The 286,485-nt window shown below is 46.6% G+C and overlaps 4 protein-coding genes across 4 annotated transcripts; 3 read left to right on the forward strand and 1 right to left on the reverse strand.

Moving 5' to 3' along the window:
- The first annotated feature begins 6,674 nt into the window (after positions 1-6,674).
- ACCSL (1-aminocyclopropane-1-carboxylate synthase homolog (inactive) like) lies at positions 6,675-16,243 on the forward strand. The gene is made up of 14 exons (XM_069469857.1): positions 6,675-7,184; positions 8,355-8,414; positions 8,845-8,915; positions 9,315-9,384; positions 9,621-9,687; positions 10,685-10,782; positions 11,017-11,094; positions 11,443-11,543; positions 12,495-12,584; positions 13,325-13,370; positions 13,469-13,610; positions 14,966-15,108; positions 15,195-15,348; positions 16,161-16,243. The coding sequence occupies exons 1-14, from the start codon at positions 6,675-6,677 to the stop codon at positions 16,241-16,243; spliced, it is 1,713 nt and encodes a 570-aa protein (XP_069325958.1).
- Positions 16,244-23,350: 7,107 nt separating this feature from the next.
- Positions 23,351-41,014, forward strand: ACCS (1-aminocyclopropane-1-carboxylate synthase homolog (inactive)). Its single transcript, XM_069471267.1, has 15 exons — positions 23,351-23,619; positions 25,252-25,536; positions 29,060-29,119; positions 30,936-31,006; positions 32,156-32,225; positions 32,702-32,768; positions 33,987-34,084; positions 34,586-34,663; positions 35,404-35,504; positions 36,116-36,205; positions 37,531-37,576; positions 37,687-37,828; positions 39,483-39,625; positions 39,735-39,888; positions 40,027-41,014. Exons 2-15 carry the CDS (start codon positions 25,252-25,254, stop codon positions 40,122-40,124), a joined length of 1,503 nt encoding a protein of 500 aa, XP_069327368.1. The 5' UTR covers positions 23,351-23,619; the 3' UTR covers positions 40,125-41,014.
- Positions 41,015-47,232: 6,218 nt separating this feature from the next.
- On the forward strand, positions 47,233-171,375 carry EXT2 (exostosin glycosyltransferase 2). The gene is made up of 14 exons (XM_069471268.1): positions 47,233-47,343; positions 53,901-54,466; positions 55,408-55,497; positions 60,852-60,968; positions 69,951-70,146; positions 71,992-72,131; positions 74,700-74,793; positions 105,309-105,440; positions 128,657-128,846; positions 137,810-137,976; positions 159,577-159,720; positions 161,316-161,444; positions 163,127-163,209; positions 171,199-171,375. Exons 2-14 carry the CDS (start codon positions 53,931-53,933, stop codon positions 171,335-171,337), a joined length of 2,157 nt encoding a protein of 718 aa, XP_069327369.1. The 5' UTR covers positions 47,233-47,343; positions 53,901-53,930; the 3' UTR covers positions 171,338-171,375.
- A 15,270-nt stretch (positions 171,376-186,645) lies between these two features.
- ALX4 (ALX homeobox 4) lies at positions 186,646-228,961 on the reverse strand. Its single transcript, XM_069469858.1, has 4 exons — positions 228,511-228,961; positions 199,290-199,600; positions 193,140-193,268; positions 186,646-190,915 (listed from the first exon to the last, which is right to left on the reverse strand). The coding sequence occupies exons 1-4, from the start codon at positions 228,959-228,961 to the stop codon at positions 190,592-190,594; spliced, it is 1,215 nt and encodes a 404-aa protein (XP_069325959.1). The 3' UTR covers positions 186,646-190,591.
- Between the last annotated feature and the right edge of the window lie 57,524 nt (positions 228,962-286,485).

A 286,485-nucleotide genomic window follows, 5' to 3' on the forward strand; every position in this document is an offset into this window, starting at 1 on the left:
GTTGGTAAGTATTAGAATCACCTGGCGACCCTGATAAAGCACACAGGCCCAGGCCCTTGTTAGCACCTTATTAGTGCTCCAGGTGATGCCAATACACTCCAAAGTTGGAGAACCATGGCTCCAATGCGTGGTTCTCCCTGGGTGGGCATTGCTAAGTCTTCTCTCCTTCATGGTGCAGAGGAAGGCCATTTTAGGTAACAAGGAGCTCCTGGGGAAGAACCCACTGGAAGGGCAAAGGCGGGTCCTATTATTACCTTGCACCTAAAAGCAGAGTGCACAGGCCAAAGCAGTAAGCACACTCAGCGAGGAGGGCTGTGGAGCAGGTTGCTGAGCCCCGACAGTCAAGGGCGGTTTCCTGGGGCATACCGTTTTAGGCTGGAGAAGAGATGAGTGACGACAAAGACAAGGGTAAGTACGAGGTGGCCGGACAGGGCGAGCTGTGGGATATGGATTGAGAGGCGCCTTGGATGGAGCATTGCTTGGGGCTCCTGGGCCCCCTGTGTGGTGGGATCCTCATGCACCCAGGAGGCTTGCAGATCCCCAAAAGTGAATGCCAAGCTTTGAGGGTATGTGCACCTTTACAGGAAGAGGTCTTGATGAAGGATGGTTAAAAGGGCGGTGGGGCCTGGGGCTAGCCAACCTGGGTCTAAAGCTCCCCTTTCCACATCCTACTTCCTCCATCTTGTGCGATTCATTTTGTTCCTCTGAGCCTGTTTTCTCATCCGTGAAGGGAGGCTAGTGGTGGTACCTTCCTAATAGAACAGTTTTGAGGATTAAGTCAGGTGATACGTACAAAGAACTTAGACCAGAGACTGACTCACCGCGGTGTCAACCAATGCTAGCTGTCCTTGATGGTATTGTGATTCAGCAGGGTCTGTGTCCCCCACTAAAGTTTACGCTGTCATGCCCATTCAGCATATATACAGGGACCTTGTTAAAGTCAATGGACTGTAATGAATTATGTCTTTAATTGCCTCATCGGAATGTTGGGGATAATTCTTACCTCCCAGCAGTTGTTAGGATTAAATGGAAATGAAGCTTTGTTTGGATGGAACTACTGGGCAGTCACTAGGCTGGCTCATTAGCTAAGTGACCCAGGTTGAAAATGCTGGTCTAGTGTCTACTACCAAAGTCTGGCTGCATCTATGTGCAACAGTTTAAATAGCACTGGAATAATGTACTCATTTAAATATATGGTAGGATCTCCCCATGAGACCATCTGGGCCAGGTACTTGTTTACGGAGTTAGCTCTTTGACAATGTCTATGGGAACTCATCTGTTTAGATTTTATTTCTCATCTGGAATTAGGAAAAATTAAGTTTTTTTTATACTAAATTGTTCATTTCATCCAGACTTAAGTGTATCCATAGAATAGTCCAAAATAGTCTTTATTTCATCTTATATCTCTCTGTATACTTTCTCCTGTTTTTTCTTTGTTACATTAGCTTGTGGTCATATTTTTTTTTTTAGAACTGGATCTTCATTTTTTTTTTCTTACTGTAAAATAATTAAGCAAATATCCTTGTCTAAACCTGGGGCCTGCCCCCATCCTGGTCTTGCCACTTGAAGGGCTAGCATTGAAAACAAACTTTATTTAGTTATGTATATCCTAACAGAGCCTTCATTTAGCTATAGCTGTATTTTCAAAAACCTATTTAAGGCCAGGCCTGGTGGCTCATGCCTGTAATCCTAGCACTTTGGGAGGCCGAGGCAGGAGGATCACTTGAGCTCAGGAGCTCAAGACCAGCCTAAGTGAGAGTGATACCCCATCTCTACTAAAAATAGAAAACTTAGCTGAGCGTTGAGGCACGTGCCTGTAGTTACAGCTACTCGAGAGGCAGAGGCAGAAGAATCACATGACCCCAGGAGTTTGAGGTTGCTGTGAGCTAAGGCTGACACCATGGCACTCTGGCCCAGGCAACGGAGCAAAAATAAGAAATGAAAAAATAAAACCAAACCCTATTTAAGTCTAATAAATTCATAAATGTACAGTTGGAGCTTTGACAAATAGCTATAGCCATGTAACCCACTACCCCATCGAAATACAGATCACACCCATCTCCCTGGAAAGTTCCTTGGGCCCTACTGCAGTCAGTTTCCCGCCCCCTTCCCCAGGCAACGACTCTTCTCATTTTTATGACTGCCAATTTCTTCTGCTCATTACATAAGCAGAGCTGTACAGTATGTGCTATGTCCAGTTTCCTTCACTCCGTTTGCCTTTGCTTTTAAAAGCAAATCTACTTGCTCCAGTTAGTAGAGTATTTGCAGTAAATCTAGCTTGCTTGCAGGAATTGGTACTGCCTATTGAAATATTGATCCTGCGATGGGCACAGGATTCTAGATTGAAGTTATCTTCTTTCAGTACATTGGAAATGACGTTTTGCTGTCTCCAGGTTTCCACTTTTATTGCTAAAGTCAGCTTCTGTCTATTATTCCTTTCGAGGTAACTTTTTCCCTGGACTGCTTTGAGGTATTATTTTTGTCTTTTTAATAGCTTCACTGTAAGTGTAGATTTCTTTGTCTTAGTTTGTCTTTGAGCTTTTTGAATCCATGCTGTGGTTTTTGATTATCTATCTGTCTTATTCAAATTGTTTCTGCCCCATTTTTCTCTGTTGGGACTCCAAATGAGAGAGTGTGTGTGTATTTTAGATCTTCTCATATTGCCTTTTACTTTCTCTTCATGCCTCATTCCAGAAAGTTTCTTCAGTTTCTATCAGGTTACTTTCTCTTTAGCTGTATCTGATCTCCTGCTAAACTCTTCCTTTGGAGTTTTTCATTTTTGGTCATTGTATGTTAACCTCTAGAATCTCTTGTTTTCTTTCAAATCTGTCATTTTAATATCTTCTAATTTTCTGTCAATTTTCAAACTTGGGTTTTTATCTCCTTCGACAGAGAAGCAATTATTTTACAATCTACTTCTAGTAGCTGGAGTACAGTTGGTCTTTCTCTTGTCTGTGGTTTAGCTCATACAGTTTACTCACGTGCCCGGATTTTCTGTGTGTTGGACACAATATTTGAAAAGTGATTCTTTAAGAAACTCAAAGTCTCCAGTAACAGCTTCCAGAGTATCTGCTTGCTTCTACCAGGGACTTTGAGTAACCAACAGTACAGGATGATTTTTAATTTGCTTTCAGAAATTGAGATTTTCTGGGCATTATGTGACATGAAGCCAGACTGCAGTCCGTGCAAAGACTTGCTTTCTGCTAGTTCACTCTTCTTCCCAGAGCTAAAATGGGAGGTCTTGGGTTCAAATCCTGACTCTACCATGGGACCCTAGGAGCTACTTATCTTCATTGGTCTTTAGTTTTATCACATCTACTTGACATAAGTATCTTCTCATCTTACACATGGAGAAATTGATGCCCAGAGAGGGTTGCAATTCTTCCAACATCCTACAATTAATGAGTAGCAACTGTAGAACAGAACCCAGGCCTCTCCAGGGTACTTCTATTTGAGCTTTCAGTTCTGCTCCTTATATTTAGGTATCTATATCCCCAAATACCTGGCTTTCCCCCACATGCACATAAATATTCTATAATCCCTACCATGTTTGCCATATTAAGAAGGAAGAATCTGAACTTGGTTAGAGGGCTGTATCACCGGAGGAAGCTGCTGTATGGCAAGAGGAAGGAAGGCTGAAGGGCAGAGTAGAGCTATAAGGGGCTTGCAGGGCACCAGAAAAAGTGACATTAAAAGTATCTTGGTATAAATGGTGCACCCGTGTGCTGGCATCACAAGTGAATAGGAAACCAGCTGATTCCTGCTTCCCTTCCATTTTCACTTCCTCTTTCCCAGCTTCTACTGCTCAAGGTCTGTCTTTCAGATCTTGTTAGAAGGCTGCTGGCACGAGCGGGGCTGATCCCGAGGCACTGTTTCTAGCTGCTATAGGAAGCACCTGAGTGTGGATTGAAAGGTAAATGGTGGGCGGCTGAGGAATATTAACACCCAGAGCATAGCCAGGAAGACTTGGGTAGGGTTGGTATACCTTGAGACCAGGCAGCTAAGGGCTGAGGCTCAGAGGCATCGTTGCCTTTGCGGAACAGTGTCATTTACAGTAGACTTTTCCTATAGAAAAGGCAAATCTTAGAAGTTGTCCAGCTTCTAGGGTTCCTCCTGGCCTTGCCATGTATTCACTTCCTTATCAGAAAATACCTTTCTTCCAGTTACCTGCCTTGGCCCCCATTTTCTGCTCCATAAACCTCCCTAGAGAGGTTCGCATTTTAACTGCTTTAAACAACTTTCCTCCTCCATGGCCTATTGGGCCACGATGCCCTCTAGCTTCTCTGCCCCATCCTGATCCCTGTTTCCTGAGTACCTGGAGTCCCTTCCTGAGGGCTGGGTAGATGGGACAGACTAGTGGGACCTTGTTAACAGCAAGAGCTTGGAGGGGGTAAGAAGTCCCACAGAGCCCCCAATCCAGCTGAAATGGGATAATCCAGCATAAGTAGAATAACTGCTTAAATTCTGGGCCCATGGGCTGGTCTCTGATGCTACAGAGCCACCAAAAGAGCTGTCACATCTTTGATTTTGTTATTAAGGTGACACAGGTCAAAGACACTCAATATGTGAGCCCAGTCCTAGGAGAAGGCAGAAGCCTCCAGTGATGATAGTTTCTTGCCCATGGAAGGGAGGTGACCACCACCATCTTGGCCTTTCCCACCAGCAATCCTCATGACCAACAGGGATGATGGGTACCACCTTTTGGTAGGCAAAACCAAAGGATTGTCACCTGGCCCTTGAACTACTTCTCTCTAATATCCAAGTATTTGGAAGGACAGTGTGACCTACCTACCTCCAGAGTTGATAGCCCCATTGAAATGAACCCCTTCTAGGGGAGGGAATTTGGGTCAGAGCAAAGCTTTTGCTAGTGGAACAGGGGATTGGTCCAGGCATAAACACTCATATTTGTTCAATTTGTTTCTTAATAGTATATTCCTAACACTGGTGAATAAAATTCTTTGCATCACCGATAGGTTGGCATCCTAAGTTAGGACTTGGTACAGCTTTGCCCTGTGGCTTCATCTGGCCATTGCTCCATCTTCCATGGGCAAAGTCCCCATTCCTGGCTCATATCTTCACTGACTTGGCAACATCCTTGTGGTCGTCCCTGTCCTTTTCACTAACTGGTAGTAGCCTGTGTGCCAGGCATTGTATTAAGGATGTAGTGAAGGCTGACCTGGGCAGATATCGAATAAGTAATGATATGAAACGTCAAGAAGGAGAAGTGTAGGTTGCTATGGGAACATCACAAGCAGACTGAAAAGAATTTGGAGAGGTTAGGTGATAGTGTGTGATACTCTGAAGTGCTGGTAAACCTGTAAAAGAAGCAACCAGATTTGGTATATGTAGGAGGATGTTACTTAGTGGAAAAAGAACCTGGAATTGTAGCATTTGATGGAAGGGGTATAAGTCTAGATTTTTAGAAAAAGGGATCTTGGTGTCTGGGGATATGAGGATTATCTTCAAGAAGTAGAGGCAGCTGCTGACCTTAAGTTTTCTTATTCTTGGTGTCTTGTTGTATTGATTCTTTGAGGCTTTAAGAAGGTATTTCCTGGTATTATCCAGTATTTTGGCTGGTTCTCATAAGAAAGGTTGATCTGAAAAGTCAAAAGCTTGCCTGCTCTGGATTAGGCTTTGGCTAAAAATACAAAAACAAAGTATAATAAATTTTAAAAAAGCTTGCCAAGTACAGTCCCAGGAGCTTGCTGAAAATGAAGATTCTCAGGTCTCATCCCAGACATACTAGATCAAAGTCCAACAATGAGGTCTTGCCCTCTATGTCCTGTTGAGCCCTCAAGATGACGCTATGGACTTAAGGTTTGAGAACCATGTACCTGCCCCACCATGGGTATTAGTGAGAAGCCTAAAGCAGTGTCGCAGCGAGTAGGTTGAAGGCATTTATAGGAAGCCGTGCAATGTAAGATGATGGAGGAACTGAGGGATCTGAGTATCTGGTACAGCCAACCTGGGGAAGAATAGGCAAAAAGAAGGGCTGATGTTCTAGAACAGAGGTTGGCAAACCTTACCTGTAAAGGGCTACACAGTAAATAGGCTTTGTGGGCCATATGGTCTCTGTCACACGGTGCCTGTCACGACTACTCGACAGGCTGTTATAGTACAAAAGCAGCCACAATCAATACATAAATGAATGAACATGGCTGTGTTCCAATATGGTTTTATCCTCAAACAGGTGGCAGGCCAGATCTGGCCACTGGACAGTAGCTGACTGACCCCTATTGTAGCAGAATGACTTACTCGGTGGGTTGTTGTGTCAGCAGCAGACGCCACTTTTTCTTATTTAGAACCTGATGTGGCAGGAACTGCTCTGAGGAAGCACAGGGTAGAAAACCAGAGCCTACCTGCAGTTCCACCTTTTCTCAAAGTGGGCCGTAAGGCTCTTCCTCCAAATACATTCTAATGCCGTTTAAGTAGAACGCTCTAATGTCTGGGCTTGGGGCCACTTAGACTTTGCTCTTGAATGAGTAGGTAACTCTTCCTGAACCAATCTGGGTCTATGACTGAGGCATGGAAGTGGGGGGAGCCAGCCTGAGATCAGGCCTGTCCCCAGCCATGCTGGACCTGAGGGCAAGGGAGAGTATCCTTTGCTCCAGGGCATGGTCTCTTTCTCTCTAGGTTCCAGCCAGCCTACCAAGGCCGGTATAAATACCTGGAGTATGAGTCTCCGGTCAGATGCCTTTCCTGTGCCCTGTGGCCAGAAGCCAGGCCAGGTCCTCAAAGACCAGAGCTTCCGCACCCAGGTACTGGAGATGGTGCTGCACTTGCAAAAGCGCATAGATGAGCACTTCCTCCTACTGACAACAACCAGGCAGAGCCTACAACTGGAAGAACAGAAGCACGCTCAGTCTATCCGTGTGCAGGAAGTTCTCCTGGACCACTTAATACACCAGATGGTCAGCTTCCTCGAGTCTGGGGCCACGGGTGGCCTGGAGCACCAAGTTCCTCTCCTTTCCCTGGAGTCTAGCAGTGATGTCAGAAGTGCACAGAGGGCCCAGTCATCCAGACATCCTCACCAGCTAATTCCCAAGTGGACTGACTTTGAACCTGCCTTTGTCAGCCGCGACCTGTCCAACCGTGGGTCTGATATCTCTGTCTTATACCACTCAAGCTTCCAGGACTACAATGCCTACCAAGGAGACAAGTACCATGAGGACAAGAACACCTTGGTGAGAATAAGGGGGACATCCTCAAAGGCCACAGTCACTTCAATTTACTCAGTCCTGTGCCAAGTACTATGTTCTTTACAGCCCCATGAAATGGCCACTGCTGTCGTCTTATGGATAAGGGTATAGTCATGGGAAAAGGTAGCATGCCCCAGAAAGTTGAAGAACTCCTCCACCCTCAAGCTCTCCTAAACCTAAGCTCTTAACCACTAGGAGTCAGTCACTGTTGGTCACAGTGCTGAGCCTGCCTCGGTGGAATTCAGTGTAGCCAGGAGTGTGGTCAGCCATTGGAACAGTCTTTCCAAGAGCATGAAAGGGGTGCCCACTGCAGGTGGTCTGGGAAGGTGCTTAAGTGTTGAATCAGCCAGGCATGTGGTGGTCCCCCAGGAAGGTGGGAAGGGCTTGGAGTGACTGGAGAAGGAGGTCCATGTGGCAAGAGATATAGACAGAGGTGGATGAGAGGTGTTAGGATGTTACCCTAAGGGTGATAGGGAATTGACAAAAGGCTTCTAGCAAAGGGGATTCATAGCCACTCTCCAGCCACAGAACAATGGACAACATTGGCTTTACCTTTCCCTTGTGCTCCCATCCAAAACCTGTGTGGTCAATGGCCGTCAACTTTTCTGGGGGCTGAGTCGGGCATCTCCGTAGGCCTCTAAGGGACTGCATCTCTTCCAGTAACTTGGAAGGACTTATGTACAAGGGGAAGTAGCAGAGATGGGTACGAGGTGGGGCCTGTGGTGACTAAGTGTCCAGGCTCTGGGGTGAAGTAGGTAGAGTTCTGCGCATCACCCAAGGTCACATGCCTAGCAGATCATTTGACTTTTTAAAACTTCACTCCTTAAGTCAGGGATCATATGGGACCTTTTGCCAGGAGTTAAAGCAACTCACAAAACACTTAGGCTAGTGTCTGGCACATAATAACTCAATGACTGGTAGATTGAACATAATGTAACTATTACATATCTATGTGGCTCTAAAGGGGTGAATTTGTAAGCTTTTATGGAAAGTTCCCTAACACATTTTTAAAGGTGTCAAATGTGGATCGAATCACCTTATGGGGCAGTGAGATCTCCATTTGCATTAATCCAAGATGAGTACTTATTGGCATGTTTAAAGGGGTCCGTGCAGGGTGGGGTAAGAGGACTGATCTCAGATTCTTTCCATCTCCAGGGCTTCATTAACCTTGGGACCAGTGAGAATAAGCTTTGCATTGATCTGATCATTGAAAGGGTAAGCCATGTTCTGGGCTGTGTTGGGACCTACCCCATCCAGGCCTAGTCCCCCTAGAATGTTCCTCAGCATGTGGTAGATACAGGAGTGAGGTATAGGAGTTTGGGAAAGGGACTAGAAAGATAGCTTCTAGAATAGCATGTCTAACCTCTCAGCTTTGCTGACCGTGTCCAGAGGTGTTCTCTGGTTGGGTATATGGTAGGTAGGCTGCCAAGGGAGCCTCCAGGTTGGGGAGATTGTTTAACATTTCCTTATGCAGTCTGTGACAAGAAGGTGGCCTCCATTCGTTAAAAAGCATGCAGTATGTTTACCCATTTCCCTTCTGGAAGGCCACATATATGGAGGGCAAGACTCATGCACAGAATAGGAGTAGGATGAGGCCTCTTGGTCTTCCCTGGTCTGCCTGCCTTCACATTCTGTCTGTCAACAGTTGTGTCGGAATGACATGAACCACATTGACGAAGTCCTGCTGCAGTACCCTGATTGGAGAGGGCAGCCATTGTAAGTGACCCTCCAGATCTAGGGTCTCCTGGTCCATAGGCATCTGCCCACATCCAGGGGGAGGACCAAAGGGGACCAGATTGTTGGTTTGCTATCTCTCTATTTCTTGGGATAATAACTTCTAGAAAATTCCTCCAGCAAAAGCTCAGGAGGCAGCCTGGTATAGTAGAAGTTGCACTGTCCTATAATTCAAAGGCCTGAGTCCTTGTCCCAACTCTCACTTGTTGTCTGCGTGACCTAGGGAGTTATAGCCTTAGTCAATAGCTCTATAAAATGAAGTTGGACTGGGTAGCAAAAACCCCTTGTAGTTTGGACAACTCTGCCCTTTGAAAAAGACTTAAGTCTAGACCATGAATAGAGGAGGTCTGGGAACCACAAGGTCTCTGGGTCTGTTCACAGCCTGCGGGAAGAAGTGGCCCGGTTCCTGACCTACTACTGCAAGGCACCTGCCCGACTTGATCCAGAAAATGTGAGTCAGTTCCCCAGCCTTGCTGCCACTCTGGAGGACTGTAGTCCCTAAAAACCTGTCTAGGGAGAACAGGGAGAACCATTGGAGACCCTCAGGGCTAGGACAGAGCACAGACCAATGGGTCCCAGCTGGGTAGGCTCCAGGTGCCTGTTCCTCCCAGGGGAAGGGAGACAGAGAGGCTACACCTTCTTATGTGGGTGTTGGTTTGAACTCTGCCTCTTGCTTGTTGTCTTTAGGTGGTGGTTCTAAATGGCTGCTGCTCTGTCTTCTCTGCACTGGCCATGGTTCTGTGTGATCCTGGTGGTAAGTCAAGGGGACTCTGCTTTCCCTTTCAGTGAAATATTGGCACATGGGCAGCAGCACACAGGCACGGGGCTTTGAGGAAGAAGAATATCCTGACTCAAGGCCTTTTCCCCAAGGTGCTGGGACTTCTCCTACACTGACTTCTCCCTCTACCTTACTGGCATCTGCCCCTCCACCCTCCTCTTTCTCCTCCTACACTCACTGGCTCCTTCCCCTACACCTTCCTGTGACAGCAAGGGATTTGGACTCCCCGTTTAATATGGAAGAGAAACATGGGATGGTCCTCAAGGAGTTAAGCCCCAGGAGCGATGACCTTGGGAGCCAATCTATCACATTAATAGCTGGGCTTTGGGGCTCAACTATAACATAGAGTCCTGGCAACTAGCATAGACGACCTCCTAAAAAAAGACTAAAAGGTTATCAAAAAGGCTAACTAGTTCTGGACCAAACCAGGCTGAAGAGACTGTCCTCAATCTCCCTCTTAACAGTGCCCAAGCAAGAGGCTTAGATCTTAAAGACCTCTGGTTGCATGGCCAAGATTGGCCCCTTTTACTCAAAGAAGTGGTTCTTTGATTAGCTCTTGGATGAGGCCCAATGGATGGGCAGACAAGAACATATGAGATCACCAGGTCCATGTACCTGGTGCTCTACTGTGCATGGACCCTGACCTCTCTCATATTTGACCTGGAGCAGATGAGACTTTCCTAATGACCAGTGCTCCATCTGCCAGTGAGCCTAGCTTGATTTGTGTCCTGGATTTTGAGCAATATTCCTTCTTCTTTAGCATACCCCCAAAGAAACTAAAGTTTTGTTCTGCAAATAATGTCTATAAGAATAGACAACTTTTATAGAGCCTGAGCCCAAGAACGTTAATTTCTAGGTAGCCGGGATTGCCAAAACTGACCTTCTCTGTGGGTAGCTTTGCTGCAAATCTAGTGGGCCTGGCAGGTTCTGTTGGAGACCCCGGACTGACAACGTTGTCTCCCTGTCCTTCCAGAGGCCTTTCTGGTCCCTACTCCCTTCTATGGTGGCTTTGCCTTTACCTCCCGCCTGTATGCGAAAGTCGAGCTGGTTCCCGTTTATCTGGAGAGTGAGGTGAGAAGGGGGCCCTGTCCCTGCTCAGTTCACCTAGGTGATGGAATGTTCTAGGAGCCTTGCTTTCTACCCATATAAGGGATGGTGGAATAAAGGTAAAAATCAGGGTTAGAAGGCATATGGGACTGGTACCCTGGTGTGAAGGCAAAGAATTGCCTGGGGTTCAAGGGAATAAGAAATCAAGGCTTAAAAGTTTTCCAGACAGGCAGTTCTCAGATATCGTTTCTCTTACAGATCACTGGGACAAACACCCGTCCTTTCCAGCTCACTGTGGACAAACTGGAGGATGCCCTACTTCAAGCCAGACTTATGGTAAGGAGGGAACCCTATTTTCAGGGTAACCATTCCTGGCCCAAAAAGGGGTTGCGTATTGAGATTCCAGTGCAACTGCTCACCAAGGCCTGGTGGTCTCTCTTTAGCCAGAAGAGAGAGTGATCCAGGGGTACATCTTTCCAGGAGTTCTAGGCCCTATGGGGACACCATGACAGGCCTAGACTCTCTTCCTGCTCCCGCTTTCCCATGGGCAGTATGGTACTTGCTGCTTCAAGATCCTATCTAGCCCTTATTAGGTGCCAAATATTGGGTGTCCTGACTTATAAAGTATCCTTGGATGAATTTGAGGTGGATGTGTTCGCTCAGTTACATTTGGGTTCTTCTTAGGAGAAAAAGGTCAGAGGCCTTGTGCTGACCAACCCTCAGAATCCTCTGGGTGATGTCTACTCCCGAGACTCACTGAAGGAATACCTGGAATTTGCCAAGAGGTATGCGTTCCACCCCTTGAGGCTAGATGATGTTTTAAAAAAGGATTCCCATCACTTATAGTCAAGAAGTCAGAACTAGAAGTAATTTACCCTAAATATTCTTAGAGTTATATACAACTAACTGAAATTGAAAGAAAATGAATCCATTCTAGCCTTTGCTCATAAACAGACATTTATATAAGTCAAAATATAGTTTTGTTGCTTTTCTACTTAAGACATAAGCACTTTCTCCCAGTATCCATTTTCCAAACTACTTGGGCTGAAGATACTCTGACTCCATGGGATAAAGATGTGTTCCTGTAGAACTTTCTTGTCCCATTCCTAAGAATGTTAATATCAGTTACCTCTGGCATCCTGAAATGGCCTATTACTTAAGGCAGATAAACTTCCATTTTCCAGAAGAAACAGACTTATTCAAATTTCGTGACTAATTGATGGCAGAGCACGGGGATGGGAGGAAGCATACTGGAGGTTGTGGGCTACAATTGGTTAGAACTAGGTTTGGACCCCAGCTCTAGCACCTGCTAACTGGGGGAATTGAGTTCTCATCTCAGAGCCTTAGTTTCTTCATCTGTGAAATGGAGGTGACTGTACTGTCTCAGAGGGTTGTTGGGAAAAATGAGATGATGCATGTAAGCACTTGGCCCACTTGGTGGCTTGGTTCAGACCCTGGGTGGGAGCTTCTGATTGTACCAGACAAGCCCTCTGGGACACCAGCCTCTTCCCATTGCTTTCTGCTGGATAGTTGAAAAGTTAGATATATGCTCATTTGTGTCTCTTGGGTGCTATTCCTTTTCAATCCAGGTCTAGATGTACTGGTGTACTACCTCCTACCTCACTGTGCCCCTTAGACAGTAGGAGTATCTGATCTGTGTCTATATCAGACCATAAAAGAGTGAGTTAAAATTAGAGATGTGAGATGATGATTTCCTTCTTTCACCCAACCTACAGGAATGACCTACATGTGATCATAGATGAGGTTTACATGCTGTCTGTGTTTGATGAATCTATCACATTCCACAGTGTTCTGAGCATGGAAAGGTGAGTTGGTCTTAGCTGGAGTAGGGAATGAGAACCACGAGCTTCTTGCTTTGCACCGTGAGTTCATGTGACATAAATATAACTGACTAGGTGCTAGGAACTGAGTTCAGTGCCAACAGGGGTTATGAATATGAGCGAAGCATCATCTTTCCTCCCAAGTGTCTCCTAGTCTAAATGCCATTCTATATACAAGATAACATGAGGGCAAGGTAGAAAGCATATTGTCAAAGGTCAAGATAAAGCCCCACAGAAGGTCAGGGTGGGAACTTCCATGATGAATAGAGCACAGGGAAAGAATAGAAACAAGGAAGCACTTTCCTAAGGGGCATAGTATTTGGCCATGGAGGTAGGATTCCAGCACTCAGAGCCAGGGAAAGAACAGCTTCACCAAAGGTGGGACAGTAAGAAATAGGCAAGCATGTTCTAGAAATGGTGGGTAGCCCATACCTAAAGAGCCAACTGCCAAGAAGGTAGCTTTGGGCCAGCTGTAGGAGAGCCACAAGTCAGGCTGAAGTTTCCAGACTTCAGTGGGCATTGGGAACTGTTCCATCTAGCTCTTCGGGGACACCTCATGTTGACTTCCTGGCTTAACTAGGATAACTTTCTTGACCATTGGGCTCTGTAGGCCCTGCTGTCTAGGAAGAAACTCAAGTCTACCTTTCCCTCATAGGCCCCAAGTCTTCATCCTTCATATATTACTCCATAACCTTGGGTCTCCCCCTCCCCTATTTCTTCTCCAGTCTGCCTGATCCCAACAGGACCCATGTGATCTGGGGTACCAGTAAGGTGAGCCCCAACTTCCTGTCCTTGGGTGGAAAGGAAGGGGAGCCAACAATAAAAGGAAGACCAATCAGATGTTCCCTAACCTACTTCTCTTCTTGTAGGATTTTGGCATCTCTGGCTTCCGCTTTGGTGCTCTCTACACCCACAATACGGAGGTGGCCTCTGCTGTGGGCTCCTTTGGCTACCTCCATGGTATCTCTGGCATCACCCAGCACAAATTATGTCAACTGCTCCAGGACAGAGGTACCGAGCTCCATCCCAGGCTAGCATTTTGACCAGACCTCATGACCATAGGGAACTTCTGGATTTGCTGAGGCCTCTGGAATATCCTCAATACGCTGAGACCCTATTCACTGTCTCAGGTTTAACCATGGCAGGATGTGAAATTTGAAGGTGGGCAGGATATGACTCAAATAGTACAGCAGGGTGTAGATGGAAGGTGGAGGTGCTATTTGAAAACACAAAATGGGCTTTAATTTCTGGATGTTGGATAGCTTATGCCCTGCCTGGAAAGGGGATAGTCAATCTTACTGCAAGACCTGGAGGTAAGAACCTCAGAAATCAGTCTTTATGTGAATGTGTATTTTCCCTCCTCAATGCCTCATTGCTTCAGGCAAAGGTTACAAAGAAACACCCTGAGTATTCTAATATACCTTAACATCATCCTCCAAGGTGTCCAAAGGAGAGCTGCCATATTGGTGAGTTGGTATGGCTGGACCTGTGGCACCTCGGTTCATCTTCCCCCTTGGATCAAGTGAATGCTGGCCTCAGGGGACTTCCCCCTTTAATGTCTTGGCCTATGCTTAGAAGAGGCCCCCTTTCTTTAACTTCCTGTAATAGAACAGATACCAGGCTGGAGGGTTTAGATTAATAACTAGGATATAGCAAAACCAACTGTCATTAGATTAACTGGCTTAGAAAACAATTTGTGTTTAGCTCTGAGTAGGAAAGGAGGTTAAATAGGAGAAATCCAACAGAATGCTTCCCTACATGGTGCCAGGCCCTTTGATATTGGGAAGAAACCAGATTTCAGCCCCATCAGCACTGGTTCTCAACCTTGGTTGCACACAAGTGTTCCCCGGGGAGCTTAAATACTGATTCGTGAGTTCCATAACCAAAGATTCTGGTTTAGGTAATCTAGGGGTTATCAGGGCTTTCAGAAGCTCCCCAAGTAGCTCTAAATTGTGCTGCCAATGCTGAGAACAATTGGGCTAAGTGCATCACCACTGGATATATCTAGATTCCTGCAAGTCCACTGTGTGAGACTCAAAGGCCAGAAGTAAGAGGAGCTGTGAGTATCTGCTACTTGCCTAGTTGAGAACAGCAGCATCAACCCTCTTTGGGGTATATCCTGACTTCCTGCCTCAGTTTTAATATATGAACTCAAAGGAAGTGTTCTTACTGGACTGTTCAAAAAACCCTATGTCTCCACCAGAGACTTGGATAAGAGGGTATGTTGGATGTGGATGCCATCAGTTCAAATATAATACAGCGTTAGACTTAGATAGAAATAGCTTACATGAAGCCCAGATGGGGAACATTGGGGAAGGAACCCTCTGGCAGGTCTCTGTGACAGCTCTCTTCCTCTACCCATGCAGAATGGATTGACACAGTATACCTGCCCACATACCACTTCCGGCTCCGGAAGGCTCACGTGTACATCACTAACAAGCTGCAGAGCTTAGAGATCCCCTTTCTCTGTCGTGGATCTGGCCTCTATGTCTGGATCAACTTGAAAAAGGTGTGCTCTGGGAAGAAGGAGAGGTATTCTTGGGCAGACCTGCCAAATGGGTCTTGGACTCAGCTCTGTTTCTTTGGCCTCTTTAGTACCTGGAGCCATGTACGTTTGAGGAAGAATGGCTCCTCCATCGCCGCTTCCTGGACAACAAGCTGATGCTGTCCTGTGGCAAAAACTACATGTGTAAGGAGCCTGGCTGGTTCCGCCTCATCTTTGCAGAGAGGCCCTTCCGGCTAAAATTAGGTGAGTGGGGCTGACCTCCCAATCCTGGCATCCTTTCAAAACACCCAGTCATCTCGTCTATAACTCAATACCAGAATCTTTGTTTGCCTTTAGCAGTGCCAGACCTTCTATACTATCTGTTTCCATTTTCATCTTTAAGCTCCTTTGTATACTGACATGTATCTCAAGCACCCACCCCTTCACTGAACCTTCTGAGTATCTGTTCTGTGACTGCCATTGAGTGAGGCATTCGGACCATGAACTAATAAGAAGTGGTACTCTGTCCTTGTGGAGCTGGCAGTCTGGCAGGTGAGATGGATGGGTAGGTGACCATGGAAGTCCCTGTATGTCATGCTATAGAGTTTAGATTCTCCTCCTGAAGGTTACGGAAAACACAACATTCATTTTAACAACTATCTATCCATCCCACTACATGCCAGACACTGTTCTATCTGCTGGGAATATAGCAGTGAATCATTTCTCATGAAGGTTTGTGTTGCAGAAATATCTTTTGGGCTAGTGCGAAGAATAGACTGAGTGAAGAAGACACTAGAGGCAAATAGAAATCTTAGAGGCCAAGGCCATAAGCCAGGGTACAGGATTTGACATGAGACATTGAGGTATCTGGCAAGCTGATGACATGGCAATGAAATTCAAAAAAGAACCATCAGGGATGTAACAGACTTGGAAATCCATCCCAAAGATGGAAGGCTGAAGTTAAGGATCCCTGAACGAGAGGCTCTGGTGGTCGACCATACTCCTGAGTATGTCTGGTGCCTACCTGCAAACCCACTAAGTCTCTATTTCTCTCTGTCCCTATCTGGTCCCTGTAGCCATGCTTCGTTTCTGTCGGGTGCTAGAGGAGCAGAAGCAGGATTGGATAGAGAAGCAACTGGCAGATGCAATGAAGGAGTAGGCCATCTGCCATCCCAACCAGCGGCTCCAGCCTGTCACTTGCTCAGGAAGCCACTGATGTCTGGGTCTCTGGTCCAGAGGCTGGGTGTTGAACTGGTGCTGCAACTGAGCAAATGGTGGGCTCCTTCAGGAACGGTCTCATCTCATCTGGTCATCAACCTCCTTCAGCTGAGCATCTGCTATCTTTGCAAGCTTTGTACTTTTTTAGTCTTTGCTAGTCATTGTGTATGCAAAATGTTTTTATTGGGGTGGGAAGGCGGGCACCTGGAGGGATACAGGAAGCTTGCAGGCCCATATTTAAATGGGTTTATTTTATATTCAATATCTAATAAATTCTATATTCTCTTAAATTCCAGGTCTGTTTTATTTCTTCAGATTCTTCGTAATCACTTTTGGAAGCAATGATTTTCTGTCCTTACTTTTAAATTCCAAGGCAGGTTATATGTGAAAAATAGTCTAGGGTAGGCCAGGAAAGGGAAGAAGTGACTCCCTAACTGATGAAGCACTCACTTTCCAGGCATTGGATGCAGTGTTCCATAGCGTCCTTATGAAGTCACAGCCACCTTCATGGTCAGCTAAGTAGCATGTAATTGTGGGTATTCCTGCTTCCAAATACCAGAGTTCTTCCCACTTTTGCCTTTCCAAAAGGCATTGAAACTGAATCTGACAAGCTTTGGTATCTTAGTCTGGTCAAGCTGCTACTATAAAATCCCATGGACAGGGTGGCCTATAAACAACAAAATTATTTCTCACAGTTCTGGAGGCTGGAAAGTCCACGATCAAGGCCTTGGCAGATTTGGTGTCTGAGGGCTTATTGCCTTACTATAACCTCACATGGTAAAAGGCGTGAGAGGTCTTCCTGTCTTCATGACCTAATCACCTCCCAAAGGCCCCACCTCCTACTACCGTCACCTTGGGGGTTAGAATTTCAACATTTGGTGGCACAAACATTCAGTTCATAGCATCTGGAGTATTCCATTTCCACCTCTAGTGTCTTCAGCCATTCAGATCACACCCACCGGCAAGTTTCTCTACAAGGCCCTTGCGTATCTGAGCACTGCTGCTATGACGTGGGCAGAGCAGGGACTACCACCGTTTTATAGATGATGAAAGAGCTTTGGGTACCAACTGACTAGTCACTTTGGCTAGTTACTTCCCCTCTGGGACTGGGTTTGGTTCTTATTCTCCAATGACAATTCTTTTTTTTTAAATTAACAAATTCTGATTCAAGGTGGTGCTTTTTTTTTCCCCCCACCAAAATTCTTTAGGACCAGAAGAGAAGGTGAAGAAGGGAACCAGAGATGCTCTTGGGATCTCTGTAATGGGAGCTAACACACAGTCTCGTTGGCATTGTTCCCAGGATGGAAGGAATCCTGCCTTCTGCAGAAGGGACAGGCTATTTCCATTTTCTTCTCCACTCAGGATTTGGAAGGTAGAATGTCAAGCCTAGTGCAGGCCACAGACTGAGTAAACAAACCTGAAACATATGACCCCAGAGGGGAAGGAGGAGTTCACCTAAGAATTCAATGTTTGTATTGTATATGTGAGTTGTTTTTTTTTTTTTTTTTTTTTCATGAGAAAATAACAAATGTATGCATCTCAGGCTTATGGGTGGTACCTTGGGATTTATTTACGAGGGTGAGATAATCCTGAAGTACTCTAATGTTAGGGGTATTCGTGCAAGCTTTGTAAGCTGGAGAAAGTATCAGAAGATCTGATATACATGTAGATGTTTAGCAGGGTCAAAAGCTTTGAGACACATTTTCAGATAGTGTGTCAGACATTCTGGCTCTGACTCAGACTGGCCAAGTTGGTATGATCCAAATGGTGGCAAAGCATCCTTGAAGGTGGCTATATGTGTGCGTGATACCAGCTCTTTTAAAAGGAAAAATCGAGGTATAATTTATACGTAATAAAATACACAGACCTTAAGTGTACCATTTGAGTTTTAAATTTATATTTTAGTAACCCACACCATAATAAAGGTATACAGCATTTCCATCACTCCAGAAAATTCTTTCTTGCCCATTCCTGGCCGATCTCTGCCCTATGCTCCCCCATGGATTAGTTTGCCAGTTTTAGAACTCCATGTAAATGGAATCGTACAGAAAAGTCTTCTGCGCCCAGCTTCTTTCATTTAGCATAAACATTCATCATGTTGTCATATGTATTATTTAGCCTCTTTATTGCTGAGGAGTATTCCATTGCATGAATATGTCACAACTTGTCTATCCACTTACCTGTTGGGATATTTGTGTTTCCAGTTTTTGGCCATTAGGAATAAAAGTTATAAACATTTGCACACAAGTATTTTTTGGTCACATATTTCCATTTCCTTCAGGTATATATCTAGGAGTAGATTTTTTGGATCACAGGTAGATATGTACTTAATTTCCAAATAGTTTTCTAAAGTGGTTATATCATTTCACTTTCCCACCAGCAATGTATGAAAGTTCAGGACACCTCATATTCTTGTCAACATGCGGCGATGTCAATCTCTTTTAAATTTAAGACCTTCTGGTAAGTGTATAGATTTCATTCTACTTTTAATTTACAAATTAAGCCATATCTGATGACTCATGATAGACATCCTTTCATGTGTTTATTGGGCATTCATATCTTGTGTGTGTGTGATGTGTCTGATACTTTTTGCCCATTTAAAAAATTGAGTGGTTTTTTTTTTGCCTTATAAGTTTTTTTATGTTCTTGATACAAGCCTTTTGTTAGATGTATTACAGATATTTTCTCCCAATCCATGACTTATTTCATTTTCTTAATAGCGGGAATTCTGGTTTGAGGAAAAGGAAAGAAAAGTTTATTCATTTGCTGGCAACTGAGGAGGGCAGTGGACTAGGATCTCAAAGACTGCCACCCTGGCTTTAAGCAGAGATACAGAGCTTTTTAAAAGGGGGGTTTTCGGCAGTTGGGCTCAGGTCTGTGTGACCACTGTCAATGTCCTGGCTTCGGGCTATTGTTGTTTAACTATAATTGATGCTTTCGGTTGACCTTATCTCCAGTGATAGCAGTTTTGTCACCCTTGTCCAGGCAATTCTGTTGAGCCATCTCCTGTGGTTTAAGATGCTAGAAAATAAACAGCAAAGAACATTTCCTGCCCCTTTGGGGGCAAGAAATGCAGGTTTTAATTCCCCAAAAGGGTGGGGGTTTTAGAGAGACAACTTGTAAAACATTTCCTTGCCCTTTTTCCCCACCTTTAACTCTGTTACACAATGGCTGGTTATATATATATTGAATATTTCCCCTACCACAGTTCCCACCTTGTGGCTCTTTATTAATATTATTAATTTCAATAGCAGTAATCAGAGTATCAGCTTTTACACCAGTTCCCCAAGCTCTGTCCTAAAGAGCAAAGTGGAGAGGACCAAGTGATGCCTGCACCTGCAGTGGAGGTGCAGAAGAGGAAACCCGAGCCTAAGGAACCTGATTCTTTATGATGAGCAGCAAGCCTGCCTGAGCTTCAGCCCTGGGGGAGACATTATCTTTATGCCAAACAAACTTACCATTTGCTCTGAAGGGAGACACCATTGCTATCATCCAAGGCTGTTTACTCTATATATTAATATATATCCTTGGAAAGATAGCCTAGAACAAAGGCAGTCAATGCCTCTGCCTGCAGGACAGGCAGAAGTGTGAAAGACTATAAAGAATCATCTCCCAACAATATCCAATCTCCCTACTAAATTCACTTTTTAACTCTAGTATTAATAGTTTTGGGGGGAATTTCTTTGAATTGTCAACATACACAGTCACATTGTGAATAAAGACTATTTTCCTTCTTTTCAATATCTTTGTCTTTTCTAATTGCATTGTCCAGAACCTCTAGTATAATATTGAATAAAAGTGATGGGAGAGGACATTCTTGCCTTGCTACCAATCTTAACAGGATTGGGTTCAGTCTTTCAGTCTTAAGTATAACATTACTGTTATTTTTATACTACCCTTAGTCTGACAGAAGAGTTTCCTTCTATAACTAGTTTGGTGGGAGTTTTACTACGAACGGGGGTTGAATTTTGTCAGATGCTTTTATCTGCATCTATAGAGATGATGCAGTTTTTAAATTATCCATATGGTAAATTACTTTGATTTTTATCAAAATGATTAAACCAACTTCACATTCCTGCAGTAACCCCCCTTTGGTCATGATGTATCCTCATTTAATTTGGTTTGATATTTTAACAATTTTGTATTCATGAGAGACATTGTTGTGTAATTTTCTTTTTTTGGAATGGATTGTTGGTTGTGGTATCATGGTTAATATTGGCTTCGTAAATGTTTGGGGAAGTGTTCCTTTCTCAATTTTCTGGAAGTTTGTGTCAAAACTATTTTTTTTTAATCTTTAAATATTTGGTAGAATTCTGCCATAAAGCCATCTGGGCCTGGATGGTTTTTTTGTGGAAAGGTTTTTACTTATAAATTCAATTTCCAAAACAGATATAGAGCTATTCAAGTTTTCTATTTCTTGTGTCAGTTTTGGTAATTTGTGACTTTCAATAAAATTTGTATATTTCATCTAAGTTTAATTACTGACATAAATTTTTTTATTCTCTTATGCTTTTAATATCATTTTTCTTCTATAATAGTGAAATGAGGTTTTTGTGACCAATCTAAATGTTTATCAATTATACTGACCTTTTCAAAGAATCAACTTTTGGTTTCCTATATTTTCTCTACTGTTTCTCTCTTCTCTATTTCCACTATTACCTTTATTTCCTTCTATTTACTTTGAGTTTAATTTGTTCTTTTTTCTAGATTCTTATTATAGAAGCTTAAATCATTCATTTTAAGCTGTTCTTTTCAAATATAAGCATTTAAAGCTATTCATTTCTCTCTGAGCATCCCTTTAGCTATTAATACATCCCATAAATTTTGATGCTGGTTTTTTATAATCATTCAATTCAGAATACTTTCTGATTTTCCTTGTAAGTTCTTTTTAAAAATATCTATGGTTTATTTAGCATTTGTTACTTAGTTTATAAAAATCTGGGGATTGTTCAACTTTTTTTGTTAATGTTTTCTATTTTCATTTCTTTGTGATTGGAGAACATACTCTGTAATTTCAATCCTTTGAAATTTATTGAGACTTGTTTATGGCCAGATTTGTTTACAGCCTATGGTGTATCTTAGTCAATGTTTCATGTGCACTTGACAAAAAGCGTATTCTGCAGTATTGGGTATGGTGTTCTATAAACATCAATTATGTTAAATTGTTTTATAATGTTCAAATCTTCTGATCCTTAGCATCTTTTTTTTTGATCCCGAGTATCTTTTGATCCATTTATTTTTATCTACCACTGAGAGAGGGGTGTTAAATTTTCCAACTGTAATTGTGGATTTGTCTATTTCTCTTTGTAGTTCTTCCAGTTTCTGCCTAATGTGTTTTGAAGCCTTGCTATCACCGGCATAAACTATTAAGATTGTCATCTTAATAATCCTTTTATCATTATAAAGGCCTGTTTTTATTTTTGGTAATTCTTTTTATCTTGAAGCCTATTATGTCAGATATTAACATGAATACTTCAGCTTATGATTATTTACATGGTATATTTTTTCCATTTTTTACTTTTATAATAACCATTTGTCTTTATGTTAATATTTAAAGTGGGTATCTTATAAACACCATATACTTGATTCTTGCTGTTTTATCCAGTCTAGTGATCTTTTAATTGATCTTTAGTCAATTCACATTTAATGAAATTATTAATACAGTTGGCTTTATATCAATGCTCTTATTATTTGTTTTCTATTTCTGCCATATGCTTTGTTCATTTTTTCCTTCTTTCAGATTCATCAAGTATTATCTAGTACTTCATATTATTGCCTTTTTGGGGTTTAGTTATACCTTTTGATTTTTGTAAAAAAAATTGTTTTCCCTCAGGATTATAATATATATTCCAAAGGGCTGGGCCAAGCTGACCTGTCCACACCAAGTCCAACCCAGCTGAGGGGCCCTGAGTGTGTGTGGACATGCCAGTTTTGTGTTAAATAAAAAAAAGAAAGAGGTTAAAAATTTTTTTTTATATTATTGTTTACTCTTCTGTGATAAAAAGTGGTTCAGTCCTCAAAATAAATATCTGTCTATCTCCTATTGTCCTCAGTGAGAAGTCTACAGTCATGGTTTATTTTCAATGATTTATGACCTGGCTCCTGCTCCCATTGCCCCAGGAGCCCATTGCCAGAATATAGAGGGGCCCTGGCAGAGGTCAACGAATGTCGTGTAGAACATGTGGGAGACCAGACTACGCCTCCCCCAAATATGAAGGATTGTTGAGTTGAAGACAATTAAGAAGCAGCAGATTCAGGAAAACTCTCTGCCCTGGCCCTATTTGCCTAAAAGTAGGACATAGATCTCCAAACACAAAGGTATCCTGCCCCCTCTCTACCAGGGAGAACAAAAGTTAACCACTGAAGGCAAGTTTAGACCCTCATGGCCTGGAGATGGATGGTACCAGAGGAAGGGACATGAATAAGCTTTACTAACTGGCCTTTGTCTCCCATTTATCTGCCTTCCCACAAGTTGCCACCTGTAGAGAATCAAAGTCCCATTCTTTTGTCTTGTCATTTTAAAAATTTACTGTTCTTTGTTGAAGATGCTGTATAAGCTGGAATTCAAAGTCAACTCTTTGAGAACGACTCAATCCCTCACATCCCACGGTGTCTCCCATGTATATGTGAAATATACATGACAGTAAATTTGTTTTTTTCTCTCGTTAATTTGTCATTTGTAATAGGAATCCCTTCCAACAAAGAACCTATGAGGGTCGAAGAAAATCCCCTACAAATCACAAGCTCTGGTGAAAGACCTATGGATGCTCTCACCCTAATTTGGAAAGTCTTTTCCGTAAACCGCAGCCAAGCACCATCTGCCAAGAAATGTCTGTGGCTCCAATCGCCTCTGAAAATCCGGGGCACTAAGGCCGGGAGGCGCAGGGAGGCGCCCCACGTGCCAGCTGGGGTTGACCCGCCCCGAGGCGGCCCCGCACTCTCAGGCCACCGAGAGCCGAGGCCAGAGCGGGCGCTCCGCCCCCGCCTCCCGCGGGTCTCCGCCCCTCGGCCCCTTCCCCTTCTCCGGTTACCCTTCCCTGTCCCGCGGTGCAGCCACGTGTGCGCCCCGGCAGGCGCAGGCCCCATCTAGGCGTTCTCCGGCTTGGGTGGCGAGGGGGCGAGCTGCGCCCCGAACAGTCCCAGAAACCCGGCCCGGACGCGGACGGCCCTCGGTTCCCGAGCCCGGGCGCGCTGGGCCGCGGGGCCACGGCTGTCCTCACCGCGCGTAAAGCGCCGGAGGGCGTTTCCGGGCGCAGGAAACGGACACTTAACGCGCGTCTGCCGAGTGCCAGCGCCTGCCTCCCCCAGCTCTGCCAAGTAGGTGTGATCCCCCACTTTGCAGAGAGGGAAGCCCTCCCGGCCTCCCTCTGTGCACTCTGCAAAAGCCCCTGCACTTCCGTGTCGAGGCCCTTGGCACTGGTCACGCCTCCTCCGCCTGGAACCCCGCCCGGAGCGGTCTCTCGAAAGGCGTCCTGCGCACCGCAGAGGGCCCTTTCGGTTTATAACGCGCGACAGCCGCCTGGCTTGCGGGACTCCGAGGCCTGGTCAGGGCACGGGTGTCCGGCTATAGACTTGCCACCGCCCCGCTGGACACCTGGAGCCTGGAACCCTACCGTCCCCGGGTCCCAGGCTGTGTGGCCCATCCCGGCCTCCCGTCTACGGGACCTGGGATGTTGGGAGAGCCCAGCCAATTGGGAGAGGACCCCTGAGAAGACTTCAGGGAACAAAATTTAACCGCGCCCCTTTTTCTGGGCCACCCACTGATCACCACCCGTCATTTGGTGTGTTAGAGCTTGTGCATTGGGATTGGGAAAATTGGTGAGGAGTTATGACATGATGACTCATATTTTATTGAACGTTGGCCATGAACCAGGATTTGTTCTAAGTACCTTGTTTTCATTATCTGCTATGTTTACATCCTCGCTGCTACCCCGTGAGGTGGTTACAGTTATACCCACTGTACAGATGAGGGTATACACGGCTTAGAGAGGTGAAGGAGCTCACATTGGCAGGTTGAGACCGCTCTCTCCTGGCGCCCACACCTCCCTCCATCCAGAGTGAAGACGGCCCCGCCCCGGGTAACCTGCACTTGTGGAAACCCTCACTCCTCCCTCCGCCCAGTTCTCACCCACCATCCGTTCCAGACCGCTAAACAATCTCATCCTACTCTCTATGCCACAAGACTCCCAGGACTCCTTGGCAATGATCTGCTTTGACTGTCAACATTTTAACTTGGCTTTTTGTAATTGAGGTCAGCAAGGGTGGAAAAAAGAATGTTGGTGACCTCTTAGGCTGCAGAATGAAAAACTTCTGCAGAAGTGTAACAAGCTAAAGCAGCAATACGAAAGTCAAATCAATGTAGCAAGTCCAGCCCCTGGCACGTACGAGGTCCTCATCGGATTTTACTGATTGAAGTGATGGCACACATGGTTACAACTAGGAAGGGACACAGGAAGTGATGGTTGCATGAACTTAAAGGAAGGAGCAGATAAGAGAAAGGAGACCCACGTGACTCCAACTGATTTTTTTTTTTTTTTTTTTTTTTTTTTTTTTGAGACAGAGTCTCACTCTGTTGCCCAGGCTAGAGTGAGTGCCGTGGCATCAGCCTAGCTCACAGCAACCTCAAACTCCTGAGCTCAAGCGATCCTCCTGTCTCAGCCTCCCGAGTAGCTGGGACTACAGGCATGTGCCACCATGCCCGGCTAATTTTTTCTATATATATTTTTTAGCTGTCCATATAATTTCTTTCTATTTTTAGTAGAGATGGGGTCTCGCTCTTGCTCAGGCTGGTCTTGAACTCCTGAGCTCAAACGATCCGCCCACCTCGGCCTCCCAGAGTGCTAGGATTACAGGCGTGAGCCACCGCGCCCGGCCTCCAACTGATTTTTGATGCTTGGTGCTAGGGAGAGCCTTGAGGCCTGTGCACTGAGTGCTTCTGTCTTTTTGTAGATGTTCACACTTCCTGGGAAAGAATCTGGGACACCTACCACCTGTGCGGGCCCAGCCTCCACACGGGACCTGGGCAGTAGCGATGGGGATTGTCTGGAAGGAGAATGCTCCAGAAAACCAGGCCAGAAGCTGCCGGAACTCCACGGAGTGGGTGATGCCGTCATGTTCTCTGACAGCTCCTATCTGTCCTCTAGAGGAAGAATGATTAAATGGTTCTGGGACTCAGCTGAGGAGGGCTACAGGACCTACCACATGGATGAGTATGATGAGGACAAGAACCCCACTGTGAGTGAGGCTCTCCTCCCACTGGGACCCAAGAGGGGGTTGCAGGGTGGGGTACCCTACCTTCCCCAGTAGGACAGCACTCAGCAATCCCAGCTTGCTCTTGCCAGGTTGGAGTTATGGCCCTCTGACCTCCAAGAGGGCTTCTGATGTAGCTCAGAGAGTCCCCCATTTATTGCCTGGATCAGAAAATGGCCCATTATAATAAAGGGGACCCCGATTTGTGAGGGAGGAATTCAAGCACCACAGAATGCTTTTTTTTTTTTTTTTTGTCTGAGACAGGGTCTCACTCTGTTGCCCGGGCTGGAGTATAGTGGTGTCATCATAGCTCACCGCAAACTCAGACTCCTGGGCTTGAGCGATCCTCCTGCCTCAGCCTCCTGAGTAGCTGGGACACAGCTATGCGCCACCACACCTGGCTAATTTTTAAAAGTTTTTGTAGAGATGGGGTCTTGTGTTGCTCAGGCTGGTCTTAAACTCCTGGGCTCCTACAGTCCTCCATCTTTGGCCTCCTAAAGTGCTAGGATTACAGGTGTAAGCCACCTCATCCGGCCCATAGAATGCTATTCTATGGATTCTGACCCACAACCTGTCAACTCTCCAACTTTGGAGCTGGGGCAGAACTAGGGTTCCGGTCACAACTTTTTCACGTATAGGTTTTGTATTGTTGAGCTAGTTACTTGGCCTCTTTGAATCTCGTTCGTCTCTAAAATGGGATGATACTACCTGCCCTGTAGAAAAGTAAAGATTAAACAGGAGCAGGTGTATGAAGTTATTAGCATAATGCTTGCCACCTAGTACACTCAATAAATGGTACCTGCTATTATTATTAATATAATATGTCCCAATTATTAAAAGTTATTTCTGGTAATACCTTCAGAAGTCAGAGAGCTGTCACAAATAACCCTTTAATAATCTTTATTTGATGAGTGTCTACCAGGTGCCAGGCACTGTTTTAGGTGCTAGAGTTACAGCAGTGAACAAAAACAAATTTCCTGTCCTCACAGAGTTTATATTCTAGATGAGGAGACAGAGAGTGAACAGAGAATAAAATAGATAGTATATGGTGATGCAGAGAAAAATAAATCAGGGTAAAGAGGACAGTGAATTATGGGTGGGGTATTGCTATTTAATAGGAGGTCACGGAAGGGTACTTTAATAGGGTGACATTTGAGCAGAGACTTGGGAAACATGAGGGATTATATTAGTTTTCTATTACTGTGAGATAAATTACCTCCAATCTCTGCTGCTTAAAACAGCAAACATTTCACAATTTCTGGGGCTCGGAAATCCTGGCGGGTGCTTCAGGCCCAAGATCTTCTATGAAGTTGCCGTGAAGCTGGGGCTGCGGTCTCATCCGAAAGCTTGACTTTTCTATTTCCAAACTCACTCACGTGGTGATTGGCAGGCCTCGGTCTCTTCCCACCGTGGGGTTCTCCACATGACAGCCTCATGCCATGGCAGCTGGCTTCCTCAGGGCAAGCGATCCAAGGGAGAATGAGAGATCATGATGGAAGCCACAGACTCTTTATAACCTCCCCTCGGAAGGGACATCATCACCTCTGCATGTTCTGTTCATTAGCAGCGGGTCACTCAGTCCAGCCGACATTCAAGCGATTTGGCTTTCAGGAGGTGGGGATCTTAGAGGCTGCCCGCCCCAGGAAGCAAGCCATGCAGATATCTGGGGGAAGAGCATTCCAGGTAGAGGGAATAGGCAGTGCAAAGGCCCTGGGGTGGACCTGTGCTTGGTGAGTTCAAGGGACAGCTAAGGGGCCACTGGGGCTGGAGTAAAGCTAGGTGGGCAGGCAGTGAGATCAGAAAGGTAATGAGAAGGCCCTCACTATTTGCCAGTACCTTGATCTTGGATTTCTAGCCTCCAGAACCATGAGAAACAAATTTCTATCATTTATCAATTACTCGGTCTGTGGTATTCTGTTATAGCAGCACAAAACGGACTAAGACAGTGGGGAATAGAGTACATGGGAAAGTATGTGGGGGGCAAAGGGTATACGGGAACTCTGTCCTTTCTACTCAATTTTGCTGTGAACCTAAAGCTTCTCTGAGAAATAAATTCTATTAAAAAATAAAGCAAATATGGGGTTTTTAAAATGATAATGGGTGGCAGTGGTAATAGGTCCTGTAGGATGCCACAAGACATGGCGAGCCGTCTGATTTCACACAAAGTGGGATAGTAGACAGTCAAAGGAGGGGGAATTTGATCTGAGTTCAGTTTTTAAAAGATGCCTTGGACTGCTGTGTAGAGATAGGGGAGTATGCAAGAGAGGAAGTAGGGAGGCTATGGCGATGACATGGATAAGAAATTATGGTGGCCGGTACTGGGCTCAGGAACGGAGGGTGAAAGCGGTTGGACCGTGCATGGGTTTTGAAGGGAGAACTGCTAGGATATGCGGATGGATTGGCTGTGGGTGGAGGAGCCTCCCAGCTAGCTTCCTAGAGGAGGAAGCAGCACTGCCTTTTATCTTGTCATAATCTCATTCAAATTCTACTTTTGCATCTTCCCTCCTTGCTTCACTTCCCTACATTAGCTCGGGGGTCAGGAGTTAGCGGGGGGGGGGGGGGGGGGGGGGTCTGCACCAGCCTCTCTGGGGTCTCTGTGAGGGAGAACGTGGTGCCTGCTTTCCAGCCTCCCTCTCCTGCTGGCCAAGGATCTAGGTGTTGTGTGATGTTGCAGGGATCTCCTGGGGAGTGTTTACACCGACACAGAGGTCTTCTTTATCTACTCCCACCCTGTTCCTGTTCCTGCCAGGGTGCCAATTTACTGCGAACCTTCTTTCATCCTGCAAACACGTACTGAGTTCTGCTAAGCCCCTTGAGAGATACAGCGGTGTCTTTGGCATGCCTCTGGCCTCCAGGGAGCTTACCCTCATAGGGAGATACAGCATATACGTCAGTTCCCCTGACCTGGGGCAGAATCTGACCCATGCTCTAAAGAGGACAGATCAAGACCTGTAGGATCCAGAAGCAGAAAAGATCCTTCCAGGTGGGATTATGGGGTGGCTCCCTGGAGGAGATGGCATTTGGACAGAGCTTTAGAAATGGGAGCTGAGTGGAGGGCACAGCTTGGGCAGAGGCAAGGACAGGGTTGGAAGGGCAGGATTGCAGGGAGCTCCCACGTTGCTTTGAAGACTCTGTGGGCTCCTTGGGCCTTTTTTTTTTTTTTTTTTTTGAGACTCATTCTGCTGCTGGAGCTAGAATGCATAGGCGGCGTCATAGCTCACTGCAACCTCCAATTCCTGGGCTCAAGTGATCCTTCTGCCTCAGCCTCCCAAGTAGCTGAGAGTATAGGTAGGCACCATCACACCTGGCTAAATTTTTCTGTTTTTAGTAGAGATGGGATCTCGCTGTTGCTCAGGTTGGTCTCGAACTCCTGACCTCAAGCGATCCTCCCACCTTGGCGTCCCAGAGTGCTAGGATTCCAGGTGTGAGCCACTCTTCCCAGGCCCCTTGGACCTTTCATTGGCACTCTCCTGCCTGCTCACCCTGCCTCTGTACATCTCTTCTCCAGGGCATCGTTAACTTGGGCACCAGTGAGAATAAACTCTGTTTTGATCTGCTGTCCAGGAGGGTAAGTCCTGGGGTACTCTGGGTGGCATCATCAGCTTTGAGGGGCTGTCTCCCCTGGAATGCTTCCCCCACAAGAGCTTGCTGCTTGCCTTAGTAGCCCTGGCTTGGGAGTCAGGAGACCCCGCTTCCAGGCCTGCCTCAGGGACAACTTTCTGTGTGATCTTGAGTGAGTCACTTGCCCACTGTGATCCTCTTCAGACTCTTTCCCTTACTCGGTGCCTCCTGCCGTGTTGGGTCCCTGATCTGGGGTGGGGGGCAGGGAGGGGATCAGGGGCGGAACAGTGCTATGTGGCCAGTATTTAGCAACTGGCTCTTCTGGGGAAAACAACAACAACAAAAGCCCTAATTTGTATCTTTGCCAATTTCCGTGGTGTCAGTTGGCACCATGGCCGATTTCAAGCTACTGATGTGACATCACTGCATGCAGAGTTGGAAGAAAGACGCACTGGTGCACTTTATGTCATTTTCCACCGTACGGACGCATCGAAATGATTGCAAGAGCATAGACAGCGATATGTAGTAACAAATCAGGAAGCGATGATGTTAAGAATGCTTATTTCCTTTGTTTTTAAGATAATTTACTTAATTTTAAGTTTATATTAATTTAATTTTTAAAAATGGCTGTTTTTAACATAGCTTGCAAAATTCCTGAAAACTTCACAATCAGATTTCTTGAACTGGTGTGAACCATCTCTAGCAAACCACTGGAAATACCTAATAAATATGTCTCCCAAGGCTGCAGTGGCAGAGTTCGGGTTTGTAGAGACAGCAAGGCTTAATCCAAAGGAATATATTTCCAAAGGTGAAAAATCCAAGCCCCAAGGGGCAGGGGCTGCAGGGAATAGGTTTGAAAGACCTGTGTAACCTAAAGCCCACTCCTCCTCCTCTGGCAGCTCAGTGCCAAAAATAAATAAAAAGTGAGCCACAGATATAATTATAAATATTCTGTTAAAAAGGTTAAAAAAACCTGGTAAAATTAATCTTAATAATGTATTTTATTTAGCCTAATATATTCAAAATATGACCATCTCAACATGTAATCAATAAAAAATTATTAATGGTATATTTTACGTACTTTTTTATACCAAGTCTTCAAAAGCTAGTGTTTCTCAATTCAGACTAGCCATGTTTCCATGTGCTCAAGAGCCACACGGGGTCAGTGGCTGCCATATTGGACAGTGCTCTGCGGGAGGGAGAGAGAGAGGAAGGCTGGACCCAGTTACACAGAAGTGGCTGATTCCTTTTCTTGCTTCCGGTCCCACTGCCAAGTCCACTGCACTGGCTCTTTTTTGACACTGTTCCTGTGATGCCCAAGGAGTTACTAACCCAGCACCTGGTCACAGAGTGGGTGGTCTAGAAACTGCCACATTTTCCAAAGTGTGAGGTTGAGCTCAGCCTGCAGGAAGACAGTGGCCTGAGTCCCTCCAGAAGTTGGGGACTGAGGTGACAGGCCCCACTGCTGGGGCCTCTTCCGTCACCCCATGGAGACGCTGAGCAGCGTGGTCTCCCACTGCTGCCTCTGCAGAGCCACCTCTCCAGTTTTTCAGGTGCCAGCGCTATATAAAACACCGGACTAGAAGTCAGAAATCCTGGCTGTTTGTCCTCAGCTCTGTCACTTTCTAGCTCGGTGACTTTGGCTGAGTGACCTCACTTTTTTGAAACCTTGTTTTCCTCATCTGCCAAAATGGGCCTGAAAAAGCTGTCCCTGCGCTGTGTCTCTGGTGAGCAGAACAAGCACTTGGCTTTACAGGCCTCGGTGCTGTGGATGCAGGTGGCAGTGCCGGCTGTCAGCCCCGCTCTTCCCTCTCTGTCCCCAGCTGACTCAGCCCGACATGCAGTGGGTGGAGCCGTCCCTGCTGCAGTACCCTGACTGGAGGGGACACCTGTTGTAAGTAGTAGCCATAGGCCAGTGGGTCTCAACACTGGGCGAGTTTGCCCCCGGGAATGTGTGGCAACATCTGGAGACATTTTTGGTCGTCCTAACTGGAATGAGGTGTATTGGCATTTGGTGGGTAGAGGCCAGGATGCTGCAGCTCGTATGGTGCACAGTGTAGCCCCCACAACAAAGAATTATCTGGCTGCAAATGTCGATAGTGCAAGTTGAGCAAGCCTGCCATGGGCCGAGGGTCTAGTCCTGAAGACCTGGCAATTGCGGGGTCTTCTAGAGCATCTGCCAGGAACTGGTGCCTCCGGCTGGTCCCACCCCGGCTCAGGAACTCCCCAGCTTGGTTTCTGCGACCCTGGGTGTTAGGTGTGGGGAGGGCTGTCAGGTGCGGCGTCTTCGTTCTTGCTGTCTCAGTAGCTCAGAGGAGCCAGCACTGGTGTCGGGGGAGCTTGCTGGGGCCTTTTTCTAATGGCGAGAGGGCAGGTGGTAAATAGTACTATGAATGGTTTGTACTCATTGAGCGCTTACTAGGGGACACTGTTTTCAGAGCTTGGTGGCCAAATAGGACTTGATCCCAAGACTGATTGCAAAGTACTACGTTCTTTTAGCGTAGTAATTAGGAGGGTAGGCCCTGGCGTCAGACCACTGGGCTTCAGTGTGGACTCTGCCTCTTGCCAGCAGGTGACTTCCTTCCTTTAGTCCTCAGTTTCTTTGTCTATACAATAGGAATAATAATGATAATAATAGTAGTAGTCTCATCATAGGATTATTATGAAGAGTAAATGAGTAAAATTTTCTAAATAACATTTGTATAAGGTAAATGCTCAAAAAATATTAGCACTAATAGCTATGATAATAATAATATTTATTATGATGATTAGTTAGATCTACATGTAGAGTGTTACTTTTGGTATCCCTGAGGTCTCCTGACCAGGTGGGGTGTGGTGTCCTGGAACTACTGCAATGCATGTGGTGGGGGGGGTGGTGGCGGGGAGGTGGGTGCCAAGGAGTGGACAGGTGTGACGACCACACCTCCCAGTGGGAAACTGGGGAGAGTAGTGGCAGCTGCCTACAGAGTTGCCAGAGGAGCTCTGGGCTGCATCGTGGGTTGAGGGCCCTCTGGCAAGCACTGCCCACCTGTCTTATCTCCAGCCTGCGAGAGGAAGTGGCCAAGTTCCTGTCTTTCTACTGCAAGAGCCCGGCACCCCTCAAACCAGAGAATGTGAGTAGCCCCCTCCTCTGCTTCCTCCTGCTCTTCCGCCTCCCCTCCCAACTTTTGGCTGGTCAGGGGCAAGGTGGGATTGGGATCTGCCTTACACTTGGTTTTGATTTGTTTCAAGGTAGAATTAGGAACACCTCCTCCCTTCCTGCCCCCAATCCTGGACGTTTAGAGTTTTGGGTATAATTTCTGAGCCACTTTGTTCTATGGCCCCTCTGCCGCCACGCCTCCAGGCAAGACCCTCTGGGTGACCAGCCCCCTCTACCTTGCTCAGATGATCTGGAGCAGGGTCCACATGGAACAGCGTGGCCGTTGGCAGGGAGGGGCCTTTGGGGACCTCTGGGCTTTGTTGTGACAGAGCCCTGGAGGGCATGGGGAGGGCCCTGGCTTGCCCTCTGTGCTGTCCTGGGACAGAGGCTGTGGGTCCTGGCTCCCTCATGGAATGATTCATCTCTGTCTCGTGGATGTGTCACCCGCAGGTGGTGGTTCTGAACGGCTGTGCCTCCCTCTTCTCTGCTCTGGCCACCGTGCTGTGTGAGGTGGGGGGTAAGTGAGCTCTGGGGCCCGCTTTGCACTGGGAGCAGTGTGTGCCCATGGCATCCCCGGGTGCTGGCCTCAAGGGCCGCAGCAGTATGCTTTGGGCCATGATGGAATATACTAGACTGCAGGTGGAACAAGACACCCAGGGGCTGGCAGTTCCGGGGCAGGTGAGTGTGATGTCAGGGTCCTGGGCTTTCTCTTTGTCTTTGCTTCATGGTTGCAAGGTGTTTGTTGCATCCTCGTGTGACAGTGTGTCTTAGCGCAGGAAGAAAAGGACGAAATTGTGCCTATCTCTTGTTTATCAGGAGAGGGGCTGGGGATGCTCTTCCCAGAGGAGTCCCAGCAGAGGCCCCTGGTATATTACCGACCAGAACCGACCTGTAAACCCATTCCCAAAGTGATCCCTGGGGGAGGGAACCAGGGTTGCCTTAAACCAGATGTGGCTCATCCTCTCAGGCTGCCAGTCATGTTGCAGGTCATAGCTGGAAAAACTGGCTCTCTCTCAGCAAGGAAGGAAATCAGAATGTCTGTTGAGCAGGCGGCCAGCAGCACCGGTACAAGAGCCATTGTTGCATTAAGAACTGGTCGCGGCCAGGAACAGAGGCTCATGATGATGGCTTAACTAATAGTGATAATATTAGTAACATTTATTGGCCAGGTACTGGCTTGAGGCTTTACACACGTGTACCATTTAGTTCTCGCAACACCCTACAAAGTAGGTTCTAGGGTCATCCCCATTTTACAGATAAGGAGACTAAGGCACAGGAGGTTAAACAACTTGTCAAAGTGACACAAAGAGGTGGTAACCAGGACTGGAACCACAAAAGGAAGATTCATTGTAAGGACATAATAGGCAATTTCTTTCCCATTCTAGAACAATCAAGAACAGCGACCCTCTAAGCTTCAGTTTCCTGTCTATAAAGTTAGGATGACAATAGTACCTACTTGGGAGAGTGATTGTGAGGAGCAAATGAGATAAAATGCAAATAAATGTTCAGCACAGTTCCCAGCACATAGTAAGTGCTCAGTAAATGGTGGCTGTTAATTATTAGAAAAGGAACTGATCTCAGTGGATCATGGCTTGAAAAAGAATTTTGGGAGTTGAGAGTGCAAGCATGCCCCAAATAGTCCCTAAGGACTTGGAGAGGCAGTGGGGCCAATGGACAGGGGGTGTGGTGTGTTCCAGCCAGAGGGTGACAGGCCCTGGTCCCCTGTGGCCCCCAGAAGCTTTCCTGATCCCTACCCCATACTACGGAGCCATCACACAGCACGTCTATCTCTATGGCAACGTCCGGCTGGCCTATGTCTACCTGGACAGTGAGGTAAGAGCTCCTGGCAACCCAGGTGGGACCTGGGCCTGCCTGTAGGCCAAGAGTTTCCTGAGTCTGAATTTGAGGGTGGACATTGCAGGAAGTCCGTGGTGGGGGCTCTGGGGTTGTGGGGAACGGGGAATAGAGCCTTCTGTTGCCACATGGCTGTCGTGCTTGGCAGAGGCTCTGAGATCCTAAGGTCGCTGTAGAAGCCAAGAGCCAGCTCCAGAAGCAGTGGGTGGGGAAAGGGCAGAGAAGCCCTCAACGTGGAAGTCCCTGGACCTCAATCAACGGGCCCCTGGGGCCTCTGCCGGAAACCTAAGAATGATGAGGGTGTCCCTGATGTGAGGGGGTGGGGTGGATGGCAGTAAGAGGGACTGACACCCACCCCTTGTTTTTCTAGTGGCTGTTCCAAGGAGGCTGGAAATTACAGGGGAGGAGAGGCCTGAGAGTTCAGGTTTGGGGGAGGGTGTCACTGAATTTGGTTGGTGGCTTTGGTGGGTCTTTTTCCAGGTCACTGGGACAGACACACGCCCCTTCCAGCTCACAGTGGAGAAGCTGGAGATGGCCCTGCAAGAAGCTAATTCTAAGGTGTGGGGATCAAATCCAACCCAAGGTTGGGAGTGGGTGGGTCCAAGCAGGGCATGGACCCCTCTTCCTGTGGCTGATCTCCACGTGGGAGTAGGGTTGGCATGGAACAGGCGGGGAGGGTGGTGGCACCGAACCTGTCTGGGAGTCAGGCACGACTTTCCCTTTGGAAAAAGATTCTCAAACCCCAGTGAACAGACCTTCACCAAAAGTACCCCCTGTCCCCACCCCATCTGATTCCAATTCAGCAGGTCAAGTGTGGAGTGCAGGAGTCTACGGTTTAACAAGTCTCTCAGAGATTTGAGGGGTGGCCCTGCCCACTCTGAGGGTATCGGAGGCCTCCTGAAGAGAGGCAGAGACCAGGACTCCAGTGGTTCCTTCCAGTCCACCCTTTAAAAATCTGTCTACTTCGTGTTCTTTACCTTGGTTGTTAAAGCTGTCCATGCCCACTGTAGGAATTTTGAAAGTGGGCAAAGGGCCCACCCATAATTCCACCAACAAAGGTGACCTCCTGGCATTTGGACACATTTCCCTCTGGGCCATGTTCTCTGCGTTCGTTTTCTTTTCATCCTTGGCACAATGCCGTAGGTGGAATTCTGTGTCCTACTTACTTGCTTCCAGTTGGGGCATGGATGTGTTCCCCTCGCATTCCCCTGTGAGCCGCACAGTGATTAGCCCCTTTGATGGTGCAGCTCTGGCCTTGGGGAAGAGCTGAGGGTCTCTTGCCCCGTGGATGGTTTCAGAGTGTAAAGGTCAAAGGCCTCATCCTGATCAACCCCCAGAACCCTCTGGGTGACGTCTACTCCCCAGGAGAGCTGCAGGAGTACCTGGTATTTGCCAAGAGGTGAGGTACCCCGCACTCCCCCTCTCAGGGTGTCTGGACAGGCCCTTGTACCCTCTTCACCCCACTGCGGGCTTCTTTGCCCCCTTCCTGCAGTGGGGTGGGGAAGCAGGGATTTGTGGGATGCCATCTCTCTCTCTTTCTCTCTCTCTGACAACAGCTGTCGTTTATTGCACGCTCCAGGGGCCAGGCACCAAGCTAAGCACTTCATGTATCTCATACAGTCCTCACAGCCACCCTGCCAAGTACTGACACTGTTATTCTGCCCAGTTCCCCGGGCCTCAGAGTAATCACATGGGGTGTGGAGCCACACTCGACTCCGGGTCTTTTTCATTTGAGCCCTCACACTTAAGTGTGCCCCTCCATGGGGGTACCTGGGGGGTCCCCCTCTCCCCTACAGCACTTTGGAAGCTCCATGGTCATCTTCTTTGTATGTGTGGCTTCCTGATTGTTTGAAAAAATAGACAAAAGAAGAGTGTTCCTGGAGAAAACAATTTGGGTGGCCCTGGGCTAGACCTAGGTCCCTCTGGGTTTCTGGGGCACTGTCACCCCACTGGGGAACACATTTGTCCTGCACACCAAGCTGTCTTCTCCCACCACCTGCCTCACTGCAGGCACAAGCTGCACGTGGTTGTGGACGAGGTCTACATGCTGTCCGTGTTTGAGGAGTCAGTTGGGTACCGCAGCGTCCTGAGCCTGGAAAGGTGAGGCTCCCCCGACACGGCTAACTCCTCCAGCCCCCCATTCTCCCGCGGTGCTCTGGCCTCTTTCCGGCGCATTCTGCAGGGCAGGGCTTGCCCAGGGCAAGGCCTCTTGCATCCAGCTTATCCCACTGATCCTCAGATCCCCTAATGAGACAGTGGAAGGGTTGGCCTAGATCAGTGGTTTTCAAGTTACTCTGTGGTTTCTGAGAGCTCCGAGGAGAGGCCTTAAGATTCCTTGAGGGAGGCCCGCGTGGGTGAGAAACTGGCTGCTTTTGCTGATTCCTTCGTCCCCAGAGTAACTAGTTTTATTCATTCATTCACTCACTCACTCATTCTTTCAGCAAATACTTCTGGAGCCATTTGCATGTGCCAAACACTTCTGGATATTTAAATATGGGGCTTTTAAAAAATTAGATTTGGTGCAAGGAAGAATTTGTGGCCAAAACACCTCTGGAAACACTTGGACCAGATCATCTGTCAGGTCTGACCTTCAGGAACTCAAACAGTTCCTGCTGCTTGTTCAGAACCTTCAGCCCCGCAAGGGCCTTGCCATTGGTCCTCTCGTCCTAGTCCTCACAAAGCTCTGCGGAGTAGACAGAGCATGGATCGTTACTCCCATTCGTTTTATGGACTAGGAAAGTGGGACACAGAGAAAGCAGTGACTTGTCCATGACCCTTGGTTAGTCATGGAAACAGCGTGTATTGAGTATCTCTCCCGTGCCAGGAACTGTGCTTCGTGCTGGGGTTACGACACTGAACAAGGAAGACGTAGGCCCTTCCCATGTGGAACTGTAATTTGTAGCCAGAAAAACATTTTAGCTGCTAAATACACAGCTAGCTGTTGGATTATGGCCGTGATCAATGCTAAAATGGAGAAGTCCGGGGAGCTGTGAGAGGATTTGCTTGGGGTACCCAATTGGCCTGGTCCCTGGGGGCGGTCAGGGAAGGTCCCTTTGAGGAATTGATCAGGGGTTGGCAAAATCTTCCTGTAAAAGGCCAGGTGGTAAATATTTTAAGTTTCACAGGCCATGTGGTCTCTCACTCCACCCTGCTGTAGAAACTATGTCAATGAGTGAGGGTAGCTGTGTCCCAATAAAACTTTATTTACAAAAATAGGCAGCAGGCTGGGTTTGCCCTGGGGACTGTTATTTGCTGAGTCCTGCTCTAGAGGATGAATGAGAATTGGTGGTTCAAAGAGGTGAAACCAGGGCTTTACCCAGAACCAGAACCTGATTCATCCGTCCATCTCCTCACTTGTTCAACCAAACGTGGGTGAGCCCCTGTGCGTCTGCACTGCCCCTGTTCCCACGCTGTGTCCTCTGCAGGCTGCCTGACCCCCAGAGGACCCATGTGATGTGGGCGACCAGCAAGGTGAGCTCCCGGCTGGCCTCGGGGCCAGGGAGGTGGGAGGGCAGGGAGGTGGATGGAACCAGCTTCCTCCAGGGAAGGCTGGCCACTGCCTAGGGTGCTTCTTTCTGCAGGACTTTGGGATGTCTGGGCTCCGTTTTGGCACGCTGTACACAGAAAACCAGGATGTGGCCACTGCTGTGGCTTCCCTCTGCCGCTATCATGGCCTCAGTGGCTTGGTCCAGTATCAGATGGCACAGCTGCTCCGGGACCGTGGTGACTATCTGGGCCTGGTGACCTGAAAGTGGGGGGAGGTTTGGAGTCAGCCTGGGACTGGCCAGGGATCATGGATGCATCTACCATGAGAAGAATTTAGGGTGGCATTTTGGAGGGCCAGCTCTGGGCTCAGACCGGGTTCATACGCTGCTTGGTCACTTTCTGGCTGTGTGGCACATTAGTTCACTTCCCTGAGCCTCAGTTTCCTCCTCTGTAAAACAGGATCATGATGGTTCCTGTCTTGTAAGGTTAGTGTGATTTGTAATTCAATTAGAATAGTGCCTGGCATATGATAGGCACTTGATCAATGTGAACTCATTATTATTAGCTGTGAGCACTTAAAAAATAGAACAGAAGCGACTAAGATACGGTTGTTATAACAGAAGTGTCTCTCTCTCCATGTGAGAATCTGGTCTGTTGCTAGGTTCAGACAGTAGGTTCAGACAGCGTGTGTAGATAGCAAAGGTTGCCTGTAGTTGCCACTGTGTACTGAGCCCTTCAACTGCTTTTGCTGTAGCATCTCATTTGTGCCTGTTCAGAATCCTAGGAGCAAGAATTCTTGTATTTTCCACATTATTTTACAGTTGAGGAAAACGAAGACCAGATACTACACACCCACTATAATAGCTAAAAGTTTTAAAAAATAGTGACAACATCAGGTGTTGACAAAGATGGGGAGCAGCTGGAACTCTCATCCAGTGTTGGTGGGAATGGAAGATTTTTCAGCCACTTTGGAAAATAATTCTGCAGTTTCTCATAAAATTAAACACACACTTACTGAATGACCCAGCAATTCCACTCCTAGATATTGACCTTGCTGGTCACACAAAAACCTCTAAATGAATGTTTATAGCTGCTTTATTGATAATCACCCATAACTGGAAACAACTCCAATATCCTTCCGCGGATGAGTGGGTACACAAACTGCGGCCCGTCCACATGATGGAGTGCCACTCACGGTAAAGTCCGTGACAGCCTGGATTAATCTCAGAGGCGTTCTGCTGCGTGGAAGAAGCTAGTCTCAAAAGATCACATACTGTTTAATTCCACTTCTGTGACATTCTGGAACAGGCAAAACTGTAGCGATGGGTAACAGATCAGTGGTTGCCAGGAAGGGGCCGACATGCCTGTAAACAGCATGAGGGGGTCCTTTGGGGTGATGGAACTGTTCAGAATCCTGGCTAGGGCGGTGGTGACACAAATCTGTACATGTGTTAAAACTCATAGAGCTGTACAGCAACAACCAAAAAGCATCAAAGAGGTGAAGTTGCCCGAGGCTCCACCCCTGGTCAGTGGCCTCGCTGGAATCTGAGCCTGAATCCGTGTGACTCTAAGCATCACTTTAGAACTGGATAAACCTTTGGTTCAATTCTGTAACCAAAGGGACTTTGTACTCTGGGCTCCCGAACGGGGTGTGGGATCTGGAGCAGTCAGGGCCGCGTATCTGGATTTAGGTGCTTTACACCAACGTGGAATTCCCACCCCCTTCCTACCTCCTCTGTAACCCTCCCCTCCCCGCCCATCAAGCAGCTGGAGGAGGGACTCACACAGTCCTGGCAGCTTGTGGCCTTTTTCTTTTCAGCATTGAGACTAGCGGGTCCGAGTAGCGGGCTGATGGGAGATTTATCTTTTGGCTTCCCTTTCGCCCAAACAGACTGGATCAACCAGGTGTACCTGCCGGAAAACCATGCCCGGCTCAAGGCTGCGCACGCCTATGTCTCCGAAGAGCTCAGGGCCCTGGGGATCCCCTTCCTGAGTGGTGGGGCCGGCTTCTTCATCTGGGTTGACTTGAGAAAGGTAATGCAGGTGGAGGGGAGGGTTGGGAGAGAGCCTCAGCCTCCCCCCAGCATGGGAGGAGCGGGGGGGGGGGTCTCATCTATATCCCAGATCCCTTCCACCCTCCCAGTACCTGCCCGAGGCCACCTTTGAGGAGGAAATGCTGCTCTGGCGTCGCTTTTTAGACAAGAAGGTGCTGCTGTCCTTTGGCAAGGCCTTCGAGTGTAAGGAGCCCGGCTGGTTCCGCTTCGTCTTCTCAGACAAGGCCCACCGGCTTCGCCTGGGTGAGCAGCCTCCTTTCGGCCCAGGCCCCACCTGCGTCCTTCACTCTGCCCTCACTCCTTTGGCCCCAGCAGCCTCAGCTGGTTCGTCCCCACCCATCAGCCATCAGTGCTGACTGGCCCCTCACTGCCCCTTCCCAGGGATGCAGAGGGTCCGGCAGGTGCTCGAGGGCGAAGCCCAGGTGGCAGAAGACCCCGCTCCCTGTAAGACCCAGGAGCCGAGTGCCCAACGCAGGTGAGCTGGCCGTTGCCTCGCGGACACAGGGCCTGGCAGCCACTGCCCACCTGGGGCGTTCCGGCGCTGCGGAAGACCATGGATGCGCCATTTGCCAGGAAGATACCCAACGTGGCTTTGCCCCCGAACAAGAACTGCTTCTTGCCTTTCTCTGTGGCAGCCGGAGACTCCTTAAGCTGTGGTTCAACTTGGGCCATCCCTGTCCCCTATTAAACAAAACTGGGAGAAGCCAGATGCCTCTGTTGTGAGTGATTTACAGAATGGAGGAGTCGTGACTGCTCCTAGCCGCCGCCCTCCACCCCGCTGAGCACACCAAGAGAAAACAAACAACCTGTACCTTCTTTCTGATGGCGCCTTCATACTTCTCTGTTGCCGGGGAAACAAGTCAAGGGAACAGTACAAATAAGAGAGTTTGCGGAAAACATTTTTTTAAAAAAATTAATAACTTCCAAACTACAAGGAGAATGGTACTGATTCTCTTTGTTCCTCTTGTTCTCCCCACACTTAGGACAGGTGGGCTCACAGCACACCAGGAACCTGGGACAGGACTCTGCTCGGGACCAGGTGAACAGGATTCCATGGTGGAGCCAGGAGCGGCTTCTCTGTGGGAATTGAAGTGGCCTCTCAATTTCCAGTGAGCTCCTCCTTCTGCCTGGGAAGGAGCCACCTTCACTGATGTCTCCAAAGCCGAGTGACCTAGCCATAGTCGTGGGGGAAAGATTTGGGGCTGGCACCTTGAACCGAGGCTGCTGTGGGCCAGAGCTGACCTAGGCTGGCTTTTCCACCCTAAGCGTACAGACGAGGGGCCGCCTACCCCATCTCCAGGGTGCTTTGGTTCACAGCCTAAATGAGCTTTCTGATCTGACCGTAAACTGTGTGCCGAGGACTCTACCAGGTGCTGACTCTCCTGCTTAGAAAAGCTGATTCTTCCTTTTCTCCTCTTTTAAGAGAATGTCAGTAAAATCAGCGTTTCCATTCTCCAAACCATGTCATTTAATTTACAATTTTTTTCTCTTTCTGTCTGCCTTTCATTCATTCCTCCTGCCTGTCTTTTACTGAGTACCTTCTATGTGCCAGACACTGTGGGTCATTTACACACATTATTTCTGACTCAAACATCCTGGCCAGCTGAGTCTGAAATGAGGAAACGGAGCCTGACGAAGATTGAAAGATGTTCCTATTATCACGTAGCTAAAAAGTCTCAGAGCCAGGATTCAGTCAGGTTAGTTTGGTTGTTGTCATCGTACTCATTTTTAATTATTTTTTAATCCCATTGGCTATGTACCACTCCTTTCTACTCCCACTTCCAAGAAACACTGGTTGTCTGGATTTATTTTACTAGGATGATTTCAGCTTTTACAGAGGGTCAGAATAAGAAATGGCCACATTTGAGAGCCTCGTGCATCCTCTCCAGAAACCTCCATTGTCACTCTGCTACTGTTGTTCAGGGTCCCCCATGTGACAAATCCCTTTAGATTTTTCAGAAGAATGACTCCTGGTTCTTCTTTAGAGGGAATCCAAGTAGGTTCCCCAGCACAGGCTGATTATACCAAGAATCTGGGTGGGAATTGAGCTCATCTCTGAGTGGACAGAAGGGAGGCCTGCAACCGCAGCTGACTTGTGCTCTGCTGAGTGGGTGAACACCTTGCGTATCTTTCTGTGGCGTGTGGGTTGGACATATTTTGCATTAGTCTTAAGTCCTCTCCACTTGCCCTTTTGCTTTGCCTGTTACCGCAGCCAGGCAGCTGTGTGTGCTTGTATCCTGACAGTATCTCAGCTACACCCTAGAGCTTTTACTTTCTGTCCTGGGCTTCTCTTGCACAACCCCATCGGACCCCTGGGGCACATGCAAACCAGAAACAAGAAGGAAGTCAACATGTCTGGGCCAGTCCTGGAGCAGTGGGGGCCAGGGGCCAGTGGATAAGTGTTTCTTTCCTCCACACAGATGGACAATTCTGCAATACATGAGTCCTCAAACAGTCTCTAATGGGATTGAGGTCCAGGTGCCCATAGCAGTAGCCGGCTCTAGAGCGCACTCTTGGACTGGCTTTCTCTTTTCTCTTGGTGAACTTGTTCTAGTCTTCTCATTCCTTTCCCTAAGATTGCTTCCCAGAATAACAGCCTGCACTTAAGCCTCTCTCTAGGGGAACCTAAGTGAGGCAGAGTATATGCTAGGTGAACAACAAAGTAGCTTGAGTTACCTTCCCCGATAGCCTTGAGATGCAGGTTTGGCTTTGTACCATTCTTGCTGGTCTCCTAGGTTTGTGCGCCAATGTGTCAATTCTATGCACTTACCTAGTGGTTTCTGTGAATCCTTGCAAGAATCCTCTCATTGTTGACAAAAAAAAAAGCCTAGGGAAATAGTATATTTCTGTTTTCAATCAATGAGAATTTTTAAAGCCATTGTTTTACTTAAGACTCTTTTGTTTACAAAGGATCCCAAATGGTCAAATTTAAAAAGGAGAGGGGGATTTTATTGGATTAACGCAACTGGAAGAGGAAGGACAGACAGATGCTTCAGGCATGGCTCTAGCCAGGAATTCAAATGATGTCATCAGGTTTTGTGCTTTTTCTTATCTCCCCTGCATGACTTCATTTTCAGCCATGCTCTATTGAGGTGGTGGCAAGGCTTCTCCAAGCTACACAGTCCATTTAGTAGACACCTATAGAGTACTAAAAGGATAGCTGCCCCTTCTTCCTCAGAACCCATTTGTCCCTCTCACAGGAGGCCTATCAGCATTACTTCAATCATCTGTCCATCCAGGGGAATGTGGTGCTTGGAATCCAGGTTCTGTTCATCTGTCCACTTTGCCATCCCTAGTGTGTTGGTTTTTCCCCTTCTGTCTGATTTCCTCATGGTCTCTAAATGGCTGCAGAATCTCCAGGCATCACCTCACCAACCACTTCTAGAGCCAGAAAAGAGAATATGGTTTTTTGATGCTTCCTTTTTGTTTTATTTCGTTCACTTATGCACTTACTCATTCAACAAATACTTAAGTCCCTACTTTGTGTCAGGGACTATTCTAGGTGCTGGGACTGTAGCAATGGGCAAAATAAACAAAAACCCTGCCCTCACAGGGTATTCTGTGGAAGAGTCACATATAGCACTCAAATGCAGAGACTCTGAGAGTCAAAGGGATCCTGTCACCAACTTTGACTCTGTATCTTAGTCCCTTTGGGCTGCTATAACAAAATATAGATCATTAAATATGAAATGTTTGATTTCAAATTAAAAGTGTAGTTTATTGTATCTCAAACAAGAAGCAGTACAAGTAATCAAAGTATGCACCCAAACTATCAACACAGTTTTGCCATCTTAACAGTAGCTTGTTTACACCAGCGGCGTAGAAGCCTGCAGAGCAAGTGGCAATGAAATCGGGAAAGGCGTTTTCCACAGCTTGTTGAGAATTGAATATTTTTCCTCGAAAGAAGTGGTCTAAAGTGTAGAAGTGGTAGTCAGTTGGTGCAAGATCTGGTGAATATGGTGGATGACAGAGAGTTTCCAAGTCCAGCCTCTGTAGTTTGAGCAGCAGTGTTTGTGCGACATGTGGTCAGGTGTCATCTTGCAAGAGGATTGGCCTGTATCTATGGACCAATCTTGGCTGCTTAATCCACGCATCCTCATCATCTTGTCCGACTGGTTGCAGTAGACATCCACTGTAATGGATTGACCAGGTTTCATGAAGCTGTAGTGGATAATACCAGTGCTGGACCACCAAACAGACACCATTAGTATTTTAAAATGAATATTCAGTTTTGGACTGTATTTTGACACTTTGCCTTTAGCCAACTATTATGCCAAATGCTTGCGATTGTCAAAAAGAATCCACTTTTCATCACACATAACAATACGGTGTAGAAATGGATCGCCTTTATGTCATAGCAGCAAAGAAAGGCAAGCTTTGAGATGATTTCTCTTCTGACACTCGCAGATGGGCAGAACCATCTATCGAGCTTCTTTACCTTGCCGATTTGTTTCAAATGGCCCAATATTGTTGGAATAGTAACATCAAACCTTGCTGCTAATTCACGCATAAGTAGACATGGATTCGCTTCCACTACAGCTTTCAGCTCTTCATTATCCTCCTTGGTCTCGGGTCTCCCATGTGGCTCATTTCAAGATTAACATCACTAGGATGGAATTTCTCAAACCATCGACATACTGTGCGTTCATTACCCACATCCTTCCCAAACACTTTGTTGATAGTTTGAGCTCTCCACGCTGCATTGGTTCCACAATGGAACTCGTATTTGAAAATAACATGAATTTTTGACTTATCCTTATGTATCCATTCTTCTGTTGATAGGCCTTTACTTTCAATTTTTTTAAATGATTGTCATATTTTTAAATATACCACCTTAGGCCAATATGGGCATTTCTCAAAGATGTACATTTAGGACTGGTCACACTGGCTTATAGGGTATGTGCATCCTCATTGTCTTTGCTTTGGGTAGGCTGAGGAGGAAGAAGAGGAGGGGTTGGTCTTGCTGTCTCAGGGGTGGCAAAGGTAGAAGAGGTAGAGGAGGTGGAAAGGGAGGTGGGAGAGGCAGGCCACTCGGTGTAACTTTTATTGAAAAAAAAAAAAAATTCCTGTATAAGTAGACCCACGTATTCAAACCTGCGTTGTTCAAGGGTGAACTGTATTTAGAGTTGTAAACTTACTTTCCCCCGAGGAGGCCACTCTCCTTGAAACCATTCCCTTTCTAACTCCAACTTTCACATTTCCTGACTCACTGGGTATGGAGGTATCTGTGCCACCTTTGCTCCATAGCTTCAAAGTGAGTAGTGTAACCTCTTTCTACAGCCTCTTCTCTTTAAACCACCAACTATTAAGACACTTTTCTACCTTCTCAGAAACATCAGGTCCTTGATCCTAATTACTTCTTTCCTACTCCTTTCTGAAATCATTCTTGGCTACTTTAGCATCATGTATCTTCCAATATCACAGCTTCTAATTCCAATTACTCGTTTGGTTTCTACTCCTAGAAATGTAGCCACACCATTTTAACCACATTGGATTGAAAAATGCTTGCTACTTGCTTTTTTTTTTTTCTTTTAGATATATGGTCTCACTCTTTTGCTTGGGCTGGAGTGCAGTGGCCCTATCATAGTTCACTGTAACCTCGAACTCCTGGGCTCAAGTTATCCTCCCTGAGTGGCTGGGACTATAGGCAGGCACCACCATGCCCTACTATTTTTTTTTTTTTTTTTAGTAGGGACATGTCTATGTTGTCCAGGCTGGTCTTGAATGCTTGGCCTCAGGCAATCCTCCCTCCTCTGCCTCTCACGGTGCTGGGATTCTAAGCATGAGCCACCATGCCTGGCTGCTTTTCCTTCTTTAACACATGCTTTGCTCATGATTTTTTTTCTTTGCCTGGAATGCCCTTTTCACCTCCCTATTTGCCCAAATCCTAAATGCCCTCCAGGACAAACAGAGACATCAACTCTTCATTGAAATCTTCCAAGATCTTCCCAACTGGATGTGACTTCTTCCTTTTTTGAACTCTATAGCATTTTGTTTATATTCTCCTTTGCCACATTTCACCTTCTGCTTTGAGTAATCTTACTTATGTATTTGTCTTATTTCTAGTTAGCTCCTCCCAGTGTCCGGGCACCCTTTATTCACTTAACAGTAGTAACTGAGCACTTGCTATGTGCCAGGCATTGTGCAAGTTTAAGGTTATAAAAGGTGGCCCTGTTCTCCACCCATCCAGTTGTCAAATGGAGCATATATGCTCTAAATTTTCTATCATTTTGCATGGGATTGGGATTTGGAGAGCACAACAGTGCTCTCTTGGATATGGGAAAGTAAAATTTGGGTTTCCCAGACTCAGTGCTCTCATCCTAATCTCCTGAGATCTGTGACAAGCAAGCATTAACTCAAAAATATTCCTGGAGTCGCAGTTGCTGCTCGAAGTCTCAGTAAGTCCCTGGTCTCAGTGGTCTCGGGGACTTACTACATGAATATCATCTCCATGAATATTTAAGCTGTACCTGACAACTTCCACCAGATGGCGATAAAGTATATCTGGGACCAGAAAGGATTTGGATCCTGCAGCCAGACCAGAACTCTACCAGCCACAGCATAGGACAGGTGGGGCCGTTTCATTAACCTGTCAATAACGTCAGTCTGTTATTTTTATTTTTTATTTTATTTTATTTTGTACTTTTTGGTGCCGTAACTCGGATACTAATCGAGGTTGCTGTGGGCACTCTGCGTTTTAATTTAATTTTCTAGATTCCAACTTACTGCCTTATGACAGGGGTTTTACTGTGCACGTATAAGGCTGAATCATGTTAATAACACAGAAAGAAACAAACGAAAATGCCTCCATTTCTGCCTCCGCATCTACACCACCCAAAACTGTTAATTGCTTCTTGCATTCTTGCCAGGAAGAATATATCTGCCTGAATATAACCATCTACTTATATTTTTTCTCTCTCCTGTTTTTGCATATACTCATTTTACCTAAGAATGATCATGCACGCCTGCCCACTGTTTTGGACTATGATTTCCTATTTACGTGTCTTTGAGATATTCCTTCACCTACATATATTGCATTCTCACATTATTCCCTTCTAATCATGTTCCATAATTAATAATTAATTTTGGTTGTTTGCAGCGTTTTTCTATTATTAGAAACAATGCTGTCGTAAATATTTTTGAAAAACGTTGTTGAAAATACCCACAGGGTAAAACTCCATAGAGGGATTGTTGGAACGAAGGGTATGGGCATTTTACATTTGATGAATAGTACCCAATTGCCCTCCTGGAATGTTGCACGCTCGCCAGCACTGATTATAATAAAGCGTTTACATTTTTGTCCGTTTTATAAGTGAAGCGTGGTGCGTCGTTTGGGTTTGCATCCTCTTTATGAACTAGGCTGACACTTCGAGCGTTTCTCAGCAGAGCCGGAGCTTCGCGCACCTGCCAGGGAGAAACCCTACAGCGGTGCCCTGACTCCTCCTGTCCAGCAGGGGGCGTAGGCCGGCCACTGACGCATGCGCAGTGTACTCCGTGTCAGACGGCCCGGAGCCCAGGAGCCGTGGATCCTCGGAGCTCTGTCGCCCGCGCCGCGCTCGCCGCTCACTCGCGCAGACCTGGCCCTGACGGTGGCGGCCGCCGACTCGGCGCTATCCGACCCGGGCGGCCGTGGCCGACTCCCCGCGGCATGAGCCGGTGATCGAGCGCGGGGCCGAGCAGGAGGCAGCCGTGGCCGAGGTAAGCGCGGCGCGGAAGGGCAGCGGCGCCGCGGGGAGGGTTCTGGCCTCTCCGGGCCGCGGCGGGGTCGGGCCCGGCCGCCGGGGAAGTGCGGGCCGCGCGAGGTCGCCGTGGAGGCCCGTGGGCTGCGAGAGGCCACCCCAACCCCGCCCGGGGCCGCTTCCAGTGATTTCCTGCTTTCGGAGCGCTTTGATTTCCGCACCCCCTTCTTCACCTGGCCCGTGCCCACCCCTGCAGCACTCCGGTTCCCACCTGTCTCTCTCGCCACTCCTGTCCCCACTCCGCTCCTTTCTTTTCTCCCGGACCCAGCAGCTGCCTTTTCCTGCAGGACCCACCCTCCGCCGCGACCTCTCCCTTCCTGCTGCCACCTTCCCGAGAGCTACCGGGATCCGTTTCCTCCACAGGGATGTCCTGCGCCTCTGGGCTCTGCAGTGGCCTGTGGCATCGCATGCCGCGGGCAGGACTCGGCACTAGGTAGGGAAAGTGGCCAAGGGCATGTTGGCTTAGGACATGGACGTGAAGCTCAGAGGCTTTTGGAGCTTTGTTACTGGCCATGGGAACCAGATCTAGGTATATTGTTTTGAGAGTCAAAGAATTGCCTGGTGTAACTTATTGGGAAGTGCTAATCTAGAAGGGCCTATGACTTATTTGTCTGAAGATGTTGTTTTGAAATAGAAATATGTCCATTTTAATTCTTATTGTAAGTCAGTTAAGTGCTCTCAGTACTTGGACTGGACTTGGTTTGTAAAGTTCAGAGCTCAAAGATTATTCATGATACTAAAGTGTATGATCCCTTTTCCATCATTCCTCACTTTCCCTGACCTAAGCCTCCAGGTTGCATGTGAAGGTATGAATGGATAGTGAACTCCGGAGCCATTCTGCCACGCTCCGAATCCTAGCTTTGACATTCTCCAGTTGTGTAATACTGGGCCAGGTACTTACTTTCTGCTGTATTTTCCCCATCTGTAAAATGAGGGTAGTAATAGCTTGTCACATAGCACTGTTATGAGGATTAAATAAGATAACACTTGAAACAGACCCTGGCATGTAGTAAGTGCTCAGTGAAGTTTAGTTAGTTATTTAATGAGATTCATTGCATTAATTATAGTATAACTCCCATAATTAAAAAGGCACAGTTTTTTTTTTTATTTAAAACCATTTTTAGGGGTGTTTAGCCATAGTGTAACTTTAATTATAAAGAATCCTATCAAGTAAGGCAATGAATTGTGGATTTTCCTGCTTTTGCTAATATTTAGTTCCTTTGTTTTCAGGAACAGTTAAGATCCAGTGTAGCAGTGGCCCCGGGAGTTCAGTTGTGGGGCTCCTCTAAAAAGGTTAAGAAGACAAGAAATTGTGACTTGAAACATTGGACTAAGTGGATCTGATATAACCTGAAGCACCAAGGAAAGGTTATTCAGGCAAATTTTAAGGAATAAATAATTCCAGGAACAGAAAATGCATCTCATCCTCATAATAGATTGGGGTTAAAAGATTTTTCCAGTGACTCAGTGCTTGACAGCTAGCCAGATGATTCCAGTGTTTTGCTGGGACAGGTTTGATGTGTTTCAAGAGGATAAAGCTGAAATTCTTGTTTTGATCCAGGTTATGGTGTTATATGAAATAAACATTTATTAGTGGAAGATTCAGTTTGGCCTCTTGTGGGATTTTTAACTTCTTACTGGCAGGGAGTGTCCTCTTTGGATGGAAAGATTATTACTTGTTTCCTTGGATGATGGAGTTGGGAGGTATCCATCTTTCTGTGCTTCACTGTGCGAAACTGTTCTGGGAGGATTGGTTCCGTGTGGTACCGAGGTGAGGTCACAGTGTCCAGAGTCAGGAGCACTGTCAGTTCAGCCCAGGCTGGAATTTTTACAGTAGGGGTACAGTTTTGTGTAAAGGCAAGGGTGGGTAGAATAAAGGCACTCTTTGGATGTGTCATGTGTGAGAGGCGGTAGGAAAGGAGGGTGTTCAGGGATGGGTACAGAAAATTCAGAGTCTAAGGAAGTGGCTAGCCACTTTTCCCTCTTTGGAAACTCCTTCCAGTTCAGGAAAAACAATCAGATGTCATCACCATATAATAATAATTCAAAACTTGGAGGCTGAAAAATGTGTGTACTGATGTAACTGGGAAGGATGGTGATATTCATTTATTCAGTAAACATTTATGTTTATATTAAGTGTGTTCTAGACTTGGTATTAGATGCTGGGAATCCTGAGCAAAGATGAAAAACTTGGATTACAAGAAAATCACAACCAGCTGAAGAGACAGACTTGCAAATATTAAATTAGTTAATGTAACGTGGCAAGGGCTGCAATGAAGTGAATAAAAGGTGATGTGTATGTTCACAGAGAAGATTCCGTATTTCTGAAACACTGCTTAGTAAGGAGCTTTTTCCTTTTCATTTCTCTTCCTTTTCTTTGCCCCCCATTTCTTATATTAAGAGTGTTTATTCTACTCCAAGTGCTTGCCATGTTTCTTAGCTTTTATTTCTCAGAGTTTGATATAGATTCACGGGAGCTTGCTTAGCCTGTGTAGGCATACCTCAGAAATGTGGAGGAGTTTACGTGTCTGGGGGTGTCCCTCAACCGGCAGGGGATGAGCATTGGTAGATGAATGCCATGGCTTCCTATCCTTCAAAGGGACAGTTTTGAGGTGTGTTCTACGTGGTTCATAAGAGGGATCCTAGCAGGACTGAACCCTGCTTGCCCAGTTCAGTCTGATAACCAGCTCAGTTATGCACCCTGGTGGCTTTCCATTCTTCCCTGACTCTTCTCCGTACTCCCTCTGGTTTTCTGGATTCACCTTCTGCAAACTACCTTATCCCAAACTGTTTTTTCTTATTTGGCAGAGCACAGACTAAGACAGCTGGTGCTAGAAGTGGCTCTGGAACAGGCCCCGAGAATGATATTGTGAAACTGACATCACTCACTGTCAGTTGGCAATAAGGACCCCTTTGCTAGTGTTAAGTGAGGTGTTGATACCTCCTGGTACTTTCTAGCATCACAGTTGGTAGGTTGGGATGAGAGTCAGGTAGAAGGAAAAGCACTGGTTAGTATAGAAGCTCTAGCGCTTGAGCAGTGTATGGATGATGGTGATGATAAAGACAATGGAGTTGGCTGGCTCTTGTTATCGCCCATAGAAGCCTTTAGGCAAGAGAATGCCAGGCTCAGAGCAGGCAGCCCATCAATTCAGGGCACACTGTGAAAGACCGAATGCTTCATGGGAGCATCTCTGGCAGCTGAGGGCAGATTGTGTTGAAGCTCAGGCCCAGAATTTAATCATAATTGTGGCAGAACTGCAAAGGAAGCTAAATGCATAGCCTTGACAGGTTGCCTAAAGTCAGGGCAATGATGGGAAGAAGTGAGACCCTGAGGCCTGGGGTGAAGATATTTGGATGGAGGCACTGAGAACTTTGAGCTCTCAGGTTTCTTTAGATCCTCTGGGCTGCAGAGGTATCCACTTGTCTGTTGTAGAGGAGAGCAGCCTCTCTTTGCAGGACACTATGCAAAGCCCTCAGTTGAGGCAGTACCTTGCAAGATGATGCTTGTCCTCCTCAAGGTCTGCCTCCACCTCGCCTTAGGTCTCAGCATTGCCTGAGAGGGGAAGCGCAGTCCCTGGAAGGGTTAGTTGTAGGACCTGGCTGACGTGGACCAGCAGGGACGGGAGCAACTCGTGAGGGAGTGAATCTTGAGGGTGTTAGACCCAACGTGGGGGGAGTGGTGGAATATACAGGTGAATAGGAGAGAATCTATTGCCACAGGAGCATTCTCATGGTTCAGGATTTAATGACCTGGCGAGGACAACTGGACCTGGTCCTGATATGCTGCAGAGCAGGCTCCTGAAGCTTGGATGTGACAATGGTCGATACCAGTGGTTTTCAGCCAGGGGTGGGGAGGGGTGATGCTGCCTCCTCATGGGATATTTGGCAATGTCTAGATTTGCTTTTGTTTGTTACAACTGGGGGTTGCTTTTGGCTTCTACTGAGTAGAGGCCAGGGATGCTACTCAACTGCTTACGTTGTACTCAATAGCTTCCCACAAAAAGAATTATCTGGCCCTAAATATCAATGGTGCTGAGGTCAGGAAACCCTGGCCTGCAATAAATGAGGTGGAGGTATCAGAGCTCTTTTGGCAGAGTACTGAGGAAGGAATCAAAAGATTCAGGGAGGTGGAGATTTTAAATAGATTTATTAGGGAGTTAGAGATTTTAAATAGCTTTATTACTAAAGCCAGAGATGCACCACTTGCCTGTGTTCCTGGGAGGGGCCATTCCCTTCACTCTGGGAACACGGAATGCCCAGTGAGGGGACCAGTATCTTTGAGAAGCTCAGTGTTAGCTGTCCTTTGTAGGCCAAGGTTGACTTTAGGAGATGTTACCATGGAACTGGGTTCCCATGTATCATTGAGGATGACAAGAGTCTACACTACCAGAGGACAGGTGGTGGCAATTAATTATCAGAGACACGGTAGACATAGTACCCATAATGGGCAGCAGGGCCGGGCTCACAACCAGGAAATCGTGACCCACCATAGGGTGGGCCTGGAGGTGTTAGGGGGTGGGAGCAGGAGGGAGCATTCTGCTGGCTGTTGGAATACAGACAGGGTAAAGTAACTTGCATGCCCACATTTCTGTCATAGATCAGTTAGCATATATTGAGTGGCTGATGTGTGTACCCCAAAAGTGATAATCTTTAAGGTAAAAATGTATGAACTTTCATATGTGAGTCAGTGACAAGCAAATTCCTTGAGATGTTCCTGTTCATGGTCTCAGAGAGATACAACTTGAAATTATTGATGGCTGTTCAGCACATTTTACCCAAAAAGCTGACCATGATAGCAACATCCAAGGCTTGGTGGTACTTAGCTAGCTGGACAAGAAGCAGTTGTACCTGGTGGGGAGTGACGGGGAGAGCTCCATTTATCTGCAGTGAAGATAGTTGATAAACTGTACGATGGTCTATGAGCTTTTCAGTTGTTTCCCTTTATATTAATAGCTTTCCTGAAAGATCAGTGAGTAGAATGTGAGCATTTTGTAGATTGGGACTTTGACATGTGGAATGCCAGAGTAACTGGTTGCAGTGACTTGCTAAGTCTGTGACAGATGAGAGCCTTGAGCAACCACACTCAAGGCTCTGCCCTCCCCACACAGTATCTAGGCATCAGATGGGGGAGGTTTGTTTGAAAAGGACCTTAAATTGTGGTCTACAGGGGAACTCTACATTTTCAGAGGAGGATTAAAAATTTTTTTAAATTTCTCAGTTAGTGATGCTTATTGGCCTTTTCATTTATCTGTTGCTGTGTAACAAACCACCCCAAAACACAGTGGCTTAAAAAGTCGACAACGTATCATTTATTTGCTCATGGTAATGCAATCTATGTGGAGCTTCTTGGGGATGGCTCATCTCTGCACCAGTGGTTTGGGCTGGAGTCTCCCTGAGGTTCCCTTCCACTGGGAGCACCGCGAGCGTCCTTACAGCATTGCAGCTGGGATCCAAGAGGACCAAGGCAGAAGCTATAGGGTCTCTCAAGACCTGGGCTCAAAAGTCCCAGAATGTCACTTCAACCACATTTTCCTGGTCAGAGCAAATCACAAAGCTAGGCCAGGTTCAGAGGGAAGAGATGTATATTCTTTTAATTGGAAAAGTATTATGCACATTCATGGATGGGGAGAATTGTTGCTGTTCATCTTTGGAAATGGATCTACCACCTTGGCCTTTTCCTCCTTCCCACCTTCCCTCTTCCTCTTCTCTCTTCCCTCTCTTTCCCTTCCTACCTCCCTTTGTCTCTCCTGCCCCATTCCTTTCTTCCTTCCATCTCAATTTGCCAACTATCACCTTCATTATAAAACATCAATATATATTTTAAGATTAAAGATATATCTTTTCTTATTGATACCTATTTGCACTTTATTATACTTTCCTAGTGCTGTTCTTTACATTCTGCATTTTGGTATGGTTTTGTCTGTCTTCTCGCCCTCATTAGAATGTAGTAAGTTCCTCTGAGTAGGGTCTTTGCTTTCGTCTTTGTTTCCTTCACAGTGCATGGTAGGTGCTCCGTAATGGTTTGAATGAATAAATGAATGAAAACAGATTTTAGAATAACCAAGCATCAGTTTGTCCAGATGAATCATCATTCTATGTTAGGCAAATGTTTCAAAATAAAAACAAAATAACTCTCTTTAGCTTTTCCACTCTGATTTTTCTTCCTTGGTTGGTGCCCCTCTTCCTAGACCCCCACATTTGCCAGCTTATGATTTAAGCAAATATATATTTATAGGGTACAGTTATATTTTATGTAATATATCAATATTTACATTAATTATTTATACTTGGTATTAAATATTAAATTATATCATATACCATATATATTCATGTGTACAAATACATTATTAATATATATTTGTATATATTTATAAGAAATGTCAAAAATCCTCCTTTGTTATTCCATCCAACCACTCAGGGGAAAGAAGTAGGTAGGTTAAAAGTCGAACAGGCCTCTCACGTGTCATTTGCCACCCTAGATACTTGATTTTTCTTGTTTCTCTCCCTCATGACCAGGAGTGTGAGGAAGAGGCTGTCTGTGTCATTATGTGTGCGTCGGTCAAGTATAATATCCGGGGTCCTGCCCTCATCCCAAGAATGAAGACCAAGCACCGAATCTACTACATCACCCTCTTTTCCATTGTCCTCCTGGGCCTCATCGCCACTGGCATGTTTCAGTTCTGGCCCCATTCCATCGAGTCCTCGAGTGACTGGAATGCAGAGAAGCGCAGTGTTCGCGATGTGCCCGTGGTCAGGCTGCCGGCTGATAGTCCCATCCCAGAGCGGGGGGATCTCAGTTGCAGAATGCACACGTGTTTTGATGTCTACCGGTGTGGCTTCAACCCAAAGAACAAAATAAAGGTCTATATCTATTCTCTGAAAAAGTATGTGGATGACTTTGGTGTCCCAGTCAGCAACACCATCTCCCGGGAGTATAATGAACTGCTCACGGCCATCTCAGACAGTGACTACTATACTGATGACATCAGCCGGGCCTGCCTGTTTGTTCCCTCCATCGATGTGCTTAACCAGAACGCACTGCGCATCAAGGAGACAGCGCAAGCATTGGCCCAGCTCTCTAGGTAACTCACGCTTATACAGAGCCCCAGAGGTATTTGAATGGCCCTTCAGGGAACTAAAGGGAAGGAGAAAGATAGGAATGTTTCCGCTCTTGAGTTGGCTTCCCGATAGGAGGGGGTATGTATGAGCGACTGACTTGTAGCACGAGGCCTGTGTGTGAGCATCCGGCCTCTGTACCCCTGAAATCCGCTGTCTCTGGTGCTGCTGCTCTGGCTTCCCGACTTCGTAGAGTTTACAAAATAAGGGTGGCCCCTCTTCCATACTTCTCCTTTTAAATCTGAATACACTCCCCCTCATCTTATTACTTACGTAATACATGTTCACTATAAAATACAGGTAGGCAAAAAGAAGAATGTAAGATTTATTCTGAAATCCTGCCTATGAGAGATAAACGTTATTGATATTTTATGTTGGTTTTCAGTCATTTTTGTATAAGAAAATATAGATATACTTGCATGTATATGAACTTTTTTGGCAAGAACAGGATCACATGGTACATGCTCTGGCTGCCTTTTTCCCTTAACATAGCATGAATATATTTCTGAATAATTTCATGTTCTTTTACTATATAATTTTAAGGATTGTATAGTATTCCATTTTGTGGATGTTTCATAATATATTTAGCCAGCCTTTTATATTTTATTTATTTTTTTGTTTCTTTAACCAAATGGTGAACATTTAGGTAGTTTTCAGTTTGTTATTATTAGGAACAGTTCTATAGTGGACAAGCTTGAAGTATATATTCATTCACTTTTTTCTTTCAAGGAGCCAGACTGATATTTAGTATCTGATGTACTGTTGGGATTTCCAGGAATTTACTTTGCGTACCTAAGAAGTGGCCCTATTTGGGGTTAGGGATACTTGCTACTTGTTGTCCAGTAACTGACTCTTGTTTTTTCTTAGCTGACACATGAATTCTCCTACATGTTTAATTTCTTGATAGGTGGGATCGAGGTACAAATCACCTGCTGTTCAACATGCTGCCTGGAGGTCCCCCAGATTATAACACGGCCCTGGATGTCCCCAGAGACAGGTAGGCATATTTGGGGCTGTCCCTGAGGGTTAAGTAAATGCAAGATCCTTTCGTTCATGTGAAATTATATTCTTAAGCCTACTGGGACACACTTTGTGATAGGAATTGCTTATTAAACTAGAAAATTGTCCTAGGTGTTTCCCTCCTTAAGACATAGAATTGTTCAGATCTGCTTAAATCTGTTTTGGAAAACCAGTTAAAAAGCTTATGTCCTAGCATAGCCTCTAAAAAACTGTTTTCTTAGTCTGGGCTTTTGAGGGTAACATTCCCAGTCCCCAAGGACTGGTTCATGACTGGCTTGTGTCAGCTCTGTCTGAATTTAGGAGTGTTTGCTGAAAGTAGACCCACAGCTTACTGAGCGAAGAGGGAATGGATGTGTTAAAATGATACCTAAAGCCTATAATGTAGGGGGAAATGAGGGCACTCTGATGATCATTTCCTCTCTGTTGTTTCGGCCAGTAGGGTGCTTCCCTCCTGTCCCCCCTCCCTCTCTCCTTCCCTCCCTCCCTGCCTTCCTTCATAACCTTCCCCCCAGGCCCCCGCCAACCCCCCTCCTGCTGCCTTCTCTCCTTTAAGTAAAACCTACCAAATAGGCAGATGTGGTATGGGATGGCCATGATTGATGATTGTGACTTTGAGTTCACTTACTATATTTATCTGCCCTTCCATACACTGACTGAACCACTTTGGCCAGAGGCTTCTTGGAAAGCTCTGGAATGAGGTACTATTTAAGGGACCTTGGTTCAAGGCATTGAGGAAACCAGAAAGTGTGGGCTCTAGATAAGGGTCCTGGGCAATACTCAACGTATAGAAGTGTTAAAAGAGTATGAACTCATTTATCACTAGTCTTATTACAGCTGATGTTAAACTGACATCATTGTCACTGAAAAAGGTAACAGCCTAAGGTATCAGCCTGAGAACAGCTGTGTTCTCAACTAGTTAGAGGCTAACATTGCCATTTATGAAAATCTACACTTAGTAGTTTTCCCCACAGAATATTAAACCTAAACCCTCCTTGCTTTAAGTGATTATCTAGAGTCAGTTTTGAGTTTCTGTCTGGAAATACAATTATCACTAGAAGAGACAACCGCCCCAGGACCACCTCTCAGTGTTGGTGTAGAAACCATTGTGGACAATAGAGGGCAGTCTAGCTGCACAAATGCTATAGGATAAACGCAGGGTGATCCTGGATTTGATGGCTCTCAGGCCCAGCGAAGCTGTGTTTGTTTCTGAGTAGGCTACTTTTTATGGATTTGGTTGTTCTGGGGAAGTTAAATACTTCAGAGAACAGAGAAGGGAAGGAAAAGAGCTGTTAGGAATGCAATGTCTTCACCTCCTGTTCTGGGTTTCTTTTCAGAAGGGCTTCTTTCTGATTGGAGCATTTTTTTGTTGACATTTTGGCATATGTATTTGCATGGGAGATGGATTTCATTTTTATCGAGTGCACATGTTAAATGGGGTTTCATTTCTCTGTAGGAAGGTGTCAAGTAGACAGGAGAAGGTTTGATTCTTGCTAGTGTTTAGGTGTTAAGGATCAGGAAGGTTAAATTGTTTTTCCTATTCACGTATTTTTGGAAGTGATTATAGGCGATCCGATAGCAAGTAATGAATCACCATATAGTCCTCCTTTATCTTTGCTTGTAGGAAATTTCATTTTGAAACCTAGGTGGCCTTCTGGTTGGGGTAAGGAATAGTAGGTTTGTTTGTTAATTTTTCTTATCCTTTGTCCTTGCTCCTGGGTTCAGGAGGCAAGAACTATGAATGTAGAATGATTTTAGCAGAAACTGCAAGTGAGATTGTTTAGAAATCAGGAAACAGGTGGGCTAGATTAGACTGCTTTAAGATCTCCTAAGTCTAAAGTCATAGGTGTGATTACTTAAAAATTATTTTACTCAAAGAAATGCAAGGACCCAGACTAAAGGGAAATGTCTGCTCAGTGAATCTGTTTTTCATGCTGCTTAAATCTGTTTTTATTTCTCTTTTAATGTTTAAAAATCATATATGTGATATGCATATCTATTCTTTGTACAAGAGTTGAATAGTAGGCAAGTGTATAAAGAGTAAAATGTAACAATACTGTATATTTTTCTGGTCTTTTTTCTGTGGAGTTAGACACAAACACACACATACACATACACATCTTAATTTTAACTTAAGTGGGAGCATGTTATACCTCTTTAATGCCTTACTTAACTGATGTCATTTTCCTCAGATATGTTCTGTGATATTGTCACTACCTTGAATTTTTATCCTTTCTTTGCACGTATCTCTCACAAATTTCTACTTTTGTGGGTACAATGAACACTGTCCTGGTGGTGGACACACTGAAAGCCCCGACTTCAGCATTATAGAGCGTATCCATGTAACTAAAACTTTTGTACCCCGTTAATATTTTGAAATAAAAAAAAATTCTACCTTTGTGTAGGTGTATATTTATTTATTTAAACTTGCTACAGAAAATTTCAAACCTGTACAAAGAAGGGAGACTAAACCCTGTGTACCCACGGTCCAGCTTCAGTAATCATCACTTGAAGCCAGTCTTGTTTCATCTGTACCATGATCGGCTCCCCACCCCAACTAAATTATCTAAAAACAAATCACAGACGTTATATCATTACATCTGTAAATATTGCCCTGTGACTCTCTGCATGATACGGTTTTTTAAAAAACATAACTAACTACAATACTATTATCATACCCAAGAAAATTAATAGCAGTTCTTTAATGTCACCAAGTATTCACCAGATATCTAGCCATTGCTCAAATTCACCTGTCTCATAAATATCGTTTTGCAGTTTGCCTCAGTGAACAAATGAGGGTGGCCAATAGAATTGGCCAGGTCTTTTTTAGTTTTGTTTTTTGCAAAAGCTGAAGCTTTATATTTGAGGAATTTGCAGGCCTGATAACATGCATGGTAAAGGAAAGCAAAGGACAAACTTGCAGCATGACCGAGTTTAGGCTCTGTGAATGCTCAGATAGCAGAAGGGGGAGAACTGTGAGAAAATATGAGAAGAATGGAGTAGGACGGTGGAGAGGCCACGGGGAGGAAGCTGAGTGACCGAGGTGTCCTGGAGTCAGGGAGCCCTGCAAAGTGCTAAAAATGCTGGCGACCGCTTCTAGTTTTGTCATACTTGGCCTGGCGTGATCTGATCATCATATTAATACTTTTTTAGCTGCAAGTTTTCTATTCAGTCGCTTGCAACTTTGGAACTGATCTCTGATTTTGGGATACATAATGGGAAAACAGAATGTGCTGCTCAGAAATTCACTTTTCAGTCAATGCAAAACACGTGTTCTGTAAAGCAAGGGATGCTTACAATATTTTCTCCTTTATAATGTAATGGAAACCTGAGCGGAAGAAGATGCAGTAACTTAAAGTTGAAGTCTTGTCAGTAGCAGGGCGGGTGTGAGGCCAGTTTGCAGTTCGCCTAATTGCAGTCATGGTTCTTTCTGAGATCGCCAATGGGGATCGCACGTGTATGATTTTCTGCACGCTTCAGATTGCCGCTTTCCTGCTGCCACTGCAGAACAGCCACCTTACACCCCACCCCCCTCCAGAACAGGATAACAAGCTTGGGGCCCCAGGGACAGAATAACAGTAAAAGCTGGTGTGATATACACCTGCTTCCTTTCTCTTTGCATACGCACACGCTTGTCCTCTGGGGCTGTGGGTGTAATAGCCTAATCACCCGCGGCCCTGGCTTACCTGGCCTGCCTGGTGCCTGTATATGGGATCCGTGGCTGCCGCTCTGCACATAGGCCGTGGGGCCCGTACAGAGTCTGCTTGCCATCATGGTCATGGAACCCACCCAAATTCACGTTGGATGGATGCCGTGCTGCATGCTAATCAGGAAAAATAAGACCGTATGGTGGTGCTAAGGATAATCATTACATTTTACAGAGTACACTGGCAGCTGGAGAGGTTTTTAGCCTGCACATTACCTCACTCACCAGTTCTTGGTTTCATAAAGCTTAAACAAACAGAGTGGGATTTCCAGGGGTGGTTTGAAAATCTTTGAACTTAAACTGGTCATGTTAGAAGGGAATGTCGGTTGTCATCAGGGCAGGGAGGGGATTGGTAGCAATCAATACTGCAAAAATGTGGTTTCTCAGTTGAGACATTTTGGATCAGACTTTACAGTGCGTGCAACTGGCAAAACTCTGCCCCAGAAAGTGATTTCGATGGGTTTGGGGCCCCAGGGACAGAATAACAGTAAAAGTCAGTATGATATACACCTGCTTCTTTTCTCGGATGAAGTGTTGTTGTACTACTTGCTGGATCCAATTAAACCAGTGTGGTCACTGTTTTCTAATTAAGGAGAATAAAATCTAGCACAAACAAACTGCAAGGAAGCACAAAGCGTCCAATTCTGGATTCTGCTGCCTGTATAGGGAATTAGGTTAATAAGACTGTGTAGCTGGATTGGACAGTGAGAGCTGGTAGGGGCTGTGATTGACGTTTAGCTCTGGAACGAGAGTGGAAAGAACTGCTTGGGGCAAGGATTGGAGAGAGGCTGTGGTATGAGATGTGAGATGTGATACTTCCCAGCCCATTGTCTCCTGGGATTTCAGTCACTGGGTTGCTAAATGACTGCCCCAGGCTAGTCTTCCTATGCAAACCTATTATTATTCCTGTTACTGTAAATGTGCTTAAGGTTGAGGTATGACTGGGGAGAGGTGAATGGGATCTGAATGAGGTAGCAGAGGGGCTGTCTATAGGGTGTCTTCTGGGCTATGATGTGTTTTAACAAATGGGAAGTAAGGAAAGACTGTTTAGGACCTGGGGAAGGGTGGTAATTCAGGAATAGAATGCAGCTGGGGCCGGGCGCGGTGGCTCACGCCTGTAATCCTAGCACTCTGGGAGGCCAAGGTGGGCGGATCGTTTGAGCTCAGGAGTTGAGACCAGCCTGAGCAAGAGCGAGACCCCCATCTCTACTAAAAATAGAAAGAAATTATATAGACAGCTAAAAATATATATGGAAAAAAGTAGCCGAGCATGGTGGCACATGCCTGTAGTCCCAGCTACTTGGGAGGCTGAGACAGGAGGATCCCTTGAGCTCAGGAGTTTGAGGTTGCTGTGAGCTAGGCTGACGCCACGGCACTCACTCTAGCCTGGGCAACAGAGTGAGACTCTGTCTCAAAAAAAAGAAAAAAAAAAAAAAAAGAATGCAGCTGGGATGTCTGGGAGATGTGAATGTAAAACATTTAGCACCGTGTCTTTATAGGAAAGTGACTCAGTAACATTAGCTGTTGTTGATATTATGATTAAGATTCAATAATTCACTTTACACAGAACCTATCAGAATGAGGACCTTGTTTCTTTCTCATTGTTTGACAAAATCCTTTGCTTCCAGGGCCCTGTTGGCTGGTGGCGGCTTTTCTACGTGGACTTACCGGCAAGGCTACGATGTCAGCATTCCTGTCTATAGTCCACTGTCAGCTGAGGTGGATCTTCCAGAGAAGGGACCAGGGTAAGGTGCATTCAGGACAGCCAGCTGTGCCTTTACAGAATCTGTTAGGTGCTGTGAGGTTTAGTGTGGTGGGTATCGCAGTAATTGAAGCTTCAGTTATAGGCCAGGGTGCTTGAGGCTCCCGTCTTTCCGACCCCCAATCCAGTCCTGTTTATCCTACAGCGTTCTTTGTCTCAGTAAGTTCACAGTGCTATCTGCCAAGTTTTCCAAACCAGAAATCTATGTGGCGTGCTTAACTCCTTCCTCTTCTTTACTTCCTATATCAAAATTATAAGTCCTATTGATTCTATATTCTAAATATTTCTTACATCTGTCTGCTGTCTCCTCTACCTCTGCCCTAGACCAGGTGACTGCCATCCCTCCGTTGGATTGTAGAAATGGCGTACTATTTGGTTCTCTGCCTCTAGCTTTGCTACTCTTTGGTCTGCTCCTTGGTTTCACATTGCCCTTAGGATAAAGCCCAAACTCCCTAAAATGTCTTTTTTTTGTTTGTTTGTTTTTCTGAGACAGAGTCTCACTCTGTTGCCCAGCCTAGAGCAACGGAGTGGCCTGGAACCAAATTCTGAAACTTAGATTAGCCATTTGTTAGCAAATTCTGTTATTTAGACAATGTATAAAATCCAGGTGAATTTGAGACATTTTTTTCTCTATCCTTAGGCAAGTGCAAAGAAAAACTGAATGGTTCATGAACTTGTTACTTAGATCATCTTCTTGGATTTTTCTCATTTAGTAGACTCCCAGAGTTGACTTAATTTATTTTATTTTTTAATTGACATTAATTTATATACCATAAAATTCACTCTTGTAGTATGTACAATTTAGTGGTTTTTTAGTATATTCACAAAGTTGTGGGGCTATCATCAGCACTACTGCCTAATTCCAGAACATTGCATTGGTCCACAAATAAACCTCGTACCCATTAGCAGTCACTCTTTATCTCTGCCCCTGGCAACAATTATTAATCCACTTTCTTTCTGCACAGATTTGCCTATTCTGGACATTACCCATAAATATAATCATACAATAAATGGCCTTTTATATCTGTCTTCTTTAACTTAACATAACGTTTTCAAGGTTTATCCTTGTTGTAGCTTGGAATCAGTCCTTCAGTTCTTTCTTGGCTGAATAATATGTCATCATATGGATGTACCACATTGTGTTCATGTATTCGTTAGTTGATGGAAATTTGGGTTATTTCCACTTTTTAGCTATTATGAATAATGCTGCTATGAACATTCTTATACGAGTTTTTGTATAAACCTGTGTTTTCAGTTCTCCTAGTATATACCTAGGAGTAGAATTGCTGGGTCATATGGTAATTCTATGTTTAACATTTTGAAGAACTGCCAGACTTTTCCAAAGTGGCAGCACCATTCCCACCAGCAATGTATGAGGGATCGAATTTCTCTACTTCCTCGCCAACACTTGTTATTGTCTATGTCTTTGATTCTAGCCGTCCTAGTAGATGTGAAGTATTAATAGTATCTCATTTACCTAATGACTAATGTTGAGTATCTTTTTATGTGCTTATTGGCCATTTGTACAACTTCTTTGGAGAAATGTCTATTCAGATCATTTGACTATTTTTAAACTGGGTTATCTTTTTATTGTAGAGCTATAAAAATTCTCTATATATCCCAGATGTTAGACCTTCATCAGATATATGACTTGCAAATACTTTTTTCCTAGTCTATGAATTGCTTTTCATTTTCTTGATAGTGTCCTCTGGTGCACAAAAGTTCCCCAATTTTGATGAAGTCAAATTTATCTATTTTTTCTTTGGTTGCTTGCACTTTTGGTGTCATGTTTAAGAAACCATTTCCTAATCCAAGGACATGAAGATTTATACTTATGTTTTCTTCTAAGAGTTTTATAGCTTTAGCTCTTACATTTAGATTTATGGTTTATTTTGAGTTAATTTCTGTATGCAGTATAAAGTAGGATCCAAGTTCACTCTTTTGCTTGTGACTGTCCAGTTGTCTCAGCACCACTTATTGAAAAGACTATTCTTCTTCCATTGTGTTGGCACCCTAGTTGAAAATCAACTGACCATAAATAAATGGGTTTACTTTTGGATTCTCAATTATAATTTATTGGTCTATATATCCATTCTGTGCCAGTACCACACTGCCTTGATTACTGCAGCTTTGTGTTAAGTTTTGAAGTATGTAAGTGTGAGTCCTCCAACTTTATTCTTCTTTTTCAAGGTTTTTCTGACTATTCAAGGCCCCTTGCAGTTTAATTATTTTTGTTACAATGTAACTTCAGTAGGTATAAATAAAAAAAAACTCAACTCCTTGTGCTTATACAACTACAAAACTGAAACAAATTTACAAATTAAATACAAACATCTACAAAGCTAATAACATTCAGATTAGCATAATTAAATTTGATAGCTGAGGCTGTTTCTTTGAAATGGAATTGTATCTTTAAGGTGAATATGGAGTTAATTACAGATTCATTAGGATTGGTGTGCTTATATTGTTGCATGCTGGGTGATAAGTACTTTTCCTTACCACGTTTTCAACTTGAACCACTAGGAAGCTTCCCTTTATATAGCATTTGTGACATCATTTATCTTTATATGGTACTGATGCATCATTTATATTTTTTCCAACATTTTATTATGAAAATTTCTAAGCAGACAGCAAAGTTTAAAAAATTTTATAGTGAACATTATCTATACCCACCACCTAGATTCTATTTGCATTTTATTACACTTGCTTTATATGATTTACATTTTGTCTTCCTTTCATCTCTTTAGCCCACTAAATGCAAACTTGGACACTGAATTTTTTTTAGCAGTATTCATCATTAAATGCGAGCAAAAATATGCATATACTAATTTTTTTGATTACCATCAAATGAAAATGTAAAAGTAATTCTTACGGAGAAACCATAGACTAGAGAAACTGATATAGTTCAGTGCCCTGTTTTGAAGTTAGATTTTTATAATTGAGAAGGGGTAATCTATGTGGGCCCAGCTGGTATCTTTTGGGGCAGTACAAGTTTCTGTCATGTGCATAGGATCTTAATTTGGCATATTTACGTATCATGAGATGTAAATAACTGTAGTACGTGAGGAAAGAATTACTTCTCTGCTTGCTGCTTCTGTATTTACTTAGATTTAACACATTGACTGCCATACTAGAAAAAAAAATTTTTCCTTGGGGCCATGGTGTTTTATTACGAAAATAGAATAAAAACTTCGAGAACAAAATAATCCTTTCTAATTTAATGAAAAATTTGTTATTTTTTATTGTTTTCTGTGCATGGGTTATATGCAACTTGAAAAATAGTTCTCACAGCTCTCAAGGCAAAGAGACGTGAGTTACATATGCTTCACGAGGCCCCAGGCTTAAAACTAGCGTGAGTTAAATACAACTCACATGGCAGTTAATGTGTTAAGTCAGTTGTGTGATTAAAATTTTTCTTTACTCTTTCCTTTTTTTTCCTGAAGTTGTTCTGGAAGTTACTTAGTTCAGTTCACTTCAAGTTGAGCCTTTATTGAAGGCCTATTTGGACCAGGTATTGGGCTAGGTTGGTGATTCTCAATGGGAGAATGATTTTGTCCTCTAGGGGACATTTGGCAATATATAGACATTTTTGACTGTCATGATTGTAGGGGTGTGTGTCAGAGTCTCCCCAAGATTACCTCCAGTATTATGGTTTGCCAGGAGGACCCACAGGACTCAGCATATAATTGTACTCATGGCTCTGATTTATTACAGAGGAAGGATGCAAAACACAGTCAGGAGAGGTCAAAGGTGCTTGGGAGAAAGTCCAGGGAAACCAGGGACAAGCTTCCAAGTGCCCTCTTCCAGTGGAGTCACACAGGACCTGCTTAATTCCCCCAGCAGCACTTGTGAGATGTTGTCAACCAGGGAAGCTTGTCAGAGACTCAGTGCCCAGGACTTTTCTTGGGAGCTGATTGTATAGGCTGTCTTTGCCTGGCACATGCCAAACTTCCATACTCCCAGAAGGAAAGCACGTGTTCAGCATAAACCACATTGTGCGAACAGTTTGGGCACAGTGAGCTACTCTTACCAGTTCTGGGGATGATGGAAGCCCTCCCCAAATCCAGGTTTCCAGATGCCAGCCAAGGGCCAAACTTACAAGCAAGCCTTTCAAAGAACAGCAGTCAGGCCTGCTATGTTAACTGCTTTCTGCACGGTGCAGTCCCCCGCAACCGCGAATTCCTGGGTCCAAATGTCAGAGAAACCCGGGGTAAGGCAGAGAGTGAGCATGTGAGGAGCAGTCAGTCTGTGGGGACAGCTCACTGCCTCTGGGCCTCTGTCTTTCTCAACGCATCTTTGTTGAGACCATTAGACTAAACTCTCTCTTTATTATCTATTCTCGCTAATATAATCTGGCTCCCTTATGTTGGTTTATGAGTCTTACTTCCCTTCAGATTTAATCCAGGGAAGAAAACACTGAAAAGAACAGATTTAGTGAGAGTGAAACACAGGAGAACAAACCACTCCGAACAGTGAAAATCATTTTCAAGTAATTTAGTTTCAGATGTTTAGATGTTTAGTTTCAGATTGGTGGTATTTTCTTGGCAATTTAATCTTTGCTATTTTTATATATAATTTGAAATTAAGATCTTTAACTAGATCCTTTAAGGTTTCTGTTAGTTTATGAAGTTCTGTGATTCAATAACCCCATAAATAGCCAGTTTATCTTCCGGGTAGCGCGGAAAGGTAAAGGCTGCATTGGGCGTGATCCTACCTCTGCTGGCCAGTGGATGCATCGCTGCAACTTGGCTTGGGCCCACACCCTCCATTTCCCTGCCAGCTTGCAGGCTTGTGTTACTTTTAGAGAGAATCCCCAACCCCACGCCTCCCCCCCAAAACAAAAAAAAAGGTAAAGACACGTTTCAGACTCGTTACCCTTCCAGGAGCTTGGGAGAAGGCAGGGTGGGCCACCTCATGGCAGCATTTTGGGTTTGTTGCTCTTTGTGAGAGTTGCTGTTTAAGGGAATTCCCACATCTCTTGAGGGCTACACAGAATAGCGAGAGCTTTGTTTTTGTTTTTATTTTAAATCTCTCTGAGTATTTTTTCAATGGGAAGCTGAGGATTGTTGCTATTGATAGCTTCTTCTCACAGCTGTGTTGGCCTCAGCTGGAATTCTTGTCATTTTCCTTCTAAAAGGAACTAAATTGGGAGTTTACAACTGTTACTATTGAGGGAGGCTTCAAGTTCTCAGCGTGGTTTTGCTTAAACTTAGATGTCAGCGCTGCTGGGAGGAAACATGAAAGTCAGAGCTAGTAATTTTAGTCTTTAAAAGAAAAACAAATCGACCTTAAAATTTTGTTTGCTTAAAACTAAAATGGCCATGCTCCATCACCCGTGTGTCAGGTCAGGGAGAGCCAGCGTGCAGCAGGGGGAACAGTTTTAGACTCATTTACATCTGCACACTTACGATGAAATGGAGCAGCTGAAGCGTGGGGATCCAGTGATCCTGGTAACTCAATGTCTGAAACAGAACTTCATTTCTTAACAGTGAAATCTAACCCAGAGTCTTTCTTTACTCAAGAGTTTCTTTGAGCACCATACATTAACATCTGTATTTATTTCTACATCTATAAGATAGATATCTATCTATTTATGTATATTGAAAACCATGCCTTCATATCCGTATCTCTAATTCCATCCAACACTGCAGGGGCATCCTGGTTTTCTCTCTTTCCATATTTGTACCTGCCTTCTCTGACCGTGAGAAATCTGGCTCCCGTTATCCTCAGTATCTTATTTGATCAACCCTCTTCTTATAGGTAATCAAATATCTATTGCCGCCACTGCCCCCCACACTGCACAGATGCCCTCCTTATCCCCATTCAGACTCTGACCCCCACACTGTGCTGCTGTCTCACCCCACCCCCAGCACAGATGCCCTCCTCACACTTCTTGGGTTCCAACACTGGGGTGATGCTGTCATTGCCGTCATCTTCCCCACAACTTGAGCACCCTTCTCAGCCTGCCCAGGCTCTAACCCTCTGTTCTGGGCTGCCCAGATGCCCTCCTAACCTCACCTGATCTCCAGCATCCCATGCTGGGTTGCCACAGCTACCCCATACACTTGCCCCCGGTGCAGAAGCCTTCTCCCTTGTAGGGCTCTGAAACCATGTACGAGTCCACCTCCTTGCTCTTCCCCCAAGCAGAAGCTCCCACCCCACCAGGGCTTTGACATTCATGTGTTCCATCTTCTCCCCCATCCCACCATGCAGAAATGCCCTCTTCCGTCTGGGGCTCCAACACTCAACGCCCTCCTGCACGGACACCCTTTTCACCCTTCTTGGAGTCTCATGTGCCTATTATTCTGGACAATGGAGAGCTCTAGCTTTGTGCTATCAGCTCTACTTAAATATTCACAGAAAGGCTCCAGAAACATTCATGGGCTCCATCATACAGCCAGGGTCTTATGAATCGGAAAGACCTTTTGAGACCATTTATCTCTAACTTAATGTATGACCTTTCACTGTAACTTTTTAATGACGTTTTCTGATGTATGTTAAAACTCACCACCTCACAAGACAGTCCATTTCATTTTCAAATAGTCTTAATTGTTAAGGTGGTTTCCCTGCTTGTACTGTGGGTTTGACTATAAATCTTCCTCTTGTTTAAACAGACAAGTTTGATTCACAAATAATTTTAATGGTGATAGTGTTTACGTTGAGGTGAACTGAGAGTGCTCTCTGTATGATCTGATGATCTTGCTATCACTAAGTCATAACTTCCGAAAATTAATACTTTTACAAAAGAAAAATTATTGAGGCCCAGGGCTGAGAATAGAATCTAAAAGTCTGTTTCAACGTCTACAAGGAGTACTTTTGGCTGTAAATACTCAACATATTGTGTAATAGATTGTAATTTAGGAGGAAATTGACCAGGAAGGAGAAACCAGTCTGCACGGCTGATCCAAACTGTTTCCCTGATGGACTGGGGTTGCTGTTCCGTATCTTTCTTATCTTCTCTTAACCTTACCCTGGCTCTGGATCTCAGCCACCTCCTGGGGCAGCTCCATCAAATAGAACTTTCTGGTGAGGACATGGGCTCCATTTGTGCTGTCTGGTAGCCACTAGCACATGTGGCTATTGAGCGTTGGAAACGGGGCTAGAGTGATGGAGGAACTGAACTTTTAATTTTATTTCATATTTAGTTTAAATCCATATGGCCACATGTGGCTAATTGCTATTGGACAGTGAAGTTCTAGGGAATCTGCTGGTCCCTTTTATTCTGAACTGTGATGCAGCAAATACTCTTTTGCCCTTAGTTCAGTTGAATAAAGAAATCTCCAGAAGAAATGGTCCTGAGGGTTTCAAAGCAATCTGGCAGTGGTACCTGTTGCTCTGTTCTCTGGAGTTTATTTTCGTATCTGGCTGGCTAGGTGGGTGTTCACCTTCTCACTCATTGCTTTATGTGTTTTAGACCTGAAGCTTAATGCTCTGGAGGTGACCTTCTCAGTTAGGGAATAATTATTCTTTGGCCACAGGTATATGGCTGTCAAATGGCAAGATCACATAAGGTGCTCCCCAGCTAGAACCTCCAGACAAGTCTAAGTAACTAAGGAAAAATAACACTTACCCTTCTTTTCTCTTCAAAGCCAAGAAAGAGAGAGAGAGAGAGAGAGAGAGAGATGGGTTCACAAACTCTAGGTTTTTAGTCCATTCTTATGCACAGCCTGATACTGGCTTGCCTGGGGGCATTGCCTGTGAGATACATCACCAGTGTTTTCCTTGACCTGCACCAGTTTGAGCTGGATTTAAGTGACTACAGCTTCTGGGTCTGATGAGCATTTCATTTCTTCATGGAACCTGCTTTGTATGATTCTTCTGTTTGCCAGTGATTTCTAGTGGTCTCTTATCCTGTACAGGTTGGGTATCCCTTATCCAAAATGCTTGGGTCTAGAAATGTTTCGGATTTTGGATTTTTTTGGATTTTGGAGTATTTGCATTATACTTTTGGTTGGGCATCCCAAATCCGGGAATCAGAAATCTGAAATGCTCCAATGAGCATTTCTTTTGAGCATAAGTTGGTGCTCAAAAGTTTTGGATTTTGGAGCTTTTTGGATTTTAAGTTTTTGGATTTGGGATGCTCAACCTGTGTAGCCTTTATGCTCTGTACCCTCTCTGCTTGTGGGAGCCTTGCCTTCAAGGAGGGACTTAGTTACCGTCTGGTCTCCCCGAAATTTTCTCCTTGACTTCAGGCTTACTAACTGTGTTGCTCATATTTGTCTCCTGTGGAGATCCACATGGCACTAGACCCTTGGAAATCCTTTCTTCCTTCCACTTTCCTTTACACATCCTTACTGTCCAGATGTTAAGATGTTTCATGCTTTGGTGAAGACAGTTTTTTCTCCTTCTTGGTTTCAACTACCAATTCGGTCTTCCTCCTGTTGATGTGGGTTCGATGATGGGGACTCTTTCCCTGGAGCCTCTCCCTAGCACAGGGATGCCATTTGACAGCCAGAAGCAGACTTGCACAAAACTCTTTGGATTGGACAGCCAGTGCTTCCTGTCAAACTTCCTTCTCTCCCTATTTGAGGAATGCAGCCAGCTCTCAGCTCCTTTTCAGATCAGAGACTGAGATATAACTAAAGATAACATTTTGATGGTCTTTGCAAATTACCAGTCAACTCATCAGTTTCTCTCTTTCTCTATACACACACGTATTTATAGCATACTTTTAAGCTTGGCATATTGTGAGCATTTCCTCACAATATTAGGAACTCTTCCTAAAGACAATTTTTTTATGATTGCATAATATTTCAACACGAGTGAATCATACCTTACTCTCTTATAGTATATAATATGTTAAATATTTACTAGTGCTACAGAGTATAATTTCAAAAAAATAATCAGTGGATGTCAAGACTGGTAAGGAAACACTTACCTGCCCTAAGTTCAATATCAAACTTTGTCTTACCTTGACTAACATACCAGCTGCAAATTTCCAGTCACCTGTTTCTTTCCCTTGTAGTCCTCGGCGACACTTCCTCCTGTCATCTCAGATGGGTCTCCATCCTGAGTACAGAGAGGACCTGGAAGCCCTCCAGGCCAAACACGGAGAGTCGGTATTGGTGCTTGATAAGTGCACCAACCTCTCAGAGGGCGTCCTTTCTGTGCGTAAGCGCTGCCACAAGCACCAGGTCTTCGATTACCCCCAGGTGCTGCAGGTAAGTGTCATTCATTGTGTCTCTCAAGGCTCAGTAGAGGTCGTTTCTACAGGGTAAAATTGACCCCAACACACTGGAGTTGTTTTCTACATGCAACTAGAATTACCAAAGGGGGAAGGAAATGTAGTACTGCTCTTTGCTGGATATATAGACCTTCAGGGGCTTGCATATGTGGTGTATTGTGTTTTGCAAAGCTGCTTGGTCTATGAGAGTTCATACTCCTTTGAAATATTCATTATACTTCAAAAACGCAAATCGGGTAGATTTACAAAGAAGCCACATAGACAAACCTGGCACATGTATTAATATCTTGCTTTTACCCCTGTATTCATAAGCTATTCCAGAGAAATTCCCTTCTTTTAGGTGACAACTTGCATCTCCTGGCCAGGCTGGCCCACAAGGCCACAGTCAGCTTTCCTTGGCAGTAGAGGGCTGTTTTGGTCGTTTATATCATTTTGATTTTGGGTGTTCTTTACTACCGTTAGTGTGTCCTGCCAGTCCTTCACTTCCATCTTGGGAATGGCTGTGCTTCCATAACTATGGGCAAAGCAGTCCCTTTGGGGCTATTTTATAAGCAGGATATTTGACATTTCAAGGGTATGGGGGCTAGGAAAGGAGAGATTGAGCTTTGTTCATTAAAATACACAGGTTAGTTCAAGGAGAAATATCAAGGAGCTGGTGTGATTTTTCTTTTTTTTTTTGGATCTCCAGAGAGCTAGCCCATACTGAGATTGTTAAAATACTTTCTCTCAAAAAGTTCTGCATCTCTTGTGGAATGTCTGACTGATAACAGCGGTGATGTGAGCAGGAGTATTTATAGTAACCTTTGTCTAGACAGGAAAAGTGGATATCAGAACGTGCGTCCACATCTGGATGCCAACTCTTGAGGCCGGGCGGAGCTTTGCACCTGCGCCTCCCGGCGCCGTGGCGGACCCTCTTCTCCCACCCGTGCTGCTTTTCTCCCTTATCCCCAGAGGAGTTTGGAAAATTGAGTTTCTTTATAGTTATTTCTGAACTTTCCTTTTCTCTAGCTTTACAGATTAGATAGTGTTTTTTTTAAAAAACCTTTTTAAAAATTCTTCTGAAGAGGCAAAAACTGGGAGAACCCAAGTGCTAGAGAATTAGAGTCTCTCTTCATTTTGGTTTACCTATTGCAACAATTTTGTCCTGGACACCTCTCCTTGTCCCAAGTATTCCCCACATTGAGGGGTTTGAGGGAGTGAACAAAGAAGAAATTTTTTGAGATTTTGCTTTTGTTAGATTTGTTTCCAAATAGAACATTTCTGTCTTAATATCTTTTCAAATGCATTGCATTCATGAAATGAATATATTCTCTATACGAAGCACACCGCAAGCTGCTATGGGGAGTAGAAAGATGAAAAGAGATTTGATACCTTCCCTTTAGGGGGTCCCCTAGAGAGCCCGAAATTCCCAGACAAAATCATTCCATTCCAAGGTAGGCTGAGGTGAGAACTGTAAGTGATGTTCAGACACTGTGCCATGGTGTGTTTACATCGCACACTAGGGCTAAAAGAAACCCATCTTCAGGACGTCACATTGCTGAATGTCCAGGGGAGACTTTGACGTTGGTATTGAACATTTTCAGAATGCCAATAGCGGTGGCATTGATGTAACACTGAAGAGTGGAAATACAAAACATTGCAACCAGTTAAGCTTTTCAGATTTTACAGGTGTGAGGTGTTGTTATCTTTGGCATTTTTGTGTCAAGATGCCCCAGTATTGCTTGGCTTCAACCCTTGAGGGAAGTTGAAGGTCTGCCAGATCAAAGCAAGTGGATCAATAAAACTGTTTGGTAATCCCCTCCCTCTCTTCATATTCCTGCAGGAGGCTACTTTCTGTGTGGTCCTTCGTGGAGCTCGGCTGGGCCAGGCGGTACTGAGTGATGTGTTACAGGCTGGCTGTGTCCCAGTTGTCATTGCAGACTCCTATGTTTTGCCTTTCTCTGAAGTTCTTGACTGGAAGAGGTGGGTATTACCTTCTAGTAAACTCTAGACTAGTGGTTCTATGTGTATTAGAAATAAAAAGCCCCTTAGGTAATTGGAATGTATACCAAGGTTTGAGAGCTACTACAAAGCCTAAAGTAACACTGTCTGCCCCTTAACAGAAAATGATTATACCCCGAGCCTAGAACAGTGGTTTCCAACTATGACTGCAGAGTAGATGCACCTGGTGAGCTTTTAATAAACAAACAAACAAAAAAAGCCTGGCCTTATCCCTGGGGATTCTGAATGTGAAAGCTCCCAGGTAATTCTGATCTTTAGCCACAGTTGAGAACCACTGTTCTAGAATCTCTGTCAAGTTTGCATAATATACTAGCCAGAAGTGGAGAGCCTCTTTGTGGATGAAAGCTTAGAAACATTCCCAGTGTACAGGTGGACCAAAATAGATATTCCTTGGTGTTGCCTATATTAACACCGTAATTAATGGGATAGCACTCGATTCTCGTGTTTCATTTTTCCAAGACTTTGAAGGTTGAAGATTACTGAAAATTAATTCCATTTGTATATCTCTCAGTCTTGTCCTCGCCTCAAATGCTTAATTGCTTTCTCCTCTCCCAACTTTTTTGATATTTTAAGTCCAATCACATTTGTACAATTTAAATATCACTAATTAATTCATTCGTCTCACGTTGATTGGAAAGCCTGTTGTGAATAACATAGATTCTGTTTCTGAGGAGGCTAGAATGTACTGAGGGAAGACAGACCGAGGATTCTAATGTCTTTGGTAAATGCCATAGTAGATGCATGCAGGGGGCCCTGGCCGCCCAGAAGAGAAGAGGGAGCCAAACTCCGCTTGAAAGAGGAGAGTATGTGGTGCTTCTTTATACCGTAGAGGAGTGATGAGCCACTTCCAGCATTAATCTACTTATGACAGCATTTATTGAGTACCTTTTATTTGCTAGGCACCGTGTCAGGTATAGGGAGACAAAGATGATCGAGGCCAAACCGTTCTTCTAGAAGGCTCATGGTTTAGTGGTGGAAGATAGACAAGTAAACCAGCATTTGGCAAATCCTGTGATGAGATGCAGCCATGACTGGCTGGGATGGTAGGAGGAGAGGGAGAGGGAGACACATGCCGTTGTTGGCAGTGGGATTGGTGAGGGCTTCTCAGAGGCAGTGACTCCCAGCTGAGTCTGAAAGGACATTTCTATGAGAATCTAGATCTGCTTGATTAGTGGTAGTTATGGATGAGTGGTGGAAGGGCTTTGGATTTGAAGTCAGAAGGCCTAGGTTTAGATAACCAGCTCTGTAACTGGCCAGCTTTGTGTTCTTGGCTCATTATTTAACCTTATTTTGGGCCTCAGCCTTCTCATCTATCTAGCAGAAATCATTTACTTATGTAACAAATGTTTGTCAAGTGCTAACAGTGTGCTAGACAGTAATATACCAGGTGCCGAGGAATCACTAGTAGTAGAGCCAGGCAGGCTTTCTGTCCTAATGGATTAGCCCAGTTGGCAGACATGGGGTTTAGATTTTAATAAGTTAATTTATACAAATGTAATTACAAATTCTCCTAAACGTGATGAGGGAAAAGTGATTGCTGAGTACTCTCTTTCTCTTGCCCACCGTACCTCATCTGTTAAAATCCCGTGGGCTCTGCCCTCTCATCCCTTTCATCGGTTCCTCTCTCATCAGCGTCTCTGGCCTGCATTGCGGTGGTCTCCAGCTGTTCTCCCTGCTCCTGTTCTTGCTTTCTTGTAATTTGTTCTAACACTTCGGACAGAATGATCCTGTTGGACATAATCAGATCATAGCATGCCTTTGGTCAAAACTTTCTAATGGGTTTCCATCTCCGAGTACAGGCACATGTCCTTGTGCGGCCTACAAGGTGACCCTCGTAGGGCTCTGTGACCCTGCCCTGTTTCTCCTTACCTCTTGTTAATTTACTCTGTTCCAGCCACAGTAGCCTCCTTGCTGTTCCTGGAACGTGCCTGCCATGCTCCTTCTTCAGGGCTGTTCACTTGTTAATCCTTCTGCCCGGAATGCTCTTTCCTCAGGCATTCTCGTGGCCGGCTCACTCCCTCACCTTCCTTGTCTGATGTGTTCACTGGTGTGTTACCAGGGCCTAGCACATGTTTTAATAGGGCTTCCATAAGTATATGCTGAATAAATGATTAGATCTGAGTAGATAGCTAAAGGAGAAAAGTATTTGTTAATTTAGAAAGGCAGTGAAGAAGAGTATACCATGTTGATGGAATTTCACATACAAAGGCCCTGTGGTTGGGCAGAGCATGTTATGTTCAGACGACTGAAAGCAACCAGTGTGGCTAGAGCACACCAGTGGAGCAGAGGCAGGATGACAGATAAATGGAGTAGTGAGTGGGAGGCGAAAAGATGGTGCTGGTAAGACAACTCCTTTGAGAAGGTTGGCTATGAGAAAAGGCGGGAGAGAGAATGCTCAGTGCAAAGGATGTGGGACTGAAGAAGCTTCAGGAATATTGTTTCTGCTTATGAGAATGAAACAAGACTGCATGTAGAAGGACTTTCTGTGAAGAGCTGTACGTATGTAAATTGTTTTGCTATTGTCTGCAGAGCTTCTGTGGTTGTACCAGAAGAAAAGATGTCAGATGTGTACAGTATTTTGCAGAGCATCCCCCAGAGACAGATCGAGGAAATGCAGAGACAGGTAAGAGGCCAAGTCCAAGCAACCCTGTTGGGGAGGTGACATGGCTGCTGCAATGGTATCCTTGACTGCGTGGATACAGGGGACAGCAGCTGATTGTCTTCCTCCACCAGATCAACTAATCAGACTTAAACGATAGCAAAGCAGTATTTGAGTGAGTTGCATCTTATTTGGTTTGCAATATTAACCATCAGAGATTTTAAAACTCTGCTGAGGTAAGCCTACTGTGATTTTAGGGGCTTACCATAGTGATGTCTTCAGGATGCAAAGCTGAAACTCTTTGGAAGGTTTGTAGGCACAGCAGGTGATAGTCTTAGTGACTAAGACAGCCATGGAGGCTGGACCATTTTAGGGCAATGCTTCTATGTGGCTGTCGACCACGAGAATGTTGCTGGACAAGCTGGCCGAGGTTCCCAGTTCAGATGGCCTTTGTAATTAAGGGGTCTTCTTTTCTCCCCTTGAGCATTTGCCATTTTCTTGCCTCCCTTTCCAAATCTCTCTTCCATATTCTGATGCTCCCTTTCCCCGGGCTGCTCCCAGCTCTCTGAAGTACCCCCTTGGGTGTCCCGTTTAGTCCTGGTTCCTGTTCTTTCCCCTGAAATTTAATTGGGTTTAAATGTCAAGCAAGGTGGAAAAATTATCTATGTAAGAGAGGAGCAGGGGAAGAGGCTCGGTGGATTCTCAGCATTAAGTGGGTGATCAAGTGGGTGCATCCCTGTTTGCGCTTTGGCACCCCCACCCGCAGGCAGAGACGGAGAAGGAGCCTTAGGCTTCTGCCTGTGTGAGAGCAGGGCTGTTGCCTGGCTATGCGGAAGGGGGAGGGGGTCAGGGATTCTGGCTGCTTCTTAAACACATTTTCAGTCTTCCTCCTGCTTTAACCCCACCTTCCCCCACTTGCGCCTCTGCGGGTGTGACTCAGGTTTTCCTCAGCGGGTTTAAGGTGCAGCTGTCTTGGACCCCTAGCGTCAGTTACCACTTCTCCCTCTACTTTCCGGCTTCCACATTTTGTTGCTGTTATCTTTTCTCCCATTCTTTTATCTGAGGATGTTTATACCTTATTTTTAGAAAGTCCCCTTAATTGCCATTTTAGGGTTTTAGGAGAGAGTAAAAATTAGTGGATGCGTTCAGTCCACTCTCTTTTATTATAATACTGAACTTCTTACCATGCAGTGATTAAGTCTGTAGGTTCTTCCTCAGATTACCTGGGTTGGATGTCAGCCCTGCAGGTTACGAAGTCTGTGCCTTCTCTGGGTCTCAGTAACCTCAGCTGTACAGCGTGTTGGCATTCTGATTGGAACACAAAGCACAGGCTGAATTTAGCCTCCCTGCAGTTTCTTCATGGCATCCTCATGATGATTTTAAGTTTCTGGATTTCCCAATTGTTACTTCACTGCTGGTCGCATCTTTTTAGTGAATCAGAAAATCAGTCTAGAGATCTGTAGATTTTCAATCTAAACTTATGGTTTTTAAAACTTGTGTAGAAGAAAATGCTCCATGAAGAGCCATAGTGTTTGTGCTCTTTGTGTTACTTTTTTATGGCATCTTGATTTATTAACATAACTAAATATAGAATCATATGCTAAGTCAGATACTATTTTATACTAGATTCTAGTCTAGAAAGGTTAAGAAAAAACTGGGGTGGTAAAAATGAGCAAATTCTCCTTCCTCACCCCTCCACCCTGAAGTCGGGCAAGGGAATCATTTGGTTTTCAGAGTAGGGCACCTACTGCCGGCTCACAGAATGCTGTTGTCCCTCAGGAGCACCGTGTGGGAACCACAGCTCTGAGACAAGCGTGGCAGGTCATTTTCAGTGGTAAACTCAGAATCATAGAACAGCAGAGATGTAATGAATGTGGGTCATTTTAAAACAGCATACTTTTAGGGTATTTGGGTGCAGAGAGACACATTTGGAGTCAAAAGACTTGGGTTTGAGCCCTGGCTCTGTCCTTATGAATTGTATGACCATGAAAAGTCACCAAAGCTTCCCCAGCTTTCATTTTCTCATTTATGAAATGAAGGGGTTGGCTAAATCATCTCTCATGTTCCATGCAGCTGTTAAAAAACTCTATGAATCTTATTCCCAGCAAGAATATTATTCTCTTTGACAACATTAAGTGGCTGTCTCTTCTTGCCTTGAACAGCTCTAGTCACAAGGGCCACTTACCTCCTCTGGTGGTGAATGCTCTCCACTACGCTAGCTTGCAAAAGAGAGGCAGTCTTGGCACTTCCCTGGCCCCCTCTCTAACTCCCTCTTCTGCTCTCTGATGCCCTCTTTCCCTGTGCTGCTCTCTGTCTAAGGCTCCCTGCAGAGCCTCATTGTCCTGCTCCCCTTTCTCTGAGTATTCTACGTCCCCAAAAATGACTTCTCTCAATCCCACATTTCTAGACTGGACTGATCTCAACTAGATGCAAGAGTATCTGGTTGAAGTAATTCCCAGTTAGATATAAAGGATGACTACGTTCAACTAATAGGCACCAGTAGCACCTCCTCCCCCAGTTGTGACGACCATGAATGTCTCTAGACATTGCCAAATGTCCCCCTTGGAGGAGAGGTGGGGAGGGAAAAATTGTTTTGATTGAGAACCACTGTTCTGTTGATCTCTCATCTCTCTAAGATTAAAGAGTTCTTTTGTTTTATAACAAAATATGCTGTTTCTAAAATGTGCTTTTCATTTTGCCTTCTGTTTACCTTCCATTGATTTAACCTGGCCTTGGTAGGCGTAACTAAAAAAAATAGCATACACCTGATTCTGAAAAGTTCTTACACCGTAATGAATTCTCTTCAGGGAGGTCAGACGTGGGTCCTTTTGTAAGACAGGCGTAAACTTTTAGGGGAAAGCCTGTTGCATCAGTAGTTGATACCTTAGGGCCTGTAGATAATATGTCAGAATGAAGAGAGGGTCTGATTTGTGTGCTGAGAAACTCTCAACTAGCTTAAGGGAGTTGCATGGACAGTTGTAGCCAGCAGAGGTCTCCATCCACTTTTAAGTGACTCATTTTCCTTCTGAATATTTAAATCTTTCCAAGAAATCCTAAATGCTGTGGGCCACTGTTGTGCTTCACACTGACATTGTCCTCATAGCTGCTCTTCAGAGACCAGTTCTTTCAGATGAAGAAGAAATAGTGCTTAGCACAGGATTGTGTTTTCCCTAGATGAGATAAAGGTAAAGTTTCTGAATTGATCTCAGAAATGTGGGGTAGGATTTTGGTGAGGAAGGTCTTGCAGCTTAGAGTGTAGGATCAGAAAGGCTTATCTGATGTCTGCAGTGGAGACAGTCCATGTCGTGACTTGGGAATTTGAATGCACTAAGGGAGAAAGACCTTCTGCCTAACAAGGAAAGGAAATAAAATTCTTTTCTTGACCTTAGTTGTGATAGTGGGGCAGCTGTAAAGTTCAATACAAGGCTAGAGCCTAAAGTGAGTAAGAGCTGTAGTTAAGCTAAGATTTTTGAAGAACAGTACAACCTGTGTCTCTGGTGTCTACTCCGGAAGACTACCAGCGAGCAGTGCTGGCACACATGGCATTGGACAGGTCAGTGGGGGCTTATAGGGTTTTTTGTGGGTAAGTTAAAAAACAGTGTAAAGCTAACTTATCAGTTGGCCTTTTATTGTCCTATGAGCTAATTAACTAGTTAATTAATTTATTGAAGCCCTAATTGGTACTTTTCAGGGAGAGATTATGAGAGATAATGAGACATCTGTGATCCTCACCCACAAAGGACTAATAGTTGTCTTGGGGATATATAGGTAGAAGCATAATCAAAGTTGAGAAGATGGTGCCAGTTTTCCAAAGGACATAAGGGGTCTGAAGCAGAAGGGAGAAAGTTTGGGCTAAAGTTGTCAGGCTGGATTTATTGGAGAGGTAGCATTTGAGGTAGGCCTTAAAGATGGGGGTTCTATCAACTGTCTTTCTTACATTGGAAGGCAGGCAGATATATGCAACTAAATATTTTTTTGTAGTCAAATGGAACATTCGTATCCCCAGTCTCCCTTGAATCACAAAGAAAAAGTATGCAATCTAGGGTCTCGAACAACTGGATAGACACTAGACTGTATCATTAGAAATGTTTGTGTGGATAGGGAGGAAGGTGTAAATGGATCCCCAGTTTATCTGTTGAGTAGAATTTCCAAATATTCTTTTATTGGTCAGTGGCTCCATCAGCAGTGACCTCTAACCTCAGCCACACTAGGAGGTGGAAGTCAGGAGCCTGCCTTGCCTTTGAACTCTTCTTTGTACTCAATTGACTGGGAGCCTTTGAGGTGGCAGAAACATTCAGCATCTTCTTTTCTCTCTAGCCTTTAACACTCAGGGTACATGAAAATATCTTTTCAGTCTATTACACTGATCAATATGCCTTCATATTTTCCTATCAAGCATACCAAATATTTGTGCCGCAGAGAAATACTTGAAGATATAGTGGGCTGATTAGGAAAAAGCCAAAACATGTCTGTTTAAGAAAATAAAACCCCAGGCATGTGGTATCCTTACCTGCTAGGATCAAGAAGACAGCAGAAGAGGCCACAAAATAGCAAAATGTATGTGCATACACTGAGGTTCGTGGGCTTTATGGGAGAGCCCCTACAAGGGGGCTCTTATCTTATTTGTACGCAACTTAAAACACATTGAATTATTTGGTTTTCATAGCCACAGTAGCTTAGAAGTCCCAAATTTGAAGGGAAGAAAGACAAGTGAAGGTCTCTAAGATAGGTCATCGGCCAATGTGATATGAATAGAGAAGAAGGAAAAGCTATTTGAAAAAAAAAATTCTCAGTATATCAACTATAATGACAGCTTTGCAAGGCTTTACTCTATGCTGGGTGTATCATTGTGAGAGGACAGAATTCCTCAATTTTGTACATGTTTGTTTGTTTTTCATATTTTGCATTTCTGGCATCCAAATGAGTTGAACACTGAATGTAGTTTCTATTTCTTCCCACCATATTGTTATTGATGGGGCATCTTAAAATTGTGGAAAAACTGAAATTGCTATTCCTAGTGATGCTCCTGAATCTTTAAGCTAAGATTTAATTTTGCTCAGCATATATATTTTTAAAATATCGGATCTTGTGTAATATGTTTCATAAAGTTTTCTGTTTAAAATGTTTACATTTTTATTTTTAAAAAATGTTTCGTGATTTGCTTAAAGGAAACCCTCAGATGTCTAGAACGCTCAGCAGCTCACACTGATGTATTATCTGAGGGTTCCTGTGCGGCCGGCTGGACTGTTAACATCCGTGACAGTTATATGGCAGTCTCTGTCCATTTCTCCCTTATTCCCCCACCCCCAACATACACCAGTTTACAAAGCAGACTCTTTCAACAGAGTAGTGAGATAGGCCATTAGAAGAGTGATCTGAATTTTTTTGTGTGAAGACACGAAGCATAAAGAGACGTGAAGTAATCCTCCCAAGACCACACAGCGTGGGAGGGACAGGCAGGGAGCTCACTCTGGTCCGCTGCCTACAACTTTGTTCAAACCACAGAGCTGTGTGGCCTGGATTAAGGGTAAAAATCAGAACGAACTTCCCAACAGTTCAAGCTAACTGCTTATTGAATAGTCGTCTTGAAAAAGTAGTTGCCTGAGACATTTAGGACTGAACACATTTCTGGAAATATGAGGAATATGGAAGAGGTTTCACTTCTAATTTTCAGGATCGGTATCGTGAGATCCGTCATTCTTATCCGCGTGCCACCCCCCCATACCCCGCAACCCTGCAACTGTGAAATTGAGAATTTTTTATATACATAAACTGGACTCTCAGGGTTTTTTAAAAAAAATACCAATATTCCCTGCCTCCCCTCTCCCCTACTCTCCAGTTCTGATGTGCCACTCCGGGCTGTGTTTCTGTCTCTGCTTTCCTACTTGCCCTTAAAAAGCTACTGGATCACTTCCCCTTCAACAGAACACACTGGCCTGATCCCTGGAGTTCTGCCTGTGAAACAGACGAGCGTGTTTCTGATACAAAGTGAGGCTCTTTGGCCAATGGGAGAGCCTTGGTGATGGGTGTAATCATTTTGTGGAATATTTTAAATTTCATAATTTTGGGGGGTAGCACTGTATACTCTGTGTTTGATTTTTCCTGTGTGTATAAATCCATATTGTGAAGGAGAGTCGTCAATGTGTGTTGTTTAAAGCAGGATAAAATAAGGACTCATTTAATTGGAACCCTTAAGGAAGAGCACTTTTACGTGTTTAACTTTTTTTTTCAGCTTTGGTATTAAGAACCTTGTTGGAAAAAGACTTACCAAGTATCTGATGGGAAGCCAAGAAAAGCATTTTAATAGAACTGTCTCAAATTTATAGTGCACTAGGGCCTGTAAGTAAATTTTCCTGTCTTTAAGGTTTGGACTGATTTGCAGTTGTTTTGTATAGCTTCTGAGATTTAAATCCACACAGTCCAGATGGAGAGGCCATAAAGCTACTTTCCCTGGCAGACTTGGTCTATCTTGTCCACGGGCAAATATGACTAAGTAGGTATTTAGTCTGATAGGGCACTTACCTCTTTGTGATACCAGTTTTCAATAGTTTGTTCACTTTTTCTAGAGCAGCCCACCTAAAGCTTTCTCCAAACTTAGGAAAATTAGGATCCTTGACTTCATAATGCAAACCAATTAAATAAATATATGTTAAGCACCTGCTTTGTTCCTAGTGTTATATAGGCATGTTGAGGGAGATTTTTAAAAGGGGGACACGGATCCTGTCTTTAAGAAAGGCCCTGAGGTTGCTGGGAAGAGTACTTCAGTAACATAAATTACAAGGCCAGGAGTGCTGTGTACTCAGCTGTGCTAAGGGGAGTCGGGAATGACCCCAAGATCAGAGTGGATGAGGAGGTGAAAGGAATTTTCACAACTGGGTGATCTCGGGTAGGGAGAGAGGGTGAGCTGTCAGGGCACTGACTTCCACCGGAAGGTTTGCACCTGTGGAAAAAGATCAGTAGGTAAGAAGGGGCAGATGGAGCAGGCCCAGGGAGGACTTTGAAGACCAGCAGCAGGGAACTCGGTAGAGAACTGGAAGGAAGCAGGGTAAGTCACAAGTGGAGCGGAATGAAAAGATGTGTGAGGCAAGGGGGAAAGCCTTGAAGAGATTTGGGGGAAAATATTAAATAAACAGCTGGAAGGAAACTTAGAAATTTTTCAACCCATTCCTGATATTTTGCAAATGACAGGTGAGCCCTAGAGTTGGAGTGATCTTAAGAATGAATTCTTAGGGGCAGAGTGGAGCTGGAATCTAGGTCTCCTGACTACCAGTCTGGTGATTTTTTTTTTTTTCACAATGTACTGCAGTATTTTCCAGACTGAGGGTAATGATTCATTAGTAGATCATGAAGTCAATTCATTGGGTCACAACTGGCATTTTATTTTCTTTAAAAAATGAAACATAATAGGAAATTATCAGAGCATAATACATAGTAAGGGTAACTATTTCCTGAAACCTTTGTTTCAGTAGCGAGTTGTCACATAAAATATATTTATGTGTTTTTTAATGTGGGTCCCAGTCCAAAAAGTTTGGGAAATGTTGGTAGTGGAAAACCCATGCACGCTTGAGTTGGAGACACCTGAATTCGAATTCTGAGATCTGCCATCTGTCTACCAGCTTTATGACTGTGGGCAAGTTACTTAACGTCCCAAGCTTCCATTTCTTATCTAAAACTTGGGGCCAATAATACTGTAGTGGTATGGATTAAATGAGATCATTTACTCAGCATGTAGGTTCTGGTCCCCTTGCTCCAGGCTGGCAATCATTTAGGAGAGCGCCCGTTGGGTCTGCATTTGAATATTGGAAGGAGCCTCCTGATAGGGAGAACAGTCTTAAGGAACCACAGGAAGTTACCACCACGATGTATTATGCATTTGCTTCTGGGCTTCGAAACTTGAAACAGAATTTATTCCTGTGGGTTTGGGTATATTTTTTACATCTTGGCATGGAATGAGGTTCACCTCTCTATTTTTTTGTTAGGATCAGAATGGCTTATACAGAGATAAAAACCAATGATTCTCTAGGTTTTTTTTTTTTCTTTTAAATTCAGTGGCACATCTAGATAAAGTAGTAGTAGTATTTTTCCCCTTTCCAGTGGAGAAAAATTTTATACCGAACCTTTTCCCCCCTCATTTAATCTGTTCTCTGCTAAATCATGATTTTATTCATTTTTTTGAACTAAAAACTTTAAAAAAAATAAGTAAACCTAAAGAGAGAAATTAGAATCAGAATAGATGTTTGGGTGGTGAACAGCAGAAGAACTAGAGTCTACTGGGCATAACTAAAAATAAAGGAAATTTTTATGTGAATTTAAGAGGACTGGTCACATACCTTTTAGAAATAGCTGTTGTTCACATCCTACTTGCAGGAGAGTGATTTCTAATATGTAATTTTCACGGTGCTCTCTGCTTCTTCCCTGTTCCTCTTTCTGCTACCTCTGCCTCCCTTCCCCCATTTCTTTCTAGCCAGCTCCATCCCATATTTGAAATCCCACTGGAGCTCAGAGACGAGCTTCATCCCCCACATGATTTGGGCCAGGGGCTAAAACACTCCCATAAATCTGCAGCTCATTTTAATGCCACGTTAAAACAGTGTGAGCGGCTGGTTTCCGTGGCCCCTGCCCTCTTTTTTTATGGGCTTCTTTGGCTCTTCTTTATAAAGAGGCCCTGTGGAGTCATTTTAAAGTTCTTATCAGTTTGCTGACAGCTATATGGGCCTTTCTGCTGAGTCCAGGAGCTCAGGCAGGCGTGTGAAACTTCTGATATTAAAATCGAAGAAAAATGCCAGGCAGAAGGGACCCGGTGGTGGAGCAGTGATGTGGAGGTGAAAGACTAGCGAGATAGTTAACCTCTGTAGGTCTGGAACCTCGCCACTGGCCATTGGTAGGAGCAAGGCAGGGCAGATTAGGCAAGAGAGGGTTTCCAAAGTTGTTTTTTTTTTTATTCCCACGATTAGAAATTCCATCCCACAGCAGTTTGTGCTTTCATGCTTCAGCAAGTGAGTTGGCAATCCTGAAGGGTTAAGGTGGCCAGGTTTGCAATGTATCTTTTTCCCTAAGCTGGTCTGTCTGGCTAGATCCGGGCTCACACGTCTTTGCCAGCGCTAGACTGCTGTCTTTGGGTCCACAGAATCACTGTTATCAAATTTAAAGGGACTTTCATCAGTCTGCTTTGCTGCCCTTTTTAGACCAGATTGTTAACCCTCAATAATCCTCCCAGAGTGCTTCATGGGAACACCAGGCCCTCCATAAATGTCAGCCTGCAATCTTTGCCCCTTTTTACCCTCTGAGTTACAGAGAAATGGACTGAAAGCTGCTCCTCCCTCTCCCCTACCACTTTTCCTTTCTTTCTTTGCTGGAAAACTCCTGCAGCAGACATCTGAGGGGAAGGAAAAACCATTACCTGGATCAAGGCCAGTGGCTTGATGGGCGCTTCAAAATCTTTGGCATCTCCTGCCCAGAATGTTTTTCCAGGCATTTCATTATAAAAAGAGCATCCTTACTGCGCTTCTCCTTTCTGCTTTCCAGCCTTGGCTTCCAAAGGGGTAGGGGTGGGCAGAATATGTCCTCAGAATGTGCTTTATATCTTCCTGCTCTTCTAACTAAAGCTCGTAGGAAGAGGTGAGTAGTGATAAACCCAATCCAATGGATATATATATATTTTTACTACTCTACATCGCTTTTTGGCACAAACATTATTTTTCCTTTTTTCAAGTAGTTTTGGACATAAGCAATTTTGCAAGTGTGTTCAATTTACAATAGTCATTTAACTTGAGGTTGGGGCAAAAGCAAGGAATTTTTGTAGTGAGTTAGTCAAACATATATACCTGTCGATTCAGGATTGTCATTGAGCAAACAATAAGAAATACTGATTCAATTTAAATATTACTTGTGTAGCTCCTGAGGGGAAAGTAATCGTCCCTTGATATCTGAGAGGGATTAGTTCCAGGACCTCCCAGGAATACAAAATCCATGAGTGCTTAAGTACCTTATGTAAAATGGCGTAGTATTTGCACATAACCTACACATATCTTCCTGTATACTTTAAATCAGTGGCCCCCAACCTTTTTGGCAACATGAACCGGTTTCATGGAAGAAAATTTTTACGGGGAGATGGGGGAGTGGGGAGAGGGGAGAGAGGCAGAGCCCAGGCTGTGATGGGAGCCGCTGCAGCCTGGTTGGTAATAGGCCAGAGACTAATACCAGTTCGTGGCTGGACCGGGGGGTTGGGGACTGCAGCTTTAAATCATCTCTAGATTGCCCATAGCACCTAATACAATGCAAATACTGTGTAAATAGTTGTTATATGGTTCAGAGAATAATGACAAGAAAAAAAAGTCTATACATGTTCAGTACAGATGCAATTTTTTTTCCTCAATATTTTCAATTCTCGATTGGTTGAATCCACAGAAGACCAACTATAATTAGTTAAAAAAACTAAACAAGTAACAAAACAAAACAAAATGTCCCAAACTCCAAAATGGTAAAATTATTTTTCATACTCCTGATGACTAAATTGATATCCTCTAATTAGTTAAGAAGTTTAATTTAGGGCAATGAACTGGGTATTATTGTTTATCGTATAATTTGACAAACTAAGTATATTGGAAGTTGTCGGTGAGTATGTGTTCTTGAACATTCTTCATACATCTTTTTCAAGGGGTCAGAGTAGGTGACATGGTCAGTTTCCTCCTTGGGCACTGGTTGGAGAACTGTCTCTGAGGTTAATCATCAGTTAATCCCTTGTTATAAGACCTCAATATGGGGCATTGCTTCAGGAAATGACCTTCCTAATAAAAGTGTTGAATATTCATTTACAGCCTGTATAAGAATTGTCTGACTCTTTGGGGCTGGTTTCCCACAGCAAGGGACTATTCGCCAAGCATTTCTGAGAAATAATTGCTTATTACAGGAAATGCAGCACAAGTTTTGTGAGTTTATTATATGCCCACTTAGAAAAATATCTAGGTTTACAAAACAATAACTTTTTTTTTTTTTTTTTTGAGACAGAGTCTCGCTCTGTTGCCCAGGCTAGAGTGAGTGCCGTGGCGTCAGCCTAGCTCACAGCAACCTCAAACTCCTGGGCTTAAGCGATCCTACTGCCTCAGCCTCCCGAGTAGCTGGGACTACAGGCATGCGCCACCATGCCCGGCTAATTTTTTCTATATATATTTTTAGTTGTCCATATAATTTCTTTCTATTTTTAGTAGAGACAGGGTCTCGCTCTTGCTCAGGCTGGTCTCGAACTCCTGACCTCGAGCGATCCACCCGCCTCGGCCTCCCAGAGTGCTAGGATTACAGGCGTGAGCCACCACGCCCGGCCACAAAACAATAACTTGAAAATTCTCAAGTATTGATATGTTTGGTAGAGAACACACTGTTTTCAAGTCTTGAATAAGAGTTGAACTGATTCATAAAATAAGCCATTTTGTTTATTTATACAATGTAGTATGGTGATGCCGTAATATTCTACAAACATTGGCAAAAATATATAGGATTTTTGTTTATATTTATAAATAGTAAGATAACTTATTATTTATATATTCTGTCTCCCTCAGCATTGCAGAGGCTGAGACAATTTGGAGTTGCCTGATTATTTTTGGTGTGGCATAATTTGTAGTTGAACAATAGCACAATTAATCTTATAATTCTGTACTACTGTTCTTGGGAATGTAAGACAACAGTCACATATATTTATTTCATTTTCTTAAAGTTCGTTAATGGTGAATCCGGCTAGGAATAGTACAAAAGTAGCTCCATGTAAACCTTTTCTGGCAGTATAGTTACCTCTCTCCTGGTAATTTAAAGGCTAAATTGTTATACTTAAATGTGTACATACTGCCCATTTTGATAAGACTTTAATAGTAGGAAAACAGTTCACTTGTTCTTTCTGATGTCAGTATATTTTTATTAAAAGGAGCAAGTGGTTTCTTTTTAAGTGTTTGAAGTCCATGTATGTATTGAAATGGTTTTAAGTTTCAGATTAATTTGATCAGGACTTGATGATCTTGTATAGGTATTATTTATATTTTAGAAAGACCTTTAAGTTTTCCTTTTGGTTTTAGGCTGCAGATCGAGGCTTGAGTGCAGCAGTGGGACATTTTGGCATTTCATGGGAATTAGAAGACCTGGAAGCTGGTGACACGGGGAGGGGTCTGAGTAGCAAACTGAAGGGCCACCATGGTGCGCAGGGAGCAGCAGACCCGACCCGCTCCCCTTAGGTTAGAATAGCTAAAGATCGTTATTCCCTGAGTCTCTTTGCCTGGAAGCTGTAGGTAACTTTACGGATGACATATCAGGAAGTATAATCTTTGGAATTCTTTTTAGGTTGGAAACTATAGAAAAGAAGGGCTTCAACTGTCTAATCGGCTATCGTAGTGATTTTTAACTGTGAGATGAAGGAAGGATCAGAATTCCCTGGGGGGATTTTCAAACTTCACACACCACTCCTACTGCCCCTCTGATAGGCTTTCTGGGCTGGGATGTGGGGACATGGATCTGTGTTGAGAGTCCCTGCCATAGTGAGCCACAGTTACTCATAGGTGCATGTCATCCTTCAGGTAAGAAGGGGCAGGGGAAAAAAGTGAGAACCACTGACATAGCAAGTGTAGCTGTTTCAAACTTCTCCCTCCATCCAGAGTCCTGATTTGGGGAGCACCCACTGGGGTTTCCCCTCAGGGTTGCGAGCAGAGCTTGTCTCAATAATGTGAATCAGAAGGTGGGGCTTTCCGACAGCAAGCCGTTTGTAGAGGACTCATGGCCTCTGGTCAGGTGCAACAGTGATACATGGCATTGCACCCACACGATTCTCAACTTCTTTTTTTCTGGGAATGTGTAGTAACAGTGGAACGGGCTGCCGTGCCACCTGACTGCTGAGTTGGTATTCACGGCCAAAAAAAAGGAGCCAAAGAGTACCTCCTTGGTATTCTCTGGAATTGCTACTGCATGGAAAAGAGAATAGAGAAGAGAATATCACCTGAACGTGGCTGTCACGATAGCCTTTTGGGATGAAGTAAACTTTCGAGTTCTGCCCTCTTAGTCCCTTTACATGTTGTGTTTGTGTGTGTGTTTTAATTAAAAAGGGCAGGCCTTTCAAGTGTGCCTGGTTGGAGTGAGGCTTGTTTTGTATTTTCCTCGTCTAATCAAACAAACTTATGCTTTCTTTCTGCTGGTTTTTAGCATAGCAAACATGAGAAATCTCACCCCAGGCAGATTCCTTTATAGCTAGTAGACCCAAGTTGTGCTCTTATTTATTTATTTTTCAGGACACATCTTGATTAAGGGCTTCCATTCCACCTTTCAGCTCTTCCATGGAACCAGCCAGGGGAGAGAGCTGGTCAGCTGCTAATCACTCAAGAAGCCCCTGATCCAGCCTAGGGAACAGTGGGATTCAGAGGGTGGGTGACTCAGAGACACAGGCACAGCAGAAATGAACTTTGGCTGAGAAGGCTTGACCAAACACAGTTTTATTGGTCAGTGGCTCCTGCTTTAGTAACCTTTCACCCCTGTGGCTCTTGGAGGTGCAAGCCCCTGGCCGGCCTTGCCTTTGAACTCCTCATGGCTCCTGCCACCTCAAAGGCTCCCAGTCAGAGGCTTGTGTTTTGCTGAGGACCTCACCTCACAGCAGGATTTCAGCAGTTGGGAAAACCGATCTACCCTTAGAACATTGACATATTTGAAGGTGATACCCCTGAGACTTGAAACCTATGGCTTTCTATTTCAGGAGCTGTCTGTCACATGTCAGGAAACATGACTTGGGCTTCCCCTTTTTCCTTCTCAACTCCTTCTTGTTTCCCAGAGGACAGGAGGTCATAGCAGGTCGTAGCATGGGAGCGTTTCCCAGGAGTATTCACAAAGTCCTCTCTTACCTTCAAGCTCTTACCCCTTATTCTTCTAACTGTCCCTAAGTGCCATCTATTTTGAAAGTTTTTTTTTTTTTTTTTTGAATAGGGCAAACACATATAAATCACAAGCCATCTTTGGTGTCTGGGAGCATAGTTAATGGTGAAGATGGCATGGTAAAAGTATCCCGGGGCTTATGTGTTCAGTCCTAATGCTTTCAGATCACACGAGCCCTAGGTGTGAGATAGCCCAGCTGCACTCTTCACTGCCTTGATTCCATTCTACTTTCTGGAAAAACTAGATCTTGCGAGAATACATGGAAATAACATGGCTTGCCCTCCCACATCGTCTTGAGTTCTTGCCTGAGGAGCCAGAGTTGAAAGTTTTGGTATTTAGAGGAGAATCCAGGGACCCATGGATATTAGATGACTTCAATATAGCTTCTTTGGCAAGAAATCAAACTTCTCATTCTAAAAATATTGAGTAGAAAATGCCTCTTCCAATCATTATGCCATTAGTGCAGGAAAGGAACAAATGACCTCTTTTGAGGTCCTTTGCTTTTCTAGACTTTCAATAGGATATTACTGATGATAACATTATCTTTAGCCGAAAGAATAGTCTGACAAAGTTTCTTTCTGCCTTAGAGCAAAGGTTAAGTTTTTAGCAGGGACCCAGGTATCAGAAAGGTAGGCCTGATATAACCACTGTCCTCTTCTGTGGTCATGAGTATGGTCCTGAGCTCACATTTCCCAGTTTGCAAGGGGAAGGGGAGAATTAACATTTATGTTAACTATTTAATACTATGTCTGGTACTGTATTAGGAGCTTCCGTGAAAACCTGATGAGGTAACTGTCATTCTCATTTTTGTAAAAGAGGACAGCGAACCTTAGAGGCTGAGTAGATAGCCTGAGGTTACAAAGCTTAAGTGGCAGACTTGGGTTTGGGAAGAATTTGTGGCATGTAATTAAAGAGTATGAAGTTTATTTATAGAGCTCTATTTGTATTCAGAGCACCTTTTGAACTGTTATAATCATCAAAAATATTTATAAAATGCCTACTCTGGGTAGAATACTGTACACAATTCAGAGTTGTACGAGTTATAGTTCTTGTTCTCAAGCAGCCAACATTCTTGAAGGGAGAGGTATATAATGTCCACTGATGTCTGTATTGGTTTGCTAGGGCTGCCATAATGAAATACCGCAGACCGAGTGGCTTAAACAGCAGAAATTCATTTCTCACAGTCCTGGAGGCTGGAAGTCCAAGAGCAAGGTGTTAGCAGGTTTGGATTCTCCGAGGCCTGTCCCTTTGGCTTGTAGATGGCTGCCCTCTTGCAGCTCATCCTCATGTGTCATCCCTCTGTGCTCACGCACCCCTGGCGTCTCTCTGTGTCCAGATTTCCTCCTCTTACGACACCAGATTGGATCAGGGCCCACCCTAACAGCCTCATTTTAGCTCAATCACCTCTTTAAAGGCCCTTTCTCCAAATAACAGTTACATTCTGAGGGAGTGCGGGTTAGTGGCTCGGTTGAGAAAGAATTTTTTGCTCCTCTCTGTGGAGTCCACCTCTGAGGTGTTTTCTCCTAACCCCATTCTCAGCTCTTTGCCAGGTAGAAGCTGTAGCAATAGTGTAAGGCTGAAAAGGAGATAGGAGTGGGTAAAGAGGAGCGCTGTAAGTACCACCTCATTCCATTGCACATTTGTACACGGAGAAGTGGCCAGTTGGGCTAAATTGAGAATTTGCAGGGAGTCTCTTTCCTGGATACCTCATCCAGGGAGGTAGAACTTGCAGTATGGTGCCTGTTCATGACACGATGACAAGTATATTATTAAAAGAGTTTATTAAGCCTAAGAAAAGCTCATTTTTTATTTTGTTTTGTTGTATCAATGGACAGAGTCTTAGAGGTGAGGGGTTTTTTTTTCATTGAAATATTAAATATCACAGTTCATGTTTTAATGCAAGAAAGGGAAGATTGAAAGTACAGGATTATATACTAGATTGAGAGCTGCAGGCCTTTAACAAATGCTTGAGAATTTAAAAAAGAAATAACACAGAAAACCTCCTGTGATCAAAGCAATTCTTCATTCTTAAGCTTATATCATTCAATGGTTGATTTGGGAGATGGGTTGGACAGGGAGGGTAGTGGAGGAAATAGACACATGAAAATAATATATGCCTATCTCTAGAGAGAAAGAGAGAATTAATTTATCCTTGTAACCATGCGTGACTTCTGTTTGTTGGATGGATCAACTGGATCAACCCACACCAAAACATTCTTGTACACTGTAGCCTTCTGGGTCAGTCAGGTTGGCTGTCTGTAATTTAGTAGTGAATTTTAATAAAGAAGAACTTTTTGAGCAATTTTGAAAAAGCTTTTTTTTAAATGACAGAAATCTGATCTCCTTTGCCAAGATAAGTTCATGGCCTTACCTTCTTCATTTGTATGTTTTTCAGAGCATTGGATTCTCCTTGGCTAATGGCAATAGCTAGGGCATAAGTTATTTAGAAAATTAAGGAGATGCAGAGTTTATCTTCTTTAAAACATGTAAATAATCTATTCTGAAGTTTTTTTCTATTGATCCATGGATCCATTAATGAAGCAGAGTCTACTAATACCACACTCCTTTAATAGCAAGCCATTATATATACATTAATTATTAATGGACCAGGCCCGGGCAGGGGGATATCTGTGTTTTTATTGACTGTTTTTTTTTCCTGGTACTCTGCATTGGCTTTTTGTAGCAAATTTGTTGACATCATTGAGACATTTAATGTTTTATATTTTTGAACCTGAGAGATGAGGTTTATCTTTAATGAAGTAGTTTCTTTTATCTGCACAGCTAAGCTACTATTATCAGGTGATGTGGGATCTCTCCCCACCCCGCAAGGAAATAACGGTCAAGGGAACTGTGAGCTGAGCATCAAGCTTGGAGCAGGGCATGTCTGAGTACAACAGTGGCCTGAGAGGCAGTGGATGCCACGTCGTGTGTGTCTGCTTTCTTCTTGTCCTTTTCCAGATTCTTAGTGCATGACCTTGAACAAGTCATTTGCCTTCACGTGTCTGCATTTCATCATCAGTTTGTTTTTATATTCCCCAGTAAGGACTAGTTCCCAGCTGTGTTATAATAACCATAGAAGAAAGAGATCAAGGGTGAGGTGGGTATCACGTTCCTAGACAACTGGTCCCTAAATGTTGAGGAAGCTTCTTGGTTCTCGTTATTCTCAGAAGGGTGTTCCAGTATCACTCAAGGCAGACTCGTAACAGTCCTTGCCACTGTGTTGGGCCAGAGTTGTTAAATGCTTCTCTTAAATTAGCTGAGAGCACACAGGACTATGGCTGGGAAAGCAAAGCTTCTCAGAAAGTTGAACTTCCTAGAGCTAACGGTAGGAGTCTTGAAGTTGTTAATTGATTTTTTGAGTAGGCTGTGCAGGACCACAGCTCAGCACATGTTCCAGTGAACCTGAGTCAAATCGGGAAGGCTAGAGAAAGGCAGGACCAGTAAACCTGTCAGTGGCTCAATTTTCTCACCATAAAATAGGGATAATTTCCTTGGGTTGAGAGGATTAAATCAGTACAGTTAAAGCACTTAAAACAGTGCCTGGTACATAGTAAGTGCTTAGTTTAATCAACAGGTACTTACTGAACTCCTGCTTTGTGATGGGTTCAGGGCTGGGTGCTGGGGATGCACCAGGAACAAAACAGACAAAACTTGCTGCCTGCATGGAGCTTACATTCCTCTGGAGGAATAAGCGTTAGGGAATGATGACTGTGGTGATGAGGAGCATCCTCATTGTCTGAGGTCACAGATGTTGGAAACAGAATTAACTGTGAATATTAAGTTCACTGTTTCACACTCTCTCCGGGGCCATTTGCCTTTTACACTGAGGTAAATAACCTCTTTTGGGACGGACGTTCCTGTGTTGAAGGTGGTTTCTAGGTTGCTTGTCTTTGCCTTCATTTTCTGTTTTCCCCCTAATTGCAAATTTACTTCTCCCATTCCAAACTCTGTTGCATGGCTCAGAGAAAGAAAGGTGTTTGGAATCCCATTCTTCACTTGTCTCTCTTTGTCCCATGTTCTAGTTCTTTCTCTGTATCCTTTCTCTGATGACAGCTCTGTTTTCTGAATTCTTTATAGGAATCAACCATGTAATCCAATGCCATGTAAGCTTGTAAAGAGCTTGTAAATATGTATTGGTCTTTGAGAAAACACCTTGTCTAATTAAAAACTCTTGTGAACTTAAGTAAGTTCGCTATTTTGCTATCAGAAAATATTGCCCAGACTTCATCATTCAGACCTTTTCCCTATGTTTTTGTGATTATTAAGTAATAGATGCTGTAGCCATTTTCTCTGGTGGAGCAAACTGCATGTTAATTCTTTAATCACCCCCCATCAATATAAATACTGAGACTGGAGATGAAAGGAGGGAGTACTTTGCTTCAAGATGGATGACATGTGCTTATATATGGGCCTTTGGGAATTTTCCAGGCAGCTCTGTTTGAGAATAGGATTTGAGTACTGGTCCATGTATTTTCTTGTTTTCCTAACCTTTGAATGACTCATAGTTTTGGATGTAAGAATAAGATCTAGAACTCCTAGAAATTAAGCTACACAAAGGGGAAATTGTCGTATATTCAACTTTTCATATGTGAATGGGGCTGCTGCTGCTGCTGCTGCTTGAGACTTCTTCAGAAATTCTTTGGAGCATGCTAGGGAAACACGGCCTGCAAGACTATGTACAGCCTTTTTCATCTCAGCACCAGGAAAATGGGATGCAACCGGGGGAGGTTAAGAGATGTTTTAACAAAAGTGCTAGAAGTGGAGAAAGAGTTAAAGGATCAAGCTTGCTGCAGCCAGCCAAGGAGTAAGGTTATGAGCAAGTTCTCAAAGTCCTCAGAAGGGTGAAAGACAAAAAAAGGTTCTTTTAGGATGACATGGAGTTTCACAGCTGTATTTTAAAATATTAAGGTGGTTTTTTTTTTTTCATTGCCTATGTGCCAACTGGGTAGAGACTTTTTTTTTTTTGAGACCGGGTCTTGCTTTGTTGCCCAGGCTAGAGTGCAGTGGTGTCATCATAGCTCACTGCAACCTCAAACTCCTGGGCTCAAGCGATCCTCCTGCCTCAACCTCCCCAGTAGCTTGAACTATAGGCATGTGCCACCACGCCTGGCTAATTTTCTATTTTTTGTAGAGACGGCATCTCACTCTTGCTCAAGCTGGTCTCCAACTCCTGGCCTCAAGCGATCTGTGCTTGGATTGTGCCTATGAATACCCACTGCACTCCAGCCTGGGCAACATGGCGAGACCATGTCTCTTAAAAAAAAAATTGTAATATTCAGTGAATACAGTTTCATAGTTTTTAATCCTTTCAAAGTATACTAAAAATAGTATGCTAAATTCTTTGATACTCCTTCCTCCAGAGGGTGGAGCTTAATTACTATCCCCTGCAGTGTGGACTGAACACAGTGACTTACTTCTAAGGAATAGAATATGGAATGGGAACAGTAGCAACTATAGAGTAGAGAAACCTGGCTGACCTCACCTTCACCGTGTGAGCAAGGTTAACATTACCTGTGATGTCATATTGATACCATGTGTCCCCGGACACAATGTAAAGAAAAGGGTATATTACCTCTGTAGTAGTCTCCAAAATCTATAACCTTAATCTAGTAATTAGAAAACATCAAACAAACCCAAATGAGGGACATTATATGAGTTTCCTTACCAGTGCTATTCAAAAGTGTCAAAGTCATGAAAGATAAGGAAAGACTGAAAAACTATCACCAATTGGAGGAGACTAACCAGACATGGCAAGTAAATGCAATGTAGTGTCCTGGATTAGATCTTGGAATAGAAAAAGGACCTTACAAGAAAACTGGGGAAATCTGGAGAAGAGAAAAAAAAGTCTGTAGTTCAGATAATAGAACTGTACTGATGTTAACCTCTTAGTTTTGATAATTGTACCATGGTGATATACGATATTAACATTAGGGGAAGCTCTGTGAGGAGTATTTGGAATACTCGGGAACTCTAATTGTAAAAGTATTTCAAAATAAAAAATTAAAAAGAAAGCAATTACCACTGTGCATGGTGAAGAAATAAAAAAAATTTACACTACCAAAAAGTTATAAAACGAACTTTGCTACTGTTACGTGAACCGATGGCTGTGGCTTTGTGTGAATGCCATTGATGTGGGTTCCTAAAGTACCGTGTTCAAATAGTTGAGAGGTGAAGATGGTGGGGCTGGGAAAACTGTACTGGATAATAGAACAGTGCTTCTAAGGATATCAGAGACTTTTACAAAGGTACATGTGGAGCAAATAAAATAGCTTCATGACTAAAAAAGCGAAAAAAAGCACTCTCATATTTTCTGTGGTAAGGTATTTTAAATGTAACCAAATTAACAAAATAAATATTTTATAAAGAAAAAAGATGGTTTGCTGACAAATCCTAGATCTGTTAACCTTTTTTGCTTCAGAAATCTGTTTTTATTTTAAAAAAGGCAAATTCTATTTATTGTTTATTGGATCCCTGAGTTAATGGTATATCAGATGTTTGTGAACTTCTACTTCTCTAGAGAAGCTGGTAACATGGGCAAAGTACATGGTTACAAAACCTGCAGTCCACGAGAAGCGCCTCTGAGGGATTTTGTTGGTATTTTAACCCTCTGTAATTTTAAGTAAGTTGTCATGTAACATTTATGTTTATAAAAATAGAGTAAGCAAAAGAATAAACAAAAAATCTTGTTTACAGTAATTCTCAACCAGAAATAAGGATACTTGGATTATAATTTGACCTCATCATTGAGGTTTTTTGACTTCCAGATAAAGATTATTAGAGCCTATCTCTGGGACCTCTGGACTATCATGAGTTTATCCAGGAAAGGGCAAACAAACGAAGAGGAGGTAATGAGTATGTGTGTTTGGAAAGACTTAGAATACCTTTGGAAGTTTTCAGGTTCATCTTCAAATACAGCTTTGAAAAATAAATGCATGAAGCGTGGAAATATTTTCTAGCCCTTCACCTGAGAAGAATGGTCTCAGTGTTAGAGTCGTAAGAGAGTTTTCTGTAACTCGGATCTCTTGAATCTCCCAGTTTGCTAAGAGAAGGGACTTTTGCATTTTAGCAGTGCAACTACTTCTTAAACTTCTTAAGGAAAAAGTTGAATGCTTTATTTAATCTGTCTCAATTCTCTGAGGTTCTTGGAGCTGTGTTTTGTTATTTTTCATTAATTTTGGAAAATTCTTAGCTGTTATTCCCGTAAATATATCTGCTGCCTTAGTCTCTGTCCCCCTTCTTGCCTCTTCTGAGACTCTAATTACAGATATGTTATAGTGTTTAATATCGTCCTACAGTTCTTGAATGCTCTTTTCTGTTTGTTTTGGTTTTTTTCCACACTCTTTTTTCTCTTTGCATTTCAGTTTGGATAATTTCTACTGTTCTATCTTCAAGTTCACTGTTTCTTTCCTCAGCTGTGTCCAGTGTGCTGATAAGCCTGTCTAAAGAATTCTTCATCTGTGATAGTGTTTTTCATTTCTAGCATTTTCACTTGATAATTTTTTATATTTTCCATCTCTCTACTAAAAATTCCCATATGTTCATGCAAGTTGTCCACCTTTTTCATTAGCTCCTATAGTTAAAGTTCCTTCTAATAGTTCCAACATCTTGGTCATCTTTGGGTCTGATTCTATTGACAGTTTTATTTTATGACAATGGATTGTCTTCTTTTGTTTTTTGTTTCTGGTAAACTTTGATTGAATGACGAACATTGTATATACAAAAACAGAAGAGACCAGGGTAAACATCATGTTCAGAAATAGGCAAACGTTTTCTTCTGTCAGGCCATTAGTGTGGGAGGCTCACTCAGTCCACTTAGTAATGGGGGTGGGATTGGGTTGTTCTGTGGCTAGAGTTACCATTGGTGAGCCACAGACCTCAAATGCTCCCAGTGATTGGCTGTTGCTGCCTCATACTTAGTGTGGGGCCCGGCCCACTGGAGTTCTCAGAGTTTCTGCCAGGACTTGAGCTTTCAGTAGGCCCTGCCTGCCACCCTTCTCCACACCCCCAACCATCCCTCAGTGGTAGACTGCTGGTGCTCATGCTTGGTGCTAGGCTCACTGTGGGGGTGTGGGACTCTCCCTTCCCCTGCTCTAGCCTCAGTCTCGGGTGCTTTTGCTGGGGGGGGTTGAGGGTAAGTCTTTCTCAGCATTCCTGCTCCTTCTTCCAGTGTTAGCTTATTCTGCCCCTTGTCTGCGGAGAGTCTTGGACTAGAGAGAGTTTCCTGCCCTTCCCTTAGTGGTAGTAGACCTCACCTCTGCTTTGTGTCAGTGTAGGACCCTGGTCTGAGCCAGTGTTCCCACTTGTCCTTTTGGGCAGATGGCTTTTGCTTCTACTCCTCCCACCACACAAGCATACCTTTGCTTGGGATTGGTGGTGGGAGAGTGCCCTGTCTCTCTCATAGAAGTAGACTTCTTGCATGGCTTACCGTGGGGTCAGGGGAGTTTCTTGCCCTCCCTTGGGAGCAGAGGGCTTTTGCTTCGACCTCTCTCTCATGGTTGAGTACTGGAGGCTGGAAGGCTGTCACCTTCCCCAGTGACAGACTGCCTTTCTGCTCCTTTCCCAGAGGCAGTGAATCTTTGCCTGGATCTTGGGAGTGGTAGTTTCCTTCTCCTCCCCCCTCACCCCCCAGCACTTAAGGCTTTTGCTTTGAATGACAAAAAGTCCAATACGTGGGCAGAGTTTTATACAAATCCTTCTCAAGAACATCCGCCAGAAAAGAACTGGTGAGTGTGGATCCCTTGTGCCTAAAGCTTCTAAACTGTCCTGATGACCTGCACTCAGTTTTAAGAATTTGTTAACGTTTTAGCTGTTTTCTTTGACTGCTTTTATGTCAGGCACCTCTTCCTCCTGTGCCTTTCAAAGCTGAAATAATTTGCATGTACCATCTCTCCTTGGAGAGCCTTGCTACCTTTTGAAATTTAGTTCCCTTGACTGCCTTATGACTACAGCTCTCTGATGGGCCCAGGAAAAGCCATGATGTTTGTGGGATATTGGCGTTTTTTTCCTCATTGTTATTGTGGATTTCCCATTCTCTTTTGGCTTTCTCATTCCTAAGCAGAAGTGTATCCTTTATGTTGTGACCAACCAGTGGGTTGGAAGAGGGGAAATAGAGCAGTATTTAAGCAAGTACTTATCCATAGTTACATGCCATTGTCAGTTATTTGGACAGCATTAGCACTTGGAAATTGGGACAAAGGCTAGGTGCCTGGTTTATTGTTTTAATTTTTGGGTTTCATTAGAAAAATCCTTTAATATACCTAAATGAAGCCCATTGACCTGGGCACATTCAGGAGGTTCTGATTAAAAGGGCAGTCCAAAGTTGACTGGTTCATTAACGGGCATTGAAAGCCATCATTGGATGCAGATGCTCTTAGGCTACTTTAGGGCAGGTGGGTTGTTACAGACCCTTTGTACTGTTAAACAGATATCCTGACCACTTTTAGGCAGCACACTTAACATGGCATAGTTTTAATAACAACCGTTTATCTCTTTTGTAGTCTATATACATGTACTATAAGGGACATTCTTACTCCCATTTCTGTCTTGCTGTTCCATTCAGGAACAGATTTTCCTCGTCGTCTCTCAGTTCCACTCCCCCAATCTTCCACCTTTTAAAATTTGCTATACAAGATACGATTTCATTATTAAATGATGGTTCCCCCCTTAAACTTCATGGATTGGTACTTAGAGGATTTGGTTAAGTTTTATGGGATGCTGGTGGTACCTATGCCACCTCGTGCCTGTGAGGGATTTTTGTTAGATGGATTTGTTCTTTCAACAAAGGTTTCACTGTCTGCTCTTTAACAGGTCCTGGGCTAGATGTTGGGAGTTCAGTGATAAGCAAAACCAGACATATTCCCCCACTCATGGAGTTTCTGGAGGCCTTCTTTTCTCAGGTGCTTCATGATTAATCTCGAAAGAACATGGTATTGATTTCTGTACTTTTCAATATAAAGTGCTATCACACTCCCACTTGATGTATTTTTATTATTTCTGACTCTCAGGTTGGAATTCTTTACTGTCTTCAGGAATTGAGATGAATGGAGTATAAAGTTGGGACCCCATTCCATCTCTGTTCTCCCCTTTGCCCATTCTCACCCCAAAACAGTGTTACCAAATGTTGAATATATTGTAATGAAAGTGACAAAGACGCTAAGGGGACAGGATGGATGTAAATGCTGGGGAGAGAGCTACCATTTGCTGATTGTCTGTTCTGCACTGGCACTGAATGAGGAGCTCTGCAAACCTCATCTCACTGAATCTTCACAACTCCGTGAGATAGGTGATATGATCTTCATCTTAAAGATTTAAAAAACAGAGATGTTAAGTAACTTAAAATTGCACAAGATGCTCCATCACTGCCGTTCTTTCCACCATGTCACACTGGCTTCCCTTAAACACTTGTTATTGTCAATCCTGTTGGCTTTACATTACTGAAAATTAAGGGATTAATCACATTTAATTGATGTGTAAACTGAAATTGCAGATTCAATGTGAGGTTCCTATTTGCTTATGGTAGTTTTAATTGGCCCAGTCCCTGCCCTCTAGGAGCTTTATAATTCTCATGTTTGAAAGCATCATAGGAATTTTTATAGTTCTTATGCTGTAAAATCTGCATGTTTTATAAAATCACAGTGGTATCTGTTTAATCAAGAAAGGTTAAATACTTTGTTCAAGGTTATATTGGTATGACCTATTCATATGTGACTTACCTTTTCAACTGTGTAGCTTCCACAATTTAAAGTAACTGGAGAATGTACATAGTTGCTGAAGAATCCCTCATTCACACTTTTCAGATAGACATAAATGTGGCCCATGTTTTAGGGGAGAAAAAAACCATAAGCATTTATGCACATTTGCTCTCTGGATGAGAACAGTGGTGCTTTCGTACATTGCCAGCATAGCTGAAAACTCCTTCCTCTCTGTGGACAAATGGCTGACACTAAGTCCTGGAGGGGTTGTAAATTCTAATGCCTTCTGAACATTTCAAGGTATTACAGAGTTCCTGCAGAAACAATTAAGCCTGAGAAGTTCACTTATCCTCAGAGTGAGACACTTGAGCTATGATTATTGGCAAAACTTGCTTCCTTTTTGAGTGAATTGCAATTTGGTGGACAGGGTGAGATGATTTGAGACATCTTAAATTAGAAGCTCTCTTGCACAGTTGTGCCTTTGGCTGGTGTTCTAGGTGGATTTCTTACCAATCATTGTTTTCTATAAATCCCAAAGGCTGCTGTTTCCACTGTGATCACACGTGAGCATAAAGCTTTGGAATGTTTACATTGGAATGTGGTTTAATTTGAATATGATTTCAAATGAAAGAATATATGATGATAGACCCATTTGGCAGAAAAGGAGGTAAATATTCAGGAATATATGTGTTTGTGTGTGGGTTTATGCTTCTTAATATGTTTTTATACCCTTCAGTTTCTTGGAAAAAGATCATTTTCTAAAACTTACTGTGTACTAGTACTCTTAATACTCTAGAATGAGGTGGGAAAAGGTCTGAATTTCGAGTTAGGAGTCATGGATTTGAATTGTAATTCTACTAGTTAACTTTGTATCTCAGTTTCCTCACATATAAAATGAAACTTGTATCTGTCCCAAGTGAGTGACAAGCTGGTTATGAAGAGCAGATGAGATCATGAATATAAAAGTGCTTTGTTGCAGGTAAAACATTCTACATGTGCAAGGATGCTAATTTCAAAAATGCCAATCCCTGTGCCAAAGGCACTCACAATCTAGCTGTACAGAAAAAAGTGATTATCTGAAGCAACAGAAAACCAATTATAGAACAGTATATAACAGAACTAACCTGTATAATGAAGGCTCTAAGTGCTGAGGGATTTCATAGTAAGGGGAGACTGCTGATACTAGGAGTATTAGGTAAAGGTTTCTCAGGGAAGGTAGTTTTTTTCAGGTCTCATAAAATGTAAATATTTTGGCTGGTTAATGGGAGAGAAAGCAGCAAATGAATTTCAGCAGGAATGAGACTGGAGTGAGTAGGGCATATCTAAGAAGCAGTAGCAGGCAGCCAGCCAGCTGTACCCAGAGGGCCAACTACTGGACAGCTTGAGTAAGCTAGATGCCCTTGAAAACTAAATCTGTATTTCTGCTTTTCTTTGAGTAGGAGAAATTCTCATTGTGATACTTTGCCTTCTTTTTATAGTTAGTGGGGAGAATAGTAGTTAAATAACTCAAGTTACCCTAGGCTTTTAACTCATGACTAGAACACTTGCCCAGGAAACAGAACGAAAGTTGGCAAAGCTAGACTAGGAAGTATCTTTTCCCTTCACCTTTTTTGGTTATCCTTCCAATTTTTCCATGTTAAAATTTCACATGGTCACCCACTAATAGCCTCTGATTTTGCCTGGAAATCATAGATATGATGAAGCTAGAGAGATCATCTAGTCCAGCATCCTGCTTTTGTGAGGAACTGGGTTTGACCTCCACTTGGATAAGAAATGGCTTCTTTCTAAAGACTATATTGGACCATGGCAGAGTAACTGATATTGGAGTAACCCTCCTGCCAAAAAAAAAAAAAAGAAAAGAAAAGATAACAGCTTATTAGAATAGATAAAATAACTGTTTAGAGGCATTGTAGAGCAACCAATGCAGTCAGTGCTTGAGGAACATGTTTCCCGAGAGAAAGAAAGCACGTGGAAGTAGGCTACATATTTACTTGGGGTTTTCCCCTGAGGATACTTTCCAATTCACAGTCCAATGGTATGGAACCCTCGCAGAGAGCAGCAGTCCGACGGGGCTTAGAGTTTAGAGTTAGGAGCTACCAAAGTCTCTGGGATTTGACAGACAAAATCTCAGGAAAGAGAAAACCACAGTGAGGAAAGCAAAAAATGTGTCCACAGTCTTCCCTTGAGGTGTTTGCCAAGTCCTGAGGTGCACATGATCAGAGCAAGACTCCAAGAATCCCCTTGGAAAGCAACGGTTGGGAGTTTAATGAGCAGTGTGAATACTTCAGCAGCCGTATATAGTGCTGGTGAGGTAAAGGTTGGTGTTCAAGGCCTGCCAAGGTAGAGGGGTCCTGGAAAATACCTCAGGCTTTACTTGGAGGCCACAGAAGCGCCAAACCTTAAGAATAAGGGGAAGCTGAAATAAGCCAGTCCCAACACAACTTAAAACCAACTTCTGACGGGATTAAAGTGGTCTGACTGCACTCTCTGTGCCTGCCACAAGAATATGTTACATTCTTAGGAGGAAGAAAATCTGGATCATTTAGAACCTCTATGGTGTTTAAACAGAATATCTGCATCCAATAAAAAATTAAGAAGCATGCTAGAAATTGAAATCAAATAACCCAAATGAAGAGGAAAAAACACAGTAGAAAGATATCCACAGGTGATTCAGATACTGGAGTTATCAGTCAGGAACTATGTTCAAGCAAATAGAAGAAAAGGAGAATTTCAACAAAGATATGAAATCTACTTTTTAAAAGATCAAATGGGAATTCTGAAAAATGTAGGAAATGAGATTAAGAATTCAGTTAGAGAAAAAAAAGAAATTAAAACTTCAATACGTGGGATTAATAGCAATTTAGTCACCAAAGAAAAAGGGATAGAAGATTATTGAGCCAGGGGAAAAGTTAGTAGAAAACACCCAGATTGAAGCACAGAGAGAAAAAATATAAAAAAAGAGAAAAGAGACATATGGCACATAGTGAAAACATTGTGAAATGTATTTCACATATATGTATATTTGAAGTCCCAGGAGAGGAGAGTGTCTCAGAATTAATATTTAAAAGAAATACTGGCAAGAGTTTTCTAAAATCAGTGAATGACATCAAACCACAGATTGAAGAAGCTCTGCAATCCTCAGCGGGATAAATACAAAGAGCCACATCGAGGTACTTCATAGTTAAATTACTGTAAGGCAAAGACAGAGAAAAGCTTAAATGCAGTCAGAGATAAAAGGCATATTATTTTCAAAGGTATATCAGTAAGACTGACAGATGATTTATCAGTAAAGATAGAAAACAATCAAATTATATCTTGAATATTCTGAAAGAAAATAATTGCTAACTTAGAATTCTCTACCCAGCAAAAATGTCTCCTTCCAAAATTAATTGGGTAAAGCGAAGCTTTCGGACAAATAAAAAGCATTTGTTATCAGCTGACCTACAGTGAAAGAAATAATATGTTCTTCAAGCAGCAGGAAAATAATTTGAGATGGAAGCTCAGATATGTATAAAAGAAAGGGTAAATATATGGTAAATATAAGTGAAATTTTACTTTTAAAAACAATAATAATGTCTTGTGGGATTTATAATATGTAGGTAAAAATATTTGACAATAATAATACAGCAGATGGAAGTTGGTAAATGGAAGTTCTTTCATTGTATGATAAATTACAGAATTGCTAATTTGAGCTATAATAAATCAATAATGCTTACTTTAATTGTTATGATAGCTACTAATAGAATAACAAAAGACTAAATAATCAGCATTCTAATGAAGAAGAAAAACATGGAATAAAAATAAAAAATTCTTCATCAGTTCTAAAGGTGAGAAAGGAAAACTAAAAGATGAAACAAATAGAAGGATCATACATTTAACTTAGCCATATCAGTAATTACATTAAGTATAAATGGATTCTATTTGTAATTAAGAGACAAAGATTTTGGGATGAAATAAAATATTAAAACCTAATTACATGTTGAGTATCCCTTATCCAAAATGCTTGGGTCCAGAAATGTTTCAGATTTTGGATTTTTTTTTCAGATTTTGGAATATTTGCATTATACTTTACTGGTGGAGTATCTCAAATTTGAACATCTGAAATGCTCAAAAGATTTTGAATTTTGGAGCATTTTTGGATTTGGGGTGCTTAACATGTGTATGCTTTTTATAAGAGACAAGCTTGGAACAAGCTTTGAGGGAGGGCACAAATTTGAAAGTAAAAGTTTCAGAAATACACACACACACACACACATATATGGATATATAAAATACACACATCTGTGTACATATATACATACATGCATACACACAAGTAGACAGAAATCAATAAGGATATAGAAGATTTAAACAACATTACACTCATGAACTACAGAATACACATTTTTAGTTATACATAGATCATTTATAAAAATAAACAATTCTGGGCCATAAATCAAGTTTAAATAGATTGCAAAGTATGGAAATCAGATATATGTTCTCTGACCACAGTGCAATCAAAGTGTGACCAAAGTAGAAATCAGTAACAGAAAGATAAACAGAAAAACCCAAAATGTTTAGAAATTAAACAGTATACTTCTAAAAAAAGAAAAGAACGGTATACTTCTAAATATCCCATAAGTTAAGAAAGACATCACAATGGAAATCAAAATTTTTTTTACCTAAATGATAATGAAAATGATATAATGATATATAAATGTATGGGCTGCATTTAAAATAGTGCATAGAATGAAACTTAGAACTCTAAATGCATATATTAGAAATGAAGAAAAGTTGAAATCAGTGATATGAATGCCAATCTTAAGAAGCTAAAAGCAAGATTAAACTCCTTTAAAATAGAAGGAAGGAAATAATAAAAAGTAAGAACAGAAATGAACAAAACAAAAAAAAATGTGTGATGTAGAAAACCAAAAATTGGTTTTTTGAAAAAGATTAATAAAACTGATGAAGCTCTAGTAAGACCAATCAAGTACAAAGAGAAAATACAGATTAATAATATGAAGAATGAAAAGAGGTGTAGTACTACAGATTCTATAGATATTAAGCAGATGTTAATGCACAATTTTATTCCAATATATTTAACAATTTATATGCAATAGCATATTCCTTCAAAAACACTACTTATGAAACTGATACACAGAGAAAAATATGTATAATCTTATGTCTGTGAAAGAATATTAATTCAGAATTTAAAACTTTCACACATTAAAAAAAAAACAACACCTAGCCCAGATGGCTTCTTTGATGAATTCTCCTAAAACCTTTCATGGAAGAAATAATACTGATCTTGCATAAAATGTTTCAAAGAATAGAAAAAGAGGGAACACTTTCTAACTCATTTTATAAGGTCATTAACCTTGATACCAAAACCTGATTTAGCTATTACAACAGTTGAGCCAAAGAAGTCAGACACAAAGGAGTAAATGCTGTTTGATTCCATTTATGTGAAATTCAAGGGTGGGCACAATAGAAATCAGAATAATGGTTATTCTTAAGAGAGGGGAGATACTGACTGGGAAATAGCATGAGGTGCTGGAATGTTCTATAATGTATACTTTGTCTGGGTAGTAGTTGTAAGAATATGTGCGTATATAAAAATTCATTGAGCTGTACGTTTGAGATTTGTACACTTTACCTTGTATGTTACATCTAAGGAAAAATACTATAAACTTGCTTAGGTATAATACATTGGTAGTATCATCATCACGGAGTTTCTCTTATATCTAAACTGAATCCAATGTGCATTGCACTTGCAAACATTCTATTTTGACTGCATTTGATATATGCACACTTCAGATGGAGCTGGCTTTGACAGCAGGGGGCATTTGCCCTAGGCACTCCCTTTTTGGGAATAAAGAAATTACCTAGGCCTAGAGTTGACAATGATGGAGCATCTAGGTCTTCCACTCTGTCTCTCTTGTTCGCTTAAAAGAATGTTGTTTTCTTTTATAGGCACGGTGGTTCTGGGAAGCATACTTCCAGTCAATTAAAGCCATTGCCCTGGCTACCCTGCAGATTATCAATGACCGGATCTATCCATACGCTGCCATCTCCTATGAAGAATGGAATGACCCTCCTGCTGTGGTAAGTGAATTCAAGTGCTAGCCATGTGAGGCATGGTCCAGCTGTCAGGATGGGAGGAAGGAAAACGTACTACAACTGTAAAGGTTATTTAAACTCTAGCTTTCTAAGACAAAAGTGGGCTTTTTATACTTAGGCCTGATAAAGGCAGTTTAATTTTGAAATGCTGACAAAAGTAAGAACCACTGAAGCCGCAGCTTCCAGTTTGTTTGAAATGTGCTTAGGAAGACAGTCTGTTTATTTATTGCAGAGATAAATGGGGAGGCATGGGTCTTGTTGGAAATCAAAGACTTCCTGATGACTTTTGCCGTTGTCGTGCTTAGAACTATTGAAAAAGTTCTGTAAGCAACTTAATAATAGCTTATATTTTGTGTGCTTACTCTCTGCCAGGGACTGTGCTAAGTGCTTTACATTTATTCCAATTAATATTTCCAGCACTCTGAGGGAAATAATAAACAAAAGTGATCTAGAGGCATGTGGATTGCTACAGTCACTTGCTCGAGACAGTGGCGGAGGCCTGTGGCTCCTCCTGAAAAGAGATGGAGTGGTCTGAAGCTGCTCTCAGGACTTCTTCCTTGCCTGAAGAAGCCACAAGCCACTTGTGTCATTGTAGGGATTGTGGCAATGGCTTCCAGCTACACCTTCTTTCTCCCTGAAAATGCCTAAAGCTCCGGCGCTGGCAGTTATTGCTTCCTAGCTGCAAGTGTACTTTGGCTGTCCAGCTCGCGGACCTCAAGGCTTTTATGCACAAGAACTAGACTCTTCTCCATTCTTTATTCTAATTATCGTTCTCTTTCTGGCCAGCCCTTCTTCTCTCCCGATTCTGCCTTCTCTAAATGTCAGTATGTGCTTATGGTAAAAACAACAACAAACATCTTTCTATTTTCCTTGAAGTGAGGTTTTCTTCTATTTCCTTGATCTGTTGCTAAAGGTAACCTTCCAGAATGTTTCTGTTCATATATAACATAATGACATAATTTTAAAACACAAATAGGATCATACTATACTTATTTTTCTGCACCTTGCCTTTTTTACTCTAACAATAGATTGTGGACCTATTTCCATTTCTTTCTATATAGATCCACTTTGGCTTTTTAGGATGAGTTGTATAGTATTCCATTATTTGGCTATATTTTATGTAATAGGTCTATTATTGATAGATGTTTAGACTTTCTTTTTTTTTCTATTTTCTAACGGTAATACAAGGGACATACTTTCATATATGTTTGCGCATAAATGTGTGACTATATAGAATTAATTCCCGCTGAGAAATTGCCTAAAAAAATACGCATTTTAATTATTGATAGATGTTAACAAATTGTCCTTTCAAAACACCATACCAATATATAGTTCCACAGATAACACTTTGTGTGTTCTTGTTCTTCATGCTTTCATTAATCCTGAATACTTGAATTTTTGCTCATCTACTTGGTGGAAAATGATCTTTTGTATATATTTTTCAAGTGGAAGGTTGATATCTTTGTCAGGCTTTCCCACATAATCCTGTTTGTATTTTTATTGGTATTATATTGAATTTTTACATTGTTTTAGGCGTTTATTTGTTCAGTAGGCATTTATTGACAGTAGGCATTTATTGAGTGCCCGATATGTTCTAAGCAGTATTCTTAGTTCTTTGAATGTATCAGTGAACAAAGCAGAAAAGGATCCATACCTTTGGGGAGCTTACACTGCAATGGGTCTTGCTCTCGGGAAGAAAGATTTGTCTTTCTGGTAGAATTTAAAAGTTTTCTTTACATTGGTCCTTTATAAGTCCTGATAAATTTTTTCTTAGATTTTTCAATTTTTCTTATGCCCTAATACAGGAATACTTTCTGACTTTATAGTTTTCAACTGGTTACCTTTTGTGTAAAGATACATTTTTACTTTTATATATTAATTTTATAACTACTCTGTTACTGAATTATACAGTTTCCCTTTTTTAGTTGATTTTCTTATGTTTTCTAGATATACAATCGTATCTACAAATGCTAATTTTGCTCCCCTTTTCCAATATTTGAACTTTTTTTCTTTTATATAATTGCATTGGCTAGTACTTCCAGAACAATGTTAAATGATGATTGGAGTGTTAAAAGAGAAGTGTAGGTGTAATCTAGTCAGAGAAAGGGAAGCAGTTAGGTTCTATCCAGAAGGAACCACAAATTCAAAGATACACAGGGACAAGGGAGCGTGGTGATTTAAGGAACATCAAGGAGTTCAGTGTGGCGGCAGGGAAGGAGGCTTGAGAGGGAGAAGTAGAGGATGAAGCCTGGGAAACACCTTGTATCTTACATAAGGTACTGGAATGTTATCCGTAGGTAATAGATAATCACTGAAGCATTTTAAACTGGGGAGCAGTATGTTAAGACTGCACTTTGAGTCAGTCTGACATCAGTGTGGAGAATGGATTATGCCCTGCAGTGGGACAAGACTGGGGCAATAGACTATTTCAGAAATCAGGGTGGAATTAATAGAGGACAAAGTTAAGTGATATCTGAGAGAATTGGCTATCCTAACTGGCAAATGAGGGAGAAGTTTAGGAAGACTAAGATATATAATGTAGTTTATCCAGATAGGGAATTTATTTGCATGTACATCATGGGTGAGGATGGTATTGGAGTCCAAACTCAGTCTAAACTGCAGGGTCTTCCACATTCTACCTTTCTAGCTTTCTTTCCTTCTGTTCTGTTTTGGGGAGTTCTAGATTTCTGGCAGCACAACTCAATCCTTTCTGTGTATGCTCCATGCTTTTCCTTCTCTGTGCATTTGTGAGTCTTGGTCCTTTCCTTGGCGTGCCTTTCTTCCCCATCAACTCCAAATGTCTACATTTTATCCAGGCTTCAGTGGCCTGCTCAGATCCCCTTTCTCCTGGAGGTTTTCCCAACCCCCTTTTCCTCCTCATAACTATTAGAACACGTTATCTTTATTCCTTTCCTAGCACTTAACATGTATAAAAGTATAATTTCCTGTGAAGTTTTAAGCACGTTAAGGGCATTTCTGACTTACCTTGGTATTGCCCTAGAAATACCTAGAAAAATTTAGACAGGAGGTCCTTGATATATATGTAAAGGAAGGAAGGAGGGATGGAGAGAAGGTGAAAGGGAGGGAGGAAGATTGGGACCCTAGGACTTGAGCCATCCAAGCAAGACTCACTCACAAGCTGATGGGACAGCCGTTGTTTTATTTGACCCTCACCCTGCTGGGAAGGTAGGGAAAGTTATAGATTCATTCTCATCTGTAAAGCAATCATAATGAGACTCATGGTGCCTAATGACTTGTCTAAAGTCATGTTTGGCAAGTTAGGTAAACAAGCGCCCAGGTCTTCTACCTGCAAGTTATCTCAAGTTGCCTATGGAATTATGTGAGAGCCCTTGAGCCTCCTCTGAACATTACTACTGTCCCAAGCAAATGGTACAAGTTTGAGATGAAGAATGTTGCATCTGTTCCAGTGCAGGAGAATTCATATAGGTGGGATGGTTATGACCCACACTGAAAGTGTGGAAATAGTGGGACCTTATCCTGTACTTATATCTAAAGCTCTAAGAGATGTTTAATAAGAATAAAGGGTTGGGATTTTAGTTCTCTCTTATAAGAATATAAGACTAGGAGAAAATAGAATCTGAAATTTTGCAGTTTTGAAATAGATATGTTTTAGTTTAGAACAAAATGGTCAAAGTACTGAATTCTTATCAGTTTGGTAAAGAACTTAAGCATAACAGCATAAATCTAGACATACAACTAGAAAATGTATTCTGTATTTTTTCTTTAACTCTTTCTTAAATAGTCCTTTTTAGGGTACTTTGGTATTTGCCACATTTCTAGGAGCTTAGGCGATGAGAGCCCTGATTTAAAGCAGTAGGTTATACATTCTGCATCTTCAGTGAAAGCAACTGACGGGGCCCGAGGAGCCATGATTTATTTATAGTTTAGTTCTCCCCTCCCCTTCAGAAATATTTAACCTACTCTAGATGAGATTACTATGAGCCCAACCTGCAGGGGAGTCTCTTCTCTAAATTCCATCAAATTTACAATGTCAGACACCCCGAGGTAAGAGTGGGTATGGATCTTGGTCAGTAAATCAAGGAATGGTCTGTGTTTTTCAAAGATACGCCGCTGTCAGGGCCTCTAGCCATGCACTGAGCTTGCTCAGACTGGAGAGCAAGAGGTGAGAGTCGACAGTCATATTTTGGCCAGATGCAACTGCCTTAATTTAACGTAGAAAAGGTTTATGTTGGGAATGATGAAGACAGTGAGGGCCTTGCAGAATATTCATGTCACTAGGTGCTTTGCCATTCTTACCTGTAAAAATGAGGTTGATTATATTATCCACATTGTGCCACACTCTCATAACTTGAAAAAGTTGGACACAGTAATTCTTAAATATAACTTAAAGTAGCAGATCTGTCTGGATGGGGGAGATTGGCACTTTGTTTTGAATCTCTGTGAAAGGAATTTCTCACCAAGTTAGGGCTCTATATAAGGAAAGACTGCATGTTTTCATCATTAATTTTCTTAGCTCCTCATGTCAAGGCTGCCTAAATATTTTACCTAGTCTGTCTCTCCGTGCTTTTATTTTTTTCTCCTTTTTGCAAATACCAGCAAATCTTTATCATCTCCCTACATACTGTATCCTGTATCACTTCTAACTATAGTGCCGTTTCTGGCCTTGCCTCTTGGCAGACCTTCATCTCTACCTCTGGGACTAGCCTCTGTAGCTGGGGACCTCCTCGGACACTCTCTCCCTTGTCCTACCTTTGGTTCTCTGACAGATATGAACATATGCAGGAGGACGGAGACCGAGACAAGTGAGCTTTAAACTGTGAACTTTGGATTTCTGGCATGTGCCCTCAAAACCATATCCCCTCAGTGACAATTTTTTAAAACCTGAACACAATACAGTCTTAAAATTATGTAGAGTGTAATATTTTCCCATGTTATTTTTCTACAGTGTGATTTGAAAGATTATACCCCTTTTATCAATATGTTATAATTATATTTACTCTTTTGATAGGCACTTTTTTCCAAGTTTGCTGTCATAGATAACACTAATAAAGATACTCCAGATTTTTTTTCTTTTCTGCATTTACCATGCTATACCTAAAACAGACAGGGGAGAGAGTAGGGTCTCTTTGGCCATTGATAAAAATTAATGGGAAAAAAACAGAGAAGTGACTTAAAATGGATTATTGTACCTAGAATAAGAGTGAGGTTAAAAAACAAGAGCTTGTTTCTGTGAAATCTAGCCAGAGTGGTGACTTTGCTGTAATCAAAGCCTCAGATGAGGATTAAATACTTACCTGGACTTCCTATAAGCCTCAGTCTAAGTCTAGTTTTTGGAGATTTAGAAAGGGAAGGGATCAGCCAAATGAGAATATTGCATAAGACCACTTGATTGGTAAGCATCGCCCCTGAGGGTCAGGAATCAGTTGTGGGCAAGACGTGGTAGAGCTTGCTGTGGGCAGTGGCTTTCAAACTGTCATATGCATCAGAATCTCCAGAAAGGCTTGTTAAAATACAGAGTGCTGCCACTGCACCCCAAGATTCAGATTGGGTAGGTCTGAGGTGGGAGCCTAGAATGTGCCTTTCTACCAAGTTCCCAAGTCTTGGTATTGATGTTGCTAATCTGGGACCATATTTTGATGTGGGATTTGATTCACTGTGTGTGTCCTAACTCACTGACTGCAGGAGGCTCTCCCTCGCTCCCCATCCAGTTGCACTTCTTGACACCCAAGGCTTGGATTAGAAGCATCCAGAGGCTGGGTTCAGACTACATCTGTCTGAGATAAAAGAACTCAGGGCTGCCTGTACTTAGCTGTCCAGACGGTGGCCCTCACTCAAAAGGTTGTGGTTGTACAAGCAGCTGAAAATATCACTCAGCTGTAAATACTAACAAGCAATAAATCATTCTGCAAGCTGAAGAAGTGCCAGCTCAGATGTATGAAGCAGAACTCTAAGTTGAAAAGATACCAGGTTAACAGTCTGTTTCACTCAACTCAGCACCCTTTAACTTGTGGAATGTTTCTCTGGAATTTGAAAGCCTACCCTTCCCCCCAGGAGGCCTTCTTGGCTTATTCTCTCCTTCTTCCTCCTACTGCCTAGATATGATAAAAATATGTATGGAATTCAGAAATATTAGCTTGAATTTTAGGTAAGTTTAAGCTTTTTGAAGTCTACTGTTTTTATAGGTATTGCATTTATAGGACGACATTTGCACAAGTGATCCTGTATACTACCCTAAATTCCAAACCTTTCCTTGAATACCCTTTACTTCTTTGGAAACAAGCTATTAATAGAAAGTCTCAGGACATCAGCATCCAGGGGGTAAGGAAAGTGGAGGAGCTGGGTCTCCAGATGGAGAGATGCAAGAAGATCCAGAGAGTGTAATCTGGGGCCCCAAGCAAAGAACTTGGCTGATTCTGATGGTCAGATAGAAAATGGAAAAGACCGGGTCTATTCTCAAGGGGCAGCTGCTTTCAACTCTTTTAACTTTCCTCTGATATTTTCTTCTTTTTTCCCCATAAAATGCTGTTTTTTATTTCTTACTCAGAGAACTTGTTTTATTTCCTTTGAGTTAGCCCTTTTTCTCCTGTTCTCTCCCCTTCCCCTACACATTTCTTCTCTCCAATCTTACCAGTAGGCTGGGTCATCATTTTTCATTAAAGCAGTGTTTATTGTACACATTATTAGGACTATATAAGTGCTGTTTTCAGCTGAACCAAAGTTGTAAACAAGGATTATGTTTCCTTTCTTGTACAACTTTTTATTTTCCAGAGAGTTAATAACTGACTCTTTTTGCCTTTGTTTTCCATGTTCCTATCACTAATTAGTTTTTACTAGATTCTCCAACAAAATAATAAAGTGGCCAGATACCAGTAAAGTACAGGATTTTTCTTTCTCTTTCTCTTTGGAGTCATGGCTTCTGCAGCCCCTGTCTTCAGTTTCAGTGTGGGGTGGTCACTGTCTCGGTCTCCTGTACAGTGGCCGTCCTGACTCTCGGTTCACCGTGAGGCTGGGAATTCCCTTTTTCTCTCTGCTTTGTTGGATTCCTCATTTCTACGTTCTAACATCCTCTTTTTTGATTTATTTTTTCCAATATCTTCTTGAGAAATGGACTATGGGAGATAAAATTTGTGTTACCTTGTGTGCCTGAAAGTGTATTTATTCTGTTTTACATTAATAGCTGGGATACTGTAGAATTCTGGTTGAGGTGGTTTTTCTTCAGAATGTTGAAAGTATTGCTCCATTATCTTCTAAGCTTCCCATATTAATCTCAAAAGGTGAGATGTCAATCTAATTCCTGATCCTTTTGTGTGACTTTTTTCTTCTTCTGGCAAATTCTATGTTCTAAAAAGTTTTATGATGAAATGCCCTGGGATGGGTGTTTTTGCTAACTGGGTACTGATTTGGGCCTTTTTAAAAGTGGAAATCCATGTCCTTCAGTTCTGAGAAATTTTTTTCTTTTATTTCTTTGGTTATTTTTTCCTCTGTTTTTTCTTTTCTCTCTTTATGGAACTTCTGTTACCTAGATGATGAATGTACTAGATTGATCCTTAATTTTCTTATCTTAACATGTCTTGGTCTTTTTGTTCTAATTTTTCGGATATTTCCTCAATTTTGTGTTCTTTTCAGAGCCCCTCGTTTTGATTTTTAAATTTTTATTACCTTATAATATTTAAGAGCCTTTTTTCTTGACTTCTAATTAATTTCTTTTTATAGTTTCCTATTCTTATTTTAAGGATGCAGTATTTTTTTTCTCTGTGAAGATATTACTTTTGTTTTTATTTTTCTTTAGGTTTGTTTATTGTTTAGGTCCTTTGACTTCCTTTTTCAGTTTTGTATTTGTTGTCTTGCATATCAGAAGCTTTCTTGAAATGCCTGATGATTCCTGGCAATCTGCTCTTATTTGAGAATGAGGCACTGAAAGCCAATTGGAAGCTCTGTGTACATGGATAAGGTCTTGTCAAGTTACGGGTTTTACTTAGAAGAGGATGGTGACCTGATTGTTTGTCCAAATGTTGGTATTCATGGGTTATTTCTCTTGGACTGGTTCATTGATCCAGAGAATAATCTTTCTTCCCTTCCGGGTTGAGGAGAGGGTAGATATTAAGTCTGGGCTGCAAGTATTTTGGGAGCTGAATGGAGGGAGGAGACAGGTTCTCATCCTTTATTTTACAGATTATTAATCTTTTATTTGTTCTTTTTTTATTTGAGACTATTAAGGGGGTACAAGTGTTTTGGGTTACATGGTTCATTTTTGTAATGCTTGAGTTCTTGCTATAGGTGTGCCCGTCATCCGAATAGTGTTCATAGTACCTGTTAGATTGTTTTATTCCCCTCCCCTTCTCCACCACCCATGGTTGAGTTTTACTTCCCTCTGTGCACATGTGTGCTCATTGGTTAGTTTCAATTTAATAGTGAGTACATTTGTTGTTTGTTTTTTCATTGTTGAGATACTTCACTTAGGAGAATAGTCTCCAGTTCCATCCAGATTGTTGCAAAAGGTATTATTAATTCCTCTCGTTATGGCTCAGTAGTGCTACATGTTATACATATACCACATTTTATTAATCCACTCATGAATTGATGGGCACCTGGGTTGATTCCACATCTTTGCAATTGTGAATTGTGCTGCAATAAACATTCAAGTGCGGGTATCTTTTTGATGAAAGGTCTTCTTTTCCTTTGGGTAAATACCCAATAAGGACATTGCTGGGTCAAATGATAGGTTTACCTGTAGTTCTTTGAGGAATCTCTGTGCTGTTTTCCATGGAGATTGTACTACTCTGCAGTCCCACCAACAGCATATAAGTGTTCCTTTCTTTCTGCATCCATGCCAGCATCTGTTGTTTTTGGACTTTTTAATAAAAGCTATTCTAACTGGAGCAAAGTGATATCTCATTGTGGTTTTAATTTGCATATCCCTGATGATTAGTGATGTTGAGCATTTTTTCATGTGTTTATTGGCCATTTGTCTTTCTTCTTTTAAGAAGCTACTGTTCATGCCTTTTGCATACTTTTTAATAAGGTTGTTTGTTTTTTTCTTGCTGATTTGCTTGAGTTCTTTGTAAATTCTGGTTATTAGCCCTTTCCTGGATGTGTAGCTTGCAAATATTTTCTCCCATTCTTTAGGTTGTCTGTTTGCTCTGTTGATTGTTTTCTTAGCTGTGCAGAAGGTTTTTAGTTTAATCAAATCCCATTTATTAATTTTTGTTGATGCCAATGAAAGATGTTGGGGTCTTAGTCATAAATTCTTTGCCTAGGCCAATAGCTAAAAGAGTTTTTCCTACATTTTCCTCTAGAATTCTTGTGGTTTCATGCCTTCAATCTAAGTCTTTTATCAATCTTAAGTTAGTTTTTGTGAGTGGTGAGAAGTAGGGGTCCTGTTTCATTCTTCTACATGTGGCTATCCAGTTTTCCCAGCACCATTTATTGAATAGGGCTTCTTGTCCCCAGTGTACGTTGTTGTCTGCTTTGTGAAAAGTCAGTTGTCTGTGGATAGCTGGTTTTATATCTGGGTTCTCTGTTCTGTTCCATTGGTCTGTGTCTCTATTTTTGTACAATACCATGTTGTTTTGTTTAATATAGCCTTGTAGTATAGTTTGAAGTCTGGTAATTTGATGCCTCCAGATTTGTGCTTTTTGCTTAAGATTACTTTGGCTATTCAGGCTCTTTTTGGCTTCCAAAAAAAATGTAGAATTATTTTTTCTAGATCTGTGAAGTATGACTTTGGTAACTTGATGGGGATTGCATTGAATTTGTAAATCACTTTGGGTAGCATGGCCATTTTAACAGTGTTGATTCTACTGATCTATGAGCATGATATGTTTTTCCATTTGTTTGTATCCTCTGCGACAATCTGTATTTGTTATGGTGCCTCACCATGCCTTCTGTGCCTGGTATCTCTGAATCTGGACTCTCTCTCATTCATTTTCTCCAGAGTATAAATTTCCCTTCTCCTGCGAAGGCTGAGGGGTGGGGTGTCAGGGAGAGGACTGTCTGTAGGTGTTGGGTTTAAGGGGTCGTGGGACCAACTGTCCCTCATTCCTTTTCCTCAGAGCCTCTTCTTCCAGGATACCATGTACTTCAATTTCTGAGTCTTACTATTATTATCCTTGTAAAGTTTAGCTTTTTTTGCTTTGTTTCTCTATCTACATTTTGTTTACTTAACCAGACCTAAAGATCTCTATTTTTTATTTTGACTTTTTATCTTGATGCAGTTCAGAATTAAAATTCTAAAACTAGTATTGAGTTTCTGTACACCCTTCACCCAGATTCCTCAAATGTTAATATTTCATCACAGTTGCTTTATTCCTTTTTCTCTGTGTATGTGTGTGTGTGTGTGTGTGTGTGTTTCTTGAACCTTTTGGAAGTTGCAGATATGATGAAATTTTATCCCTAAATACTTCTCATACAGAATTATAATAGTTAGCAAAATCATCAGGAAATAAGCATTGATATAATATTATCTAATCTACGGACCTTATTTAGATTTTGTCAGTTCTCTTAATAATGTCCATTATAGCAAAAGCATTCAATCATCATGTCTCTTTAGCCTCCTTTAGTCTAGAGCAATTTCTTGGTCATTCTCTATCTTGCATGAAATGGGCATTTTTGAAGAGAACATGTTAGTTATTTTGTAAGATGTCCCTTCATTTGGGTTTGTCTGGTGCTTTTGCAGTTTAGGGTCAAATTATGCATTTTTGACAGGAATATCATAAAAGTAATATGTTCTTGGTGTATCATATTGGAGGACAGGTGATGTCTATTTGTCTCATTACTGGTGATAACTTGGATCACAGGTTTCTGCTGGGTTTCTCCAATGCCAAGTTACTATTTTGCCTTTTATTATGTTTCCTGTGGGGAATTACTTTGAAACTATGTGAATATCCTTTTACTCCATTGTTGTCTCCAGAAAATGGTTCTTTTTGCCCTTGTGGGTTCATGCCTTTTTTCAAGAAGAAGCAGAGATAAAACATAGTAGACAAAACATACGTCTTATTGGAATTCCAGAGAAATTAAGAGTTAAGAAATGACTACATCGTAGGAGTTGTTCTTTCTACTCTGGATCAACTTTAATGGTGATGTTAGGCTCCTATTAGCTCAAAACTGTACAAAAACTTTGATTTTCTTGGTCATAACTATTGGTGTTTTGAGCTTGGATGCCATATGCTGTAATTTAATCATTCCCAAGAGTTCCTGTTTACCAAGCCAGTGAAGCCTTCCCCATACCATAGCTGACCTCTCTAATATGGTCATGGGCTGCCAACAAACATTTTTATGCCTGGGCCAGAGAATGAGCTGCTCTTTCAAACTGTCAGAGTATTTCAACTATGGGAGAGGCAGATGAAGTTGTAAATTTGTTTTATTTTTCACAAGAGGTAGTAGTTTAAGCCATCATTATTGGTCTTCGATACTTTATCTTTAGTTTATAGATCAGCCTTGTTTGTTTAAATCAAATAAGTTACTGGTTTTTCACTGAAACCTTTCTTTTAAGTGTTTTTAGTATACTTATAAAGTAATAGATCCAGGAATGATGATTGCATGTTTGAAGACCATGTTCTCAGAATAATCCAAATATTTTGCGCTGTTAAACAGCCAAACTGTTATTTTTGGTATATCAAATTATAAACCAATAAAATCAATGGTATGTTATCTTTGCCAGTATCTTAAGCAATCATACCATATATATATATATATATATATATATAGTGAAATTTATTACTTGCAGACTGATATAACTCATGAATTATTAAAAGTATCAGCATATGGAACCCTCTCTTTCCTCATTCGAAATTCTTTTAATATGGCTTATGTTGAACCATTTAACTGGCTTCTGTCCATCCCACTGATGGAAGCCGCAGCCAGATGAGGGTTCTTATAAATGATTGGCTTTCTTTCCAAGCAAGAGGAGTATGAAATGTCAACTTTTTCCTCTACTACCTGAAAAGCAATCAGTGGCAAGCCTTCCTGCTTTTCTTGACAGTAGTTTGGCTTTAGAGAAGAAGGTTGGGCATTTAGCCAAATATGAATTTCAGTGCTATGTAAAGAAAAAATTGAAGTAGCTAAAATTCAGATAATAACAGGAATTTTCAAGAGGTATTCAGATGGATTTAACCTGTGAGCCTTCAGTAAGCTTAACTGTAGCCTAGAAATTCTTAAACTGTGTGTTTTAATCCCTTCTTTCCTGGTGATATGAGTGGCTTGAGGTTACTTACCAAATCTTTCTTTGCAATAATTTACTCATCTGTAGGACTGGGTTTAGCAATAATAATAGCTTTGGAAGAATAGTGTAACAATTAGCAACCAATTTGCTAATCAAGGCCATTGAAAAGGACATTTTGGAATCAAACCTGAGTTCAAGATCATTTATTAGCTTGACCATGTGCAAGTTTCTTATCTCATTATCCTTATATGTAAAATGGGACTAATACTTATTTCACAGAATTAGACGTTAATGATGTGGTATTTGTGGAGGCGTTTTGTAAGTGGGGTAGTGCCATGAAAATGATAATGTTAATGATAAAGCTGCTAGTATCATGCTTTATCACATGGAAACATAAATTTTAGAATTGGATGGGACTCTGGAGAGGAAAATTGAAATTTACAGGAGGGCATTCTTTGTTCCCATTAAGGTCCTATTATGTATTTTCTGTTGTTTAATCCTTATAACCCCAAGAGTAGCATTCTGTTAGCTCCATTCTCACAGATGAAAGAAGTGAGGCATTTGTTTCAAGACTCCCCTCCTCATTACCTCATTTTTTAAATGAGGAAGTGGCGGTCTGAAGAAATATGGTAACTTGTCTAATGTAGAGACCTGTGCCCTTGTTCCATCTCTTATTCTGCCATATTTTCATATAATTGTTTTCATCTCACACCCAAACTTGGCCCCCAAATTATACAGAGAACACAGTGGCACATAAGTAGATTGACAGTGTAAATATAAAAGACTTCTACCCCTGACTTTATGATAAATTACATATGCTAAGTGACCTTCCTAACTGAACAACTAAAATACTGAATGAAGTATTATAAAGCCATTTTCACCTGTTGCTGAGCTGGCATGAAAGTAAGGTATTTGCTGACCCCCAAATCAAAGTGAAACTCGGTGTCCTGGGAGGAGTGGGAGCCAGAGGCAGCGTGTGCTGTGGAGATTTTTGCTGAGCTTAATGATCTTGAGCTTTGACCTGATACCTGTCTGAAGTAGGGCACAGGGAGCAGGGTTTAAAGCCTCTGACCTGTCCAAGTTGAGGAATCTCACAAGAACTTCCTTGATGAAGCCAGGAAAATAAAAGATGATATCTTCAGTGAAAGGATAAAGAAGAAATAAACCTGTCTATAGTGACCCTAGTGCTGAGAACTGCAATCACAAGCCAGCCCCCCATGGGTCCTGATCCAAATTCATACTACAATTATGATCCAAATAAATCTTAAGAAGGGAATTTAATTGAAAGTGGCCCTGAGTTGAAAGGAACCAGCAGAAGCAGACCCAAACCCTGTGTTGAGGAACTTATTTTCAATCCAACTGTCAAATAATTCATACAAATTAAGTGTCTAAGGAAAATTTTAGCAGCTTATAGTCAAAACCTGTAAAGATAATAGGCAATATCATGAGTGAGAACCAGTGGAAACAAACGTGCAAGGACTTCCAATTATTAAATTAGATTAGATTATTAGATTCAAAGAAATTGTTCAGAGTGCAGCCCAAAGAGACAAAGAGATAGAAAACACGGAGGAGAAGTGAAGTGATGTGGGGAATAGCAGGAGAAGATCCAACATGTGTCTAAACTGAGTTCCAGAAGGAGAAAATGAGAAGAATGGAAACGGGCCCTTTTGAAAGAATCAGAGCTGAGAATTTTCCAGAATTGTCGAGTGACAGTAGGCCTCAGATCCAGGAAGACCAATGAACCATAAGCAGGATAAGTAAAAACAAATCCATAGGTAGGTGGGTAATCATAATGAAACTACAGAAAACCAAGGAGAAAGAGAAGATCTTAAAAGCATCTATAGGAAAGAGAGAATAATGGTGGAAATCTTTGTCCTGCTGTTGTGGCCAAGTTCGTGTGTATGGCCTGGTTTCTCCAGATAGCAGAGAGTCACAGTACCTTTACTTCAGTGCACCCAAAGGTGGAGTGCCACCATAGAGAAAACTCATTTATGAACAAAGTACTGTAAATAGGTTACAGGAATTCTAAGTTGATAACTTATTGTCTTACTTAGTTGAGTTGGAAGCCCTAAGAGGATTTCTAGCCTTTGATTTGCTTCATCTTTCCTACATCTCTTTAATGGGTAGTCAGTGAGATTTGGCCTTCAGTGTTGTTCTTGTTTTTCAGAATAATCAGTTATTTACCAAGAGTGGAAATGAATTAAAGACATGTTGCAGCGGGTAAACTTCAGACTTGTCCCCACATCTTTTCTCTCCTGAGCTCAGAGATCCTGCTTGAAGACATTGTTAGGTCTCTGTAATTCTCCGGTCTCCCGTGTCAGCGCATGCCTGGTAGAGTGCCGTGCTGTGGGTAGTTGAGGCTGTAGAGATTTAATGGTTAAGGCAACATGGACCACATTACTGATGGCCCCTTTCAAATCTCCCAGTAACCATTAACATAAATATCATCTCACCATTTTGGACAAGGGACACCACCCTTATGCACGTTAGTAATATGATGCTAATGCTTAACCCTTTCATTGCTTTGTTTCAAAGGCCTTGACCTATATCCGTTGATAGGGAGTCTGTTTGAACCTGGAGGAGAAATGAAAGGGTTAACTCCTTTTGGTTTTGCCCTTTGACCACTTCAGGATGAGAGGCATGATGAAATACTTTCCAAAGTCTTCAGTGGAAACACATCATGCATAATTGGAGCAAAAAAGAATAAATCAAAGCTTTTTTCCCCCTTTTAGTCTGGTAATTCATAATTGAAACCACATTGAGGTAAGAGTTGATAACTTCAAAACAACCAGGAAAACTGCCCCTTCTATCAAGGTAGGAATAGGTGAGGCTACTCACTACTGCGGGCTCAAAGCTCCTGTATAACAGGCCCGCCCTTCTCTCTTCCTTTCTCCTCTGACCTCTTACTTTTCTGCTCAGGCAAAATACCTTCATTTAAATCAAATATGGGTTGACTCAAATACCTCCTGAAGTCTCTCATTTTCACATGACGTTATACACAGTAAAAAATCTTTGATATGGTGAGTAATGGTAACTACATTTTGGACCATTCTCTTTTGCAGCTTGATTTCTCCTCTGCTGCAGTTGCTTTGGTTTAGTTGGAAAGAGTCCATTAGTTTGGTAATGAAATATAGTTTTTCTCGTTCTTGATTTTACAATCCCTGAGCAACTTCAAAAAGATCATCTCAGGTTGCCTAGCAAAGGCCACTCTTTCTCTATCTTCTGTATGGTAAACTTGACTAGAATGGTTTTGGTTAGACTCATATAGGGCTACAATGACCTTTCAACTACCAGGAAGCAAAAAAGGGTTGCAGGAAGGGCCCCGGCAACTTCCTTTGTCTGGGATTGCCAAAGGCAGAACTAGTTGCTAGAGTTCGAATCTCTTTTCTGAAGGAGAAACCCCTTGGAACTGGTAGTCGACTTTAAGCTTAGTCTCCCATGGCCTTTCCTTCAAGGCATCCTGAAACCTGAGCCCACAGCTTCCTCTCCCTCCTGGCAGTTTGTCTACCAGCTCTTATACCAGGGTTGTCCAGAATAAGTGATGCGGAAGAATTTGTCTACAGCTGGCATTGTGACCCGAGAGGTACCGTCGCCATTAGGGATTACTTTTTATGTGACTGCAGTTCAACAATGTGAGATTTCTTGTTGGGGCTTCTAGAGTGAATATTTTTTACGGGAGTGAGAAATGAAGGGTGGGCAGATGGGTGAGAGCTGAACAAGGCATTTTGGCCAAAGGCCATTACTTTGTTAGAATAATACACACTTCTTCTTTTGGTATCGCTTCCCATCTTTGAGTGAACAGTTTATTGAATATATTTGAAAATTGCATCAGTAGCTGAGATTGCAAAGGTACAGCAGCCATAGGTCCCTTTTTCAGCTCGCTCTTGCTGGATGCCTAATTTCATGGCCTATCTTGCCATCACGGAGATTGAGTCGGGCAACAGAGTTAATTGCCAGCATTGTTTGCCTTTTCCCTGGCAGAAGCCAGAGGCTTGAGTAAATTATGGAGGTTTAAATTTGCTTGATTTCCTGCAGAAAGTGGGGTCAAGAGGTCCCAGACTGTAGACACTCTCTTTGGTTAGCCAGCAGGGGGTCAGTTCTTAAAGGTATTTCAGAGGTGACTAAATGCCATTTTTTAAATATCCCTCTCCAGTGAGCTTTTTTTGTCTGGGGGTTAGTTTGTTGACCTTACCCTAGTGGAGTGGCGTGTCTGTGTGAAGGTGTACGCACCCCAATTAAAGCCGCCTTTCTCCACACTGTCGCTGAGCTCCGCAAGCAAACGGGGCTGTGTTTGAGGAGGGGAGAAGCAGTTGACACGGAAGCCTAGCTGCAGATGAGCATTTCCTTTTTATGACTGTTGGAAATAGAACATAAAGGTAGCTATGTTAATTTGTCAGTGAAACAGTACTCAGGAAAATACAGTTTCAGTAGAAACAAAAAGGCTAACCGTGTGACTAAAAAAACTTTTTTTCAGCATTTAAGGGTTTTCGTGATAGGGCTTTAGTCGGCCTGTCTCAGTGCTCCTCTCACTTCCTGTTCCCAGTACACTGTGCCCTGTTGCTGGAGCTTTCATTGTCTCGTGAGCAGATCTTTGCACGTGCCGCGCAGTTTGCCCTTGGCTGCTTTGGCTGGCCCTCTCCTGCTTGTCCTTACAGACTGCTCAAGGGTTACCCCCTCATCTCCTCCAGGTGGGGAGAGATGATTGTGTAAATCTCGATTTTTCCACCCGTGGAATACCTTAATACCTTATTTTACTATAATATTTAGTAAAACATATTTAGTTTGTATTATAATTTATCTTTTTACCTAGCTGTCTTCCCCACCAGATTATGTGTATTTTGAGAGGAAGGAATGTGTTCATCTTTGCACTTTTGACACTATTTCAGGCTTAAATCGTGAAAGAATTGTTTTGTGTTTGTTTTAAACTACTGTTCATGGAGTTCCTTGTTGCATCCTCTGCTAAGCATTTATGTATATAATCCCGTTTAATCATCATTACCCTAGGAGATAGATACTATCATGATTCCTATAGTACAGATGAGGAAACTGATGTCACAGAAATAACATTACACAGCAAAAGTAAATGGTCGGGCCCAGATTCAAACCCTCTGTTAAATAAATGTCCCTGTAAACTCCTACACTTCTTCAGAACACTTAGCACCATAAAATTCTTGGTAAGTACTTATAAAATGAATTAACTGGGTTGAAAATTATTTCAAAAGTTGTAATGAGGCTGGGCATGGTGGCTCATGCCTGTAATCCTAGCACTCTGGGAGGCCAAGGTGGGAGGATTGCTTGAGGCCAGGAGTTCCAGACCAGCCTGAACAAGAGCGAAAAAAAATAGAAAAATTAGCTGGGTGTGGTGGTGTGTACCTGTAGTCCCAGCTACTTGGGAGGCTGAGGCAGGAGGATCGCTTGAGCCCAGGAGTTTGAGGTTACAGTGAGCTACGATGAGGCCACCGCACTCCAGCCTGGGCAACAGAGAGTGAGAACCTGTGTCAAAAAAACAAAAACAAAACTTGTAATGATTTTGAGTGTACATTTATTTGAGCATACATCAGCTATTCATATCTATACATAAAGAGGACAGAAAGAACATGGCCTGGATCGTTTGTGTTTAACTTACTCATTTTTTTAAACAAATTTTTACAGAATGGCAGTAGGCACTGTACTAGGTACTAGGTGTTAAGGCTGCTACTTCCTTGGAGCTGTCAGGATAGCTAAAACAAAGAATAGGAAGGAAAAGAGAAAATTATGGAAATAAAAACAGTATATTTGGAGAGGAAGAAGTAGAGGTAGAGAATCCAAGTAAACTAGGGCCTTAAAGCATGATAAGGTAAAGAGAGAGAGGAAGAAGGATTATATTTAGAATTTCTGTGCTGAAAGAGACCGATGATTGCTTAGGCTACCCCCCACCTCACTTTTGAGACATGCAGCAAGTAAAGCCCAGGGAAGTTGTTACTCACTGCAGATCAATCATTTGCTACCATTTGTCGAATGCTTTTATATGCCAGGTACTTCTCATCTATGTTCAGTAATACTACCATCACGATTTCATTGATGGAGAAGCTCAGAGGTACAAGAGAGGTTAAGCACTTTGCCCAGGTTACATAGCTGGAAGTGAAAGAATCTGCATTCAGATTAAGGACTCATGAGTCCAAAACTGACTCTAACCATGCTGACTCACTTTTAAAGTCATTTGCATCAACACTGGTGATGTGTCCTTATCAGAGTAAATATGTGCTCAGGAGCTTGTGTGTTGCCTCCTGTGTTCATCTGAGTGTCTGTGCTTCGTGGGAAAGTGTTAGCAAGGTTTCAGTCCTCCTCATGCTCCCTTCCATGCTCTGTCTCCCCACGTTGTGCCTTCTCCACTTGCAGTTCTCAAGCCCGATTTGGGATGTAAGTGAGCCATGTGGAAAAATTGAACACCAGAAAAAACACTGTCCCCTTCCCAGCCAGCCATTCCTTACTGCCCTCTCCCCTTCCCAACCCATCCACTTCCCCAGTGGAGCTGGCATACGGATGAGACCAGATCTGTTGTCTTACCAGAGACTCCAGTTCCTTCTCCTGGCACAGCCTTGAAATGAGAGCTGTGATTCATTTCGGGGGGTGCCTCAGTTTAAATGCCAAGGCATTCGTTTTCTGAATCCAAGCCTTGCATCTCTCAGGGAATTTTTTTTCCTGTCCTCTTAATGTTGCAAAGGCATTTAAGTGTGTTGGCATTCTCCTGCCTTCTCCCAAAGAACAGACCTCATTTTGTTGGAGTTCTGATAGTTTTTCCTTCTGTGTTTGTGGTGTATTTTACCTTTTTGAATTTATGTGCTCACTTTGTGTCAGTGTTATATGTTTGGTGTGTTTTTATTCCATGTACTCTCTGAAATTATAGTGTTTGGCGGGGGGGTGGGGTGGGTTCTTGCTTATTGGCCCAAATGTGATTAACAAGGATCAAGGATTTAGGATTTTTGTCTCAGAGAAGAGCTAGAAGTAGTAAAACCCTGCAGTTCCCCACACTTCCACTTTGCAAGGTCTCTAAAGTGGTGATGCTTGCCCCAGACTCGGTCTGAGTACGTTTTTAGGGAGACTTAGGGAAGGGCTGTGAACCATCACTATCTGGTGTTCTGGAATCAGACTGCCTGGGCTATATCTCACTTCCATCACTTTCAGGTCATACAGCCTTGAACATCATTGGCTATTTCTAGTCCTGCAATTTCATCATCTGTAAATGAGAACAGTAAACATATACATCTTGAGGGCTGTTGTGAGTTTCAAATGAGAAAATACATGTAAAGCACAGTGTCTAGCACTAAGTGTTCAGTAAATCTAGACTGTTTCAATATCACACATTAAATTATTTTATACATTTTTGAAAAAGAATCTTTTTTGTTTCTTTTTCATTTAAAATCATGTTTTCAAGTGGGCATTAGTGAGTATTGTGTCAAGAGGAATAGGTGAGTGGGTTGGGGATAGTGATGGCAGATAGACCAGAACTATCCCTTGGGGATTAATTGTCACTTAAGTGTAGGGCTCCTTACTGACTTCAGTTTCCCATAAAAGTCAGGAAGAGATGAAGAATAGGATTTGGGGTAGAAAACTCAGAAGGGGTTCCTAGAAATGTAATCAGGTAGTAGGGTACAAATACTAAAATCCGGGCACCTCCCTAAGACTACAGTTTAATGTGAAAGTGTGGTTCGTGGAAAGAGAAGGTCAACATGAGAAGATGGCCTTTCCTATTGTGTCTTGTGATTGTGAAATCTAATTATGGCATGTTGTGGGCATTTTGGCTTTAATATTTTGATTACATTAGGACTTCAGGAATCCCATTCAGTCTCCTTGAGTTCCCATCCCATGTGTATTCCATGTGTTTGTGTACATTTCCTATCCCACACTGATACATCTGGCACACAGCTGTTGTCATATATGTGGTGATGGGTGTCCATCAGTGATATGGATGAGATTGATAGGGGACCTTGGGAATCCCAAAGTATAAAAGACTTTAGGGAAATGTAAGGCAGCTAGAATAATAGGACACTTCATATTCAGCCCCCTTCTAGTGGAAATGGAGTTCAGTCCTGGCCTTTTCACATGACAACATGTAAATGTGAATGTAATTAATGCCACTGAATTGTACAGTTAAAAATGATTAAAATGTTAAATTTCATATTATATATATTTTACCATTATTTTTAAAAATTAACAGTGTTATATACCAAAACCATTGTATATTTTAAGTGAGTGCATTGTATGGTATGTGAATTATATCCCAATAAAGCTGGTAAAAAAAAATGTAAGAACATTTTCATGATCTTTGCTTATTATCAGTACAAAAGTATTTTTGCGTGTCCATTCCCCAGGCAGTGTGCATCGCATTCATCAAGTAGGTATACACCCATCCCTTCCACCCAGCCCCGACCTCTGTCTGATACCCAATTGGTGTTATTCCCAAATGTGCACTCAGGGAAACCAGTTTGCTGGTGAGTACATGTGGTGCTTATTTTTCCATTCTTGGGATACTTCACTTAATAGAATGGGTTCCAGCTCTCTCCAGGAGATCCAAAGAGATGCCATATCGCCATTATTTCTAATAGCTGAGTAATATTCCATGGTATACATATACCACATTTTGCTAATCCATTCATGAATTGATGGGCATTTGGGTTGTTTCCACATCTTTGCGATTGTGAATTGTGCTGCTATAAACATTCGGGTGCAGGTGTCTTTTTTATAGAATGACTTTTGTTCTTCTGGATAGATGCCCAATAATGGGATTGCTGGAGTTCTGACTGGGGGGGATGGGGTGGGGGGAGGGGAGGGGTGCACACCTACATGATGAGTGTGATGTGCACTATCTAGGGAATGGACACAATTGAAGCTCAGACTCGGGGGGATGGGGAGGCATGGGCAATGTATATAGCCTGATCTTTTGTACCCCCATAATGAGCTGAAAAACAAACAAAAAATAAAAATAAAATAAAAAAAAAAGTTTTCCTTGGGGTTTATAATCAACTCTGTTGATTCTGGATTCTAAATTCAAAGACAAGGGCTTGAAGGCACTCTGGTCATCAGTTTTTACAATCTGGTCCCCAGAGATGAGGGCTGCATTCTTGTCAGTGATGGGCCCCAAAGCCCCTGTTTTAATCATAGTGAAAACAAAGAGGGACATTCGTTCCTGAAATTGTACTGAGTTCTGGTCACTTAGAATGAGGATTAGTGACATAATGTCTTCCCATCTAAGTTTACTATTCTACATTTCTCAGTTCTTAAAAGGTTTCTCTTTCTCTATCAAGTAAATTACGTAAGACTTTTGTTGTCACATGTCAAGAAAAACCATGAGTCGAATATACATTTCCCTTTAGAATAACAGTGAATCAATCACATCCATGATAAATACTTATAATAAATATGAAATACTAAAAAAAGTCTTAGTTATAAATAACAGCTGCTGTCTTTTTTGAAAAAAAAAATATTTTTGCTTACATGGCTGCATTAAAGTTACTTTTTAAACTTTATTTCAAAAAAAATCTCAGAGAAGTTTTAAGAATTGTACAGTGAATTCACATGCTCATCCCCTACACTCACGCATCCCTGTGTTCAGAAATGATTTCTTTGATATGGCAGTGGTTTTTATTTCATTGTTTTGTTTCTTATTTTTGTCTTTTTTTTTTTAATTCACTGTGCTGGCTACTTATTGTTCCCTTGCAATCTGAAAGTTCATGCCTCTCGTATCTTCTGTTCTGAGAACTTGTTTAATTTCTTTGGCAAATTCATTTCTCTCATATTCTGTTTTCTTTTTCTGAAGCCTCCTATTTAATGGATGTTGGACCTTCTGGATTTTCTCCTTCCTGTTTTTCCTCTCTGTCTTTTTGTTTTTTATCATCTTTCTCTTTTAATCCTGCCCTTTTAAAAAATGTCAAAACTCATGTTCTTAATGTTCGAGAGTTATTTCTGTTTTCTGATAGATCTTTTCAAATAATAATAGCAATTCTTATTTCATGGATGGGAAATCTTATTTCCCTGAAAATAAAATTTATTGTTAATGCTGTTTTAATTTCTTTCTGCTGCCTCTGTCATCTCTGTAACCTCTGAGTTCCTTTTTTTGCTTTGTTTGATTTCTGTCTTTCATGCTGGAGATGCTCTTGAAACGTCTGTGATTCTAGAATCTGTTCATGATTAACAAAGAGGCGGTAGAAAGCTGGTCAGCAGTTCTTTGTGTGAGGGTCAGCTTACTGCCTGGAGGCGTCACTGTGCAGTGACAGGGTGCCAGCAGCCACATGGCTGCCTGTGCTCTGGGGACTGAAGGGGGAAGAAGGCTGCAGGGCCCATCATTCAGAACGTAGACTTTTAACCTGTATTTTCCTCTCCTCTGTGCCTGTGTTTCCACTCTAGAGCTTCAGTTTCCTTGGAGAATAAGCCTGCCTTCACCGACTGGGGAGAGGGAAGAAGAGTAGTTTTCTAGCTGAGTGGGGTAAAGGGAGAGTTCGTGAATCTAGGTCTCTAACTGCTCCTTATCCAGGTTTTTAACCAGTCTTCCTGTTTTCAACCCTGCCCCTCCTCTTACCTCACAAGGTCCCAGGTGAGTTTAACTCTGGAGCCTTGGTGGGTTCCCAGGAGCGTGCCCTTGTTGGCTCCCCTCCCGGTAGGTGCCCCGGTCTCCACTCTCTCTTCTGCTCTGCTGCTCCTTCCCTAGCCCGGTCAGTCTTTCAGACATAAGTTAATATGGCTGGTGTCTCTTCTTCCATCTCTTTGTCCTTGTGGATTTATATCCTTTTATATTGATCAACTGCCATTTTAGTAGGTTTGGGGAAGGAATGGAGATAAACACATACTTTTAATTGTCATGTTTAACTAGAAATCTCTTCTTAGCTGCAAAAGTTCTCTGCTCCTTTTTCAATGGTATCAGTGTCAAGTTTTGAGGAGGGGAAGACTTTGAACAGTTGCTTAGCTCTGGATTTGGTCATGGTAAAAGCCACCAAACCTGCCATGGTCGGGTTTGCTGCTGATGCTGGGTCAGCCCCATTGTTACAGCTCCCTCTCTGACCCACGTTAATCTGTCCTTTTGCAGAAGTGGAGCAGCGTGAGCAACCCACTCTTCCTCCCGCTGATCCCACCACAGTCTCAAGGGTTCACTGCCATCGTCCTCACCTATGACCGAGTGGAGAGCCTCTTCCGGGTCATCACTGAAGTGTCCAAGGTGCCCAGTCTATCCAAGCTGCTGGTCGTCTGGAATAATCAGAATAAAAACCCTCCCGAAGGTAATAAGAGTGAGAAAGTTGTGTGTTCAGGAGAGGCCTAGTTTGGGCTTTAGTGCAACTCTCAGCTGGACTGATTTTGGATGGTGAAATTATTCACATCCTTTGTTTTAAATGACTTTTCCTGCTTTTTCAACAGCAATGCCATTTCTAAGGCCGCATGGCCCCAATTTCTCAGTCATCTCATTCTTGTTCTAGGGTGGCCCATTTAACTCCGAGCCCTGGCATGCTCTGTAGCCCCAAGTGTTTGAGGGCTTAGGAATCAGTAGGATCAAAGGCTATCAGCCTTGGGAAAACAGATCTCAGCTTCCCTCAGCCCTCTCAGCTGATTTGTTTACATGAAAACTCAGTTTAAAAGGCATTAGTTTCCTCCTTTCTTATCTCTATTCTGATACTGTGCTCTCCTCCAAAAAAGAAAAAAAGGATGGCCTCACCTCTGTTTGGGACAGTCATCAGCAAAGCATACCCTGTCCAGACTTCAAATCAAATCCTTAAAGTGAGCAATCACTAGACTCTCCCATTGGTTCATCCTGAATCACTTTGTTCCTTGCCTTGGCCACCCCTGTAATCTGCTAGCTGGCAGCTAGGGTTGAGGACTGTTTGATTAATTGGATTTGTTTTTAATTCGGGATGCATAGAGTATGTTCCACCTGCATTTAGTTTCTCATTCAGTCTGTCTATTACCGATCCTAATCCCAGGGACTTCAAAGCTCCTGCCATTTATAGCCTATTAAAGCCAGGAAGTTTCTGATGGATTAGAGCAAGGAATGAGTTTGAAGTTTGTAATGTGCACCACTGTCACCGATAAGGTTTACTAGTTTATTGCCTGACAGTAGTATCTGCACTTTTTATGGCTGGTCCCTTTTAATTGGCTATACTGAAGTCAGGATAGTCGACCCTGGAAGCTACTAGTAGTAGATCTATGGTCTAGGCTAGAAGACGACTATATTTCTGTCTCTTAAAGGCAAGTAAGAATTTGCCTCGAGAAAATTCTTTAGTTCCTCCTGAGACATTTAAAAAATTTACTTCATGAGATTTTTTGTTCTCTGAAAGAGTCGTATACTTTTGTTTTAGATTTAGGAAGCCACAGTTTGAGTAAATATAGTAGCTATTTTAAATTAAGGTCTTATATTATACCCTGAAGCAAAAGTGCTTTTTTTTGTTTTTTTTTATTAACTAGCTTTCTATGCCAAGTCTTTTCTCTTTCTCTCTCAACACAACATGACTAGTTTTCTGGATTTTTGTTTCGTTTTGTTTGTTTAACTCTTAATAAAGGAGAAGGAAAAGGGTAAAAGAAAAATGAGGGATGAGAACACAGAAAGGAAGGAGAAGGCAGAGAAAATTTTGGGGAGCTCTCTAGGGAGGGACCTTGGGGAGGGCCTCTGCCAGTTGACTTGGACTCAATCTGAGTTGGCTTTCTCCAGAGTGGAGTGAACTGGATGGTCCCACACTGCTAACTAGTCCCTTAGAACATGCGTCCTATTTTAGGAAGGAGGGCTGTGTGCCCCTCATCAGGTCTGGAACGGCCTGCTGTGTCGTGCTGCGTTCACAGGCACGTATCTGCCCCTGCGTACAAAGGCCACCAGCCTTCAAAGAGAGCCTCTCAGCCACCCTCTGCAGTCCTGCCCAGAAGGGCAGAGTTGCATATTCTAGCACTAAATTCCAGAGGCTTGTGTTTATAAACCCTGGTTAGCCACTTGGGCGTAGTTATTTATCATGAATTTGAATCACTTCTTTTGGGCAGGTATCATTGCAAACTATGAGAAAGAAAAAATTTTTTTTTCCCCTTCTTGGTCTAAGCCTCTACACTGACGTAACTAAAGGCAGTAGCATGAGCCCAGGTTTTGGAGTTGGGTGTTCAGTTTTAATTTTTGGTAGACCCTACTAAAATGTAGTGGTTAATTTTATGACCAAGAGTTTAGTTTATTTTTAAAATATTTTGACTCTAGGGAGGAAAGAGAGCCCTTAACTGATGAGGCCCTAATTTTGACATATGTAGCAACTGGACTGGCTTCTTTCTAACAGTGGTTTTTAGGTCAGGGCTCTGGTTCTGGCCATGTGGTTGTTTGGGGAGAACATGAACCATGTTTAATCTTCTGTGGGGTGTTTGTTCAGTTGGTAAATGGGGCTGTCAGTTCTGGTCCTCATGCCAGCAAATGCATCTGATTTTTCATGTACAGCATTAGTAACATATATACTTAAAAAAAAAAAAAAAAAACAAGTCCAAGGCTTTGAAATATTAGAGGCAAAAGTGATGTTTTTTACTTTCTCTACATTTACTAAAATAAATATTGTGGTTAACATGTCTGCTGCTGGGAGGATTAGTGTAGGCAGAAATCTACCCCCTTTCCATTTTTCTTATTTTTTTTTTTTTTTAATTCTCCAACCAAATACTTTTTTCTTTTGGTTATATTGAAGTCTAAATTGCTGGGTTTGAAGTTTAAATAAATACTTAGACTAGGCAATAGAAGTTTCCAGTGAGCTTTCATCACGTTGGTTTTGAGCTCTGTTCGAAGAAAAGGCAGGCCACTGCCTTCCCCCTCCCCAATTCTTTAACTTCCAAACTTGATGGATACAGAGGTCATTTGGCTTGGCCCCTGGCCTCAGTCTGGAGCAGGTTGTTGCACTGTACATTTCAGGTAGAGGTAACTCAGCCTCCTGTTTTAACAGATTTCAGTCTTAAATACGAATTGATATTAGGAGCTCCCCAGCTTCAGACCGTGACTTGCATAGTCCTTAATAGGCGGAGTGAGGTTGGCTGGGTGTGTCAGGATGGCCAACCCATTGGGTTGGCCCAACCTGGGAGGGTCAACAGGGGGTAGACACAGCAGCCACCTTCCTTTGGAGCTTCTGGGGCTGTGGGGAATTAGGATCATGGGGACCAGCTATACTCCAAGCAACTCAAGGTTTGTATGGGGATAATCTGATGATTTATTTTGTGGATCTGTGGTTGTATTTATGATAGTGATTGGCAGGATGGGCTTGGGGTCATCTAAAGTCAACCTGAACATTTTGCAGTACCTTTGCCAAGTTGGAGAAAAAATCTCTTTGCTCACATCTCTCTTGGCATCCAACATGGAGAAAACCGTTAATCAGTGTATTTTTTTTTTTTTTTTTTTAAATCTTAACAACAAGGAATTCTTTTTCTCCTTTGAGCTAGACTAAAGCTCATACTGTGAAGTTATCAGGTCACCTGGCTCAGCTGTTTGTTTTTCATAAATTCAGCAATGTGTTTGAAAAATCATATTCTTCAGGTTACTTTGTGTGAATAGAAGTGACGTTTCTATTTTGTCTGCCACAGATTTACAGGATGAGACACAAGATACAAGAGCCTGCTGTTTCACTTAGAATTTAAAGTTGTAAGGAAAAGAGACTCCATTTCACCTCAGCAATAGAATTTGGGCCTGAAGATTTCTAGCTATGATACTGTTTCCATCTGCATCCTTATGGGTGATCCCCATATCCTTCTGTAGACCTCTTCCGGTTATCAGTAGAGAAGTGAAGTTCACAGGACTCTACAAGAATCCATTTGTGAAAATGATAATGACATGATGTTATTATAGCGATTTATTATGTACCTTTTTAATCCTAGAAATAGGAGCTGTGCCAAATGCTTTACATATATTATCCCAAGTCCTTGTGACAAGCTTGCAAGGAAGCTGATATCCCCATTTTACAAAAACAAGAAAAATGAAACTCAGATTAGCAGAGTAACTTGTCTATAAAGCTGCAAGTAGCAGAGTAAGAAATAAACACAGGTCTCTCTGGATCCAGAGCTCATGCCCTTTGCACTAAGGCCCACTGTGTCTATTTAGATTACCATTAAGTTGTAGAAAAATCATCATGCTTTGTCAGTTTTCTGATTTGGGATTATGTAGAAGAACTAGATCCTTGTCAGGGACTCAGAGAAGAAAAATAAATCTATTCTTTTGAAAATACTAATGTGAAGGAACAACCCCCTTTTCTTTCTCACATTTATTCTTCTTCACTACCTCATGCTCCCTTCTCCCTCTACTACTCCAGTCCTAATTTTTTAAAGGTAACCTTTCCAGAATCCAAATTCCATATTAGGATTATCTATTTTAAGGGGAAGGTATAATTATCATGCTTATTCTTTGCTTGCTGCCCTCTCATCCCTGCCCTCCATGGGAGGGATGCTGTCAGAAGCCTGCAGAAATGGTACTTCCCTTTTATGGAGGCCTATTTCATTTGACAAAGTGATAACAAGAAACTGGGAATTCTTTGTAGAGTCCTGTTTGTTGGTAGTGATGGTCCATAGACAGTGAAATAGAGACTCTTTTTGCTAAAGCTAACTTTTGGCTACCCACACCTAACTGAGAACAGGGAAAAGTAATCATATTTCTAAAAAAGTCATGGTTCATTCTACATTTCCATCTGCATCCCGTATCATCCTCCTTGGCCTTCATCACTCTCTAAAATTTCCCCATCAAAGAATTTACAGGGGCAAGTTAGTTCTTCATGGACATCGTCTTAAGTAATTTTTTGGATATATGTAGTTGAAGAGTGTGGAAAGCTGTCCACGGGTTGAACATGCTGTATATACTCCCCAAGTGAAAGTCCAGATTCCGTTCAGTGTCAAGGCATGTTTATGCTTAACCAAAGCAGCTAGCCTGTTTTCTATACATAGTGGAAAGAGAGGAGCTATTTGTTGCCTTGTGGTGTTAACATGGCCAAAGTTCCATGTTCTTTTGTTTTGTTAGTGTGTGAGATGTTCTCAGTTGAGAGGATTAATGGCAGGGATCCTGCTTCTCTAAAAGTGGACCTGGAAGGCCTGAGTTGCCACTGGGTTGTCAGGGAGATGTACCAGATCTCAGATGCACCACTTTGCCACCACTACCTAAGGTTAAAAAAAAAATTCTCTGGTTCTGTAATTAGGCACAGACTTTCCAGGGAAAGCACAGCTAACATTTAATGATTGTCTGCCATGTGCCAGGCACTGCATTGCTAAATGCATTCACATTCATCCTCACAGTCAATCAAGTCAAGATGGTGGTGGTATTTCTTCTTCTAAGTGGAAAAAGCAGGTTCAAAGTGATTGACTCGTTCAAGGTCACTTGGCTAGTAAGTGGCAGACCTGGGATCTCAAGCTATTTTCAAAGATTGCGTTCTTTCCCCTCCACGATGTTTTACTTGCCTCATGGAATCCTAAGACCTCAGAGGCATCTTGTTTAGTCTCACCTGATGTCCAGTAGAAATCTGACTTAAGTTAGAGCGTTTCAAGGAAAAGGGCATAATGTTTTGCTGAAGACATTTCCTTTTTTTTTTTTTTCCTCGAGACAAGGTCTCGCTCTGTCTCGCTGGGTAGAGTACAGTGGCATCATCATAGCTCACTGCAACCTCAAACGCCTGGGCTCAAGTAATCCTCCTGCATCAGCCTCCTGCGTAGCTGGGACGACAGGTGTGTGCCACCACACCCAGCTAATTTTTCCTATTTTTGGTAGAGATCTTGCTCTTGCTCAAGCTGGTCTCGAACCCTTGAGCTCAAGCAATCCTCCCACCTCAGCCTCCCAGAGTGCTAGCATTACAGGTATGAGCCACCACGCCCAGTGCTGAAGGCATTTCATTCCATCTTAAAACAGTTTACACCATCAGGAAGTTTTTACCTATTTTGATTCTAAATCAATTTCTCTGTAACTTTCACCCATGCATTGGTCATGGTTCTAACTGTAGAGGCCATAGGGAACAATTCCCTTTTCATCTGACAACCTTTCTGATATCCCAAGCATATTAGTCAAGGTTCACTTAGGAGACAGAAACCACACAGTAATTTGAATAGGAAAAATTGAATATAAAAAATTATTAGCTAGTCAGGATTTATCTACTAAAAGCTAAAGAGAACTCTAAAGATTACAGGAAATAAACTTGGAAGAGCCCCTTCCCCAGCTAGGTCTGAATCTCAGGCCTTGCTTGGGGGAGTAGGGTTGTAGCCCACTGGATGGTGAAGTTTGCTGAGGTGCCACAGGCTAAGGCTGACAAGCAGGAAACCAGCCACCCATTTGCACACCCACAGAATTCAGCAGGAAGCTGCCCAGGGGGTCTTACTGAACTTGCTGGGAAACTGGCCAGGGCTTCCGCGGAGCTCACCTGGAACCACCCATGGGGATAACCTTGGCTAAGTTGCTGGTGGAGCTTCCGCAGAACTTGCTGGGAAGCTGCCTGCAGGGTGTTAAATTCACTGGGAAACTGCCCCCAGGGTGCCACTTATACTTGCTGGAGGTAAGTGCCACTGCCTGCCTACTGGCCAAACACTGCAGGAGCAGGAAATTAAAAAGGCACAGCAGAACCAGGAAGGAAAGCCCCATCCTCCTGCAGTGACCCTTAGTGCCCTCTACTGGCAAAGCTTAACATCGCACCTTCTGGCAAAGGAGACATGTTTACAGGGTCCAGTTCCAGTATTGAAAACAGGACAATGAAAACTAAGTTTGAAACTGAGAGGCAATAAGTTGATAACTGGTGCACTTAGTGTCTTTAAGCATTGTGTAGAAATTCTGGATTCAAATGCTTGTACTGCCTTCCTCACTCCTTCCGGTACTTCTTATGTTGAGGTACCTAAATCTGAACACAGAGTCTAGCACAGCAGGTCTCAAAGAGTGATCCAGGTACCCTGGGCATCCCTGAGATCCTTTAGTATTATCCTTTTCATCATAATACTAAGTTGTTATTTCCCTTTCTTACTCTTTTATTCTCTCACAAATGTGTAGTGGAGTTTTCCAGAGTCTATGACATGAGTTACATCATCACTCTCACAGCGAGTAGAACTTGTGTTGTATATTATCATGTTTTAACATTTCTCAGTTTTAATTTCTAATACAATAAAGGGTGAGAGAGAGTGTGTGTGCGTGTGTGTGTATGTATCCCCATCCTACGTAAACAAAACCTCTTTGGGATTCTCAGTAATTTGGAAGAGCATAAAGGGATTCTGAGACCAAAAAGTTTGGGAACCACTGGTCTAGTAGGTAAGGCTATAACCTCCTTCCTTTTAGATGTTACAGTCCATTCGTGTTTTATAAGGACTTAGGAAGAGTAGATATATGACAGAGATTTTATTTGTCTGCAGTAGGGAGAGAGAAGCAAGCAAGAATAAGGGTGATTGCTAGAGAAAGTTATTGAACCTTCTTAGTTTTGTTCCAGGTCTAGAGAAACACAGGATTCTGAAGCTGCAGTGGATATGGTACAGCTCCTGTTTGGTCTTTGATGCTAAACAGACTTAGGTTCAAATACTACCCTTATCATTTATTAACTGTGTATCACTGTGCAAGCTACTTAACCTCTCTGAGCCATGTAAATATTACTTTGTAAGTAATTTCTGCCCCATAAAGTTGTCAGGAGGATTGAATGACAATGTGTTTATAGAGCATCTGGTATATACTAGTTGCTTAATAAAGATCCCTTTCTCTCTCTCTCTCTCTCTCTCTCTCTCTGCTTGTTCTTATCCTTATCCTAAGAAAAAGGTACTTGCTTAAGATCTAGTAGCTAATGCAGAACTCAGATGTCCAATATCTTGCTTATGTGTCCATGCATTTATTCCAAAGATATTTATTGATTATGGACCAAGAATGGAACTATAATTAACTATTGTTTTTGATGAAAGGGCTGTGGCCCATAGGATCATTTATTTGGTCTCTGGTTCAGCCCTCTTCCAATGCTTCTTTTGGAGTTGACCACTCTTTTTTAGGCTCTGTGCCACGGGCTTATTTTAAGACTACCTTCTTTACTGACGGGGCCTTTCATTTGCACAGGACCCTTCCAAGACCCTGGGAGTGGCCCAACAATTTGTTATATGTTTATATTACGAAATGTGCAGAAGTATAAGACATTTTATTTGCAGTTAGATAAGACAGCCTTTTTGTCTTCCTGTTTTCCCCCTGTCATACTTCTCCTTCAGTGTAGTGACTTTGGAGTGGCTATGGGATTTTTGGGGCTTCCAGACCCACAAAAATGAGATCATCCCACAATTACATGATGGACTTTTAGAGAGCAGTATGATACCTTGGTTTGCTATTCTCATTTGACAAATGTGTCAAGAACAAACTGCCCTCTGAGGTCTATGGACATGGGTACTGCATCAAAGAAGTATGAATTTCATGCTATGCTAAATGCAGCATTTTAAAATAAAGGAACTATGGTTGAATTACTCCAATCATTTCAAAGTAGAATGGGAAAAAATGTAAGGCAAATCATGGGTCAGTGTTTCTTCAGTATACTAGAAAATCCCACATAATTGGACCTAGAAATTTGATATTTACTCTCTAAATTGGTCATGATGAGAAACCAAACCTAGTGAGTCAGGGAGAGGGGCATGCGAGTGCTGAGTTAAGAAAGCCGCACTCCTGCAGTGAAGCATACTTTGGTGAGGGGTGGACTTTAGCAGAACTGATAGCTGTCTGTGATTGCATCGTGGAGGTGGGCAGACATCTTCACACATGCACTGTATTTTGTAGCGTAGCTGCAGGCAAGTTTTGAGCTGGGATGCACCTACCTGAAAGTATTTTGCAGAGTATTTACTAGAGGTGGTAGAGTTCTGATATTAAAGCCATGGTCCTGAGAATAAGGCAATCCAGACTCTATTTCTCTTCCTGTTGTTGTGACCTTGGTCAAGTCATTTTGCTTCTCTGCCCCTCAGTTGTGAGTTGAAGCCATTTGTTCATTCTAATTAAGACAGTACTGAGAGTTAGTAGTGTCATAAGGATTTAAAGAGGATATATATGTATATGTGTGTGTGTGTGCTGTATATGTGTATTGTGTGGTGTATGTATATATATGTTTTTATTATAATAAAAATATATCTGTAAGAATCTCCCCTTGCACAGTTGTACCTTTGGATTTGAAGAGAGCCATGGATATAAGTTGATTCTTCAGTCTCATTCGTGATAAGATGCTTTCACCACTTTATCTCTTCACAAGGGTTAGGAGAGTAGTAAATACCCTGTTTTATCATTTTCCAGATTCTCTTTGGCCCAAAATCCGGGTTCCACTAAAAGTTGTGAGGACTGCTGAAAACAAGTTGAGTAACCGTTTCTTCCCGTATGATGAAATCGAGACAGAGGCTGTGCTGGCCATTGACGATGACATCATCATGCTGACCTCTGATGAGCTGCAGTTTGGTTATGAGGTAAGGAGGTTTTAAACAATATATTTATATGTTTGATATTTACTGCCTATTATTGCTTATCTTTCCTAAAAAGTATTATATTTCATTCTCTAAAGTCATAACTTCTAAAAACCTCCCAGGAGAGTCCAGAAGCTATGCATAAGAGTGTGTGTTATAAAGCTGTTCTTTAAAACCTTGGGGAACCTGTGTTGCACAATGACAACTGTGCCCTCCACTGGTCTGGGGAACTCCCAAGGAGAGTCCCATGGGATATTTTCAAAAGAGCATCTATAGCATTTAACAAGCCCTTAATTGATGTCTCCCTGAGTAGCACTTCTCTTGACTCAAGCAGCTGGGCACCGCAACAATAAAAACATCAGTAAGTGAAGAAGCTGGCGACACTGACAAACAGAGCAGACCCTGTTGATGGCTTTCTTTCTGAGTTTTAAGTGCAGAGGCTGGCTGCCTGTCTTTAGGGAGAAACATTCCCTCTCACCGTTCATTCAATGTGGCTGATGGATTAGGCTGGGTTCAGGGGTTAAGTATGGAGACCAGTAAAGGTCTTCCCAGGGGAAAGTGGCAGAGCCCCGGCCTGGTGAAAAGCAATAGGAGTTGATGGGCCCTGTCAGGGTGTACGTGAGATGCATGATGACCACAGGCAGGGGCCCGTGGCTGCGGGGTAAAGGTGGCATCGGAACTAAGCACGCAGAGTGTACAAGTCAGTTAGCTACAGCCGGCTCAGGGGAGAGGGGCAAAATTTATCCCTGTGGTCACCCTGCCTTTAGGAGAGAAGTAACCATTTTCTTTAGTTAACTCAAGATTTGTTGATTTAGGAGTTTTTAAGAAAGCATAAAGTTTTATTAAATGAAGCCCTATTTGGTACATATATTTATTGTAGAAATTTATTTCCAAATCCTTAAATTAAAGCCAGATTTTAAGGGAAAGAAATAGGAGTCCCCCCTCCTACTACCATCACGACCAACAACAATTAAAGGCTCAAGTTTTCCCAGCATTTCAAAAATACATAGCTTCATTAGAATGTAAAAGAAATTGTTATGAAATAGATTGATGTGTGATGCCCTGGTTGATACAGTTATTCGTCAATGAAAGGCATAAGAATAGCTAATAAAACATACATTCATCTCTTTTGGATTTATTTTCATTCATAGGAGATGACTTTTACATCATAGCAGCTAGGGTGTTGGATGATATTTAATATACTATCCTTTCCATTTTTTAAAAAAGCAAATTGCCTGCTTGTTTCTCTAGCCAAGTCATGGCGAAAAGACTAATTTTTTCTACCTGTGTTTTCTCTTTTCTTTGCATATAATGGCTTCAGACTCTACCTGTGTGTTTATCTTTGTGGCAAAAGTAAGGTGGGGAAAGAGAATGTTCAGAATGATCTGGCCAAGATGGGCAGAGTGCTGTTGCTTCCGTATTTTCAGGTGGCCTAAAAGAGGTCTAATAAAAGAAAGGTGGACTAAATGTATCCCTGAGATTTCTTCCAACCTCGAGTTTGTTTCAAGCGGCAAAGCACGTTAATGAGAGGAGGTTTTGCAAAGCTTAGAGGGACTGAGCTTGAATCTTTACCTCTTTCCTCTGATGACTTGTGTTTGGTTCCATATTATCTCTAAAGAAGTAATTGTTTATTAGAGGAGTGAAATCAGAAAGCTGCCTCATGTTCATTAATCAGAATCTCTTGATGCTGTGCAACGAACAACTTTCTTAACTACCTTCTGTATACAGCTTACTATGTTCCTATCAGTGTCCTAAATGTTTATGTACATTACTTGTGATCTTTCTCCAAACCTACAAGGGAGGGATTGTTTTTCTCATTCTATACCGAAATAAACCAAAGGCAAATAACTTGCCTAAAGTCATGAAGCTAATAAATGGAAGAGTTGGGATTTAAATATAAGTTTGTCTGACGCTATGCTGTCTTCCCTGAGGATTTTACCAGAAATGATGTTTGTCAGAGACCACTGGTCCTTAAAAGTATTACGTAAACAGCCATCAGCATATCGTTTGTCCAGTGCTAAATTATTTTGATGCTAAGGCAAACAACTTTTTCAGGTACCCCTATCATTGGTGCTTTAGGGTCTTTGTAAAATTATTTCTTGCATAGTAATTACTATTATGGATAAGTTAGGATAGTTCTGGGCCCAAATTTCTGCACTGTCACAAGTTATTTAATCTCTCTGGATCTTAGTTTATTCCTATATAAAATGGCAACAATAATATCTACTTCATGAAGTTATCAAGTGCATTGGATAAAATTACCTAGTACCTACCACATGGAAAACACACAGTAAGTACACATTCTATGAGATGGACAGTAGATTATGCACTTTACAGATGCCATGTTAGCTGCTGCTACTATTACTATCATGACTGGTACTGCTATGTTCATTATTCCATTCATGATTCTACTATAATTTGTGAGAGAGCTTGCTTGTTGTTTTCATTATTCAGAAGGGATGTTTGTCTCCTGGAGAGGGTACTCAAATTGAGTATTGATTCAGAAGACAAAGATGGTGGTGCTCTTCTAAAATCCTGTTTTTTATTCCAAAGACGAGGATTAATTTTCATGCAGAAATTGGGACAGGCTTGACTGATTAAGTGAATAAATAAATAAATCAGTTAATAAAACTTTGCATCCCAGGGGAGTTATACTAGAACCCAGAACTACTATGTTGTGGCACTTACCACAATCTCTTGGGATTGTATCTGTTTCATTACTTCTTGCTTATCCTTCAGCACTCAGCTCAGCTGTTGCTATCTCAAACAAGTTTTCAGAAAGTCCCCAGTCTAGGATGGATTCAGAGCACTCAGTACCTGTTTGTAAAAAAATAATTCATTGTGAACTTTGTTGTTTAGTGTCTGCGTTTTCAAAGAATGTAAGCACCATAGGGCAGGAACCGTGGCTGTCCTGATCTTTGCCATATCCTCTGTGCCTAACCCGGTTCATTGAGTAACAGCATTCGGCAGTCACTCAGTAATATTTGATGAATGAATAAATCTCCATTACCAACATGCATATGAAAGATATGGAACAGATTATTCTGACCTGCATGCCCTTCAGCTTTACTGTGACTCTTAATATGGATACAACCATGTTGGAAAAGTTTGGAGTTTGAAATGTTAAACATACATCTACCATATGACCCAGCCATTCTTCCCATGGGAATTTACCTTAGAGAAATAAGAACATATGTTTACACAAATACTTATACACTAATATTAATATTTATGGCATCCATAAATATTGTAGGTATTGTAATAGCCAAAAACTGGAGGGGAAAAAAAATTCCAGTGTCTATCAGCAATTGAGTGGGTAAACAAATTGTGGTACATCCATACAGTAGAACACGACTCAGCAATAAATAAGAATAAGCTATTGATACATGCAACAACATGGACATTTTTTCAAAATAGTTATGGTGAGTTAATGAAGCAAGATGAAAAAGAGAACATTCTTTATGATTCCATATATATATATATATATATATATATATAAAATTCTAGAAAACACAAACTACTCCTAGTGATGAAAGGTCAGTGGTTGCCTGGATTAGGGGTGAGGGGAGGGTAAGGCTGTGAAGGGCAGGAGGAGAGAAGAATAACAAAGGGCCATAAGAAAAAAACTTTCAGTGGAAATGGATATGTTCTTTATCTTGATTGGGGTATACAGATGTCAAAACATATCAAATTATGCACTTTAAATAAGTTCAGTTTTTTATATGTCAACTATATTTGTAAAAAGCTGTAAAAAAAAGTCATATTCTGCCAATAGTATAAAATATGAAATACTTGAAAAATGTAACAAAATATGTACCAGATATGTTCAGTGAAACCTACAAAATGTTGTTGAGAAAAGTTGAAGTATTAGCAAGAGCTAGAATTATAAAACTTCTTGAAGAAAACACGGGAAAATCTTAGTGTGGTTGGGTTAGGCAATAATTCTTAAATGGGAAACAAATTATATGACTTAGAAAAAAGTGGATACGTTGGACTTCATCAAAATTAATACCACTTGGGGGAAAAACATTTCTAGGAAAATAAAAAGATAAGTCATAGAATGGGGAAAATATTTTCAAAACATCTATAAATAAAGGACTCGTATCCAAAATATATAAAGAACTCTCACAACTCAATAAAAAGAAAACAAGCTGATTAAAATTGGACAAAAGATTTGAGTATTTACTTCGGAAAAGAAGATACAGAGCAGCAAAAGTAGACAAATGGGATTGCATCAAACTAAAAACTTTCTGCACAGTAAACAATGAAGAGTGAAGAGACAACCCACAGATTGGGAGAACATATTTGCAAATCATACGTCAGATAAGGGGCTTGTATCCAAAATATGTAAGGAACTCAAACTAGTCAGTAACAAATAACCCTATTAAAAAATGAACAAAGGACCTGAATAGATAGATACTTCTCAAAAGAAGACTTACAAAAGGCCAACAGATGTGTGAAAAATTCTCAACATCGCTAACCATCAAGGAAATGCAAATTAAAACCACAATGAGATATCACCTCATATCTTTTACTATGGCTACTGTCAAAAAGATGAAAAATAAGTGTCGGCAAGGATGTGGAGAAAAGGGAACCCTTGTACACTGTTGGTAGAAATGTATTAGGTTGGTACAAAAGTAATTGTGGATTTAGCATTGTTGAAATTTGCCATTTGATACTGAAATACATTCTTAAATAAATGTGGTTATGTTATACATCATTTTAATGTGCATTTCCCACTCTGTTTTTTTGCTAATGACTTATTACTTGCTGTTTATTTGATATTTGTTTTAGACTATGGAAATGATGTTAGACAAAAAGCAAATTCAAGCGATTTTCTTATTCAAGTTCAAAATGGGTCGTAAAGCAGCAGAGACAACTCACAACATCAACAACACATTTGGCCCAGGAACTGGTAATGAACGTACCGTGCAAGAAGTGGTTCGAGAAGTTTTGCAATGGTGACAAGAACCTTGAAGATGAGGAGCACAGTGGCCAGATATCGGAGTTGACAACAACCAATTGAGAGCAATCATCGAAGCTGATCCTCTTACAACTACACGAGAAGATGTCAAAAACTCAACGTGGACCATTCTATGGTCGTTCAGCATTTGAAGCAAATTGGAAAGGTGAAAAAGCTGTATAAGTGGGTGCCTCATGAGCTGATTGAAAATCAAAAAAATTGTCGTTTTGAAGTCATTGTCTTCTCTTCTTGCACACAACAAACCATTTTTCAATTGGATTGTGACATGTGATGAAAAGTGGACTTTATACGACGACCAGCAATGACCAGCTCAGTGATTGGACTGAGAAGCAGCTCCAAAGCACTTCCCAAAGCTAAACCTGCACCAAAAACAGGTCATGGTCACTGTTTTAGTCTGCTGCCAGTCTGATCCACTACAGCTTTGTGAATCCTGGTGAAACCATTACATCTGAGAAGTCTGCTCAGCAAATCGATGAGATGCACTGAAAACTGCAACAGCTGCAGCCGGCATTGGTCAACAGAAAGGGCCCAATTCTTCTCCAAGACAACGCCTGACCGCACGTTGCACAACCAACACTTCAAAAGTTGAACGAATTGGGCTACGAAGTTTTGCCTCATCTGCCATATTCACCTGACCTCTTGACAACCGACTACCACCTCTTCAAGCATCTTGACAGCTTTTTGCAGGGAAAATGCTTCCACAACCAGCAGGATGCAGAAAATGCTTTTCAAGAGTTCATGGAATCCTGAAGCATGGATTTTTATGCTACAGGAATAAACAAACTTATTTCTCTTTGGCACAAATGTGTTGATTATAGTGGTTGCCATTTTGATTAATAAAAATGTGTTTGAGCTTAGTTATTATAATTTATTAATAAAATTCAAGGTCCAAAGCTGCAATTACTTTTGCACCAATCTAATAATATAGCTATGTTGGAAAACAGTATGGAGGTTTTTCAAAAAACTAAAAATAGGTCTACCATATGATCCAGCAATCCCACATCTGGTTATGGGTTTGAAATCAGTATGTCCAAGAGATACCTGCACCCACACGTTCATTGCAGCACTATTCATAATAGCCAAGACATGGAATCAACCTAAGTGTCCATAAATAAATGAATTGATAAAGAAAATGTGATACATATGGTGGTATGGTGGTACACAATGAAATACTATTCAGCCATAAAAAAGAAAGAAATTCTGTCATTTGTGACAATGTGGATGAATCTAGAGGACATTATGATGAGTGAAATAAGACAGGCACAGAAAGACAAATATCTTATGATCTCACTTATATGTGGCATCTGAAAGTTTGAATTCACAGAAGCAGAGAGTAGAATGGTGGTTACCAAAGACTGGGGGAGGTGGGAAGGGAAAGGGGAAATGTTAGTCAAAAGTCACAAGGTTTCAGTTAGGAGGAATAAATTCTGGTGATCTATTGCACAGTAAGGGGAACACAGCTAATAATAATGTATATCTCAACATTGCTAAAAGAGTGAATTTTAAATGTTCTCACCATGAAGAAATGATAAGTACATGGGGTGATAGATATGTTAATTAGCCTGATTTGCTCTTCCATAATGTATACATGTATTGCAGTATCACATTGTACCCCATAGATATATATAATTATTATTAGTCAATAAAAAATCTTTTACAAAGCTGAAAGAAACTAGGATTTCCACTGTAATATCTTCTTTGACCCATAGTTATATAAAAGTACATAGCTTACTTTTGTCAGATTTTTAAATTAATCTTCTTCTTATTGATTTTTGGTTTGAGTCTACTGTGTGTTCAGAAAATACGCTCTGTATGATTTTTATTATTTTGAAATTTGTTAAAACTGTATGGCCCCATAAAAAGTCTATTTTGGTAAATGTTCTGTGTACACCTAAAAAGAGGGCACATTTTGGAGTTGTGGATTTAATGTTCTTACTAGGTCAATTAGGTAAGGTTAGCTACCTCAGAACTTTTAACTTAATACAAACATCCCCCTGCTTGCTTTTCTCTGAAATAAGCATCTCTGTTTCTTCTATTTTTTCTATAGCCTTTATCATTTTTGTAATAGATTCATTATCCTAGTTAAAATAAAAAAATTGCTTAAACAAAGTATTACATGAGAATCAAAGAGAAACCATGCAACAGATCTTTTTAACTGTTGCTGCAAAGAATTTTTAGAGAAATCTAGAGGAACAGAGGAGTCTCCCATTTGGGAAATTTTTAGAAAAGGAAAGGCAGCCATCCTCTGGCATCTAGAGTGGTTTTGCTAGTTCTACTTGGAGACAGGAGAATAGCCCAAAGGACTTCCTTGAGAGCCCTTTGGGTGTGATGATTCTAAGGGATCAGAAGTACAGGCAAACCCATGAGATGTGATTCCTTGTGGAAAAAGTACCAAACTTGTGTGCATAAAAAGCGTCAAATTCCTTCACTTTCTTGTGAAACACAGATTGCATGTGCAAGGATCTGGGGATATTGGTAGGCAAGAGCCAACAGCATGTTAGAGATTGAAAGGAGATTACAGAAGTTATTTTAATGGAAGAGCCGGAGCAGAATATGGTGAACCAGGGTCTATTGTGTTTGTGATTCTGATGACTCTTCTACTGAGGCGTAACATGTAGATTTAGGCCCCACGGTTCCAGCGTAGTTTTCGCCAGCGTGAAGGCATTCTGAGGCAGTGCTTGTGTTAAAGTGCTGGAAGAATTGATTTACAGAGACCGTTTTAAAGAAACAGGCCCCAGGGCTTGCTTAAGGGACATAGAGCGGAGACTAAAGGCCAGCTCCCAGATAACACACTTCCTGAAGTTATGAGAAAGAAATTTGGGCCTTATCTAAGAGCTAAGAGATACAAGATAAACGATGGGGGAAGATCTACCTGGAATATTAGCTTGAAAATTGATGGTAAACTCTAGAATCCCTTGCTAGGAGGAAATTATTAGAGCCGCAGAAGTGCTTTGTCCAGCTTTTGTCAAACCGTAGCACAAATAGGTGATGTTGATACTCTACACTGGGATATGCAGGCAAGGCTGCTCCCACACTAGATGTGACCCCCGCCCCCAGGCCTCACTTCTGATCCAGTAAGAGGATCAGATCTCCGCATGCCTGTAACCCACTCCCACCACCCCAGTTGGAAAGCCCGTTTAAAAAGAAACACAGTGTTGGAATGTGAAGGGACCTTAGAGGTCATCCTGTCACTTCAGGCTTTATTGCTGAGGTAACTGCAAAGAGGCTAAGTTACTTCTTTAAAGTGTTAAATGTGCATTAAATATAACCCTTAAAGTTGCACCATAGCAAGCTCTTGGGAATGAAAGGCTAGATCATGTAGGAAAGGCCTTTTTCTTCCAATGTCTGTGGCTTAAGCACACAGAGACTTTGGACCTAATACTAGATGTCATTATTTATTTAATTGGAAGAAAACAGAGAGGTCATTTGTCTATCTAGATGGGTCGTATTCCCTGTTGGAAGGCAAAGGGCTTTGGGAAATGTTCCATTCCCTCTCCAGCCCTGAAATCAGGAGCTAGGAATGATCTTCTCTGGCCCTGCGTGTTTCTGACTTGTTTGACAAGCTCTAGTGAGCTACCAGATGTGGAAATTCTTTTCAGCCTGGGATAATTTATTTATCTGTTTATGTATTTTACCAGGAAAGTATCTATTGAGTTCTTGATACTCATTTGTGGGGAACTCCTAGGGGAACAGTAGCAATGTATAGTGTTACTCGAATGTTTGATTTTTTCCCCCCAAGTCCGTCTGCTTTTATTTCAGACCTAAGGAGCTGGAAAATAAAAAGCAACTTATTCTTCCTCCCCTCCCCCACCTTCGAGAGAGACAGTTTAAAACATGTGGCAGAAAATGAGCCATGGAGACTTGGCTGAATGTATGAACCCGTGAATTTATTTTTCCTTTCATACTTTGATACTCATTTCCAACCATAAAAATTATTAGTAGCACTTAAGTGTTGGAACATTTTTCACCTGAGAGATGTGAAGTGCTTTTGGCTAGCAATCTTCTTTATAAAGTCGATACTTCATGTGAGAATGGGAATTTGCTCAGAGCTTACCTGTGTGTTGTAAGGCACACAAAATGCACGTGCTCTTCCTTTTACAACCTGGGTATCCTGTAGGTCAGTGGTCCCCAACCTTTTTGGCATCCGGGACCATTTTCATGGCAGATAATTTTTCCAGAGACTGGGGAGCAGGGGAGGGATGGTTTGGGGATGATTCAAGTGCATTACGTTCATTGTGCACTTTATTTCTATTATTATTGCATTGTAATATATAATAATTATACAACTCACCTTAGGTTGGGGACCCCTGCTATAGGTGGCAGCATTGGTCAAACCTCTTGGGTGCTAACAGCTTGTGAGAATATACTTGTATTATTTTGTTCACAGCTCCCCAAGGTAGTAGCAATATATACTCTCAAAGAGCCATGGGAAGACAGCAAAATAGCATGGAATGCCCCAATTTTTCATGAGAACAGAAAATCATCTTTGATGGGTTTTCCTGATGGAAGCACCAAGAGGAAAGGCGCCAGCGGGAGGACGAGCTTGGTGCGCGTGGTCGCACAGGGGCGTCGCCAGCTGGTTGGTGTGACCAGGGGGGCTGTGGTTTGGGTGAGCAGTGGGAGCTAGGTCGGTTAGGCAGTAGAGGGCCAGCCAGTGGACAGGCTGAGAGGCCAGCTGAAAGGTTTAAAGTGATTGGCAGAAAAGAGATGTTGTGAGTTTGTAGAGAGGGGGCTTGGCTAATAGCTGAGACTAATACAAAGGGAGCATCCCTAATGGCGGAGCTGAAACGCAAGGCACATATCTGCAGTGGGTACATAATATCATTATTGGAAGTATCCCAGCCATCAGTGAGAACTAGCACCTTAGATTTACATTCCTTGACCTCTTGGATGACTCAGGTCCCTGAGCATTCACAGGGTCTGCCCTAGTAGTGACTGGGAAGACTGGGAAGTAGAGTCTTTCCGTCTCTTCTCTGGACAATGGCTACACCTGGAGTGCACTGTGGATCCACTCTGGGAGTCAGTTCACGTGGCTACTGGTGTGCTGCAGGCGCTGGGACCACAGTGAGCCAGGTCCGTTTTGGGCATGTACAAAGTGAGGTCTTGCCAGAGGTATTTGGGATCAGCTTTTGTGCTAGGTCTGACACTAAAGCTTTACGGTGTAACTCAAACCCTTTTGCCGAAGCTGAACTTTTCGAAAACTATAAATTTCTTAGGCCTTCTGGTGTGCCCTCTTCTTTAAGTGTCTAAAGAAGTTGATGGCCATAAGCTTTGAGCCGTGTGTATATATCTGAGTAAGGGACGGTTCCCCCTGAGTTCCTTTCCTGAGCCTGGCAGTAATGGCTCAGTACTGTATTGAAAAGGACGTCTGTCTGTCTGTCTTCTCTGTTTTTCACTTTTTTGAAGTACTGAAAAGTTGCCATTATAGAGACTATTGTCTTCAGTAGAGAGAACGGGCCAAACAGCTCATTTCTGAGTGTTGCCACCGGTAAGGTACAGTCAGGGCTTCCCAGAGGAGACCCGAGGAAGACTGTGGTGAGAGGTGTCATTCTTTCTTAGAGGATCATCTCCCCGGGGTATTTTCTGCAGTGCTTCAGCCTCTCTGCTCTCAGCCTGGAGGAGAACTGAATAATCTGTTAGGTCTGTCCTATCTCCAGCTTGCACTGATTTACACCCCGAAGACTCACGGGACCTGGAGGGAAAATAGTTCATGTGTGCTGTGGCTGCGGCAAGTGCTGCTGAAAGAAGATCCCAAGTAGCCTGCCAGAAGCCAGGGAGGTGCTGAGGGAAGCCGCAGTGAAGTCTGACCTCTCGGAGCTTTTCTAAAGCACCCAGTCCCCATTGGAGAATAAGTCAAACAAATATTAAGGGAAGGAAATCGAATATGTATGCTGAACATTGAAATAACATCTGATCGTTGAAAAAAGCACCCAGTTGGGAATTACAATAGAGTGGCACGTTTTTCTTCCCCACTGAGCAAATTAAAACAGCAAGTCCAGAATTTGTTTGCACAGCCATCAGTGAAACATCCAATGTGGGCCTGGCGGCTCCCTGCCCCACAGAGGAGGGCGCGTGCTGCCCGCTGGCACATCTGCCCATCGAAGGGTCACTCTTGACGGACTTCCATCCCAAATGAGGCCAGTCAGTTGGTTTCAGTATGTTTTCCATGGGAGCTCATTTTGTGCCAGGCAGCCCTGATAAGAAAGCGTCCTCCTGTCCTTCCCACGGCCAGCCCTGTGTGCCCCACCCCTGCCTCTCCTCACCGCGCCTCACCATCTTTCCATCTGCCGCACCATCCAGGCCACCTGGGTTTGTCCCTCTGTGACTCGAGAACCAATGCTCATAATATGGGGTAGTTATTTTAAGGAGGTGTTGGTACATTTGATAGTTTAAAGAATGTGTACTTTCTTCCCCCTCCCCCCCAATTGAAAAGCAGATATCTGCAATGATATTCCAACCCTGAAAGGATCCATATGTTTGAGGGTTATTGTTCCAAAAGCTGCCTGTTGTCTCGTTGGAATTGATTACAGGGGAACTTTGGCTGCTTCAGGAATTCAGAGCCTCAGAGTTTGGCTTATGGTCTGGGGATATGGGGAATTTCCCTTCATGGGCTGTTTGTCTGCCTTGATTGTGATGGAGGTGCTCAGCGGAGGTGTGTGGACAGGGCTTGGCACGGGGCCAGGGGAAACGGAGGGCAGAGCAGCGCCCAGGCCGGACTCCCCAGCTCCCGCAGGAGGGCGGCTCCTTTAGGTTTCGGAGGAAAGCTCTGTGTCGTTGCTCCTGAACACGTGTCGCAAAATTGTACAACTCCTTGCAAAATCGAGCTTTTGGTGATTGCTATTGCATTAGACATAGAGATTCCACATTTGGGGAGAAAAAAGAAAGAAAACTTAAAGGGTCAGAGTAGTCCCTGACCATAGAAATGTCACAACTGTGAAATGAGTCTCTAGTAAGCAAGATGAACTAATCAGTGTGGATTTATAGCTCATCTCTCAGATTGTATTTATTTCTTGGTGTTTGAAAATCAGTGCCTGGTGTTCACATTAATCATGATTGCAGTATATTTGCTACTGTCTGTTGGCTGGTTTAGATCAAGAGTTGGCAAACTTTACAAGTAATATTTCTAGATTCCCAAACAGCCTTTGGGTTGGGCTGAAGATTTGAGGGGTTGGGCAGAGGTCATGACCACGTGTTGACACTCTGCTCTTGGAGAGGGAAGGAAGAGGCTAACTTCTCACAACCAGGGCTACTAATTACATCCATGGCAGAAATCTGGGTTTGATTGAAAAAATCCCCTCTAGTGTGGTCTGTTCAGGCAGGGATTGTATCTGCCTTGTTTACTACTGTATGCCTAAGCACTTGACACATAGTAGATGCTCAATAAGTATTTATTCACTGAATGAATTTGATATGTTTGGACACTGAACTTATTTTTATAAATGTGTATTTCCTGTGAGTAGAATTATAAGGAGTTCAAAGTAAAATGATTCTGTATTCCTTACAGAGTCCTGGTCTTCTCCTTGCTGTCCTCTTCAGCAGACAGTGCCAAAAGATTGCACATTCATAGGCAAAAATTTAATCTTGACCTAAACCTCACACCCTATACAAAAATTAACTGAATCACAGACTTAAATGTCAAACATAAAACCATAAAACTTTTAGGAAAAGACTTAAGGAGAAAATCTTCAGGGTGTAGGGTTAGGCAAAGAGTTAGTTCTTAGACTTGACACAAAAAGCACTATTCATGAAAGGAAAAATTGGCAAATTAAACCTCATCAAAATTAAAAACTTTTGCTCTGAGAAAGACCTTGTAAAGAGGATGAAAAGATAATATACAGACTGAGAAATAATGTTTGCAAACCACACATCCAACAAAAGACTAAAGATCAGAATATATTTTTTAAAACCCTCAAAACTCAACAGTAAAAACTCAATAATCTAGTTAGAAAATGGGCAAAGGACATGAGTAGACTTTACACTGACGTGGATATACAAATGGCAAATAACACATGAAAACACGTTCGACATCATTAACCATTAGGGAAATGCAAAACAAAACCACAATGAAATATCATTACACACCTGTCAGAATGGCAGAAAAAAAAAATGGTGACAATAGCAAATGCTGGTGAGAATACAGAGAAACTGTATCACTTATACATTGCTGCAGGGAATGTAAAATGGTAGAGCCACTCTAGAAAACAGTTTTGGTGGTTTCTTATAGAATTAAACATGCAACTACCATATGACCCAGCAATTGCACACTTGGGCATTTATCCCAGGGGAATGAAATTTTATGCTCACACGAAAACCTGTATGTGAATGTTTGTAGCAGCTTTATTTGTAATTGCCAAAAACTGAAATCAGCCCAAGTGTCCTTCAGTGGGTGAATGGTTAAACAAACTATGATACATGTGTAGCATGGAATAATACTAAGCAATAAAAAGGAACAAACTATTGATATACAACAGCCTGGAAGAATCTCCAGAGAATTATGACAAGTGAAAAAAGTCAATCCCAAAAGGTTATATACTATATGATTCCATTTATATAACCTCCTTGAAGTGACAAAATTATTGAAATGGGAGAACAGATAGGTGGTTGCCAGGAGTCAGGAAGAGGGAGCCGGGGCAGTTGTGTCTTAAAACATCAACAGGAGGGACCCTCGTGGTTATGGAAATGCTTTGTGCCTTGATTGCATCAATGTCAATATCATGTTATGGTATCACAGCATGGTTTTGCAAGATGTTGCCCTTGGGGGAAACCGGGTGAAGGGTACACAGGATTTCTGCATTCTTTCTCACGACTGCATCTGAATCTAAATTATCTCAAATTATTTAATTTAAAAAATATTGGGAGCTCAATAGGTATCTGTGAGTCAAATGCATAAATGAGTTAAAGTAAGAATACTCAAATCTCTCCATCCCTAAACTTGTATGACTTCAGCTTGCTATTGGATTGCCTTTCTAGAACTTGATATCAGGATTAAGGTTTTAAGATAGATGGAATATCCCTGGATATATATTTTTTTAATGCTGTTGAGGACATCATCTGTTATGACAGTCTGGACCTCATTCTAGGTTTGCCTTTTATTGTAAGCCAACCCAAGTCACTTTTTGGAAATAGATGGGATATATTAATAAATAAGTGATTTGAAAGTCTCTGTGCTGCTTGATTCTCCACGAAGAGATCATGGGGTTTAAACACACATATAGGGCACTAGCATGAATTCACTCCTTAGATAATTGTTTGGAACCAGATTTATGCTCTGACATTAGCCAGGATTACAGAGTTTGTGGTTAAGGCCATTTCCTACCTTTGCACAGTAAGAAGAAAATAAAGGGGATTGGCCAGTTTTGCAGTAGCATCCCTGACTACAAGTGATGGAAGTCACTAGGGCTGCTTCTTGAAGGAGAGTTTATTTCCCCCTTGCTGGACAGAGCTAATCTCTTTGATCTTTAGTCATTTAAACTGAGCCTTACCAAAATCAACTTGAAATTTTGAAGACTCAATAATGGTTATTTATAAAAATCTAGAGTCTCTGTTTCCACTTGTTGTGTGGGATTTAAAGCGAATAGCTATTTGGCTTATGATCACTATTCTTCTTTTGACTTCATTAAACAATCTCCTGAGATCAGACTTAAAAATAGTACGACCCACACTGGAGTTGAGGTCATGGAAATAAAAATGATTTCATGTTTAGTGGGTCTTAAGGAGCACAAAATTAGAAAACCCGTGGCCTGATCCTGGCCCATCTCTTCCTCCTCTCACCCCCTCAGACTCACATCTCTCCTTCCCTTCCTTATTATTTCCCAAGAGATTCATTGTCTCATGAAAAATAGTAGTTGGGTTTAATCTTTCACTTAGCTGCTTTTTGCTTGTGTTTCCTTCTCTGCCCCAGAGCGTCACAGATTACGAGGTTCCAGTAGGCCCTCAGATGTCAGATGTGGAATCTCACTAGCTTGCCATACAGCTGACGGGAGTTCCTTCTTTTAATGATATGAGCATGTGGCTTTCTTTGCTAAATGGAAACCACATTCAGAGAGAGCCTCTAGCTTTTAGAAGAAGAGGACTAATGGGAGCAAAGGGCTGTGTCATGTTCCCCACTTCCTCTCCCAACCCTGTCGCAGTCCCAGCCTGGCCTTTCAGTGGGCACCTGTGGCTCCTACCGTATCCACCACTGGACCACAGAGCCAACAACACTGACCCTGAATGTGATTTTAGACACCATGATGCGACTTCTTTGTGTTACAGGTGAGGGACTGAGCTTGGCCAGATGAGGTGCTTTTTCACAATTAGAATAGTGAGAAATCATATGATTTCCCATATGACAGAGGACTGAACTAGGAATTCAGTCTCGACCTAGCTGTGTAACCTTGGGAGAGCCACTTCCTCTCCAGGTCTCAGTTTTCTCGTCTGTATGGTGAGGGAATTGGATAGAATGATCTCTGCCTTCTAAATGATCTCTGAGGTTGCAAATCTCTGGGGTAGCTTAGGCACCGGTAATCAGCTCCCACTGCCGAAGTGCGAGTCTTCTCCTTACGCCCGCAGAAGGCAGTGGGCTGCGCCATCTGATGAGCTGGTACAGGCATTAGGGTGAGACACGTGTTTCAAAGCCACCTTCTTCAGTAGTATCTTCAATAGTGGTAACCATTGAAAGATTTAATAGCACACATTCCTCTGTCAACTGTGGCCAGCCCCAGTCTGTCTCTTTGCCTCATCACTGCCCCTGGCCTGAGGAAAGAACTTGAAAGAAATGGAGATCAGGTGCCCAGGACCGGGGCACCAACTTCAAGCCAGACTGGAGCAAACAGGAATGCTGCCCAAACCCCAAAAGCCTCCCCATGTTACTGATCTTCCCACTTGCCTTATTTTAAGCAGAACCCTGCCATGGGTTGGAAAGGTCCCTCGGGCAGACCGAAGTGATCTAACAGGTACATCTTAACACATAACACAGCTTGTCCATGTATTTGTCAAAGCCAGTCAGCATTAGGGAACTCTAGGTGATGATTTCTGACCTCCTCTGCTCTAGACATTTAGCATCAGCGTTCAATTGTGTCCCAGGGATGAATGAAGGCTCTTTGACTTTTTGCAAAGGACCCCCTTGACAAAAAACTGCCAACTACCAGTGCAATTAAAATCACAAGTTGAAAATGAAGCCAGCCTCTCCATTCCACTTCATTTCAGGAAATTCTAAATATAAAAGGTGAGCTGTGTTCCCAGAGGGCTAAGAGCGAATCCTATAACTTGCTGTCTGTGGAAACCAGTCCAGAATTGGAAGCCAGCCAGTCGCCCCTTTCCCATCTGGGCAGCATGCAAGACAGAGCCTCAGGGGGAAAAGACCACTGTTTCAAAGACGTCTGCATGTTGGGTTCCTTGCAGCTCTGTCTTGACTGGCCCAGGCATAAGACCACAGGGTTTGCGCTGGTTCAGAGTTCTGCCCCGCTTTGATGGTTAGGGACTGACCAAACTCAGGGGACGGCGTGTGCAAGGAAAGAAATGAAACCGTTGCCCAGTTTCATGCACCTTGGATCCATGTACTGCCCATTTCCCTCACCACTTCTTAGTCCATCTCTTGGCTCACAGGTCCTGATAGGTTGCTCACCCAGTAGCTGTATCCCTGTGGAACTCTGCCTTTGAAAGTGCGACAACTGTAGCAGCCACTTCAGAGAGCGACTTTTCTCTTAGTGCTGACGCGTGATTTCATAATTGTGCATCCCAGATGGGCACCACCTGTTGTTACACCTTCCCGCTACTCCCCCCATCTGCTTCCTGAGTCTGACTGCGGTTAGCACACACCTTGAGTTTAAAATGCACTCTCCAAGCTGGCTTAGCATGTAGTGCATTATCCTCTTTTTAGGAGCATTTATTGGGTACCCATATGTGTATGGCATTTTAAACAAAGTTAAATAATGCAGGCCATGCTGTTTAGAAAGTTACAACTTGAAACAGATCACAGTTGATGGGTTAGTTCTTTGGGAACAGGTCAGTGAGGAAGAATATATAAGATTTTAGCTCTAAAAGAACTTTAGAGGTCACTCAGTCCAACTCCTCATTTTGCAGATGGAAAAATAAAAGCAGGACACTTTGAATAGGTCATTGTACAACTCATCAGTGACAGTCCTGGATGTCCTTTAGCCAGGTGTCCCCCGATGTACTTTCTGTGAGGCATAAGAGTCAGTCTGGGCCGCCTCCTGTGGGCTTTCAAACAAAGGCAGGAGCTCTTAGTTTGATCCTATAGTAATGAGAAGCCACAAAAGACCTCTGGAAGTTTAAAAAAAAAAAAAAAAAAAAAAAAGAACTTTGAAAATGGCCAAGTAGGCACTGCTGGGAATCCAGAGGAGAGAAAATTTCCATAATCAGGTAAGAGGGTTTAGGACCAAGATTATAAAAAAAGAATGCAAAGAAGAAAGAAACAGTTGGAGGATAGTGTTACATTGTTACAGTCCATTCGAATAGTGGTGTGGAGTAGCCTCAGATGGAAGGACTGTCCAAGTTGTTGCTAGGTCCCTAACCAAGGCATGGAGTTTATTATAACAGAGATAGGCTTCTGTCCTTAAAGATGTGTGTGATTAAAAATAGGTGAGGACACTATACATGAAGGACTTCAATAGTGTAGACAAACAATTTAATAATGACTTTGTGATCTGAACGTAACCATGGCAGCACTAGTACTAGCACTGCAGGGATGTAATGTGAAATTTCAAATGCCCACACCACAATATATAAAAGCATCTGGTAGTAATGACAAAAGGCTGACCCCAGAGCATTTCCCTGAGGTAAAAAGAAAAAAAGTTGAATTAGAGTGAGGGGTGGAGAGCCGTGAGGAGAGGGGGTGAAGTTTGAGTTCTTGCTCTGCTGGCTGGGAAAATGCTTTACTATATACATAATCGGCTTCGTACTACACTAGGGCTCGATTAGAGAGGGCCCATCCCATTCTCGCTCACTCCGTTTTGATCCCATAGTCAGCCGCAGAGTTATAGATGAAGTGACAAGGATGGTGTCTTGATTGTATCCAGCTGCTTGGAATCAGTCAAGGGCAGAGAGGCCCCACGTAGGGAACGGTGCTCACTAAAGGCTCCAAAGGAATCTGAAATTCAGGACACCTCTGATGCTTTTTAAAGCAGCATAGTTTAGCATTCTGTGACCCAGTGTCACCAAATTAAGTCCCTGAGAGAAGTCTGGTAAGTAAGTGACTTCAGCTAACAGTAAGAGGACTGAAATCTTAACAGCATTTGACCCTAAAATTGAGCCAATAATAATAATAATAATATGGCTGCAAACAAGGGGCTTATAAAGAAGAGTCCCTTGGGAAAGTGACTTGAACTTCCTCGCATGGAGCAGAGAGCTGTATTGACTCAAAGTAAATAGGGAAAAATGCAACTTCATCTTCAGCGGCAGTGCCAGCTGAATTGGAAGCCCCCTCCCTTGCCCTGCCCCGTTCCCTCCACCTTGCCTATCCTTGCCATTTGGTTCTGTGTGCTTGGGGCCCTCCAGAAATCTCTTTGCCCCACTGAGGTGAATCAGTGATCGTGGCATCTGTGTGACTTGAACAGGCAGGTGCGTGGTGCTGAGAAGAGGAAGCTGGCAGTGCACTGAATGGCATCTGCCCAGGCCCACAAACCAAGCAGAAGTTACGGCTCACATACCGTGTTGCTGCTCTGGGCTCTATAAAACGGTAATAGTATCATATTATTTTAATCTGCTGAAATACAAGCCTCAGTGCAGAGAGACTACAGCAGCAGCATTACACATCTGAGCAAATGTTTGACATGGATTCGTTTGTCTGCAGCTATTAGGATGATGCCTGTGGCCGATTAACTCTGTTGGTTACAACATGGTGTTAATGAGGCCAAGGTTGTGGGTTTGAGAGTCCTGTTAGGTGAGCTGGTTTTACACAAATGAAAGCACTTTTATCCCGGACCACAGCAAAGACCTAGAGAGCATGGCCAGACATCGCATAAGAGCATGGAGATGATCACAAGGAGGCCTGGGCGATACAGTGTGATGACTCAGCAAACACCCCCTCACCCGCTTCTGGAAAAGCAATTTAAAACATGTGCTCTAGTGGTGGCAAATCACTGAAGCCCTTCACACACAAAGGATATGACATTATTGGTAACGGTAATGGTTGATCAATACTGTTACACAGGCTTCCTTCTTGAATTAGAGAGAACCCTGGTCAGGCTGTGAAGAAAAGAGAAGGATCTTTGGTCCCCTTTCATTCCCAGCCTTGTATGTGCTGAGAGGCCGCCCACTCGTGCATTGAACAAGTGTGTGTGGAACGCTGTCGTGTGCCAGGCGCTGTTCTGTGTGCTCGGGATACCACGTGAACGAGATAGTCTCGTCCTCTTCATGTTTAAATTCTGTAGGAGGAAAATGGATAATATGTAAATAATAACCAAAATATTAGTAATTGCAAAAAGCGGACGTTCGGTAAAGAAAAGCACGGGGCAAAGGGATGTGACGAGTGGCTGGTTGGGGACAGTGTTTGCCTCGGCTAGGAAGGTCTGAGAGGGCCTCTCGAAGCAGTCGATATGTAAGCAGAGACCTGACTGATGAGACGACCCAGACGTTGGGAGAACTGGGAGAACATTTTAGCCAGGAGAAATAGCAAGTGCAGAGGGCTTGAGATCTAGTAGTGGTTGAAGAACAGAAAGGCCACTGGAGTGTGGGGAGCATGGTAAGAGAAGAGGTGAAGAGTGGGCAGGCCCTTTAGGACACGCAAGGGAGTTTGAATTTTAAGAAGCCATTTTCTAAGGGTGGGACATGACCTAAAGACTTTTGTGGGGATATTATGGGTTGAATTGTGTCCCCCAAGAAAAATATGTTGAAGTCCTGATCCTCAGTACCTCAGAATGTAACTTTATTTGGAAATACAGTCTTTTCAGAGGTTATCAAGTTAAAATGAGGTCATCAGGGGAGGCCCTAATTCAATATAACTGATGTCCTTATGAAAAGGGGAAATTTGGACACAGACCCATACTGGGGGAAGATGGCCATGTGAAGATGGAGGATTGGAGTGATGCATCTACAAGCCAAGGAATGCCAGAGACTGACGGCCAATCAAGCACCAGGAGCTAGGAAGGGCAAGGAAAGATTCTCCCCCTGCAGGTTTCAGAGGGAGCACAGCTCTAGCAGTACCCTCATTTCAGACTTCCAGCCTCCAGAACTTGAGGCGAGTTTCTGATGTTCTCAGTTCCCCAGTTTGTGGTTCTTTGTTAATAGCAGCCCTAGGAAACTTAAAAGGGTGGAGGAGGATCCCTGGGGAATGACAATGAAGTGTCCTCTCTGGACATAGCGACACTTGTCGGTTGGGGAAACCACAGGTTTTTCTGGCATATGACCATAAGACATATATATATGTGTGTGTGTGTGTTTGTATGTGTAGATAAATATATGATAAAAATAATTGTAATAAAAAAATATAAAATAGTATAAAGCCCACTGATTGAAATACCCTGTGCGGCATATCCTAATGTTCTTTTAGGAGTGGTCCTTTTAGGGATGCTATGCAAATAGTGGTTTGGAAGGGCAAGAGTGGCAGCAAGGAGACAAGTTAGAAGGCCAGCACAGTGACCTTGGTGAGTTATGGAGATGGAAAGGACTGGGAGAATGACTTCTGCAGGCATCAAGAGTTATGTCTTAGACATGTTAGGTTTAGGTGCCTATTGTTTATCCAGGTGGAGATATTAAGTAAGTGGTTGGTTATATCAGGAATGCTCAAGGCTAAACATAAATTTAGAGATCAACAGATTATAGGTATTATTTAAAGTGACTGAAACTAGATGAGATTACTTAAAAAGAAAGAGTTTGATGAGGGGAATAGGGCCTAGGCATGAACCCTCAGGAACTCCATTATTTGGAAGTCTGATAAGGTGAGGAACCAGCAAGGGAGACGGAGAAGAGGCACCGTGAACACCAGCGGATTGTCAATGCTCCTTAGTGGTACGGACCTGCTCACTTTTGGGGTTAAACTAAATTATACAGAAATACATGGGAAAAGGTATTGGAGGTGCCTCATCCCCAGTATACCCAGTTCTTCTGTTGAATCCAATAAAACTGTATCTAAGAACCTTTCCAAAGATGGAATCAAGTATTTGTTTTCAGTATGTTGCGGATAGAATCAGAGAAGTCCTCTATACTTTAGGCTTCCAGTAGGTCATAAGAATGAGTGTGTGCTCAGGAGAAATGATGTTTTTTTAAAGAAATGGAGATGATAAATTTCCATAACCACCAATTTAATACAAATCAGGGCAGTTGTTGTAGGGTTCCATTTATTCTTCATTTGTTCATTCATTAAGAATCGAGCCTATTTCATTAATCATATGTTAAGAGATTACCCACTTCAGCCCAACTCAATAAGGTATTACTCCACACTACTTGAAATCTCCAAGCATGCACAGGAAGATTTTGAGGAAATCAGAATCAACATCTGTCTTTCAATATTGGCAGAATAACTAGCACATGTTCAGTCGAACATCTTCAGAAGCCCATTATGACCCTCCTAAATTATAACGATTTGAACCTAGGGAGTTGATATCTGTTTGGGTAACTCAGCACTGTGATTCATTGTTGTCTGATTTGACAACTGATTATTAATGTGCTCCTGTCCTTAGGTCTGGCGGGAATTTCCTGACCGGTTGGTGGGTTACCCAGGTCGTCTGCATCTCTGGGACCACGAGATGAGTAAGTGGAAGTATGAGTCTGAGTGGACCAATGAGGTGTCTATGGTGCTCACAGGAGCAGCTTTTTATCACAAGGTAAGGGGGCGGGGCAGGCTTGGGGCAAGTGGGTCTGGGCTGACAAGACTGAGAGCATGACACACATTTAATTTTGACCCAGTTTAATTTTCCATTCCTGCTACTGGGTGTAGGAAAAATGTTCTAATCAGAGGGCTCAGAAAAGCCATGTGGTGTGATATTCCTGTAAAAATAAAGCTTTTGTTTTTCTAATTATTAAAGTCAGACATTCTTATAGTAGAAAATATGAAAATTTCTAACAATAAAATTAAGAAGAAAAGTTACTTGTAATCTTATCACAGAGACAGCCATTATTATCGTTTAGATGTTTTTTCAGCTTGCCTTTTATTTATTTACTTATTCATACTACACAGACAATTGTAAATATTCTCATTAGCCTCCTTTTTTCATGTGTTAGATTGTAAGCATTTTCTCATGTCATTAACATTTCTTCATAAACCATTACCTCTTAGCATAATTACTAAAATACCATTATATTAATGTTCCATAAATCATGTATAACTATTTCTCTATCATTGGATATTTAAGTTTCTAATGTTTTGCTATTTTAGACAATGCTTAATATCTAATGCTTAAATAGTGATTAATGTCCATTGTTATAACTGTTTGTACTCACGACCATTGTGTTATAGAGTCCTCGAGGTAGAATTATTATATCAAAGAGAATGAACGTTTTGGTTTGTTGAGATATATATGTTGGTTTCAGTATTCTTTGTGCCAATTTACACTCTCACCAGCAAAATAAAAAACTGACTCTTTTACCATGCCCTTTCTTGCATGAAATATATATATGTTTAAGAACATTAAACTTTACTGTTCTGAAAAGTAAAAATGAATCTTATTGTTTAAACTTTCGTTTGATTATGAGTAAGGTTGAAATTCTTTTATATATTTATTAGGTTTTTGTACTTCCTCTCTTCTATGAATCATTCCTTCATGTTTTTGATTCTTTTTTTAATTAGGGAGAGAGTGGATAATATGCATTTGATTTTAGAATATTCAGTTTGATGATAGAGTGCTCCCTGGGAGTGCATGGTTTAATTAAACAATAACTTGTCTGTCGTCAGCAGTAGCATAAGGAACTGATGTCAGGAGAAAGGTCTGTTCAGCTCAGCACGGTTGGTTAATTTAGTTTATCTATATTTATATTGATTGCTTGTTGTCAGCTCAGCACTGCTGCCCTCATGTTTTTTGATGGTCTAGATCCAGAAATGGGTTTTTGTTCTTAGCAAAAAAAAACTCCCAAAAATTAAGGTTTATAATTCTTGGAATTTATAGTAGATTGTATACACTTTATTTTTTTGATCCATTAATTCCTATACTATTTCATACATGTAGGTTATGGTAGTTTCAGAATCGCCTCATTTTTGTTCTACTTTAAAAAGCACATACCCTTGAAAAAGAAGGACCGGATTAGAGATGCTTAGTCAGTTGACCAACAGGATTCTAATACTTCCTTTCGCCCTTTCTATTGATACAGCGTCGTGATTAATCTTAAGGAAAGCTTGTCCTCATGCCATGGCTATGTTGCCTCTTATATATTAGCCAAAGGGAACTGCTATTTAAATGTTTCTTCTTTTGGTCTCACCTGACAGTATTTTAATTACCTGTATACCTACAAAATGCCTGGGGATATCAAGAACTGGGTGGATGCTCATATGAATTGTGAAGACATTGCCATGAATTTCCTGGTGGCCAACGTCACAGGGAAGGCAGTCATCAAGGTAGGGGGCTCTGCCACTCACTTGCTTTGTGATTTGGGGCAAGTCTCTACTCTGTGATCCTGAGAAGCTCTCGTACCTACAAATGAAGTATTGGACTAGGTGAACTTTAAGCTCCCTTTTAGTTTAATATTCTGTGATTGATGCTGTCATATTGGAAAATTGAAGCTAGGCTTTGACAATTCAAACAGTTTTCTTTTTTAATACAATTTCTTTAGTTACAGTTTTTAACCTGCAGCATCAGAGATCAAGGCTACAATGATCAATCTATAAATCACGTTTTAAGAAAGAATTTAATTTTATTCTCAAAGCTGATTTGGAATCTAGTTCTGTTAGCTAAAGGATGCAGTTTACATCTTTCTTAAGGTAGCAGGGGTTTTTTTTCTTTTTAGTATGTGTTGAGAAGGTAGTATACCTTGTATAATTATGTAACTGTAGTTGTCCTAAACATTATTTTTAAATATTAATTACCAGTTTTCAAAAGTACATTTTAAAAGCTGAGAATATATAAAAATCCTATGGAAGTTATTTATATCTGTAAAAGATCTCAATAAGATCCCTAGATATGTAAATAAAGTATGCTTCTTTATATGGGTAGAATCATCTTGACCTTTTTTTCTTGTAGATTAGAATTTCATGTGTAAAAATGGGCAATGCCAGATTCCTGTATGAATCTGCCTAGAAAGGCTAGATTCCTAGGGGAGTTTATGCTGGAAGCATGATACAGCATTCCCCACTGATTACTCATGCTATTAATTGATGAGAGAAGCCAGATTGACTAAGGGAAGAGGAAAAACCACTATCCGTGTTCATCAAACTTGCCCCGATCTCCACCCTATCCCCCAGCTCTCTAAATAACTCAGTGAACAGCTGACTGCGAGGAAAATTAAAGGATATAAATTGTGAGGGTTATTTTTAAGGGACCCCCTGCCCCGCCCCAAATCCCAAATTTGTTTTTCAACTTGCTTCAACATGTCTTTAGCTGTCGCTATGTACCGTGGACAGTAACTCCCAGTGCCTCTTTGCTTCTTAGCCTGGCCTTGGTTTTCTAGCATTCTTTCCCTCCCCTTCCTTCACTGTTGGGATAGCAGCCTCCCCTGAGTTTGCTAGAAAGATCACTGGACATTGAGGGCTTGGGAGGGTGGTGAGGAGTCAGGGAAAAGGATTCAGAAGAACCACTGGATTTTTTTCCTGACGCCAGGGAATTGCAGAATAAGCTGGCATCTTCAAGAGCATGGTGCTGCACATAGCATTTGCCATTAGCTGGAAGGAGGAGAGAGAGTGCCTGTTGGAACTAAGGTTACGGTGAAAGTTATGGGAAGCTGTATTTCATCGCCCTTATGGTTGCAAGAACAAATGGTGTTTATACAAGGACCTTGGCAGTGAGAAAACAGTCATTAAGCAGGAATTAAGGAGCTTGTCATCACCACTTCTTTCCAGTTACAGAAGGCAAAACCCCTCCAAGCCTTTTTTATTGGGCCCTTGTGAGTTCTGCCGTTGGCTGAGCCAGACAGAATTGAATGGAGGAATGGCGAGGGCTGTGTGTGTGTGTGTGTGTGTGTGTGTGTGTACACGCGTGTGTGCACCATCTCAGCTTACAGCACAAACATCCAGGGTGGTGTCACAGCATGATTTTATTGTCCTTGGCACTGACATCCAGGTATATTTTTGTCTTCCTCTGGCAGGTAACTCCACGAAAGAAATTCAAGTGTCCTGAGTGCACAGCCATTGATGGGCTTTCACTAGACCAGACACACATGGTGGAGAGGTGGGTGAGCCTTCAACTAAAAGTTCGCCCTAGCCTCTGATCTCCATTTCCTGCCGTGGGCCTGTTTATGGGACTTTGTTGGAGATATAAGGACAGCAGCTGGCAGCCATAGTCACCTCCATTTGCACTGTGGGAATTGGGTTAGTTCAAGCCCAGGTCACCCAAAGAATTAATTTGGAATGCTACTCACTCAATTTGTAATGGCTGGAAGGGTCTTAAAAATATAGCTGGCCTTAAGCTCCAGAAGCCAGATCTCTGTGTAGACTAAGCAGTTAACCATCTACAGTCATTTGAGTGGAAGCTAGTTAATTCCAAGGAAATACTGGATTGGTTTTCAGGGTAATATCTCCATGTTATAGTAAAAGCTTGATTAGAAAGAATTAAACCAAACCCACCGGAGACAAATTACCTTTGCTGACACTACTGAAACGCCTGCCAAGAACAGGATCGAAGCAAAACTCTTTCTGTTACAGACAGAGGGGCAGGGCAGCTCTGAAATACTACCTTTATTTCGATTCAGTCAGTTACTCAACAAACACACCTTTGTGTGGAATGTAATCCTAGGCCTCATAGGTGAGTATAAAAAGGGGTGGGAGATGTGTGTCTTCCCTTAAGACTCTTATAACCTTGCACTAGACCAAATAGCTCTCACCTGTACCCCAAAAGACCCCAGGGTTCAAAGTGCCTGAATCAAATCTAATTCTTTCAAATGGCAGCTCCTTACACAGGCAGCAAGCTCTGACATCCCAGCAGCACTGTTTTCAAGAGGCCAAAATGCACTAAGAGAATGTTATATCAGCCCTTTAGAATGAGATACCTAGTTCAAGTTCCACAAATCTCATATGCATCTACTTGCAGAATTTATTTCTGAAATGTATCTGCTATATTAAAACCCTTCAAGCCTGGAGGATTTTTTGTACAGAAAGTTGTTTCGATTGGCATGGATTCTTTTATAATGTTTTATTCCTTCTTACTCCCTAAATAATCTTTTTATCTCTTTCATATATAAAAATCTTACCCAAATGACATGACTTTTACCAACTGTCAACGTGAAATAATATACTACAGTGATTTTGGAAATATCTGCCACTGGTATCATATGTTTCACATTGTTAAGGGCAGTGACATTAACTGTCATGGCTCATTTGGGAGAGACCCCACTTGTTCCTCTGTTGGAATACATGAAATTTTTGTTTAAACCTCCCCCATTCTCTGTATTTGGGGAGAATTCCTAACAGTAAGCTAAGTAGTTATTGTTTGGGCTGAGTTGAAATGCTAGGGGTCCAGGAAAGGAAGTGTAGGGAGGAAAGTCGACCTGATAATGGCCTTCAAGTTCATGGTGATGCTAAACAACTCTTCTCTAGCACCACTGAGATCATAATAAATGTAAAGAGGTTTAAAACACAGTGAAGGAGATTTAACTTAGATATAATTATTATTAAACACTGAAGAAAATAACTAAGGGAGATAGGGAGGCTTCCTCTTTGGAAGAGACTTTTGAAAATAGAATAAACACCCGCCTAGATGTTGTTAGGCTTGAATCAGATTATGTCAGTTTATAATTATCAATAACAACATATGCATATATATACATACACAAACATACATTTATATACATATAAATCATAATCCCAAACTATTCATGATAAGTGTCCTGAGGCAGGCTCAAAGGGTTATAATCAATCAGGTGAAAGAGAAGTAACTTCTTGCTAGATTGATTATTGGGAATAATTTTGCAAAAGAGGTAACACTTGAAGTGAACCTTCAAAAATGACTAGGATCCCAGCCAGTAAAAGTCTGGGCAAGAAGAAGAGATTCTAGGCAGGGAGAACTGGATGATTGGTCAAAGGTGCCTGATAAACAAGTTCAAAGTTCATTTGGCAAGCAATGAGAAGTCCATTTGGCTAGAGCATAGAATGCTGGCCTGTTAGTTTCAGGCTGCAAAGGGCTTTGAGTCCCCAATTAAGGAGCTTGAACTTTTTCCTTCAGCCTCTAGTAAACCATAGAGGGTTTGTGAACAGGAGACCAGCTTGATCAAAGTGTCTCTTTCAGATTAATTTGGAAATAGTGCAAAGGATGGAATGAAGGATGAAGAGATTGGAGAAAGGAGACCATTGAACTAAGCTCAGTGTGGAGAGGAAGGAACAAATTAAATTATAAGAGATTTATTTTCCAAAGGAAGATATGTCAGAACTTGGTTTCCAACGGAATAGATGTGGGGAGGTTATGGAAGAGTTGGCAGAGATAACTTTTAGATTTTGAGTTAAGAGGAATGATAGTACCTTTAACAGCATAAATGGTATAGTTAGGAGGAGATGCTAATTAGGGGAAGGTTTGTTAAGACAGTGTAATTAATGAGAACAGGGGGAGATTTTAACTATGGTGAAATTGGAGAAAAATAAGGTAGGTGATTTGGGGGTCTTGACTTCTGTGTATGAGATGAGTGTATCGCGATGTGGAGCTAGAACTTTAAAAAGAAGTTTGGTATCTACAGGGGATTGGTTGCAGAACTTCTCGAGGATACCAAAATTCACAGATGCTCCCGTGCCTTATATAAAATGCCATAGGATTTGCACATAAACTTTGCTCATTCTTCTAAATACTTTAAATCATCTCTAGATTACTTATAATACCTAATACAATGTAAATAGTTGTTATACTGTATTGTTTAGGGAATAATGGCAAGAAAAAAAAGTCTGTACACGTTCAGTGCAGATGCAGTTTTTTCCCACAAGTATTCTTGATCCACAGATGCGGAACCCACAGATACGGAGGGCCAACTGTATTGGAAGTCATCCGCCCAGAGATAGCAGTTGACTAAAGAAAAGCAAAGGGCAGAATCTTGAGAAATTCTGATATTTAAAAGACAGAAAGAGAGAAGCAACCACTGGAGAGGCCAGGAGAAAAACAGGCAGATACAGTGTTCAGAAGCAAGGGAGGAATGACGAACATGCCAACTGGGAGCAGGTCTTTGAATTAAATCATTATTAGTGACCTTTAAAAATAGTAATAGCCAGATACGGTGACCCACACCTGCAGTCCCGGCTACTCAGAAGGCTGAGGCAGGAGGATGGCTTGAGCCCAGGAGTTTGAGGTTGCTGTGAGCTGTGATCTCACCACTGTACTCCAGCATGGGCAACAGAGTGAGACCCATCTCTAAAATAATAATAATAATAATAATAATAATAATAGCAGCATAGAGTGATGAAGCCAAAGGGTCCTAGAGCATGAGTCAGTGATGAAGAAGTAGAGTTAGTGAGTTAAACTACCCGTGTGAGAAATTTAATAGGAAATAAACAGAAGTAAACCCTGAAATAAATTAGCAACTGGCAGCAAAACTATTGGATTAAAGATTGAGTCACTGAATTATTAAATGAGGTATTCATAATGGGAGGGAGGAAGACATGATTTAAGCTATATTGGGTAGACAAAGAGATGGAGTTACAACTGTAGAATTTTGTTTGTTTTGGCTTTTAATAGTTTCCTTTACAGAAGACACATATACACAAAGCAGTGAAAGCATTTAACCACTTTACAAGTATGACCTTGCATTGGGTTTTGTGGTTCAATAAGATTAGTTAGTCCTATATTTGGGGATTGGGATCAGAAATGTCAGTTGTGTAGGAGAGTAGCTTTTACTACCCAGCATCCACTTCCAGGACTGGCAGGTAGTTCTTGAAGAGCCAGAAGAATTTGTAGCTGTTCATTTTGACCAGTGTCTTCACCAAGATCAGGGCGATCAGGCAGACAGCCCTGATTTCAGAAAAAGAACATAGCTTCGATTTAGGCCAATCTTTGTTCAATTTATGAGTTTGCCACTTACTGGCTGTCTTTCCTAAGGAAGTTGACTTACCTTATCTGAACTTCAATCTTTTTATCTCCTAAAATAAGGACATTAATATCTGTCAAATTGCAGTGTCCATTCACAGGTTCAACAAGTATTTATTGAGCATCTTTGTACCAAACCTGTCATGTGCCGAGGATGAATGAAGCAATGAAGTGCCTGGCCATGTTAGTTTCCCTTCCAGGGTCCCCAGCATTAGTCTTAAAGGCTCCTGATTCCTTTAAGTAATGGTATATGTTTGAAAGGAAAACAGAAAACTTATAATCCTTTCCTCCCCAGACACTTTCATTACTCCAGAGACAGACATTGGCAGTTCTTAGTGTGTTTGCACTTGATTGGAAAACAACCTTGGAGAACCGTTACTGAAAGGGTAGCTGGACCCCTGACAGAACCACTCAGGTGGGCCACCAGCAACCAGACAAACTCATTATCTGCCTTAACCTGTTCCCCAACCCAGGTCCCCTGTGTGAAAAGAAAATAGGAAACACCGTCATTACCTGGCAGGAGAGTTAAGGACCTGTACCACTGAGAAGGGGCCGGCCACTTCTCCAGTGCAGGGCGGTGTAAGCAGAAAGAAGTACTCGCTAGACCTGGGTTAGCCAGGGGCAGCTGTCAACAAATCAAGCTGGCCTGAGCCTGAGCCCACGTGGCTTCCTGCCTGTGGCCCATGCCTTGTCCCCAGATCTAGTTACAAAGGATGGTGCATGCGTAGGTGGCTGCTCTCCGTGAGTGTCTTTGAACCCAGGTTTCTCTCCAGCGGAGCTGGCTGCAGTGGGAATCCCAGCTGCTCCTTTAGGTTGTCCTGCGCGACTCTCGACTCTCGACTCAGCTGACCTTTCCTAGCTTGGGAGGCCCCAGTACTTGCTTTTCATGAATGAACGGAGCCAGGACTGCCGGTATGTGGGAAGTGGGCTGAGAAAGCTGTACCCCTCCTTCAGCCTGGAGCAAAAATTGACCTGCACCTCTTCCCTCAGGGCAGGGCTGGGTTGTCCTTTGGGGTTAAAGCCCCAGTAGATTCAGTAGATATTGGTTTAGGGGCTGAAAACAGTAAAAGGACAGCCTTGACTCTCCAAGGGCAAAAGCCATGGCTTTAAAGAACAATTTATGGCTGGTCAGGTAATGTTAACTTGGATTCTATCTAATCGAGAAACTGTTCTTATACCCATTGGACGAGTGGGGAAACTGAGGCTCCAGGCTGGCAGGTGGTCATTCACCTCCTTATCAGCAGGGCAGGGAGGGGAACCTGGGATGTTCTGGGGTTCCCAGCTCTTTCCCACCCGCTCTGCTCTCAGAAGGAGGAAAAACAGTGCCTACTGCCTTTAGACCACGCAAGGATCAGAAGATTTCTTTCTTCATGACCTTGCCTTGCCTAAATTTCCTGGGCTGTTCCACCTCATTCAGCTTAAGATAGGGAAAGGGATTAGGCCTGCTCCAAAGTTTATTTTATTCATTTTATTTTATTGAAAATTTTATATCCCTGTGGTTTTTTTCATCTCTTTGTAAAAATTGTCAAACAGTACTGGAAAATAACGCAAAATGTGGCAGAAGCTTCTGTAGGAACCACCCCCCCCCCAAAAAAAAAAAAAAAAAAACAAAGGAGACAGTGTCCTCAATACTCTTGTGAGGCTGTGGAGCCACTGTCCTCTGCCAAGAACCAGATTCTTCTTTTGTACATGCTCGCTAGTACCTGCACCGGGCACAGTTGAGCTTTGCTGGCCGGAGTCTGCGTGCATAATAACTGGAAACTGGATTAATCTGCCCATGTTTACAGGCAGAACAACTGTTAAAAGTAAAGCCTTGTAGAGATTTGACTTTGTCTGCCACTTCTGTGGCCCCATCATTTGAAGGGAGGGAAGCTATTGTCCATTGCTTGGTCATATCGTTTTGTTAAAACCCATCATCAGGCTTTTCCCCAGTCTCCCCTCAGTTTGGAACATAGGAGCACCACCCCGAGCCCCAAGACCACCAGCAGGAGGGAGACTCAGGAACCGGCAAGTTATGGTAGAGTGTCATACAAAGAGCAAAGTCCCTGTTGCCGGTGCAAGCCTGGGTTTGAAACCCAGTTCCACCACTTTCTAGCTCAGAGTCCTTGGGCAAGGTGCTTTACTGCTTGAACCTTAATTTCTTAATCCATAATGTGAAGCTACTATAAACCCAACCTTTGGGCAAGGAGGGTAGGGATGGGAGAGGAGTACTTTAAAGAATCCGTGAGATATGTATGTAAATTATCTGGCCCTAATAGATGTCCAACAGCTGTTAATTTCCAGCCACTCCCATTGTATCCTACAATTATGTTAATAAATAAATTTGAATCATCTCATAATTAAGACTTCAGCCTCAGGAGTTAGAATGCCTGTGCCTGGCTATGGCTCTTCCTAGTTGTTGGACCTTTGGACGTGTTATTTGGCCTCTCTGTGTCTCAGTTTTCCTACTGTAAAATGGGAGTAATAGTAGGACTCACCGCATAGGGTTGTTGTGAGGATTAAGTGAGTTATTGATATATAATATGTTGGAATATATAATAAATAGTAGCTGCTGTTGATTTGTGGTATTGGTGGGTACAGTGATGTTATTAGCTAAAAGCTCAAAATGAAATGGTAACAGACTTTTTTAGAAACATAATGATCAAGAGAAAAGAATTGTTAACAGTCTTCCCTGTTAATTTAGGAGCACTTGAATAAAAACTTGTTGATTAAAATAATTGGAGGCCGGGCGTGGTGGCTCACGCCTGTAATCCTAGCTCTCTGGGAGGCCGAGGCGGGTGGATTGCTCAAAGGTCAGGAGTTCGAGACCAGCCTGAGCAAGAGTGAGACCCCGTCTCTACTAAAAATAGAAAGAAACTATATGGACAGCTAAAAATATATAGAAAAAAAATTAGCCGGGCGTGGTGGCACATGCCTGTAGTCCCAGCTACTCGGGAGGCTGAGGCAGGAGGATCACTTGAGCCCAGGAGTCTGAGGTTGCTGTGAGCTAGGCTGACGCCACGGCACTCACTCTAGCCCGGGCAACAGAGCGAGACTCTGTCTCAAAAAAAAAAAAAAATAATAATTGGAAACAATGCTTGCAGTATCTCTGAGGACAGAGAGACTTCTCGTCTGTATCTCGAAATTCAGCTCCAGCTTGGTAAATGGTTCAGCCTCTGACTAGTTGGTTCTCACTGTAGCTCTCTCAGGTGCCCTGGGCTTGGCTGAGAACAGGAAGAGTATTGACCTTTCTGAAATCTGTCCTTGAGGTCCCCTTGACTTCAAAAGTAGTTTTTCCAAGCTCGTTTTTCCCCTCTGGTCCGGTGCTGAAGCGTCCTCGTTACCCAGCTGTCACACTCAGTTGGCCTGATGGACCAAGCCGCAAAGGTGCCTGACCGGCTCACCTCTGAGGAGGTGGCTCACTGGGCTGTGGGGGTGGAGGGGAGGTAAGGAGACAGGCCCTCCCCTCCTCCAGCGTGCTGTGCTCTTCTGCCACCAAGTTGTATGGGATTGATGAAAATTATGAAAATTATGAAGGCAGTCCTATGTGAACTTTAGCTCTCACAGAAGAGCTTGAGCAAGTTGACTGATAACTCCCAGAGATTGTCACTCACAGGCCCTCCATAAATGTGAGTTGAATGAAGTGTTTAGTGTGTAAAATTTGGGTTCACTGCTGCACCATCTTCCTTTGCCTTCCATTACTGCGTGGGGTCTTCCCTTCTCCCATTTAAACTTCAGTAAGCTGAAGCTGAGATCCAGATAGCTTTTTCCTTTCCATCCTTTGCCTTCTCCGTAGCTGGCAGAGATGGGGTTAAGAATTGTTGGCAGCTAATCCACCTTGGTTTGAGGCCTGCTCATGCTGAGCGGGAAGAATGACTGGAATTTGAGGGGGAGGGGAAAAGATATTCTGACCTCTGCAGGCCCATGGCCTCCAAACAGCATCTCCTGTTCACTTTCTCCCACTGAACTTATAGCTGAAGTACCCCTAGATCACCTCTTTTATTCACACCTCTCCACCTTTTTCAGAACCTGGGAGCAGACTGGAGCTTTGAGGTTTTTTGTTGATGTTGAACATCATGTATTTTGCTGTCTTCTCTCAGCCTCTTGAACATTTTCTCTTTTCTCTCTGCCCCATCCCTCTCCTTCTGCCCAACTCTTCTCCCTCCTCCCCACACCCCGCAGGTCTGAGTGCATCAACAAGTTTGCTTCAGTCTTTGGAACCATGCCTCTCAAGGTGGTGGAGCACCGAGCCGATCCTGTCCTGTACAAAGACGACTTTCCTGAGAAACTGAAGAGCTTCCCCAACATTGGCAGCTTATGAAACGCGCTGTTGGTGGAGGTCTGAACATGAGGCATAGACAGAGGGCGGGAACGAGACCTCCCAACACTCTGATGCCAGGACAGGGGTTTAGGGTGGAAGGTGACCTCCTGGACCTGGGCACGTACCCACCTAACCTACTTTCTCAAGAGCAGGAACCTAGAAAGAGTCTCTAAGCCCCTTGAGCAGCCTCTGTTCTTGTTTCTTAGAATCTCCGATGCGTTCTTTTTGAAAATGCCAAATGGAAGCCCTTGTGGCATCCTCCAGGTGTAAATCCAGCTCAGGCTCCCTTTGTTTTCAGTTCCAGTGTAACAATCGGAAAGGAAACCTCATCGACTGTAGGACTGCTGGAGAAGAGAAACCTCCTGACTCCTTTTAGAGTCAGAGAATCATGTAAAAGGTACCATACCTCACTTTTAGTTCACGTCACTGAGTTTTTTGGAGAAACAGCCAAGCCAAGAATTTGGTGCAAAATCCAGGCATCTTGGTGGGATTTGATAGATGCCTTAGAGCGCGGGGTGCTGAGCTCGTGCAGAGGAAGAGCACCGACTGCTGAGTCAGCATCTGTCAGTTCCATGCACTAGCCCTCATTGGCTTGGCCTTTTGATATGATTAAAATTATTTTTTATTCCTTTTTCTATTGTGTCTTAAGTACTGATTCTTAATAGTCCAGGGAACCATCTTTCTTCTTTAGTGTAATTTGACTCGTCTTCTGCCCGTATCTGGGAAAACCCATAACCAGGAGGAATATCTGGTACCATGTACATCGAGCATAAAGAACGTCCCAAATCATAAACATTCTAAGAGCAGATGACTCCAAAAACCTCCAGAGAACTCCATTTGCTTCCTGATTAGATCCAGTCAATGTTTTGTAGATATTCTTGGGAAAAAACAGAGGATTTCTAATGGCCATACACTGAGTCATTTTAGCTGGTACCTGTTGTAAAAGTTGAGGGAGTTGTGACCCCCTACCCCAAGGGGATGCCAAAATTTCCCTCATTCTTTTGGTATAAACTTAACGTTAGCCAGGAAGGTTCTGGCTAACGTTAAATGCTGCTATAACAACGGCTTTGCAACAGTTGCCGGTATATTTAAATCATTAAGTTTCAGCATTTACTAATACTGCACATGTGTGAATTATACCTCTCTAAGCCCAGTTGATGAACAAATCTACTCTGGCAAATGTTAAATGTTATGGATTCGAAACAGATTTCTCTGGCTCTAATATTAAGATTAGCCACAGTTTGGGCTTTAGCCATAACATATGTCCCCAGAACACAAAATACAGAACAATTTGCTTAGAATATGGATGTCATTACCGAAACCTAGCTGTGTGCCAGTCGAAGGCACTCACACACCAGCCATTGTTCTACCGTGTGCCACGAAGGTGGGTGAGTAGCGTGCTGTAGTCTCCTCGGAGCCGCTTCAGATGCGTTCCACAGACTTGGAGGGGTCCAAGAAAAGTTTCAGAAGTAGCAAAATTGAAAGTGGAAATCACAAGAGTTTCATCTTTTTTCATATTTAAGGAGTGATAGAATCATGGACTGTCATTGCCTGAAGGGCTAAGCCATCATCCCGTCCAGTTCTTTTTGCAGATGCAGACACGGAAGCTGTGATTTGTCCAGTGTCTGACAGCTGCAAACACAGGTGCTCAATAAATGCTTTTCACTGGACTGATATGCACTAGTCCGTAGGGGATACTGGAAGGTATTTTGGTCTCGTAACACTGGGGATGGTGTGATTGAAAGCAAGAGAAAGGGATTTCTCTGCTGCCTTCTAGATACCAGACGCTGACAAGAGCAACGAGTACGTCTGACCTGTCCAGGGGTTCTCTAGTTTATTTTCCAAGATGTGGGGCAGGTTTAGGGGAAGCCCTCACATTTAACTCCCGGCTGAAAGCCACGGACTGTGCTAGCATTGTGTGTGTGTCCTGTCACCCTAGCTGCTTCAGATATTTCTGTTCTTTGGCTCATCACTGGATGTACTACTGCCTTATGGCTGGTTTCTAATCCAGTTTCCCTCCCAAAGGGTACATTTCTGCACTTTAAAAAAAAAAAAAAAAAAAAACTTATTAGCCCTTTGACTTTGGAAAAAGAACTCTTTCATCCAAGATCACAGGGAGGTCCAGAGAACTGTGTGACTTTATTGTCTTCTTAGGATTCATTGGAATTGAAAGGCATTAAAATGCCACTTAAAGTACCTCAATTCTCCCAGAAATATTTGGGGTCAGCTCTTGCAACATAGCATAAAACGATTTATATTATCGAAGGAATTTTATATCCTAGGCACTTGAAACAAACCTCAAAGGTTCTACCTTATGAACAGATAAGTGGTATAGTCACTAGAAACTCGGGGCAGGAATATAGCAGGTGGTCATGATTCATGGATTCAGAGGGGTCTAAGGACTCCACTCGCTTGCTAGTGTATTTCTGAGCTGCTAAGCAGCAAGCCTCACCCATAAGCCTGGGTCAGGATCACCTGCCCTTGGGATGCCATGGGGCCTGGTTTCAGAAGCGGAACAATAATGCTAATTAAAGTGTCATGTTCTGGCCTACAGCAGACAACAGCTGGTTTTAGATTAAGAAATATTTTTAAAGAAATTGCATACTACTGGCCTATAGAGAAGATGACCTTGTACTGGCCCAAGTGTGTGCCCTGAGTCACTGCCTTTGTCCCCGGGGACCTAACTGGGATGGGCCCACTTGGAATGCCAAGGTTGGAAATACTTTTTTTACTGATTAACATTAGATAGTTAATATTTTTATCTCATGTATTTTACCAAGCCTCACACATGTTAGGTAAAAACTTCCTTTTCTAGGAGAACTAAAGAGGAAAATAGCAATTTCGGTTTTCAGAATCTCTGGTTCTTTCCTGCCAGTGATGCTCTGCCGTCTCCTCTCCTTACTCAGTGTCTTCAAGTTCAAAACTGACTACTCTGGCTTCTCTGCCAAGCCTCCTATGCTTCCAACTGTGCTTTGAACGCGTGGTTTTAAAGTGCTGGTTTCTCTGCTGTTTTTGGAAAAAATTGACCATCATTCTGGCTTTGCTGACCAGGACCGGGAGCTGGAAGGGGCAGGCTCCCTGTGTGCTCACATTGGCTGGAGGAGTTGCTAAGGACTCTGTGATCCTGGCTTCTTCAGGATAATAGTCCCTGACAGGCACCAAACCAGCGAGGAGACTGGGTATCCTTATTACTGAGAGACAGCAGGTTTCTAGCCACAGGTTCTGAAGTTGGGAGTTTGGGTTAAGATCCAAGAACCCTTGATGGTTTTCAGCCAAGGCAGTAATCAAGAAGTAGAAGCAGCAGAGATGGGGTTTGGGAAGTGACTGGGTTCTGAGAAGGCTCTTCCTGGCCCTGCAGTCAGAAGACCCCGTGAGGACCCAGCTGACAGAGCAAAGGCTCTGGGTGTTGGAGGTTTCCCGTCAGCCACCCGTCCTGAGTTTGGTGGTGGGTTTCCTTTGCTTTGTAGCTTCTCTTGGGTCAGGCTGCTTTTTCCATTTCTCTTGGCCCAGGTAGTCCTCTGTTGCAGCGAGAGAAGCCACAGCAGGCAGTTTCCCAAGCAGCGCTGGCATGGAGAGGCAGAAACAGAGAATACTTAACTGGCCCCAAACCTCCTCTCGCCTCTTCCTGAGAAGCAGTTCTGGCAGGAGTGCTGACCATATTGAAAGGCAACTTCCATCCAGGAAGACTTTGGAAGCAACTCGAGCTTTCCACTGCAGGGCCTGGAAGCATATGAAACCTGTGGGGCCTGTCCCTACCCACCTCACCCCAGAGCTCTGACTGAGCCCTGTGTCTGGTACTCACTCATTCCTACTTCTGAGTAAAACCAGGACAGTGTTTGGCCCCCTTCTATCAACCGTGCATGGTCTGACCAGGCTGCACTGAGCTTCTCTTGGTAGAGGAAAGTCAGACAGGCAGGACCCACTCTAAATGTTAAGGTGTTCCCTCTCTTTAGTGAGAGCTGTGAGTTCATCTGAAGACTGGGCGAGAGCATTCTAAACTCAACTCACAGCCTCTCTCGCACCTCCATTAAATGGACTCTCGGGGAGCCCCAGGCTTGTGTGGATCCCAGTTCCCTGGAAGGGTGTGTGGGGCTGTACAGCCAGCCCGTGGCATGGCTTTTCAATTGCTGGCTCACCATGGCTGGCAGCAGGGGGAAGATGACTAGGAAAAGCTTGGCCCCCTTTCCCAGCTTTCCAGGCCTCTTTCTTTTTCAAGAAATAGTTAAGTCACCAGGATCTGTCTGGCATTTTGTTTCCTCAAATTTGCAGCCTTGTCAGGGTAGAGCTTTTGCCTTTCTTCTGCTCTCAGGGGTTGGACCCCTGTTTGCGTCTCTTCCCACTCCCTCTAAGGGCACAGAGCTATCAGGCAGAAGATACGGTGGCTCTCGGTGGCTCTCAGGAGGTACCAGGCAGCTGTGTCTGCTAGAGGCTTCCTTAGCAAAGCCCTGTCTTGTCCACACCCTCTCAGGAACCGCATTGGGAGTGGGAGCTGCCAACAGACCAGGGATCCATATGGCTGAGACCAAAGCCACCACTCAGGCCTTGCCACCATAGAGAGCCTTCCCTTCAGAATATACTTATTTTGGTTTTTATTTATAGCTACAAACTTAAATCATTGGCTGCTACACACAAGCATAAACTCAAGGAACATTTGGTTTTCTGGTGAGCACAGCTGAAGAACAACCAACTAGTCACTGATCCAGGTAAGGAAAGAGAGCGTTTGATCATTCATTCATTCATCAGAATGTATTGGCCAGGCAGTGTGCCAGGCCCAGGCTATACAGAGCTGACCAAGATGCTGCCCTGTTCTTGAGGAGCTCCAGTTCCAGCAGGTGTTCTTGAGCTCTGGAAGATGGAGTGAGTCCATCGGTGACCTAGGACTCTAAACACACATTTTAGTCCCAACTATAAATGAGGATTCCATTAACCCCGTCTTCCCCAGTGTAGAGAATGCAAGGAGTTTTTCAATTTCCTTTTCTCCTAGCAACTTCCCTTGAGTTGTACTCTGGCCCTTTCTGGACCTTGAGGGCGTCCACTCCCACGCCTGAGCTTCCTCAACCAGGAATTAGAGGTGCCAAGAGCACTGAGACCTGGGATCAGGAGATGGAATGATGTATCAGATCTCTTCCCCTTCTCTTAACCAGGACTTTTACCAGATTGTACCTGGTGATGCTGGCAGCCAGCCCTCTTCCGGCCTCTATTTCTACTTTCCCTGTTACCAGAGAGCCTGGGGGTCTGGATCCTATCTGGCCTCGTCAGGGTGGATTACCAAATGAGCATTTCTTTTGCCCCAGTCCCTTTCCTGTGCTATAAATAAGCCCCATGTTTATTTTCTTATGTTATTGAAATGAGCACTTGTGATTTGGGCCTCTTTTGACGAGTCCGGAGAGCGTCTATTTGGTGCCTGGTGAGGGCCCTGGCTGGCTGACTGCTGTCTGAAGCTATTTGGAGTCCTCTCCCTGTGTTTTGGATGTGGCTTAATTTCAATAGAAAGGGCTGTATGCAACCCTGTATCTGCTGATTTTCAGGTTTCAGCTTTCTGCCAGCCTCACTGCCTGCTTAGAAGTAAAGTTGTGTTTCTCATTAAGGGGATAACAGCCACAATTGAGATAATTAACGAAAATTGTGCCTTGGTGGCAGCAGCTCCTATAGGATTTCCCATAGTCAGTCTTTCTCTAGTAGATCCTGAGGAGCTCACCTTCATCTCCTCCCTTCTGCCTACCTTGTGCCAAATACCCTGTCCTGGTTGTCTGAATACAGTCCCAATAATTTCTCTTCTAACAGCCGTGTTCTTGTTACCAGTTTAGTTTGGTATCTTGACAACTTGGGCAAATCAGGATTCCATTAACTCCATCTTCTGCAATGCATGGAAGATGTGAAGTTTTTTCTCTCTCTCTCCTCGTAGCACCTTCCACTTGCCAGTTGTACCCTGGCCCATCCTTGGAATTTATAGAGATGAATATCCATGAATAGCAGATTGGGCCTCCTTTTAGTCTCATGTCATCTGTACCATCTCAATGGAGAGGATGATCTGGGGTATTGTTGGGATTGGAAGCAAACATCTGGCAGCCCAGTGCAGTATATTGTATGCTGGCTGGAAGTCTTGGAAGTAGGAGATTTCTGAGTGAGGACTTCCTAAAGAGTGATTTTTGGCTGCCTCAGGCTTTCACAACACACCAAAAGTCTCCCGTGAAACTATGAGTGGGACACAGCATTGTCTATCAGAACTTGGGCTAACGACCTTACCAGGACAGATTAGTCTGGTAAGTCACTCAGTAAAGAAATCTTTTTATGGACACAACAACCTGAACTTGAAGGCTGAAGAGAACTGCATCTAACAAGAAGATTTAATTCACTTTCAGAGAAAGGACCAGGAGAAAGTAAAATTTCACCTGTGTTTTTAGTCTATTGATTGATTCCAAAAGATTCTTTTCTCTTAAAAAATAAAAAGCCTGATGTGATGGATTCGTTTGATCAACAAATACTTATTGAGCACTTACTATGTGCTAGGTACTGTCCTTGCATGAGGATGCTGCATTACACAAAACAACGTGCCTACTTTCCTCAAGTTCACATTCTAAGAAGGAAGACAATGAAAACAAGTAAATGAATATGATTCCGAAAGTAAATAAATTCTATGAAGAAAATAAAGCAGAGTGTTATAGATAATGACTGGAGTGTGAGAAGGTATTTTGGATAAGTTGGTCAGTGGTAACATTTAAGCACAGATGTTAATGTTGGGAAGGAGTGAGCTGTGAGGATACCAGGCAGACAGAAGGGTATAAAGGCCCTCAGGCAGGAACAAGATTAGCTTATTTCAAGAACAGTAAGAACAGTGACTACAGTGTGTTGAGTGTAGAGAGCATGATAGAAGATGAAGCCAGAAAGGTGGGGCAGGGCCAAATTCTATTAGGACCATGTAGGACAAAAGGATTCTAGATTCTTATTGGAACATGGTGGAAAGACACTGGGAGGTTTTAAGCAGGGCAGTGACACATCTGAATGGCATTTTTTGAAAGATCACTCTCCACTGTGTGAAGAATAGGCTGTAGGAAGCAAGAGTGAAAGAAAGGAAATCAGGGCACTGTTTTAGGGAGCCCAAGTAAGAGATAGTGGTGACTTATTAGCAGCAGAGGTGGTGAGTAGCTATATTGAGAGTAGAGTCTATTGGATTTACTGATAAATTGAATATCAGAGATGAAAACAATAGAGGAGTCACAGCTAACTCCTAGGTTTTTATCCTGAATAACTCTGAGTGATATCATTCACTAAAATATGGCAGACTGAGCAGGGAGGGCAGGGAAGTGTTGAAAGGGAAAATCAAGAGCTCTACTTCAGGCATGTTAAGTTAAGGATGTCTATTGGACATCTAAGGGATAGTGTCATTTAAACAGTTGGATAGCTAGAGCTCAAGGTAAAAGTTAGGACTAAAAATAAAGATGGGACTTAAAACCACAGGACTAGATGAGATTACCCAAAGAGTCATTGTAGGTAAAGAAGAGATAAGAATGGGATGGAGAAGAAAAGGAAGAACCAGCCAAGGAGACTAAGGACTTACCAGTGAATTAGGAAGAAACTCAGGAAGGTGTCTGTAAGACAGGCTGTGATAAATTAAAAATGCATATTATAAACTCTAGAGCAACCACTAAAACATTTTTAAAAGAAACATAGCCGATAAGGCAATACTGGAGATGGAATACTAAAAACATAATCAAAAAGAAGGCAGGAAAAGAATAAAGAGTAAACAAAAAACAAGTGGGACAAATAGAAACAAATAGCAAGAAAGTAGATGTTAAGCCAAACATATCACTAATTACATTAAATGTAAATGGCCTAAACACTGTAATTAAAGGGCAGAGATTACCAGAGTGAATTAAACAGCAAGAGCGATTATATGTTACCTGCCCAGAAAATACGATAAGATAGTTAAATTTAAAAAGTAAAAAGGTAGAGAAGATGTACTATGCAAATATCCGTCATAAGAAAGTGAAAGTTATTATATTGCCAGGGATAAAGAGGAATATTTCATGGTGATAAAGAGGTCAATTCATCAAGAAGACAGAACAGGGGAATCCTAAATGTGAGTGTGTTGAATAACAGTGACTCAAGATATATGAAGCAAAAACTAATAACCAAAAGAGAAATAGAAAACCCACAATTATATATGTTTCAACACTCCTGTGTTAGTAATTGATGAGAGTAATTGTAACAAGTTGATAGAAAAACATATATGATCTGAATAACACTATCAACCACCTTGGCTTAATTGTCAGTTATAGAACATTTCATCCACCTAGCTGAATACACATTCTTCTTAAGTACACATATGATGTTCACCACAAATATGTTGCACCAAAAATCTCAATAATTTTAGAAGAATTGAAAATGAAAAATGACCACAATGAAATTAAAAGTCAAAAACAGATATCTGAGAAAATCCCCAATAGAGTTGGAAATTAAATTACATATTTCTAAGTAATACATGGACTACTAAAGATGCAAAGAAAATTAGAAAATGAACTGAGTGAAAATTAAAACAGTGTATCAAAATGTGTGGGGTAGAGTACTTAGAGGGAGATCTATAACTTGAAATGCTTAAATTAGAAAAGAAGAAAGGTCTACAATGATCCAAGTTTCCACCTTAAGAAACTAGAAAAAGAAGAGCAAAAGAAACCCAAAATAAGTAGGAAAGAAGAAAAAATAAAGAGAAAAAATGAATGAAAGTTGAAAACAGTGGACAAAAATCAATCAAAAACAGGTTCTTTGGGGAAAAAAAAAAATCTAACTGCTCAAGACTGTTCAAGGCAAAACAGACATAAGATACAAATTACCAGTAGCAGGAATCGAAGAGGGGACATTGGTACAGACTCTAAACAAATGAAAAGGGAATACATTGCCATGGTCTGAATGTTTGTGTTTCCCCAAAATTCATAAATTGGAACTTAATCCCCACTGCAGCGGTGTTGGCCGGTGGTGCATCTGGATTGGTGCCCTCATAAGAGGCCTGAGAGGGCTCACTTGTGCTTCCGCCACATGAGGGCGTATGGAAGGTGCCATCTATGGGAAATGGGCCCTCACCAGACACGGAATCTGCTGGTGTCCTGATCTCGGATTTCCCAGCCTCCAGAACTGTGAGCAGCAAATTTCTATGATTTATAAATTACCTAGTCTAAGATATTTTGTTACAGCAGCCCGAACAGATTGAGACAGAAAGGTGAACTTTATACCAATGAAGTCTGCCACTTAGATGAAATGGACACAATCCAAACTGACAAAACTGCCTGAAGAAGAAATGGAAAATCTGAATAGTTTGTATCTGTTAGAGAATCTGTCATTTAAAATGTCCGGCAAAGAAATATCCACGTCCACATAGTTTTACCCGTGAATTATCAAACAGTTAAGGAAGAAATAATACCAAGCTTATGGAAACTCTTTTCAGGAAATAGAAGGGGAGGAAGTATGTCCCAATTCATTTTAAGCAGCCATTATTATCCTGATACCAAAGCCAGACAGAGACATTACAAGGAAACTGCAGATCTATATAGCCTTCCTGAACACAGACACAAAGTTCTTAAAAAAATATTAGCAGATTGAATCCAGCAATATATGAAAAGGATGATGCAACATGACTAAAGAATACAAAGTTGACCTAATGTCTGAAAATCAATATAATTCACAATATAATAAAAGAATAACTATGATTATCTCACTAGATATAGAAAAAGCACATGACAAAATTCCACACCCATTATCATTAAAAAAAAAAAAACATAGAAAACATATACCCACACAAAGACTTGCACACAAATGTTCATAGCAGCTTTATTCATAATGGCCAAAACCCAGAAATAAATTTTCAGCAACAGATGAATGAATTGAAAAATTCTGGTATGTCCATACAATGGAATATAACTCAGCAATAAAAGTACCAATCTATCTACACAACGTAGATAAGTTTCCAAACTAAATGAGCGAAAAAATCCAGACACGAAAGAGTATATGTGTAAGGTATTGATTTAAGAAAAGGAAACTCATGGCTAAAAACTGTCATCTTTCACAGTTCCTTAGTTCTGTCGTGACCAGTATCCCATTCTCTCCTTAACCTGGATGTTTGCTGAGGACTTCAGGAGCTAGGATGCCTCTAGTCTCATTGTCTCAAGTGTTTTCTGTCATGTTCTTGGTGTGGATTTCAGACTTGCCAGCTACCTAGCTGGCATTTACTAAATGCTTTGAGAGGTGCTATGCCAGATCCTTAACATAAACAGGTGAAGGAGACCCCATTTCTGCCTTCCAGGAGCTCATCATTGAATTACTACAGAGATGAATCACTTGGGTTCCTAGCTGCTATATAAGGCAGTGCATGACAAAGGGTGAATTGCACACATTCCCTTCCCTGCAAGGAGAGTAGGATTGCTTCCATTTGGAATGGCGGTGGAGAGTTAATGAGTGGAGATGAGCATTGGAGATGAGCAGTGGAGTGGGCAGGGGAGTGTTGGGAGGTTGAGGTAGGCATTTTAGCCTGAGCGGAGTGAAAGGAAACAAGAAGATGGGAAAATATAATGGATGTCCTAGATTTGCAGGAGCGCCAAGTCCAGGTTGAGGAATTAGAAACGAGGAGGCTGGACAGGAGTTTAGGGCCAAGTGAAAGAGCTGGAGTTCCCATCTGTAGACAGTGTGAAGGTTTTTAGGTTAATGCTCTGCTTAATGATGTGATCAGAGCTGTCTTGGCATCCAAATTGTTGATGGAGTGGAGCAGGGAGAGGCCAGGAATGGGATGTGACCACTTTGCCGAAGCCTTGGTAGAAAGTGACAAGGCACTGAGCCGCCATGGTTGCTGGGCCCATTTGGGAACTTGCCAGGAACCACTGAGACCCTTTGGGATATGGGGATGAGAAGAGCCACCATCTGTTTCTGTGCCTCCCCACCCGCCGTACAACACATACCAGCCACACTGCTTGTTATGGATTGGATTGTGCCCCCCAAATTCCCATATGAAAGCCCTAACCCCCAGTGTAACTGTATTTGGAGATAGGGCCTATGAAGAGGAATACAGTTAAGTGAGGTCGTAAGGGTTGGTTCTTAATTCAGTAGGATGAGTGTCCTTATAAGAAGAGGAAGAGACACCAGAGCTGTCTCTCTGTGCATGCACAAAGGAAGGGACATGTGAGGACACAGAGAGAAAGTGGTCATCTACTGGCCAGAGAGAGAGGCCTCGCCAGAAACTAGATTTGCCAGAGTCTTGACCATAGACTTCTGGCCTCCAGAACTGTGAGCTGTTTAAGCCACCCAGCATGTGGTATTTTGTTATGGCGGCCTGAACAGGCTAATACACTGCTCACTGCCGCCCAGCGCACGCCAATCCCAGAAATACAACACCAGGGGCTCCCAGTGCTCCACAGTGTGGTGTCACGCTTGTGTGTGGGACCCCAGCCTCTAGCAGCCTCCTGCCCTTGGCCACTTGGATGGATGTCAGCCCCTTTGGCCCTTCCCAAACTCTGCCGTGCACGATTCCTCCTTTGTATGACTCTCTTCACTACTTTCAAATATTTTAACTCTTTTGGACTTACAACTGCCTTGCGAAATAAGCAGGAAACAGCTGGTTATCCCCATTTCACAGATGAAAAAAATTGAAAATGAAAGCATTTTAGTAGCTTGCCTAAAGTAACAGAGCTTACTTAGTAAGTTGCAAAGTCAGTTCTTAAACCCAGGTCTCCCGTCTCTCACTTCACCACAAGGATTCCTGGCCACTGCTTTTCCATGTTTTCGCCCGGACAGAGCTTTCTATCCAAACCTCTCTTGGAGAGGAGGTATGGTCTGCCTTTGTGTTTCATCCTTCCTTACGCTCTTATCCCCTTCCCTTGTCCTCCCAACACACACGCGTTTATTTTCATTCTCCCCCCATGGTATAGCTTGGCCCTACTGTCATAGCCACAAGGAGCCCCTCCCTTTCCCGAAGACCCTGGAAATGACAGAGATGCATTGTGGGTAGAGGACAGAGAAGGCGTGGGGAGGGGGCTTGAGATGCAACCAAAAGAGAAATCCCAGAAGGCACAGCAAGAAAACTGTCTGCACATCTAAGAACTACGTCCTGACCGACGCTCTGGGGAGATATCATGCAGGCATCACAGTGGGTTTGCTCCCAACTAGTTAAGGCAACACCTTAACACATGGTGTGCACATGCTTATAAACTGAAGCTCCTTGGGGAAGTTTGCCCTACTCAAGCCTGTTGGTCTGTGTTGAGCTCAAAAAAAAAAAAAAAATCTGTTTGGAATCACACAGAATTCCTGGGAAGATTTCAACTCTCACACCCCATTGTCTTCTGGCACTAGCTTGCATCTTCTCGCTTGTGAACACATAGACAGTTTGCAGTCAGCTCTATTTTGGGGAACCAGCTATTTGTGGAGGGCCTATTGTTCGTGAGCTGCTGAGTGTGCACATCTGGAGCTGGGGAGGGGAAGTACCACCACCACTCCACCCCCAGTGGTCAAGTTGAGGACTCTGCTGTCACAGGCCAACCAGCTCATGGCGCCCTGAGGTTGGCAATGTTGCCTGTAGCAAGACCTGGGACAATGGGATCAGTGACAAGCTGAAGGCAAGAGCAGTTTATGCTGGGGTTGGCACCAAGGCAAGAAAGGAGCCATCTGCAGACTGCCCCTGAAGCAGGGGTGGAGTGGAGAGTTTAGGGGCACAAGGATTGTCTAGGGATGACTGGGAGAAAGTGGGATTTGAGCCCAAGGCAAGGCGGAGAAGCTCCGACATGAGGACTGTTGAACACAGGACCTCTTGCACCATCGTAGGAAGCTGGCTTTGTGCTGGCCCAACCCACGCAACACTAAATAAAGCAGCCAGCCTTCCTGTCACGGCCACGACACATGGCAAATGCACATGAGCCCTGGAGGAACAGGGTGGGCAGGGTCCGTGGTCAAGCAGAGGCTTCAAGTTCACTCCAGGCTGATCTTCAGTGACCCGAGTCAGCTTCCAGCTCTCTTTAAAATAAGTCCCTGAGTCTCCTCTGACCTTCCTCCTCCCACCCTGCATCAGAACAGAGCATCTCAGCATTCCCACCTTGCCATTCACTCAGTCGATTGCTCGGCATCCTTATTCTCTGAGGCATTTGGATGTCAACGAAGCCAGTCTCCTCTTAGAGCTTTTTAGGCTTGTGGGGAAGTCGGGCAGATAAATAGATACTGTATCCAGCATCCCACGCTGTGTGTGTTACGGTGTTACGAACAGTTCTGTGCAAGCACAGGGGGCAGCCGGTTAGGGGGGTGGAAGTTGGGGTGGGATCATGGGATTAAGAAAGCTTCACAGAGGCTGTTACCATCTGGAGGAAGCCTTACAGAATGACTAGGAGCCCGCCCGGTGGAGGGAAGCTGGGGAGGAGTTACAGGCTCTTTAAGCAGAAGGGACAGCAAGTCCAGTGTTGGGGACAAGTGGAAGGTCCCAGATGGCTTGGGGGACAATGAGCTGTCCCGGGCAACCAGACAGTGAAGGGCTGAGGCATAGTGAACAGTCGGAGGAAGCGCTGCTGGCCTTGTCCTCCCCAGAGACTCCTCGGAGGCACAGGCCCCAGGGATGGGCCACCTGAGTCGCCAGTGGCAGCCCCATCGGGCCGGTCTTCCCCTTTAGCAGTGCACTCACCTGGACTCGGGGATTTGGGGCTTTCCCAGCTCCCACAGGAAAAAGCCGGGGCCTGGGGTAGGGCTAGATCCTGTGTACTTTGCACGTGCTTTTCCCTCTCCCTGCTTCACTCCTGCCCTGGGACTCCGCAGTGATCTGGTGTGTAGGATGCAAGTGCTACCATGATCCTGAGCCCTAACAGATGACAAGTGCTGTTTTTAAAAAAACAAGTTCCCCGCCCAGGCCAGCCTAAAACCCAGCTGGGTCTATGCCGAATGTGACTTTCCTCCCCACAGCTATCATCTGAGATGTGGCTCCAAAAAAGAATGTTCAAATAGTTGGAAAAAGAGGAGGAAGAAGGAGTTTCCTACCAGACTCACAGCCGGGAGCCAGAGGGAGAGGCCTTTCCCTCGGGAGTAATCGTCGTCCTTTGTGTCCCTGCGCCCCATCGGCTTGCAAAGCCCGTGCACGTACGTTGTGCATTTAATCCTTCCGCCACGTTGGTGAGCTAAGCAGGGACAGGGTTTATTTCTGTCCTTCTGGTGTGAGAACTGAGAGTCAGCTGGTTTGGTCAACAGAAATGACTCCCCTCCCACTGGGGGCCCTGGGAAGCTAGCTGCCTCTCCCTGAGCCGCCCTCACGCTGGAAAGCACAGAAGCACCTATTCTGCCGCAGAACCTGGGCCCCTCCTGCTTCCTATTTTGTCTTCAAGAGCTTGGCTTTAAAACTCATCTGGCCATACCTCCCGCAGGGAAAGTTCCCCCAGCCACTAAGTAGCAGAGCCAGGACTGGGACCTGCCTCTCCTGGAGGCCTGCCCTGTGCCCTCGGTGCCAAGTGGCCTGGGCCTCCATGCTCTGGCTCTCCTCCTGCTGTCAGAACAGACGCTGGAAAGAGAAGCGTACACAGTGACACGGAGGGGCTGGCAATGCCGGTTGTGAAGGCACAGTCTGTACCGAGCACACCCCAGGTGCAGGGAGGCAAGGGGCTGCTCTGACCCCTCGTGCTGCCCGAGAAGTGGGCCCTGGCACCCCCCTGACCCCCTCTAGCTTGTCTGCTGTGCAGGCAGGTCCTCCGGGACAAAGCGGGGGTATGTCCCAGACCCTCGAAGGCCACGCACCCCGTCTTTGTGCAGGAGCATCAGCCGGCCACCTGTTGTTAATCTAGCCCTGGTAATCCATTCTGTACTGTGTCAGCAGTTCAAAAGGGCACTGTTAGTATTTTTTGCCGACTTCAATTAACGTGAGATTTCAGAGGCCCCTCTGATCACATTTCATCTGTCACAAGTCAGGAACAAAACAGACAGATTCCAGTTGAGAGGAGGAAGGAGAAGGAGTTTATTGCAAACAACAACAACCAAACAGACAGTCAGGCTGTGCCCAGCAAAGGGCGTCCGGGGAGCGTCCGGCTGGCTCCGCTCTCCTTCTGCCCCATGCCTGGGCCCCTAAGTCTCCTTGTCACCAATATTCCTCCCCTCCCAGAACAGATGTAAGTGCAATAACTTACTTTAAAAGGCAAGAACATTTCTTTTAATATTTTGCTATAATGTAGTTACATGGTGGTATAGGCAGTAAAACTTTATGGAACTGACCTCATTTTTTTTTTTTACATTTTTCTGGATTTTTAATGTATTTTTAATATATATTTTTAATATTCCACCCCAGGCCATTAAGCTAAAGGAAAAGTTGCATTTATACAGGGTTAAAATATCTTACAATGAGAACAGTAAGTATTGGTTGAGGTCCATGTTCCTTCTAGCACTCAGCTCTTATTTCAACCACTGCACACCCAAACAGATTATTAGACACTGAAAACTGTCCTTCAAAATCAGTAGTATAAAGGCCTAGCTCTATGTTCGTAAGTGAAGGGGGAAGAGAGGAGAGGGCAGGGTTAGGTCATGTGGGTTCAATGCCGTCGATCCTGTCCAGCGGGGAAGCACCTCTTCTCCCTACGGCATCCTGAAAGAAGTGCAGTGGGGTTGATGGGTCTTTGTCGTCTTCTCATTTTTATGGGGATGGTCACAGATTATTATCCTGGGGGCCAGTTTGCCAACCATCCTCCCCCAGCTAGGCCTGTCTGTCTTTGCACCTGACACCAGGGCCATCAAACAGACCGGGAGCCCCCAAATGTCTCTTGAGTCCTCGAAGATGGTCTCCCCACCATGTAGCCCAGAGAGCGACGGACTGCGTAAGCAGGTACGTGGGAGTTTTCATGGAAACGTTCCTCTCGTCTACCCAGCCGAAATGACGGGAGAGGGAGCACAGGGCTGGGTCCAGTGTGGTCACAGCAGCATGTGCTGGGGACCCAGCTCACCCTTGCGGCCCCGGCCCCCTGGCAGTGTCTGTGAACTAACCTGGCCACCACGCTTCCCGGAGCTGGAGGCTCGGTGGTGAGAGCTGAGAATCAAGTATAGTTAAAAGAATTCAAGGAAAGTGGTAAAAGCCTGTGTCCTCCAAGTGCCATTTTAGACTTGGAGACAAGCCTCTCTGTGTGCCCCCCAGATCCCTCTGCCCCCACACCCTGGGAGCAGCGACGGCACCTGGAGGGTGGTAGCAGCACCTTAGTGTTGAGCCTTGGCGTGCTGAGACCCGTTCCCAGCGGGGACTCGAGGCTGTCAATGTTGGGAGGCTGCCCATCCATCTGCCAGCTGCCCATTCTCCATATTTAAGTTGCCATTTCTGTTGAGACCTTAGGCAAATAGCCAAAGGAAGTCCTCACCTCTCTTAGCTTATTCGCTTAGCAGTGAACCACACAGCAGGCGGATTCTCCTCTCCTCCTGCCCTCGTGAGACCTGGCTCCCGAGGAAGCCGGGCGGCCGTGGGGAGCTGCCCAAACCTGCTTAGTCGTCCTAGGAGCCCCACAGTGCGGAAGGCCGGGCATGGCCGCCCAACCGGGAAGGAACCAGGGCCCCGAGGTTCTCTTGTGGAGAACTGAGTGGCTGAGTAGGTGCGAGTGAGGCGCTGGGGAAGCTCCACACAGCACCCACAGCACCGGCCACCCGCGGTGCCAGGCGAGGCCGTGACCCTTCCACCCCGGGTGGCATGTCCCGGGCTCCTCTCTCAGCTTTGCCTCAGGGCAAAGGACAGGGCAGTCACTTCTCTCGGGGCCGGGTCTTCTCCGTTGTGAAGGGGCTGGACTAGCTAGGGGGTTTCTAAGCTCCCTTCCAACTTGGGGGTTCTGCAATCCTTAGGATGGTTAGGTGACCCTAGAGGGCTGGGACAGGGCCCAGAAGACAGCGCTAGGGTAGGTGGCCAGCTTTGGAGAGAGGGACAGGGATGTTCACACTGGCATGCTCAATCCTAGACACTTCTTGGCTGTGCTGGTGAGACAGGCCTTCTTCTAATAGGAGGTTTCTCTTCTCAAGCTTTTGGGTTGAAATTTGCCTGATCTGGGTCTAGCCCAGCCAGAATGCAGACACACGGAGGGAGTGCAGCCAGGGCCCCCCATCAGAACAATCCACTTAAAGGCCTCTCCCTCCCTCCCTCCTCTCTGGACCCATCCCGGTTTCCCCGCTCTGCACGGAGTCTCTCACGGGGAGAGGAGACCTGTGGTGAAAGGTCCGCCCTGTCCTTCCTCAGCCATGAGAGCATTTCGGCGGGAAACGGGGGACTGTTCCCAGCTTTCAGTTCTTCCTTTCCTCTGCTACATTTAGGGGTGTCTGAGTTATTTCAGTGAGCCTCAGAACTGGAAGAAAGCTTCCCAAGAGTCACTCCAAGATCCTTAAATATTTGAAACACTTAAAGCCAAGGCTTCAAGAACATTTAATTCAATGTCTGAGACCCTTTTCACCTCTGGAAGATCAATCATAGAGCTACGGTTCACGAAGAGGTCTGACTCTTATTAAGGGAGGCCGAAGCCAGAGCCTGCCCCAGTCCTGCTTCCAGCGCAGACGAGAACGCCAGGCTGTGCTCCCCACCCAGCCCTGGGCAGCCCCGGGGCAGAGGCTTTCGATCCTCAGCACCAACACTGAGGTTTCCCTCAGCCCCACCCAAGAGGCCGTTTTGTGTCCAGGCCCCTGAGCCTGGGGGGCCTGGCCCTCCTCACTGACAGGCTTCGAATTAGGTGGAAAAGGCAAGTGCTTCTCCCCGGGGCTCCTGCTGGAGGGACCTCCCGGGGTCTGCCCTGCCTGCCCGAGGGCAGGTCATGGTGTACTCCCAGCTCAGGCGAGGGCCGCCCGGCGTCAAACCCAAGCTGCAGGCGTTAGGTCTGGCGGGCAGGGAGCCCCCTTCCCACAGGTGGGAAGCCTGCCTTCCGGAGGGCACTCTGGCACCCCATCTGCCACAGAGCGAGCCACCCCGAGGGGCTCAGCCCCACGAACTCTTCCCCAGGCCAGAGAGAGGGGCCGGGAGTCCCCAAGCCCTCGGGGACAGGTGTGGGGTAGGCTCTCTGAGAGCCGGAAAGCTGCCAGGAGAGCAGACTCTCCCTGTGCCTGCAGGAACGCGGGACCCCCTCCTGCTGTGGACGGCTCTGGGCAGCGATGTCTGTGCCCGGGATGGCAGGTGGGGGCAGCCAGTGTGAGACCGTGGCAGGACCCGGAGGCCGAGCACGGCCACACGTCTCCTAGCAAAGCCTGCCTGCTGCTCCCGACCCTCTGCCGCCACGGCCCCAAGCCCGAGCTTATGTGTTCCCAGTCCTAAGTCCTTCCGCTCCGGCTCCATGAGTGACCGGGGTGGGCTGGGAAGGGACAAGCACCCGCAGATCCTCCCAGAGGGGCCCTGACTGGACTCCGGCACTGCCTGGATAGACAACGAAGCTGCCCACATCTCCCCACTGGCCCGAGGCCAGGAGAGCAGAAGGGCTGCCCAAGCCCCCACCGCCACGTGGACTCCTCTCTGTGGCCCTCCCATTTCCCAGAAGCTTTTCTTCTTCCAGCACCGCGGTGGCCCTCCGGGAACCTGTGTGCTCAGCTTCCCTCGATCTGGCCCCTGCCCTGCAGCGTCCAGCCAGAACCAGGGTCTCCGGGGTGCAGGGGCTGGCACGTCTCCCCTGGGGACTGGCCTCCTCCTCTGCCCACTCCCTCTAGCTGTGTCCAGCCCAGGGGACATCCAGGATGCCGTGGGCAAGGCCCTGTCAGACCTGCCACCATTTAGGGTTAGGGCAAGGCAAGTGCTTGGCCCCGGAGGTCGGATTCCATGTGCTCTCTGGGGGAGGAAGACGGAGGGGCAGGAGATGGGCTCTGCAGGGCGGCCTGTTCTGCAGACACAGCCATCCCAGCCTGGCGACAGGGGACCCCCCAGGAAGGGGGAGGATGGACAAGACTGGACTGTTGGTGTGGTGGGGTCTAGACAGGACTCTAACTTCGACTCGAGGTCAAACTAGGCAGGGTGGAGGAGCAGGCGGAGGGGAGAAAGGGCCTTCAGCTCATAATGGACATGAAGCCGCAAAGCTTGGCCACCTGGCTTTTTCCATGGCCTGTGGCCAGGAGCCCGGGTCATGGCCTCAGGGCCTGCCGCCCTCCCTCCCCGCAGTCCACGGGGCCTCAGACTTGGGGCGGCTGAAAGTGCTGCGGGTCAGGCCCCCGGCCCAGGCCAGGTTCCCAAGAGGAAAGTCGAGTGGGGGCTGGGGGCCTGGAGAGCACGAGCATGGCCAGGGCCCCGGGTGGGGAGGGCGCAGGGACGGGGAGGGAGGAGCCCTGTCATGTGGCCCAGGAGATGGCTGCACTGTGCTCCTTGGCCTTCATGCGGAGGGCCGCGATGCTCGAGGTCTTGCGGTCCGGCTCGCCGTTGAGCTCGTAGCCGTTGAGGCCTGGGCTGAGGCCGGCTGCTCCGAACAGGCTGCCCATGTGTGTCTGGCCCACGTGACTGCCAGCCCCAGAGACGCTCAGGAAGTCGGTGCTGGCCCCCGAGCCGGGGGGGTGGGCGTGAGGGGACATGCAGGCAGGCACCGGGTCACAGGGGACCACGCAGGCAGGCACTGGCGAGGCAGCCCCATTGTTGCCAATCCAGGACGGGTTCTGAATCTGGGGAGAGGGAAGGGAGGGGTGTCACAGGCTGGTGGAGGGGGTGGCGTGGGAGGGGTCTCCCCCTCAGACGACCTCTGCCCCTCCCGAGTCCACGATTAGAGCGAAACCTTCCTGAGTGTCTACCGTGATGGGTGTCCAGACAGCCCGAGGGGGGCTGGGTTTTATACATTGGCGCCTCTGTTTGCAGGGCCAGGCTGGCAGCGGATAGACATTCGGAGGTCAGGACTGACTTCCAGCTCCGTCAAGGGGCCAGGAAAAGGGCACCCCTGGGGGCACGGCACCCCCTCAGCCGGGCTGGCTTCCTAACTTTAGACATGTTGTGGGCTTTGTCGCTCCATCTGTGGACAGCAACTGTGTCTTATTCACCTCTGACTCCTCCACGGGCCTGGCACATCTGCAGGCACCTGACCGAGGTGAGCTGGCCTCAACTCCGAGAGCTTTGGCGTTGGGCACACAGGTCCTGGGCTTGCAGGTTGCAGGGGTGGAGGGGGTGGGGGCAGGAAGCAAAGGCCTGAATCCTCCCAGAAGCCAAGGTCAGTGGCGAGGCTTCAGAGACCAACCTCTTGAGGCTTCAGAACTAACTTGCAGTGGAAGTGGCTGCCTCAGGAGTGGACGGCAAGAGCCGAGGCTGGACGGCCACACACCACGGGCTGCAGAGGGTGCTCAGGTACGGGGTGGGGGTGCACTGGACGCCTCGTCTTCCATCTGTGCAACTGTCTCTCCCCAGCTTCCACCGCGGCGCTTCCATCTTCCTCTGCCCCCTAAGCGTGTATGGGGTGTGGAGGGGCAACTGGGAGGAAGAGACCCGTGCTCCCCTCAGCTTTTGTGCACGGGATTGTCAGTATTCTCGACCCGGCTTCTGCTGGCCCGCTCTCCCCGAGTGTTTGGAGCGCACCCAGGGGAGGCGTTTAAAAGCAGAGTGGAGAGGGAGCTCGACCCCAGATCCCATGGGGCTTCCTAATGGCAGCAAGAACTGCATGCAGGCTGGTCGTGTCGCATTCCTCCCTGCTGGCTGGGTGATGGGGAACTGGCTGGCATCTCAGCGCCCGCTCTTGGAAGAGGGCTGGGCGTGCGCTAGGTGGTGCTGCAGGGAGAGGGGTGAGCAGGCCCTGGGTTGGCTTTGTCCCCCGAGGGGGGGCTCTGGCAGCAGAGATCAAAGCCAAGCAGCGGAGCTAGAGTTCCGTCCTGTGACATAGCGGGAGCTGATGCAGATGGCGCGTGTGAGACCCCCACGTTCCTCAGCCTCACCTCCAGGCCTTCCCGCCCATGAGTCCTGAGGGGCGGGCACAGAGCTGGTCTGGGTGGGGAGCCCCGAGACCGCTTGCCGGCACCACACAGGGCAGGGAGGGGGAAAGGAGACCTAGGAATGCCGTGCCACGGGCTTGGAGCTGAGGCAGCGGCCATGCCAGGATGAGCAGGGAGGGAGCGGCTGCCTCTGCGGGACAGGTGGAGGGCGTCAGGAGGGGACGTGGCCAGGAGCACACCTGTCCCTGTGTCCTGGGTGCCTGACACTACTCACAATGCCTCCCATCCCTTTGCATCTCACTGAGGACTGGAATGACACTAGAACAGGGGACTGGCTGCCAGACATCCAGGACGATGCTCGGGGGGAAGGCAGGAGAAGAGGGGACAGAAGCCTGGGAGAACCAAGTGCAGGCACACAAACTGTTTTAAACTGAACAATTCACCAAGTACTTTTGCATGATCTAATTTGGACCTTACAGCAGCCTTATAAAAGCCTTGGGCAGATACTTTTATTGTGTCCAATTTCCTCAACTGAAGTGAGAAAGACCTGGAGCTGGGAAGACATCCTGGGTCTTGGGACTCAGAATTCCCTGCGCAATCCAACCTGACCCCGAGTCCTCCAGGCCCCAGAACGCCCTTGCAGAGGAGACATTGTCAGTGATCTCTGACTCTCCCCTCCTGCCTCGGTTCCGATCCCACGGCACAAGTGGCAGAAGCAGCAGACGAAAGAGCTGCTCTCGCTGCTCCAGGCTTTCTTTCCCAAAGTCCAGCCGAGCCTGGATCAATGACTGCTTGGCCCGAAATAGCTCTGGGCCTCCCACATTCTGCTATAAACAGGCACACCCCTGGAGTGGGACTGACGGGCAGCCTGGAGCCATGAGTGTTGTCTCAGGGGACCTGGGCTGTCCTCCAAGGGGCCCATTCTCAGAGCGCCAGGGGCTCGGCGTCGCAGGGGGCAGCTTGGGGTGGGACGTACCTGGGCGTAGTTCTCAGCTCGGGCAAGGAGGGGCAGCTCGTAGGCAGTGGAGAAGTGGGTTCGAACCTGCTGCATCTGCCCAAAACGCTCCCTCTTCCTCCACTTGGCCCTCCGGTTCTGGAACCAGACCTGCAGGACAGAGCGGTTGTCACAAGGGTCAGGCGCCAATGTGGAGGCCTCACTGGCAGGCAGTGCAAACTGTTCCCTTGAGACCCACCAGTCACAGAGCACGTGGGAGCCATGAGGCCACAGGTAAGTGTCAGCCTTGGTCTTTGTCCTCAAGAGTTTACTATCTAGAATCATCGACTGCGTGGGAAGGTAGCTCACCCCCAACTAGCCAGGGCTGTGATCTTGGGTCGGTAACTTCATTTTTCTAAGCTTCAGAATCTAGAGCAGGCAAGTGTAGCCCACCCATGAAACAAGTCACAGGTCATCTTAGTAGTCATCTAACCCTCCTGGGTCACAGACTCCCATGGAGAATCTGATAAAAGGTATGAAGGCTCCTCCGGAAATTCATTCTCCTAGACAATCACACAGTTTCGCCAGGTCTCCAAAAGGCTAGTGGCTCAGAAGTCCCCACTCTCTGCATCCTCTCCCTCTGCAGCCTTCTTGTAGGAAACAAAGTCTCCAGCTCAGAACGCCCACGTGTTAAAGTGGGTGAGGCCCTGTGGGATAGGAAGTGCTCTGCAGGGCAACAGAGGCAGTCAGGGAAGGCTTCCTGGAGGAGAGGACTGGAGCTGGGTCTTGGGTGGTTGGCTGGAAGGAGGAAAGCCCAGGCCTGAGTTTAGAAACAGCAAGGCACATCCAGAAGACCTGAGGAAGCCAGTTTGAGGCACGTGGTGGGAAAGACAGAAGCATGGAAGCTGGGATCAGATTGTGGAGGGCCTCGAATGCCAAGTTAAGGGCATTGCCTCAGTGCTGTCCATAGAGGTGGCCACTACAAAATCTGTACAGAACAGTGGCCTGGTGCTGGGAAGGAGTGGAGGGCCACCTGTCACTGAGCATGGATGGATGGGACGTTGGCTCCACTGGGGACTGAGTCAGAGGTGCGCATCAGGGTCTTTGGTGGGGGCAGTGTTGGGTTCTTTACCTTTGCAGGAGCATTTCTGGAAGACTGAGAACTCTCCCAAGGCTCACAGGCAGGGGCTCACCTTGGGGCCTGCTACCCCGGCCCCCGACTTGGGGTTTGGGGAAGGGTGAGGGGGCGGGGAGAGTAAGGAGGGGTCGGGTTCCAGGCCAGGAATGGCTTCTGGCTGAGTCAAAGGCAGACCTCAGTGCTCCTCTCGGAGGGGGATTCCTGCAGCTCAATGTGCACCCGCCTGCGGGCGTCGCGGACTCAGATGCAGGGGACACTCCCCAGACAGCGTCCCCAGCAGCCCTGCAGAGCCACAGGGGGTCTTGCCAGGCTCTCTGGGTCCAGACACTGAGACAGCCGTCTCTCACGAGGAACGGTCCCTCCCCTCGGGCTGGAAACACTTCTCTAGCTCATGGCTGCCGAGCTACGGAGGAGTCGTCGTCGCTCAAAATCCCTCTGCCTGAGAGCACCCGAGCTTCCTCAGCAGCCACCGTGAGGAGGGGAGAAGGAACTGGCCTGGGGTGTGGACAGGCGCCCGCAGAGCTGCCAACAGAAGGGCCCATGGCGCACCGGCATGGCCAAGCCTCAGTTTCTGCACCTGTGGGATAGGGCCCACGTCTGTCCCGACGTCTTCTCAGGAATGGTGCCTCGTAGGAGCAGCAGGCGACACAGACGGGAGACGCATCAGGGAGTGTTTAGAGCAGCCACCTCTGCTTATTTATAGCCCCAACATTCCTCGCTGCCTTTCGCTAGGGGGAAGAGGCCAACAGAGACGGGCTGTGCCTCACGTTGGTGCGGGAGGGAGGGCGTGAGCTGGGGTGCGGGCTGCACATGGGTGTGTTTCTCCACTCACTGCTGCTCCAACTCGCTCTCCCCTTCCTGACCCCCAGTGTACATGTGTGTGACGAGTGTACCCACGTGTGTTTGCGTGTGTGCACAAGCACACACGCTACCTGTGGGGTAGGAGAAGCGCTTTTCCTGTGTCTTCCCTACAGACAGGCCCTCTCCTGAGCCTGGGGTCTCGGCCCCTGCCCCGGGGCCTCCCAGGGCCCCTTCTCCTCCAGGGCTCCCGGGGTCCAGGCCCAGGCCTCCCACTGGGAGCCGAGGGCACATGGGGTCTCCGCTCTGCGCTGCTGAAACGGGATCCCCCTTTATCAGTGGCCTGGGATGGGAGACGGGGCCAGGATGAGAGAATGAATCAGAGGAGCTTGTTTTCATTTCATGTTTAATTTCCTGCAGGATTAGCTCCGTCTTTCCGCTCCTGCCTCAGCCTCCCAGGGTTTTCTGCGGGAGAAGCTGGGGGCGGGGAGGGGAGAAGCCCACTAGAGGCATAGAGATAAACGGCTTCCCTCTCTCTCTTTATGTTCCTGCCACTGCTGGGGGTCCCCGTGCACCTCTGTGGGTTCCAGGTCCCCGTCCCGGGCGGGAGGTGTCCCTGCAGGCTCTGGAACAGGGGATCCAGGGTGGGCTGGGAGGGACCCTGAGGGGAGAAGGAGGTGGCCTGTGTCTGGCAGAGGGGGCTGGAGCGCAGGGGGAGCCGTGGGGGATAGAATGCGGGGCGGGGCCGGGTGTGAGGGAGGAGACGGTTATCTGGGGAAGATGAATGACCAGGCGGGGGAGCGGCAGCAGAGAGAGCCCTGTCTTTGGCACGGGAGTGGAAGAGGGTCAGGCTAGGGGGTTATGCGAGGGCTGAAGGTGCAGATAGGGGAGGTGGGAGAGCAGCTGATGGGAGTGGGAGTCCTCCGCTTTCTCCTCCTCCACGGGTTCCTTTGTCCCGGGCCTTACCCTGTGCACAAGGCCACAGCTCTGGCTCTGGCTTTTCTGCCCAAATCAAGACTTAAGCTCAGTTACCCCGGCTGGTCTTCAGGATCCTCCCCCATAAATGTGGCAGGGGTATCCTTCCATTTCTGACCCCGGAGCCCCGGGGCCCTGAGATCTCCCCTCTAGATGCCACACCAGCCCCACAGCCCGCCTCTGTGCCTCGGGCCTTGCAGCCGCAGCCGTCTCCACCGCGCAACCGCAGGGAGGACAGCCAACCACGAGGTCCCAGCCGCTCTCCCATCCTGAATGTCGCACCCCAGGACCACCCCGCTCCTGGGCCCACCCTGGCCTGGGCCTACTCAGCACAGGCCTCTCCCGAGGACGGGGCTGTGCAAGGAACCAACTGTCTTGGCGGAGGCCTCGCTAACCGCAGCCCATCTGGGGCCAGGGCGGGGTGGCCCAGGGCGGGGAGGCCTCTGTCTTATTGTCTTCAGACACCAGCTGCGGAGGTTGGAATCCCAGACAGCAGAGAGAGGCCTCTGCAGCCCCTGGAGCAGGGCCAGACCCCAGGCTTCTTCCCAGGAAAGGTCCATCTTGGGGCTCCCATCGCCCCCCACCCTGTCCACACTGCCACTCTACGCCAGGCACCTGGCTGGCCACCAGCTGAGTGTGGGCCCTGAACAAACACAGCAGAGACAGGCAGGGGTTCCATTACAGTCCCGTCACCCCCTGAGGGCACTGCCAGGCTCAGGGCTCAACCCAGAGGTCTGACGCACATGAAGATCCCACCCACCCTGCTGCCTGTATACAAAGAAAAGCCTCTGAACAATCTGGCATGTGTCCTGGTACAGCAAGCTAAAGTCACAGAAGCTCTCCTAGACTCTCGTCTCAGCACTGCTACTGAGTCACTGCTGTTAACTCTAGGTGATCACTTCCCATCTGTGGGTCTCTTCTTCCTCATCTATCAAGCACTACCATTCTATAATTCTATGATCCTCCCAATTCATGATAAGATATGCAACACATCAGGGTTTCCCTTTCTGCTTTGGCTGCCAGGAAGCTCAGGGTTGAAGTTTGTGCTCAATGGCAACTATGATCCTTAGCCTAGATTTTTACCAAGTTACCTCCCCATTTCATGCCATGATTCTTTTTCTTAGATTGAAATAGTACATCTCTAATGGTAAGCTTCCCAACTCTATTTTGGTGGTAGGCATAAGTATGTCTGTGTGTGTGTGTGTGCAGAGAGAACACTTCGTTTTAGCTGCATGGTGACTGAAAAATGCTCTATGTGCCTCAGTGTCATGTCCATGTTTTGTACTGAAAGGGCCACCTTTCTTTCAATACTCAGGGACTTCCACTCCTGGGCACTCCCGTATGTTTGTTAGGAAGCACGTGTGGAACACACATACGCACACACCTATGTACACACGTACTGAACAGAAAACGAAGCAGTTTATCCCGTAGCAACACAGCGCCTACAGGGCGTGCCCCAGCCCGCCGTGCCCTTTCCCCTGTAGATCCTCCCAGACCCACCGCTGGAGCTGAGGCTGGGCTCTGGGTTCCTGTCCGGATTCTGGCATGTGAGGTCACGTGGGTGGCTGGTTGTCCCAACTCGGATGGCAGCATGAGTGTGCAAGGGCTTCCGGAGTCACAGGAAAGCCCCGGCTGCCCGGCCTGCCTTCCTCAGCCACCCGCCAGGCACCCTTCACCCCGACTCCGGGTAGCGGCCGTTCCCAGACAGCTATGTATTTACCGGTAACCGCCAGTCCTCTCTCAGTATTGCCAATGCCTCTGCCTCATAAACAGAACGTGGCTGAAACTGAAGCACCTTTTATTGACGCCTTAGAACCACGCTGCTTAGACTCCTTCGTGAACTAACCCAGCTGCGCCCGTGGGGCCTGCCGAGGAGAGCAAGGGCACCTCTGTCCTGGCACTGGGTGGCCCAGACCGCTGTGCTGTGCTGATTTTTTAAAAAATCCCTCTTTGCTCTCAATCCGTTGATTTCCCTGCCCACTGGAGGGGAGAAAACTGCGACATGGCAGCAGCCTTTGCTGTTTCTAACATGATTCGGTCGGAAAAGCAGGCTGAGCGTATTTATTTTGTGGTAAATTGAAGTCTGAACTTTAGTGCATGTATTTTGGCTACTCCGAGGTCTTTGCTTTCTTTCTGGTTCTTACTTTGTTATGATTTTATGGGGGGGGGTGGGGCAGGGGTCACATCTCTCTGGACAAAGGAGGTTGACACAAATCTTTATTTTTTGCCCTTGTTGCTCTGAGTTTGGCCTTCTCTGATTGGTGGGAATACAGGGACGAACAATCAGGCTGCCCATGACCTCGAGGAGCTCACATTCTAGTAGGAAGAGAAAACTAAAGTAACTTAAGCAAGTCGTATGTTCTATAAAGAAGACAAAAATGGGACAATGGGTAGAAGGTGACCTGCTTTCGTTGTGTTGCATTGGTTTGAATTATGTTGGATTGGGCTGAGTTGAGTTGGGTTGGGTTCTGTTGGGTTCTGTTGGGCTGTGTTGTGTTGTGTTGTCTTGTGTGGGAATTGGGTTGGGTTGTGTTGGGTTGGGTTGGGTTGAATTGGGTTCTGTTGGGCTGTGTTGTGTTGTGTTGTCTTGTGTGGGAATTGTGTTGGGTTGTGTTGGGTTGGGTTGGGTTGAGTTGGGTTCTATGGGGCTGTGTTGTGTTGTGTTGTGTAGGGATTGGGTTGAATTGGGTTGAGTGTGTTGGGTTCCATTATGTTGTGTTGTGTTGGGTGTTTTGGTCGCCGGGTAGCAGTCGGGGGCTACTGCTTTAGCCGTGGTGGTCAGGAAGACTGCTCAGGGGAGGAATGTTGAGTTGGGACCTGAAAGACAGGGAGGGGCAGCCATCCCAGGCAGAAAGAAGAGCTGGATTGTTCTCTGTTTCTGCCCACTGGATTACTGTGGACGTCTTTGTGTTTGTCCTGTTTCCTGTCTAAGAGACATGCCTTCCAGAGCAGGGACTCCTTGTCCTTCCCCATTGTGAAAGGGTCTGGACTTTCATACCGTGTCAAGCCCACAAGCAGCCAGCAGCAGCCGTCCTGCCCCTGCACTGGGGGCCCTCCTCCCTTTCCCCTCACCCATGGCACAGAAGCCTGATATTGTCACGGATAAAAGCAGAGCCGCTCTGGTCAGGGCAGGGCGTGAGGGGCAGGAGCCCCACCTGTCTCAGCTCCCAGTGGACCAAGGCGGAGAAAGCCCTGGAGTGGCTGCTGGACGGTCAGGAGACCTCAGTTGCAGCCGAGAGCCCAAACTCTTCCACGCCCACGCCCAGACGGCCCTCACTCACCTGCACGCGGGCCTCGGTAAGGTCCGTCCTCATGGCCAGCTGCTCCCGCGCGTACACGTCCGGGTAGTGGGTCTTCTGAAAGACCTTCTCCAGCTCCTCCAGCTGGTAGCTGGTGAACGTGGTCCGGTTCCGCCGCTTCTTGCCCTTGTTGCTCTCCGAGTCGGCCTTCTCCAGGGGGCTGGGGAGGTCGGAGCTGGCCCGGTCCTGGGGCCCCTTCACCCCAGCCTCCTTGACACTGAGGTAGCTGCTGTCCATCCCCACGGTGTCAGAGTCGGGTGGTAACTCTGGCTCACCCAGGGAGCTCTCTTTGGCTGAAGGAGAAGGAAACAAAGTCAGAACCAAGCAAGAGAGGAGGGGGCGGTTGGGGGCCATCCCCTGCACTTCCCCACTCAGAGGCTCATTGGATGTGAGGTCAGGAGACTCGGGTTCTAATCCTGACTTGCCATTAACATACTGCGTGACCCTGGGCTAGTCCCTTCCCCTCTCTGAGCCTCTTCGTCTTAGAATAGGTCCCTTCCAGCACCAATGTCGTGGGCTCTGGGTCAGCCAATCTGACCTCTAGGACCTTTAATCCTCACCTCTCTGACCCTGAGCACCTCTCTCTAGAGAGATTCCCTTTGTCAAGACTTTTGGGCATCAAGACTGCCGATCCTGGGTGGAAGGAAAAACCATTCAGCAGCCACGTCTGGCCCGAACGGGCTTGGGGGCGGGGTGGAGGGGCCAGCACTGTGGCAGACAGGAATGCCCCTTCTTTCAGCAGAAGCCGTGGGGACTCTGCCCCAAGAATCCAGCGTGGAGGGGTCACTTCCCCGTGCCTGCCAGCCCACCCTCCATAGCAGTCTCGCCTAACGCCCAACACAGGGGTCTTTCTTCCTCGGGGGTGGGCAGGCCTGAGGCAGGGGCCACAGTTCCTTTGACAAGCAGTGTCCTGCCCACTGCTTACTGAAGCTGTCACTGTCAGCCCGCTGACATCTGGGTCTGGGGGGACCTACACGAGCACAGCTCACAGCCTGGGCCCACGGCTTCTGTCGTCTGCCAGAACGGGGCTCACGGGCCAGCTCCTAGGAGCTCAGAACTGGCAAGGATCGAGGAGGAGGGGGCGGGGGGAGGCCAGGATGGGAGGGTGGGGTGGGAAGTAGCTTGTCCAAGTCTAAAGAGCCCACTTAGCACCCTTGGCAGACACACTCGCCTCCTGGTAGAGGGTTTAGAGCGTGGACTCTGTAGCCAGGCACCAAGCTCTGAATCCTGCATCTGTGACTCCACAATTTGGACAGTTGACTTAACCTCTTTGTGCCTCAGTTTTCCCCCTCTATAAAATGGGTGTGAAGATACTTGTAGATCTTCCTCGTGGGGTTGCTGTGAGAAATACAGAGGCTCACGTGGAAAGCACTCGGCACAGCACTGGCTACATAGGGTTTGCCCGTTATCATTATTCACGTTTCTGGTCCGGACTTGCAAGCCCGCAGGCCCCGTTAGGATTAGAGGACTCCAACCCTGGAAAAGTCCTCCAAGTGTGAAGGCTCTGAGTACACCAGCTGGTGCAGGAGCATGCGCAGACGCCCTGGGAAGGGCACCCAACGGGTGTCTGGAAATGTGGGTGTGAACCTCTTTGGGCACATTCCCTTGTCTGTGACTTGGAAAACAGGAACCTTGTTGAGTGAAAGAATGTACATGATTAATAAGACATGTGAGGGGAGCATCTGACAAGACCTTTTACATGCACAAGCTTTGATCACCACAACAAGCATGTGTGGTAGGTGTGAGCATCAGCCAATCTGACCCTCGGTTTCTTCTTCTGGAAATAGGTCCAAGCGACAGGCATTAAGGGTCAGGATGATGCTCTAGGCCAGGTCTTCTGACTCCATCCAGATCCTGGGGGCTGAGGCTTCAGATTCGAGCTCATCCCTGCTTTCTGCACATGCTGGGGAAGCTGAGAGGGACATTTTTCCTCCGTCATTCTCACCTTCCTCTCCAAGGCACCAAGGAAAGGGAACAGGTGAGTGCCCAGAGTAGGCCTGGAAGCAGCTTCCAGAGGCTGTTCCTGCGGGCCACTGACAGTGCAGACGCCATGGGGGTGGCAGACCAGCCCAGAGGCATCACGCATGACACCCATGTGAGCCCAGGCACAGGCAGACAGCCACGGCTTCAGTGACAGCATTATGCAAACTGCAGCTGGCAGCCGGGACCAAGAGCTTTCAGCAAAGATATTTATCTTCCTGGCAGACAAATTTTATGTTTTGGGTTGTTTTGGTTTTGTTTTTGTTTTTGTGTGTTTTTTCTTTTTTTTGGAAAGAAATCCCACCCAGCCTCACCAAAAATAAACATCCCAGTTAAGCAACTTCCTGGAGGCCAGGCCGAGGGGAGGCAGCCTCTGCCCCCTCCTGCCCCCGCACAAATCCCCAGGCCCCATCTCACCGCGCATAGACCCTGGCAGCATCCTCCTGCATCCGGGTTAGCATTGGGGCTGGGGCTGGCAAGGGGTGCGCCACGCTATGGGAGCAGACGGTTGGCAGGGACCCGCCCCAACTCCTAGGTTTAACTGGGGGAAACTGAGGCCAGAGAGAAGGGAACCCGCCCTAATTATGGACATAGGGCCTGTCCTCTGCTCCCTGCCCTCCATGGCCTTGGGGCCTATTCCCAGGGAGAGGTAGTTGCAGGAGTCCAGGGGCTTCACGTGACCAAGGAGTCCTGCTCTGTTCACCCTGTGGCGAGAAGGACCAGCCCGAGTCCGCGGGAGCAAGGACGCGGCCCTGGGAGGGCCCCTCAGCACTGAGCTGGCTCGACTCGGCAGGGGAGGCACCTGGTCGCCAGGTGTCCACGGTGACCAGTGAGAGTCCAGTTTTGTCCACCTCCAGCCACCCACTGGGACCAAGCGACTGGGGAGAAATGGAGACAGCACAGCGTGTACAAAGGCCACCAGCCCAGGAGCAGGGAGCCCGGCTGTGAGCGCCTGTGCTGCCCACTCCACCTGTGACTTCAGATGACCCATTCGCCTCCAGGGACAGCCAGCAGGGGTGGTTGTCGTGGCCTCAGCCCGGTGTGTCCCCTCCACTTGCTCACCTGCATGGCCTCCCCATGAGACCTGGGCTAGGGAGGAGAGGAGGGGAGGGCGTGTCTGTGCTGCAGACGGAGGGAACCCTGGGGAAGGACGCTTCTGGGTCCTCAAGGCAGAGGGAAGCGAGCCTTCTAGCCTCAGTCTGGGCCATCGGTCATCGCGGTTTGAATTCTGAGGCTGGTCCCTAATTTAGACAACACAGGAAAACTCCGCAAGGTTCTGTGGCCCCACTTAACCAGTCAGGCCTAAGACCCAGCCTCAGCTCGGCTATTTCTACTCCTTCCACCCTGCATGTGGCATCTCTGCCAAGTGCTGCCATCAGCCTTGGGTGACAAGGAGCTCACTGTCCCCAGGACAGCTGGGCTATTCGCCGTTAGGTCGAACCCGTGTCTGTCTCCTGTGGGTCTGGCCCATTGGTGGCCCTTCCCCAGATGGCCCTGTACATACCAGAGGCCGCCACCTCTCTGAGTCTTCCGGTTCTGAGGAACTGCTGCTCCTCAGGCGGCCCTGAGTCCACCGAGCCTGTTTAAGACGGGCGGGGCCAGGCCTGGGCCAGGCCAGCAGGGTGCTCTCCAACGAGTTGGCCCGAAGCCTGCGCTGGTCAGAATCCAGCTCACCCTCCAGTGTCCTCAACAGGACGGCTGCTTACCACAGAGGTCCCACAACCCAGGCTGGGTTACTCCTGACCAAAGGAAACCACTGACCTCCTTGGTCCCCTTCAGCTCCTGCCTCCTGCCACCTGCCTGGGATGTCCCTCCTTTCCAGCTGACCTCCAAGATCCAGTAAAGCACCAGCTCCTCCAGGGAGCCCTCCCAGACTGCAACAGTCCTTTGTCTTCTGCTCACCCTCTCCACTTAGTGCCTGGTATCTAATCAAGCTCTAAAGGGCCGGTTCCTCTTGTGGAATGTCAGTTCCCCAGGGGTTAGAACCTCATGCCATTTGTCCTTTCTCAGCCTGGGGCTTAGCTGAGGACAGGGGGGGCAGCAGAAATGCGGTAAGAGGTTGCTGAAGAATAAATGAACAATTTCGAAGAAACAAACATTACTGGGCTCTTGCCCTGTCCAGCTATCCGCGCATCTGCGGTGCGCCAGTGCCCTGCAGAGCACGAGCAGAACGTGTCTGGGGACCAAATGCGTGAACCAACCCATCCTGCTACACACGAGGCAGGGGCGGGTGGGATGCACTTGAAAGAGACGCCAGCGGCAGTGCCACCGTGGAGGCTGGCGGCACAAGCGGCGGAGCTCGCTGAAGGAGAGAGCGGAGAGGAAAGACCAAGACAGACTTTGAGGGACGTCTCCATGCAGGGAGCAGGACAGGAAGGAGGAGGGCCAGGGAGACAGAAGGAGACGCAAAGGGACAAGATTCATGGGGGAGGCTCGAGGCTTGAAACCAGTGTCCAGGAAAGCCAGTCCAGGGTCTGGCAGGAACCAGCTCCATGCCCTCGTGTGCCCCCACCCTGATTGCCACGCTGGGGAGAGAAAAGGCTGCCGGGGACTCTCAGCTCGCCCGGCTGCTGGGCAAACCTTCTTCAGAGCCCCGTGGCACCGGCGCTGGCGGGAGCTGAGCAGCAGGGGGGCCCAGCCTGGGTCCAGGCCACCTGCCCGCAGGTCGGCCTTCTCCCCGCCCTCCCGGGAGTGGCTCCGTGTGGATCCAGAAAGGCTCCACGCTGATGGCCCTGCCCTGGCCGGGAGGGGAGCCCTTGGAGGGGTTTGTCCCAGGGCGCAGGCTGTGGAGGCCAAAACAAGGTCATCCCAGTGCGCAGCCTCCTCAGTCTTAACCTGGAAATGAACCCCAAACTACGCAGAAGAGTCAAGTAATGCACACACTTGGCCAAGAGCAATGCCGGCCCTGCGGAAGGAACACGCTTGACGGTGGCCACTGTGGTACTGAATGGTCTTCAATCCTAGGCCAACATTACTTCCATAAATTACTTCCGACGAAGGGGGCATTTGGTTCAAGGTTATATTCTTTTATTTTTTTTATTTTTTATTTTTTTCTTATTTTAATTATTTTTTTATTTTCTTTTATAGTTATTTATTTAGTATCATAAAACAGCAACAAGGTTATATTCTTTTTTTTTTTTTTGACATGAGTAGATACAGTTTTATTATGAGAAATAAAACAATATACATTACTACATGTTTTAAAAAAGCAGAGTTCATCTGCCCTCCAATGCCAGGAAGGGTTTTTTTTTTTTTTTCCCCTCCAAATTTGATTTTTATTATTTTCTTTTTTTTTTTTTCAATTTAATTTTACAGAATCAAAGAGTCTAACAGTATATCTTGTTAGATACAGTATGTCCTCATAATGTATACATTATTTCTTGTACAATGATATGAAATAATATGGGAAATATTCATGATAAATTATTAAGTGAACAGTGCAAGTTAAAAACAATAGTTTCATATTTTTCCCCACCCCCCCCTTTCCCGAGTCAGCACCTTCAAGTGTTACCACTCCCCAAACGGTGCGCAATGCACTCATTGTGTAGGCACACCCCCATCCCCTCCCCCGCCCCCCACCTCAGTCTGATGTCCAATTGGTGTCGTTCCAAGGTTATATTCTTAATCAGAAGCCACAGAGGGCCCTTCGACCTCTGCCGGGACTCCCCCAGGGCCGAGCCCCCCCACTCTGAGAGCCACCTGCTCCAGTGCTGGGCAGGCCTGGCTGTTGCGTTGCAGCTGAAGAAACGCAAGAAATGGAAAACCTGTCATCATTCCCCCAACCTGTCCCCAGCGGTCCCGGTTCAGCCCAGTGGCATCGCTCTAATCTAGTCTCCCCTTTTTTAAACATGAAAGCCTTGAGGATTTCCAAAAGTGACGATTTAAAGAGAATGAACTTCTGAAGCCATTTAGGGAAAGGGCGCCGAGGCGTCTGTGTGCACGGACGTGCACCTGAGGGCGTGTGGCACGGTGTGCAGTGGCAGGTGGGCACGGGGAGCACGCGTGTGGCTGCCCGTGGGTAGGTTTGCGGAGCGTCGCGTGCAGGCACGCAGTGGGATGCGTGTGCCTGAGGGCGTGTCCACAGTTGTGCGTGGGTGTGCGTCCCCTGCAGACGCTCGTGGCGGTGTGTGTCTGTGCGGAGCTGTGCGCCGGCCCGTGCATGTGGCGTGTAGGGCTCAGGGTCTCAGAACTTTATCCCCCATGGTTTTGATTACATCTATTTTTCCTGCAAACATCTGCCTTGTGGGGGACATGCCGCTCCTCTGTTCTCGGGTGAGCTGGCCCCACACGCCCGCGGCGCAGTGCACAGCACCGATGTAATCTCCTTAAACAAAACAGGCCAGCCCGGGGCCCTTTCGTGCTATTTAAAGGGCCCTGACTAAACCCACTGCTGTCCAAACAGTCGTGTGGGGGTGGGGGCGGGGGTGAAAGGTTAGCCATTGATCACGTCCCCACCCCACCTCGTCTGCCACTGGGCTCTGTGCAGAGCTCAACTTGGATGTCCCTAATTTAGCTCCAGGCCCAATAAATAATGCGGAAGGGTCAGCCGTGACCGGGGGACATTTCAGCACACGTGCGTGGAGCATAGCCGGGTGCACCGGACAGAGATGGACCGTGTTCCCGCCCTCGAGGGGCTGCCAATCCGCAGAGCGCGGGGTAGAGGGGGCAGCGCCGGTCCTCAGGCCGCCACCGGGAAGGCGACACAGGGGCTCCCACCCCCCCAGACCCACTGACCAAGGCCCTAAAATGCTCTCAAAGCAAGGAAAGCGTGAGAAGCTGCCACAGACCAGAGAAGGCCAAGGAGACGTGTGGACTGTCCCATCCTGGAGGTGATGCTGGGACAGTAGGGACATCAGGGGAAACTAGTGAAATCTGAATTAAGTGTGGAGTTTAGTTAATGTTAAAAAAAACAGTGGGCAAAATGTTTGAACAGACATTTCACCAAAGAAGACACACAGGCAGCAAATCAGCGTGAAAACGTGCTCAGCATCATGACCCGCCATGGAAACGCAAATGAAAACTATAGCGACATAGCTACGCACTTATCAGTGGACATGAGACACCTGTGGATGCCCAGTGTGGGCGTGTGTGGCAGCTGAAACCCTCGCGCATCTCGGGTGACAGCTGGGCAGTGTCTTACGTAATTCAAGCACATGTACCTCATACCCGGCAATCCCACTCCTAGGCATTTGCCCTAAGGAAATAAAGACTTATTTTCAGGAGGGGGGAACCCAAACCTGTATGCAAATGTTTACAGCAGCTTTGTTTATGATCACCCCAAACTGGAAACAACCCGAGTGTCCTTTGACGGGTGCGTGGCTGAGCCGGTGGGGACAGCCACGCGCTAGAATTGACTCAGCCATGAAAGGGGTGAACTAGTGACACGGTGACGTGGGTGAGTCTCCACGGCGACACTGTGATCTGTAAAACAAGCCAGCCTCAACATTTACATAAAGTATGACCCCACTTAGTTATCATAGAACATTCTGGGAAAGGCAAAACTATGGGGACAGAGAACAGATCAGTGGTTGCCAGGGGTTAGGGGGAGGGGGAAGGTTCGTCAGCAAAGGGTTTACACGGGTGTGATGGAACCAGTCTGTGTCCTGATGGTGAAGCATGAATGTGTTAAAACTCATAAAACTATAGACCAAAAAACTTAAATTTATAGCATGTTAATTTAAAATTTAAAAATAAAGTTTTTCCCTAAAGAGAAAATACAAAGTTGTGTTCAAATATAGGAAAAAAAAACTAAATAAAAAGTTTATAAGACTTCACCCAGTAAGCTCACTTCTAGGAATTTATCCTAAAGAAATAATGAATGATACATCAAAGAGTTAACTAGAGGGAAAGTTCATCATGGCATTGTTTCATATATAGAAAAACTAAAAACAACCAAAATATCCGGCAATAGGGGATTGCTTAAAGGGTGATATTTCCATAAACGGGGGAGCCTTCCTCTCGTTCTGTATTCCGCACACTGTTTCTTTCTTGGCAGTTAACATATGTTATTATGTATTTATTTGGCTTTTTTGTTTTCCCTTTGTTTATTGTTTCTCTCTCCCCCCATATAGCAGGGAAGATATCTGAATATATTTACTTCATTTACCCTTCTGCTAATGCCTGGTATTGTAGCTGGCGCACAGTATGTACTCAATAAATATTTGATGAACAAATGAACGAAATTGATGTTATGAAAGAATAGCATTTTAGCACATGGAAAGATGTTTGACTTATGTTAAGTAAATCTTATTTTGACAAAAAAGGGGAGAGGGTGTGGAATTTCTATCCTTAGAAGATACTGGAAGTTTCTAGTTTCCAGAAGTGGGAACATGGGTATATGGATTAATTTTGTTCTCTCTCTCTCTTTTTTTTTTTTTTTTTTTTTTGCTGGTCTGAATTAATTTTCTGTTTGTTCTCCCGTGACAGGCTGAAACGTTATCTGAAGTGTCATCTGAAAGCGCTGATTAGAGTCCGGGATGGTGCAGGCCCCGATGGGGTGCGGGGCTGTGTGCTGGGGCACTGCGGGGAGTGTGAGACCAGCACCACGCGGAGTGGGGTGGAGGAAGGCTAGGGAGGCTGCAGAGAAAGAAAGGCCCCTTTTGTGGTGGGGATTGGCCACTGTCCCTACAAACGAGACCCCTGTGACTCAGGCCTGTGGGATCCTGGTGACTCCCAGAGCTCAGGCTGCAGTCCAGGAACCGACTGGTGCCTCCACCTTCAGGCTCACCACCCTCCAGCACAACCAGAGAGGGTGTAACACACACCTGTGCGCAGTCAGGACCTCTCTCAAGGCTCTCGCTGGCTCTCCCAGCCCTCATTAGCATGGCCAGGTGATATACAGGAGGCTCATTAAATTGGCATTTCAGATAAGCAGTCAATACTTTTTAAACATAAGTATATCCCAAATACACCATGGGAAATACTTATACTAAAAAGTGTCCACTGTCTATTTGAAATTCAGATTTGACTGAGCATCCTGGTTTTGTTGTTTGTTTGCTTGCTTTTTGCTAAATCTGCCACCCTTACAAATCAGGCTTACGTGGCATTCGGAGTCTCACCTGCCTCCCTGACGCCCAGGCCCCCCCCCCCCCCCCCCGCCCCGCTCGCCCGAGTCCCACAGACCTGCATGCACCCTCCTGGGGGCACCCTTCCCTCTACCCGACACGGCCTTCACCTCTCCCACCTGTGGCCGGCTACTACGATAGCTTTCTTTTTCTCTGCAAATTTTGTGGCTTTTTAAAATCATTACAAGTAGTAATCTATGTTCCCTATAGAAAATTTTTAAAAATCAAGACAAGAAGAAAACTATCAGACACACACACACACACACACAAAACATATTTTTTTGCAAAGTTTTTCTTCCCAATCCAGTGCTATGTCCCGCCCATCTTTCCATGCTGCTCTGTATTCTTCTGCCGCACCATTTGTAATGGCTACATCGTATTCCAGTGCATGGACAAGCTCTGTTTTGTTTCGTCAATTCTCCCCTGTTAGGTACGTAGGTTTCTGATTATTGAAACCATAGCGGGTCTGCGATGAACATCCTTGTAGTTAAATCCCTTGATACATTCATGGTGATTCCCTCAGAGAAGCTCCAAGAACTAGAATGACAGTTAAATCACACACACAGCTTAAGGCCTCTGATAAACATGGCCAAACTGTCTTCCAGAGTCGCGCCAGCTTCCTCAGCTACCTCCCATCTCCGGACCAACACCGGCCATGATAGTGTTTTTAAAATCTCCGCCAGTGTGATGGATGAAAGCGAGACCTTGTCTTAGCTTACATTTTTCTGTTTCTAATACAGTGAAACCTTTTATTGTTTGCATTTCTTCTGCTGTGAATGGCGTCTCCTGGGCTTCCAAGACTCAGCCAAGGGTCACCCTTCTTTCTCCTCGACCCCAGGCTGGGCTCACCTCTAAGACACTGAATGTCTCGCTTTAAAGCACTGGCTTCCCGGCCTGTCCCCTATTGAGCAGGTCAGGGTGGGCCTGGGACTCGGGGGAGCAGGTGCACCTGGGTGGGCGGAGCCATCCCCGGGCTCCTCCTGCCTTTGGTGTGGCTGGGACAGGCAGGAGGATGGGCCTTGCAGGATGAGGGGGCTCCGGGAAACCAGCCACAGGGCAGGGCATGAAGGACTGAAGGTGACCCTGCAGCTCTGTGGCCCTGGACGAACCTCTTGGCTTCTGTTTCCTCAGTTCGGCAACATTAAGTGAATTCCTGCCAGGGAAAGGGTGAGCAGAGGTTATGGAGGGGCACAGCCCTGTGGGAAGCCAAGACTGAGGAGATGTCACCAGCCCTGGCTGCTGGCTCAGAGGGCTGGTTCCTGGGCCCCTGCTTTTAGGTTCTAGGGCCCAACTCCCCGCGGGCCAAGACCAAGGCTGCAGTTGCTCACACTGGCCACCAGGAGGCACTGCAGTTCCAATAAAGTCTGGGCTGAAGGTGGCGCCCTGGGGGGAGCCCAGTGCCCAGTGAGGTTTCCGGAAGTTTGGTTGAAGACCCAGGCCCCACCTGGAAGGATCTGCCAACCAGGGCTATTCAGCCCTACTATGTGTCCACCACTGTCCCAGCACGACAAGGGACACAGATGAATGAGGTGGGTCCCTGCCCTTCCTTGCAGAGCTCTTTCCTCCCCTCATTGGGAGTATTTTCACGTTCTTGGCTCATCCCAGGCCCCTCTGAATTCTCTCCAGGTGGGCCTTATTGGCATCCTCAGTTTACAGACGGGCAAAACAAACCGAGGCTCCGAGAGGAGGGACCCATCCCATGTTGCCAGCAACTGAGTGACAGGCCTGAGACCGGAGCCCAGTTGCGTTCCCCAGAGTTGCCTCTCTTGGTGGAGACCCCTAGGGATTCCTCGGCCCTCCAGCTACGCTGGCGCACAGTAGGCGTTCGGGAAGCGTGACTAACGTGCAGAGGACCGAGGCTGGCAAAACTCCCCAGACAGCCCTGCTGTCCCGCCCAGTGGCTCTCTGTGTGCCTGGCAGACTTGGTAGCGGCTCCCGGGGGGTTGTGAGGGTGGCCCTGGCAGAGGCAGGGGCTGACACCCGCTTCTCCTCGGCTCCACCCTCAGACAAGTTCTCTCACTTCTTCCCACAGTGGAGGGGAGGGGAAGGTCTTCCTCCAGGTCCAGAGATGGAGTGGGCTTCCCAGAACAAGGAAGGAAAAGGATTGACACTGAGCTTTCACGAAAAACAGGGAACTGTGCTTTGTACTTTACGAAGTTCTAGGGCACATATTGTGCCACCACTAGGGTTATTGCCTCTTTACAACCACCATGTAAAATATCCCCATTTTACAGACCCTGAAACTGTGGCCAGAGGGGTAAATGTCTTGTCTAAGAATAAACAGTGGATTAAGAGGTAGAGCTAAGATTTGAACCCCAGGCCTGGGGCACTTCCACTGGGCCCTCCTGGCGTGGGTGCCTTGGATGGGACAGGGACAGGAAGACAGGAGACAAGGTCAAGGAGGAAGGGAAGAAGAGGCAGTCACAGGAGAATGGCTCCTCTCAGCTGCCTCTAAGATCAGCCCCATGGTACCCACCTGCAGGACTGGCCCTGATAAAACCGCCCGACCTAAGACAACGTTCCTTGAACATCTGGGACCACAAATGTGGACCAGTGCCTTGTTTTAGGACCTACACATTGAAGTACTTAGAGGTACAGAGGCATATGTCTGCAGCTTACTCCTAAGCAGTTCAGAAAAAACTACATGTCTATGTCTGTGTGCAACGTAGCAATACCTGCATGCAGCGCGTACCCGGGGAGAGAGACAGAGAGAGACTGGGAATGACAATGCAAATACAGTCAAACGTCACAATCTGGGGAATCGTCATAAAGAGGATCTGGGAATTGCTTGTATTAGGAACTTTCCTCTCAATCTGATGTTACATCAAAATAAAAAGTTTTTAAAGAGAAAAAGTATGTGGACTCGTGGGAAGTAACCACCTTCTCCAGGAACCCCTCTTGTGAAGCTGGCGTTTGCAGCCATGTGCAGGGGACCCTGGCTGGAGTTTAGTTGGCAACCTCCCTGCCTTCCCCCCTCAGCGCCACCCACCACGGCCTCTGCAAGTGGCCTGCACGCTGGAGTCAGCGTCCCCAGGCCAGCGCCAGCTCAGGGAGCAGCCCTGCCTCCGGCAGCCCTCACTTCTGTGGAAGCGATTGTGCCCCAATCAGAACATGTGGTTGCTTTAAACAGCTCTTCAGAGACCCGCAGGAGGCCAAGGTCAAGCTACTGTTGGAACTTAAAAGTTTAAAAAGTACTTAGTTTTTTTTTTTTTTTTGAATCTACTATAATTTCAAACGTCCAACAATTAGTCCAACTGGGTAAGGTTTCCTTGTATCTGAAAACATGGGTGGAAGGAAGGACCATCTTCGGGAACTATGTCCTGCCTTCAGCCCCACGGCCCCTCTGTGCAGCCCTGGGTCCCCCTCCGGCCCCCAGCTCGTGCCTGTCTTGCTTGCTCTCCCCCTACCCTGGGTCTCGTCTCATTTATTCATTCACTGGGCACCTCCTCAGAGCTTCCCTGCCGGAGTCTCGGCCCATGGAAGGGAAGGACAAGGAACAAGCACGGTCAAGTGGCACAGGATGGACGGGGCAAGAGCGCTGTGTCCCAGACACGGTGGGGCCTGCAGAAAGGGGCAGTGGCTTCAGCTGAAAAGGTTAGAGAAGGCTCCTGAACTGAGCGTTGAAGGCCAAGGAGGGTCTTAGCAAGGCATGTTCCATTCTATGGTCACAAGACACCACCCCCACGTCTCCCCCACCCCAAATTGTGCAAATCCTAAATTACCTAGTGAGAAGCCTGAGACAGGGGGTCTCCAACCAGGGCTGGTGACAATAAGGACAATGACAGTAATGTGATCCCATCCACTTTTCATTTGATCCTCTCCAGATCCCCGTGAGGTCAGTATTACTATGCCCATTTTACAGATGAGAAAGCTGAGGTCCAGAGAAGTTTAATAGCTTGCTCAAGATGATGTAGCTAGGAGGGCAAAGCTGGGGTTTGAACCCGGATGGTCCTGCTCCAGCCCCATTGCCTCTCAAGACGGTGACGAAGTTATAGACGAGCTCCAGGAGGAGCACGGGCAGGCTTCATCTTGTCCTCTTAGGGAAGCACCGTTGAGCCACAGGAGTCGTTTCTATCTCAGAGGACTAATGTAAACCGAGTCCCCAAGAGCAGCCCCGTTGACAATCTAGCACTTGGAGCTCAGCCCCGATGCTTCTGGGTGGGATGGGATTTTGACTCAGTCAGGACTCAAAGCACCCCTGTTCGCTGCTCTCTTCAAGGAGACTGGAAGTTTCCCAGCTCCCCAGCTGCAGGGCCCAGCCCAGGTCTTGTCCCCAAGCGCCATCTCATGGCTTGGGTGGCTGCCCACGATTTCTTCTGCGAGAAGCAGAAAGAGCCTCCCGCACTCTCCCCTCATCCAGCAATGGGCCTCTGGGGCACAAGACCACACCAGGCCAGCACCTCCCCTTGCAGGGAGACCCAGAGAGGGGTCACACGGCCTGATAGTGGAGGGACGGGGACTTGAACCCGGCACTTCCCACGTCCCACTGTCTGGTCTGTCTGCCCCTCTCGACTCCACCACACCGTGTGACCCTTGATGTGCTCCCAAACATCTCTCACTTAATTCCCCCAGCTCCCACCTTTCCTCTGCAACAGGAGGAAACCCTGCACCCCTCCACCCCCGCGGAGACGCTGTGGTATCCTTTCCCGCCCAAGCCAGGGGGACAGAGAAGCTTAAATCCCGCACGAGCTTCACATTTGCAGGCTGAGTGACTTTGCCTTTGCTCCATATGACGGAGCCGTGCTGTGGATAGTCGGGCAGGGCATGTGCGCTCTGCTTCATTCGGACCTCGAAGCCATGAAATGCAATGAATGAGGAGTCTGGAGTAGGACAGGCCTGGGCTTGAGCCCTGATTTGGCCACTTATTTGCATCATTCATTCACTCATTCATTCATTCAGCAACCTTTCTGGAGCACCAGCTATGTGCTGGGCAGAGCTCCAGGTGGTGAAAACATGAAGCCCAATAAAACACGGCCCCTCCCCTCCAAACGTTCCCCTTGGCGAGGGAGGCAGCGCTTACGGTGCAGGGTGGTGGGCAGAGCAGGGGCGTGTGTTTCCAGGGGCACCTCCAGCCTCCCTCTAGGAGGAGCTTGGAGGCAGTGAGGGGGTTGGAGAGGTCTGTTGAAGCCGTGTTTAGCCAGCACTTCACCCAAGACTAGGAAATGCTGGTTTTCCCCATCAAAGATATAGGGGGAGAATAAAGGAGATTCTGAAGGAGGCTCCCAAGCCGGTCCATGGCTCTGCTCCAGAAGGGTGTCCTTGGAAAAGTGACGTGGCCTTTGTGTGCCTCAGTTTCCTCATCTGTAAAGGGAGACTGAGAATATCCACAGCCCAGAATGGCTGCGAGGTCCGAATGAGGCAGAGTGCCTGGATGCACATGCCCTGCCCGCCACGCACGCAGCTATCCACAGCACGGCTCCGTCATATGTCAATGCAGTCATTATTTGGGGATAGGTTGGGCCAGGGCGGCGGCAAAGCAAAGGCAAAGTCACTCAGCCTGCAAATGTGTCATCCCCCCTTCCTTCCCCAGGTGCATTCAAGCTGCCCAGCTCCAGCTGCCTAGAATGGCATTTACGAACCATAAACCTCTGTCCAAAGGAGCTCCCAGGGTCCCTTTCAATTAAGGGCCCATTCCACATATATATAACAAAGGCTGTAAATGGGGGGAAAGATATGAGACCGCTGTAAAAATCAGATGTGACGTGTAAATTTATTGTGTTATATATACTTTTAAAACACTTAAAGAGTGAGTTTGCGACAGCCTGTGCCCTCAGTACCCTCACCAAGGGCAGGGAAGATGCGTTACCAGGCAACGCAACCCTCAGCCTGCCCAGGGTCTGCTGACACCCCCCAGATACCTGCCGCATCCAACTCATCTTGACCAACTGAAGTAGCTCATCAGCCTGGCAAGACTCTGCTTCTTCACCAACATCGAGTGTTTTCTCTCTCAGATGTGTTTTTTCTAACCTAAAGGATCATTTACAAACTGAAAAAGCAAGAAGACTTTTCCCCCCTAGAACAAGGAGGGAAAAGTCATGGTTGGATTAATTATAAGGCGGCTACTTACTAGTTGAAGTTTTGCGAGATTGATCAGGATGGGAAAGATCAGTATTTGCTTTTTAAAAATCTCACATTTATAGCTATAAAATGGTTTAAAATTCAAAATTTCTAAAGGATAGTTATATGTAAGCTTTTGTTAGAGTGTCTGTGTGAATGGCTGGGATTTGGGTTCCAAGCATTTTGCCCACCACATATGGTCAGCCTATATACATAAACAATATTCAGTATTTCAGTATTCTCAATGTGTTGGTTGAAAACGGTTCTTTCATTGACTTCTGCTCATCTGACTGAAAAAAAATTCAAATAAGGCCGGGCATGGTGGCTCACACCTGTAATCCTAGCACTCTGGGAGGCCGAGGCGGGTGGATAGCTCGAGGTCAGGAGTTCGAGACCAGCCTGAGCAAGAGCGAGACCCCGTCTCTACTAAAAATAGAAAGAAATTATCTGGCCAACTAAAATATATATAGAAAAAATTAGCCGGGCATGGTGGCACATGCCTGTAGTCCCAGCTACCCGGGAGGCTGAGGCAGTAGGATCACTTAAGTCCAGGAGTTTGAGGTTGCTGTGAGCTAGGCTGACGCCACGGCACTCACTCTAGCCCGGGCAACAGAGTGAGACTCTGTCTCAAAAAAAAAAAAAAAAAAAAAAAATTCAAATAAGTCTCTGCTCTAAAATGCATGGTGTACCTTCTACCACAAAAACTTTAATCCACAGTGATGTGAAACAAATACATCTCTTTTCAACCTGTTACTACTTCTCGGGGCAGGAGGGGTGGGAACCTCCTGAAACTGAGAGAATGTACTTTGTGTAGCACAAGGCTGAGTTCTGTGGAATCTTCTCTCGAGAGGCCGAATCCTGCAGACTCATTAGGTAAACAAGGGTCAGGCACGTGTGCTGGCGAAGGAAGCAGGACCCTCACTGTCCCCCTGCCACATGGCTTAGAGAAGGGGTTTGTCAGGGCCTCCTTCCTCACCCCTGGGAGCCGCCCCCACAGTGGGGGTCCTGGGCCGGCTCTGAGGATGGCTCTGGAGGGAGGAGAGTGTTGGGCGGTCGGGGCAGGTGTTCAGCATTTCTGTGGGTGGGGGGAAGACGGTGTGGCCCGTGTATGGCATGCCGTGTAGTGAGCATCCCTCCCAGGTGCACCTGCCTCCACGATGCACAGAGCGCTTGCACGTGCCGGCGCTGTCTGGTAGGCGCACAAGTGCGGGCAGTAGCCCCAGGGGCAGAGCAGTGGAGAGGAAAAAGGCCCTTTGGCTTCAGGAGCTCTAGGTTCCATTCTCAGCGCGACACTCAGGCAAGTCCCTGCCCCTCTCTGAGCCTCACCTTCCTCACCTTAGTTGAGGATACTAATATCTCCCAGCAGGTTTGAATGAAAGATCCCAGTCCAGGGCTGGCCCAGGGCGCCGCTGGCCAGGTGCTTCCTCAATTGCAGACAAGCCCCCCGGGCCCAGAGGAGGCGCACAGCCCCTCTGACACTCCCTGAGCCTGATTCTCTGCGCCCAGCCCTGTGCCCACCACACGTGCACACGGCACAAGCCCCACCCTTGGGGACCTCCTGGCCTGAAGCTTTGGGTCAGGTAAATGCAGAGAACGGTCACTCAGCAGGGGAGGGGGGCAAGTTATGCCCCAGCTCATGACGCCTGGGTGTAAGGTACAGCAGCCTGGGGTGACATGGGCTGGAGGGTGTGAGGGGCGTGGGGGCCCTTCCTCCCTCCACGGTCCCTCCTGCCATGCGGACGGCCAGCCCCCATCCCTTCCATCACTAATCCATATTTTAAAAGACATTGTCAACCACATGGTAATAGACTCAGTAATAACTTGTTCATTTTCCAATTTTATTTTATCTTATTTTAACTATTTATTTTTTGAGACAATGTCTCACTCTGTCATCATAGAGTACAGTGGTGTCATCATAGCTCACTGCAACCTCAAACTCCTGGGCTGAAGTGATCCTCCTGCTTCAGCCTCCCAAGTAGCTGGGACTATAGGTACATGCCACCTGGCTGATTTTTTCTATTTTTTTTAGTAGAGACGGGGTCTCGCTCTTGCTCAGGCTGGTCTCCAACTCCTGAGCTCAAGCGATCCTCCTGCCTCAGCCTCCCAGAGTGCTAGAATTACAGGCATGAGCCACCGCACCTGGCAGATTTTCCGATTTTATGCATCCAAATCAACTGTAACTGCCTCTAAAGGTTTCTGGCTAGTCCAACATAGGGTTCTAGCAAAATCTTACCAACAATAACAGCTAACATTCCCTGAGCATTTACTCTGTTCCAGGGAAGTTCTAAGCTCTTTACCTATTTTACCCTATCAAAGCCTCACCATATTCCTAAAAGGTAAATATTATTATTATATCCACTTTACAGATAAGGAAACTGAGTCAAAGAGGTCAAGTAGTTCGCCCAAGGTCACTCAGCTGTTCAGGCTGAAATCTGTTTGCAGGTCCTGAGCCCCAGACCACGGGCATCTGTCGCTTCAGGCAGCCTGTGCAGCCCAACTGTGGGGTGAGCACAGTTTCTGTGACTTTCCAGGAACTCTAGAAACTGTGCCTGTTACTTGCCTTGGGGCACCCAGCTGGGAGGCCAGGCTCAAGCAGGCCTCTGTTTAGGCACCTAGGCTGGGGGGCCTCAAGGTTGGGAGCAGGGGACAGCTGCTTCTCTGTAGCCACCCCTTCCCGCGCCCCCAGAGCCCTAGCCCCTGGCTGTGCTGCTCACTGGCTGGCCCCGGGTGGAAATAGGGAGCTGCAAGTGCCTCTTGTGGGAACCAAACAGAAATGGGCAGCGGGTTTCCCTCCTGGAGCTCCTCCTAGCTCCACCGAGAGAGGATTCTGGAATCATCCTAATGAAGGGAGTGGTCCCAGATTTAGGCATCTTGGGGGACGGGTGTGTGGACCCTAAGAGCACATGAGAATCTCCCCAAAGGCCATGTCCTCATAGGATGGTCAGCTGCGGGGACAGAGGGGCCTGCAAACAGCCAGAGGCCAAGGCTGTGGCTCCGAACCCTCACCTGTGGCTCTGTCTTCTACCAGTTCTCACCAGCTCCCGTGAAAGAAAAATGTGTCCCTGAGCTGAATCTCTGTGGCGGGTCAGTCACCTGCCTGCATCCTACACGTGGTGCAGGGAAAAGTGGATATCTGCGTGCAAAAGAATAAAGTTAGAGCCTTCTCTTATGCCATATCCAAAAATCGATTCAAAATGGGTCAAAGACCTAAACTTAAGAGCTAAAACTATAAAGCTCTTAGAAGAAAACATAGGGGGAATCCTCATGGCATTGGAGTTATCAATTTCTTGGATATGACACCAAAAGCACACGCAATAAAAGAAAAAATTGATAAATTGGATGTCATCAAAATTAAAAACTTTTGTGCATCAAAGGACACTGTCCAGACAGCAGAAAGACAATGCACAGGATGAGAGAAAATATTTGCAAATTATTAATATACATTTGATATGGGATTAATATCCAGAAGATATAAAATTCCTACAACTCAACAACAACAAAAAAATAAACAACCAAATTCAAAAATGGGCAAAGGGCTTGAATAGACATTTCTTCAAAGATATACACAAATGGCCAGATCCCAAAGGACAAATACTGTGCTATTCCTCCTACATGAGGCACCTAGAGTAAGAAAATTCACAGGGACAGAGGGTAGAACAGAGGTTCCCAGGGGCCGTGGGGAGCAGGGGATGGGGAGTTACTGCGTAATGGGGACAGAAGTTCCGTTTGGGATGATGAACAAGTTCTGGAAATCGTGGTGATGGTTACACAACATTGTGGATGTATTTAATGACACTAAATTGTACATGTATAAACGTGGAAATGGTAAATTTTATGTTATATATATTTTACCACAATATAAAGTTCATTCCTACTTAAAAAAAAATAAAGGCCACGCTGAGCAGAGCAAAGAACACTCAACTGGGGGTCTTGTCTCCCCCCCTCACTGCTCAGAGTCCTGCAGCAGCTTCCCCAAAGTCTGAACCCCTTGGCAGAAAACGAACAGCCCTCCCGTTCCTCAGCCCACCTCCCCGGCGTCCACCATGTGCCTGCAGCCACACGTTTGCCCCACGTTCTTCCCGGGCCCGAAGTCTCAGTCTGTGCTGCTGCCTGAGTCCAGAGGGCTGTGCCCAGCTCCCTCAGCTGACGAGCTCCTATTCAACCTCCGAGGTCCACTTCAAATATCCGTGCTCAGGAAGCCCCAGTCCATTTGCACTTCCCTAGGGATTCCCACCGCATGCAGCACATTCTAACAAGGCTGTTGGCTCTCTGAGGGCACGAGCAGCTCATTCACTGCCAAACGCTCGGCCCCTGCTTGATGCAGGGGTGCAACGCTGAAGGGTCTTTTGGGTGGGAGGAGAAGCTCTTGCCAGGGCATTTCTTACCACTTCATCTGTGCCTAGTTTCCTATCTAAAGAGGGAAGAAGGAGCCCTTCCAGAAGGGTCTCTTCTGCCTGTCTGTCCCTGTGTCCCCCAAAGTGCCTGGTTCACTGTAATAGTGGCCATCACCCTCTGAGTGCTGACTACACCCCAGGCTCAGCTCCAGATGCTTCACATGAATCATCTAGCTTCATTCCCACAACGGCGCTGTGGCCACCAGGGGTGTCGTCATCCTCCACGTGCAGAGGAGGCCACTGAAGCACCGAGATGGCATGAAATGTGGCCAGCGTCATGCAGTTCCTGAGTGCAGGGCAGGGCACTGCCCAAGGTCACAGATTCAGGTCTAGAACGTCAACCTGCCAGGTGTCAAAGCGGCCCTCAGCACACCTTCACCCCACTGCATGCCCAGATGTGAAGTGGAGAAGAGCTCTGTGGGGCCCTGTTTGTAAGACCCCATCCTTCATCTCCATGTCATCTAGGATAGGATGGGGGTGACCTCAAGTCTAATTAGCATCATCCTAAAAAAGGATGCCTTTGAGGTTTGTGGAGCCTTCAGCCATCAAATATTTGCCTTTTTCCTTCCTAGCTGCCCACCTTTGGACAAGCTACGTATCTTCTATGAGTCTGTTTTTATCCACTAAATAGGGCTGCTCTCAGTATCCATCTCATAGGGCTGTGATGGGGATTACATGAAATGATACACAGCAAGTCCTTGGTGCACTGCCTGGCACCCAGGCAGGAGTGCCCAGGACGTCTGGGTGATCTCAGGGTTCAGCAGCAGCAGAGGTCTGGCCCTGCCAGCTCCAATCCTCCTTCGCCTCACACCCCATTATCGTCTCTGTCCTGCAGACGGGAAAGCCGAGGCAAGGAGCCGGGCGAGGCCCACAGGATTCTTACCCTTTAGCACGTTGGACCAACCTTCTCCCTCCCTCGGTACAATGAATCAGGCAGAAGGGTGGGGCCCCAGGGCCTCCCGAAGGACCCCAAGGACCCATCCACCTCTCTGGGTGCCTCGATCCCAGGTGGCGAATATCACAAGACCCCCAGGCCTCTGAAACCATCCCATGCAGGGGTTTCACAGATAGGGAGACTGAGGCCCCAAAGGGGACCCGTGCAGCTAAGCCGCATACATGTTGTCTTCCCTGTGTCCCACCCTGCATGAGGGTGAGCTCCTTCCTCGAAAGCAGAGGCTACGGACTTGGACTTGTCCCAGCTCAGTGCTGGGATGTGAACCAGATGGGAATGAACCCACGTGTCCAGGCAGACCCCTGGACATCGAGGAGGCTCACATACCCTGGAGGACCCCAAAGTCTCCATCCCCACTCTGACACCTGATCCGAACCCCACCACCACCATCTGCAACGTCCCAGCGCCCTCGCAGGGTAGAGTGAGAGGGGCGGGGCAGAGGACTTGGCAGTGCGGACGCAGCTGAGGGCGGGCACACTGCCTCTCTGGTCCTCACCCCTCCTCACACTCCCCTCCCCAGCAGGACAGGCCCAAATGGCTCTGTTATGCAAATGAAGAAACTGGGTGGCACTAGAGAGGTGAGGGGACTGTCTTGCCAAAGACACATGGCTGTTTCCATGGAACAGTCAAGACCTGAACCCAGATCTCCTGACCTGCAGAGAAAGCATGGAGGGACAAATGGAGAGAGCTAAGAAGAGAAGAGTCATCAGTCTGGGCAACTCCCGACTTCCCTGAGCCCTCCCCTTAGGCAGCTTCCAGTGAGCTACAAAACCCTGGGGGTGTCCTTCCTGTCACTCGCACACCCCAGGGCAAGCCACCACGACCTTCCCTTCAGGGCCTGAGTTAGGGCTTTCCCCATCCAGGCACTGATCCCACTGAACTAGAATTTCAAGGTCACTCATCTGTCACTGCCTCTGGACCTGAAGGCAGGGGCTGTGTCCAGAGCTTCTCAGAATCCCCCACAAGGCTTGGCACAGCGACAGGCAGAGTTTGGTGGGTGATGAGTAAGTGGAATCAGACATCTCGGTCCCCTCATCTGTGAAATAGGACACTTGGGCCAGCAGACGACTGCCATCTCTTCCAGCACTGGGCGGGACCCCCACCGTCATACCACGACCCGTCGTGCGTGTTGCAGAGCAGGGGGTGGGTACCAGGTTCCTGGATGCAACCAGAGGCCCTCGGGGCCTGGCGGAGAGTCATGTGCAATGGAGTAAGCTGGTCATCTGGCCTCAGCTAACCTTGGCGTGTGGTTTTCATGAACTTAGAAAAGAAAAGCCAGCTTGGCAGAGAGCAGGAATCCCAGACCAGCAGGGCTACGTGCAAGCCAGGTCCCTGCAATCCCACCGGGAACTCCACGGGTGCTCTCCTGTTGTCCCTCTAACCCCCAGGAACTCATGGTGGAGTCTGCTTTACTTCTAAGGAGACAGAGGTGGACTACAAGCATCTGTCCTATTGGATGCACAGAGTGTGTGACTTGGATGGAAGCTGGAGTGGGTGAGCCTCGTCAGATCTTCCCTAACCACTTCTGCTTCCCACCCCCAGCAGTGGAAGGGGGAGAACCTCAGTGGGTTCTATCCTCCCCCTAACCCATTTTTCCTTGGGCCTCAGTTTGCCCATGTGATAAACGGGTTCTGCAACGTGCATAAAGATGTTGCTGAGGATGGCCTCTCTTCCACAGTGAGCCATGCAGGACTGAGGGTACATTCCAAGCGGGTGGGTTGGGGGAAGGCCTCGCTGTGCTGTGGTGGGCCGGATGGTCCCTGTCTGACGGCCCCAGGATGATGCTGGGGACCGGGGACTGGCCACAGGGAGATTCTGCCTGCCATTCAATGAGTCAGCCTCCCCTTGGAGTCGAGACCAGCAGCAGGAAGGCCACAGGCTGTGATGCAAGGGCGCTTAGTCACTGTCTCCCTGGGGACACAACTCTGGAGGCAGAGGCTACGCCACATGCAGGCCTGGAGGGGCCTCTGGAGCTGTGTGCAGGTGCTCGCCCTTGCACGTGTGTGACACACAGTAAGGTACACAGGCACAAGTGCTGGGGGACTTGTACATCTTTCACACAAGCGTGCACACAAATTAGTACTCTCGGCCACACCCCAGCACACGCTCAGCAGGATGTGGACCCAGTGAGGATGAGTGGGGCACACAGCTGTCCACATCCACGCCGTGCACACACTCACACAAACCCCCAGGTCTACACTCACACAGCCCAGGGTGCTGGGATAGGCTCCCGGATGCACTTACACATGCTGGGAGCAACGCTGCAAGAGACACCAGCCCTTCATGCATCCTTCCAGCTGGTGAACGTTCCTGCATGAAGCCCAACTGTATAAGACGCTTGGAAGGATGAAAGCTCCAGCATGTGAGGTAGGTGCTGGGTTTGTTCTAGAAGGTCTGGCCCATACTAGGTGCTCCAACAACGCAGAGATGGAGAGGTGAGGGGAGACAAGGACATGAGCAGCCCAGAGGAGCCAGGGATCCCAGGGCCTCAGCTTGAGCCTGGTCACATGTGGGCACGAGGACGTGGCCGGCTCATTTCTCTCCACATTTACACACCAGACGTTAGCCTAGAACCTGCATTCAGTGTACCCTCCAGACCCAGCCCACTTTGTGTCCTGGGACTGCTGCCCACTCAGGACCCTTTGGGCTTTTAGGGAATCCTTTTCCACTCAGGCTACCCTGATTTCTCCTAGACAAAAATGTGCGTGGAGGGGAGGGAAAGACGGCAGAGGGGGGCCCAGACTGGCACAAACGCAGAAACCCTGAGAAGGTCTTTGGAAACTGTCCAAATTCCCCCATTTCAGAGCTAAAATACAGACCCAGAAACAGAGAGGACTTCTCCAAGGCCGCGCAGGGAGTAGAGAACACATGGCGGAGACCTGTCGCGATTTACACCCGGGCTGTGCGCCAAGCCAGACATTAGCGTCGGGCCCAGACCTTCCACAGCCTCCCCACCTTCCCGGTTTCGGCCTTCGGAGCGCACGGAGAGCCAGCTGCTCCGTTCCAACCGGGGTCGCCGGGTCCTGTCCGTCTAAGTGGTGCAGGGCCAATGCCCACACCCTGCAGCCCCCAGTTCAGAATGAGAATTCACCCTAAAAGAATCCGCTTTAAGAATCTGAGGAAGAGCGCACGGGCTCCCTCTCGCTCTTGAAGGCGTCAGGGGCTGCCTCGCCGGGCAGCGACGACCCTGGAGTCCCAAGTACCTGCGGCGAGGTCACCAGGGAAGACAGGTACTTGGCAGGCGGTGGCCCCTCTCACCCCCGCCGGTAACTCCTAGTTACCCTCTCCTCTCCAAAAGGGCACTCTGGGAGCCACGGAGCGCAGCGGTGACCCTTCCAGCTGCCTCTGGAATCCGAATCCGATCCTGCCCGCAGCTGCACGTCGCCTTGCCGCACTCCGCTGAACCGTCCCTTTGCACGTGTCTTCTCTCCGCTGAGCGTCGGCTCCTTTCCACTCCTCCCTCTCGCCTTTGGTGCTGGCAGGTGCGAGGGGAGATGGGTGGAGAGGAGAGTCTTTGTTAAGGTGACAGGATGTGCTGGTTAATGGAGAGAATGGCTCTGGTGTGACTGTACTTTTCTGGAAAGGCTGAAGGTTTCTGTCGCACCAATGAATTTTTGTCAGCCTTCCTGATGGGACCGGCTTCCGGGCAGCACTCCTGTACTGGGTGAGGAAGGAGCGTCTTTAATGGAGATGGGGGTGTCTCCCATTTGTCCGTTTGTAGAGGAGAGGTGTGCAGGGCTGCACCTCTGGAGGGGCGGTCCCGGAGGCCACCGGGAACTCTGGTCTCTGAGGGGGAAAAAAAGCTGATGCCGATACCCGCTGCAGCTGGGAGCGCTTGCTGGGTGGAGAGAGGTGTCTCCTCCTTCCCCCAAGGACCCTGTTTGGAAGAAGGGCCTCGTTTCACTTGCCTAGTGACACGGCGGAACCGTTGGCCTCTACTCTGGATACGCTGCACGATATTATCACGTAGCCAGGTCCTCTCAGTTTTGGTTTCCCAGTCCGATGACCTTCCTTGTTACCTCAGTGAGGACGTGTAGCTGCGACTGGAGAAGCCCGCAGCTGCCGGAGCCTGTGGCCAGGTGGTGCGCAGCAGGCGACAGCCGTCTGGATGCCTGACGGCCGCTCTCGCCGCCCCACCCAAAACACTGCCAGGGCTTGGGTCCTTCGGCTTCCTGAGCAGGGGTCTTCCGGGCTGAGGACGCCGAGGCTCCGGGTCCAGCGTTGTCTCCTCCCGGGAGCGCACGCTCCCCTACCCACCCACCTCGCCTATCCCGGCGCCGGAGCGCACCGCCGGAGCGCGGCTCCCCACTACGCGCTCCAAATCTGCGGAGCCCCGGGGGCTCTGGGCGACCGTCCCCTCCTCCCCCGGCCTACTGCCTCGGGCACCTGGGTCCAGGAGGTCAGCGGAGAAGCCGGAACCCCGGACGAACCCGCCGGAACGCCGACCTCCCCTCGCCCCCGGCAGCTGCGAAGGCCGGTATGTTTCCATTTCATATTTCAATTTGCCACCGAAACGAAGCCGCGCGCAGCTGCGGGAAGAAAGAAAGGGGCTGAGGCCGAGATAAAGGTACGTCCCGGGGAAAGTGAGCCCAGCTGCTCTTCGAAACGGAAGTCCTTGGGGACCTCAGCGAAATTTCATGTACGGTGTTTTAACTTGTTTTCCTGCCGCGACCGGGCAGCGCAGCGCGCACGGCTCGGGGCGTCGGTGACCGGTGGATAGCCGGCGGCCCAGGCGAAGTTCCCGGCGCAGCGGGTTCTAACCTCGCATTACAAGAGGGACCGCGCAAATGCCAGGAAGTACAAGGTCACCCTACTCAAGAAACATCACCGTCGGGAACTAGACAGGGTCCCTGGCGCTCTGAAGTCTCTTTTGAAATTTTCTTAAAACAACTTACAAAGAGTTTTTTTCCTCAAAAGTTTTCGTGCGCATATACAACATGTAAATGGTCTGTTTCTTGACCCAGACGGTAGTTCTGCCAGGGTACACATACAGAACAATTCTCAATTTTCACGAAAGAGCTGTGTACTTCAATGTACGTAAATTATAATAAAGGATAATTTATGCAAGTCTATGATTTAAAAATAATGCTAGACCTTAATCTAGACCTTCTGTTTTCCTATTTAAGAAACGGGCTGGCGGCTATGGAAATTAACAAAGTGAAAAATTAAAAGCATCTTCCTTCCCCATTTCTCCAAAACTGACCGGGGATCGCCTCCCTTCTCGACTAGGCGTCAGCTCCCAGGCTCCAGTTCTCCCTTGATCACCTCGCAATCACCCACGGGCTCTCGCCGCTCCTGCCCGCGTCTCCGTTTCTCCCTGTCTTTTTGAGGTCTCCTCTCAAATGCAAAAACACACCCCAGTTCTTCGACTAAATTCAAATAGGACCCCAGAGGAATTTACACGGCGTGTGCATTGTGTCAGCGCAGGGGAAATAGCATTTAGACACTGCATCCAATTCGAAAAATCGGCATGGGCCCTTCGGAGGCATCCCGGGGACTGCATCCAGGCCCCCGTCTCCCAGCCCCTGGCGCAGAGAGCGCTGTCTTTGGGAGCGGGTCCGTGGGGAGGGTAGCGGTCTGCTCTCCACAAAAACCTTCGTACACCGAATCGAAAGCGAAAGGGAAGGAGATAGCAGGGCAGTTCCCGCAGCAGCCCCGCGTCCCGGCTTCCCGCCGACTGCGGCTCTAGGAGTCCGCCTGGAGGTTTGCAGCGGCGTCGAGGCGGCGCCGGAGCCCCTGTCCTGGCGACGAAGGGGCTCTTCGCGTCGCTGAGAAATGTCAGGTCTCCAACCTGAAGCCTCTCCTGGGGCCCACGCGGCCTGCCCTGGGCTCCGGCAGGGACTAAGGGAGGCCGAAGTGTGGACCAGGAGTCTGACCAGGTCGGGATTGCAGGAGGACTCGGCGGGGCTCTTTTATAAAAACGCGGATGTCTCTGCATTCCGAGGAGACTTCCGAGTCACCCTAATCATCGTCCTTTTAGTACTGAATGGAGAAACGAAGGGCCAAAACGGGGAAGGGACGCTTGCAGCCAGGGAGGACTTCTCTCATCTCCTCTTTGGGCAACTCGGACAAGACCGAGCCCGCAAGACTTTCCTCCTGTTCCGGGTGGTTTCTGCCAGGGACCCCCAGAGCCAGAAAAGGTCTCAAGGTCTAGGATCAGCCAAGGCCAGGCCTGGCACCAAGGCCCTCTCTGCCTTCGACTTTCCCCAAGTTCCTGGAAACCTCAGAGGATTTTTTCTTGAACCCATTTCTCTGCTCTTGAGTGCACAGTCTCACAGCCACGGGGAAAAACAATTGTCAATGTGTGCCTCAGTTTCCCTGCTTGCTGGCAGTTTAGAGAGCCCAATCCACAGGCCCTGCTCCTGGCTACCTCTGTAAAGGGCAGAGCCTTGCCTCTGGGGTCTTCAGTTTTCCCATCTTAGACCTACTGTGCCTAATCTCTTTCTTACAAGGACCAGAAATCTCCCAACCAAGGAAACTCAGCTGCTGAGGCAGGGCCAAGTACAAAGTGACCTGCTGTTGGTTGTTGGTGGCTTTGCCCTGAGCAGTGCCTCCATCTTAGGCTGCGTGGGAGTGGGGTTCTGTCCCTGGATAGAGGGCTGTCTTTGGTCCCAACCTGCAGCCTATGACTTTGCCCAAGCAGTGGCAAAGGCTTGCCCTGTCCTCAGAATTGAGTGCTCTTGGGTTCCAAACAGCACAGAGACGGGGATCAAAATGAGGAGGAGGGAGGCTATTGCCCTCTTGCCCATGATGCATATGAGGAAATGGGCTTAGAGAAGGTACTTGCTCTCAGGTCACACCGTGGGTTAGGGGCAGTCCCAGGTCAAGTGGCTGGCCCCTTCCCTATGTAGAGGAAGGGCCAGGCTGGCTGTGGGGGCCCAGCAGGGCACAAAGACGGTGCTCAGAGGGGGCCAGCCCTGTCCCCTTCTCTCTGGATCTGACTGCGTCTTCTACCCAAGAGGTTGGGAGCTGCGTGGGCTCTCCTCTTGCCTAATATCTTGGCTTCCGCAGAGGACTCATTGGTGAATTTCCATAAAATACGAAAACCAGAGCAGTGGGAGAGAAAACATGTGAGTCCCATGGCTGTGCACAATGAACCTCCATGGGTCCCCCAGGCTGTGACCTGATCTAACAGTCCTGAATGACAGGGATGAGGAGGGGCCTGAGCCAGGGCTGGGAAGGCCAGTGTGTGTGGAAAGGGCTGAGTCTCCACCTGCCTGAGCACGGAAGGAGCACCTGTGTGGTGTCTGTGATCTGAGTGCCTGACCTCATTCCAACTGGAGGTGGAGAGGAAAGGTGGAAGAAGTGGGGAAAGGCCACTGGATCTTTCTAAACCTGCTCATGGTCCTGTCCTGTGGGCTTAGGAGTGTGTGCCTTATTCGGGGCCACATGAGTGTGTTTTGGGGGTGTGACCATGTTTGCTCCTAAAGAAGAGGTTGTGTGTGTGTGTAAAATGCAAGTGTAGGCAAGTGTATGAATGTGTACATGTATGTACTTCTATGAACTAGTTCCGGTCCGAGCCCATGAGAGAGTTTGAATATGAGAAAGCATTTGCCATGGGATGTTTTCCTAGCGTTATTTAGCCACCAAGGCCTCCATCGCGTCCCTTCTCTGTCCCCAGGCCTAGTGCCTCTCCATCTTGCCTGTATTGGGGCAGTGGAATTCATTGCCCTGTCACCACCGTCATCTCACCAGGGCCCTGCCTGAAGGCCAAGGCCTCAGGGGAAGAGTGTGGACCAAGGGCTCCTGGTCCAGAAAGGGCTTTTCCCTCCCTTCTCAGTTGCTCTTTCTTCTAGTTTGGGGATCGCCAACCCCGATTTTGTGGAGGAAAAGAAGGCCTAGGCTCCTAAACTGTTCTGGCTTCAGAATGCCCTTGAGGATCTCTCCCCGCGCAGCGACTGCGGCGTTCGGGAGACCCAGGCCTGCGTTCTGCAGCCGCGTTCAAGAGGGCTTGGAGGTCGTTTAGGCCATATCCCTCGGGTTACCTGTGGGCCCAAATCAGGACCTAGACCCTTCTCTCTCCCCACAGCCCTGGGCCACCTGGGGCTCTGCGGCTTCCTACCTCTCCTCCCGGTCGGCCCTAAACCATTGTTCCCAGGCCGGCCGCCTCCAAGGATCGCCCAGGGAGAAGCGCCCGGGAAAGTCAGGCCTGCCCGAATCCCCGCCGCAAGCAGCGCCCTGGGTCCCGGGATCTTCTGGGATCCCAGGGTCTCCAGACCCACACTTGTGTCACGCCGCTGTGCCTTGGCTTCCCACACGCGCTCCACCAACTGCGCTCCGGGCTCCCAGCCCGGCTCCGCACCTGCGACGCTCTCACCTGCGGCGCCGCCCCGAGGAGCCTCCAGGCCGGCGAGGAGCGAGGCCTCCGCAGCCCCGGGCCGGGCGCCGGGGCGCTGCGCCGCGACTCCTTCCCGCCCCACGTCCGGAGCTGGTACGAAGCATCCGCTTCAAATCCGGCCCCGCGGGCAGAGCAAAGAGAGCGGTTTGGGGAAACGCCGAAGAGACCATGAGAAACAAACTCCAGATTTAATTTAATAGCCAAAACGCTCCGCGCCTGGGCCGGAAGGAGGCAGAACGGATCCCTTGGCCCCTCGGCGCAGTCGATCTTCATTTTCCAACTCGGATTCACCCACCGTTTGTCCCGCGCCTCCCCTGCCCCCCAATTCCTACCTTCCATGAGCTGAGCAGGTTTCTGGGGGCGCCGAAGCCACGGATCCCGAGGTCCCCAGCCCTCGGTGGCCCGCACGTGCACTCACCGTAGCAGGGAACCTGCAAGGCCGCGTTGTGGCCGCTGCTGCCTTCCTGGAGTTTGAGGCTGCCGTCCGGGGGCGTCTTGCAGGCGCCTCGCTGCAAATAAAGATGCGGTTGTTGCGCGGGCGGCTGCGGCTGCGGCGGCTGCGGCGGTGGCTGGGGCTGCGGGGTCGGCGGCTGCGGCTGGAACTTGTTAAAGGAGCCCCGCGCCCCGGCGCCACTCTCCAGAGGTGCCGCCAGGTCCTGCTGCCCCGCGCCGTAGCGGGCCCGGCTTTTGGCGTCCCCGAATCCCTGTCCTTTGGCGGCGGCCGACAGGAAAGTTGTGCCGAACTTGTCGCCGCTGGGGAATGCCCTAAAAGGCGACGAGCCCTCCCGGCTCTGCGACACCGGGCTGTAGTAGGCGTCCATGGCAGTGGCCGGCGACTCGCAGTAAGAGACGCAAGTCTCAACATTCATGCCTGGCTTGCGCGGGCGACGGGCGGGGGCGCGAGCGAGGGCGCGAGGACGCCACCGCGCGCCTTGGCTGGGAGTTTGGAGCGGCGAGGAGGCGGTGGCCGTGCACTCCGCGCCCGGCCCGCTCGCTCTCCTCCTCCCTCTCCACACCCGCTTCTCTCTCTCTCTCTCTCTCTCTCTCTCTCTCTCCTCTCTCCCCCCTCCCCCGTCTTCTCCCCACAGCTGGCCCAGGGAAAGAACGGAGGGCTGTAAAAAGATTCAGATGTTTCGGAAAGTTGACCAGATCTCCCAAACCCTCTTAAGGTTTTTGAAGCGGAAAAAAAAAAAAAAAAAAAAAAAGATTGATTTTTTTTTTTCCTTGACTTGCTCCTTCCTTCTCCCCTCCTTCTTCCCCTCCTCCTCGCTCCCTATTCTCCTTCCACCAGCCCCTCCCCTCCCTTCCTCCTTTCCTCTCTTCGGGAGATGCTACTAACGCGCTAGCGGGGGATTCAACCCGGAGGCGCCCGAGGGCCTTTCGGATTCGAGGTGGGGCTGGAGAGCTGCCAGGACCCCCAGGGTTCCCGAGGCTAGGCTGCGAATTGGCGGGGTGTCCGAGCTTAGGATGGGGGAATGCAAATTTTAATGACAGGTTAAAAAAAAAAAGACACCAAAAAACAAACTTAACAGGTTTTGACGTTCGGAGTCAGAGGGACGGCTGGCCTGCGAGTGTAGGCAAGTGGTTTGGACGTGTCCGCGTGAACTTGGAGGTGCAGCTGCGGGCCTTCCCGCTGGTACCTTTTCTTCGGTTTCTGACCTCTCCTTCCCACTCCGGGAGATTAACACACACAAGCTTAGTCGTCCTGTGCACGGTCACTTTCACGTCTTGTTAACTATTTGCCTTCCCTGGAAGGGCGCTGGGCTGGGATGCGGTGGGGTCTGTGTTCACTCAACCCCCCGAGAAGCCCTCGGCTGGGTCGGGCTTCAGAAGCCGCGAGCGCTGCCCGCTCCGCTCGGTTCCCGAGGCCGAGACGCTCACGCTCCATGTCTGCGCCCAGCCGAGGGGACTTTCTGGCAGGCAAAGTCTAGAGTGAGGAGTCCGGAGACCCGCTGGCTTCGCCAGACTGTCGCGCTGTTACTTGCTCATTGTTTGTGGGAGGAGGGTGGTGAGGCAGTCTCTTCCCTCTCTGGCCTCACTGCCCCGACCGAAACGAAGGGCTTAGATTTGATGTGTTACGCTTTCCCCACCGACGTGCGCCCCAGGGCCCCCCCTGACCTGCCATAGCAAGGGAAAAGAACTTTGTGCGTCCAGCCCCTTCCACATGGCCAATCGTACATTTCGCTTCACAACAACCGCGAATGATAGCGATTGCGGTCCCCAATTTTCCGATGAGCAAACTGAGGCTCAGAGAGGTGTGGTCACCTGGCCGAGGTCACACAGCTGGGAAGTAGCAGCGTCGGCCTCGTAACTTATGCTTAGGCTAGTCCCTCCACCGACCTGGCCAAGTGATGCCGACAGGGAGGCGCAAAGAGAAAACGGGCCTTGGGCTGCAGAACGGCTCATATCGAAGGAACCCAATTGGAGCAGCCCTCCTGGAACCGCATGGAAAATCCGTGGATCCAGCACGGACGTCCAGGGAGTCTGGGAGTGGGGCCAGAGGTGAAAGGGCAAAGTAAAACGAACGGGGCCTGAGCACCCTGAACCCAGGAATGTGGATCAGATGTCAACTTTCTGCACCTAACGTCCCCCAAAGAAAAAAATATCTGGGAGGTGGTAGTGCCTCTACCCCCAATCTCATTTGGGCTAATCCTTGCCCCCACCCCACTCCTTGGTATCTGTGGTCTTTGCTCCGTGGCCGACTGCGCGATCCCACATATGGTTTCCATCGCGGGCTTACCTTGAAGTGCTCCTTAATAAAGATATTCCGCAAACCCCGCCAGGAGCGTGCGCCCGAACCCCTCCCCCACCGCCCCTTGGGAAGGGCACCTCCCTGGCCCGCGGACCTGAGCCACGTGAAGGTCCTATATTTACTGAGTGCCTGTTGTGCCAACAATCTGGCCACTCATGCCTAATAGTACCCATTTTGCATATGGGTAGAGTGAGACTCAAAGCAGTAAAATATTTTTTCAACGTCAGACAGTAAAAAGGTGGGTGAGCCTGCCATCATCCTAAATGCTCCCTTCCAGCAGAAGTTTCTTTCAGTTCCTAGAACTCTGCCAAGTTCTCTGGCTTGTACACCATAACTGCAGTCCCCAACCCAGCTGGTCTGTGGCCTGATAGGGACTGGGCAGCAGAGCTCTGCTGTACCCACACTCCTCTCCATGGAAAAATCATTTTCTATGAAACTTAGGAAAGGGGAATGTGCACAGCAGCAGGTAAGCGGCTGAGCCAGGGAAGCTTCATCTGTATTTACAGCTGCTCCCCATCGCTTGCATCACTGCCTGAGCTCTGCCTGCCCGTCTGTGGAAAAATTGTCTTCCATGAAACCAGTCCCTGGTCCCCAAAGGGTTGGGGATCACTGCACCATAGCATAGCTGGCTCCCTCTACCTGGAAGTCCCCAACCTCACCCCATGCTCGTGAGTGGTCAATGATTCAGAGCTCAGTCTAGAGTACCTCCCTCTTGGGAGCCTTCCCATCTCTCCCAGTCCAGGCTGATGCTCCCATTTGCCTTGTCTCTATCCCAGGTTTCCTGGTTGTCGGGTTGCCTGGCTACTTGTGCATCACAACCCCACTAGTCAGTGGCTCCCCCAGGTCCTACATGCCTGGTGCCCCACAAATATTTACAAATTTTAAAATAAAAGATTAAAGCCAGGGCTGTAAGACTCTAGCCCACGATTTCTTCCAACTGCCCAGCAGAGCACCAAGTTCCGAGAGTCTTTGGTTTCCCCTAGTTGAGGACAACAGGTCGTCCACCCATTCCCTCTTTGAGACTAAAGTCACAAAATTAACAGTGTGTTGGCCCCTTCTGGGCCAGTGTCTGGAGAATAGTCAGTCCTCTCAGAGCAGGGGCCAGGTCTGTCTTGTTCCTGCAGGACTTGGTGCTCATAAAACGTGTGTTGAAGGAATGAATGAAAATGTGGTGTGGTTCCCAGGGGCTTAGAGATCCATGTTTGTCACGGAGTTCGAAATGAGCAGGCTGCTCCAGCGCCCTCCGCCCACCAGCTGCCTGCAGGCACCCAGATGGCGGCAGTAACCCTCCCCTTCTTCCCCCACCTCCATTCCTGGCCTAGAAAGAGGGGGGTGGTATGGGAGGTGAGTTGTGGTGGAGTGGATGAGGTAGGGTGGGGGAACGACCCCAGGCCAAGCACAGTGGCAATTTCACAATATTCCTAGTAACCTCCAAGCCACACACACGCAACACAAAAATCTGCCATATTCTAGGACGCTTTCTTGAGCACCACCTCTCACCACCTGCCCACCCTGAGCTTTTTTTTTACCTGTTTAATTACTGCCTCATTATTCAATCTCTTCCCGGCCACCCAGGGATTCAAACCTGAGCACTCAGGGCTGACACAGCATTTAATGCTCTCAGCCAGTACCCCTCCTGTCTCCCCAGACCCTGCATCCTTAGAACGAGGGCCCTCTACCCTCTAGATGGACTCAGGAAGAATGAGTGTGTGCACTGGAGTCAGAAAGTGCCTGGGGATTTGGCCAAGTCTGTGTGACAACATTCTGGATGAGTGTGTGACCTGAAGCCCTCACACAAACCTCCATCAATCCCCTCTCCTGGTTCCCTTCCAAAACACCACGCTAATAAGTGTAGCTGGTCATTCTGCGTGTGTTCAGCCATTTGTTCATCTGTTGGTCCGTCCAGCCATCCCTCTATCCATAGCTGAAAGCTGAGCCTCTCCCACCGGCAGGGCACCCGTCCAGCCTTGTGGCCGCAGGGAGAGTGCGGAAGTGCAGTTCCGGCCTGGCCTCTGCTCTGCAGGTGTGCTATTCCTCCCGAAGCTAAGGTTCGCCCTGGCTTGCTGTCTGCCTCCCACCAGGTCCCTAACACTCCGGGCAGTGTCTCTGCACACCTGGTTACTTGGCTATGTCCTGGGAGCCCTAGGGATCTGTAGGGTCCTCTGCTTCAGGTCCTGCACTCCCACCACCCCCTGGCAGGAGCAGCCCTGGCTACCCTCTCCTCCCTTCCTTTTGCTTCTCCCAGGCAGCCCTCCAGGAAGCAGCTTCTCCCTTCTGGGGGCTCTGCACAGGACAGCGGGGGTGGGGAAGTGGTGAAGAAATGTCTTTCTTCCTTAACCTTAGTGCTAGATGTCACCTGGGGGGAGAGGGGGGCTTCCCTCACCACCCTAGCTAACCCCTGTCACATCTGCCTGTTCCTCCATAACAGCTATTGTGATCTGGCATTATCTCCCACATTTGTGAATTTAGTTGGTTTATTGTCTGTCTTCCTGCTAGAATGGGAGTCCATAGCCACTGTCTCCTCGGTGCTGAGTACAGTATTTGGCACACAGCACTGCTCAGAAAATATCTGTCAAATGGATGATTGAATGAATGAAAGAATGAACAGCACAGAACATTGCCCCAGGCTGGGGGGTAGCTGCCCGGTCCCTGTGGCTGAAGGCTGAGCCGTGGAGGTAGAGCCCAGGAGTGGAGGGTTGAGTTGGTTAGAGGGTCCCTGATGGGGAGAAGGCACAGCAGACACTTTCTTTCAAAGGGCAGGACAGATTTGGAGCCACCTCCTTTAGTCCGAGCTGTCCCCACTCCCCAGTCCTCCAGGGCACTCCCACCCTGACTGGGCAGACGGACAGTGGAGCTAAGGAAAGAGGTCCCCCAGCTTCAGAGCCTGACTGGCACTTACCCTCTATGAAACCTTGCCTGACTGCCTCAAGCCTCAACTTCCGTGTGAGTAAAATGGGACTATACCCAAAGTTGCCTCTCTGCAGATGGCAGAAGGGTATGAAGACTGCTCAGAAGTTCGGGGCAGCTGAAAGGACATCTTGGACACTCGCAGAAGAGATGGGAAGAGTCAAGACATTAAGCCCAGAAGCTTGAAAATCTTGCGTTCCCCTCTTGTCCCGGGGACCCCCGTGCACAAATCTCACACTCTAGAAATAACACAATAGCAACCGTGTGTTGGACAACTGCTACGTTACATGTGAGCTCCTGCACATTGAGATCTTTGCAATCCTCGCCATAGCCTTAGGGTGGTACTATTATTCTCATTTTACAATGATTACAAAATCGAAGCACAGAGAAGTGAAGTAATTGCTCAGGGTCTCACACGGCAAAGCAGAGGCCGTGGGGTTCGAACTTAAGGGATCTGACGTGGGAACTCAAGCTCTTAACCACTGCGCGTTCTCAGAGATCCCTGGAGCCAAACCCGGCTGGGGACCAGCAGATGGAAAGGTCTCTAACCCTCCTGGGCCTGCAGGGCGCGCAGAAAAGCTCCCACTTCCCCAGTGCTGCCGGGGCGGGCCCAAGAGCAGCGAGTCCGCGCGGGTACTCGGCGCGCTCGCCAGCCCCCGCAGCCCGCGCGACCCACTGTGCCCTCCGTGGGGCGCCCGCCACCCGGGCCCCAGCCGCCCCAGCCCCGGCCGGATCTCCCCAGAATCGCCGCACCGTCCCGCGCCCCCCAGTCGGATGGGGAGGGAAGCTCTGCGCCCCACCGGTGTGCTCCCTGCGCCCCGAGGCCGCGGCTAGTGCGCGCCCGCTCCCCTGCCTAAGAGGTGCGGGTGGCCTGGGCGCTTTGAGCCCGACCTCTGGGGAGGAGGCGGGGGATCAGGAGCCCCGCAATGCCCACCCCTCCTCCTCATCCACCTCACCCTGGGCCCTGCACCCGGGGGGCCTAGGTGCTTAGCCATCTCCGGAACTCGTGCTAGCGAACATTCAGGGACTAGGCGCTGGGAGAGGCCTTAGCATCCTCCGCTTCCCTGGGTCCGCAAGTATTGTGTGGGACAAGGCAGGGGAGGGCGGGGGTCGTAACGGAAGCCTGCACAATTCCCGAGGTGCCGGATTAGCAAGGCGTTCCAGAGAGTTCCAGCGCTCACACGCCGTTCGATCTCCAGCGTTTAAGAAGTACAAAGCGGAAGCCACCGAGATTTAAAAAACAAAAATGACCAACTCCGCCATCCCCGCGCCCTGGAGGCGCACACCTTTCCCACTCGTATTTGCTTCGGGGCTCTGCATCCCTGCTCCTGGGGCGCGGGGCGCCCGAGCTTTTCCGCGACGGAGGCTGGGGCAGGGCAAAGAGCGCAGGGAGCGGGAGAGGGCCCCCAGGACCCCGCGGAAAACCTGGCTCCCAAGCGCGAAAGACGAAGTCTCCGCCCAGCCCCGGCGACCACCTTAATTCTTCTCGACCCAGAGAAGTTATTGGAACCGGAAGTCCGCCCCTGGGGTCTCAGGCCGTCCACCCTTTGCATATCGTTTACAGCAGAGGAGAACGCGGATAATTGAAATCCACAAATAATTCCCAAATGTCGTCAGCCAAATCCCCGGCCAGGTGTTTGGCCTCAAGTCTCTTGTGTCTTCTTGTCTTCTCCTATGTCCTCTTCTTCTGGAAGCTGGTCCTCTAAGGTTTCAAAAAGTGGCTTCAAAAGATTGGGGGTGGGAGATGCAGGCCAAACACATCACCTCATACCACAGGGTCCCCAGGCACCTCGTGGGCCGAAGGGAGGTCTCAGTTTCTTGAGGTGCTTGGCGGGAGGGGTGGATCTGCCTTTGTTGGGCCTTAGTTCCAGGGAAGCAGGTAGGAACTTTCTACCCATTTCTCAGCTGGGGAGGTGGAGGCTTCAGTAATGGAAGGAAAAGAGTGTCCACAGCCAGAGGGATCTGAAGACCCCCTCAAACTGTGTGTCTGCATGTGCCTTGGGGGGAGGGGGTGTTCAAATCATTAGAGTCTCCAAGGAGCCCACCACCCCCAGAAGGTTAAGCTCCACTGGTCTGGGCAGAGCTGACTCCTTGGGACAAAGCAGCCTTTCCCCAGAGTCCTCTGTTCCCTCAGACTGGGACCCCCACCCCCAGCCCCCTCCTCCATGTCACTCAGCAATAGAGGCCTACGTCCCAGCCTGAGACTGCGCATCTGACAGCCTGGGGGGTCTCTTCCAAGGTCTCTGGCACTTCTGTCTGGTAAGGGGTGGTCTTTCCATCTCACCACCCAGAAAAATCAAGCTGGAGCTGGGGAGGGACGAAGGGGCAGGCCTCCGCTTCCCAGGTATAAGGAGAGGACTGGCTTCCTGCCTGTCTCGGCATCCTTGAGCTCCGCCTGGGTCCGCCCTCCTTCCTCTCCTCCCCCCACTCCTCCTCCTCTCCTCCAGTCCTCAGAACCCACTGTGCAAACTTAGCACCCCTGCCTCACTTACAGGAGGGAGCATGGCCCTTAATTCCCTTTTCTCCTGCCCCACAACCCTGGCCCCCAAAAGTCCTTCTCCTGCAAGGTTCCATTATCTGTCCACTTGCCCTTGCCCCCTGCCCTAGGAGTTGGTGGGCAGCCAGCTGCAGCTGTGTTGACTCCGGTTCCAACCCTCCCTCCACCCCCGGTGTGGTCCTCTTGGATGGCGGGGAGGCTTCTCTCTGGGACAGAGCTGGGCTGAGCGCGCTGTGACAGTGGAAGGCCTCTGGGACTGCTGAAGGTGGGAAGGAAGGAGGCAGCTCAGCACCCTGAATGGCAGCTACATCCGGGTTGGAATCCCAGTCGTGCTGCTTGCTGGCTGTGTCATGTCTGCCAAGTGACTGCCTTCACGAGCCTCCGTTTCCTCTTCCGTAAAATGGGACTAATAGTACGGTACTTACTGCATGCGATAGCTGCAAGGATTACGTGAAATCACGTTCACTTCAGATACTTTCTAGTAACGGCATCAGGCTCGCCCTTTACATATCGGAGACTCTGCTGTTTTGGACCCGTAGCCCGAAATTAAAGCCCCTGAAGTGATCATTAGGGGTTCCTGCACTACAACAGCTGGGAAAGTGGGTCATAGGCATCCTCCTCTTCTGCCCACAGCTCTGCCCCGGGTCAGGGTCCTTTCAGAGCACCAGAAGTGAAAAGGCCAAAGGAATTCGTAGCTCCCACGGTCCTGCCCTTGCTGTCAGTTGGTGCACACCGGAGGTGGAGGGTGTGTGTTGGAGGGGAGGAGGTCTTAGGAGAGGAGGGTCGCTGCTGTCCCCCTGCTCCGGCTCCACCCCACCTTGCACTTTACGTAGAGCCTTCACCTCCATTGTTGATTCACTGTGTAAGCTCACCACTGCTTTGTCCCTGTTTTCCAGCCAGGGAAACGGAAGCCCAGAGAGGCAGTGCCCCTTGCGGGAAGTACTCTACCAGCAGGAGGGCAGGTTGACCCTGGAGCTCAGGGCTCTCGGCTCCCAGGCCTGGTATCTTTGTCCTGGCAGCCACTGTGCCCTGGGGCCTCACAGATGGTGGCGGGCATCTGGCATTAGCACCCCCTCCCTGCAACCTCCCCGCCTGGCCTGCCCTCCGCTGGCTGCTGCCTGCCTCCGGAAGGCGGGGTCCTGGCCCTAGCACCTGTCGCAGGAGGCAGCCGGAGCACACATTCTGATCGCATAATCCTGAGGCTTGAGACTGGCAGGGAGGAGGGCTGGAAGGAGGAGGAGGGCCGAGCCGGGAGAGTGCTCAGGAGTACTTGGATAACTTTAGCCACTGACGGAAACAGACAGAAGGAGAGAGACTACCACAAACAGCGCTGGGCACAGCGCCTGGCGCATAGTAGGTGCTTAGTAAATGGTGGCAGTTATTATATTTCTATTGCCTTCTGCACTCATTAGCTGTCCCCCAGCCTCTCCAACCCCAGCGGTCGACCTCAACCTTCTCTCCCATCCTGCCTGAAGTCCTTCCTTGCCCAGGACCTGTGGGCGCACAGCTGGCCTCTCCAGGCTGCCCCAGCACCCCAGGAGCGGGCCCAGAGCACGCAGCTGTGGAAAGACTTAGGACATCTCTTCTCGTGTTGACTGCTCCTTCCAGAGGGGTGGTCCAGGGGCCCTGACTGCCCATCTAAGGGTGGAAGCCAGTGCAGCAGTGTGGTTCCCACCCCTAGCCCTTGGGGGAACCCATGGCGCACTCTCCTGGGTCTTCAGGGACCAGAGCAAATCGACTGACTTGCAAAACCAAAATAGGCAGCTGGTGGGATAAAAAGAAATTGCCAAATCCATGTCCTCGAGTCCTGCCTGGGCCACTCCCAGGGGACAGAGGTGAGGCCTGGAAGAGCAGAGCTGCAGAGGTCGCTGTGAGGTGGCATCTTCGCTGTTTCTTGGGTGCTAGTTTGGAGCCCCGAGCACCCAGCTGATCTGCATAATGCACTCTCCCTCCGCACTCTCCCTCCGTCCTCACCCAGGGTCCTGGAGTCTGGAAGAGGCAGGGCCAGTCCACGAGGAGGAGCCGCTCACTGAAACACCCAAGAAAACGCAACCCCTCCAGAGCTGGCGGTGGAACGGGCTCTGGCTGGAGCGCCAGCCTCTGGTATCCTGGCTACATCTGCGTAGTGAGGTGCTGCTGCGGGGCCTGGGGCACCGAACTTCCTCTCTCTCAACCTATTTTCTGCAGCTGCTCTGCCATGCCCGGGAGCCAGAAACTCCTCGCTGCTTTCTGTCAATTGCATTCATTTCCAGGTCCAGGTCCGGTTTTTCAAGGGACAGTTGAAAACCCTGCAGGCTCTAGAGCCAGGCAGAGCTGGTTGCTTATCTGTGGCCATTGAGTGATCTTGGGCAAGTCACTTTTCTCTGTGCCTCAGTTTCCTCACCTGTGAAATGGAGGTGATTATTTCTATCTCCCAGGAAAGCTGTTAGGATCAGCCACCATGTGGGTAGGCGCTCCCTGAACTCCAGTTCTTATTCTTGTTAGTGACGGTTGTAGGTTTTGCGGGGCTTGGAGGAAGTCGCAATTCTTGAAGCCACCCTGACATCCTGTCCAGTCAAGTTCAGCTTTCCCCAGTTCCTCCCCCCACCTTGTCCCTGGGACCACTGACCTGCTCTTTGATGGCCCCTCTGCTCCCAGCTGAGTCCTTTCAGGATTGGTCTCCTTTAAAATAAGTCACTGGCCGTGCCCTTTTGTTTGCCAAGCTAACCGGCTGGTTTCAATCTCTTGGGGGGAGGAGATTTGCTGTTATAATTTTTGCACCTAGAAAAGCAATTGAAGCCTATTCCCCTCACTCCTCTGTTTTAGGTGAAATTCACATCACATGAGATGAGCCATTTTAAAGTAAACAATTCAGTGGCATTTGGTACATTTGTAATGGGCTGCAACCACCAACTCTAAGAGAGGTTCCAAAACATTTGCATCACCCTCAAAGGATCTATTTTCCTTTTTAAGGGCTGCTGACCCTCAGAGCTGGGTTGCTGGGCAGGCAGACAAGAGAGACACCAGGGCTCCACCCGACCCCCAGTCAACTGGCCTTTCAGTGCCTTTAGAAAGGGCTGTTTCCCAGATGACCTGCAGCGTGGGTCTCAGAGGACTTGGGAGCTGAGCAAGTGGGGTGGGATGCTTGTTCGGAACCCACAGAATCGCTGGGAGAGACAGTAGGGAGGGGCGTGGAAAGTATAGGACAGAGACTTCCAACACCAGGACCAGGTTAAGGGTCTTTGGTGTCCCTGCCCTCCAAATTATAGGTACAGTTCTGATCCAGCAGAAGTGACAACTCTACAAATAGTGTGTGTATAATTTCACGCAAACATTTTACATCAGATGCAGATAGTAATAGTTGCTGTATTAGTTTCCTAGAGCTTCCTTAACAAACTACCACAATCTTGGTGGTTTACAAGGACCGAAATGGGTTCTCTCACAGCTCTGGAGGCAAGAAGCGTGGAGTGGAAGTGTCAGCAGGCCGTTCTCACTCCAGGGGCTCTAGGGGAGCATCTCTCCGCGCCTTGTCCAGCCTTTGGTGGCTCCAGGCTTTCCCTGTGGCTTCATCACTCCGGTGTTTGCCTTCATCTTCACATAGCCTTCCTCTGTTTCCTCCTCTTCTGGCTCCTATGAGGATACTTGTCACTGAATTCAGAGCCCACCTGGATAATCTTGCATCATCTCATCTTGAGACCCTTAAATTTAATTAAACTGTAAGTACCCTTTTTCCAAATCAGGTCACATTTGAAAGTACTGGGTAGGGGGGTTCCATGGTGTAATGGTTAGCACTCTGGACTCTGAAGGTACTGGGGGTTAGGACTTGGAAATATCTTTTTGGGGAGAGCATTCGACTCACTACAGGTGTATACTCCCAATTTCACATGCAACATGAGGGGCTCTCAGGCTCCTGTCTGATCTAGGAGTCTCTGTTTTAATGTCACTAAGGAATCCTTTGATATCACTGTTGGTAAGGTGGAGAGAAAAACAACCGCCCCTGTATGTCAATCCAAATTCCCGTAGTTCTCTTCTTTTAAAGAAGGATGCCCCTATGTGTGGTTAAGAGGAGAAAACGATCCCGTCCTCCTACCCGGTGATATCATCCACCATTTTGAGGAAGGACATTCCAGAACAGAAGACTAGAGACAGAAACTGGTTGCCTTTTTATAAAGAAGCCCTTGAAAAATGCAGCATCAGCCGGAATCTAAATTTGTGAAAATGGACCAACAGGAAATTTCACCCCACTTCAGACAAACTTCATAAGGGCTCTGTGGGGGCTCCACCACTCGGAGAGGCTTTTTAAGAAAATTGCAACTTTCAGCCAGACCCTGAGGGTATCGGGAAGTCGCACAGAGATCGTCACACCCTTTCCTGGCTTGTCCTCCCGTGGTGGGGAGGCGGGAGCAAGCTCTTTTCCAGGGAAGGGGAGCTGGTGTGGAGGAGGAGAGAGACTGGGGCTGGGAAGAGGCGACTTCCAGAGCCAAGGAACAGGACGGCTCCAAAGATAGAAGTGACAGCTTCCTCAGCTGCGTCCCTGGGTCACCACCTGTGTCCTTCCTGGAGATCGGATTTATAGAGTGTAACATTTTAATAAAAAACACACACACCTTCCCATTTTGGTGCATTAAGAGATTTTTAACAAAACACTGTAATGTTGCTATAAATTTTTCTCCCAGCACCCTCACAAGTAATAACTCAGCTCTGGCATTTTGCATTTAATGTTTGTTTTGATGGCTACATTCCAGCTGGAGTGGGGGCTAGGGTAGGGAGGGGTAGGGAAAGAGAAGGCAAAAATGACTCCTCTTTCCTAACCATTAACTGTGTGTTTTTAATAAAGTCCCCACAAATTAGGGAGCCAACACTTGGAAAGGAAGGAGGGAAATCATGACACCTTATCAGGAAGGGGTAGTGGCCTCAGCTCTAGGAAGTAGCTGGGGTGAGGCTCTGGCTGGGTATGGGTCCCCAGAGGGTTTCTGGAATTTCTCCTTCACCCATGCTGTGTGTTCTTTCTGCAATGTCCTTCTCCCTTCTCCCCAGCAGCTTCTGAGGCATAGCTCAAGCCTCATCTTCTGGAAGTTTTCCCATACCCTCCTCTGCTGCAGCTATGTGCCCCTCCCCAGAACAGTATTCATGCCGGCCCGTCATCACCGTCCGTGGCTGGAACGGGCTCGGGCAGGAGATGTTGAATGAATGAATGAAAAAATGAACTAAACAGAACTGTTTGGAGAATTCTCTTCCACTAAATCAGAGTTACTGCCATGAAAGCAGCTGTTTCGGGAATGGTTAATTGTTTCCCCTTTTGCAAAAGGATCTGAATAGTTTGAAATCAGATGGAAACCAGTTCACAAGCCACTTCTCACTCTCAGGCGCCATATTCCAGTCTTCTTACACCAAGGACACAAGCCAGAAGGGAGGTCATTTAGGCCATCTAGTCGATCCCTTTGCCTCCAGGTAGAAAGGAAGGGTGGGGAGGCCACTCCAAACTGTCACAGATGTGAGGGCTGCTTCCTGGAGAGTTAAGGGTAAGGGTTTCTATGACTGATGGCTGGTTGGGGCTCAATCTCCTCGTGTCCCCTGGCTGTGGGACATACCCTCCTGCCACTGGCCTCTCCTGTTTAGGGACTCACAGTCCCTTCTGCTTGTCTTTCCGCGGGGCCACTGCTAAAAGCCTGGGTTCCGGGGGACGACACCAAGGCTTGCTCAAATCGGAAGTGGAGAAAATGACTGGAAAAAAGACTTGAAAACTGCAAAGTGCCTTGGATGTGGAGGGTGGCACTTAACACAATGACTGTGCGTCACATGGGTAGTGAGTGGCTCGGACACTGGAGTCAGAATGGTTTGGGCTCTGCCCCTGATTGGACAGGACCTCAGTTTTCCCATCTGTACACTGGGAATAACTTTAGTAATTGGGTGGAGGGGTAGAAGGGTGGGGGGAGGAAGGGTCATTTGAGAAAGTTCGTGGGAAGTGCTTCACAAAGGTAAATGCTCCACTCTCACTACCCAGCATGGGCCGGGACCTGGCTGTACACCTGTCACTCCCTGATCCCTGGGCAAGGGGATGGGCAAACCCCATGCCCTTCCTTAGAAGGGAGGAATAACTTCTTTCAAGCTGCTTTACTCCACCTTCTCTGTGGAGGAAAACAGTTCTTCTGTCAAGGGTTTGAATTTTGCCACTGCCACTTACTAGCTGTGAAGCCTCAGGGGAGTTACTTAACCTCTCTGGGCCTCTGTTTTCTTATTTGATAAATGGAGATGGTAATACTGGCCCTGATGCATTGTTGTGAGGACTGAAGGAGATGAGGGAAAGCCTGGTACATAGTAGGCACCTATGAATGTTTTTTCCTTACCCCCTTTTCCCAAGTATCTGACAAGCAGGTACTATGTCTGATCTGATGCTCTAGTATCTCTTTTGGGGCCTACACACAGATGGTGCCTAATAGCTGCTCTGGATGGATGGACTGGTGAGAAGCTGCATTGTCAGTACTGGGGAGCTCTCAGAGGGAGACCACTTCTCTCACCCCAGCTCCGTGAGGACAATATGCATTTTTCCCTTTTACAAGCTCTCAGCCAGGCCCATGACATTTTAAAGCCGAGATAAACAGTTCCAGGGCAAAGCCGGGGATCAGGGCTGATCTTGGCTCTTTCTAAAGTGTTTCTGAGCCTTTTAGGCAGGATCCCAGCCCCCACCCTGCAACCCCACTAGCTTTAATGGGTGCTGAGCACTTTACACCCCGTGAAACCCGCGGCAAATGGTCCTGGTCTCTGATGTGCGGTCCAGGCCAGCAGCAGGGGCTGGCACTCGGCCTCCGCCCTAGGAAATGAAAGCCGGATGGAGGCTGGAGGAGGCGGCGCAGGAGCTTCCAGAAACACTATGGCAGCTGCAGCAAGCCAGGCCTTCACCCTGGCCATGCCACCCCTCGGACATCTCTCCCTCCTCAAACAGAGGGCAGCAAGGCCTGCTCTGTAAGGCAAACTTGAACTTCTTGTTCAAGCTGTGTGTCTGATCCTCAGTAATAACGGTCAACACTTTGTACCATTTACTGAGCACCTACTATGAGACGGACCCAATTCTGGGCTTGTTCTATAGATTCCCTCTCCTTGGCTACCCAGTCCGAGTTAGCTCCCTCCACGGGGACTGGCTGTCACACATCTTGCTTTAATTCTTCAGAGCACTTAGCGCCAGCTGCAACTATCTGGTTTGCTTATTTCTTTCCTCGTCTGCTGTCTGTCTCCCCCATTACGATGCGAGGAACCTTGTGTGTTTGTTCGTGCTCTGTCTCCAGGGCCTGGAGAAGTGCTTGGCACAGAGCAGGTGCTCAGTGAATATGTTATTTTTTGCCTGAATAAAGGGAAATCTTCAGAGTGATCTTACAGGCATACTACAATCATCCCCATTTTACAGATAAGGCAACTGAGGCAGAGAAGGGGCCAGGAGCCTCGACAAAGGGGCAGAGCTGGAATTGTAACTCTGAACATTTGACTGACATCTGTGATGTTCTCCTACCCGACACCACCTCATCTCACCTACCTGGCTTCCCTTAAGGTGAATACTCTGCTGGAAACAGAAGATCTCTTCAAAAATGGAAACTTCCAGCCTTTCTTGTGTTTGAAGAAACATTTCCCAAATATGTGTATCCACAATCCTACAATATTGTATTTTTTTAATTCTTATAGCTAACAGTCTGGTTGATATCATTATATATCCTTTTATTAAATATAATAAAGAAATTAAAGCTCAGAGAGGTTGAGCACTTGCCTAAAGACACACAGCCAGGAAGTCAATGGCAGAGCCCGCATTCCGGTCTGGATCTGGCTGGAAAGGCTGTGCACATCGGGCCTCACAGGCACGTGGGAGCCTGGTGGGCAGGAGGAAGGCGTGAGGGCCCTGACTGAAGAGGGGGTTGGTTGCCCTGAAGGGGTCCTCTGAGACCCTGGGTGTGTGCTCGTGCTCATGCGTGTGTGTAAAATACTCAGGCCTGAGCATTCATATCCTCTCAAGCTACCGCCACCCCAACCGTGGGTTAGAGTAATTGTGGAGCAAGGGTGAGGGCAGAGAAGCCGGAAAAACTGCCCGCACCTATGGGGCAGGGGCTGCAGAGCTCATGGGAAGTGGGAAAACAAGGGACAGTGGCGTTCTGAGGGTCCGGAGTCAGAGAGAGCGAGGCTCAGGAGGGGCCGCCACCGTAGGGGCTGGGGGCAGAGGGGAGTGTCTCTAAGGTGTTTCTCCGTGTTATTTACGTGTGAATATATGAATTGCAATATGTAATGAACTCATGAATATAATCTCCCTTTTCTTGTGAGTCTGCAGTGAACATTTTAATGGAATTTCAAGTGACTTCTGGATGCTGTTTCTTGGACTGCGGCTTGTGTCTGGAGGGCTACACACTGCTTGACTTTTAAGGATTAAGTTGTGTGCATGTGTGTCTTCTACCTGTCTGCACATGTGTGTGTTCACGTGCACGTAGGAGGTTGCTCTCGCTGAAGGGGTGTGTGTGTGTGTGTGTGTGTGTTTGGGGGCGGGGGGCACCAACAGCCCAGCCCAACACTGTGAGCCCGGCCCCTCCCTCAGGAGTTGAGTGGGATGATCTCAGGGGATCCGGAAGGTTTGAATCAGGAAAAGCTCCCCCACCTCCACCTTTGGGGCATTGCTGTTTGTATGGGATGGGACAGGATGTGGAGAAGACACTGGCAGGGGCAGAAAACACAAACTGGCCCCTAGTGGCCATTTAGGAGAGACAGAGAGAGCAGAGAGGGAAGGAGCCAGGCAAGGGGGTGATAATTCTTGGGGTGAGAATGGAAGACTCCGGAGGTGTGTCCAGTGAATCTGTCCTTGTCTTCCTCTCCCCACTGACCTCCCAGGACTCCTGGTGGCAGTGTGAGGCCCTCTGGGAAAACACAGCAAAGCACATGGAGCTATGCAGCTAAGGTGCTGGGCACGAGGTGAAAGCCCCAAGCCCGGAGCCGAGAAACCTCCGTCTCTTCCTGGCTCTGCACACAGTCACTAGCTGTGCAACCTTGGGCAAGTCACTTGGCCCCTCTGAGCCCAGCTTTCTCAGAGTTTCACTCAGGCAGAGGGAAGCTGGGGGGACCGGGAGGGCTGGCAGGTGGGAAAGTGCTCTGTGAGTGCTCTGTGGGTTTCTTCCGGTAACCACGGTCCTTATGACCCTGTCCTGGGCTCTCAGGGAAGTCTGGGTCCGTGTGCAGGACAGGGGGGTGCCAGTTATCTGTAAGATCATCTAAACAATCCTCTCAACATGAATTTCCTTGTACTTAATCTTTCTGAATTTGACAAAGTCAGCCTAACTCTTAATTTAGGAGGCCAGCCTGGCCGCCTGTCCAAACACCCTGGGACCGCTTCTCCCGTGCCAGGGAGTGACGAGTGGCTATGCCAGCTGCTCGTTGCTCTTTTCAGTGTCAACTTAAAAAGGCTGCCCTTGGTGTCCCCTCAGACCCGACTTTTGCATCTTGCCCTCTCCAGGACAGACACCATGGCAGGTGTCCTCACTCATGAGACCTCTTTGAACACACAGAAGCGCTGGTGGCGGTAGGCATCACATCGCCATTTGTAGGTGAGGAAACTGACATTCAAAACACTCAGCTAGTAAGTGGCAGCACCAGGACACTGGTCCCAATGCCTTCTATCTCCTTTCCGGTCTCAGCCCCAGACCGTACTATGATGATGATGAAATTATTTGTCACTTGCCTCATTCTTTGCGAGCATAAATCAGCCCTCGTTTACATCACTGAATGCACTTGTTAAACTTTGTTTTTCTGGCCATGCTGATGGATGCAGACCCTTTGGAAACCCACCAAAGGTCACAGACAAGACAAGCCTCTGGGACCTCCAAGGGGGCCGTTCCCATCACCACCGCCTTGCAGGGGAGTGGACGACATTACTGTCACTGAGTTCCTTCTCCTTCCTGTCTTTTTGCTATGCTGTTCCCTGCCCCGTCTGGACCCTGCCTCCCGCCCCTGCAGCCTGGCCTGCCCCAGAGCCAGAGCCCTGGCCGGGATGAAAGTGGCTGGCCAGGCCCATAAATCAGCCGGCCTGTGCTCCTTAACCTTCCCTATTAACCTCTCGCACTGGCAGGCATTAGGTGTTATACTCGGCTGCCATAAATTACTCGCCAATGAATTTATGAGCACTCACCCTTAGCGGCCTGCTTCCTCGCCGCCTCCCACTTCCTTCAGGGCCCTGGTGCCTGGTCCTGGTTCCACTCTGGCACCACCCCGTTAGAGACACTGACAGAAGCCCTTGGGGCAGGGGCAGGGTGTGGGTGACACTCTGGCCTCCCCTGAACTCCGCCAGCCAGGATTCCCTGCCCCAGAGGCCGTTCCCTGGAGCTCCCACACGTTGACCTCAGAAGGTGAGCAGGTCCGAACAGCACGCACCACCATGTCCTGTATTCCCACCGCGTGCCGGACACTCAGAGGCTCCCGTCTCTGACTCTACTGGCACCCGTGTGGCGCGGGAGGAGATGGAGGGCCAGGCGGGTGACGCGACTTGGCTGAAGCCCCCATGCTAACAGTGACAGAGGGCAACAATAGCTACAGTCTCCTTTCTTCCAGACTACAGTCCGAGAAGGTGGGGACCCACTGTACAGATAAGAAAACTGAGGCTCTGGGGGTCCTCTGACTCGCCCAAGTCACACAGCTCACACGGGGCAGAGCTGGGAACCGCTGATGATGAGCGTTACTGGCCTAATTGTACCCTAACTATAAAAATCTAATTCTGCAAAAACAAATCTGCATTGGAAACTGTGATAACTGTGGGAACCAGAATATGTGTCTCATCCCCCAGTCCGGCTGCTGGTTGGGTCACTGTAAAGAGCCCTGTCACACGACAGTGACGGTGATGATGGTGGCGGCTCACATGTACACGTAAGGGCTGTCACCACAAACCTGTTACCGTGTCAGGTGTTGTATGTGCAGAAACTTGCCTAACCCTCACCGCCCTGTGAGGTAGATACTGTTGGTAAGACCATTTTGTAGAAGAGGAAACTGAGGCTAAGAGAGGTCAAAGGTCACCCAGCCAAAAAGTGCCAGCATCAGACCCCAGCAGTCAGCTCCAGAACACAGAGCAGTGACACTAACAGCAAATGTGATGAGGCCACAGATAATTAGAGGAGAACAGGCACCCCCAGGGGCCAATGGCTGTCGTCTAACTGTGGGGGACCCCTAGGAAAGTCCTCTGTGGGCTACCCAGGGATGGGGCCTGCCTAGTTTTCACTCTTCTGTTCCTAGATGACAGCGTGGCTGAGGTCATGAGCTTTCCCTAGAGGAGCCAGGCCCACTTGGGGTGTCTGTCCAGCTGTCGCTCCAATTCCTGAAGCTATGGGGCCTCTACTGCAGCTTCCTGGGTGTGGTCCAGCCGAGTGTCTGAGATGTCAGGGAGCAGCTAGAAGGAGGAGAGGGAGCTGGCTCCCTGGGACCTGCAGGGACAGCAGACTGAGGCTGGCACAGCGGCAGAAGTCTGAGAGGATGCCTCCAGGTCAGCTGCCACCAAGGGTCCTATGCCTCTTCCCTGTTCCCCCGCCAGACTTTGGCACATGCAAACGTCCTCTCATGCAACTTGGACACAGCTCCAAGGGAAGAGTAGCCTGTGGTTGTGTATAACCCGCCCAGAGGCAGGGACAGCTAGAGGGCGCAGCTGCTGCCCCCACCTTGCAGATGGAGGACTTGGGCCCGGGCTGTACTGGAAGAGCAGGAGCACTGGAATCGTACAGACCTGTTCAAATCCCAGCTGCACCGGGTTGAATAGTGTACCCCAAACCCATGTCTACCTGGAACTTGCGAGTGTGACCTTATTTGGATGTAGCCTTTGCAGGTACAATTAGTTAAGATGAGGTCACACAGGATGAGAGTGTGCTCTCATCCACCTACCGGCATCCTTATTAGAAGGGGGACATTTGGGCCGGCATGGTGGCTCACGCCTGTAATTCTAGCACTCTGGGAGGTTGAGGCAGGAGGATCACTTGAGCTCAGGAGTCAAGACAAGCCTGAGCAAGAGGGAGGCCCTGTTTCTACTGAAAAAAAAAAAAAAAAAAAAAGGGAAAAATTAGCTGGGTGTGGTGGTGCACACCTGTAGTCCCAGCTACTTGGGAGGCTGAGGCAGGAAGATCCCTTTGAGCCTAGGAGTTTGAGGTTGCAGTGAGCTGGGATGATGCCACTGCACTCTACTTGGGGCAAAAGAGCAAGACTCCATCTCAAAAAAAAAAAAAGGGGGACATTTGGACACAGACACACAAGGAAGAATGCCATGTGAAGACAGAGGCAGAGCCTGGAGTGATGGTGTTATATGCCAAGGCATGCCAAGGATGGCCGGCAAACACCAGGAGCTAGGAGGATTCTTTCCCTAGAGACAGAGAATGTTGACACCTTGATGTTGGACTCCTGGCCTCCAGAACTGTGAGAGAGTGAGTTTCTTTGGTTTAAGCCATCTCGTTTGTGGGGCTCTGTGATGGCATCATTTGCGGGCTGGATTCCCTTGGGAGGGTCACTGGCTTCTCCGAGTCTCCCTTTGCCTGTCCTATAGGGAGGATAATAATGCCCCGTTCACAGGGTGTTGTGAGGATTCAATGAAATGATGTCTACAAACAAGAAGCGACTCAGTGAATGGCAGCGGAATTTGACTCCACTATGTTTAAATACGTAATTCTTCAGAGTTGGGCTCCCCAGTAGTTTACGGAGAGAAAGACAGCCCCGTGTTATTTTTCTATGGTTAATTTTAGAAATTCAAGTTAACAATTAGGTTAAAAGTTGATCACATTTATGTCATCTTTATTAAAAATATCACAAGTCGTATATTCAACATTTTAAAGACAAAGAAAAGACCAGTCATATTTTTCACGCTGGGCACACACAGATTACATGCTGCATGAATGAACAGTTAGTTCATACCAGACGCCAGCTCGCTGCCTGATGCCAACTGGAAATACAGTTATGCATGTATATACACTCTCATAAACCGATCTCTGTCCTTGTATATAAAACCATATGTGTCTCTCTATGCACAGTGGATACCTATAGATTCGTAACAGATGCATACATATATCTCTCTTCAACAGTTCCATCCAGCAAATATTTATTCAGTGTTCGCTCTATCTGGGCATGTGTGCATATATGTGTGTGTACAGATACAGAGGATAATGTGTTTGTCCATAAATAAATATATACACGTAGCTGATTACACCAGAAGCTGACCAGGTTGTAGATGGCGAGAGTGTAAACACTGCTGTGGAGCGCGCTCCAAGTCCCCTGGCCAGGAGGCAGGCCACAGCCTGGACGTAAACCCCAGCACCCAAGTGAGAGAGGTGGGAAATGGGGAGGGGCACAGGGCAGACTTTGGGGTGTGGGAGGAAGGCCTTGGGTCCTCTCCAATGCAAATGGGGTCAAGCGTGGGGCCACCAGCACTTCAGGTCAGTTGCAGCCAGACCGTCACTGTCCCTGTCTTGGTGGAGACATTGAATGAAACAGTGTCTGAGAACAAGAGCATCTGGGGTCCTTTGCCACCTGTCCCTGACTCCCACCCTCCTCCTGGAAATAGGTGAACCAGATGCTCCCGCTGTCCTGTGAGCTCCCACTTCCTCCTCAATGGCACTTCTGTCCCCAATTGGGCCAGGCCAGGTGAGAGCCAGGGCACCCTGGGGGCCTGGCTCTGTGAGGGGGAGGACAGATTCCTCTCCTTACAACCGAAGTGATGTGCTCACTCCCTGCCTTCCCTGCCAGGCTCCAGGAGGGGCTGCTGGTCTTGCTGGCTGCCCTACGGCTAGACTCCAGCACAGAGCCCGCCCCATGGGAGGCCCTGGAACACGGAGGCTTAGCCAGGTGAAGGGGCTTGTCTGCGGTCAGCAGGCAGTGGGGTGGGGTTTGTGCGCGCACATCCCCCATTCAGACTGGATTCCCTGCTGAAGAAATAACGCAGCTCCTCCCCCACCCTGCCTCGCACCACGTGTGCACGTTTGCGGGGTCTTTGTCTGCCCTGAGCTCTTGTGGGTTCACACCTGAAGTCCCAGCAGTCAGTGCGGTGACTTGCACACAGTAGGCGCTCAGCAAGTGTTTGGGGCCAGAATGGATGACTTAGGGGCCTGAGGACAGAGCTCTGGGCATAGACAGAGAATTCGTCTGAGAAGTCGTCAAAGCCAAAGCAGGGGCTTGGGGGAGAAGGGAGAGTCCCAAATCAGCAAGGAGCAGGAGTTACCTGCGGGGTAAACTAAAAATGAGTGGGATTTGGCTGTGACAAAGGGGCTCCACTCAAGGACGCCTTCTATAATAATGAAACAATTTTAAAAGGGTGAAAGCTTAAACACAGAAACTGGTTTTAGATACCGGAAAGCAGTTAAGGGCTGGGGATGGGGATGGGGAACAATCTCTCTTTAAGCCGCCATGAAGACTGACCATTAGGGACTGGACACACTTTACCCCCTTATAGATGGCTGGAATTATCTCTATTTAACAGATGAAGAAATCTGAGGTTCAGAGAGGTAAAGCAACTTGCTCAATGTCACACAGCCAGGATGTGCAACACGCGTCCGACTCAACTCCCTTACAGGACCTTAGAGAAAATCCCTTTGGTCTTGCTACCGAATCTAGTGTTATAGCTATTGCTTGTCCTCCTCCCCCTCGACTTTTTTTAATGTAAGGATTTAATTATTCTCCAAAGCAAAAAGAATAAATTTGGGGCATTCAAATATCTGGATTTTTTTTTCCCCTCTGGCATGCCATCTAGGAAGAATGGAGTTGGTTCTAGCCTTTTCTGACGACTACATCAGAGACGACATGGGCTTCGGGTGATGCTCCCCAAAGGGGGAGCATCCCTAGGTGCCCACCCTTCCTTGTCCTCTCAGAGAGAGCTCCCTGGATGCTGTTGTGAGCAAGAGGGCTGGTTTGCAGGGGTGACCTCTAGTCCCTGCCAGTCGACATGAAAGCAGATTATTTGCAAACTTAGGTGCTGGGTAATGAATAAATAAACAAAGTGACTATCTTATCACTAATAGCATAATTGACACACAGCTGAGGACTGACCCAGATAGGCCTATAGGGGAACTGAACCTGTGCCCACAAGGTGGGGTGAGGCTGCCCCCAGGAACCTCACGCTGGTGTGGCCCCTGCCCCCCATCCCAGCTTAGTGGCCAAGAGTCTTGGCAGGTAGCCTGGAGAAAGTAGCTTAGTGACTTTGAGTGTAAGTGCCTAGCTGTCCTTGGGCACATTACTTCAGCTCTCTTGCCTCGGTTTCTTCTTTGGTTAGACGAAGGTCACAGCAGTACCTGATGTATTTGCTGGAAGGTTTTAGATAAAGCAGGTACAGCACTGAGCCTGGCACCTGGGAAGCGTCGACTCCCTGTGAGCTGTTGTAACAATCGCGGTCATCAACAGAGCAGCCTTCCTGGGTGGGGGCTGCCCATGAGCAGTGTGTGTCGGGGTGGTGTGTGTGCCCGGTGCCTCTGGTCTGGGGATGCCAGGCCGAGGGAAGGTACAGACACAGCGTGCTGCCTTGCCGAGCCGTCCAGTGAAGCCTTTCCCTCCCACACACGCTGCCTCCTCCAATCTCTGTCCTTTGGGCTGGCTGCCCGTCTCCACCCTGGCAAGGGCAAAGAAGAGGCCCAGCCAGGGGGCCCCTGACCCCAGGCAGCTCGCCCAAAACAGGCCCAGGACTCGCTGTCCTGGGAGGGGACCAGCCCTGGCTACAGCTGCTGCTCCTGGGAGGGGCAGGCAGGAGCTTCTCACAGCCTCTTAACACAGCCCTGGCCTCCCAGGGGTCCGCACCCAGAGGGAGCACAACCCCAGAGACCTCCAGACCTCTCGGAGCTGCTTCCTCCTCCTGTTCATTCCTTCATTCCAGAAACCTGAGAAAAGGAGCCCTGTCCTGGGGAGACGGGGTTCCAGCCGGGGGCCTGGTCCCTCGACCCCAATCGCTTCTGCCTGGGGGTGGCGCGGCGGTTGTCTGTCCCCTTGAAGATTCTCTCCCCCTCCCACCCTCCCAGGGCCCGTTTTCCAAATTTTTCCCTTTCCCACACTCTTTCCCAAATGCTCCTTCACACACCCAGTTCTTCTTAAACGGGCTCTAAGAAGGACGCATTTTCTATGAGCAGAACAATGCCCTATTAATCTTAGGAGGGATTTGAACTTGGCAACATTTCAGCCTTTGATTTAAATATCATTTTGGTAATGGGGTAGAAAAAAGAAGGCTGACTCGGGGAAGAGTTTCCAATACCTTCTGAGCATGCGATGATGTCGAATATAAAATTAAACCCACTCCCTTCCTCCCTCCCTCCCTCTTTCACTCACACAAAAGCTTACTTCCCACATACTTCATGGGGATATTTCAAGTTAAAGTTTTGTTTACCTTATAGAAAAGTTAATTAGTTCCTTTTGATCTCACAGGGAAAACCACACAGGAAATTTTTCTTCAGAAAGTGTACACACGAAGGCATGCTTTCCCCTCATAACCAGAGATATTCATTAAAACAATTCGTTTCGATTTTTAATTTAAAGAAAACATTTTACGTTTTCCCTATTTGTTATTAAGCAAGCAGTTGTCCCCAGGGCAGGGCATAACGGGGGTCGGAGGCAGTGTTTTTGCTGCGCTAGCAGCCAGCGTTGGGCAGTTTATAATCTGCCCCTAGTTTGTTTTTCTACTTTGGATAACAAGAGACTTCTGCAGGGAGGCGAGCCTTCCAGCATGCCAGGTTTCAGTCGCCAAAATATTAAAAAATCCGGGGTTTTGCAGATCGAGACTGTATGGTTTAAATAAAGATATTTAAGTTCTGAAATATAAATATTCGAGATCCTGAAAAAAACGTATCATTGCATTAAAATCTGAAACAGGCAGTGGGTGAATCGAGGGGAAAAAAATGTTTACTTTTTTGAGGTTTATCTAATGAAATATAATAAATAGTACATCGTGCTGTATTTTATTTTATTTTATTTTTACCCCTAGAGATAGTTAATCAATACCTGGATTTGTACAATAAGCTGCTTAGCAAAAAGTCCAGAAAGAGAAACACTTGGATTTTCAAAATGCGATTTTCAATCTTAAGCACATTTTCCACATCTTGTATTGTTACGGGATCAGGGATGCCTGGGACTGCAGATTGTGGAATTCATCTCCAGCACAGATCAACCGAAAAAGACATAGCGTGGCTTCACCGAGGTTGAAAGAACAAATTAAAAGATATTGGTATTGGAGCAGCCTAAAGCCGTGGTCCCCATTATTGCAAGAAAAAAAAAAAATCATATAGATACGGTATGGACAAAAAGCCCGTGGAGAAGATGTTTTTACAAAAGAAAAACCACAAAAACATAACAGCTCTAGAGAGCAGTGTTGACATCAGTATATAATTTTGAGGGTATTTTTGGGTGTGTATCCCTTTCCTGCCCCTGACACAAATATTTGGAGATTGGGACTGTCATTGTTGATAAAAATTAAATTGATGCCACATCCAAAAGATATATAAAAAGCATGTTAACATATGGGGCAACTTTGATGGTGTTCTGTACAGCAAAAGCATAAGAATCTGATGACATTTTATTGTCACCAATTTGTGTTTTAATCTGCCCCAACCACTGCCTTTAAAAACAGAACTCTTAATATAGATTTCTTTCCTAAAAGTTTTCACCTGAAGATAAATTTTCTGGCTTAAATATACCCCATTATCCTATTTTTTTTTTTTTTCGGTAAATGGTGAAGGCATGTGACGATCCATTTGTGAAGCTGGAAAAGAATGCAGATATTTCGAAGAGGGGTTTAAAAACGCTGACTGTAGGAGCCCGTCCCTGCAAATGAACAGCCCCAGGGAAGCCGGTTATTAATACAAGTTTCCAAAGTCTTTCTGTTCAAATGCAGAGCCCAAAACCCTTCTAAAAACTATCCTTCTATAACACAATTATTTTCATTTCCTCCCTCAGATACCTTTGATATTTTCTTCTGAAGAAGTATTTATGCTTTTAGAGTTGAAAATATTCTTTTTTTTTTTTTTTTTTTTTTACCTTGAGGAAAACGGTTTAATGTAGAGTTTAAGGGGAAGAGAAACTCATTTAGCAACATGGTTGGAAAACAGAAGCTTTGAATGGGTACCCAATTCTCTGTTTGGATTTGCCAAATAACAACTAAAAATCGAATACTTCCCATAAGACCATTGACGTGATTCCTTCCCCAAAACATGCATCTAGGTCCATTTTCATCAAAACAAATAATTTTCTCTGTGGCTGCAAGTTTGGAAGGCTGAGGAGGGCCCTCACTTCTTAAGTGCTCTCCATTGGGAATCTTGCAATCGCATTAGGTACACATATGTATAAAATTGTCCTGTCCAATGAAGGAGAAAACAGAACGATGCCCACCAAGCTGGCGTTCTTTCTCTAGGGAGCGCTGGGCTGGGAGAGAGAAAGTTGGGCCCTGGGTCAACACTTTATTGGCCTGAAGGCAAGAAGGAAGAGGGAGAAAGAAGCTTCAAGAAAGACACAATCCCAAAGGAGGAAACGTTGGCAGAGTGATAAAATAGAACAAGACAAGTAAACGTTTTTCTAGCGCTCTTCCAAGCGAAAATCCAGGAAGCTACCCAGTTAGAGGAAGGAAAAACAAAATTCGTCCCTACCTTTGTCAGTTGAAAAGTAATGGGGAACTTGTTTCCAAAGTGGTTATGACCTGCACAGCCTACACAGCACTTCTTACCTTAAATCTATACATTTGGAACAAAAACAGCTTGGAGCAATTCTCTGCAAACAACTCCAAATGTTAACCATTCCATCTCAAGATCAGGTTTCTCCTTCAGCCTAGACGGTGATATCAGTTGGGTTTTCTTTTCTTTACTTTCTTTCTTTCTTTTTCTTTTTTTTTTTTTTAAATATGTATTCTTATGTTTCCAATCCTCAAACATGCTTTTTTCATCTGTTAATGCTCCTTCTGGCCGGTGGATGGGATGGGAGTCGTCAGGAGCCCTTGTCTTCAGGACAATTAGCCTCGTACTTGATCATTTTAAGACGGAATGATTTGTCGTGGTCACTGAGTGAGGGCTTTCACCCCCTCTCCTTTAATATTGTCGCAGATACGTAAAGTTTACTGCATGCTGTAAATATGTCAGCTTTTGCCAGTGAGTTTGCTAATAAAGAACTTCGAGGTATTATTGATGGAAAAGATAATGTTTTCAATAAGACTCTCAGAGGCTGAAGTTCGAGACATTCCACACCCGGCAAAGTGCAGGCGTTTGAAAGCAGCGCCGACCCCCTGGCCACGGTGCTGTGCTGTGACAGCCACAGGCCCGGCAGCTGCCCGTGGCTCTGTGCTCACCGTGGCTCCATTTTCCAGCACTGTTTTAATCGCCAAACTGGTTTTAAGAGCCCTGTTCTTTTTTTCCACAGAGCTTCCTGACCATCAGTCAGAGCTGAGCTTATCAGAGAACCACAAGAGACCATTTTCCCAGTATGATCGCTTTGCATTTTATGAGCTGAACTGTTGATAGCAGAGAAAAAGAAATCAACCTTTGACACTGGAATCTCACTTTTCCATTTTGAAAGGCAAAGTTGGATTCATTTTTTCCTTTACGTTCATTTGTGGATGACTCTTCTGCCTTCCCCTCTTACAAAGAAAAAAAAAAAAAAAAAAACAGAAATTGTAGAAAATTTGGTCTTCACCTTCCGTGCAGCCAGGGTCCCGCAATCACAGTCACTTGCTCTTGGTTTTTTTGTCACATCACCCTACATGACAGTTTCATCTGGTGTTAATGTGGCCGTCACATGGGGTTGGCCCTCAGAATTCCATGCTCATTTACCATTAATCAAATGCATCATTATGAATTGTGTATGCATTTTAGAGTAGACCCAAGCCCCGGCTCCACAGTGGCATTCGTGTTCAGCAACAAAACTCACATCTGCTGTGTAGACAGATTGATGGCAAGGCTGACATTCTTTGTATTTGCCCAGCCCAGAAATCAACAACCCCAAACTGAGGGTTGGTGAGCAAGATCCAGGTAGCATTCATTTCTCTGAATAATTACGATATTATTGGTACTTACGGGCCCCCACAAGCACCCCCAGCCAACCGAAGCTGGTGAGAGAGACGCTAAACAAAGCTGGCAGACAGCTCAGTCCTGGCTTCCCAGAGGCCTGGGCTGGGGGTGGGTGCCTCCTTTTGACTGGGGGGATTTTAGTCTTAAATTGCATCTTGGTGGAAATAGGGACTGGCCATTCTAATTTGGAAGAATGCGAAGTATTTGCAGCCTGAGCTGGGATGGAGGGGGTGGGGGCTGCGACGGTGTTGGTGTTACCGTTGCTTCTGCTTCGGCAACAGTGGCCTGCACTTCCCTGGGACTCATTTACCAGTTGGGACTCCGGGGGAACATTCTGAGTTCCGGAACTTTCTTTGGAGGGCCTGTCTCCTGTCAGTTGATGGGGACACGGCGTCTCCTGGTTTTCATTGGGCGTTGCCAGTGATCAAAGTCTTTGCTGAGGACCGGGACCGTGTTTCAGGTAAAAGCCCTTTCCTGAGCTGTCACAACAGTTCCAGGTGATGAGGCCTGGTGCCCAGGACAGGGGGGCCCCTGCCCTGACCCCTCTCTCCCGGCTAAGCTGTGGAGACAGGTCTGACTCGGGGTCAGCTCTCACTCTGATGTTTAACTGTCAGCAACACCGAAAGAGGCTGGTTCTGGGCAGTGAGGAGAGGCTACGGTGCTGGTTTGTTCAGCAGAACTATTTTTTCCCTCCACGAGGACAGCTGGGCCAGGATTACGACTGCTCTGCCCCTCCCAAGGGTGACCCGTGCTATCAGGAAGCCTGGTAAAAATAAACACCTTTTTAGAAGATGCTGCTCCAGGCCCCCCTTCTCCAGTGGCGGGGAGAGAGGGAGAGCCGTGGGCTGCTGGGTGAGCTCGCTGCTGGGGTGCTGGGGGCTCTGGTGTGGGCTCGGGGCACGTTTTGGGAGATCTCCTCCCTCGGGAGTCTCTGTTCCCTCCAGGAAGGTCTGGGCCGCTTCCCCTTGGTAGGGTTCAGGGGCACCAGAGCACAGACTTTCAGCCCCTCTTCCCGTGGCTCTGCTAAGCCTTCTGGTGGGAGGAGGGGGTGCGCACAGTCGGTGCAGAAGCAGCGATCTGCAGGCTGTCAGAGAGCTGAGCCTGGCGGCAGCTGCCAACAACAGGATTCAGTGCACGTGGACGGCGCAGTGTGTGAGTGCGCATGTGTGGGCGTGGGGGGCTGCCCGTACCCCGTAGGCCAAGCCTCAGGCTCTGTTTCTGTCCCATGAGGTCCTCTCTCCCAGTGGGCAAGTGACCCTGGTGCTGCTGTCAGCTAGACTGAGCCTGGACTCTGGAATGGGCAGCTTGAGGCAGGTGTGGCCTCAGAGGGAGGGCGGCTGGGGGCATTGCCACTGTCCCCCCACCCCATGCCCTTCAGGGCCCGGAACAAGGCAGCAGCACCCAGGCTCCGAGCTGAGGCTTCTGAGTGGCTTGGAGGAGGCCCTGTGGGACAGGGCTTGGGGATGCTCTGTCTGAGGCCTTCAGCGACTCCAGCAGGTCTGTGGCTTAGCCCCAGAATGCCCTGGGACTTCACCAAAGGGCTGGAGTCCACTTCATGGCCTCAGCTTCCTGAGCCTGCTTCCTGGGGCTGTTTAATTCCATGGCAGCCCTAGGCAGTGGGACTCGGAGACCGAGAGCAGTTTATAACTCCTTCAAGGTCACCAAGAACCCCGGCCTTCTGGATCCTGAACTTTGAGCCCTACCTCTATGAAAGATGCTCTAGGGTGTCCTTAAGCTGATTAAGACGCAGGGCCCTGAAAGGCTGAACTAGATCTTCCCAGACAAAGATTTGAGGAGTGGTCTAATTAAACTGCTTAAGAAAAGACAGAGGACTGGTCCCACTTTGAGCCAGCCCACCAGGGCTTTTAGGGAAATAGCTCTGGTTCCATTGATATTTTGGTTTTTTAAAAAGAATTACGATTAGGGTTATTTTGGGTTGAGGTTTAACAAGTCGACGTGGCTTGTCTGGCCTTTTGTCTGCCGCCTGGTTTGGTTCAAGGGCAGAGAAGAGTTTCTGCTTGTGGAACGTGGACAGACCCGGCTGCCCGGACGTGGTGTGTCGTCTCTCTCTGCCTCTGCTCCTCTTCAAGGCAGCGGGTGCTTCTGGCCTTATCCTTCCTGGACTGGTCCTTTAAATACGCCTGGCCCATGACCCCGAGCAATGGAAAACTCCAGGCAGCTTGTAAAAGTGATACATAAGTAGACATTATTTGACATGGAGAGACGTTCATTACATGTGTGAATTTAAATTCACTTTCATCTTTTTTTGGACTTTATTTTTTTTCTGTTCTTCAATGGATGCAGATAAACTCACTTCTAAGCACAAAAGTAGTACATACACCTGGTAAGAAACTGAAACTCCATAGAAGTATTTTTAAAATAAATGAAATGAGTTAATATTTGTACAATGCTTAGAAGAACACTGCCCGGCACATAACACCCTCGGAATGATTCTTAAGTAAGAATATAAGAAATGAGAAGAAAGTTTTTCCCCCATGTTAGCGCTGCACCCTCCCTTCCAAGAACTGGTTGCCCCTTCAGCTTCAGGGAGGGGGAGCATGAAGGTCACCCCAAGAGAACTTCCCCAGAAGACCCCACTTTTCCACTGCTAGGGGCCCTGCAGCTGAAAAGAACACGATCTTTGAAAAGACAGGCTTCCAACCCTGCCTCTGTCACGTGCATGCTGGTGATCTTGGGCAAGCCTCAGTTTCTCTGTCGGCAAAATGGGTATCACGGCAATGCCCACCTTGCTGAGCTGCTATGAGGATTCCAGATGGTGCAAAGAGCCCGCTTAATGCCTAGCACATGCTAGGATGTCTGAGGCAGGGCTGGGTCCTCTGCCAGCGGGGCCCACTGTCTGGACTCAAGACATCATTCTCCTTATTCTAAGCCACACAGCCAGGTTCTGGGCCATCTGGGACCCACGTGAACCCTGGGGCTCGGGAGGAATTTCATCCCTGCGCTTGGCTTTTGTCCTCCCACCCCTGGATGAGTGCACCCTGCCCCCACGTGCCACCCCCCCAGACCCCAACAGGCAGAGGAATTGGCGAGCTGGGGTGAAGGGACATGTGGCGGAGGCAGGGAGAAGAGATGTGTTTGCAGATGAGCGTGGCGGGAGAGAGGGGGCCTCCAGGTGCTGTTTCTGGGTGACAAGGCCAACCACAAAACCTGCTCCAGTGCTAGCCTTCCCCTAGTACTTCCCACGTCAAGAAGGCAGAGAAGGGCTTGGCTTTTTTCCCCTCCCTTCTCTCATCTGTAAAATTGAGACATTACAGTTCCAAAATGGGCTTTGAGCCTGTAGAAATTAATCCGGTCTGGCAGGAGGTCTGAAAATAAACATATTGTTTCGATTGGTGTTGACATTTGGATTGTGAGAAGGTTTGAAAATGTAACTGTAGTTGGGATTTTCCAGCCCATCCAAGTTTTTCCGTGGAGGGGCTCCACGATCAGAAACTGGCGACTGGGTGAATGTCCTCCTTAAGCCAGCACTGGGCACCCGGCAGGGCTGGAGCCTGCCCCAGCGGAGGCCGGCTGTGCTCTTTGAGAGGCTGGGTGTTTCAGGACACCAAGGCCCTCCGGGGGGGCACCAAGCCCCCCAGACCTAAACTGCTTAGAGCACCTACTATGTGCCTGGCACCTTGTCCGTGCTATAGTCCTCACACAGTGCTACAAACCATGTGTACTTGTCCCCATTTCACAGACTGGGACACTGAGGAACTGAGAGGTTAAATAATGGGCCAGCCCAGGATCAAAGCGAGGACTTAAACTGAGTTCTTTCTGCATCCCCATGGCTTGCCCCACACTACCTACTTTTTGTCAGGAACTTTCTGGAAGGTTTTCTCACCCAGAGAATGGCTCATTGTCTCAGAGCCTGGACTGAGGTGACCTAAGTTGGCAGAGCACTTGGTAGCAGAGACTGCCAGCTCCATCAGTTTCTGGGATCCTTGTGGATTTACCACCACCCCATTACCCTCTTGCCACCGTGAGAACATATGAAGTGGGTTTCATCCCCCACTCCCCTTCCATGGCCCACCGAGCTCCCAGTGTCTGCCCACACCCCCCAGCCCCAGCCTCCCACCAGGCCCCAGCTGGGAAGCAGCCTGGTTCCCTGTGGGAGGGGACAGCCCCGGGAAAGCCCCCACTCAGGGCAGAGTTTCACAGCTTTCAGCCACCAACCCAGGGTCTGGCTGAGTGGGTCAGGCACCTCATTTTGGGGAAGTGCTTGGTGACTTCTGCACCTGGCAACTTCTGCATGCCCCAGGCCCCATCCCTCCACCCCCAGCCTCTGGGCTGTAAGGGCCCATCCAGCTGCAGTGACTTCAATTGCTGGTCTCCCTGCTCCTGTCCCCTCTGCACCTGTCCTGCTTGGCTAACATGGCTGGAAAGTACACCCCGCCACCCTGCCACCCCGCTGACTGGTCTCACTTTAAATTCACCCTCAGGAGACTCCAGGGGCTGCAGTGCTGACCGGCCACCTCCCCCTTTCCGGAGTCCATGGCTGCTCCGGGTTCTGTTTCACCAGGTGTCAAAGCTGGACCAGACCCGGCCAGAGTCCTCGAGGCTGGGCCTCAGTGCTACCTGGGGCGAAGGCCTCCGACCCCTGCACCTCTGCCCCCAGCCCCAGGGCAGGGCCTTTTGCTGTCTGGGGGGACAGAGAAGAGGGGTTGCAAGATGGTGGCCCAGGCCCCACCCCACACCATACACCAAGCCTCGTGGGGAGGTGACCCCATGCTGGCCAGGAAGGTGGTCAGCCACAGCCCGCCTCGCGGCATCTCTCTCCCCTCCCAGGGGCTCCTGGGGTAACCGGCAGCCTCCTTGGGGGAGGAGCCACCCTTACCTGTTTCCACCTGGGGAATCTCCATCACAGACCCCTGAGGCTGAGAAAGGCCTTGTCCTGGGTCCTTCATGCACCTGGTACCTTTCCACGTCAGGGCTCCCCACCGCCTGCCAAGCCCTCAGCCCCAGTCCCCGTATGGTCTGACTCCCCAGCACCCTCCTCCTCACGTTCAAAGGCTCAAAACCATGACCAGAAGTTTGGAGGCACTGGGTTTGGCCTGACACTGTTCTGGGAGCAACTGTTTGGGCTTGGATCCTGGGATGTTTTTCGTTTGTTGGCTGGCTTTGCCTTCAGGAGGTGTGAACCTCCGACTGGGTTTGAGGTTCTGTAGCGCAGGAAGGTTTGTGTTCATTTCAAGGTTCAGAAAATCACAGTGGTTTTGGGTCACAGTTGGGTTTGATTTGCGTGCTTGATGGCAGTGGCGGCTGGGTGGCTCCGAGCGAGGCCTCTCCTCGGTCCCGGGAGTCTGAGTGAGAGACACCAGGTTTGCCCCTCTGGCACGCCTGGTCCTGGGCCAAGGTCCAAGGGAGGGGCCTGAGGCTGTTTGGGGGACTTGGAGGTGGGGAATTCGCTCTCCCCTCAAACTTCTTATCACAGCGCACGTCTGGATGCAATTTTCACGGACAGCCCAAGAGGTGATTTTGGGGGGATGCACGGTGGCAGAGCCGGGCCTGGAAGACACTGCGGGGTGAGTGAGCCTGCTTGGAGGCTGCGTCCACCACGCACCTGCTGGGTGACGTGGGGCAGCTCCTTAACCTCTCTGAGCTCCGGTATCCTCATGCCTCTTCCTAAGGCGGTTCTGAGGATTAAAGGGGATAATGTTTGTAGAAACTTGCAGAGGAGGTCAGAATATATTAGTTTTCTTGAGCTCTACAAAGACAGGGCTATGCCTTGTTACTCGTGTTCTTCCCAAGTTAGCACAATGCTTGGCTCTGGTCCAATGAGGCCTTCTCAGATGCCACATGGGACGTGGCTTCACGGTTACTCCTGCCAGTTTTAATGTCAAGTCTCTGTCCTCCCATTGGAGCTCTGAGCCGGAGTCCTGAACTGCCCCAGCTTGCTCTGGAAGGAGCCCTTCTGTCTGTGCACAGAGGTCTTCCTGCAATGGACACTAGCATCTGGTCACCTCCCAAGAGTGCTCCCCATGCCTGCCAAGGCCGGTCGCCTCCTGCTTCTGAACTGACTAGATCCATTTCCATCTTTCCAGGGCTGGCGAGGCCTGATCTTCCCAGTCACAGGGAGTTCCCGCAGTCTTTGGGTTTTCAATTTTGGCATCAGTGTGCTAGAACTTGGGACCCCTTGGTAGAGTGTCCACATGTCCTGGATTTTAAACCCTCAGTGCCATTGTCCCTCTGTGTGTGTCAGCCTAGTAGCCTTAAATTTTGGTCTGCAAATAATAATACTGGCCTCAACCGACTGAGCACTTTCGTATTCTGGGCACTTACCTAATCCTCACAGCTGCCCTGGGAGGTGGCATTATTAGTACCATGCCCATTTTACAGATGAGGTAACTGAGGCTCAGAGAAGTTAAGTACCATGCCCAAGTTCACAACAGCTAATAGTTGCAGAGCTGGGACACAGAGCCAGGTGAACCATCCATTCTGCTTCCAAATAGGTGCAGAGATTAGGACAAGGGAGAACTCGTGTTCCCTTGGCCTCTAACTTGCTTGGTGACCCCAAAATCTCTCTGGAGCTGCTTCCCATCTGGAACAGGGAGGGTGAGGAACTCCCCAGCCAACAACCCGTCCCAGCCTTGGAAGACATGAATGGCTGGCGGCTCCACCGGGCTGGTCATCACAGCCGCTCAGGAGGTGCCATGAAAGGTGAACTGTTAGGAGCAGAGTGGCCTGGGGCCGTGTTGGAGGCGCCTGTCCAACGCTGGCTGCTCAATCCCCAGGTCTGTTCTGACACCCAAACCGCACGAGCCTCAGGACGACAGCCACACGCTCCCCTCCTGGCCAACCCCCCCCCCCCCCACCTTCCTCCTTCCCTGGCAGAGGACAAATGCAGGCCCCAGGTCGGTCAATGCCCCAGTGTTCCCTGGTGTCGCCAGCGTCAGGCTTACTTTGCTCTCTTCAAAAAGGATCTGCCGCATCTCCCCTCTGCTGCCCGCTTGGGGGCTTTACAGGCCTGGGGGGACACAGATGGGTTCTTTGTGGCCGCTGCCCAAAGGCCCTGCCATCTTCAAAGATGATAAACAACCTTTCCAGAGAGAGTCACACTTGCATAGAGAAGATCACAATTTAACGTGTCAAAAAGCATTTTTGTTTCCTTTCACGATTTGTTTGTTTTCCTTTGGGTAGGAGTAAAATAATGCAGGAAGGTTCCTGTCCCCTCCTCCATGCACTAATAGATTTCTGCTCCTACTTCCCTCCTCCCTGGTTTCCATCCTCCAGCCAGCCACCCCTTAGCTGTGCCGATGTGTCCCACTCAATCAACCCTCCAATGGCTCTTTTTTTGTTTTGTTTTGTTTTTGTTTTTTTTGAGACAGAGTCTGGCTCTGTCACCCAGGCTGGAGTGCAGTGGCATCATCCCAGCTCACTGCAACCTCAAACTCCTGGGCTATAGCGATCCTCCTGCCTCAGCCTCCCAAGTAGCTAGGACCACAGGTGCGTGCCACCACACCCAGCTAATTTTTCTATTTTTTGTAGAGACGGGGTCTCACTTTTACTCAGGCTGGTCTCAAACTCCTGAGCTCAAGTGATCCTCCCGCCTCAGCCTCCCAAAATGCTATGATTTGAGTGAGCCACCCTGCCTGGCCTCCAATAGCTCTTGAAATCTGCCTGTGCCTCTCTGTTTCTGTGGCCAACCTATGTCCCAGGCTCTGGGGCAGCATCTCTCACTGAAATGAGCCTGGCTGGTACCTGGTCTCCGGGCTCCCACTCCTGTCCCCTGGGTCCTCAGGGTGCTCAGGAGTACCTTGTAACAATGCCATTCTGGGCCCAGTGGCCCAGGCTACCTCTCGGACCATCTTCTTCCTTCTCCCACCTCGCCCTTCTGTTCCGTCCACACTGACCTCCTCCAGGAGGGCTCCAAGCCTCTGCATATGCTGTTCCCTCTGCTTGGAACGCTCTTCCCCTAAATACCCACGTGGCTCTTTCACCTCCTCCAGGCTTTCCCCAGGTCACCTTCTCAATATCTGTCAACCCCATTTCAAGTTGCAGCCCCTCCCCCAACACTCCCAGCGTCCCCCATGGCCCCCAGTGCTCGAGCTTTCTCAATTGCATGGATCGCTGTCTGACCAGAGGTGGGTTCTCCGTGAAGCTAATAATTCCTAAGCTTCAGGGCCCCTCGCTGGTAGGTTCCAAGGCTCTATACCTAAACTGATATTTATACTTTTCTATTCTTTTTTATCTTAATGGGTTCATCTTCCCTCACCCCCAAATCGTACGAGTGAGCTTCAGGCTCTGCTAAAGCCTGGATCTGCCTGCCTCTGCGTCTGGCAACTTACCTGTTTTTATTTTATTTATTGTGTCTCTCCATCTACCGTTAAAATGTAAACTCCATAAGGGCAGAGATTTTTGTCTTTTTTTTTTTTTCAACTGTATATCCCCAGGGTCCAGAACAGCGGCTACACACAGTGGGAGCTCAATACATGTTGCTGAAGGTATGTCAGTGCCAGGTCCCTACTTCTTTCAGGGCTTTGCTTTTATCCTAGGATGCAGCCAGCCTCCTGGACCCCTCCCTGTGAACTCTGCCCATTGTCCCCTGCACCAGGCTCTAGCAACCCTGCCCTCTTTCTGCACCCAGATGTGCTGCGCTCTGGACTCAGGGCCCTTGCACGTGACGTTCCTATCCCTGCATGTCCTTCCTTTCCTCTTAGCCTCCTCATCCTTTAGGTCTCCGCTTGAATGTCACTCTCCTGCTCGGCTCAGCCCGGCCCTGGGGTGACGTGCTCTCTAGAACTTGGAGTTTCTCCGCACGGTGCCTGCCCCCACCGTCACGCACAGCCTGCGCTGTTGCTGGTTTAGGATTAATTTCCCCCCAAGGACCGAGAGCTCTGCGAGGGCAGGGCTGTGCTCACCTTGGGTGCCGCGTGTCCCCAGCATAACGCCTGGTGCATCGTCCTTTTCACTGGCCGCTCACTGCCTTCGGCGGACGAGTAAGTGTCTGCTGAGGAAACGAGTGAAATAAAAAGCAGTTGGGGGAAGCCAGGCCCCAGGCACAGTTAATATCACAGTAAACACAGTCACAGAATCTATGACATGCCAGAGCCGGGAGAGGGTCAGAGATGGTCTCGTCCTTAACTTGCAGAACGTGCTCCCTTGAGCCTCTGCAGAGGAGTCCTGAAGGCTGCTGCTGCGTGTGTGCACGTGTGTGTGCGCGTGTGTAGGTACACACGTGTGTGCACACACGCAGGCGCTGGGGGTGGGGGCCAGGCAGGCGAAAGAATGGCAAAGGGACAAATCCCATTCTCCCTCCAAACAGAGCAGTTCTGCTTTTATCTGTTTATATACTGAGTTTATGCTTCTGATTTTGTTTGAAAAGAAATAAGACCTCCAGCCAAAATCAGTTTGGGAAACTGCTGGTCTGGTCAAACTCCTCCTCCCCATTTGGGGAAACTGAGGCCCAGAGAGCAGAGGTACTTGCCCAAGGTCACAGACGGAGAGAGCAACACTCCGTTGCTCTGAGACCCACACACTGGCCTCTTGGCTCCCAGCCCGCTCTTTCTGGCCTTGGCAGAGAATGGTGCCATATTCTCAGCTGGGACCAGGTGGCTGAGCACCTGGATGTCCTGGAGCTCACGGAGAAGCTCCAGGGATCACCATGCTTTAATCCCATTATGAGAATCAGGAATCATTTTACCAGCAGGAGACACGACTTCCTGGATGGGTGCAGCAAATGCCCCATGCGTGTACCCAAGGGCGCAATCCCAACACGGAAACTAACCGCCCTTTGAGTCTTTCAGTGCACGCTCGTTGGCTACTTGTGCATGTATATTATTGCCCAGAGGAGCTCCTTAGAAGATACATAGTAGAAGGCCCCAAAGTTTTTAGGAAAATTTATGGGAGCAAAACTTAAACAGAGAAATAATTCTGTCCATTAGCATAATGGTGTGTGTGTGTGTGAATATAAAAAAAATAAGAAGGACCATTTCTCATATGTTTCGATGATGGAATAAATACCTCTGGCCAATGGGATCTCTGTGGGGAAAGAATTTTGCATAATTTTGATGCAAATGCAATCTATGTAAACTAAACATTTGTACCCCCATAAAATTTGGAAATTAAAAAACAAACAAAAATACAAAAGTAAATCTTTAATTTGTTTTCTGATTACAAAAGAAATAGATACTTCTGAAAAAGTAGAACTTTACGGAAATACACATAACTTAGAAAATGTTTCAATAACCACAGTTAAAACTTTTATTTTTTTAAAGATGAGGTCTATGTTGCCCAGTCTGGTCTTGAACTCCCGGGCTTATGTGATCCTGCTGCCTCAGCCTCCCAAGTAGCTGGGATTACAGGTGTGAGCCACCACACCTGTTTTCAACCATGGTTAATACTAATTTGTTTTCAAACCTACTTAGGGCCAGGTTCTGTTTTAGACACTGGGGGGCAACAGTGAACAGACACAGATGTTGTTTGTATCCTCATGGGACTCATAGTTGGAAGAGATATAAAATCACACAATTGCAAAAATTCAACTGTGTTTTACATTAAAAAAGAGAGATATGGAGATATAAAACTAGGGAGAGAGAACTTGTCAAGGAGCTCAGGGAAAGCTTTGTTGAGGGGGTTAAAATGGAGCTGGGATCTATTAAATATGTGAAGATGGGAGGCAAGAGTGTTCAAGGACGAGAACAGCCTGTGCAAATGTCCTGTGGCAGAAGGGAGCAGATCTGTGTGGCAGGAGGAGTTAGTTCATAGCGAGGCTGCAGGAGGCATTTGGGTCAGGGCTGTAAAGACCATGGTAAGATTTTGGGGTCTTTATCTTAAGAGCAAAGGAAGCCATAAACTTTTAAATAAGGTGGGTATGATTAAATGTACACTTGATATCTATTCTTTCCGATTTTTGCAAGTGCATATTCTTTAGCAGAATGGATTAAGCAAAAGAGATTTCATTGACTCATGTGGCTATAGCTTGATCTAGGGGCTCAAACCATGTCCCCAGGGGGACATTGATCTGGGGGTGGCTACACAGGCAAATATATGTGTGTAAAAATGTATCGACTTGACACTGAAGATGTATTCACTTAGCTGTACGTAATTGATACCGACTCAAAAAGCACCTTGCCCAAGAGTGGGGAAGGAGTGTGCCCAGGGAAAAATTGAGATGCTGTTACCAAAAGAAAGGTGAGTGATTGTTCACTGTGATGTAGTCATATATGTGTATATTTATAATACATACACAATTTTAACATAATGTGGCCATCACGATGCACCCTCTCATGTAATATTTTGTTGGTTTATAAACCTCAGGCATTTTTCCGTGATTACCACTGCTTTGTGGCATAGATGAATTTGGGACGTATGCTTTAATTAGGCAAGTGAGCTGTGTCTCCCCAATGCGCCATGCAGGGAGAGGCACCCCAGAAGCATGCTGGGGAATGGCCCCCACAGTGACCAGTGGGGTTGATGCCTGCGTGGTCAAGGACCTCATGCCTTGTGCAAACTGTCCTGGGCCAGGCTCTAGACCTGTTTCTCTAAGTAGGATTTCAGGTCTCTCTTGCTCTGCCCCTCCCAGCATACACCCTACGAAAGCGAATGCATTCTCATGCGAAGTCATCAATGGCTGACTGGTAGCCTATAGCGCTCTTCCTGCAGTGAGGCGCACGTTTTTTTTTCTTATAGTGAAAACAAGGGAACTTCTAAAATAGTCTCTCTCCAGGTGCAGGGGAATGGTTGAGAGTGGGGCTCCGGCTCCAGATATCAGGGAATGAAGTCCTACCTTTTCCCGACTAACTGTGGGTCCTTGGGCAAATTATTTACCCCTCAGGGCCTGGCTTTCTCCTCTGCGTTTGGGAGAAGCCCGAGCAGGAGATAGGATGCAGCGAGCTGGGGTCTGCATGGCGCAGGGAGCCTGGCACGGAGTAACCTCGTCTGTGTGGGTCGTTACTGTAGTGGGGGGACTGTCAGGCTTTGGGGGTGCGGGAGGAGCTTTAGCAAACATTTCCCACCGTGGACAGAGCATTCCTCTGGTTTTTGGACCCACCTCCGTGTCCTCATCTTGAATGCCTTTCGTCTGGCGTTCTCTCCTTTTATTCCCTCTTTCCCTTGCAAGCAACCAGCAACGGAATGCTCTGGGCTGTTTTCTGGGAGACTGAGGGCGGCTGCCCCCAGCGTGGTGCCTAGAGCTCATGAATGCCTGTGGTTAGACACCCCCAGGAATCCCTCTGTTACCCTGTGGCCCGATGGCCACCCAGCCTCTCTTTGTGTTCTGGCTAAGGAAGCCCTTTACCTGTTAGTATAATTGGTGAAACAGGCCCAGGCTTTGAAATTGGACACCTGAGTTTAAACGCAGCTCAGAGCAGCTCCAGTTCTGGGGACTCTTAGTGTCCTCAGTTGGAGGATATGGCCCGTGCTGTGCCTGGCAGGGTTGAGAGGATCCCGTGCTGTCCCTGGCACACGGTGGCCTTCGATGCACGCTCTTTCTCTCTCTCTCCTACCTGAGCGATGAGAATGACTTGGCAGCCTTGTTTGGGGTGTGCAGTTCAAGGTACTGGGAGACTAACCAGGGCCTGTGCTAGTTTTCTAGGGCTGCCATGACAAACGTCCACAGACTGGGTGGCTTAAGCCATAGAAGTTTATTTTCTCACAGTTCTGGAGGCCTGAAGTCTGAGATCAAGGCGTTGGCAGGGTTGGCTTCTACTGAGGCCTGTCCCTTTGTGGATGGCCACCTTCTCACTGTCCCCTCACACGGCCTTTCCTGTATGTATGTCTCCTAATCTCTTCGTATAAGGACACCAGTCATACTGGATTAGGGACACCCATGTGACCTCATTTTACCTTAATTACCTCTTTAAAGACCCTCTCTCCAAATACAGTCACACTCTGTGAACTGGGTATTAGGATGTCACCATGTGACTTCGGGGCTTAGGGGGATGCACTTCAGCTTATAACAGGGGCATTGAACCAGATCAACTCCTGTGCCCACCACTCGTAATCATAGTTCCCTCGCTTGGGCCTTGAAGGTATTTTGAGCTTCAGGACTTCTCTTTCCAAAGAGGCCCATCTCTAGGGTAGAGCCTCTCCCTGTCGGCCGGCTCACACGTGAAAACAGAGATTAGCGGAGTCCCTGGGCCGGGCTCCGGGGAGTAAACAGATCCAGGTGAAGCTCGCTAACGTGGGCCGATGTCCAGCCATGGCAGAGGCTACACACGCCTCCTGTGTTCCAATGGCACTGTGGCCGGTCCTGGGCCCAGTCACTTCCTGCAGGATCTCTTCAACCCTGCCTTGGCCACGTTGCAGGCTTCTAGATGCCACCGATGTTCCCAGCTCGCTAGGCTGCCAGGCTAGGGTGTGGGACATCAGGGAGAAGACGCTGTTTTGGTGAGACAGGCAGACTGGCAGACGTCCCCGTGGAGCCAGGCGGGATGGCATTAGCTGGAGGCTGATCTCGTTAGCAGCCACAACCCGTGTCTCCCGAGGCTCCTCTCCACCCGCTTTGCCCGCAGCCTGATGCCCATTCCTAGGCAGAGACAGACCAGGTAGGAGTGAGGCCCAGGGTTAGCTCCGATCTCTGGACCTCAGAGACCTGCCCTGGGCATCCCTGCCACCTCTCACTGGTCCAGCAACTGACTTGCTCCGCTAAGGTCAAGAAACTTGGGTGTCTGTGATCCGGTTTTCTCTGGCTGTGAAATGGGCAATACTATAGGATCCCATGACAAAGAAGGGCTATGAGCCTCCATGGTGATTTCTGTGCTCAGAACAGATGTGTGCCAGGTTGTGATTTAGCTGAAGCACACAGTACTTGTTTCATGAAAGAGGGGTTGGGGGTCAGGAGCTGGGTCCAGTGGAAACACTTCAGAGGTTATTAGAACACTCTAGGACATGAGAACTGACCAACACTCTTTAGGGCAGAGGCTTTGGGGAAAAAAAAAACAGACACTGGTGGGATTTACATCTCTTAGTTGTGTATAGGAGCTTTGAAATTCAGGAATTTGCCTGAAAAGAGGGCTAATCATAGACCTAAAACCAACTATATTGTCCACACACATACATATCAAAATTACTTTTTTGAGCAGATCTTGGGTAGGAGAAAACACATGAGCTCATCTGATCATCAGGTAAGAATGAAACCATCTGCCATGTTTTCCTTTTTACCTTGGCCGCCAGGAAGCTCTGGGTAAAATCCAGTGTTGAGTTGCTGTATCTTTCAGATCTCTGGCTTCTGACACATTTCTCTCTTCCTTTGAGCCAATTTGTCACTCAAATTATGTATAAGCATTAGAATTAAAGATGCTTTAATTCTAACATGATTACTCACTTGGTATGGAATCTGGTAAGTACAGAGTTGTTTGTGTGTTCAGGGAGGAGCAACCCTTACTGACATTTGTACATAGGGATGTAGAATTTCGTAATTTCTAAATGGTTATCATTTAGTTAACAGCCCTTATGATGTGCCAAGTGCCAAGGGCTTTACAAGTACTGATTCACATAATCTTCATAACAACTATAGGAGATGTGTACTATTATCATCCCTGTGTTGCAAGTGGAGAAACTGAGGCACATGGAAATGAAGTAACTTGCCTAGAGTCACATGGCTACAAAGTGGGAAAGCCAAGATCTGAATCCAGGCAGCCTGTCTTGGGGGCTTACGCTCTTGCTCAGGACTTTAGGACTTCGCTGGGCGGTCCGATCTCGGCGCCCCTAGCCACGCGTGGCTGCTGAGTGCTTATGGCCAGTACAACCGAGAAACTGAATTGTAAATTTTATTTAAGTTTCATGTAAATAGCCATGTGTGGCTAGTGGCTACTTTCTTGGACGGCGCAACTGTAAACCATCTCACTTGGCTACCTCTCTCTCATTCCTGACACTGGCGGGAGGCAATTTGAACTGACTTAGCGTAGTTGACTGCAATTTGCAACAGGTATCAAAAGCCTTAACAACTTCCTCCTCCTCCTCCTCTCCATCCTTTCTCTTCTTCATCGTTGCAGCCAGCATGTCCTGAGCACTGACCGATTCTCACTTAATTCTCCCTTAAATACTCGGATGTAGATATGTTTCCTAATATTCCCACTGAACAGAAAAGGAAGCCACGTTTTGAGAAGTGACTTGCTGAGGGCCACACAGTCCATACGTGGCAGAGCTGGAATTTGAACCAAGATGTCTCATAAATGACTCTAAAGCCGAAGTATCTCCAGTTTTCTCTTTTTTTAAAGTCAAATGTGCTCCCCTCATGACTGCGTAGGCCACGGGCCCGTCAGTTTCCTCCAGAGTAAAGTTCCTATTATCAGCCACAGTCAGCACTTTTGAAGGAAGGAATGGGGACGATAGAGGAGGGCGGCAGAGGCGGGCGAAGTGCTGGGTCAGCACAACCGGGAGCAGCTGGCGGGTGAGGAGCACACGCCACGCAGCAAAGGGCCCCGGACCCCTCGGGGTGGCCAAGGGGGTATCCAGAGAGCCCACAACCAGCCCCACCCACCTCCACTGAGAAACGTTTGCACCTGGGGAAAATCGTCAGCAGAAGACACCTCAGTTTCCCCATCTGTCAAATGGGGACAAGGACGATTAAACAAGACAGTGTCCGAGAAGACATCTAGCAAATAAAAGGGCGGTTGCCTTTCCTGTGTCAGAGCTTGTCTCTGGGGCAGAAGCTCCCGGGAGACCTTGCAGGGGAGAAGTCTTCTGGGCGTGGAGCTGTCTCCACCGTGGGCGACGGGAAGGAAAACAGCTTGTTAGCTGAGGGGTCGGGGTGGGCGGCGGGGCTCAGCGCATGGCTGTCAGCTGAGATCACCGCCTTCCCCCTTCCAGCTGCCTGGGGATATTATGAGGTTGCAGAGACAGGGAGAGGAAGCTCAAGCTTGGGGGCCTCTTTGGGGGGCTGAGGAGGGGAGCAGAGGAGTAGGATGTTAATGAAAAAAACATTCCTCGTTCAAGGTGACTGAAAGGGTTTGGGGCTTGTTGGGTCAGGGTCTGGCTTTGGCTGAAAACAAGTCCCCCAGATGCCGAGGGGCCAGGCGCGGTTCAGCTGCAGGGAGGAGCCTGGTGCAGGCCCAGCTGACTTGGCCCTCGTAGGGGCTACCGACCCCCAAAGACCCCCAACTCCAAAGCCACACCTGGAATGGGGCAGCTGTGAGGATCTGGGGCCAGAAAATCCTGAGGGGCTGGGGCTGCCCTGTCCTCAGTTTGCAAAGATTCCACCCACTCCTCCCCGCCGGCCTCCAGACTACATTTGGGGCCCTGCTGGAGGATGCCAGCATGACCCGGACACAGCAGGTGGTGGGCCCAGCCTCTGAAATGGCAGAACCCGCCAAGGTGAGAATGCTGGGACGGGTTTCTCGGGCAACTCCTCGCTCATCTACCTTTGCCGCTATACGATTTCTAGACTTGCAAAGACTGCACAGCATGCGACAGGCAGCCGAGTAAGGGCCCCTCCCAATTAGAGAAACACCCCTGACAGGCAGCATCCCCTCTCCACAGCTGGGAAACTGAGGTTCTGAAAGTTTAAGGCCTGAAGCTACTTGGCTGAGATAGAATCAGGCCTGAGAGCAGGTTTCCAATCTTAGGGAAAGAAACCCTGTGTGATTTACAACCCCCTTCTCCACTCCCTTGGAGAGAACCTCTAAAGGCCCGAGACCTGGCACGGGGAGGGGTAGAGCAGAGGGGCGAGGAGCACCCATCGGTTGTCCCCAGGACGATTTTGCGAGAGGCAAAGGTTCTCTTTTTCAGATCTAAGGCCCACGGAAGCTAAAGGAATAGACCAAAGCCACGTGGAACCAAGACCAGGCCCTGATCACGCTGGGAACCCTAGTCCCCACCCGAGCCAGATCTCATCATGACTGGCTTTCGTCCCTCCAAAAGAAAGGGGCCCCTGCAGTGCGTTTTGGGACACATGGAACCCGCTTTGTTCCCTTGGGAAGCTTGGCTTTCCTCAGGAGTGAAGCTATGCTTGGCTTTGCGGACAAATGCATCTTTCATCCCCTGGAAGCTGCTCTCCCTGTCTCCTGCCTACATCAGTGTTTCTAGGGACCCAGCTACACCGGGAAGTCACTGAACAGACTGAAGGCTGTGAGCTGGCTGGGGGGCCTGGGATAGGGACACCAGGCCTTGGAGGTCCCCCCCCACCCCCCACCCCGGCCATCTGAATGTCTCTCCCAGGCTGGAGGGCATTTCAGCCCTTCACAGACTGGCAGATAACCCACTCTGACAGGGACCTCAGGGTCATCTTCCTTTGGGCAGAGATGGGTAAACTGAGGCCCAGAAAGGGGAGGCACTGCCCAGTCATGGACTAGAGAGCTTCTGGTGGCCCTACTGCCTTTCTGGGGACGAGCCGATGAGAACGGGGCAGCGGTGGACAGCGGGCCACACGCAGGGGCTCTGGGTATTCAGGATCAGCCTGCCTGGTTCAGGCTTCTCACGGGGCAGGAGGCCCTCCCCTGCTCCAGCCTTGTTGGGCTCTGCGTGTCGGGGAGCACAGCAGGAAGGGGTCCCTCTCCTTTCCTCCTCTGTCAGCTCTGAAACAAGAACGTTTTCTGCGGAAGACGTTATCAAACCTCCGGGGGGTTCCAGGGAACACTCCACAGAAGTGTCCGGAAAGAGCCAGGCCCTAAACGGCTCTCTGGATCTAACCGCTCCCAGAGGACAATGACGCCCCCAACGCAAGTGCCATTCTCTGAGCAGGGACTGAGTGCCCCGCACGCCAGACACACCCTCACAGGTAGCCTTGAGTCCTCCCGGCAGCCCTGCGAGGGAGGCGTTTCGTGGTTTCCTCCACAGACAAACGGGGGAAACAGAGTCACGTAGAGGAGGTGACTTGCCCAGATGCACAGAGCCAGGCAGCGGCAGGGCGTGGGACAGACCATCAACCCAAGCCTGTCCTTGAGTCCATACCTCCTGCTTCTCTTGGAAACAAAGGGTTCTTTAAGAAAATCCCAACTGCGCATCGGTGTTCACGTTTGCCCACTTCAGATACCCTACGTCCTCCTCCCCCATCTCGCTGTTTGAAATCGCAGTTGCAAATTCCCAGTGCCCTGAAAAAACAAAAACAAATACAAAATCCTCTCCAAGTCTGGAGAGATATGACAGGCAGGACACCAGCCTCCCTGCATCTTCCAAAGTACAAGGACTCCTGTATTTCTGTTCAGAAGCAGAACGGCCTTTTTTCTTCCCCCCTTAGACAATGTGGTTCTAATATATATCAACAGAGCCAAAGAGAAGCCCCCCCCCTTCTTTTTAAGAAGTTAACTTCATTTCAAGAACTTGTGTGTTTCTCATTAGTAACGCTGTCTTTTGAAATCCAACCGACGGAGGCGATTCCAGTTGAAATCAAAACTGATACGCGAGGGTTTGACTTAAATGCCGCCCTGTCGGCCTGCACTGCCTCGCCGGGCCTGATTGCTACAGAGATGGGACAGGCAGGGCAGATGGCCGGCTCCCCGCGCCCTGTCCCACGTCCCATGTCCTCAGCGGGACTCAGTGTGGCGGGGGAGCCCGCCAGACAGGGCTCTTTCAACCTGTCTCACTTGTTACCTGATGCACGGAGTTGAGACAAGAGCTTGAGCTCGTGGCCTTGAAGAGGGCAGTGCGACCCCCCTGGTGACCTGGACATGGGGGTGCCAACGGAGCGCAGAGGGCACCAGCCATCACCAGAGCCACAATCTGGGTAACTCTTACAAGACAAGGCACCACCAAGTCCCGCGAGGAGCCGCACCGCTCCCCAAGTTCTAGGTGTTTCCAACTGTTCTAAGTGGAAAAACTCCCACTTTCAATTTTTTGGGCCAGTTTTGGCATTTCTTCTCCATGAGACCAGGACTCCTGGAGAACGTTAAGAAAAGGGAAAAGTCTTCCCATGGACAACCAAGGGGCCGCTCACCCTTCCTGCTGCTGGGACCACTTTCTCCTGGTCTGGACGTGCCACTTTCTGAATGGACGAGCGGTGTCAACTTTCACTGGGGAAGGCGCTGCCAGTCTGGCCACTGACCCCAAATGGGATTTTTCCTCCTTAATAAAAATCTGTCTTGTCCTTAGGAGAGCTGATGCAGGCTGCTCCACTCCAAAGGGATCTATTTCAAGGATGACAGAAAACAACAGGATGGCTCCCCCGACCCAGCCCGCGTCCCTGTCCAATCAAGTCCCCCCATTCTTCAAGACCTAGCAATGTCCTTCTGTCCATGGGAACCTTCCTCTACCCGCCACGCCTCCGTGATGGCTCCAGCCTTAGTGTCATCCGCCTGGGCCACTCCCGTTAGCATTCATGGGGTTTTACCAAATGGTCCCTTCTTGTTTATTGTTATTTAACCTTCCAGACATCCAGAGATTCCTGTTTGTCTCCTCAGCTGGGAATGTGACTTTCCTGAGGACCAGAGTCCTTTCCATAGCTGTGTTCCCAGGTCTTTAGCACACAGACTTAGCACAAGGTTTGTAAACAAGAGCAGTATTATTAAAATTATTATTAAAACATTTTTACTTTAACCTGTGTTCTTATCTGTCCCTTTAATAGTGATTCCCTTAGAAAAATAAAAAGTGTTTCCAACAGATGACAAGAATAATTCCTTACTGAGTTACCTTCTCTTTTGAGGGCCCTCTGTTCCCGAGAGTTGTGACACTTGCATTTGCTGGGCGTGGCCTGTGCTGGGTGCTTCTCATGCACCGCCCTGTTTAAAGAACTGAAGGACCTGTTGATAAATTGATCCAGTTCTCCACGGGGGAGACTGAGAGACCATCTCCTCCCACCTCCCGTCTCCCAGATTAAGTGTGGGGGAACAGAAGGCGGCGTGCTGTGGAGGAGAGCCGGGCAGACTGTCCCGGGTCCAAACCCCAGCTCCATCCCACGCCTGCACTGGGACGCTGGGCAAGCGACTTCACACCTCCGGTCCTCAGTTTCCTCATCTGTAGAATGGGGATCATCACAGAACCTTCCTTGCAGGGTGATGGTCCAGATGAAGTGAGTTCCTAGCGACGTTGTACGTGGCACCATGCATTGAGCTTTGCTAGGCCGGGCGCTGTGCTGAGCACTAGGCACGGGAGTAAATGTGAAAAGCTTAGACACCAGCTATTCCGGAAGGCTCTCCTGCTCCCACACCTACCCCACTGACGGGGTCAACGCCCCTGCCATATAGCAGGTGTCTTCTCCTCACAGCTCCCACCCTGTTTGCGTCTACTGTGTGTTGTGTGAGCGGTTGACATCACTCTTCCCCACTGGAAACTTCCGGAGAGCCAGGGCTGTGTCTGCTCTCACTCTCACTGTTTATCCAGGGCCTCCCTAGGTACTCAACAACATTAGCTTCCATCTCCCATCTCCCTTGGGTCCCTTTTCTGAATTAAATGAGAGCTCCCCTTGCTTCCCTGAGAGCCCTGTGTCAGCGACTAGCAGCAGAGGCCATTGCGCGGGGACTTCATGCCCCTTTTACGGACATTTGAGCCACGCAGCCACATTCTCTCCTGACCACAACATACAAAATCCCCATGTCTGTGCTGCTGCTGACGACTGCGCATTCAGGGCCCGCCCCCTCTTCTCCACCCGGCCAACCTCACTGCTCCTGAGAGTGCTCCAATGTCGCCTCCTCAGAAGCCTTCTTTGACTCTCTATTGTAGGCCTAGAAAAATAATTATGAGCACAGGCTCTATCATAGACTTAGATATCTAGGCATAACTATGAGTCTTGCCCACGGGACTGCAGCTCCCCAGGGGGGTCCCCGAAGTTTTGAGTTCCCAGTGCCCCGTCCAGACATAGTGACCAGCAAGTGCTGCTTGAATGAACCCTGTTAAAACAAAACCAAATCAAACCCAAATCACTCCTACACTGGCCAGAAAAGGCTGGTACACACCCTTGTGCTAGACACAGCCAATTTCTTTCTTAATTCATTCAAAAAATATTTATTGAGCACTCACTGTGGTGCCAGGCCTTGTGCTGGGTGCTGGGTGCTGAGTGCTGGGTGCTGAGTACTGGGTGCTGGGTGCTGAGTATGGGGGAGCCAGTGGCGACCTGGACAGATTCATTCCTGTGTCCTGGAGCCCACTGTCCAGTCCAGTAAATTTGTGGGCACAAGGGCAAGGGCACAAGCCTCCCTGCCAGACGCTGCCTGAAAGCCGCCATCTCCAAGCTAAAGACATGGATATACATTAGCTGTCTGTCACACAGGTGCATGAGTCTGGCTCCTTTTCCTGGCTGCAGCACCTGAGGGCTCGGGGGTGGGGGACAGGCAGGGACAGAACCATCCTGCTCCCAAGGCAGGCTGACCCTCTGAACTCAGGGCCAGGGAGGACCCCGTCCACCCAGAGCCAGCTGGACTGCCCAGCTGTGGGCCGGCATGGCCGCAAGATCCTAATTAGCTCATTTCCCCAGCCCCGTGGGCTGTGGGCAGGCCCCCTTCACCTTTTGCCCTGCCCCATCTCGCTCCATTTAGCAGTTCAAGGTTCACCGTGGTGTCAGGGTGGGATAAGCAAAATGTTCCCCCCTCCCATGCCATTAAATAAAACCATTCCTTTGTGGCAGCTCTACCCGGAAGACTTTGGAATCTTCCCTCCCCAGCGTGGTTCTGATGGCCGCACTGAGGGGATGGGCTGTGGATTCAGTGGCCCAGCTTCAAACTCTGGCTCTGCCATTTAACCAGCGGCTGTGTGATCCTGAGCAAAAGACTCACCCTCTCTGGCCCTCAGCTGCTTCCACCATGAGGACACTGATATCCACTTCACTGGGTGATTATGAGGATTCAATGGGACAAGATCTGTAGGGCAAGGGGCATGGGACCTGCACCCAGTAAACCCTCAGTTGAAGCCCTGGTACTCTGCTCAACTTGCTCTAGACTGTACACCTCACAGGGGCAGGCACAGTGTCTGCTCTTCTCACCATTGCATTTCCAGCATCTTGCACAGATCCTGCACATAGGAAACATTTACTGAAGGCCTCCTATGTGCCAGGACCTGAGCTCCAGACATATATTTTTAATTTTTTTAGAGATGGGGTCTTGCCATGTTGCCCAGGCTAGAGTGCAGTGGCTATTAACAGGTGCGATCATAGTGCACTCCTAGACTCAAGCAGTTCGAGTAGCTGGGACTACAGGCATGCACTACCGCTCCCAGTTTCCGAGACATACCTGTAGAATAAATGAATGTTTTCTTCCCCTCCCCAGACTCTCTTCTGCAGGGCCGAGCCCTGGGTGGAACAGGGGCCCCTGCCAAGCAACTCAGACACTGTGGACAGGGCACAGAGCCTGGGTCAGGAGGCCACAAAAGCAAGGAGTTCTGAATTCTGGGCTCAGCTCTGCCCTCAGCAGCCTGCGTCTGTCAGAAAATGGGCATTAGTCCTTCTTTCCTTGTCCCCACCCCATCCACGCCCACACTCCCGCGCCAGGGGCTACTGGGTGAAATGCGCTCCTGACCTCCCCCTGTCACTGGCTGCACCTCTCAGGTGGGGGATTGGGGATAAATACTCCCCCATCCCTGGTGGTGTTGACCAGGCAGGAAACAGGAGTAAGGATTGTAAAGCGCCTGGCGTGGCACCTGGCCAGGAGACGGCTTGCCCACCGTAGCCCCCTCCCGTTAGCCAAGACGACAGCAGCCTGGTACTCGAAGTGTGGTCCATCCTCAGACCTGGTTAGAAATGGAGACTCCCGGGCTCCACCCCAGACCCACCCAGGCACACTCTGCACTTTGCCATGATCCCCAGGCTTTGCAGGCACATTCGGGTTTGAGAAGCTGCTCTACCACCTGCCCTTGAGCTAGTTACTGGTTCTCTGGGCCTGTTTCTTCAACTGCAGGCTGGGGTGATGTTAATAGTGTAATAATAACCATCCAGCCTTGGCATAGGCCAAACAGAATGAGGAAATTGAGTCTGGATGGAAAGAATGGGATGGCATATTCCAAAGCCAAACAGAAAGGGACTGAGGGCGTCTGCTGGCCTCTGGGCCACGGCTCTGCTGGTTGCTGGAAGCAGATGGAACCCAAGAGTCAGGGTGGGAGAGAGGCGGGGGGGGGTCACCCCTCCATCCTGTGTTGGGTTTAAAAATAGAGCTAAGGGAGAGTGCGGACGGGCAAAGACCTTCTCCTGCTTCTCCTTATTACGGGGTCTGCGGAGGGCAGGTCAGGACTCACGCCCCATCCCGCGGTTAACAGGACCTCTCCCTAATAAGGCAGAGGGCTGGGAGGCCACGCATTCCAGGGGACATAATTAAAACCACTGAGGGTTATTTGGAATAACAGACCGTTTAGTCGTTTAGTCGGAAGCACTTGCCATGCTAATTCAAACAAGGTGATTACAGGCGATTAGCGAGCCTAATGCCTCCAGTTTAAAGCCAGCAGGGCGGAGGGATGAGCCAGTGGCCTCTGCTACTTCCTGTGGGCCGTGGAGGGCACTGATCTGGGACTGAAATTCGCAAGGTCAGTGTCAAGGGGCTCACGGGTCCCCCACTTAGGTGAGATGCTCTCCTGGTGCAAACCGCTTCTAGGGGTGGTGGAGGCTGACCCCACCTGGGGAGGGCCAGAAATTAACCCCTCTGGGCACACCCAGACACCTTCCTCTGCCCTACCAAAGCTGATCCCCACCCAAAGCCTCCTGACAGCAGCAGCTGGGTCCTGTGGCCCCCACGTCCCTGAGAAGGAATGTTTATGGGTGCACTTACACACACCGAGCATCTTGGTAAGCACGGTGCTGAGCAATCCACACAAATCACCTCCTTTAATTCATTTAAGTCAGCACCGCCATGGTCTCCATACGACAGATGAGGAGCTAAGGGTACAGTTAGGAGAAGTCTCCTGTTCAAGACACACTGTTGGAAAGTGGCCAAGCTGGGTCTTCTACCCAAATCCACACGACTCTGAAACCCTCCTACGGTCTTGCTGAATGCTTATAATACATTCACAAGGTGGGCCCTGTCACTGTCGTTCCAGTCTCACAGTTGAGGGGACTGAAGCTCAGAGAAACTTGCCAAGGAACTTGCCACGGATTCTCATCAGCTTCTGAGTGGCAGAGCTCAGGGATTTGACCCCTGGATTTGCCCCTAGCAAACCCCATGCTTCTCATTCCCCTCGGGCAGCGCTCTGAGCTTGGATGTGGGGGGCGCCGGCAGGGAGACTAGTTGGGGAAGGGCTTCTGAGACAGCAGGAACTGCACAGGTTTGTGAAATAGGGAGCTTTCAGCTACCAGAGACCTAAAACCCTGCAACAACCGGCTTAAACTCATTTAATAAGGAATATGTATTATCACTAGCAACAAGTCCCAGGGACTACTTAATTTAGAGGCTCCACAGTGTCATCAAGATCACAGGTCTCCTTCCTTCCTGCCTTCCACCCATCAGGTATTATCGGGCACCTTCTATGTGCCAGGCACACTCCTGAGCCCTGGGGTTGCAGTGGTAAAAAAACAAAGTCCTTATCTTCATGCACTGGCATTCTTGTGTGAAAGACTGATAATAAACACACGCGTTCATGCACTTTGGAGATATATATAGAATATACAATATGTATATATAGCATGTATAGACTGTAGGTAGGTTCAGCATCCCTAACCTGAAAATCTGAAATGCTTCAAAATCCCAAACTTTTTGAACATCAACATGATGCCACAAATGGAAAATTCCACACCTGACCTTGTGTGACGATGGATCGCAGTCCAAACACAGGTGCGCAACACGCAGTTTATTCGGTGCTTCCAAAGGAAAAATAAAATTATCCTCAGGCCATGTGTATAAGGTGTATATGAAACATAAATGAATTTTGTCTTTAGAGTCGGGTCCCATTCCCAAGATATCTCATTGTGTATACACAAATATTCCAAAACCCGAAAAAATTCCAAATCTCAAACACTCCTAGTCCCAAACATTTCAGATAAGGGATACTGAAGCTGTATAATATATACATACACATATATACTTATTATATATACCATATATATGCACAGTGTGTATATATCATACACAGTTTATGTCTATTATATATATACATATAAATAATGTCAGTTAGGAGCTAAGAAAAACAAAGCCAGGGGAGAGTGAGGGGCAGAGGGGAGAGAAGTCCTTCTGAGGAGCTGACACTTGAGCAGAGACCTTTATGAAGGGAGGAATGAGCCAGGTGAGAGGTGAGGGAACTGCATGTGCAAAGGCCCTGGGGTAGGGTATTGCTTGGAGCAGAGCTAGTGAGTTGTGCATCCTCACAGTGCCGGCTTCTCCTCCAGATGAGTTCCCCCATGGTGGTCAAAGCATGTAGCTGTAGCATTTCCAGGCTGTAGCATTTCCAGGCACCACAGGCAGACACGACACCGGCCGGTCTCTTCCCTGTTTATTGCTCTTTTTGCAAATCAGTAAAGAAACCCTTCCTGGGAGTCCCAGAAGTTTTCTCCTCAATCTTGTTGGCCAGAACTGAGTCCAAGCCTGTCCCAGAGAGTGAGGGAAACACTCTGGAGCTGGTGGTGGCTGCCGGGCAGGCCACCACTGCGTCTGCTGTGGCAGGAGCTGAGGACGGGAGACAGAAGCGTTTCCGAGCGGCCAGGCCACTGATGACTTGGTGCGCCTGCATCAGGCAGGCCCGGGGGACTGCTCCCCCTTTCTTCCTGGAGTGTCCCTCTTCCTCCCCTTCAGCCCCCAGGCCCCAATCTACCTCTACGTTTGGCTTTCAAAGTTATCTCCATGCCGGGCAAAAGGAGAAGCTGAACTAAAACAATGAACAAGAAAGCCCATCTTTTCACAAAATTTACAGTTGGCAAAGTAAAAAATAGATGATATGTTGGCATTTTGACAATGAAGTTTCCATGATTCTAAATAAAAGAAAATTTCCCCTAAAGCCGTCAGAGACGCATCTTCTGGGGGGAACTGGTGGGGGGAGGAAAGAACTCAGGCAACAGCAGAGTCAGACCCCTTGTTTGGCTGACAGGGAAGAGGTATCTCCATAATTCTCTTGGTTGCAAGTGGCAGAAACCTAATTCAAACTGGCTTAAGCTGTCACCACGAGGGAAGAAGCAATCGGGCTGTTGAAACAGCAGGTGCCCACAATGGGGGACCCACGTCCTCCCTACTAGTTCCTGTGTCAGGGGGCAGATGCGGCTAAGCCCACGTGGCATCTGGAGCAGCACAGATCTGAGTTCTCGCTGCCCCTGGAGAGACAGGGCTGTGTGGTCTGGGGGTGACAGCATGGGCTCTGGAGCCCTGCAGGACTAGAAGAATCCTAGCTCTGCCTGTGTGACCTGGGGCCAGTTCTTTTACCTCTTTGTGACTCCGTCTTCTCAGGTATGAGTTAAGAGTGAAGAGCAATGGTCCTATCAATGACATCAAGCAAATAGAACACCTGGCCCCGAGGAGGACATGTGGCAGGCCCCCAAGACTCAGCGGCTCTTACCTCTTTGTATGTTATTGCTCCAAGTGAGGTCCTCGTAATGCAGAGCTGGCAAACTCCTGTTCCTGGATTGTAGGAGGTCACCGTCTTTGGGTGGGTGACATGTTTGAACAGCCCTGGCCCACTGGCTATACCTACCACTGAGGCTCTCTATTAGGGATGGGGCGAGCAGATCTCTCAGAGGGCTTGAGCCTGGGCATAGCCCCGCCCCACTGGTCAGTCACGTGTCTAAGTAATGCCAAGAGGCACATGGACCAGAAAGTTCAGGAGATGTAATTTGCTGCTCCCTCTGGGATCTTTAACCATCCTTGGCTCACACTCCTGGACTAACCCACACGGGGCATCTATGGTGTGGGTTTTGTTTGTTTTTTTTTTTTTAGCTGTCAAAAAGGCCCTGAAGTTGTCCATTCTCCACTCTACCGTGTGCCTGAAATGCCCTATCACAGCTCTGTGCCTTCAGCGTCAGACTTGCATACTATTCAAGGTATAAATACCCCTGGAAGGGGTTCAACTTGAAGCAGTTAATTACTGCTGACACCTCTCTGGGAATGAATGAGCTGAGAATTAGATTTCTAAGAGAAATGAGGGAGGGAGAGAAGGGGGCCTTGGGTGTGTAAGGAGGTGGGTTCAGGCCCTACCAGTGGGGGCAATTGTTAGGACAGGGAGGCTGTGGCTGCTTCCTGGGATTTGGACGCCAGAGGGCTGGTCCCTCCCACTGCCCTGCTCCCTGCTGTCTGGGACCACGCGGACATGCTGATGGAGACAGACAGATGGGTTTTAGAAATTGCCAGAACCTAAGAATCTTGACTTTGCCACTTAAATACAATGAGTGGCCTCAAGAAAGTAACTTAAGCTCTTAGCACCTCAGTTTCCTCATCTGTTAAATGGAGATCCTACTGCCTACCTGGCAGGGTTAGTACTAGGATTTGTGAATTACATTCCTTTGGTCGACCAATCTAGACTTCCCCCAAAGCAGCTGGGTCACTCTAGGTCTTTCCATGTTCCCATGGCGAGCCCATCCCAGGGATTCCCCCACCATTCCTGGGCCCCAGCCCGACTTCAGGGACAGAGCCAGGCACCCATCAGACTGGTAAGTAGAGGCTCACAGGGTTAGGTCCTGGCCTGGACCTCGCCACCAGGCCTCCTAGACCAGGAGGCATCTTGTACCCCCAAGGGCGTCCAGCCTTCTAGTACCGCTATTTGCCTGTCAGGGAACTTGGGCCCACGTTGAGCCCAGACAATAGCAGCTCTGTTCTTCCTGAAAGAATCTTAATTGCCTGAAGAAGAAGAAGAAAAAAACTCTGGGTTCTTCCTGACGAAGCTCATAATTTAATAGGTGAAATGTCAGGGAAAATCAATGCCAGGCTCTTTCCTTGCAGCCTCATTATGCCGTCCATTAAACATCTTTTATGTTTTGTTTATAGTTGCTCGGTTTTTCCTCCTCTTATTCCTCCCCTGCCCCCCTCTTTTTATAAAAGAACATTTTCAATTTATGATGTTAAAAAGGGACATGGGCTGAGATACCGAGTTACGGGAAACCTCCTAGCCGTCCCCGGCAGGGCTGGGAAATCCGGCCACCGCAGGGAGGAGATGTCCCCAGGAGCCGCCTCTGCTGAGGGTGGGTCCAGCAGGGGGGCGGTTTGCTGAGCTGGAGGGGTTCTCTGGGGATGGTTGGAGATGCCCCTCCAGGGGAGAGAAGAGCTAGAGGACCTTGGAACTTTCCTTTCTCCCTCGAGGGGGGAAACTGTAGGCCCCACCGTCTGGCAGGACGTGGCGGGTCAAGAGAGGCGCTCGCCCAGATGTGGTCTTGTTTACTGTCCTGCGAAGGCGCAGCTCGACACGCAAAGGAAAGTCTTAGGAAGCAAGGCCTCTGGCCCCGCAGCTGGGTCCTGCCGGATGCCAGCCGTGCTCTGGTCACCAGCATGAGTGCTTGGGGGACAGCCCAGCTTGAGGAACAGCCCAGGCTCAAGAGGAAGCTGTCCCCAGCCTGTGGGTCTCTGGCCTTGGTCGAGGGCGTGGGCAGCAGATCTCTCTGGAGCTGCCAGATGCTGTGTTTGTGGCCCCCTTCCCTGGGATTCTGCCGCATTAGCCTGGAGATGAGGTCCTGCCAGGCTTCCAGGAGAGAAAAGGTGCTCTTTCCAGAGAGGACAGCGGACTCTGTTGGAGCAGAGGTCCCCCCAGGAGCAGACCCAGAGATGAGGGATCTAGTGCAAGTCGTTTATTTGGGAATTGATCTTAGGACACACCTCAGTTCTTTATCCTGCCTCCTGACCCCTCCCGGATCTGGTCTATCTCATAATCATCCAAGCTCAGGTGATGATTACCACCAAGCCTAATCCCCAGTACCCTGAGCTCTAACGCTGCCTTTGGATTCTCTTCCTTGTGGCAGCTCTGCAGAGGACTGCCAGCTTCCCAGAAGCCCCCTTCCCTGTGTATTCATTTCAGCTAAGTAGCTAGGAGGAAAGGGAGGGGATGGGATGAATTCACACTAAGGCATGAATGGCTGCTAGACGCATAACACTCCAAGAATAAGTAAAAGAGGACTTATTCACCCAAATTAAAACTAAGACACTCAAGAACCCTGGAATCAGACTGTGTGGGTTTGAATCCTAGCTCTGTTTAGACATCAGCCATGGGATCTTGGGGAAGTTTTTTTTTTTGGCAGTGTAATTCTCTAGCTTTATTCTTTTTTTTTAATTTTCTTTTTATTTTTATTTCAGGATATTATGAGAGTACAAACATGTTGGTTACATTTTATGTCTTTGCCTCACCCAAGTGAGGATTAGAGGCTTGCCCTTCCCCTCTACAACACTCACGGCGTCCATTAGTTGTGAGTTTACCCTCCCAACCCCCGATCCCTGGAGAATATTACCACCGTGTGAGCACCATAGTGTTGATCAGTCAGTGCCAATTTGATGGCGAGTACGTGTGGAGCCTATTCCTCCGATCCTGTGATACCTCACTTCGGATAATCGGCTCCAGCTCTATCCAGGAAAATACAAGAGGTGCTAGATCACCGTCGTTTCTTATAATTGAGTAATATTCCATTGTATACACATACCAAATTTTAATAATCTACTCATGAACCGACGGGCACTTGGGTTGTTTCCACATCCTTGCAATAGTGAATTGCGCTGCCGTAAACATTCGGGTGCAGATGTCTTTATTATAGAATGTGTTTTGCTCTTTTGGGTAGATGCCTAATACTGCTATTGCTGGATCCAATGGTATTTCTATTGTTAGCTCTTTGAGGTATCTCCAAGAAGTTTTTATTTATTCTCCATTTCCTCATCTGTGAAACGGGGAGAATGATGATACCGGCCTCTATCAGTCGGCCAGCGCCGATGTCACAGCCCACACCACAAGCCAGGGGCTGGACAAAAAAGCAGTCATGACAAACTTCAGCGGGTGCAGTTAGCTGCGCTGCTGTCCCGGGCCCTTCACAGAGGACGTTTGCGACCCCGGCCTACTCTGTGTCCTGAAAGCGGAGAACGTGGGCTCCGGCATGAATGAGAAAGACCCGAGACTGAACGCTGCTTCCCAGCTCCGTGACCGTGACCGTGGGCAGGTCACTTTCCCTCTCTGCACCTCTGTTCCCATCTATAAAAAAGGCATAACTGCGCCTAGCTGACGGGGTCGCGCAGCTGAGTATGACACTCAGCCCAGCTCCGGGCTGCAGCGGTGCCCAGTGCAGGGCAGGGTTTATTTGGTGTTTCTCTCCAGGCTTCCTTCAGCGCCCACCCCCTGCCCACCGCGGCCGGCTGCAAGAGTGCCCGCGTGCGTGTGTGCGTGCGTGCGTGCGTGCGTGCTGGAGGGCGTGGGGAGCGGTGGGCAGAAACACAGACCTCGGAGCCTCACCCCAAACCTGCAGAAGCAGCTCTGCAGTGAGGTCCCGTAGGGGCTCCCAGGACAGGCTGGGACAGGAGGGCGGGGCTCTCGTGGAGGTGGGCGTGGCTTGCGTTGAGCACCTTCTCTAAAGCTGCGTTGGTT

Source organism: Eulemur rufifrons, chromosome 6 (assembly GCF_041146395.1).
Source record: "Eulemur rufifrons isolate Redbay chromosome 6, OSU_ERuf_1, whole genome shotgun sequence".
Lineage (NCBI taxonomy): Eukaryota > Metazoa > Chordata > Mammalia > Primates > Lemuridae > Eulemur > Eulemur rufifrons.

What these genes read in the sequence shown, in the direction of transcription:
- ACCSL (XM_069469857.1), top strand. Translation starts at nt 6,675, where the DNA reads ATGAGTCTCCGGTCAGATGCCTTTCCTGTGCCCTGTGGCCAGAAGCCA. An exon ending in TTGATCTGATCATTGAAAGG is followed by an intron (nt 8,415 to 8,844) that starts GTAAGCCATGTT and finishes GTCTGTCAACAG; the next exon opens with TTGTGTCGGAATGACATGAA. An exon ending in TACTTCAAGCCAGACTTATG is followed by an intron (nt 11,095 to 11,442) that starts GTAAGGAGGGAA and finishes GGTTCTTCTTAG; the next exon opens with GAGAAAAAGGTCAGAGGCCT.
- EXT2 (XM_069471268.1), top strand. Translation starts at nt 53,931, where the DNA reads ATGTGTGCGTCGGTCAAGTATAATATCCGGGGTCCTGCCCTCATCCCA. An exon ending in CTGGATGTCCCCAGAGACAG is followed by an intron (nt 55,498 to 60,851) that starts GTAGGCATATTT and finishes CTTTGCTTCCAG; the next exon opens with GGCCCTGTTGGCTGGTGGCG. An exon ending in CAGGGAAGGCAGTCATCAAG is followed by an intron (nt 161,445 to 163,126) that starts GTAGGGGGCTCT and finishes TTCCTCTGGCAG; the next exon opens with GTAACTCCACGAAAGAAATT.
- ACCS (XM_069471267.1), top strand. Translation starts at nt 25,252, where the DNA reads ATGTTCACACTTCCTGGGAAAGAATCTGGGACACCTACCACCTGTGCG. An exon ending in TGCAAGAAGCTAATTCTAAG is followed by an intron (nt 34,664 to 35,403) that starts GTGTGGGGATCA and finishes GGATGGTTTCAG; the next exon opens with AGTGTAAAGGTCAAAGGCCT. An exon ending in TGATGTGGGCGACCAGCAAG is followed by an intron (nt 37,577 to 37,686) that starts GTGAGCTCCCGG and finishes TTCTTTCTGCAG; the next exon opens with GACTTTGGGATGTCTGGGCT.
- ALX4 (XM_069469858.1), bottom strand. Translation starts at nt 228,961, where the DNA reads ATGAATGTTGAGACTTGCGTCTCTTACTGCGAGTCGCCGGCCACTGCC. An exon ending in CTTGCAGGTTCCCTGCTACG is followed by an intron (nt 199,601 to 228,510) that starts GTGAGTGCACGT and finishes CTTCTCCTTCAG; the next exon opens with CCAAAGAGAGCTCCCTGGGT. An exon ending in GAGCTGAGAACTACGCCCAG is followed by an intron (nt 190,916 to 193,139) that starts GTACGTCCCACC and finishes CCCTCTCCCCAG; the next exon opens with ATTCAGAACCCGTCCTGGAT.